The sequence below is a fragment of the Odocoileus virginianus genome, chromosome 17 (assembly GCF_023699985.2).
Source record: "Odocoileus virginianus isolate 20LAN1187 ecotype Illinois chromosome 17, Ovbor_1.2, whole genome shotgun sequence".
Lineage (NCBI taxonomy): Eukaryota > Metazoa > Chordata > Mammalia > Artiodactyla > Cervidae > Odocoileus > Odocoileus virginianus.
Window position 1 is genome coordinate 29,609,570 of NC_069690.1, and position 288,358 is coordinate 29,897,927.

The following is a 288,358-nucleotide window of genomic DNA, read 5'->3' on the forward strand; positions in this document are numbered from 1 at the left end:
GGAAAGAAGCGCTGCAAAGGGCTTCTAAGTCTTGCCTCTCCCCCTGGAGGGAGAGCATTGAGCCCCAGCTGGATCTGCAGCCATTCTGACCCCCAGAAAAATGAAAAGCGTTTTGTTTTTTCCGTGGACCTGTGTCCAGGTTTGATACGGGAACTGCGGGATGTTTGTTCGGTCTCTGCCTCTGCAGACGGGGAGAGAACGTGCGGACCCTGGGAACGCTGGGATCCTAGGTTATTTGTCAGAGCGCCGTGCGCCCCGGGAGCGCGGGAACGCAAGTGTCCCCCTGGGGTGGGACACACCCACCGCCTACAGTCGTCCCCGCCCCCCGCCGTCTCCCAGGCTTCGGGCATGGAAGGCCTCCTCCCCGGGGGTCCCCACCCTCCCACCTGGCCCTCCCACCTACGCGCCGGACGCCGCTCCCCTCCGCTCCCCCCCGCCCCCGCCACCCCGGCTCCGCTCCCCTCCGCCCCTCTACCCCGGCTCTGCTCCCCGCCCGCGCCCCCGCATCCCTGCCTCCCACCCCCGCGCAGGCCGAGTCCAGACCCGCTCCCGGGACTCCGGCGGCTGCGAGTCCCGGGCGCCGCTCGCTGCTCCTGATTGGTTGAGCTCCTGTCAGTAGTAAAAAAGGATCAGATAGCAAACTGGGGACCTTCATAAAGGCGTGGTGGGGTGGGGATGCTCGAGGAGCGGGCAGCCTATGACATCAGCCGCGCACGCCTGGGATGCCCGCGGCGCCCGGCCAGACCCCGAGGAGGTGCAGGGTCCCGCCGGCCGAGAGCGCAGTAGCCCCGCTGCGGCGAGGGGGGAGCCGCCGCTTTCCGGGGGAGAAGGGTTTCGGTCCCTGGCCGGCGCTGTAGTCCTACCCGGGGGAGCTCGCGGAGAGTTGGATGAATTCCGGGTTGTTCACTGCGGTCAGCTGAGCTCCCGGGAGCCCGTTCCTGGTGGACATCAGGGGGCGTCTGGCTAAGGGACCAGCGGCTCTCTGAGACTCAACTCAACATGACACTCCTGGGGTCTGAGCACTCTTTGCTGATTAGGACCAAGTTCAGATCAGGTAGGGCGGACACTGAGCGTTCCTTCTCCAGCTCTTCCTCCTCTTCTCCGTCTCAGCTGCACACTGCTTTCCAGGGCACGTTTCAGAGCCCGCCTTGTCTCCTGCCCCTCTTTCCCCCAGAAGCACATTTGGGAAGTCAAGAATTTTATTAGCCTTGGGGGAGCGGGGGTGGCTTTCATGTCTTCTGTTGTCAATGCTTTGAGCCGCAGAGCATGGTTTGGTTTGTGAGAAGGCCAATCCTTTTATTTTTGTCTCTGTATCTGTGACTAGAAAAAAAAAATGGGGGGGGGGGGGGGAGAGGGGGAGGGTGCATCCAAAAAGGAATAACCTTGAAAATGAGCTCTTGGGGATTTCAGGTTTGAGAGTTGAGAACTGTGAGAAGATGAACCTGGTGCTGGGCATTACATACAGGAGCCACTTCAAATGTAGCTAATCCAAACAAATGTATTTCCCAAAAAAAGTCACTTGGGGAAAGTAAAAATAGCAAATTTGGAGCGCACCAAGTATTCAAAATGACATCACTGTAGGAAAAAAAAAAAGTCTAGTGCCACAAATATTTTTTCCCAAACCATCCGATATTTATAAATGGAGACTTTCCCCCCCAAATTTCTGTCCCGATAGAGAAACTTCTCCGAGGACACTGAGGGAAGGTGAGTGGGGGAGGAGATCGGGCCTTTAACTGCCCCTCAAACAGGCTGGCGCGTGTGCTCGCCCCTGGAAGACCTTGGTGTGCAAGTCTGCACACTGAGGCGAGGACAGTTCTTCAGTTCTTTCTCAGCAGCTCTATGTGGAATATTGGTTTTAGAAAAGTGGGGACAAACTGCTCAATAAATGGCACAGCTTCTGCCTAGAAGATGCCATGTCTGCATGCTCAGTCGCTCCAGTCGTGACCGACTCTTTGCAACGCTGTGGACTGTATCTCGCCAGGCTCCTCTCTCCATGGGATTCCCCAGGCAAGAATACTGGAGAGGGTTGTCATGCCCTCCTCCCAGGGATCTTCCTGACCCAGGGATGGAACCTGCACCTCCTGCATTGGGAGGCCTGGGTTCTTTACCACTAGTGCCACCTGGGAAGCCCAGAAGATGCTGTGAGTTACTTTAAACTGTGATGTGAACATTTCCCGTAACAGGTGTTATAAGGATGCTGGCATAGTTTGCTAAGTTTTCCATAGCCTTTCCACATGGGACCACTCAGCATGTCACTTGGAAGGAGGTTACAAAATATGAGAAGAGTGGATGCTGTAAAGTAGGGTCCTCTGGGACCTCCTTAGGTGCTCCTGGCTTTTAGATGTCTGTGGGATCCCATGGAGATTTTCTATGGCTCTGTACTGTCAAAGCGAGGTAAAAACTTGAGAACTTAGGCTCAAGACAAAGCGCCCTGAAACAAGACTCAGCGCCCTAAGAGCCGGGGCGAGTCTGTGAGGCACTAGGTCCTGCAGTGAGTAAATCCATCCTTTCCGTGGTGAGGTGAGGTGCCTGGTCCGTTAATCTGCTAGAGACAGAGAGACACAGCCGCCACTTTGCATTTTGGTCAGGACCGCAGGGCAACACTGCCACCTTTCTGAAGAACAGAGGATGTGAGTTTGTTTTGTGAGAAGCTCCACACATCTCAGATGCACCCTCACCCGTTTCCTGTAGGGCCAGGGGAGGACCTGGTTTGTCTCTGGATGGATTTGGGGATGTACTTGATAGTAGAATTTTGAAACAGGCTTGTCAAACGATGCTTCCTTCAGCTGCAGTGCAGAGGAGAGTCAGACGGTTCTCCTAATTCCTGCCTTGGTGGGTTGGTGGAGTCCTGTGTCTCCCAGGCAGGCCTTCCAGACCTGGACCCTGGAGCTTCTGAGAATTCCAATGGCAGCCTCACTTTGGTTGTTTGTTTGTTTGTTTAACTTGAACATGCTTTTGTGTCACAGAAGGTGTTGCTTTGGGAAACTTGCTATCAAAGCAGACAAAGACAGGTTTAATCTTCTAACTTCGATACACAGAGAAACAGAGGGTCTGAAAATGGACAAAGTGGTTTGGTCGTCTGAGATTTAGGGAGTTGATGGTGTCCTGAAAGATAGAAAAGAAGATAAACTGAATGTAAAACTAAGTAGACATCATTTTTCTCATGTGGTTATTCTTCCTGGAGATCATTACCTCTGTAGCTGCAGGAACACAGAAGCCTGGCTGGCAACTGGGGAGCATAAGGGCCTCTTCAAGAGTCCTCGGTTTACTTTATCGCTAACAATGGATCAAGGAACCTCTTCTCTGTTTTGATTCTCTCTCTCTCTCTCTCTCTTGTTTTCTTTTTTTTCTTCTTTTCCTTTTCTTTCACAAACTGCTCAAAATGTAAACTCATAAAACTCTATCTCACTGCTAATGTTTGCTTTGATAGTAGATTCTGGTGTGTTTCATTTAAAATGTTTCAAAAAGCAAAGGAAACAAAATTGTTCTCTGATCATAGTAAGATGGTAGGACTGGTTTATAAGGCAGCAGATAACTGTTTCCACTCTGAAACTAACATTATGGTAACAGTTTCCAACTGTCTTTCTATAAACTGTATTTGAGTGACCTTGTTATTGAACTGCAAAGTCTGCTACCGGAGCAATAAACATGAAAGTTTACATGGATAAACATGTTTAGTGATCTAAACTCATCCTACTGGAATGCCAGACTCCCTGGGTTTTTAGCAGGTACCTCTTCTTATCAGCTGTATAACCTGAAACCTTAGATAAATTACATAGTTTTCTCTGCCTCAATTTGTTTTGTTTGAATAATGAGAAGAATCATAGGATTGTTGTGACAAATGTGGTAATACAAGTAGAGCTTTTAAAAAAATGCCTGGCACTTAGTAAGCCCACAAAAAAATACTGTTCTTCACATTCATTTACAGGGTGGTCCTAGGCTTGTCAGTTCTTCCCTGTGACTCTTGATTGCTTCATCTGTAAATGTCTAGATTGGGCTAGGTGATTTCTCCCTCCCTTGGAGAAATGGTTATGTGAAAATGTAAAGATTGGGAATAAGTAAAATTGTGATCGGGCTGTGTGTTAGTTGGGCATACATCATAGACAGTTTACTTAAGTGCAGTCATTTTAGTGTTGTTTTTGAATTAACCATATTTTCTTGTATTTCGTCTTCTAGTTGTCAGTATCTATAGTTGGTATCACTGTTGATAATCTTTGATTGCCATAATCCTATGCCAGTAAGACACAAGGACCCACATGCGTGCACACACACACGCGCGCGCCATGCACAAAGGATCAAAAGGAGAGAGACAGGTCCATTAGTGGGCTCCCCTTTTAAAGAACTATTGTGTTTCTTTTGCTTTGTTCTCTTTTTCTCTTCTTCCCATTCAAGCAGCTCATACAAAGGTGGACTCTGGTTTCTGCCATGACCTTGACTCTATCCCTCAGAAATTTAGGGCTGTCAAGATTTAGCAAATCAAAATGCAAGATATCTAGTTGAATTTGAGCTAAGCAGTGATTAATTTTTTTAGCCTGTTACAATATTAGGAGTATACTTTCACCTAAACTGGACATGCTGCGTTTTCTCTGGTAGCTGGGCTATAAAACTTTGTATATTCACCAAATTTAATTGGTCTCTTCAGATCTCATTTTTTTTTTCATCTACAAAATAGAAGATTTGAGTGGTTCATCTCTGCAGTTAGTTTTTAAATTTTCCCAAATGAATAGCCCAAGTACTTTTATAAGTTTTGGTGACTATAAGCTTCATAAAAGCATCACTATGTCATTTTTTAACTGTCATATCCTTGGGGAACTGGACATAGAATAGATGCTCAGTAAGTTTTTCTTGCGTGGATTGATGAATAATTCATACCTGCCATCTTTATAATTTGTTGGTTTCGTTCAGTCACTAAATCATGTCTGACTCTTTTGTGACCCCATGGGCTGTAGCCCGCCAGGCTCCTCCATCTGTGGGATTTCCCAGTCAAGAATACTGGAGTAGGTTGCTATTTCCTTCTTCAGGTGATCTTCCCAACTCAGGGATAGAACCCACGTCTCCTGCTTTGGCAGGCGGGTTCTTTACCACTGAGCCACCAGGGAAGCCCTGACTTTATGATTAGCCCATTACTATTCTAAGGTTATTCTGAATGCAGTCTTTTCAATTGCTTCATATGTTCAGTGTTCTTTTCATAATTTGGTATTTTGCGAGAGCAAAACACCATAGCCTGGGTAGCAAAACAACAGACATTTAATTTCTCTGGGGGCTGGAAGTCCAACATTACCATCATGGTAATTTTCTGGTCAGAGTTCTCTCCCTGGCTTGCAGACGGTCACTTTCTCACTGTGACCTCACATGGCAGAGAGGAAGACAGGCAGACAGACAGTGAGCTCTCTGATCTCTTCTCACAAGGACCCTGATCTCATCACGAGGGCCCCACTATTGAGTCCTCGTCTAAACCTAATTATTCCCAAAGGCTTCATCTCCAAGGACATCCCTGATGGTCCAGTGGTTAAGACTCCAATCTCCTAATGCAGAGATTCTGGTTTGATTCCTGGTCAGGAAACTAGATCCTGCATGCTGCAACTGAGTCCCAGCCAGCCAAATAAGTAAAATAAATAAACCAAATCTGTTAAAAAAAAAAATACTGTCACATACGGAGGTTGGGGCTTCAGCATGTGAATTTGGTATGTGGTGGATATGTGGGGGGCACAGTTCAGTCCATAGGAACAGCTAAGATCACATACTCATAGGTCCCAGGGGTTAGGATGTGAACATCTCTGGGGAAGGAGACATTATTCTGCCTGTGACAGTAGCAGCCACTATGCCATTCCTCACTGTAACCCCTCCACATGTCTCAGTCCTACAGACTGTTCTTCAGCCCTTTTCCCTGCATATGGATTATCCAGCCTTAATCCCACTGTTGTCTGCAGGGTGGTCCCCAGAAGACTCATTTCATAGTATGTTAAAGTTGTTCAGCAGGAAATTCAAGGGGCACAAGGGCTTCCTTGGTGGCCCAGGCATTAAGACTTCACCTTCTAATGCAGGGGGTTTGGGTTCGATCCCTGGATGGAAAACTACAACCCCACATGCCTCTCAGGCAAGAAAAACAAAACATAAGACAGAAGCAATATGGAAACAAACTCAATAAAGGCTTCTGAAAAATATAGCTCACATCAAAACAAAAAAAGGAAAGAGGGAAGCAGGGTATAGTGAAAAATTAAATTGGATTTTTAATTGCAGAATTTCTGAAGACTTTACTATTTCTAATGTCAATTATGAGCTTCTAAAAGGCAGTGATTCCCAGCCATGTTTCACCTTTATTCACGCTGCACCTCGGAGGGCAAGTTTATCTGGACACACATCATGGAAAATTTTTTCTGGACAGAGAGGCTCACAGTTTCCGAGCATGATTTCTCTAATGGGGTTAATCTCTACACGTAGGTCACTGACAGGTCCTCCGCAACAGCCAGGTGTAAACTCTGATGCTTTTCCTTCCCCCACCTCACTCCTCAAACCTCTGTTATTTATTGTCACCAATGCCCCATTCCAGGAACATCCATCACAGGCTTGTATATAACCCCTGTCCCCAGGAACTCACAGGCCACCTGGAAGGTGCTGAAAAATGCTATATGAGAGTTACCTATTTATGCATTCATTCAACAGACATGCATGAATATCTCTTTCCTGTTGCCATTGTAATGGAGACTGTGTTAGGAGCTGGGGGTCTGTTTGGGAAGCAAAAAAGACCTAGCCCATGTCCCATGGGATGTTAGAGCCAATCCTCTAATTCTCTGTGTGTGATTCTTTTAAGCTGTGCTGTCTAAAAGCCCAGTGACAATGCAGTTAGCTGGATCCTAGAAGATGAGTGTATTTCAAGTCCTAAATAGGAATTTTAAATCTTTTATAAAAACTAGAGGGGGAGGACTTTCCTGACAGTCCAGTGGTTAAGAATTCACCTTCCAATGCAGGGGGACGTAGGTTCAATCCCAGGTCAAGGAACTAAGATTCCACATGCTGCAGGGCACCACAACCAGAGTGAAGCTGTTGCGATGCAGCCAAAATAAGTAAGTAAATAAATTTTTTAAAAAAAACTAGAGGAATATTCAGTCAGGCCACCTGCCTGAGACCATTGCCTTCACCTCCTCTACCGGGGGGTGGGGGAGGGTGGTTGGCTTCCCTAGCATCTTCATTACCATGGCAACACCCCCAAATCCCCCTCCACACCTAACCATCCTTATTATTATCCATAGCTCTTACCACCACAGCAGACACTGAACTTTTTACTTGGCTATTTGTTTATTTGTCCACGAGGGCAAGAATTTTTGTTTGTTCCTTCATTTTCTCTGATCTCTTCCCTGGCACCTAAAACAGGGATGCGCGTAGATTAGGCACTGATAAAAATGCCTTGAATGAGTACATTTTATTTTCCCACCAAAGACTATTCAGCAACAATAAAAGTAAACAGTATATGTTTTTATATATTTTTAGGTGTATTGGTATCAAGGGTAGGGGCTTACAACTAGAACAACAGAAAAAGAATTAGTGGATATAAATACAGAATTCTGAAAAGTAGTTGCCTCTGGAGTGGGAGATGCAGGGAGAGTAGATATGGATGTGGTCCAAGAGAAGAAAAAGGTTACCGTGATGCTGGTTTTAGCTTGATTGGTGGTAACATGCATGGTGATTATTAAGCAAATGAATTAAATTGAAAGATGCTTGCTCCTTAGAAGAAAAGCTATAACAAACCTAGACAGCGTATTAAAAAGCAGAGACATCGCTTTGCCAACACAGGTCCTTATAGTCAAAGCTATGGTTTTTCCAGTAGTCATGTACAGATGTGAGAGTTAGTCCATAAAAAAGGCTGAGTGCTGAAGAATTGATCCTTTCAAACTGTGGTGCTGGAAAAGACCCTTGAGAGTCCCTTGGACTGTAAGGAGATCAAACCAGTCAATAGTAAAGGAAATCAACCTTGAATATTCATTGGAAGGACTGATGCTAAAGGTGAAGCTCCATACTTTGGCCAGCTGATGCAAAGAGCCAACTCACTGGAAAAGACCCTGATGCTGGGAAGGACTGGAAGCAAAAGGAGAAGAGGACTGCAGAGGATGAGATGGTAAGATAGCATCACTGACTCAATAGACATAAATCTGAGACAGTGAAGGACACAGGAGCCTGGCATGCTGCAGTCCATGGAGTCAAAAGAATCAAACACAACTTAATGGCTGAACAACAACATTCATAGGTCAGTGATGACAATGTGACCTGTACTAAGGATAATAATGAATCCAATTTAGTGTACCTGGGATCTTTGGAAAAATGAAAATGTAAGTTTTTTAAGACCATAAAGAGTGTCCTTCCTCTTTTATCTGCTACAGTGCATGATAGACACAGTAAGATTTTGTCAAATTGGATTGAACCAAGTTTAATGGTTTCTGATCTAATTGAGTTGAACTGGAGAATTAACAGAATTGGCACAGCAGATGTCCAAGTGCTCAACTGGAGAGATAGGGTTTTATATACCTCAAAAAAGCCGAATCTGACTAGGAGATGTTGGAGCATAAAGTGGTCTTTCATCTTCTTCATTCTCATGTGCCTAGCTTGAGCTCACTGGTCCTCTCTTCTATGGTGACCAGCTGTCTTGCATCTCTGCCCAGATCAGGAAGGTGAAGTCAGCAAGTGTATTTCCCAGGTACCAGCCTTTGAAGTCTCATGCCCGCTCTCCAGTGGGTAGAACTTAGAACTATGCAGGAGCCCACACATCCACTCTCTGACTCACAATCTTGGGAAAGTCAGCTCAGCTCACTGGGTACCTGTTTCCATGCTGGCAAAATGGTTCCTGCCATTTGTGAAGGAAAGACCTTTGTAGAATTATTGAGGCTTTCTTTTACATTCCCCATGTGAGAAGGGATTACTTGATCTGGTGGCTTGTGAATTGCACAAGAGAGAGGCATGGAATGGTGAGTTTGATAGACATAAGTAGGATTTTTTTTTCATTAGTTAATTTTTGGCTGCACTGGGTCTTTGTTGCTACGCATAGGCTTTCTCTATTGCAGCAAGTGGAGGCTGCTCTTGAGTTGCGGTGATGGGCATCTCTTTGTGGTGGCTTCTCCTGTGGAACACAGGCTCTAGAGCAAGCCTCAATAGTTGCGGTACATGGTCTTAACTACTCCATGGCATGTGGAATCTTCCTGGACCTGGGATTGAACCCATGTCCCCAGCATTAGCAGGTGGATTCTTAACCACTGGACCACCAGGGAAGTCCTAAATATGATTTTTAAGACATCAGCAACGGCCATTAGCCAAATAAAAGATTTTTTCAGTCTTATGATTTTAGTACTCAGATTTTCAGCTTTATAGAGCAGACAGCCTTTGTTTAAATCAGTGATTTTCAGTCATTTCCATCCTGACATCATCCAGAACAGCTGGTAAGTCAAGCTTTACTTAACTAGATTTGAATTGCTTTAAAAAAATTTTTTTTTTCTGTCATACTGCATGGCTTGTGGGATCTTCATTCCTTGACCAGGAATTGAGCCCACACCTCCTTCAGTGAGAGTGCAGAAAGCTGGCTGCTGGGCCACCAGAGAATTCTCTGAATTAATATTTTTAGGTAAAACACAAGGGTCTCCAAATTTTGTTACAATAAGATGTATCATTTATTCCCAGAAATTTGCAATAAATAAGGTTGATTCCTGACTTTAATTTTTATAGAGCATAGCAAAGTACCCCCTGGAACCATTGAAGGAAGAATCATTTCTCTCTTTTCTCCTCTTAGTTGAAGGAAGAGAAATTCTCCTGTTCCCCTATAGATAGTACTGAATACTTCTCTTACGTTTCAGCCACTCCAGTTGATGTTTGCTGTATTCAGATACCTTAGATCATTAGAGAAAGCGGTAGGATTCGAGCAGTAGAAGTCATGGATTAAGCCACTGCAATATTGTAAAATGTATTTATTGGGTCCCCCATCTAGAACCTCAGTCATCACTTGGTATATGTAGCAATGGTCAGTGATTACAGCCTCTCAAATTCTCAGTATGTCTTGCCTAACATCTCAATCTGAAGTGCCACTCAAATAAGTTATCCAGCCCTCAATCTGCGTCTCTTTCCCCTTGGACTCTTAAATGGTACAAAGTCATCCGTTCTTTCTCATTAAATACAGTCCAGTAGCCCCCAGGTATGTCCCTATTCCACAGATAATGACTGGAAGATACCCCATAAGCAGTTTTTTACTTTCCTGTTTCTGGGAACTCTCCTTTCAGGAAGTCATTCAATTTTGTTGTCCTCACAACTGGTTGGTCTGGCTTCTTATCTGCGGTAAAGTTCCACATGGAACTTTTTGATACTCAGTTTTACAGTGAGTAACTGATGAGGCATAAAATATTAGAAGATGATTTTCTTTAAATTTATTTATTTTTTAATTAAGGCTATTTGCTTTATAGAATTGTATTGGTTTCTGACAAACATCAACATGAATCAGCCATAGGTGTATTTATGTCCCCTCCCTCTTCAACCTCCTTCCCACCTCCCTAGAAGGCAGTTTTAAATTTAATGCCCTCCCCCAAACACACAGAGAAATGTCAGTAAATGTTGCATATTATCTCATTTCTTGATCAAATGGCAATTAAAAAGCATTCTTTTATTTTTTGTATTTTTAAAATTTTTGTACAATTTTTAAGTTACTTTCCATTTATAGTTATTACAAAATGTTGACTATATTCCTCATGTTGTATAACACACCCTTGAGCCTATTTCATACCCAGCAGTTTGTACCTCTTAATCCCCTACACCTATATTGCTCCCCCCCCACCACCAATTTGTTCTCTATATCTGTGAGTCTGCTGCTTTTTGTGTTGAATATTATGTGTTATAGCTTGTTGTATTTTTTAGAGCCCACATATCAGTGGTATCATACAGTATTTATCTTTTTCTGTCTGATTTATTTCACTTAGAATACTGCCCTCCAGGTCCATCCATGTTGCTGCAAGTGACAAATTTTCATTCTTCTTTATGGTTGAGTAATATTCCACTGTATGTAAATACCATGTCTTCTTCATCTATTTATCTTTATCAATGTGTTGATGGACTCTCTGGTTATTTCTATATCTTGGCATTTATAGATAATAATATTGTGAGTGTTGGGGTGTGTGTATCTTTTCAAATTAGCATTTTGGTTTTTTTAAAAATGTATACCCAGGAGTGGAATTGCTGAATCATTTGGTTGTTGTATTTCTAGTGTTCTGAAGAACTTCCATACTATTTTCCTCAGTGGAGGCACCAATTTATATTACCACCAATAGGGCATGAGGGTTCCCTTTACACAGAAATTACTTTGAAAGTTGAAATATTTTAAACTCAGCAAATTAGGGATCTACACATACCAGAGACTACCAGAAGTGTTAAAGCATAGAACAAAGTCTAAAATGACCCATTCTCAGTGATGATCTCTGGGTGTCTAGACAATAAGTCATTTTGAGTTTTTCTTATGTTCTTTCTTATATTCCTCTATTCCTTATTTCAATGATCTATCCGGTGTCTCCTGCATTTTCTGTAGTCATCGGGAATAACTTGGGTAATTCGTAAATTAGCAGTGGGCTTTGCTTGCCTGTTCACGTTTAAGCTGTGGAGTCGCAGGGGATGAAGACTCCTGATGGGAGCCGCTGCTGAGCCAAATTGGCTGAATACCTGGGAGGATGAAGTTGCTATAAATCCCACCAGTCCAAGAACATGTTCACATTCAAACTACAACAGAGAAAACCCGGTCCCCAGCTGAGGCTGAACACTCACAACCCCTCCGGTTAATTTGTGTTGGAAAATTCCAAGATGTATGTTGTGATACAGACCCTGCTGTCTCGCTGACCTGGGTTCAGATTCTGGCTCCTCCACTCCTGATCATGTGAACTTGAGCATGTTCTTCAAGCTCTCCTCTTCTCCATCTGAGAACATGGGACCAAAAAATGCCTGCTCCATGGAAATTTTGTGCAGCTTTAGTGAGAGGGCAAATAAAAAGTGTTTGATCTAGTCCAGGGGTGTGCTTGTTGGTGTTCAGCTACTAAGTCATGTCTGACTCTGCGATCCCATGGGCTGCAGCACACCAGCCCCACCTACCCTTCACTCTCTCCCAGAGTTTGTCAAACTCATGTCCATTGAATCAATGATGCCATTCAACCATCTCTTCTTCTGCTGCCCCCTTCTCCTTTTGCCTTCATGTGTCTATAGACTTCAACAAAGCTAGCAGTTTTATTCACAGATTAATATTCATGATTTTATCCTTACTTACATCCATATAGTATATACTATTTTATGGTATTTTTAAATACCTTTAATATTATTATAAAATATCATATTGTTTGTAAATTACCAACCACTAGCCTCTGATGTTTATGTCATAAGATTTGCTGCTAACTCTCCTCATTGCTTCCTTTCTTTAAGATATCTTTTAATGTGGACCATTTTTAAAATATTTATTTTTATTGGTTTATATATTTGTCTGTGCCTTGTCTTAGTTACAGCATGCGGGATCTAGTTCTCTGACCAGGGATCGAACCCAGGCCCCTGTATTGGGAGTGTAGAGTTTTAGCCACTGGATCAATTGGGATGTCCTTGGACCATTTTAATGTCTTTACTGAATTAATTGTTTACTGAATTTATTGTTTCTGTCTTATGCTTTGGTTTTTTGGCCGTGAGTCATGCGGGATCTAAGCCCTCCCACAGCTGGGAATCGAACCTGCACCCTCTGCATTGGAAGACGAAGTCTTAACCACTGGACAGCCAGGGAGGTCCCTCATTTCTTTTCAACCCCAGGTGGTGTTTGCGAGTAATACAGACAATCATTATCATTGTAGTGTTTACAGTATATTCTGTAAATGTTTTATATACATACTATCACTTATTCCCTCTCTTTCAACCAAAACTTTTTGAGGAAGACATTGTTATCATTTTCATTCTCCAGACAGAGGTGATGGTTGTTCAGCTCAGGTCTTTTTTTTTTTTTTAATTATTTGTTTATTTTACTTTACAACATTGTATTGGTTTTGCCATACATTGACTTGAATCCGCCATGGGTGTACATGTGTTCCCCATCTTGAACCCCCCTCCCAACTCTCTCCCCATCCCATCCCTCTGGGTCATCCCAGTGCACCAGCCCCATCAGCTCAGGTCTTAATGTGTTTCTGGTGAGAGCCGGATCTTGCAAGGTTTAGCAAGATCAGCTCTAAAGATGAACATGGCTCATGGCTGTCGTTCCAGCTCCCCTGAGATCCCAGATCCTCCACCTTGACAACTGAAAATGTCATTCCGTCTAAGGCTGAAACCAAGTTGTAGAGCTCTGACCACAGGGAGCAGTGCCTGGGGTTCAGACAGCAGTCTGCTAAATTATAGCACCTTTTATTTTTATGGTGAATTAAACTCTCAAGTCGTTGTGCTTATATTTTCATAACAACTCTGTGAGATTGCAAAACTGGTCGTCTGGATGAGGAGACCTGAGGGTCAGGGATGTTAAGAAATTTGCCCAAGGTCACTTAGTAGGTTTAGAACCAGGCTCCGGGCTCCCAGAACCAAGTTGGCCGCTTGATCCTCTGAGGAATGCACAGCCACGGGGAAGCACCGATGGTGCAGCGATGGGTAGACGCCTGGCTTTTTCAGAGCCAGTCACTCTCAACAAAATAAATGGTCCTTCTGCTTAGAGCTGTTTTCACATGAAGCAGCCATCTCCCCTGGCTTCAAGACAGAAGGGACTGAATTAGGAGAGGTGGAATTCAGCAAGTTCTACTGAGAGGAGAGAGGAGAGCTGAATAGGCATAGAAACAAAGGAGCCTTTGGCTTCAGTAAAGCACCACCCTCTGCAGAAGTTTCTGGTCTTAGCATATAGACTAGAACCCAGCAACATGGAATGTCCCAGAGATAGGAAATGTTCCAGCTAGAATACTGGAGTGGGTTGCCATGTCCTCCCCCAGGGGATCTTCCCAACCCAGGGATCGAACCTGCCTCTCTTAGATCTCCTGCATTGACAGGCATCTTCTTTACCACTTGTGCCACCAGGGAAGTCCTGAAATATTATGTTTGTTTCAAAACCTTATTTAAAAAAAAAAAAGCAGGGCCAAGATTATTTTCTAATGTGTAAAAAAAATGTAATATACCTACATTTTCTATTTTCCCTGTATCTCACAATGTTTCCCATGATGGGTGGGCACCGGCAGGTGGAAATGGGAGTTTCTTTCCTCCAGAAACCCCCAACCCCAGCATCAGCTTTCAAGGAAAGCAGGTCAAATAGCAGGTGCTGGTCGGCACAGGCCCCTCCCGCCTCCCTGGGCGTGAGCGCGCTGTCCGCCTAATTCACTTGTGGCTGGAGGCCACGGAACACATAAACAGGCAGGGAAAGCCTCTGGGAGGAATCTTGATGCCCAAATGGAGCCATTTGTCTTCTGAAATGATTGTTTGAAATTGTTTATGTCAGTTGCTGAGTTGCTATTCTGCGCTCCAGGGACCTGTTTGCGATGAGGGAAAAAATTTCCCCACGGCCGAGCGGGCAGGCCTCAGTGGGCAGCTCTGATGACAACGTGGCCCCCGAGGCCGGCTTGGGGACACGCACCACGGTCCTGTAGAGCGCCCCAAGAATGATCTCGTGTTCACTGCTTACTGGGTACACGGCTGTCAGCACATCACATGTATGTTATGCTACCTGACTCCTCACGACAGTCCTGGGGGTGGCACCTTGGCTCCCTGTCTGTCCCCCCGCAGTCACAGATGGAGAAATTGGAGCTCCCCGCCCCAAAGGATATCTCATAAAACTCCACGAGTAGTAAATGGAAAAGCTGGGACTTGAACACACCCACCCCTGGCTTCACCCACCCACGTCTGTGACTCCTGCTCTGTACTGCTCTTCACAGGCATCTAGACTGGCCCCAGCTGGCTTCCTCACCCCATCCCCACCACCAGAGAGCATGTGAAAAGCGCCTTCTGTCTGCTTACTGACATCATCACCCCCCGGGATGGCCACTCGAGGCCCACGTTCCTCCTGTCTCTAGTGTCTTGAAATATTGTGACACAAAAGCCTTCAGCTCACAGACCTGGCAGCTGGCTGCATGAGAGAGAATTCCTTTTGAGGCCTGAATTAGTCTTCTTCAAATGTTTTGACAAGCTGAGAGCGTGGTGCTTAGGGAGAGGGTCGCTTTGCAGTGTTTGTGTGAACAGACGGCGTTCTCCAACAACTCGACTCTGTGCGTGAGGCTTAATCACTGAAACAACCGCGTGGTCAGCCCGCGCTGGGGCTCTTGGCATGTGAACATGCCCGTGATTTTTTAAACGACACGTGCCCAGCGCTGGAAGCTGACCTGAATTCGTGTGTCTCCTTCATGTGTCTCGAAGGAGGCAGAGTCCAGACGTCTGGTGAGGTGAAGAAAGAACTGTGATGCCCTGGTCCCTGCCTCTTCCCCGTGCTCATCTGCGAGGACCGCTCAGGCCAGTCCAGCAGCCCCCAGGATCCCCTTCTCCGTCTCACCACAAAGGGTTACTTTCCGTCACCCAGTGGTCATTTTCTCCTCCTCTTTCTGGATGTCCCCAGACATGGATGGGTGGATGGTCCACTTCTGTCCTCAGTCACTGTGACCTCTTGGCTGCATGTCAATGCACAGGATAACACATGGCCAAGGGAACAGTTATTATTGGTACCTGGACTCTGAAGGTGAGGAGCAGGGTGTGCTCAGATGTCAACAGGACACACGAAAATAATCCCTGGCTTTCAGCCTTGTTTGAGAAACATAGCCAGGATTGGGGCAGGAACAATGTAGACAACTGGGCCTAAAAGGCCACCTTCTCTCAGCTCTCATTGGCTTGTCTCCTCTGTACCAGGCGGGTTGATGCCCGTGTACTCCAACTGAGACAATGTCAGACCCACGAGTGATGCAGGCTGCTCCTGGGAGGGAGGTTTGTCCCAGAGTTGGAAAATACCAGGTCAGTCAGTTCAGTTGCTCACTGGTGTCTGACTCTTTGCAACCCCATCGACTGCTGCACGCCAGGCTTCCCTGTCCATCACCAACTGCCAGAGCTTACTCAAATTCATGTCCATTGAGTCAGTGATGCCATCCAACCATCTCATCCTCTGTCGTCCCCTTCTCCTCTTGCCTTCAGTCTTTCCTAGTATCAGGGTCTTTTCCAATTAGTCAGTTCTTCACATCAGGTGGCCAAAGTATTAGAGCTTCAGCTTCAACATCAGTCCTTTCAATGAACACCCAGGACTGATCTCCTTTAGGATGGACTGGTTGGATCTCCTTGCAGTCCAAGGGACTCTCAAGAGTCTTCTCCAACACCACAGTTCAAAAGCATCAGTTCGTTGGTGCTCAGCTTTCTTTACCATCAAACTCTCACATCCATACATGACTACTGGAAAGCCATAGCTTTGACTAGATGGACCTTTGTTGGCAAAATAATGTCTCTGCTTTTTAATATGCTGTCTAGGTTTGTCATAACTTTTCTCCCAAGGAGCAAGCGTCTCTTAACGTTATGGCTGCAGTCACCATCTGCAGTGAGTTTGGAGCTCAAAAAAAAAAAAAAAAAAAATTCTGTCACTGTTTCCATTGTTTCCCCATCTATTTGCCATGAAGTGGCAGGTAGAGGAAAGGATTCTGTGGCAGGCCACCCATTGGGCAAGAAGAGAGCAATTATTTCAGCAGTCCGTGTCTGACAGTATCAGCTTCCAGTCCTGAACATCACTGAAACTTCCCGGGGTGGTCCCGCTTGTTACTTACTTTCCTTTTTTTAAACATCTTATTTTTTTTTAATATTTATTTATTTGACTGAACCAGGTCTTAGTTGCAGCATGATAATTCTTAATCGAGGCAGGTGGAATCTAGTTCCCTGCCCAGGGATCAAACCTGGGCTCCCTGCATAGGCAGCCTGGAGTCTTAGCCACTGGACCACCAGAGAAGTCCCTTGCTTGTTACTTTTCACAAAACCCTCCACTGGCCTGTGTCCTTGAAGACAGTGATGTCAAAGTCAGGGGTTGTACCTGAAGGTCGATTCAGCTAAACCCAGGGTGTGGTTGTTTTTCAGCTGCTCAGTCATGTCTGACTTGTTTCAACCCCATGGACTGTAGCCCACCAGGCTCCTCTGTCCATGGGATTTCCCAGGCAAGAATACTGGAGTGGGAAGCCATTTCTGCTCCAGCAGATCTTCCCAACCCAGGGATCAAACTCATGTCCCCTGCATTGTGGGTGGATTCTTTACTGCTGAGCCACCCAGGAAGCCCAAAACCCAGGGTGGAGGTCAACAAAAAGAAGTTCAAGGCCTACATTACAGACAGATACGACTGCCCCTTCTGAGGGGAGAACCTGCAGCTGGCTGATGCTCTGCTCTGTCCAGGGCTTGTGGTCCTTACCTGGCCCCACAGAGAGAAGATGCAACATTAACAACCATTCAGAGTTGTTTCCTGCAACATGCCTATCCCGGCTTCCTGGCTCTGCCAATGCCACGCTTTGCAGTATTTGTTTCGGCCACCTTTACAAACCCTGGGTCCATACCTTAGGGATTTTGATTAGTGAACCAGGATTTAAAAATAGGTCTCAGAGCTTTGCTTGCTTGTCCTGGTAACTTTCCACCGCCACCGGCTGTCCCTCTTCAATGCTAATCAGTAGGGAGCATCTTGGTTTGCAAACAGTAGAGAATTAAATAGAATTCTTGAACAAGCTTAAACAGAAAAGCTTATAAGCATACTGGGGTGTCTCATGGAACTCGGCAACAGGAATGTGGTTGATCCATAGAGGAGGATGGGCTGGAATTGCAGACTGGAACACCCTCTAGCCGCACTCTCACTGGCTCTTTGCATCCCTGTCAGCCAGGTTCACCATCTGTCCAGTTCATGTGGTTGAAAATGGCCACTCCCCACAGCTCCAAAATAGATGTCTGTCTCTCAGTCCTATTTCCAAAATTTCTAGGCAAAAGCCCAGCCTGGCTGGGTGAGAGGCCATCCAGTGGGAACATCTTGGCTACACAAAACCCACCTCCGTAGCAGATCAAAAGAGCATTGCCTTGTAATTCAGTGGGAAACCATTCAGAAGGGAATGGAAGGCAAGTATCACTTGCTTCTCATTTTCTCTTTCACTCTGTCAGAATCTCCCCCTTTCTCATCAGGGAAGCCAAGTCTTTTGGAAACGGAAATTACCCCTGCTCACATGTGGACACACACACACACACACAAACACACAAAGTCGGCTGTAGTTCAATGAAATTGAAAGGTGGCAAATTAAGTGTCATGGGCTTAACAACTCCATTCATTTATTTGTTTAAGTTTCCTGGGAGAAAAGACCAGAAAAGTCTGATTCAAAATGATGTGCCACTTCCCTTTCATCATATACCCACAATTATAATTGTTTAACATCTTTTCCCTCCTAGGCTGTAAAATTTTCATAGGCAGAGCCCATGACTGCTTTATTTGCAGCCAGATCTTTAATGTCTAAAGTGGTACCTAGATGTTTAGGAAGAGATCAGTAAATATTGAGTGAATAAAATGAAGGATTGAACAATGTTCACCCACTCACCTTACTGCCAAGTTCTCGAATGAAAGCCTTGCCTCAGAGGCCCCTGACAGCCCTACCAATTTTGCCACCAATAATTATAGTCACAGTGCTTTAGTTTTTGTCATTTTATTTTTATCTTTTTTTGCAAAAGCCTGGGGAAAGAAATTGTTGTGTAAATTTGATTCAATTGTCTCTGTCTCTCCGTCTTCAATTTATTATCAAGACACAGTGATTCCTCTTTTCCATTTGTTTCTCAAATTTTACCTCTCCTCTCTGCTCTCACCATGTCTAAGTGAACTTCCTGACTTTGCTAATGGATCCTGATAAGGGTCTTCACACCAGCCCTGTCTCCCCCATTCATGTTATCACAAGATTATTTGTCCTCAAATCTCAATGTTACCATATAACTCTGCTGCTCAAAAAATACCTTCTAGAACTATGGTATGACATCCCTTTTATGCGGAATCTAAGAAGAAATGATACAAATGAACTTACTTACAAAACAGAAAGAGACTCACAGGCTTATGGTTGCCTAAGGGGGTGGGGTGGGGAAGGAATAGTTAGGGAGTTTGGAAAGGTCATGTATACACTGCTCCATTTAAAATGAATAATCAACAAAGTGCTACTGTATAGCACATAAAACTTTACTCAATGTTATGTTAGCCTGGATGGGAGGAAGGTTTGGGGGAGAATGGATACATGTACAGATATGGCTGAAACCCTTAGCTATTCACCTGAAACTACCACACCATTGTTAATCAGCTGTAGCCCAATACAAAATAAAAAGTTTAAAGTTTGAAAAAAGAATAACCTTCTATCTTCCTATAGGATAAAGTCTGAGCAGTTCAGTGTAGAATTCAAGGCTCTCTGTCTATGAACCCCACTTCCTTCTCCAGTCCCATCTCTTACCACCTCACAGTAGGATCCCTCTCCTGGAACAAGGTGATATTCTGGGGTACACTCCATAGTGGGTGGGGCCTGATGCAGAATTATAATGTGAGGCCCTGTAAATGGTTGCAATTTCAGGTGGTGACCACACAGCATTAGACTAAGCACAGGTCCCTTTGTGGGATGCTGGTGGCAGGTGAAGTGCTCACAAAGCTGGCACTGGAAAGGTGGTACCATGTTGATTCCATATTCTAGTTTCTAATGCGTGCTTCTTCCCTTGATCAACAGTTCCCTTTATCAGCCCTCTTTCTAATGAGATTCTCCCTTGAAAAAGTAAAGGTTCTGTTCTTTTATCCTTGGTAGCCACCTATGAATATGGATGCTTTAATCATGTGTTGCCTAACACTTTATTTCTCTGACTCATGTGTGGGTGTCTGCTCTTCCTCACTAGATTATTCATGCCTTAAATTACTGTGTATCATGGTCAGTGTCTGGAGATGCCTCAGCCAATAGCAAGGAAAAACTGAATCCTTTCTGAGAGACTGAGTCGGTAGATTCATGCAAGATTGCGTGATCACCAAATTGGCCTGGGGTCCCTAAAGATTTCTGGAGTTCTTGTAAAAGTGATAGTATTTGGGGGTCATGTTTCCTTCTGGAGGTTCATTTCAAGACCCAGCATTTCACATCTGACTTCTTAAAACCATCGGTGAGGGACGGCTTTCTATCTTGCAGCCTTTTTCCTGCAGTTTGAATATAATGCTTAGAACTATTCCAAGACATGTCGCATCATCTCATGGGGAAAACTCTTGAGATTAAGAAACATCTCAGCGGCTTGAATTTGGAGACTTACAAAGAAAGACCCTGGTCAAAGATGAAGCCAAGGGTCATGAAATATTAACACGCCAAGGGACCTCTGGGATCACCAGCTCATCTTTCTTGTTTTAGTAGGAGGGAGCCGAGTTGTGGAGAGGTGACGTATCTTTGACCGAGGTCACACAGCTATTTCATGGGAAGAGCCGGGCCTGGTCCCCTGAACTCTCGTGTGACTTGCAGGGGACATCCACTGATATATTTCAGCAGACAGAGCTCTGGTCATCTTCTAACTGCAACTCATAAGTATTTTGCCTGTGGGCAAAGTAGAAATTCAGTATAGAGGCAGGTTAATTTTTGAATGCAATTCACTTTGGTTTTCTCTAGGATTCTGGACTTTGACCTCCATTATCCAATATTCAAATGATTAAAAGAATTCATGTTTAGACAGAGGGCATGTTGCATATGCAGGACTTGAAAACAGTATAGAGCAACAAGGGTAAAAGCAGAGCTATAGGTCTGATAGAAAGATGGCTCTAGGGTTACCAAGGGATACTGGTTGCTAACTAGGGCGCAGAGGATTCTACTGGGAGCCAAGAGCCCATTGTAAGAAGGTGATGCAGAAACAGAGCAACAGCCCACCACCATCTGCTGGTGAGAAAGGCTTCCCTGTGCTGCTGTTGCTAAGGAACCTGGGTGTGGTCCTCTGAATCCGAAGCTTTCCTGCATCTCGCGAGGCTTTGTACCCCTGCAAGGAGGTTCAGTGAAAAAGGACATGGCAACCCACTCCAGTATTCTTGCCTGGAGAATCCCATGGACAGAGGAGCCTGGTGGGCTACAGTCCACGAGGTCGCGAAGAGTCAGACACGACTGAAGCAACCGAGCACACGAGGACATTCAAAGGACCGAGAAGGGCTGGAGAAACAGGGTTCTGCTGCGGCGAAGAGGGCGTCATAATCCACCCCTCAGCCCTCACTCCGTGGATGAAATCAACCCATCTGTTCCTAAGCAATGTCTCCTTGGAGGGTTGAGACTTTTTGAGATCAAAATCACAAAAGTAACATATTTAAGTTGGAAGAGATTTAGAGACGATCCAATCCAATGATTTTTCAAACTCTGATTCATAGAACACTGACATTTCACAAGAGGTTCTGCTTTTATCATGCACCCTGGTCCTGGGTATTGTTTTGTTTTTGCTTTTCCTTCCATGTAGAATTTCAGTTTGAAAAAAAAAGTTTTCAGTGACTTTTTTTTTTTTTTTTTAAAGTTTGAGAGCACCTATTGCTGACTTTGTCTGCCCTGTCCTTCATGGGAAGGGAGACTGGAGCCGAGAGAGATGACCTCCTTGTGTTACTATTTTGAAATGTTGGAAGAAGACTTTTGGGTTCACTCAGCAAAATTAGGGAATTGCTTTCACCTTCCCTGGTAGTCATGGCAGTGCCATTGTTGGGCTGGATTTTGTGGAACATTAGAAGAAAGATGATGATGATGAATATATGATTCATCATATGTATATCCATATGAATATATATTCATATGGATGATGAATATATGATTGGTTTAGTGAGTACATGTCTTCTGTTTATCATTCACCTCCTTTAAGTTTTTTTTTTTTTAATTTATTCCTCCTCCTACCCAAAAATGACTTACTAAATGTAAAATAAATGCAAGTTACGTTATGATATTCATTATGTTTAAATACAAAAATTTAAAATTTGGGGAAAAAAATCTTGTTAGTCCATGCATTCTGAGGTTCTTTTAGAAAATATGACCATTCTTAGAGGCTGCAGAGGTGATGGCGAGTTAGCTGCACAGAGATCATGGGTGAGGCGAGGCTAAGAGAGATTCACTTAAGAAAAATGGAGAACTTGGTAGAGAAAGAAAAAAAAGTTTAGTGGCGGAAGGGTAGAACAGAAAACCAATCAAATACCAATCATATGATGGTCTTAGGAAGCCACTGTTTCCATGGCAGCATGAGAGGAGTGGTGGGTAAGGATAAGGATGATGCTCTTTGTAATGATTTTTTTAGACGGACCAAATAAAAGTTTAACACACAGATCCCAGCAATTTCTTTGGGATTCTTTGTGTGATACAGCTGCATGGGTCCATGTCACAATCTAGACAGAAAGTAATAAACAAGAATTCACAATTGCCAAAGAGTTGGGAAACACTAAGACACAGGGCCCATCTCTTGTTTCCTTTCTGGAGCGGGACCTCACATGCCCCTAATCTGACCCATCTTTTACATTCTGTTCAATACATATGAACTGAGAGCCATCACTGGAATATGCATACAAACACAAATACTCTTCTTACAATAAAAAACTAAACCTCTGTCCTACTCTCTTTCTTCTTTACTTCCTCTTTCTACCTTTAGCCCATCTTTGCTTTCTCTTCTTTTGTCTTCTCCCTTTTCTGATAAAATGAGAAGTTCAGGACGGATTCAGACTCAGATTTCACTGGATTAAGCTTTCCCTACCTGCCATATATAAACATGCCCACAAATACATGGCACTGTCTTGACTTGATATGTCACTTCTGCTGCTGATAGAAGCTACTGTATTATTTTTCAATTTTTTTTAAAATTATGAAAGTATGAAGACACATTTACAGGAGACTTAGAAAATACAGAACAAGGTTATATATAGTTTCACTATATATTACAATTATTTATAAATAGATAAAATGAGATTTTTAGGTAGAATTTCAATATCAAGCTCTCAAAAATTAATAGACAGTATGCAGAGAAGTAGATGGATATGTGTGCAGGTGCTTGCATAGTAGTGTCCAACTCTTTGCAACACCATGGACTGTAGCCCGCCAGGCTCCTCTGTCCATGGGATTCTCCAGGCAAGAATACTGGACTGGGTTGCCATGCCCTCCTCCAAGGGAATCTTCCCATCCCAGGGATTGAACCCACATCTCTGACATCTCCTGCATTGGCAGGTGGATTCTTTACCACTAGCACCACATGGGAAGCCCAGAAGACTATAATAGACCTGAAAAGCTATGTGAAGAGAAGCTTTTGTATACATATATATACATACATATTGTATATATAATATAATACATATATATTTTAGAAATTTTATGAATTTTTGTCTAGCTAAAAATTTATGACATTCTGATTCCACTTGTTTGACTTAGTATGATCAGAATGCTAGATTTCTAAGTTATGTTCACACAAAACTTTGATACAGTTCCATGTATTTTGGCATCTAGTATTACTGCTGAAAGTCTAGAAAATGTATACTTTTAGAAGCTACTTTTATTGTTTGGAACCCCAGACCCTTGTAATTACTTGGGAATCATTCTAAAGGCTTGGACTGGGTCACCTACACAAGTATTATGCAACTAGGGAGCTGAGGGTTTCCCAAATCAGACTCCCATGCTGTACAAAATGTATATTTAAGTTAGGAATAAATCCAGCCTGTAAGCAAGCAAAACAAAATATTGAGGTCAGAATATAAAGAAAGAGTAGAAACAGATTCAAGGGTATATATGCAGTATATAACAAAATTAATATCTAAAATCTGATTAGAAATTATGTTAGAATAATTAGTTAACAATTTGTAAAAATAATGAAAACCTTTTTTAATACTATATACTAAATTTAATTCCAGGTGCGTTGCAAAGTCAGATACAAAACCCAAAATCTTAAAGATATAAGAACACTTAAATGAATATATAATCTGGAGATGAAAAGGATTTTCCAAAGCATAAACCAAAGATAGAAATCATAAAAGAGCTTTTAATAGGCTTGCATATAGAAATATTAAATGCCAAAATCATTGCACTCAAAACTGAGTGGAAACTAAAACCCAGGGGGAATTTACAACATATGACTATGTTTAATGTGCTTCAGATAAAAATAGTTCTCCCAAAGCCTATAAGAAAATGTAATGCCAGTGGAAAACTTCGCAAAGAATGTTATCAGGTCATTCACAAAAGAAAAGATACTAATAATCGACAAATCTATGAAAATGTGTCTGACTTATTAGAAAGTATAATGGGTACCAATCAAATTAGTAAGGATTTTTTCTTCTTTAATAGCATTGATAAGGATGTAGTGAAATGGAAACCCTCCAATAGTCCCAGTAGGGGTACAAATACAATAAATACATCACTTATGCAGGAAGAAAAATTAAATGTACAATAAAAGGAGATTTGTTAAACAGATATTGGTGCATGACCAGATACTGTGTAGTCATTAAAAATGATGGTGTACAGATATACCCCTGACCCAAAAAAAATGACAGTATATTACCAATGAAAAAGAAAGTCACAAAACAGTATAAAAACATGGTGTCGTTTTTTCACATAGTGTATTTGCTTATTTCTATTTCTCAAACCTACTTTTTCCCTCAGAATTTCCTGGAAAGTTTGTTAAAATATATTTCCAATATACCGCAGGACTATTGGACCATAGTCTCCAGGAAAGATCCCAAAGAGATACTGTTTTTTTTTCCCCCCAGGTCCCAGGTGACTCTTGATATAAGATAAATTGGGGAAATCCTGATCTAAGCTAAGCTAATCTCTTCTTTTGCTTTGTATTAAACTGCAATCCAGAGAGATTCTGGAACCAGTCCAAACTACAGCTTTGTAGGAGCGGGAGATGGGGGTGGGAGTTGAAATTATGTGTTCTGCATTCCAGATGAGTGATCCCATTTTAGAGCTCCAAGCTTGTTCAGACCAATATTATTAAATCAAATTCCCATCAGCCTCCTTCTATTTTGGTCAGACAGGTAACAGAACTTCTCTTCAGCTCCTCTGCTCCACATTCAGTAACGATCTTCCTTTGTTGATGGCAAATGGAAAGTTTTCCATTTCCACTGTTCCCTAGCAATGTGACATTTTCAAACAGTAGCACAAAACTCTTTAAATAGAAAAGATCCATTTCTACTCTATCGTGACTCAGTAACAGCCCCAGGATTCTTCTCAAACTTTCCTAAAAATGTCATCTTTGGGCTGGACTCAAGAGGAACATTTCAGCCAAGGAGACGCATTTTCCACTCTGTCAGGAATGAGCCAGCATGGGGTTGGAACATAAAGTGTTTTGTAATCCTCAGAAAAGCAATACTTCTCACCAAAACCATGGCAACAACTCTGTGTGATGCCGTCAGAGCCTGAGATCGTTCAGGAGCCTCATCCTAAGCAGACACTCGGCTGAGCCATTCACCTGCGTTGGTGAGAATGGTACCCTACATGACTGTTGCTATAGAGACACTATGGACAGTGAAACTGAGCTGAAGGTCCCTTGTGCTTAGTTACCAAGGAAGCAGTGAAAATGAAACATGCTTCATGTTTAAGCGGCTTCTGATTCTTCATTTGAAAGGAAATCTTCCAATGGAAGAAATACATTAAAACATAGGGTCTAATGTGGCGGAAGTTACCATTTTATCATCCAAATTGTTTCATTTGAAATTTGCACTCATGAGGCTAAACTTTAGAGTCCAAAGTCTATGTGACAAGAGGAATGTCACTATATCCATCAATTCCTATATTTCCTTCCTCTTCTACCTGAAACTCTTGAGAGACGTGCCCAGCTAGACCTGGTCTTTCCCATCCTGGCTGGCTCTGCTCTGCTGGGCACAGGCCTCTGTCATATTCTGGTTGCAACCCAGTGGTGTGTAGACATATTCTACCTACCATTTTTTAAAAATGTATTTTATTGAGGTATAGTTGATTTACAATGTGTTGATTTCTGCTCTCCAGCAAAGTAGATATCATCTTTTTCATACTGTTTCCCACAGTGGTTTTTCACAGGATATTGAATATAGTTCCCTATCTGACAGTAGGACCTTGTTGTTTATCCATTCTTTATATACTAGTTTGCATCTACTAAGCCTAAGCTCCCAATCCATCCCTTTCCTCAACACCCTTTGGCAACTGTCCTCTGTGTTTGGGAGTCTGTTTCCTACGTGTTTCCCCAACGCATAGATGTGCTCATTTGTGTTGTATTTTAGACTCCACATATAAGTGATATCATACGCTATTTGCCTTTTTCTGACTTACTTCTGAGTGTGATCATCTCTAGGTACACCCATGCTGCAGCAAATAGCAGTCTTTCATTCTTTCTCACGGCTTAGTAACACTCCATTGTGTGTGCATACCACAGATTTATTTATCCGTTTATCTGCAGATGGTCATTCAGGTTATCTCCATCTCTTGGCTACTGTGAATAGTACTTCTAGCTCCCATTCTTGAGTTGGGTACCCAGTCTCAGTCCCAGCTGCATTCAGAGAACCTATTCCTGATCTCGCACTATCCTAGACCCTGAAGTTTCTATATATTCTTTGATAATCTTAAACAGGATAACGCTTCTCTGGCTGGTTAGGGTTCACACTTATAATTATAGAATATTAAAGGAATGTATCCCCTCTGCTTCCAGAGAGGTAGGTTCTTGAGGTGATGGCAGAACTTGCTACTCACATCCTAAAATTCATTTGGGGGGTGGGGGTGGGAAAGCAGACTAGAGTAGTCAAGATACGTTTATAAAAGAAGGTTGGTATAAGATCCTCACCACCAGGCATGAACATCTATGCTTAAGTCTAGAATAATTCAAATAGTGTAGAACTGGGACAGAAAAAGCCAGACAGATGAAAAAATCAGAATTGAGAGCCCAGAACTTCTGAATAAAGAAGCAACTTGGTTAGTATAAACATCTGTGTTTGTACCAAGAAAACTGCCGCTGCTGCTGCTAAGTCGCTTCAGTCGTGTCCAACTCTGTGTGACCCCATGGACAGCAGCCCACCAGGCTCCTCTGTCCACAGGATTCTCTAGGCAAGAATACTGGCTGGGTTGCCATTTCCTTCTCCACCACTAAAATAAAGTTGGGCTAATTGTCAGTCTTGAAGAGAATTTAATATAGTAGAGCTGATATTTTTATGATTAGATAAAAATCACTAATCTCAGTATTGTGTAGAAAAGAACAGCATGTACTGAGGATTCCTTCTTGTTCTAAACTTAATATCTTCTCAGATCTACTTATTGGTTCCTAGGCAATTTATGGAAATTTCTAGAATGACATAAATATTGCCTAACTCAAATTGGTCACAGTAATCACCATGCTTTATTTTAACATTCAGGGGACATATCACATTGTTTTCGATTATCTCTTTTTGTCCTTAAATGTGACATTGTAGAGATTTTTTTTTTAATAAGAAACTTACTTTTTTAAAAAGAAAGAAGCAACTTGAGCATAAACACAGGACTCTCAATTCTGATAATGATGACCAGAAGAATGCAAAACTGGAGAAAACAAAATTGCTTTGTTTCTGAAAGCTAAGATGGATTGACACCTGACTGCCAGAACCATATGAGAATACGTTGGGATGGCGTGGAAAAGACATCAAGAGCTCCCTTCCTTTCACCTCCCAAAGATAACCATATGGCCTCAAATGAAGCGAAGAGAGAGCTCCATGGATACCTGTAGTGTGTAGCTGGTTGGACCTGGGAGCAGGGGTTAGGCTTGGACTGGAAAGCAGCCCTCTGCTCAGAGTATTTTTAGCTACAGTGGAGCAGTGGAGGTTTGCCAAGGGCTCTGGGGACGCAGATGACCACAGCAAGCTGAAAGCAGAGAGGGCAGTGAACCACAGAGACCGTCAGGGACGGAGGCCAGGCAGTCACTGAGGACAGCGGTGTCCAGAGGTGAAAGCCACTGGCGGTACGGTTTTGGCCCCAGTGTCAGGACTCTCCCAGGTGCAGCAGGAAGCAGGCTCAGAAAGGGATGTGGTCATTCAATCTCCACCTCTAGCCTTGGAGCTTTGCCAGACCTGGAGAAGAAGCCTCCCAGGGACAAATGCCACTGCCAGGATCATCCTGCCCTTGGCAGTCTGGCCTTTCCCTCTAGGCTTGGAGCGCTGAACCAACAGCCTGCCCACCAGTCCTTCACTGGAGAGAAGGACTGCAGCAGCTCCCAGGTGACAAGAGGGGCAACGCCAAGGGCGCTGGGTGACCAGCCATGCTTCGCTTAGCTAGTGAGACGAACACGATCTTTACAGTTCACCCAGCTAGTTACCATTGCTGATATACTCTAGTCATTCTTGAATACCCTGATTTCCTTCTGATATCATTTCCCTTCAACCTGAAGAATTTCCCTAAGTATTTACTGTAGTCAAGTCTGCTAGCAAACAAATTACCTGATTTTCTCCTTTACCTGAACTATCTTTATTTCACCTTCATTTCTAGAGGATATTCTGTGTTCTGGGTTGATAGTTTTCTGTTTGGTTTTCATTTTGTTTTATTTTCTGGACTGTGATTTCTGCTGAGAAGTCTGTGGTTATTTAAATCAATGTTTTCCTTTATGTAATGTTTTGTTTTTCCTGGCTACTTTCAAGATTTTCTCCTTCTCTTTGGTTTTCAGCCATTGGATTATGATGAATCTAAGTGTGGTTTTTCTGTGACTATATCTGGTTTGGGGTTTGTTGAACTTTCTGAATCTGTAAATTTCTGTTTTTCACCAAATTTGGGGAGTTGTGGCAATTATTTATTTTTCTGCTCTCTTTCTGGGGCTCTAGTGAGCTGATTATTATATATAGATCAAGTAGATCTAATGATCTAATTGATGCCTTTGAACTGTGGTGTTGGAGAAGACTCTTGAGTGTTCCTTGGACTTCAAGGAGATCAAATCAGTCAATCCTAAAGGAAATCAATCCTGAATATTCATTGGAAGGACTGATGCTGAAGTTGAAGCTCCAGTACTTTGGCCACATGATGTAAAGATCTGACTCATTAGAAAAGATGCTGACTCTGGGAAAAATTGAAGGCAGGAGGAGAAGGAGATGACAGAGGATGAAATGGTTGGATGGCATCACTGACTTGGACATGAGTTTGAGCAAGCTGTGGGAGTTGGTGATGGACAGGGAACCCTGGCACACTGCAGTCCATTTGGTCACAAAGAGTCGGACACGACTGAGCGACTGAACTGAACTGAACTGAACTGAATGAGCTGATGTTGTTAACAGACTTTTTGATACTGGGGTGCAGGAACCTGAGGGTCTGACCACTTTTTTCATTTTCTTTCTCATCTTCAGTTTGCTCTGTGTTCAAGTGTACTGACTTGATATTCATTCTTTTTTTAAGGCCTTTTGGTAAATTTTTTTTACTTCAGATATTCTACAGTAAATCTTGTATTTCCATTTGATTCTGTTTTGTGTGTTCAGTCCTAAAATGGAGTCACATGAGACTGTTCAGCGAAGCACAGTCTAGCCTCCAAAAGGAATTGATAGCAATTCAGCAACATTGGTCTCTCCCATGAAGGTTGGTGAGAAGCCAATTCAAAACCCATAGCAACACCTTTAAAAATTACCTGTCTTCATTACTCTTTCAGAATATCTTATTTTTTTATGTTTATGTATTTATTTTTGTGCTGGGTCTTCCTTATTACACAGGCTTTTTCTCCAGTTGTGGCAAGCGGGGACTACTATTCCTTGTGGTGTGCAGGCTCCTCATTGCAGTGGCTTCCCCTATTGTGGAGCACGGGCTCTAGGGTTCAGTAGCTGCAACTCCAGGACTCTAGATAGAGCACAGGCTCAGTAATTGAGGCAGAGGCTTAGTTGCTCCATAGCACATGGGGTCTTCCCAGATCAGAGATCGAACCCGTGTCTCCTGCATGGGCAGGCGGGTTCTTTACCACTGAGCCACCGGGGAAGCTTGTCTCAGTATATCTTATGACTGCGCTTGCTCTGAAGCCTCACTGTGGAGTAGTAAATGAACTTGAAAGACAGCTGTATAGCCTTTTCATTTTCCTCCTCTCCATTCTAATTTTCTCTTCATGAAAGCAATGCTTGTTCTCTCTTTTCATTATAAGGTGATCAAACCAGTCCCTCTCTTTGAAAATTTCTGCTCTTTCTGTTCTCATCCTGAGCAGCTTAAACCCAGAAATCAAGACAGCAAACTCTGAATCTCCCTGAGAAAATGTACATGTCCAAAGATAGATTCTTTTAGGGGGTTAAGTGAGAAGACCAGAAGGAAATCATAAATATTACACTTATAACATATATCATATATGTAACTACTTACATACATAAATATATGTGATATATATGTAATCTACTTGTGCTACAGATAGTAACAGAAAGTTCCATAATTTATAGTTTGTACAATTTATAGTGTTTTACATTTTCTAACCAAAGCATGACTCCACTGGCCCTTCTCTGAATTTCCAGGTGAATTCCAGACTCTCATAATAGTACCATTTATTATTTTAATATTTATTTCATTTATTTATTTGGCTGTGCCAGGTCTTATTTGTGGCACACGAACTTCCAGCTATGTTGTGGCATATGAACTCTTAGTTGCAACCTGAGGGATCTAGTTCCCTGAGCAGGGATCAAACCTGGGCTGCCGGCATTGGAAGTGTGGAGTCTTAGCCACTGGGCTTCCAGGGAAGTCCCAGTACTCCCATTTATTGATGATTTATGGTACCAGGCACTCTACTAAGCAACCCGCATACATGTTTTAATCAAACAATAGCAGTCCCACAGGGCATGGTTCCCATTTACAAATGAAAAACCTGAAGGTCAAAGAGGTTGAACAACTTGCCCAGAGTTATCCATCCAGGAAGGGGCAAGATGTGGGACTTGAACCCAGGTGACACTTTCGAGACGAAGCCTTCTTTACTCTGTCTCCTATTTTGAAATCATGGCAGCATTTGATGGTATTCACCTCCTAGGTAATATAGCAGGGGGAGACAGAATGCGATGCTGTGAAAAGAATGTTCACTTCAAAGAGGAGATGAGACTTCTAGTCTCTGGTGGTCACTCACTTGCTGGAAAACTCTGCAAGCCCTCAGCTTCTCTCATCCTTTCTTGTCCGTGCCCACAACAAAAGGCAAGCGTCCTTCACACACTTCAGACTTTCAGAACTGTCCTAGAAATAATATGAGAAGAGTGACCAGGCAAAAAAAGATGTGAGGCAAATAGAAGTGATCACAGTCAGTCTCAGCCCAGCTCACATACTAACACTACCTTTTCTAAGTTTTACAGTTACGACTCCAACAGAGAAGGACCCAAGAACAGCTGGCTAACCAAGGCATCGTACCACGTGAGTAGCTCTGTTTCTTATGGACTGGTCTCTATGGGGGTGACTGGGGTGGGGGGAACATGTGATTTGGGAGCTGGAAAGCACCTCAGAGGTCATAATCCAACTTCACGGATCAGTCTCCCCAGATCCTCACGGACTCTGGGTCAGCAGGAATCCCAGACCTTAGAGGCTTTGTCCCAAATGCTACTCACATGCCAGGGCTTCCTTTTACTCACAGAGGTTTGCACCTAAAATTCTAATGTAGTGGATTTTATTACAGGACAAACACAACTCTATGGGCCTCCATCCCCACTCCTATTTTTAGAATTGGATATAATCACTGTTCTTCCTGGAAGCATTAATTGTATCATCTTTCTCTCACCTCCTTGGTTTCACTTCTGTTTGAGTACTTGAGTCCCCAGTTAATTGAATATTGTCAATTGCTTCCTTTCTGGAATAATGAGCAGCAATACCATTCTAGTATAAATGGTATAACAAATTACTGGCCATCATTTGGGTCAAACAAGAAGGATTATCCTATCTTTTGGGAGGTATATTTGAAATTTCCTACCTTGAAACTTGAAAACTTCAAGTTGAGCAGTTGAAGCTGCCTTCTGGTTAGCTATAAAAACAGAAAAAGTACCAGATAAACAGAATCACCATGTAAGCTCCTTTAGGTCACACTTTCTAACTTCTTCCCACAGAAGTTAAAATTTTTAATTTTTTAATTAAAATTTAAAAAATCAAAATCCATAATGACTCCTGCAGAAATCCAGATCTTTGTCCAGACTGTGACTTCATAGTTAAGCATGCAACAAGCAAACATTTGCCCTTGATTGAATGTCCTACAGTTAGTAACCTTGGTGCCCTGTGATCCAAAGTCTAAACATTTTAAGTATAGTCGGTGCTTCAGAACCAGAAGAGAACCAAGAATATTTCAAGCTCTTTCCTTTGGGAATTCAGATGAAGTTCTTTGTTCATGGCTCAGCCCTACAAAGAATAAACAGCAGGTGACCTATGGCAGAACAACTTTTTTTAGCGATTTGCTAAGCGCAAAAGAAAGATCTCACCCTACAACTGAAAGGTTGCTTCGATCAAATGTACAGTTAGAATGAGAAACCAATGTCACGAGGCTGTGCGGTCTGTTTCATCTTTGCCAGCCCAGCAAGGCAGGTGTTAAAATACAGGAGAGACCCGGAATCTACAGGCTTCATGTCAGATAAATACACTGGCGCTCAAAGCCGAGCAGGCCAGTCTTATTTCTGAATCCTCTTGCAAACGTGTAGAATTGAATTTGTTTAACCACCATCTAGAAGAGCGATTCACTAACAGTGGAGTGTAGACAAGTGTAGATCCACCAGGATCCTCTCAGCAGACCACAGTCTCTACCACATGCCCTCAAATATAAGATGAATACACCAGTTTCAGGGGGATTAAAATAATCAGGTCTTTCATGGGGGCTTCCCAGGTGGCTTAGAGGTAAAGAATCCACCTACCAATGCAGGAGACTTGGGTTCGATCTCTGGACCGGGAAGATCCTCTGGAAAGGAAATGGCAAGCCTCTCCAGTGTTCTTGCCTAGGAGACCCCAAGGACAGAGAAGCCTTGCTGGCTACAGTCCACAGGGTCCCACAGAGCTGGACACAACTTGGCAACTAAACAATAACAACAGCAGTCCTTCATGGGCATCTCTTTCCCTTAATTCTGGAAAGGCAATTGAAGTAGAGAGACCCAGTACCTTTACACCTGCTCAAGCTGTTCACAACTGATTTAAAGTTTAACCTACGTGTTTAAATAATCCAAACCTGGGTCTTGCAGCTGCCATTTGAAGGAGAATAAAATTTTCTTTAAGGTTTCTGGAGTTAAATTTCAGGAGTAAGACACCTAATAAAAACAGGAATGAATCCTATGGCACATTTTTACATAACACCCCTATGTAAGGCATGCAAATTAAATGTCCACTTGCAGAGTAGAGTCCAGTGGAGATAGAATATTTTGTTCTCCAGGATTTCCAGAATCAGATAGTGTGGGGCTTCCCCAGTGGTTCAGATGGTAAAGAATTTGCCTGCAAAGCAGGAAAAACAGGTTCAATCCCTGGGTCAGGAAGATCCCCTGGAGAAGGGAATGGCAACTCACTCCAGTAGTCTCGCCTGGAGAATCCCCACGGACAGAGGAGCCTGGAGGGCTACAGTCCATGGGATCGCAAAGAGTCAGACACGACTAAGTGACTAACATTTTCACTTTTTTTCCACTTTTCTCCAGGATTTCCAGAATCAGATAGTGTATATATTAATGAAATACTGCTTAACAGAAATTTTGCACCCATAGCCCATTGTGTCTTGAAGACAGTTACTGGGGAAAGTCCTATGAGTCAAGCAGTGATGTTTCTTTTTAATTCAGCAAAATGAGAAAGGTAGATTAAGCAGCATCAGTTTCCCATAGTCTTCAGCCACCTCCTCTCCGAGGGTGTCATTTCTGCTGTAGACAGTTGTCAAAGCTACAGCAGGTGCACCCAGCCCAGTGCAGGCTCAGCTCCAGGGACTTAGCACTTCTGGGGAAGCTGGACCCAGACAAGCCTCTGCACCTGCTGAGATGTGGAGCCCAGATGGTAGCCCCATCAGCCCAGAGCCTAAACACCAGTCCCTTTACTCAGCCACCCCACCACCACCAGGCACACGTGTGTAAAGGCAGTTGCTCCAGAGAAGGAAGCAGGACTCACAGTCTCTGGGTCTTTTCTATTCATTCAGATTCAACATATTTCATGATGACCCAGACTCTGTGCAGCATGGTATGCTGGGCTCTGTGGGGACCACCGTGAGCACGACTGTACTTTGTAGAGGCTCGAGATTTTAGGGGGAAAGGTGACAAGAAACACAGAAGGTGGGACAGGTTATATTTCCCAAAAGGGCTTTTTATAGCTTCCTTCTATCATCTGAATTTTCTGAAGCAGAAGGAAGGAGGAAAGGAGGAAGAAAGGGAGTAGAACGGAGGGAAGCAAAGCTGATAGTCATTGGAGATCACCTAATTTGATGATTTTCGGTGTTTTTTAATAGATAAATTGTGTGTTATGTGTGTGTGTGTGTATATATATATATATTTACATACACACACACATATACTGGCTGGAACAAGGTCAGGGGCCTCTGCCCCACTCACTAGGCGCCCCTCACCCCTCTTAGATAACCCTGTTTCTCTTCCCCAGGGTCCTCTGCAAAGAGAGTTTGAAAACCCTGCCCTAGTCCACATCTCACTGTCTTTAACCTTCATGAAACTGAGATTGGAGAGGCCTCAGAGATGCTTTAAACATCCCAAAGCCAGAGCCCAAAGCGGTCCTATTTACAAACTTGAACTGCGAGACTTTAAATGCATGCACAGTAAAATGATAACACAGCCTCACGTTGTCCATAACACTGGAAATAACTGCAGTGCTCCCCCTGAATTTTCAGACCTGTTACAAATTGTTCAAGTGGCTAGCTGCTGGCCAGGTGAATTGTTCATTGTCCTTCTGTTACTACCAGGTAGCCCTGCTGGTTTTAGTTTGTTCACAGAAACACCTGCTCTCCTTGGACAGAATTAGTCTTGAGTTGTACATTAGACTGACCCAAGGCCTTTGCCCACTGCAAAAAGAAGAAATTGCAGCCCCCTCCTGGGGCAGCAGCTGAGGCCAAAACCTGCCTCTCTTGATCCTGGAGTAGCAGCCAGCACAGAGCCCCTTTAAGCAGTATGAAAGCGCTCTCAGCCAGAAGTACACCTGCAGGCTGGCTTCTAAGATTGCTTTCACATTTATAGTATCAGTGGTGGAATTCACATTTTCAAGAGTCGTGAAACCTGAGTGAACTAGCCTCTCGACATTAGTGTAGAAATATTACTTTAAGAATTTATGGTTCAGACTCCCTTCCAGAATCTCACCTCTGAATCTCAAAAGGAAAGTTTCAAATTGCCTACTTGTCACCATCAACTGAAATTCAGAAGCATGGCTCTGCCAATGTCCCCGTCAGGCTCAAGGCTGCAAGAGGACATCAGGGTTCACTTATTTTTTCTTGTTTTGGGACACAGCCCCACCTCCTATCCTCCCGGACACCTGTGGGCAGGCTCAGGTCTGGTCATCATTTCTCCTGCAGGTTTTCTCCACTACATTCTTCTCTTTGGGCACCAATCTCACGGGTTGAAGGGTAAATGCTGTGGGTCAGATGGTAAAGAATCTGCCTGCAAAGCAGGAGTCGTGGGCTCGATCCCTGGGTGGGAAAGATCCCCTGGAGAAGGAAATGGCAACCCACTCCAGTATTCTTGCCTGGAGAATCCCATGGACAGAGGAGCATGACGGGCTACAGTCCATGGGGTCGCAAAAGAGTTGGACATGACTGAGTGACTAACACATATCTCCTGAGTTGAATCTTAAATACTGTTTTATTCCAACCCCTTCAGAAGTCTTAGTGCAGAAAGAGAATCAGCTCTGAGTTTTCGATGAAAAAAAGAAAAAGTCACAGAGCAGTTCAGTAGATATTTTGACCATCTCTTGGGAGAAAAGCCCCATGGAACACAGAGAAGTTAGACGTGAATTCTGTTTCAAAGAGCTTACCGTCTAGAATGTTCTCCCCATTCTCCTGCTTAGTTATGCCTGTTAACAATATTGGACAACATCTCACCACTACATGGAGTAGGTTTCTGGGAGACCTGAAGGAAAGAAATGACTCTCTCTCTCCTTCTGCTAGTACACTGGGGCTGATCTCTATGAATCCAGGGGAGAGAAGCAGGAACATTGAGTTGATTCTCCTGGAATCCAGAAAACGGCATTAGAGAACTGAAGTCGATTACAGAAGCCCAGGGGGCACCCAAGAGGCTGCGACTTCTCCGCGGAGACTCAAAGAAAGCCCCGCTGGCCAGAGAGAAGCATCTGGGCAGCTTGTTCCGTGGTCTGACGGATGGTGATGAATGGAAAGATACGATGAGCTGTGTGTGAATGGTGCTGCCTTTATTTGTTTTGCAGACTAATCCAGGCCTCCGCAGCCACATTCTTACGGCAAAGCCTTGGTAAATCCCTCAGTTCTGTGGTCCTCCTCCTGAATAGCGAGAGGCGTCATGGGCCGGTTCCTGCACCCACAGCACACGCAGCTTCTTGATAGTTTTGAGAAGTTGGCGGGGCAGAGTCTTCCTTCCTTTCCTCAGTGCCTTCCTCTGACTTGGCTTCTCCCCACAGCACCCACTCCCCCGCCCCCCCACTGTTGGCTGTTTGAGCAGAACACGGCACAGGGTTTCATCTGTCCCCCTTCCCTCCCTCCTAACATCTCAAATGTGGAGTGAGAAAAAAAAGCCTCCTCAATTTTCATACCAAGCCCATTTGGGTCCTAAACCCTAACTTTTCTATTTCCCCTAGCTCTTTCGTTCTATTTTCTAGTTCCTTGCTCCTTAGAAATTAGTCAACTAGTAATGCAGGCATCATGGGAATGTATCTGTGGACCCTTCTGAGAAATTCTGGAGTATTCATGTAGAAGGCATTGAATTCCCTAAGCATGCAAGCCATATTACAAAGCTCCATTGGGAAAAGGCAATCTTTTCAGACCCCCTGAGACTATCCTTTGGGTCCTAAACGGGCCATCTGTTGCCACCCTAAAGAGATGAAACAGTTTCCAAAGTATTAACCACATGTGCCTAGCATGGATCCCATTCATTTGGAAGAAAAATACTCCTGGTCCAATTTGTCTTTAAAAGCAAAGCCAATGGACTTCCCTGGTGGTCCAGTGGTTAAAACTCTACACTCCCAATGCAGGAGGGCGCAGGTTCGATCCCTGGTTGGTGAGCTGAGATCCCCCATGCCATACAGCATGACCAAAAAAAAAAAAAAAAAGCAAAGTCAAGAGGACAAGCATTGCTAAACCTGTTTGTAAGTGGGAAACTGAGAACATGGGAAGACTCTCAGACTTGTTCAAGGCTGCACCAGAAATAGATGGCAAAGCAAGGACAGAACCCAGAGGGATGGCTCCCAAAACTTTAGTCATCCAAGACTTCTTTAATTATACCCAAGACTACTGTAGAACTTGTATTTAAATCAGTTTTGTCTTCCTCCCCCCAAGCCCCTATATATATGAATTATTATCCATATATCTGTCTTTGATTAATTAATGGCATATAAACTTACCAGCCAGTGCTTTTTGATGAGAACAAGCAGTTCTTAACCAAGTTGTTCTGCTTCTAGGCAGCAACTATGAAAAGTGGCAGTTTCATGAAACTAAGCAGCCTTTCTCTGGACAAGCACACCCTTTTTCTTCAGTTTTCTGAAATACTGAAAAATCTGTCGTAGACATCAGCCACCCCTTCCAAAGTCTCTGATTCCCAAGTACCTCTGATCCCATCTACAGATCAGGACCTACTTGCCATGGAAATGCCAGAGAACCAGAATCCCCCTGGGGGGCTTGTCCGAACACAGACCCTCTGTCCCTCCACCTCTCACCCATGCTTTGGATTCTGTAGGTCTGGGTGGGGCCTGAAAATTGGTACTGTTAGCAAGTTTCCAGATGATGCCAAAGATGCTGGTCCAGGGCCACACTTTGGGAACCACTGCCCCAACTGCTGACCCAGAACACCAGCTCTTGGATGCAGCCTCTTGGTCTTGACCCGTATACTGGAGGAGGAGCTGGGTTCTCCCCTCCACCCCCGAGTGGAGAAGGCAGGCCCCGCCTCCACCATCAGAACTGCCACCAGCCCCAGGCTCCTCTCCCTAACAGATTGTCAACGGCCCTCCAGCCTGTTTTCTCTTTTTTCCGGGTCCCTGTTGGAGGCAGGAGGTTAGAAGCAGGGGACCACCACAGGAGGTCTGTTCTTATCTTGGGATCTTTTCCTGAGCTCTAAGTAAGCAAATGTTTATACACACAGCTGACCCAAATTAGCCGGAGCTGCTTGGACAGAAATAGGAATAGCCCGTGACTAAACTCCTCATCGAGAACATGAATTCCCCTGTGAGAAGCGATTCATCTTCCTCCCAGGGGATGAGTGAGACGTGTGGCTGACTGAATTTACAACCGTATTTTAATTTGGAATCACATTGACTTATTTTTTTTTAATTTAGCAATCCAAATTCCTTTTTCAATCCTAAATGTCAATGTCCCTTAAATACAGAATGTTGCCATTTGATACTCCCAGGGCTGTCAGCAGAGGAGTTCCTTCATGGATTTTCCAAAAAGTCAATGTGGTGCACGGGGATGCAGTTTCACTTTTCTTGGCCCTTGGGGGGAGGGACTGAAACCCTCTTTTCTCTGGAATCCCAGAAAAGATACATGTCAATCACAGAGGCCATGGCAGGCCAATCCAGTGCCCCATGTAACATCCTTTAAGTCCTGGAAAGAAGAGTGTGGGGTACAACCCAGTGTGTGAATCTTTTTAGCTTCCTTCCCAAGTCCTTGATGAATGGTCATAGCCTCTCCCACTTTGTGGCAGAAGGTTCCAGAAGACCATTGTGCACCTGGCATCAGAGAACTGCACTGTTCAGTCATTTCACAGGGGAACTGTTACCACCAAAGAGTGATGAATTGTAATTCTGCAGGCTAAGATACAGGAAATGAAGCATTTCATGGAAGAGTCAATAAGCTCCACTAATAAGAATCAAAAAGCCTCAGAGATAAGAGAAGCAGATAAATTCCCCCTAAACCCTAAGCCCAATTAAAACCAATTGAGTCTGGAATGTAAAAGCCATCTCAAGATAGATTCATGCTGTCCCCTTAGGGCTGCTTCTTAAGGAAAAAGTTGTGTCACTCTTTTTAATGACTTAGTAATGACTAAAATCAACTCCTTTTCTGGATTATGGAAGGGATTAAGCCACATCAGTATATAATACCTAGGTGACCACCAGACTGTTGGACAGAGGTGAAGACCTATGGGTCCAGATGGTGCAGGCTCATCAGGACCCAGTGGCCCTCGAGCAAATTTGTAGGATCTGGTTGCCTGAGGAAATGGGAGATGGTTTCAGAACTCCATCAGTGTAAACTGCGGCTGTGATCAAAGGCAAATAAAGACAAGCCTCCTGACTCAGGATGGGGGTCAGACCCAAGTCAGAGAAAATGTATGAGCAATGCAACAGACCTGCACATTTTTCCAGAGCCACTGAGTCAGGGGACAGGGGAGGGGAAAGAGGCCACTGAAAAGGGCAGAGTTGGCAGAGAGTTTCCTTTTAAGAGTGAAAAGCACCAAAAAGAAACTGGAGGTGTTAGATCGATGGGAGATGTGTTGGTCAAGCAACAATTGATTTTTTTCCTCCTATGAAAAGGAAGCCCCTTAGTCTCTGGTCAAATTGAGGAGAAAAGGACTTGTCCAGTCTCCTTGGCACAGGGCAGCCTGCTGGGACCAGTCTGCCTGTTCCGTTGGTCAACTCTGCAGTCGTTCAGGTGAGATAGGAAAGTCTGGAGAGAGATGCCTCAGTAGCTCCCCAAGCTCCCCAAGCAATATCCAAGGATAATGGTCTTGACCAGCTGCCGGCACCAGAGTGGAGGCTCCCTTGTCTCCAACAAGCCCGTCCAAGAGCTGGGCTCACATGTGGCATGGTTTTGAGGCTGAATGAGACACACACATTCACACGCATGCACATGCTCACACATTCACACACACAGCCCCAAGTGCCCATCTGGTTAGATATCCAATTTTTTTTTTTTAATACCAGCCAAAGTTTGGAAGACTGTTTCCTTGCCTGCAGCTTGGAAGTTGACATCTTTTGAAGTCATACTAGAATCCTGGATCACATGATCCACTCACTTGTCCAGACCTCCAATCCAGGAGAATATTCGATACAATTCTGCAACCGCTGATCAACCTCATCACTTCTGATGAAAAGTTACCATTTATGGCTCTGGGTTGTGATTGTCCCAGGGGATCAGGAAAGGCAATGAAAAGGCAGATTTTTGCAAAAGCAAAGTCAAAAGTTCATCACTGTGAGGCATTGCTGGGAGCTGGAAGGAGGAGAAGCAGCAGGGTCGTGGAGAGAAGGGAGGCTGGTGTCCGGTCCAGGTTGTTTCTGGCTACTGTGGACTGTGATGGACCAGTGCCCATGTCTACTGGTTGTCAATGTTTTGAGCATCACAGCTGAAGAGAAGTTAGATGGTCAGAGGACCTAGGCTCCTAGCCCTACCAGTGTGACCCTGGGCGAGTTAATCCCATTCCAAGGGCCTTAAGTTTCCCCTTTATTTCACCATCTCCAAGGTCCCTTCCAGCCCTCAAAGCCTCATTCTGTGCTTCTCTCTCAACACCCTTTGGTTGCATGTTCTTGCCCGACCAGCCACCTACCTGACCCAAAAGGACAAATTGCCTCCCACAACATGGATCACAGCCCTTCCACTGACCTTGACCTCCACCCAGACTTCTGCGCTCAAGGGCAGGGCAAAGTCAAAGAGAGTGGTGGTCACCCCAGTCTCCCCATTTCCCTAAAACTAGAGCATCACCTGTCCCCACCCCCAGGCCTGCCCCTCTTGGGAATCTTGGAATGCCCTGTCTCTGCCACTCCTCTTCCTGTCGCGTATTCTGCCCGCGCTGCTCCTCCTGTTTGAGGCTGACGTCCACCTTTCTCTGTGCCCTCCGGCCTCGGGGAAGCTGGTGACCTCCAGGCCTTTCCTCTTCAACTGCTTGTGGCCTGAAGAAGGCGATCACCTCCCCCGGCCCCTGCCCCTGTGCACAGCTCAGCAAGCACATCGGTAAACACCACCACGCTGCTCCAGGCCCCAAGGCCCCCTGCTCACATCTGTATCTTTCTGTTTCAGCCCTGAAAAGCCCACCTGAATTCCATGAACAAAGAAAGCATTTGGATAGTGACAAGGTAAATTTCTGCAAACCTCCCATCTTTCTGATATCAGACTCTAGGCTATGGATCCCCAGGTGCTAAGTTTGGGCAAATTTCTCCTACAGTTGACTGGTCCCCTCCCCCCACACTGTGTGGAATCTTCCTCCTAGGCTCTGAAAACTGTGGAAATAGGATCAACGATGTTGGCTTTGAAACTGCTATTGGTGAGCTTTTAAAAAAAGATGTCCCCAGTCTTTCTGATGTCGATCAGGGCATCCCTGCAAGGAGTTTTCAGAGAGACATGAAATGAGGTAGGTAAGATAGGTTGGCAAGCTGGCCTCTCTTTCATGACAGGCATTTCTCAGCAACGATCAGATGATTTTAAATCCAATTCAGTGGTAGGGTAAGGCCTGTGGATACGGGGCTTACTCAAGGCTATTTAAAAGCGAAAGGGTTTCCCTGGTGGCTCAGTGGTAAAGAATCCGCCTGCCAGTGCAGGAGATGCGGGCTCAATCCCTGGGTTGGGAAGATCCCCCGGAGAAGGAAATGGCAACCCACTCCAGTATTCTTGTCTGGAGAATCCCATGGTCAGCGGAGCCTGGTGGGCTACAGTCCGTGGGGTCGAATAAGTTGGACACGACTGAGTGACTAAACTACAGAGGAAGGCTAAAGGAATTCTGTTTATTTCTCTTTCTTTTAGCGTTTGAGGGGGGAAATTAGCATGTATTCTATACCTTCAGAGGAGGTCTCTGCAACTTGAATTTATTGATACTGTAAGTGCTAATTAGGGAGCATCAGCAGTGCCCCTAGAAGGAAGGCCAGCAGGTGTCCTCCTGGGAGGTCACTGCTAGAGAGTCTAGGCTGGCAGCTAGTGAGGGGCTGGGGGGCGGGGAAGAGGGGCAGAGCTTCAGGACTCCCTAGAGCTGCTCATGGGAGGCTGTGCTTCCTGCTGCCTGGAGAATAACTGCCTTTCATCAGAACTGGAGTGAGCCCCAGACCCCTCTTTGGGGGGCCAATTGAGAGATTCAATACAGTGAGATCAGAACCCAGAAATGAGGGCCCTGAAGTCCAGTTACGGCTCTGCCGCAGCCAACTCCATCCCTGCAGACAACTCCATCATCAAGAAAACTTTAAGACTCAATAAATACTACATCTGTAATTGTCCTTGCAGCTTCAACGTGGGTCTCAATCTGCAGGATTCCCATTTTCACATCCTGAGACAAAACTCAAGGGAAAAACAGGAGGAGGGCATGTGTTGTCATGTTATACTGGATGTCATGAGGTTACATTTCATCTCTGACTCTAGTTAATTCGTGATTCCTTTACAAAATAAGGTTGGCTATAATATAAGCAGCATGATGATATCAGTTTTATTAATATTTTATGAATAGGTACCTGTCTGCTCTTTAATTTTGGAGCGCTGAGGTGGACCAAAGCTTTTGACATCTTTGTCTTATTTCTCCATCCTGAAATTACTAGAGCGGTTTAACTAGATGAGTCCTCCTTCATCAGAATGTAGAACAGGGATATTCGCAAGTTTCATTTGTAAGAAGGTAATGCTTTTTCCTTTTGAGAGAAAGGGGGTTTCTTTAGAAGTTAAAATTAGACGATTCAGCTGTATGATACTGAGAGTGGAATTGATTTGATGCTTGTGTCCGGCAGGCTGAAGACACCCTGAAGCGCAAGGCAAGAAGCAGGTCTGACCGTGCGGCCGTGGTGAAAATGCACATACTCCAAGGTAGGGTCGTCTGAAATCGCTAATCCAGTGCCTGTCAGGGAGACGGGAACGTGGGCCATCGTTCAAGGTTCTTTGTCTCTGCACTGTGGCCGAGTCTGCTTAGAAAGGAGCCACTTCCATTCTGAAGTGGGTTTTGAGCTGTCATCTCGTCATTAGAGGCCATGTAGATGGTCAAATCGAGAAGCCACACGGTGGCCCAGAAGGTACCATACTTGGGGTCCAATCTGAGCTGCACTACTGCTCAGCTTTCTGTGAGCACATAGGGAACATCCAACGTATATCAACTTCCTTTAGGATGTCCATCCTTCATACTAGTAATAAACGTTTAGTTTCAGAAGAGTTTCCCTGGTGGCTCAGCAGTAAAGAATCTGCCTGCAAAGCAGGAGTCTCAGGTTCGATCCCTGGGTTGGGAAGATCCCCTGGAGGAGGGCATGGCAACCCAGTCCAGTATTCTTGCCTGGAGAATCCCATGGACAGGGGAGCCTGGCGGGCTACAGTCCATGGGGTCACAAGAGTCGGACATGACTGAAGCAACTGTGCATGCAAGGCTTACAAAATGATGTTTACTGAGGAGACCAGAAAACAAAACGATATTCACAGTGGAATTCAGGAAAGCAAAGTATATACATAAATTGTATTTATAGTCAGATTCTATGATGAAAAGATAAAGACCTAACAATAACTACTGTGTAAATAATTAAGAAATATACCCAATTATTAAAAACAGTAGATTCTAAGTGGGGGAGGTTTCCCAATGCTTTCATTTCCTTTGCATAACTTTTTTTAGTATTTTCTACACTTACAGTAATATATATGTATCAGTTCAGTTCAGTTCAAAAAAGGAATGTTATCTGTTGCATCATTACCATCTTGAATTAAAATATCAGGCTATGAACCCCGAGAATCGGACACAACTGAGCAACTGAGCCCACATACACATTAATAGAACAGTGGTACTATGAGGTCTGGAAAGATCCCACCTTCTAAATTTTCAGAGTTGAGCAGAAAGCAGCAAAGTCTCATGGAACCCTAACTTCCGGTTCTGCTTTATTGCAGCAACTGGCCTTCAAGACTCTCTTCCATGTTCTTGCACGGAAATAAGTCAGAGCCTTGCCCAGAGAGGAATAAAGAGTGATTTAGAGTTTGTCAGTGATCTTTCTACCCTCCCAGTGATGAGAAACTGAGCTGCCTGTTGGGTATATTCATTTTTTAAAATCCCTGTTTAATTAAATAACCATTTCCCTCCAAAATTGTTTCTCTTTTACAACCAGATCAGGACATTTGAATCAGTTAGTATCACAATCTCAACAGGTCTGAAACCCTTAGAAGTCATGCTATCACTATTATTACAAGTGTCTGACTCTTTTGCAACCCCATGGACTGTAGCCCGCCAGGCTTCTCTATCCATGGGATTTCCCAGGCAAGAATACTGGAACGGGTTGCCCTTTCCTTCTCCAGGGGCTCTTCCCGACCCAGGGATCAAGCCTGCGTCTCCTGCACCTCCTATATTGCGGGCAGATTTTTTACCGCTGAGCCCCTAGGGAAGCCCCAGTTACAACAATAGATAATATTTACTGCCAGCTCATCATTGGCCAGGTAGTACCCAGGTCTCCTGCATTTCAGGCAGATTCTTTACCAGCTGAGCCACCGGGGAAGCGCATACAGACTGGATGGGCATGCAGATGCTGTCATTTAAAGTCAGTAAACGAGGCAGGCCCTGTGAACTCTTTGCTTACAGAATCAACAAATCGCACATTTCCCCCCAAAATCCTCACAAAGCCAGTTTCTCTAACTCTTCTATGCTCTTCAATTTGCCTTTATTTGGAAGTGTCTGGTCTTTGCTGCTAATTCATGTGAAATGAGGATGATTGCATCGAAAAATTATTAGGATGGTGGCGTACAATGTGTCAGAGTGTTTGGGTTACAGAAGCAAGAGACAGAATAAAAATAAAACCACAAAAATGACATCAAATTCTAGATCCAGTCCTCTTGATTTTAACCCCTCAGCCTCCACTGCAGAGAGATCAGTTCCGACTGCCCAGATGAAGCTGAAAAGAGCCCGTCTCGCAGATGACCTCAACGAAAAGATTGCTCTCCGGCCAGGGCCGCTGGAGCTGGTGGAGAAGAACATACTCCCTGTGGACTCCGCTGTGAAAGAGGCCATTAAAGGTAATTAGCACCAATGGCAGGCTTCCTCCATGCTGGGATCTGAAAGCAGCCCTGGCTCTGAAGTGCTGGGGTCCTGGGGGTGAAGGCGGCTCACTAAGCAAGAGTCTATCCATGGGTAACTGTTCCAGAATGTTCCCAGAAATCCCAGGAATGAGGAAGAATTCCCAGCCATCCCCCTCCAATGTCAGGTTGACATAGACCAGGGTGGTTCTGGTCAAGCAGGTCAGAACGTCTCCCCCATGGGGATCCATCACTCGAGTCATGGTGCGCCTTGGGTCCCTCTTTTAAAGGGGTGGAGACTGGCAGAACAGAAAGGGCCCTGGACCTGAGTGGGAAGAACTGGGCGCTAAGCCCAGTTTGGGCTCTGTGGGCTGAGAAGTGTTGGTTACGCAGTTGTGTCTGACTCTTTGCTTCCCCATGGACTATAGCCCGCCAGGCTCCTCTGTCCAGGGAATTCTCCAGACAAGAATACTGGAGTGGATAGCCATTCCCTTCTCCAGGGGATCTTCCCAACCCAGGGATCAAACCCAGGTCTCCTACATTGGAAGCAGATTCCTTACTGTCTGAGCTACCAGGGAAGCCCCCCCCCCCAAATAAATATATATATATATTTATTTAAAATATACATTTAAATATATATATTTAAAAAGCTGATCCTCTGTCACGAATATTACACATCCTTTTATCAACATGTCCTATACCTTTTTTGTTTGTTTTGTTTCTGTTCTTTGTCTTTTGATTTTCTATGTAGTATATTTTACCTGTAGCAGTTTTTAATTTCTGTATAGTTCAATCTCTTAAACTTTTTCTTTGGGTTTCTGAATGTTATTGCTTACTGAAAACACTTCTTACCTCAAGAATGGAGTTATTCACCTGTTCTGTTTTCTAACATGTTTATACTTCATTTTTATATTTCAGTCTTTATGCTGAAATATGAAAGTACTTATACTTTTATATATGAGAGTGCATGGTTTAAGAGACAAGGTCTGGTTTTCTTTTTTCCACAATTTTAGCGGTTTATTTATGATGTGTCTTGATCTCTTGTCTTCACAAGGCTCTTTTACATTGGCCTGATTTTTCTCATGTTTCTTGGCTACTCTTACAAGTTTCTGGTTGGTGAAATTTAGGATCAGTTTCTCATATGCCAACTTCAATCCTGTGAGAATGTTGTTCAGGATTGCAGTGAATTTATAGGCCAAGTTATGGTGAATTCATATGTTTAAATTATATGAATTGTTCTGAGGCAAAAAGGTAGTATCTCTTTTCACCTTCACAAGCCTTTTTTAAAAAATTTCCCCTGGTAAGGTTTTCAAAAATAAATTCGTATCAGTTATTGCTTGCCTCTGGGAAACCTATTAATTTTGCACATTTATTTTGTAACTGGGGTGCTTGAAGATTTTCTTAATAGTTCCAGTAGTTTCTCATTTTATCTTAAATTGTTTGGATATATAATCACATCATCTGCGAATAATGAAGATGCGCCTTCTGCTTCGTTCCTCCTTTCTGTCTGGAAGTGCTGGCTAGTAGTTGAAAAGAAACATCATAAATTGCAAAATATCATTTTAAGTTACATGCAGTATATGCATAGCACAAATTATATATAATTTTGTATATTTTATTTATAAATTACCTATTTGTATTTGTAAATGATATATAAATGATAACAATAGAGTGTATTATACAAGTCAAATATATCTTTTATTATACATAAAATATACAGGTGTGTATCTAACCTATAAAATTATATGTATGAATTATATAAAGCACATATAATTTATATAACTTCACATTATGCAGTTTTATTATATAATTTAATAATTATTGATATATTACATAGAAGAAAATTATTATTATTGCTACATTGCTAGTGCTTCAAAAACAGTATTATAATGTTATATATTGGATTGGCCAAAAAGTTAGTCAGTTTTATTTGTGATGTTGATGATAACACTTTTATTTGATTCAGTCTTCCTTGGGAATTTCTCTAGTCATTCACCTCTAAATATGATACTGACTTTTGCCATAAACAGATATTCTAAGGAAGTGTTTGTTCTAGTCCATTATTAAGAGTAGCTTTTAAGATGGATGCTTAGTTTTTAAAATGCTTTCCACATTCATGAAAAGATGACCATCTGAGTTTCTCTCTCTCTTCTAGGAATGTGGTACTACTGTCTTTCTTAATCATCCTTGTATTTCTGGAAATAAATCCTACACGGATATTTTTCCCCTAGAAATTGCTAGAATTTTATTTGTGAATTTTACATCTCTTTTGTTATTAGTTGGGATAACAGAAGCTGCTAACCAAACCACAAAATTTCAGCTGCTTAACAATAGACATTTATTTCTTATTTATAAATGATCAAAAGCTATTCATCAGAGAGGGTTTTCTTCTATGGCAAGCCTTTCAGGCACACAGACTCCTCTGGTCTTGCTACTCCATCATTCCCTAGCACAGAGGCAGCAAACTTAAAGAGCTAGATAGTAAGCAAGCTCTCCAAGCTGTCACAACGACTCAGCTCAGCCATCGTAGTGGACGAGGAGCCGCAGGCAATACATAAACAAATGGGCATGGCTGTGTTCCAATAAAGCTTTATTTACAAACAGACAGCAGGCTCACCAGCTACAAATTTGCAAACCTGTGCCCTGCAGCCTTATCATCCTCCAAATCTAGCCAGAGAAGAGAAAAGAAAGGAATAGCAGTTTCACAGAAACATCACTATACTATGGAAGAGGGAGGGGGATGTAAATTTTGATGAATAGCTTTTGATCAAGAACCTGAACAAGAGTCAAGATGTGGGCACAGAAAAAAATAGCATCTGAGAGGCACTTGATATGCATTGTTTGATACTGGTAGAATGTGTCAGCATGGACAAAAAAAGAGTCACAGATGACCAACCGTGGTTTCCCTGTTGGTCAGCTGGTTAAATGGGAGCCATGTATCAAGATGGGAACTGTGAGCAGAGGAGCAGATCAGGGGGGAGAGGATGAATTCCTGTTTCATGTTGGATCTGAGGGATCCACAGGAACTTGAGGGGCAGGGGTTCAGTAAGCAGGGGTTTCTACCAAACTAGACTGCAGAAGAAAGTCTTGGCCTAGAGCTAAAGACTTAGAAGACTATGGGAATTTAAACTGATGGACTTGCTAAGAGATCCCTTTCATGCATTCATTTCTTCATTTAATGATTATGGAGCATCTTCTGTGTGTCAGGCACTATTCCAAGTGTTTGCAATATATTAATGAACAAAACCTACAAAAATGTCTGATCTAGCAGAGCTTATATTCTAGTACAGGAGACATAGATGATCAGCAAAACCTGTGAATAATTATGTATCCTAATAAAAAGTGATAAATGGTGTGAAAATAGAAGTTGTGCAGGGTAGAGAGTGCCCAGTAGAGGGTGGTTGGGTGGATGGAACGAAGTATAAAAAGTGAAGAAAATAATGTATAAACAGAGGTAGGGGTCTGTGAAGAATAAAGAGAAGGAAAAGCTAGAGAAAAAGGTGGTGGAGGTTGACCTCACCCAGGGAAGCCCCATGTGTCAGCCTGTTCAGCAGCAATCTTTCAACGTGCATGAATTTCTACCAGCAAGGCAATGGCATCTTCAGTTCAGTCTCTCAGTCATGTCCAACTCTTTGCAACCCCATGGACTGCAGCACACCAGGCTTCCCTGTCCATCACCAACTCCCAGAGCTTACTCAAATTCTTGTCCATCGAGTCAGTGATGCCATCGAACCAGCTCATCCTCTGTCATCCCCTTCTCCTCCCGCCTTCAATCTTTCCCAGCATCAGGGTCTTTTCAAATGAGTGGCATCTCATGACATGTCATCTATCTTATGACATGTCATAGGGACAGAGGAAGCTTCCCAGAGACAAGCTGTAGAAATAGCCCTCTGAGTAACCCTTCCAATGGCACTGGTAGTCCCCACCCATCTCCTGGCTGTCACTTCTCTGGATCTCATCCTCCACCCTCAGCAAAGCAGCGACTCAGGGTGATGGTTTTCTGTGTATTGTTCTCCTGGCCTCTGTGTATTTTCCCTCCTTGGACCACGCACCTTTCCAGATGTGTTTATATTTTCCAGCTCCCTCCACAGCTGTGCATCTGTGTTTCTGCCAATCCCAGAGTGAAACGCTCACTGTCTTCCTCCCCGCTCCCCGACCCAGGTTTTATTCAAGACCAATTTTTCTTCAACACGAAGATGAAATAAAGTAGAACATCTCGCAAGGAGGCTGTTGACAGAGAACCAGCCCCCACTGTGGGGTTTTTCTTCTCCTTGGCAGCTGTCCCCACCCTTGCTCTCAGCTGAGTGTCTAGCAAATCTTTCCACCTACACCTTCCTCTCCTTTGAGATGCCAGCCAACCATCACTCTTCCAGCCTGCAGGTGTATTTTCTGAGTCAGGCAGAAGTTTACAGATTCCAGCTGGAGGAAACTTAGGCTTGTGTGGGCTATAGTGATATGATGTGAAAGAAAAGGGGGCTTGGTTTTTATGTTCTTTTTTATTCGTTTTGTTTTTTATGTTCTTTTTGGTTTGTTTTGTTTTTTAATTTATTTGTTTTTAGTTGGAGGATAATTGCTTTACAATACTGTGTTGTTTTCTGCCACACATCATCATGAATCAGCCAAAGGTGTACATATGCCCCCCGCTCCTGAACCCTCCTCCCACCTCCTTCCCCATCCCGCCCCTCTAGGGCGTCACAGAGCATTGGCTTTGGGTTCCCCGCATCATACAGCAAATTCCCACTGGCGATCTATTTTACATATGGTAACGTGTATGTTTCCGTGCTGCTCTCTCAATTCGCCCCACCTTCTCCTCCCCTCACTGTGTCCACAAGTCTGTTCTCTGTGTCTGCGTCTCCATTGCTGCCCTGCAGATAAGTTCACCAGTACCATCCTTCTAGAGCCACATATATGCATCAATATACAATATTTGTTTTTCTCTTTCTGACTTATTTCACTCTATGTAATTGGTTCTAGGTTCATCCACCTCGTTAGAACTGACTCAAACGCGTTCCTTTTTAATGGCTGAGTAATATTCCATTGTATATGTGCCCCACAGCTTCTTTATCCACTCATCTGTTGATGGACATCTAGGTTGTTTCCATGTCCTAGCTATGGTAAATACCAGGCTTTCTGATTTTACTGACACAGAAGGAGACTTGGGGCTGCCTCATGGCTACATCTCATAGCCTGAACCTGTTTTCCTGTTTCTCCTACTTAGAAAACCACCAACAGCCTCTCTCTCTCTTAGGCCAGAACACTGAATGCAACAAATATGACATGATGAGGGAGTGATAACTTGCGAGACCTGAAGTTGTACACTGGAGTTGAGCCTGACTTTGTTCTGCTTATGTATGGTCATTGTCACTTCACACTCTCAGTTTGGAGAGCTCTCCTCCAAGCTTGTTAATCCTCTCTCTGGTCATCTGAGTATCTCCTTCACTGCCAGAGCATCCCTTAGCTACCAAGGAAGCTGTTATTGTCCAGAGGCCTGGCTTCTGCTTGAGGAATGGAGGACCCCGGCTGGCTTTCCCAGCTATTTAGACAATAAAAGGGTCCTGGGGTCCTGTTCCAGTGAGCAAGCTCCTCCACCCTAAAGTGTCCTCATCTTTTCCTTGGATTGAGCCAGGCTTCCCACCTGAATGCCTGAATTCATTTTTTCAGCTCTTTAAAAAAAAAATTGAACCTGCAATTCAGTATGAAAAGAAAGTGAAATTCACTCAGTCAGTCACACCTGATTCTTTGCGACCCCATGGACTGTAGCCCTCCATGGACTGTAGCTCCTCTGTCCATGGGATTCTCCAGGCATGAATACTGGAGTGGGTAGCCATTCCTTTCTCCAGGGGATCTTCCTGACCCAGGGATCGAACCTGGGTCTCCTGTATTGCAGGTGGATTCTTTCATGATCTGAACCACCAGTGAAGCCTGATTCAGAATATACAGCCCCACTTTCAAAGATGAAGTCATTCTTTCTATCACTGTAACCTTTCAACATAGGAAGCAACATTTCTGTCCCTGGGGGATGGCCCAGAAATCATCCATTTACAAGTGTCATGTACATTTTTCTAAAAGATCCTACGATAGTCTTAGCTCACTTATAACCCCAAGGCTAAGACTTTATAATAAAACAAAACAAAAATTCTTGTTTACTAGAAATCCAGTCATTCTTCAGACTCTCTGGAAGTCTCAACACTCTCTAATCATTAATTTTGAAGGCAAATAGACACTAACCATGGCCCGTAAACCAGCTGGCGGGGTCATTTGTTTGGCAAAATTTTCTCATGACCAGAATCTATCATTCCATAATGAGAAAGGATTTCCAAAGTGCAAATGATCCGTGGGGGAAAGAAACATGTGATAAATACTTTTCTGAGGAAGATTCTAGGAAAGGTGGTGGGAAAAGAGAACCAGGAAGCCGGTAGCTTAGGGGGTCGGGGAGGTCAGGGAGGAAAGTTAGGGTGTTCTAAGATGACGGTAATGTATCTTTACCCACCTAACAATCTTCTTTGTCCCTGGAGAATTGGTTTCAATAGTTGATACAGGACAAGTGTTGATGCAGCTTATCTGTTTTTTCCCAACTCCTGTAGTCCTTAGCATCAGGGTCTTAGCATCAGAGACTTAAAGTGAATTTCTCTTTTTTTTCTTTTTAAACTTTTTATTTTGCGTTGGAATATAGCCAGTTAACAATGTTGTAATAGGTTCAGGTAGACAGCAAAGGGATTCGGCCATACACATACATATAATGAATATGTATACTGTAATTTGTATGTACGTAAAGAGTCAGACACAACTGAGTGACTAAGCACATGGCATGGCACATAGAAAGGAAGGTGTTGGTCGCTCAGCCATGTCCTACTCTTTGCAACCCCATGCATTGTAGCCTGCCAGGGTCCTCTCTCCATGGGTTTTCCTAGGCAAGAATCTTCCTGACTCAGGGATGGAACCTGAGTCTGCCACATTGCAGGCAGATTCTCGACCATCTGAGTCACCAGGGAAGTCCCTGGGTCAGGAAGATCCCCTGGAGGAGGGCATGGCAACCCACTCCAGTGTTCTTGCCTGAAGAATCCCATGGACAGAGGAGCCTGCTGGACCACAGTCCATGGGGTCACAAAGGGTCGGACACAGCTGAGCCACTAACACTTTCATTTTCATGTATATACATTTTCATGTATATATATTCTCCCCCAATAAAGTCAGTTTCTAAAGTGCCAGGAATTTGAGGTAAAAGAATGCTTCTTGTTCCTCCGAAGTCCCACATCCACATAATTCTCTTCCTGAAGCCATCTGACCCCCTTCAAGAGCTGTGGGCTCCACAGTCTTTGTTGGACAGTTCAATCAGTCTCCTCCAGACTGTAGTATCCTAGTGTATAGGAAACTCTTTAGGCGGGAGCTGCATTTAAACTAGCTACTGGCACCTGACTACCTCCTCCCTCAGGAAATGGATTTGGCTTCCACCTCTTCCAGGAGGATGTTAGGAGAAGGTCTGACCAAGAATTAAAATAGCTGTCATGGTGCACCGCTCAGGCTTGCATACAGATAAGCGAGTGAGGTTCGTTCTCACGTTCCACCCCCTGCATTCCAGCCCCTGGTGTGGATCCAGAGGAAAGGTAACCAGGGCCCTGACTATCTTACTGTAATCTCGGAATTTTAAATGTTTACACAGAGGAAAGTCCAACTGACTCATTCATCTAATCACTTCCGAGAGAGAGAGAGAGAGAGAGAGAGAGAAAGGGGGGTGGGGGTGCGCCAAGGGGCCAGACTGAGATCCCCAAGAGGCCAGGCCCGGAGACAACCCTGTGGGCATAGCTGGGGGGTGATGTCAGGACTTCCCGAAGCGGGTCCTTGTCATCACACAGCCCGACGTGTCTCCAGGGACAATAGCCAGCGCCCTACACTCCAGCAGCTCCCAGCGAGCCCCAGGAGATTGGAGCAGGGGCCCTGGGTCACAACACGGAGCCGTGTCCCTGCAGCAGCCAGATAAGGTGACCTCTGTCCCTCTTCACGGAGCCTGGCCTGAACCAGGCAGGAGAGGGGGAGTGCACAGCCTTTCCCTCGTGCTCTGGGGAAGGTCTGCTTCGCTTTCCCAGAATGAACCTCTCAGTGTTCCTGGCTCCAGAGTTGTGCTGACTTTTGCACAGCTAACCACAGGATCAACTGCCTCTTGGGTGGTCTTCTTTACAATTTTTGATCATGGTGAACTTGAGACAAACAGACACTTCTATCAAAACCAATAATAACAACAACAACAGCTAGAAATGATTGGACGCTTGTGTGTCAGGAACCTTGTGAATAACATAAAACATATGTCAAGCTCAATGCTTTTTTTAATTGTAAGAAAGCTATCTCATTGATTTTATAAAAGACCTATTTATTAATTTGGCTGCCCTGGATATTAGTTGTTGCATGCTGGTCTTCCCAGGTGGTGCTAGTGGTAAAGAATTTGCCTGCAATGCAGGAGACATAACAGACATGTGTTTGATCCCTGGGTCAGGAAAATCCCCTGGAGGAGGGCTTGGCAAACCACTCCAGTATTCTTGCCTGGAGAATCCCATGGACAGAGGAGCCTGGTGGGCTACAGCCCATGGGGTCGCAAAGAGTCAGACACGACTGAGTGACTCACTCAGGGTCAGAGTGGAAAGGACGTGCTGATTTAGGATCATGGCATTGGGGCCCCACAGTCCTCCCACGCCTTCCCTGAGACGATGGCAACAAGACTGTCGTGATCCCCTGGCTCCTTTATTTTCACAGTCAGGGAGTCACATTCATTCCCTCAGGTCTCAAAAGCTCACGTAAAAGATGTCATGAAGGATGGAGCTGTCCTTAGCCCACATGTGCATAAAAAGGGGCACAGCTGATTCCTATGCCATCAGCACCCCCTCACCCATGTTCCCGGAACAACACACATCTGACAACCTCCCTGGAGGAAAACTGATTTTGCCACCCTCTCTGCTGGGTTTCTGAGCATCCAAAGGCTGGACCTGCAGTCTTAGCTCAATCTCTAGAGAACTGGGGCCAGCCTGGACCTTGTGATGACCGCCTCTACGAAACAGGGATGAGAGATTGCAGTCCTTACTCCGACTTCCTGGGCCATTCTGAAGCCAAACACAAGTTGACCGTTTCTGTTACTGCTGCCACTGCTAAGTGGACTGCTGATCTGAGCTACTATCTTTTATGTGTGTGTGGGGGTGGGGGGGAGTTGTTTGTTTTTTAATGTTTGTTTATTTGGCTGAGCCGGGCCTTAGTTGCACACAGGCTGTTCGATCTTTGTTGCAGCGTGAGGGATCTTTCTCATTGTGGCATGTGAGACCTAGTTCCCTGACCAGGGATCGAGCCCAGGACCCCACATTGGGAGCATGGAGTCGTAGCCACTGGACCATGAGGGAAATCGCACAAACTACTATTTTCATCATTTGTTATCTTTCCACTTAAAATCATTGAAGGGGAGTAGTCAGGGGGTAAGAGAAATTTTCTCTCTTTTTCCATCCCCACCCTTCTTATGATATTTCTACATGAGTTAGAACCCTTGGACAACCTTGTGGTTTAATTAGTTCACTCTCATTTGTATGAATTTCAGATGTGATACTCTTCTGTGGGGTGGGGGGCGGGGGTGGGGGGCAGGGAGGCAGGGGGTGAATTCTTTGCCTCGTGAAGGGTCAGATCACACAAACAAGATCCGAAGTGGGGAGGGAATATAAGATGCTAAAGCTTGGCCATCAAGGGTCCTATTGGGCAGAGGAGGCTGACTGCCCCCGTGGGCTGGCACAGTCAGTGCTGGGCTCTCTGAGTTGGTGTGTGCTCAGGCCATGTGCCAAGTAAACCCCTACAAAATGCTGTAATTTCTGGGGTTCATTCAGTTGCTCAGTCGTGTCCGACTCTTTGTGACCCCATGGACTGCAGCACACCAGGCTCCCTGGTCTATCACCGACTCCTAGAGCTTGCTCAAACTCATATCCATCAAGTCGGTGATGCCATCCAACCATCTCATCCTCTGTCATCCCCTTCTCCTCCTGCTCTCAATCTTTCCCAGCATCAGGGTCTTTTCTAATGAGTCAGTTCTTTGCATCAGGTGCCCAAAATATTGGAGCTTCAACTTAAGCATCAGCCCTTCCAGTGAATATTTAGGACTGATTTCCTTTAGGATTGACTGGTTTGATTTCCTTGCTGTCCGAGGGACTCTCAAGAGTCTTCTCCAACTGTTCAAAAGTATCAATTCTTCAGCACTCAGCCTTCTTTATGGTCCAACTCACATCTGTACATGACTACTGGAAAGACCATAGTTTTGACTAGACAGACCTTTGTTGCAAAGTAATGTCTCTGCTTTTTAATTTGCTATCTAAGTTCTTCATAATTTTTCTTCCAAGAAGTAAGCGTCTTTTAATTTTATGGCTGCAGTCACCATCTGCAGTGATTTTGGAGCCCCCCAAAATAAAGTCTGTCCCTGTTTCCTTTGTTTCCTCATCTATTTGCCATGAAGTGATGGGACTGGATACCATGATCTTCATTTTTTGAATGTTGAGCTTTAAGCCAGTGAGAAAGGCTTAATACCCACCCAACCCCAACTCCTATGCCCAGCTGGCCCTGAATAACACATGTCATCTTTTAAACAGGGACAAAGCCTTCCTTAAAAAAGATATATGTATCTATTTACTTCCTTGGCTGTGCTGTGTCCTGTTTGTGGCACATGAGATCTCCCGTCTTTGTGGCAGGTCTTTTAGTTGTGGCACGCGGGATCTAGTTCCTTGACCAGGGATCGAACCCAGGGCCCCTGCATTAGGAGTGCAGAGTCTTAGCCACTGAACCACCAGGGAAGTCCCAGGACAAAGCCTTTACTTAATTCCACAAATAGAAGTAGGAGTTGAAATGCCAGTGAAAGCCTGGTTTCTAAAGTAAAGAAATTAACAGGTTGAGTTACAATGGAAGCATATTCATAGAGGCTTCCGGAAGGACCTGCCTGGGAAGATCACACAATCCCCTGGAGAAAGGGAAAACAGTATAAAAATTCCTTCACATTGTGTGAAAACAACAAATTGAGCTTATTTGCAGAGCCCAGGGTTTGCTATGAGAAAAGAAGGGAGAGTATGAGCTAACTCTGGACCCTTAAAATAGAGGGTGTGGGCAAGGGTGAGGTAGTCTGAGACTACCTCAGGGTGTGGGAGAGAAAAGTGACTTCGTGATTGCAAAGAAAGAGTGGACATTTGTGCAAATGAGTCGGTTTCTGATGCACATATAAAAAGTACTGGCATGTATTTATTTCAGATGATACATGAACAGATGTTTTATATTCTTCTCTGCACGTTTCCATTATTTCAAATTTTTATAGATGCAAATAAGGGCCCTTTGGGAAATAAAAGTTGAAAACTAAAAGTTCCTATTAAGACAATTGAATACTGTGTAGCTGTTACCAAAAAACTGAGGCCGATCTCTATGTGTTCACATACAAAGATCTCCAAGAAGCACTGTGGAGTTAAAAAAAATTAAAAAAAAAAAAGCAAGTTTCAGAATGGTCTATTTCACCCAGTCCTAACTGAATGAAATGCTTTTTAAATCCGTGTGTATCTTGCTATATGGATAGAATTAAATCCGGAAGAAAAAATAAAGCATTAACGCAAGTGGGATTATTATATACCTTGTTATGTTCATTTCATACGATACAAATTTTTATAAGTAAAAACTACTTTTATAATCATAGAAAAGTGACATTGAGTTTTATAAGTAATCCTGGAAGCTGAGAAGCAGCAGTGCTGGTCCCCTAGCCTTTCCAGATTAGCAGGCTGCCCAGCGACTGGAGTTCTCACCGGCTCTGTGCGTGTCCGGCCTCGCTCCTGACTTGACGCTTGCGTGTCTGAGTGGGGGTCCGGGACTCATGCCAGCAGCCGTGGCGATGACAAGCCCCAAACCACGTTTGTTCCATTACTTCCAGCTTCTTTCCAATCTCACCGGTGAGAGCTCCTCTGTCTTATCTGCTCAGAGCTTGAGTCAAAAGTTCTTGTCAGTGTGATTGCAGAACACCGGACTGGAAAACTTGCTGATAATACATAAATTCCTTTCCAAGAGCTGTGCCTGCAAGCAGGTCAGGAGGGCTCTGTGGCCTCGGCACATTTTGTACTCTGCGCTTGGATAATAAGAGAGGAGATCTGGCAACTGAGAAATGGGAGGGACATTCAAGGATGTCACCACAGTCCCATCTGGTCTGGTAACCCCACTTCCCAAGCCCAGGCCTGGGTTCCCCTCCCGACACCACACAGGCTGCTGGGGAAGAATCTGAACATGTGCGAGTCTCTGGGGATTTCCAAAATAGACACAAAGATAAGAGGAATAACAACAAAATCCAAAGAATAAAAAAAAATAATAAAGATCATGCTCCAGTTTCTGAGACACATTTATGGCTTTTTATAAACAGATATGTGTTTGTTGAATGGGGCTTCAGTACACCCTGGTGACATTAGCCCTCTTTTGACTTTAAGAAATTTAAATTTAGGAGCTCCCCTGGCTTATCCTTAATAGCAAAGTTTGTAAAACATTTCGTGCTGGGTGCCTGATTTGTATTTGAACACGATGCAAATGGCACTCTGTCACATCAACTTTCACCTCTAATCGTAAAGCCCAAGGGAGACAGGGGGCCTTCTCCTCCAGTGACACATATTCTTTCCTTCATCTTCCCTGATTTAGCTTCAGAAAGATAGGGGTTCACATAACAAAATGTGCAGGAATGGATCAACACTAAGTAAAGGTTGACAGGAGATGATAGACCTTTAGTATGTCACTCATTCCTCCCTGCCAAACATGCCACTTTTATAAATGTAAGTCCCCCTATACGGAGTAAATAGAGGAGAGACCACATCATTTTAAATATACCTTTACTCTTACCTTGGGCTTCCCTGGTAGCTCTGGTAATAAAGAATCTACGTGCAGTGCTGGAGACCTGGGTTCCTTGAGCTGGGAGCTCTGAAGGCAGCGGGTAGTGCTCCGGATGGGGGTGACACCTGGAAGCGTGTCTGCTGACCCAGTCTTGGCTTCCCCTCCCTCAGGGAACCAGGTGACTTTCTCCAAGTCGGCCGATGCATTTGCCTTTGAGGAGGACAGCAGCAGCGAGGGGCTTTCTCCGGATCAGACTCGAGGGGAAGACCTCCAGGGCTCAGCAGGATCCCCCCCAGACACAAAAGCTACGGAGACCCCTGTGGCAGGTCCTCGCGGGACAGTCCAGGTAAACAAACCCCTCTTCCAGCCTGCTCGTCTCTTCAGTCTTGAAATCATGGCTGCTGTGGTGGGTTTAGCATAGAGATGTTTCTTTAGACCCAGAGATGTCTCTTCACGACACATCGTCCTGTTGCTAATTCTCACGGTGTTCAGTTCAGGGTTCTGTGTGTGAGGGCAGGAGCTTCCAGAAAACACCAAGAGAGAGAGAGTCCCTGGAAATATGTCCTGCAACTTACATTTTCAGTATCTACTTGGCTAAGTAGATGTCTTTTATCTCCGTTTTTGCAGACAAGGTAAAAATGAGGCTCCCCAAGATTTGGCAGTCAGTGGACAGTCTCCTGGAGAGAAGGGGCCACTGCAGGACTGGTTTCAAAGCCAGCAGTCCTTCCTGTGATTGAGCTGCCACTGCAGGATCGGGGGAGAAGGAGTAGGAGGTGCTGCTGGTAGTTGTTCAGTTGCTAAGTCGCATCCAACTCTTTGTGATCCCAAGGACTGCAGCACGCCAGACTCCTCTGTCCTTCACTGTCTCCAGGAGTTTGCTCAAATTCATGTCCACTGAGTCAGTGATGCTATTTCATTCATCTCATCCTCTGCTGCCCGCTTGTCCTCCTGCCCTCAATCTTTCCCAGCATCGGAATCTTTTCCAATGAGTTGGCTCTTCACATCAGGTGACCAAGAATTAGAGCTTCATCTTTAGCATCAGTCCTTCCAATGAATATTCAGGGTTTATTTACTTTAGGATTGACTGGTTTGACCTTCTTGCCATCCAAGAGACTCTTAAGAGTCTTCTCTAGCACCACAATGGGAAAGCAGATTCTTTGGCACTTGGTCTTCTTTATGATCCAAGTCTCACATCCGTCCTTGACTACTGGAAAAACTGATTGGCTGAAAAGCAGGAGCCCCAAGCTGCTCTCGCCTTTAGCAGGCGTCCACCCACCAAATCCTGCAAGGGCTGCCTCCAGCCCCAACCCAAACATAGCACTCCCCTCTTTCTGAACAAATCCACAGACTGTCCAGACATGATAAAAATATGTTGCAAATACTATTCAAAGCACATTTATAAAGAGCAGGATGATAGCTGTCAACAGCTACTGCCATGATTAAGCACTAGCTATGTACCAGGACCAGTGATAGGCACCTTGCAGGTGTTTTCTGTCAGATGTTACAGAGAAGGAAATGAGTTGGTGAGGCTGAGTAATGTGTGGCCCCAGGAGCACCACAGACCACCCCCTCCCCCAATCTCTGGAGCGTCCCTTCTAGAGGCCACATCCAGTCTTGATGGCACTCCCCTCTGCCTGGCAGGATTGTATTTCTGGAGCCCCCAGAGAAGATGAGTGTGAATGTCCGCACAGGAGGGAGAGGAGGGGTCACACTCGTGTGACAGCAAGATGTGAATCTTCCACCACATCCCGGCTCTGGAGAGAACCCTCCACCCTCAGCCCCTTCCCTTCAGGAAGATCTCACTCCTCTTGGCCTCACAGGAATTGTTCAATGACTTGAAATCAGATACTCTCTCTCTCTCTCTCTTTCTCTCTCTCTCTCTCTCTCTCTCTCTATATATATATATATATATTGCATATTTTTATTAACATGTATTATTTTACATGGGGCTTCCCTGGTAGCTCAGTGGTAAAGAACCTGCCTGCCAATGTAGGAGACAAAAGTGATTCGGGTTTAATCCCTGGGTCAGGAAGATCCCCTGGAGAAGGAAATGGTAACCCATTCCAGTATTCTTGCCTGGGAAACATCATGGACAAAGGAGCCTGGTGGGCTATAGTCCCTGAGGTCGAAAAAGAGTTGGACACAGCTTAACAACTGAGCATGCATTATTTTATGTATTTTAATTATCTATATTGATATCTTATATCTTATTTTTATTATATATAGATATTTTATATCTGTGTGCACTTTTAAGTTTTTAATTGAGGTATAATGGCATCTAACATTGTATTAATTTAAAGTGTTCACCACAACTGTTTGATACCATATATGTCATGAAATACACAATGTATACAGTATATACAATATCAGATGTAGGACATAATTGTTGGATATTATATCTACTGTATATATTGTGAAATATAACATACGCATGTGATGTATAATAATATATGTGTGAATTATATGTGTATTTCACAATATATATGATAGATACAATATATCATCATGTATATTGTGAAATGATCACCAGGATAATTCTAGTTAGCATCCATCTTCATGTATAGTTACAAATTTTCTTTCTAGTGATGAGAGTCTTTAAAATCTACTCTCTTAGGAACTTTCAAAGAGACCATGCAGTCTTGTTAACTGTGGTCACCATGCTGAACATAATACCCCCAGGATTTATTTATTGTATTTGTGTGTGTATTAGAAGCTCAAACTTCCAACTCTTTGCAACCCCATGGACTATAGCCTGCCAGGCTCCTCAGTCCATGGAATGCTCCAGGCAAGAATATTGGAGTGGGTTGCCATTTCCTTTTCCAGAGGGTCTTCCCAACCCAGGGATTGAACCTGGGTCTCCTACATTGCAGGTAGATTCTTTACTGCTGAGCTACCAGGGAAGCCCGATTTATTGTATAGCTGGATGTTTGTACTTAAACCCATATTAGTTGAAAACATTTTTAAACTGTAAAGCATGGAGGGATCAGAGACAGTTTCAGGAGTTATTTACCATGACGCTCTCTCCTGAAACTGCACTGTTACCGGTCATTGTCAGGCCCCTCTTCACTCCATCAGGGCAAATTCAAGGCTGCCAGGAGGAAATGTGGAATGAAAAGGAGACAGAAGACAGAAAAAGCAGAGCCAAAGAGCTGCATGCTTATTGTGCAAGAGTTTGTAATCAAAGCATTCTTTCTTCCCTGCATCCCGAGCTTCTTTGCAGCCCAGCGTCTTTGATAACATCAAATAGTACATCGGGCCATTTGTATTCTTATTTCTCTGATAGTAAATTCCTCAGCTTCTGATTTAAAGATGTTTTGGGAAGAAGACACACACTTTTCTTTTTCACCCTTGAAGTGGGGAAGAAGTGAATGAGCACTGAGCAGTGTCAGGCAAAATGCAAAAATCATTTTACATCCGTTAACCCGGCAGCCTCAAGTGATAGATGAGGGCATGGGCTCTGAGAGAAAAGGATGCTCCAAACCTTTGATACGTGCCCAGGCAAAGACTGGGCAGCTCAGGGGCCTTTCCTCAAAGTCACGGCATAGGATTGTGGGAGAGGAAGAGGATGCTGTGTTCATTTCTGCATCCTCTGCGGGTGGGAACGTGCCTCTCATTAAGGTCTTCCTGATGCTGCACCCATGCACACACATATTTATATACACAGACATTCACACAGACACACATGTATGCACACAGAGACACACACGCAAAGGAATGTATATACATACACATATGCACACATACATTACAGAGGCATACACAGAGACATATACACAGATACAGAGACACACGTACACACAAATACCTACACACTTTCCTTCCATTTGCCAACCCCCTTCTCATCTAGCCTTTTCATTGTCCTAACTTTCCCCCAAAGTTCCTCCACTCATTCCTCCCACTTCCTCTCTTTTTCAATCCCACTGTCAATTCCAGCATGTAGACCTGACTGCAAGTAGGTGGATCCTGCCCACAGGGTGACCAGATGTCCCAGTTCACCTAGCCCAAGCCAGTTCTACACCTGTTGGATGGGATGATTGTTTATCATGTTTGCTTTCTCTCTTAAAAAGGGTCCTCAGTTGGTTGACAAATCATGTACCTGACTCTCCACCCCCAGGGACAGAGCCTGAGGTTTTCCTCAGATAAGAAGCTGGGATTAACACAGCAGACCTGGGGGGTGAGGGTGGGCGCCTCCACTGCAACATTTCCGTGTCACAGTTTCTACTCCTGCATCCTAATCAGGCTCAAATTTGGATTTTCAGGATCCAGAAAATGAGAGGAGTGACTCAGCCCCACAACCCGGCAACCAGCCAGACCCGGGCAAGCAGGGGCTTGGCTCCCTGGGCAACCCCATCCCTGTGCACACAGCCGTAAAGGTAGGATGGACCAGCCTCCACGCCCGCCCGAGCATGCCGCTCACGGGCCACTGTGGGGCGGGGTGTGCTGAGTCAGGTCTGGCAACGGGGAGAGTCATGTGACCGATGGATGGATTCAGTCCACTGGGAGCATCGCTAGACAGGGGTTGAGAAGTGGGCCGTCAGTGTACGTGGACCAAGGCGCTCTTGCCCATCAGGGGTCTTCCCCACCGAAGAGAAGCATCTATCGCTCCTTTCTTCGGGCTCACAGTTCAGCCAGCAGGTTCCTGACTTGAAAACCTCCAGTAGCTTAGCCTAGAGACAGATACTGACTGCAATGCACACAGGATTTGCACGCGCCTTAACACAGGTATAGAGCAGGGGCTTTTACACAAGGGAGGCCAGCCTGACAGCCTTGCCTAAAGTAAAACCTCCGTCATTCAAGCCAGTCTCCCTGTGGACATAAAGATGAAGGGAGGGCTTATATTAGCAAGAGGCACAGAATAAGCAGGATCGCGTAGTTTGGTTTTAATTTTCTCAGTGTCATATCTAACAGTTCACAAAGTATTTTCTCCTCAGTTAACTGGTAGTCATTTGACTTTTTTTCATAATATTTTATCCCAAATAACTTCCCATTGATTTGGGGGCATATTAATATTTTCTCAGTTCTAAAGCTGGCACTTAATGCTGAGATGATTCTTAAGAAATACTTTTAAAAGCTTGTAAATTGAGTAAGAATCAGTGTTAAAGTAATGGCCCTGCCACCCCCTCCACTGCATATACACAAGAGTCGTTTTCTTTTTTTTTTTTTATTTGTTTATTTATGGCTGTGCCGGTCATCATGCTGATGGGCTTTTCTCTAGTTGCAGAGAGTGGGAACTACTCTCTAGTTGCAGTGGGTGGGCTTCTCATCGCTGTGGCTTCTCCTGGTGCAGAGCGCGGGCTCTAGGGCGCTCGGGCTTCAGTAGTTGTGCCTCACAGGCTCTAGAGCACAGGCTCAATAGCTGTGGTCCTCAGGCTTAGTTGCTGTGGGATCTTCCTGGATCAGGGATCAAACCCGTGTTTCCTGCACTGGCAGCCAGATTATTTACCACGGAGCCACCAGGAAGCCCACAAAACTAGTTTTCATGTTCTGAATGGATGGCAGGCATTTCTAATTCCCAGGGAAGCTCCCCAGACTGCAGTGGCCTAAACCCAGCCTACAATCCACTCTTCCCTGGTGGATCAGCTGGTAAAGAATCCACCCGCCAACGCAGGAGACACCAGGAGACCTAGGTTCAATCCCTGGGTTGGGAAGGTTTCCTGGAGAAGGGAACCCACTCCAGAATTCTGACCTGGAGAATTCCATGGACTTGTCCATGGAGTCACAAAGAGTCGGACATGACTGAGCGACTTTCACTTCACAATCCACTCAGCTCAACAGCTTTGAAATTATGTGGCTATTGGTGAATTTTGTTCATTACAGGTGGAGGGAGGAAACATATTGATTTGGGAGCACATTAATATGATTCAGTGATTTCCACCATTGGGAGCAAAGAGAAATTGTATTAATATTTCTACTGAAGTGTTTAAATTTTGCCTAATGCAAATGAGTTGGAAAAGACCCTGATGCTGGGAGAGATTGAAGGCAGGAGGAGAAGGGGACAACAGAGGATGAGATGTTTGGATGGCATCACTGACTCGATAGACATGAGTTTGAGTAAGCTCCGGGAGTTGGTGATGGACAAGGAGGCCTGGCGTGCTGCAGTCCATGGGGTCGCAAGGAGTCAGATGCAACTGAGCGACTGAACTTAGCTGAATGCAAATGAGCCAAGCCTTCAGCCTCTTCATACTAAGAAAGTGTAGTAATAGTCCTGAGAAAGGACAATCAGTTTCAATGAAGAGTCTTGTCAGAAATATGCAACTATAATACAGTTACAAGTGTGCTTCCCATGTGGCACTAGTGGTGAAAAAAAAAAACCTGCCTGCCCATGAAGATGTAAGGGATGTGGGTTTGACTCCTGGGTTGGGAAGATCCCCTGGAGGAGGGCATGGCAACCCACTCCAGCATTCTTGCCTGGAGAAGCCCATGGACAGAGAAGCCTGGCGGGCTCCAGTCCACGGGGCTGTATGGAGTCAGACATGACTCAGCAAATGAGCGCAGCCCATGTAAAAGTTTCAGTGATTCAGAGTTCCGTGGGTTCAGTGGTCTGTGCTCCTCACTATCTGGAGAAAATGGTCCGATTTACAATACCTTTTGAATGCAGACAGTCTCTGTGATAATAAGGCAACAAATAGAGAAGATGACTGAGCCCCTGATTTAGTTGCTTTAGACACAAGGCTGCAGCTTCCCCAGACAAGCAGGTCCTAGGAGGACTGGGAGCAGGGCAGAGCTGACTGCAGGAGCTCGGGGGAAACTCTCCCAAGAACAGAAGGCTGACTCACTGCCTGGAGCACTAACCCATCGATGAATGAGCAGGGAGGAGGGCCCCCGGCCCATAGGAATCCTTGAGCTAAGTGTACAAGAAGAAGCCTTCCTGAGAAAACACACACACAAAAGGCTTTGGTGGACGGGCACGCTGAGTCAGAGAAAAGCAAATCCAATAGGTCACCTTCAGATGTGTGTTTTGTAGTTAAAATGGGAAAGCTGCCCGGTGACAACCTGCCTGCTGGCTATTCAGGAGCTCCCTCTTCTGGAAACTGCTGGTACCACATCTTCCCCCGCCAGCTTGTCCTCAGATCAAGACCCTTCCATCATCACATCCCTGTTCATTTCAATCTTCTGTAATACAGTCAGGGATTGGACATTTTTTTTTAACTGATTGAAATACACATCTACTGCTTCTCAATCTCTGGAGGTCTTTGGATTTCAGGAACAGGTTATAAATATAATCACACTGTCCTTTGAAATCTTATTGTTTCAACAATATACTTTACCATCCTCCCATTGGTTACTGAGATCAAAAGTAGAGAATATTTTACCCAACTTGCAGGTCGGGGTCATTGAGATGTGGTAAAGTTGGATAACTATACCACATTCAAAAACGTGTCTTTACTTCCAGGCCTCTGTCCTTAACTTTTTTCAAGGGTCCAAATCGTACACCATGATTGGTAACTTCTGGAAAGGTCTCAGTGGGTAACTTGTCCTTCCTATAGTCAGTGAAGAATCTTTAGTTCAGAGGGTGTCACTTCCTGATCTTATATCAGTATTTGGTGGGAAGGGGAATTGATTTAGAAGCAACAAGAATCCACCTTTGGGGTTTTTAGAGACAGCCTTAATTTCATCTTCTTTCATGTTGTTAATAAGTCAGCTCACAAGGAGCTTCCCTACAGATGATGACACATAGACAGACGAAAGAACCTTCTTGGGACCTCCCTGGTGGTGCAATGGTTAGGACTTCCCCTTTCAGTGCGGGGAGTGTGGGTCTGATCCCTGGTTGGGCAGCAAAGATCCCACATGCTTCACGACCAAAAAACCAAAAGAGAAACAACAGTGCAACAGATTCAATAAAGACTTTAAAAATGGTCCATGTCAAACTTTTTTTTTTTTAAAAGAACCTTCTTATGAATCTAACCCAAGAACAGAATGTCGTCTTCATTAGTCATCAGATTTAGGTTTTAGGTTAGGAAGCTGGCCTCACTGACACATAGACTTAACCTCTCTGTTCTGGGAAGGAGGTTCTCCGAAGCCACTTCTAAGACTCAAGACTTCCTGGCTAAGGAGTGTCCGTCCTTTGCGTTGTATTTGCATGGATTTGTTTGTTAGGTACCTTAACGTCCTAACGTCTCATTGTGCCTCCTGTCTTTGCTATATTGTGTGTTGGGAGCCCAAGAGCATCCATCAGATACAATCTAGAGATAATATTCCTGACGCCAAGCCGTTCCCATCCACCACCTAAAAGCACATGCCGTGTCTCCACCCACTTTGCAGTCCAAGTCCTTGGGTGACAGCAAGAACCGCCACAAAAAGCCCAAGGACCCCAAGCCGAAGGTGAAGAAGCTCAAATACCACCAGTACATCCCCCCGGACCAGAAGGCCGAGAAGTCCCCTCCGCCCATGGACTCCGCCTACGCCCGGCTGCTCCAGCAGCAGCAGCTCTTTCTGCAGCTGCAGATCCTCAGCCAGCAGCAGCAGCACCGCTTCAGCTACCCCGGGCTGCGCGCAGCTCCACTCAAGTAAGTCGGGCAAGCCCAGGGGGTGGGGGGCGCGGGGCACCGGGGATGGAGGCTGGCTGTGGCTTCTCCATCAGAGGCCCCAGCGGGTCCCACCCCACACCGCGTCCTGGTGGCCAGGTCACCCAGTCTTCGCCATACCACCAGACACCTCTCCGACACCAGCTGGGGTGGGGTGGGGGGTCCCACAGCTCAATTCAGTTCTGATGCCCCAGAGATGGTGTTGGATCTCAGTCTCACAGCTTGGGGCTTAGTCCCCCAAGACTGGCCCCTCACCCTCCGGGCACCAGTCACAAGTCCAAGTTATCACCTGTCCTTCTGACAGACCAGCTATCAACTGGACGTTCCAATAACCTCTTCCTTGAGTTCCAATTAATTTGCTAGAGTTACTCACAGAACTCAGAGAAACATATTACTTAATAGACTACTGGTCTGTTGTAAAAGCACATAGCTCCTCATGGGAACAGCCAGATGCAAGAGAGGCTCGGGGCAGGGTACATGGGAGTCAGGCAGAGCATCCATGTCCCTCCAGATACACCACTCTCCCCAAATTTCCATCTGCTACAAAACCTGGAAGCTCTCCGAACCCCATTCTTTTGGGTTTTTATAGAGGCTTCGTTACATTATTGAGTAGATCATTGGCCATTGTGAATCAACTCGACCTCCAGCTGTTTCTCTTCTGTAAAGGTCAGGGGTGGGACTGAAAACTCCAACTCTCTAATCTCATGGTTCAGTCTCCAGGCCACCAGCCTCCATGCTTATGTGGCTTCCAACAGTCACCTCATTAGGATAACAAAAGACAGCCTGTTCTCCTGACTTAGGAAACCCCCAGGGTTTTAGGAGCTGTGCAGAAACCAGGATGAAGACCAAATATATACATTTCCTATTATAAATCACAATGTCATATCCCCATACATAAATTTGACTGTATTTTCAGTACCTCTTCTGTGTTTGTTTTACAGGGAACCAAATGAGCAGATGGCCAGAAATCCAAACGCTGCTTCAGCACCGTTGAGCAGTACCCCTCTGTCTCCTGCCAAAAACAGCTTTTCTGGACAAACTGGTGTCTCTTCTCTCAAGCCAGGCCCACTCCCATCCAACCTAGATGATCTGAAGGTATAGGGTTTGGCATTATTTTGGTTTTTTAAAACAAATATTTTTAAAATATTTATATGTTTATTTGGCCTTGCCGGGTCTTGGTTGCGGCATGCAGGATCTTTAGTTGCAGAGTGTGGGATCTAGTCCCCTGAGCAGGGATGGAGCCCAGGTCCCCTGCGTTGGGAGCACAGAGTCTCAGCCACTGGGCCATCAGGGAAGGCCTGCTGTTCAGTGGCTCAGCCATGTGTGACGCTTTGTGACGCCACAGACTGCAGCAGCATGCCAGGGTTCCCCGGCCTTCACCATCTCCCAGAGTTTGCTCAAACTCACGTCCATTGAGTTGGTGATGCCATCCAACCGTCTCATCTTCTGCTGCCCCCTTCTCCTCCTGCCCTCAACCTTTCCCAGCATCAGGGTCTTTTCCAATAAGTTGGCTCTTCACATCCGGTGGCCAAAGTATTAGAGTTTCATCTCCAGCATCAGTCCTTCCAGTGAATATTCAGGGTTGATTTCCTTTAAGATTGGCTGGTTTGACTTAAAAATTCATCAACAATAAAAACACCAGTGAGTGTATGAAAGAGGTGAATACAAATCTTTGTGCCAAGCAAGCCTACACAGCATAATAGTCTGAAATTTAAAGTGAACTGAACAAGTATTCATTTTATTTTAGAATACGAGCTGCATTATTTAATAATGTAGTTTAAATTATTCAGTGCCAGAGCAGATTCTAAAAATAAATGTAGAACTCATTAATTTTAATTAATTCTAAATTAAAACAATAATGAGTTGCCATTTTTCCACTTTTTCAAACCAGTGAATATAAAAGAAAATGGTAGGACAATACTAGCCACGCTAGGGGGCTGAGAGCATATTATATTGCTTGTGATACAGTAAGTAATTGCAATCCCTTTTAAGATAATTTTTTAAATAACTCTTAAGGTAATATATATTCACTACTGAAATATGATAGTGTATAAAAAAAGTATTTCAAAAGACAATTGACTCAGAGATTCTATAGATTTCCTTCTAGACTTAAAATATTTGTGAACGTGTTTGGTTTTAAAATAATTATGTGAGTATACACTTCTGGCATACTTTTCTATTTTATTTATCATGGACTTTTTCATAACTTTTAATATTCAGTAAGGTCTTTCTTTTTAGTACTGGCATATCATTTCTCCACCTCATTGACCTCCAACTATTGGACTTTTGCTTCCAAATTTTTGCTATTAAAAGTATAATTCGCATGCACATTTAATTTCTCTAATTATCTCCCCAGGCTGCATACACAGGAGTGGAACGCTTGGACCTAAACACATGACTATTTTTGAAAGCTCTTGGTCCATTTTGCCACATTCCTGTCCCGAATGTTTGTGCCAATCTATTCCCAGAAGGACTGTGTTAGGGCAACACTCCTCAAGTGGCATGTGCCCAGCGGCCCACCTGGGGCTCGTGGTCAAATGCAGATTCTGACTCGATAGGTGTGGCGAGGGCCCTGAGAGTCTGCATTTCCATCCTAAGTTCCCAGATGCTGTCTGATGCTGCTGGGCCCATGGCCACGCTCAGAATAGCAAGGTTTAAAAAGCTTTTTTTTTTTTCTTAACATTTTTATACAGTTATTTTTGCTGCTACTTCACTGACACAAAGTGTTATTATTCATTTCTTTGTCCATCTGGTGAACACAAAGCTATGTATGTATTTCTTGGAATACTAGCTGGTACACAGATGTTATAGGTCATTTTTCTTTTAATATTTTTAAGGATTTTTTTTTTTTTTGATGTGAACCTTATTTCAGGTCTTTATTGAATTTGTTACAATATTGCTTGTTTTATCTTTTGGTGTTTTGGCCACAAGGCATGTGGAATCTCAGCTTCCCAACCAGGAATCGAACCCACACCTCTTGCATTGGGAGGTGAAGTCTTAACCAATGGACTGATGGGGGAGTCCCCATTTTCTTTTAATTTTATCTTTTGTTTGTGAAGGGTTGGATCATGTCCATAACCCAGTTTTAGTTTGGATGTCAATATTTTCCTTTGGATACACTGATATTCCTTTGGATACTCTTTTACCCTGCAGTTTTTTGGGGTTTTTTTTAGTGAGATGGCTATTTGGATTTTCTCCCAGTATTTTTGACTTATAGTTTTCAGTTTTGTGGTCAGTATTTTTATTATTAGCCTCTTAGCTTTGAGACTCAAAAAGACCTTTTTGTACAAAATGTCAGAAGAATATATCCCTACCAATTTCTGGCTGTTGTATGGAATTATTGACACTTAGGTATTTGATTACAAAAGTAATATGCTGATGAGGGCTATTTTAGAAATACAGATAAAGAGAACTGTTGTTAGAACTTTAGCTTATTTTTAATCCAGATGTTTTCATGTGTAAGCAAAGGTTTCAATATATACATATACACATATTTATAGGCGTCCCTGGTGGCTCAGTGGTAAAGAATCCACTTGCCAACACATGAAACACAAGTTTGATCCCTGGGACAGGAAGATCACCTGGAGAAGGAAATGGCAACCCACTCCAGTATTCTTGCCTGGGAAATCCCATGTACAGAGGAGCTTGGTGGGCTACAGTCCATGGGGTCGAAAAGAGTTGGACTGAGGTGACTAACACAACAGCAACAAACATTTATATATATAAATGTGGGGTTAAAATAAATACATGTGAATCCGCATAATAATAAAGCAAGCACCTTGCACCAACAATTGTGAGGCACTACTCCAAGCCCTTTACAAGTCCTAAGCCATTTCCATCCCCACAAAAATGTGTAAGAGAGATACTGTCACCCCATTTCACAGAGCGATCACTAAGCTGGGAGAAGGCGGGGCCAGGATTTGAACTGATGGTCTCATCTCTGCACACACTTCTCTCAGTATATGACCGTTATCCAGCCAGTGACTAAAATTAGGACATTCATGGTAACGCAGAACCGTGATGCTCAAAGCCTGGTCCTGGCACTGACAGCATCCTCCGGGAACTTGTTCAAGACCCAGATTCCCAGTGCCCAACCCAGACTTGCTGAATCAGGAACCCCATAGGGGGGCATGGCTCTGCTCTAATGCTCTTGCCAGGTGTGGGGAAGATGGGGTGAGCAGGATGTTCACCAAGGGCACAGAGACCCTGGCATGTCAGGCTGTCCTGTGTTGTTGGTTAAGTGTTGATGTCTAAACCCAGGCAGGTACCAGCTTTCTCACCTGTTAAGTGGGGGCAAGGACCAGGATGGGCGTTGCAAAGCAGTAGACCAGATGACCCCTGTGGTTCATCTAAGCTGGATGTTTCTGTAATCTGAGACTGTGAAAACATGGTGTATGATTTTTTTTTCAAATCATTAAAAATGTGCAAGATGATATCAAAATCGGAAACAAATACGGGGACATGTTAGATTCCATGTGTGACATCTTAAAGGTGCCGTAACAATACTTTAGGAAAAAAACAGATTGTCACTAACCAGCCCTAACGCCAGTCTGGCTCCTTCAGGTCTCTGAGTTAAGACAACAGCTTCGAATACGAGGTTTGCCCGTGTCCGGTACCAAGACAGCCCTCATGGACCGACTCCGGCCCTTCCAGGACTGCTCTGGGAACCCTGTGCCCAACTTCGGTGACATCACGACGGTCACCTTTCCGGTGACGCCCAGCAACGCGCTGCCCAGTTACCAGTCCTCCCCCTCCACCGGCGCCCTGTCCAACGGCTTCTACCACTTCGGCAGCACTAGCTCCAGCCCCCCGATCTCGCCCGCCTCGTCTGACCTGTCGGTGGCGGGGTCCCTGCCGGACACCTTCAACGACGCCTCCCCATCCTTCGGCCTGCATCCCTCCCCGGTCCCCGCGTGCGCCGAGGAAACCCTCATGGGCAGTCTGAACGGCGGCTCCATGCTTCCGGAGCTGGACGGGCTAGACTCGGAGAAGGACAAGATGCTGGTGGAGAAGCAGAAGGTGATCAACGAGCTCACCTGGAAGCTCCAGCAGGAACAGAGGCAGGTGGAGGAGCTGAGGCTGCAGCTGCAGAAGCACAAGAGGAGCGGCTGTCCCGACAAGAAGCCGCCGCCCTTCCCGGCCGCCCCCATCAAGCAGGAGGACGCCGCGTCCAGCTGTCCGTTCTCCTCCCGGCAAACGGCCGTGAAAAGACAGAGCACCGGCTCGGAGGGCCCGCCGCCGCCGCCTCGCGAAGACGCTTCGCTCCTGCCCCTGGGGAGCACTCACTGTGCAGAGCCCGCGGGTCAGACCAACGTACTGTCTTCCACATTCCTCAGCCCGCAGTGCTCACCGCAGCATTCGCCCCTCGGCGCTGTGAAAAGCCCGCAGCACATCAGTTTGCCCCCGTCGCCGAACAACCATTACTTCCTTCCCCCGTCAGCAGGCGCCCAGGGAGAAGAACACAGGGTCTCCTCACCTGCCGGCGGCCAGGTGTGCACTGCGCAGGTAAGAACTGGCCCCGTGCTCTTCCTGAAAGTGCAATGCAAAGTTGCAACTGCTAACTAGCTGACCTTGGAACTTTGCGCGGGGAGGGTTTGCTAGAAGTCTGATAGTAACTCCCGGGCACCACGATCCACAAGCCTTTATGGTTGGACAAACTCACGAGACAAGGATGGCAAACTTGTAAAGAGCTAGATGATAAATGTTATTTCTTTGTGGAATGTACAGTCTTTGTCATAGCCACTCAGCTCTATCCCTGGAACCCAAAAGCAGCCATAGGCAACATGGTAAATGAATGCACATGGCTGTTCCAATAAAGCTTTATTTATAAAAACAAGCTGCGGTCCAGCTTTGGCTTATGGGGCTGTTCCCAGCACTCCTGGGTGTCAAGCTTTATTGTAGGCCAAACTAACTCCTCAAGAGGGCCAAAGGGAAAGTTACTGTTCTCTCTGAGTAATGGTCTGTAAAGTGCAAATATTTACCTACGGTGTGCCAGGCTGTGTTCTAGTCTCTGGGGATTAGTGTTGAGTTAGCCAGACAAAAATCCCTATTCTCATAGGGAGATAGACAGTAAACAAAAAAATCTAAGTAAAGTATTTAATATATTAGAAGATGAAACATCTTACAGAGAAAAAGCAGACAAGGAAGATGAGACGTTTGGAAGTCTAAACGGAAGGGCCAGGGACATTTGAAGGGGGTAAAGGAGAAAACCTTGTAAGTGTTCGGGGTGAAGGCATTATAAGCAAAGGAGGAACCGGAAGTGCAAGGGCCCTGTTCTAGGAGCATGCGTGGGATAGTCCAGGATCAGAAAGAAGCTGGTGTAGCTGGAGCAGAATGAGGGGAGTCGTAGGGATGGCTCAGAAGAATATCTGGTTCAAAGACTAGACCAAGGGGAGCATCCAAGACTTCCTCTGTCCATGAAACCAAAAAATTATTAGAAAAGTCTAAGCCTCTTTGAGAAAGAAAATTACAAAGGTTCTGAAATCTATGTTATTAGGAAGGGAATAGGAAGAAAAATTAATTGGATCCCTGCCATGTGCCAGGTATTAAGGGGCATGTACGGGACTTCCCTTGTGGTCCAGGGGCTGAGACTCCATGCTGCCAGTGCAGGGGGCCTGGGTTTGATCCCTGGTCAGTGAACTAGATCCCACAAGTTGCAACTACAAATCCCCTATGCCACAACTAACACTGAAGATCTCATGTGCTGAAACAAATACTCAGAGCAACAAAATCAATCTATCAATAAGTCAAAAAAATAAAAATAAGATCTTTTTAAAAAATCACAATGTATTTTTTAAAAGAGGTATGTATGTGAGCAACTCATTAATTGTCAAAAGAGCCTTGAGTGAGTGAGTGAGTGAAGTCGCTCAGTCATGTCTGGCTCCTTGCAACCCTATGAACTACAGCCTACCATGCTCCTCCATCCATGGGATTCTCCAGGCAAGAGTACTGGAGTGGGTTGCCATTTCCTTCTCCAGAGGATCTTCCCAACCAGGGATCCAACCCAGGTCTCCCACATTGTAGGCAGACGCTTTACCACCTGAGCCAGCAGGGAGGTCCTTATGAATTCCAAAATAGCCTTACGAATTCCAATTTGTTACTCTTCACTACTGAGGAAAATAAGGCCCAGGGAGGTGAAGCCAGTTGCCCAGGGCCACAACAACCAAGGATTATCTGATACTATTAATAAAATGTATGCCTCTTTCACGTTGAATATTCTCTATCCTGGGAGTATGAGGCGGGGTAATGCAGATACATTTTTATGAACACACCAGAGCAACACATTCACATGAAGGATGCTCACTCCTGAGTCAGCCCTCTGGGAGGAGCTGAAATTTAACATGATTCTCATCCTCATTGACAACAGGTGTCAGTGTGGTGTCCTCGGCATTAAAGGTAAAAGTAGCTCTTGAAATACCTCTGGACCAGAAGGTGCTCAAGTGAAGGATACAGGGGAACCACCACTTGTACAGTAATTGATGGCTTACAAAGCACTCTTTGAAGACATGAATGATTCCATGACAAGAAATAAATAAATAAAAAAACAAAGAGCGGTATAGGATAACATCACTGAGCAGCATGGTGTTAAATGCTACACGGAAACTTAGGGGAGTGGGTGTCGACCGTGAAGGGCTAGAGGAGTTTGCGAGGACTTGCAAAGGCATTGGACTTGAGAAGAGGAGCTGGAAGAGGAGAATCCAGAAAAAGTCATTCCATGTGAAAAAAGCATAAGCAAAATGTACAAGCTGTGGCTGGATTAGCAGAATTTAAGCTCACAGAGGGCTTCCCTGGTGGCCCAGTGGTAAAGAATCCACCTATAATACAGGAGACGAGGGTTTGATCCCTGGGTTGGAAAGATCCCCTGGAGAAGGCCATAGCAACCCACTCCAGTATTCTTGCCTGGAGACTCCCATGCACAGAGGAGCCTGGTGGGCCACAGTCCATACGGTCGTAAAGAATCAGACCTGACTGAAGCAACTGAACATGCACACATGTAAGTTCCCAGAGGGAAATGAATAATGCTTGACCGTGGAGCATTTTGAAGACTCACCCTGGTTAAATGTGGGGACCCTCCATGGTAGATGTATGGAAACCATGGAGTGTTTGTGAGCAGGAGGTGAAATGACCAAAGCTGGATTTGAGACCTTGGTGATGGAATTTAGGGAGGTTTGGAAAGATAAGACACCAGGGCAGGGACCAGCCCTCTCATTTGTCCTTCTTCCTCTCCGCAGAACTCAGGGGCACACGAGGGCCACCCTCCAAGCTTCTCTCCCCAGCCTCCCAGCCTGCACCCCCCTTTCTCTGGAGCCGCGGCAGACAGCAGTCATGGTGCCGGGGGCAAACCTTCTCCCAAAAGCCCAGGTGTGCAGCAAAAGGTAGGCACCTGGGGAAAGGTTCAAACTGGGAGCCAGCTTGGCCTCTTCTCTCTCTGGGGCCCCTCTCCCCACCTCCCCACTGTTGAGGTTCAACCAGAAAGAAATGACATTTTGGATAGAAACAAGTCTACTTGAAAAGGACAGAAATGGATGTACGGATATAAGTGAGAGTACTCCAAGGCATCATTTCCAGGGTTCATCCCAGAAATTATGACAACTAAAACGGCCTTGGCAGGTTTGCAAAAGAGCGTGGCAAACAGACCAAGTTCAGTGAAGTTGAAGATAGGAGTCAGGGCACATGGGGAAAAAAATGTGGAGAATGAGAGAAATAGTGGATCCTCAGAAATGAATGGAGAGGTGCAGAAAGTTGGAGTCGCTGTGGAAAAGGGAGGAGATGACACATGTCAGCAGGCGGGAGACTCAGAGAGGTAAAAGATGCAGGATGTGGGGAATGCAAGGGTCAGTGGGAAGGTAGTCAGAAAGGAGGCAGACTTTTTATGTAGCAGCCTGGATGGGAAGGGGGCTTGGGAGAGAAAGGATACATGTATGTGTATGGCTGAGTCCCTTCATTGTTCACCTGAAACTACCGCAGCATTGTTTGTTAAAGAGCTATACCCCAATACAAAATAAAAAGTTCAAAAAAATTAAATAAAATTAGTCTTAAAAAAAAAAAAAGGTGGCAGATATGAGTTGGCCATGACACCAAAGTGCTGCATGCCATAGTGCAGGGCATCCTTGGGGATGGAGACTCTCTAATGTCCCGAGTACCCTCACAGAACACACTCACAGCACGCAGGGCTGGCTTATGAAAAGACACTCCAGAAATATATGCACATACACTCACTTAGGATTGAAATGGGCTTCCCTGGTGGCTCAGATGGTAAAGAATCTGCTGTCAATCCAAGAGACCTGGGTTCGATCCCTGGTTTGGCAAGATCCCCTGGAGAAGGGGGATCCAGTGTTCTTGCCTGGGAAATCCCGTGGACAGAAGAGCCTGGAGGGCAACAGTCCACGGGGTGCAAAGAGCTGAATATGATTGAGCAGCTAATACTTTCATTTAGGAACGACACAGGCTGAGAGGTAAATTACTGTGGAAATGCCTGGGTTGATGGAGCTCTTTGTGTTGGACTGGATAGACACTTTGCTTCATTTTCTTTTCTCATCTCGCTTTCTCCCAACAGACAGGGTGCACTTTAGAGAACGGAAATGAATTTCTGAGGCTCCCATCCTGAAATGCCTCCAGCATCACGTCCGCAGTGATGTGCCCTGTTGTTGATATATATCTGTAACATCTCTGTGATATATATTTAAGCCCAAGCTCTTTTTCTTTTTCTTTTAATCAATTTTTTCTACAGTTGACTCTATAGTTTCTAAAACAGGAGCTATATACAATGTCTGATGCATGGATTGATCGTCTTTCTCTGCATTTTACTCACGCAGATGGCGGGTCTGCACTCTTCTGATAAGGCAGGGCCAAAGTTTCCAATTCCGTCCCCAACGTTTTCCAAGTCCACTTCCACAGTTTCAGAAATAACTCAGCCACCATCCTACGAAGATGCAGTGAAGCAGGTAAGCGCACGATTTGATCTTCATGGAAGAACAGACTGATTCACTGCATGTTGTTTTATATGATGTGGCTTCACGCGTGTAGATTCTGTTGCCTCCCCTGCCGGAACAAGCAGACTGTCCAGATGCTCACTGTGAAGAATCGTGGTGTGTGTAGAGACGCTGTGTGAGGCAGAGAGAGAGGAGGTTGACTTAGCACCCAAATGCCCAGACTTGGTGCCAGCTGCCATTGCCACAAACCCTGGTCAAGAATTCAACTTCTCTTCTATGAAATGAAGACGATATCTACTGGATAAGGGTTCTGGATGACATAGTATTGATCGCATTGTCCTGACACAAGATACGTACTCAAATATTAACACATGAGAGTAATTGCTGGGGTAACTGTTTCTAAGGTTCTTCCTCGCTTCAAAACTCAGTGATCCCAGGGACTGAGGTCCATGTATGCCGTTATCCTCCTCATTCCCATCCCCTGATATCTGTAAATATCAAATGGATCCTTTGTGGTTTCAAAAGAAAAGAAGAGGGCCAGGCAAAGTGGACTCCCACAGACAGAGTTTACTTAACTCAGATGAGCCAGAAGGGAAGGTGTGTTCACTACAAGTGCAATGGGGAGCCAGAGAAACAGGAGCCACATCCTCAGCACCCAAACGGGAGGCAGTTCCAAATCACTTTATTTCTTATTTTCTTTATTTGGGTCCTTTCTTCTTGGTGAGCCAAAGGTTTGTTGATTTTGTTCACTGTTTGAAAGAACCAGCTCTTGGATTTATTGATTATTTTTTCTATTGTTATTTCATCTCTATCTTATGTAATTCCTCTCTGATCTTTAATGTCCTTCCTTCTGCTGAGTTTAGGTTTTGTTTGCTCTTTTTCTAATTTTTTTTTCCCCAGCCCCCTTCCTTAGTTGCTTTTTTTTTTTTTGGCCACACTGCACGGCATTAGAGATCTGATTCCCCAACCAGGGATAGGACCCATACCCTCTGTATTGGGAGTGCAGAATCTCAACCACTGGACCACCAGGGAAGTCCCTCTAACTGTTTTAGATGATAGGTTAGGTTCTTCATTTGAGATTCTCCTTATTTTATTGAGGAATTTCGGTATCCCTATGAACTACCTCTTAAGAATTGTTTTTGCTGCATCCCATAGATTTTGCATGCTTGTGTTTTTATTGCCATTTGTCTCTCAGTTCAGTTCAGTCGCTCAGTCGTGTCTGACTCTTTTCAACCCCACGGACTGCAGCACGCCAGGCTTCCCTGTCCATCACCAACTCCTGGAGCTTACTCAAACTCATGTCCATCAAGTCGGTGATGCCATCCAACCATGTCATCCTGTGTTGCCCTCTTCTCCTTCTGCCTTCAATCTTTCCCAGCATCAGGGTCTTTTCCAATGAGTTCCTTTCATCATGTGGCCAAAGTATTGGAGTTTCAGCTTCAGCATCAGTCCTTCCAATGAATATTCAGGACTGATTTCCTTTAGGATGGACTGGTTGGATCTCCTTGCTCTCCAAGGAACTCTCAAGAGTCTTCTCCAGCACCACAGTTCAAAAGCATCAATTCTTTAATGCTCAGCTTTCTTTATAGTCCAACTTTTAGACTAAAACCAACTTTTCTTTGTCTCTATGTATCTTTTAATTTCCTCTTTGAATTCATCACTGACCAATTCATGTTTTAGTAGCATGTTGTTTAGCCTCCACATAAGCATTTTTTTCCATTGCTTTTTCTCTGATTAATTTCTAGTTTCATGCCATTGTGATCAGAAAAGATGCTTGATTGTTGAGGCTTATTTTGTGTCTTAGCCAAGTCAATTCAAAGTGATAAAAATGGCCGTACTATTTATATATTGAGGTGCCCATCTCCTGGAATGGAAACTTCTCAAACCACTGAATTTACTCTGAACAACTCTGGGCTAGGGATCATTCTGCCTCCTTTCCCCCCTTCTCTTGTTGTGTCAGATTGTTTTATTTAGTGTTTTCCTGTCCAAAAACACATGCTACCGAAACCTTTAGCCAACCTTTAGTCTGTATTCACGAAGGCCAAAAGGTGGAACCAACCCAAGTGTTCATTGAAGGATGAATGGATGAATGGATAAATGAAATACGTATTCTATACATACAATGAATATTGTGCCTGCATGCTAAGTTGCTTCAGTCATGTCTGACTCTGTGCAACCTCATAGACTATACCCTGCCAGCCTCCTCTGTCCATGGGATTCTCCAGGCAAGAATACTAGAGTGGGGTGCCATGCCCTCCTCCAGGGGATCTTCCCCATCCAGCGGTTGAGCCCAAGTCTCTTATAGTCTCCTGCATTGCCAGGTGGGTTCTTTATCACTAGGACCACCTGGGAAGCCCCACAATGAATATTACTCAGAATTAATAAGGAAGGAGATTCTGACTGCTGCTGCAACATGGATGAACCTTGAAGACATTATACTAAGTAAAATAAGCCAGCCATAAAGGGAAAGACACTGTGAAAGTGAAGGCAGCTCAGTCGTGTCTGACTCTCTGCGACCCCATCGTGGTCTATACAGTCCATGGAATGTTCCAGGCCAGAATACCGGAGTGGGTAGCCTATCCCTTCTCCAGCGGATCTTCCCGACCCAGGAATCAAACCGGGGTGTCCTGCATTGCAGGCTGATTCTTTACCAACTGAGCTATTAGGAAAGCACCAAAGATACTGTATCAGTCCACTTATATAAGATACCTAGAGTCATCAAATCCACAGCGACAGAAAACAGAACAGTGGTGTCCAGGAGCTGTAGGGAGGAGGGGATGGGGAGTTAGTGTTTAATGGGGTCAGAGTTTCAGTTTTGCAAGATGAAAGAGTTCCAGAACTGAACAGTGGTGCCAGTTGCACAACCACATGAATGAACTTAATGCATTTGCACACTATACTCTGAAATGGTTAAGATGGTAAATTTTTATGTTTGTAGTTTACCAGAATTAAAAAAAAAAACACTGCTAACCAAACCTAATTCAAAAACCTGCCATACTGCTTCCGATGATTTTCCACAGAAGCAGTCGCTACGTTTTAATTTCTCTGTTCTCCTTTGGTTAATTGGCAACAGCAAATGACCCGGAGCCAGCAGATGGATGAACTCCTGGATGTCCTCATTGAAAGTGGAGGTAAGATATCAGGATGCTCTGCCCCTGTGTGCGCTCTAGGGTGTGGACTCTTAGGGCCGAGGTCAGATGCTCATTGTGAGTTGGACCAAAGAGCCGTGTCGGGGTGGAGCGTCCCTGCCTCTGAGCCTCCTGTCCGTGTTTGGAGCAGATAAAAGAAGTCCTAGAGGGTGATCCCTCATCACCTTTGTTCCATTGTCCTCAGAAAACTTTTCAGCAGTCGTTTTAACAGTTTTCATCTTTCAGCTTGGTCCTTGTTTTCCTAAATGTTTTTCCTGCTAAACCATTTCCCCTTACTGTTCTAATCCCAATGTCCCTCTCTTCTTAATTATGAGAAGAAGGAAGCAGGTAAAGCAAGTCTACTCAAAATGAATCTCCCACCGATGGGCCCTCAAAATGAATCTCCCACCGATGGGCCCTTCACGTTCACACGTCATTCAAGCAGTGACAGTGATCAGTGTGTTCTTTTTTGCCTTCTTTTAAGTCATTCATTTATTTCTTTCTAAACAGTTACATAGTTGTGCCTAAAATTTGAAAGCACACAAGTGACAATGATCATGTAAGGAGAATGTGTGGATAAAAAGGAAAGACTCCATATTGGAGACCTTAAGTTGTTGCTGTTTTTCAGTCCCTAAGTCGTGTCCAACTCTTTGCTACCCCATGGACTATAGCATGCCAGGCTTCCTTGTCCTTCAGTATCTCCCAGAGTTTGCTCAAACTCATGACTATTGAGTCAGTGATGCCATCCAACTATCTCATCCTCTATCATTCCCTTCTCTTCCTACCTTCAATCTTTCACAGCATCAAGGTCTTTTCCAATGAGTCAGCTCTTTGCATCAGGTGACTGAAGTACTAGAGCTTCAGCATCAGTCCTTCCAATGAGTATTCAGGGTTGATTCCCTTTAGGATTGGTTTGATCTCCTTGCTGTCCAGGGGACTCTCAAGAGTCTTCTCCAACACCATAGTTCAAAAGCATCAATTCTTCAGTGCTGAGCACTTAAGTGACAGCATTGAAAGTTTCAGAGAGAAAGTGGCCAGGCATCAGACTAGGTCCATCCCTGAACCAGGCAAAGTCTCCACTTTTAGGGGGTTTGCTGTCTGGCAAGAGAGATGGGTGCCATGCAAGGAAACAGGCAGTTCCTCCCTTGTAACAAGAGGGAAGAAGAAAAACATGGGCACAGGTGTCTGTATGGTTGTTAAGTTTCTTGATGGAAAGATGAGCAGGTTCCTATCAGACACCATTATATTTTGTATTTAAACTTTTTATTTTGTATTGGGGTATAACCGATTAACAACATTGTGAAAGTTTCAGGTGAGCAGCAAAGGGACTTAGCCATGGATATACATGTATCCATTCTCCCCCAAATTCCCCTCCCATCCTGGCTGCCACACGATAACACTGATCAGAGTTCCCTGTGCTATACAGTAGGTCCTTGATTATCCAGTTTAAATATAGCAGTGAAGACACCCTTATGTTTTTAATGAAGTATGTGGCAAGGTCTGCAAACAGGGTGTGGGAGTGGAACCTGGGGAATTCCAGGAAAGAAGAACAGTGATGAATCGATCACAAGAAACAACAGTAGGATCACCCTCTCTCTGTGCCTGAGTTTATGCGTGTGAAGTTGCTTCAGTCGTGTCTGACTCTTTGCGACCCTATGGACTGTAGTCTGCCAGGCTCCTCCGGGGGACCTTCCCGACCTAGGGATTCAACCTGCGTCTTTTACATCTTACAACACTGCAGGATGGCCAGTTCTTTACTACTAGCAGGTTCTTTACCACTAGCGCCACCTGGGAAGCCCCCTACTAGGCGGTATTAAGTGCCGACTATAGGCTTGAGAAGGAAATTGCAACCCACTCCAGTATTCTTGCCTGGAGAAACCCATGGACGGAGGAGCCTGGTACGCTGCAGTCCACGGGGCCGCAAAGAGTCGGACAGGACTGAGCGACTTCACTTTCACTTTATAGGCTTGACATCATGAATTTAAAAATGAACTGGGCAACTTCATTGTGTGATTTTTTCTTAAAAGTCCAGCCAATCCTGGAAGGGCTCAGAGAAAACAGATGGTCAGATTCATCCAGGTGTGGGGTTTTCCAAGGGGCTAGGGTGATGAAAGAAAGGGGCAGGGGGATTGAGGATATATGTGAGAGTAATGAGAGTGGTGGATCAAGAGTACAGACTGCACAAGGAAAGAAGTGAAAGCCAGGAAGTTGCCTGGTGGTCCAGTGCTTATGATGCCGTGCTTACCCTGCAAGGAAGGCAGGTTCAGTCTCTGGTTCAGGGAATTAAGATCCTGCATGCTGCATGTAGTGGCCAAAATAAATAAATAAATAAAAACCAGAAGGAGCTGATGGATGGTGACAAAATCGTGGAGTCAGTAGACTGGGGTGACTCAAAATGGCTGAGAATTTGTTGTCAGAGGGGCCTTACGAAGTGAACTTGAAGAGTGGGAGGTGATGGACAGGTTGCTGGAAATGGTGAATGAAACTGAACTTTCAGAGGATGCAGTGTTTGGGGCCACAAGATCCAGAATGTGTCCAGCAGAGTGGCAATGGCAGCATCACTTGCACGGAGGGGGGTGGGGTGTCAGGGAACAGAGGGGGCCTCTGGACAGCAAGTCGCTTCCGGGATGCTGAAGTCACGGAGAGTTGAAGTGGAAGAAAGGCAGTGAGCCGGGCAGTAGTTTTTGATGGATGAGGAGGAGGGACCAGGAGACGGGGGTGTGGGTGGGGGGACATTGAGAGCAGGATGACCTTCCAAACCACTGAGGAGTTATAACAAGGAGGAGGAGTAACGATCAGACAATGGTGGCAGGAAAGGACCTGATGACTCATCTGGCTGGCAGCAAAGAGCCCCCAGTGGGGGTCTAGTGAGGATGCAGTGTCTTCAGGGGCAGCCAGGTGACAGTGAAGGAGCAGGTAAAAGCACCTGCTTTGAGCGTCTGATAATCGCAGAGTGGAATTTCCAGCAAGAGAGGGTTTGGGGAGAGACCCAAGGGAAGAACTTGCAATGTATAGAGTGGTTTAGGGGTGAGACTGGGTGAAGAGCCGTGACCCAGGAAGCATGGCCATCTCCTTCTGTAAGTCATTCATTCATTCATCAAACTTGAATGAATCTTTGGTCGATCTTTGAATGATCAATCTTTGAATGATCACAATCGATCAGAAGCGATTGAACAATTCCCGTTGTGTTTTACCAACAGAAATGCCCGCTGACGCCAGAGAGGAACATTCATGTCTTCACAGAGTCCCAAAGATCCCCGGGTCTTCTCGAAGCCCCACTAGTGCCCTCCCCAAGTCCTCGGCAGCCTTTGAACTGGCGTCCGCAGGAGGCCAGCTCTCCTTTGATCACTTTGGTGCTGACAGCGACGAGCACCTGGAAGTCTTATTAAATTCCCAGAGCCCCTTGGGGAAGGTGAGCGACACCGCCCTTCTGAAAATCGGGAGTGAGGAGCCCCCTTTCGACGGGATGATGGATGGATTCTCAGGGAAGGCTGCGGAAGACCTCTTCAATGCACACGAGATCCTGCCGGGTCCCCTGTCCCCCATGCAGACTCAGTTTTCACCCTCCTCTGTGGACAGCAGTGGGCTGCCCTTAAGCTTCACAGAATCTCCTTGGGAAAGCATGGAGTGGCTGGACCTCACGCCGCCCAGCTCCACCCCAAGCTTCAGCTCCCTATCTACCGGGGGCCCCAGCATCTTCAACATTGATTTCTTGGATGTCACAGATCTCAATCTGAATTCCCCCATGGACCTCCACTTACAGCAGTGGTAAATGCCTGATGAAGTGCTAAGGAAGGCCAAGAGGAATCCCACTGGGGAAAGCACATGACCACAAATATTTACATTCTCCCAAGGAAGGAGGAGCTAGAAGAGGGGGAGAGGAAGAAGAGGGAGGAGGAAGAAGGGGAGGAGGAGCTGGAGAGAATGAAAAACAAGCATGGAGACTTCTGTGACGACCAGAAAGAACAAACAGAAGCCTTTTTTTTAATAGATGGATAGTGTAATATTTGCCAACATTCAGTGACCGTTATTGATTTCAGCAATGCTTTCAAAATTATGTTTTTTCAGATCAAGAATGCAAAAAAATTTTTCTTCCAATGCCTTTCAAACACTAACCTTTTTTTCTAGCTTGTATTTTTTTTTCAGGCACTGTTGGGGCATAATGTCACTTTGTAAGCTTTTCTCATGAATTTGTTACTCTTACCGTGGAAAGAAGTTGTAAGCTCTCTGGGGAACACACAGAAGCCAGTCCTTCAAAGGTGATGGAAGTCGTACCCCTGAAGGCTGCTTCTCCTGTCTCCGTCACCCGCCTTTCAAAATAGAGGTCAGGCCCAGTGTCAGGTTCTTAAGGCAGAACAGAGGGACAGGACCAATCCATTCCCAGGGAAGTGAAGTGAACTCAGTATCCCTTGGCCATAAAGCCACCCCCTACAGTGACCCCAACCCTATACCCAGGACTCCATGTGGTCACTGAAAACAACCGACCTACCTTTGGCCCAAAGAACCCCACCTGAAATTTCCCTTTCTTAACCAGTGGCCGGATCACTGTCATTGTCTCCGTGGTGATGTGTGTGCTCGGTCGCTCGGTTAGCTGTGTCCGACTCTGCGACGCCCTGGGTTGTAGCCCGCCAGACTCCTCTGTCCGTGGGATTTCCCAGGCAAGAATACTGGAGTGGGTTGCCATGTCCTCCTCCGTGGGATCTTCCCCACCCAGGGATCGAATTCGGGTCTCCTGCATTGGCAGGTGGATTCTTTACCCTGAGCCACCTGGGAATCCCCGCCATGGTGTTGAGCACTGTGAAACAGGAGAGAACCCTAAAGCAAGAAGAGAGACAAAACCTCCTGCCATTCTCCAGCACAACCTCCTTTAGTGTCAAAGACTAGAGATGACCATGTGAGCAAATCAAAAGTATCTCTCTGGTCTCAAGAAACTGTTATCAGGAATAAGGCAGACAGCACGAAAGAACATCATTTCATGTATGATGGGAATAAACACAGTGGGTTACTATTCATATAACAGGGTGATTATTTATGGAAGTTCAGCTTCTCTTTTTATTTTCTTATTGGAAGGAGGGGTTCACCTCCATTATCTTTCTCCCACTTTATACTTTTCTTTCAAATTCTCCATCCTTTCTCTCCCCTCTTTTGAAGATCTCCCTTTCTCTGCCTCAACATTGGGAGAAGAGGATTTCATCCATTTACCAGCTGTCCTACTGCTAATAAAACCATACGTTAAAAAGCTGAAAGTCAAGGTTCTCCTGGGTAACTCATTCTCCATCTGCATAATAACTTGCTGTAAAAGGAAGTCAAAAGAAAGAAATCGAAGGAAAGAAATCAATGATTCCATCCACAGTCATGAAGCTCCCCCTACCCCCATTGGGTTGGCAGTCACTGATTTGGGTTGCCCTGGGGAAAACCGGAACTCGTTATGTTGTAAAGGTAAATACAAAGTATAGTTCCAAGGAAAGAGTATTTTAGATCTGCGTTTCTGAAAGAAAACACAATTGCATGTCGAAAAGGATGGAAGGAAAAAAAGATGATGGTCTCCTGTGCATTCCTCACCACTTCCCCTGCTTTTGTTGGGAGTTGAAAACTTAAATTGCAGGATCGTCTCTAAGGCTCACTGTGGTTCTAATGCACAGATTCATAGTGTTGCATGCTGTAGAAGGTAGCTCTCGCTGTTTTTATTTTTTATTTAAATCACTAAGGCACTGTTTTCTTCTTTTGTAAAAAAAAAAAAAATTGTTCACTGTGCACTTATGGAGAAAATAACCAAACATGTTGTGATTTTAGAAGTTCTCTTTTTGAAAAAAAAAAAAAGATTTAGAAGTCATTCCATTGTTAACCTGTTAACATGTGTGAACACAGAGTGTTTTTGGTGATTGCTACTCTGAAAGCTGCCGCATCTTACTGGGGGGGTGGGGAGGGGAGGAGGGGAATATCTATATTATATATGTATATATATATATATATATACACACACACACATATGCATGTGTGTATAGATATATACATATGTATATGTATGTGTGTCTATAGGTATGTGTGGATATGTGTATCCATATATACACATCCATATGTACATATACATACACATGTGTGTATGTGTGTGTATCTTCAAGGCAGTGCAACGGAGTTCTATACCAAAAGCCTTTAAGCCTCCATCTGCTGTGAAGTGGTCTTGGCCTTTCTCACTGCGCGTTCCCGATTCATCACCCAACTGCAAGTTGCTTCTACGTATGACTCATGGCTCTAACCCAGTGACGCACAGCCAGCTGCTTACGATGAACAAGCCTGTCTCGACAGTGACTGTGATGTGAAGAGACAGGGAGCATTCACCTTTGGTCACTGGAAAGGTACTGCCTCCTCTCACAGAGAGCAGCGGTGGAAGGCGACTGTCGTTTTACATTCCTTCATCGGCCTTGTGCTTTAAAAGAGCCACACGGTACATTTTCCACTTTGCTTTGATGTCTGTCATCAAAACCAAAGATCCTGAGGGGAAAATTGCCATCTCTTCTTTGATGATGAAGCTATGGGGAAGGAAACCTTCCTGACACATTCCTCACCTTTGTGTGTTCCTCAGACGTTGACATTTTGGCGGGGGATCTTGACAAAGCTCGCTGGTCAGTCCGCTTCTCATGTGCCAAGTTGTGTGAATTTTTTTATCTTATTTTTATTCCCCTTCCTTTGGAAAACAACCTCACAGCAATCTCTGAGACTCTGGTCTGAGTGTCGATTATTTTTTCCCTTTGGGTATTTCTGTCTGAAGGGCTAGACTTGGCTAGGAGGCCTCTGTCTTTGTAAGACTATGCATTTTCATTGGGATATTTTTAGGCTATTATCTGGCACTGACATATATGCCTCACAGTTAACGAAAGATATTTGCTGCTACAAACCGGCACACAACCCGGAGCAGACTCCAGGATCATTGCTTTCAACCTCCACCCACAACCCCCACCCACCATCTTCACGCTCCCTTTCCTTAGATCAAATGCGAGATTTGAAAGATAAAACTGAGGATAATTGGGAAAAGGTTGATGAAGCTGGTTGCTCCCTGATCATCTGTGTTAATTTCTATTTCCTATAAGGGATTTTTTTTTAAAGTTCTTTTAAACTCTTAATTGTGTCTTCTGGTGACAAATTGGGCATGACTAAAAGATGTTCAGAGCCTTAAGATGGCCACGGTCAAGTTTCTTAAGGCTCTTAGAGCATGAAATTGACCACATGTGTTCCTCTCAAGGTCCCCAGGACTACCCTGTGGTAAAGTGACCTGCAGACATTTGCAGCTGCTGCCAACTCTGGTGCAGTCCTATGGGTTCACCCTTATCCCACGGATTCAGGAAATTCCTTTGTCCTTCCATTAAGCCTGTGCTCAGTAGAAGCCCTGCTTCTAACAGTGTTATTGAGATGATACACATTCTACTAGAAGGAAAGGGAGAGGAAGGGGGAAAGGAAAGAAGGAAGGAAGGAAAGAAGGAGGAAAGGAAGGAAGGTCAGGTCACAGCCTCTCAGTTCAGCTGAGACATTATGTTATGAAAAAGAAATCAAAAAGCTTGGACTGAGAAACCATTCTCTCCATGAAGTGATCGCCCCGGCAGATAAGGAAAGCAAGAGGGTGTTCAGTTGAACAGTCAAGGGTCTGTGAACTGGTGGCCTTTGCCATCCAGAAACATTTGTCTCCAATCTGAACCAAAGAAGGGGGGAGGATCAAAAACCTACCCCAAGCGTTCAAGACAGTCTTTTCTGAAGACCTCTTGAAGAGGTTTCTATCACCTCTTCTAGAAACCAGTGCTGGTTTGGCCAAAAACTCCTGCATCAGATTTACTCATCCAGCAGATAATAACTTGATGTCTTACCTGTGCAGAGCACATCCCCTGTCCCAGACGTCCAGTACCACATAGACTCTGCACAGACGGTTCCCATCTTGAGGGACTGGGAGGTTGCAAGAACCCTACTAATTTCCAAGTCTTCCAACCGGAATCCCTTTACCTACGATGACAAGGGGGTCTTCCTTTTCCCAAAGGGGAGGCGGCTTTTTAGCTAAAACCTACACCCATGCTGACATTTTTTTTTGTTCTGTGATCAAACAGCAGCATCATATGACTTAGATGTCTTTCTACCACTTAAAACATCTGTTTGAGCTTTTAGGATTTGTCTTCATTGCCAGATACAGAAACATTTGGGAAATCAGAGAAGTATAAAGGAAACTTATTATTATTTTGTCCCGTGCCTTCATCTTGATCTTCAGAACAAGCTCTCTGGACAAAAGGGACACTTAGAGGGTACGGTGTCCATGGAGAGCCTCTATCTTTTAGGGAAAAAATGCTGCAGGATTGGGGGGCAGCTTGGCCCCCCTTCAGGGCTTGGCTGTGGTCAACAGATGCACCAAGTTTGCTGTCAGCTGTGAGAGAACTCAGAGTGAAAGAGTCTGGAGTCTTAAGTTTTCTCATAAATCCAGTAGAAACCAGCAGGGCAGATGAGATGAGGAAACTCAACTAGTGCTTTATTAGATGATATTGCTAGACACACAACAAGACAGTCCTATAAGCTAGAGAGCCGCTCAGCATGGTGAGGAGCTGGGTTTGATTCTGGAATCCACATCTTCAGAGGAGCCCTGGCTAGGGTGAGACTATGCATTAGGAAATGACTTTAAGACCGGAAGAGATCCGAGAAAAATTTCTCTATTACCTCCCAGGGAAATTGCTATAGACTCATTGGGTTTGATAACATGAAAAAGTTCCCTTCTGATGGTAGGAGTTGGTGGAATCTAAGTTTCTAGAATTTTATGGATTAAGACAAACTCCTGGTGGTCTCTTGTGCTTACTTCAATCACCTTTGGCCTTGTGAGTTCCCTGTGTGTGCTTTAACAGCTCCAGAGGGTTTTGGGGAGAAGGTCATAGAATGATGGGGATCCTGGAGGCTGCTGTAATGTTTTCCAAAGGAAGGGAAGCCACACTGCTCCCCAAAGTTCTCTCCAACGTGCCTGCAGCGAGGAAAGAGGGCAGTGCACAGCTGGGTGCTTGAAATCCTGCCTCCTGGAAACACAAAGAGGCACTTTGCAAAGAAATCCAAAGAGCCAGCATATGTTCTCTGCAAGGGACCCCGTGTGGTGGAGCTTTCATGTCGGCTCCTTCGCTCAACTATGCATAACTAGGAAGAAATGTGGGTGACCAGGAAGAGAAAAGAAGCAATGGCTAAATACCAAAGTTGGCATGTGTTCTTTTTTAAAAAATATATGTATATTTTTAAATAAAATGTTTATTTTAGAGAGAGATGAAAGCTTTTTTTCTTGACTCTGCAATGTACCAGGCATTGTGCTGTTATTTTGTAAAATCCCCACAATGGTACCATGAAACAGTATCACAATCACCCCCAGTTTACAGATGAAGAAACTGAGTCCAGAAAGGCTGAGTTAATCACTTAAGTTTACACATCTGAAACCTGGCAGAACCAGGGATCACATTGTACTTATCTGCAGTGCTTCTGATCTCATACACTGTACATCTCACCCACACTAATCAAATGAGGACATTAGTGAGCCTACAATTATGTATATGCTATTAAAATACACGGAGCAAATTGTGAATTAGTTTGATAAATGACTGGTGCCCTCCTTATTCTATAGATGTAAGAACTTCAAGGGAAATTCAACATACTGAATTCAGTACAGAAGAAATGATGGAGTGATGGTAGGGGTTGGAGTGAAAGTAGTAACTTAAGATTCCTTAATAAACCAGCCAAGTAGTTGGTGACTCAACTAAGAAAAACAGTCATCAGAATACAGACTAAGGTAGTTTTGAAACATGTTGATAGAATGGAAAGTATGGGACTTGATCATGGGATGGGAATGGCAAAGGAGAGAGAGGTTTCAGATCTGGGAGAGAGAGGTGGATATCCGTGTGTGCATGCTAAGTTGCTTCAGTCATGTCTGACTCTTTGTAGCTCCATGGACTATAATCCACCAGGCTCCTCTGTTCTGGAGTTCTCCAGGCAAGAATACTGCAGTGGATTGCCAGGCCCTCTTCCAGGGGATCTTTCCCACCCAGGATGGAATCCACATCTCTTATGTCTCCTGCATTGGCAGACGGGTTATTTATCACTCACCTGGAAAGCCCAGGTGAATGTCCAGTGTATGTTAATTCCATTCACAGAGGCAAAAGGCCAGAGTGAGTAACCTCAATACGAAAAATTGTGAATCTGAGTGTCTGTCGCCTGTAGGACACTCAAGTCAAAAGCATTCACTAGGAGGTCTGGACCTCAGAGTCCTTTGCACAGAGATTTAGCGATGGGAGATAACAGCATTCAGAAGGTCACTGAAATCATGAGGATGGCTGTGATCTACACAGCCTGTGGAGTGATAAGAAAACGGGATGCCGAAGACCACCAACACGGTTCGCTATTGGCAGAGGGGAGGAAGGGGCGGGACTAGGAAACCAGGAAGAAGACCGGAAGAAGGAAGTATCGCAGGCTCCAAGGTGGGAGAAAAAGAGAATCTTCAGTCCTGTCTGGTGCTGCTCTTTCTGTAAGGTAAGGAACAAAGAGTACTGTTTGATTTAATACTAAGGAGGTGGTTGGTCGATAACCAAGGTGAGAGCATCATGTGTGCATTGGTAAAGCCAAGTGGATGTGGACCAAGGAATTGAAAGACAATGAAGAGCCCGCCTGGTGGTTACGATTCTGGGCTTTCACTGCCGTGATTGGGGAATTGTGATCCCACAGGTCATGTGCAGCATGGCCAAAAAAAGAAAAAAAGGTGGGGGGGAATGAGAAAATGGAGACTGAATCCAGGCATCGCCTATCAAGGGGCATGGCCATGTGAGGAAGAAGATGCACAAGACCAGAGCAGACAGAAATTTAAGGGACCGATTTTTCAAGAGGAGAGATATTTGAGCTTTTTTTTTAAAAAAAAGAATGAGAACAAGCTGGTACACACAAGAGAGAAAGTGGTAGGGATCCATGCACATCTGTATCACCTTTTATTTATCCTCTCTACTGTTGATGGACACGTCAGTTGTTTCCAATTTTTGACAATTGGAAATGTTGCTGATACAAACATCCTAGCACATGCGTTTTGGTATAGACATTACCAATTTTTTTTAATTTATTTTTTTGGCTGAGTTTTGCATCATGTGGAATCTTAATTCCCCAACCAGGGATTGAACCCATGCTCCTTGCAGTGGCAGCACAGAGTCTTAATCACTGAACTGCCAGGGAAGTCTCCTTACATTTTTGTTGAACATGTGAAATTGTTGGGTCATGGTATTTTTGTTGAACGTGTGAAACTGTTGAGTCATGGTGTTTGCCTACTGTTAAGTCGTAGCCAATGATGGAAAAACAGCTTTCTGAGGGGCTTGTCCGCATCCCCCTCCCATCAAAATACATGAGCTTTGGCTGAGCTATGTCCCCATCAACACTTGGTTTTGCCTGTCGTTTTCAGTTTTACCCATGCTGTGGATTGTTTTGGTATTCCCTGTAAAATCTCCTGGCATCGATTGGATGACTTATAGGTTCAGCAACTTTTCATATTTCCTTGGCCATTTGGATTCCTTCTGTGGTAAGGTGACTGTTCAGGTCCCCTGCCCATTATTCCTTTGAGTTTCCTGCCTTTTTCCTGTTGTATTGCAGAATTCTTTACGTATTCTGGAGTTGGGTCTTTGACTATTATGTGGTTTTTGCAAGTAACTTCTCACACTCTGAGGATTGCTTTTTTATTCTCTTAATGATATTATCTCATAAACCAAAGTCTTTTATTGTTAAGTAATACAATTTATAATGATTTCCTTTAAGGTGAGAATTTTTGGTATCATGTTTAAGGAATCTACCCGAAGATCCTATAGAAAATCTTCTTACTTGTTCTTTATTTTTATTTTTATTTCTCTTGGGAGGAATAATTTTTTTAGCGAATGGGTGCCTGATAAACTTTTTCAGTTCATTGCATGTTTAAAACGCCTTATTTTTCACCCTTGTTTGTGAATGTTAGACCAGATGCAGAGTCTTTGGGTCCCACTTGAGTTACAATCTATTTCCATTGAGCTCTGTAAATATTGCTCGAAATGTTATTACACTATTGCAAAAAGGAAGCTTGAGGGAATCAGCTTTTCTTCAGAGAGAAACTTCTTTTCTCTGAACAGTACTTATATACATTTATATCTATCTTTGTATTTGTATTGTTGTGGTAGTTTTCATTTATTGATGTATAGTGGGTTTACAATGTGTAAGTTCCTGCTGTGTACAGCAAAGTGATTCAGTTATACATATACTATATACACATTCTTTTTTGCATTCTTTCCCATTATGGTCTATCACAGGATACTGACTTTAGTTCCTTATGAAATACAGTAGGACCTTGTTGTTTATCCATTCCATATATAAAAATGTATATCTGCTAACCCCAGACTCCCACTCCACCATTCACCCCATTCCCCGCTCTGCCCCTTGGCCTTGGTGGTGGTTTACATTGAGATGTAATTAACATATAATATTATATTAGTTTCAGGAGTACAATGTAATGATGTGATGTTTGTACATACTGCAAAATGATCACCACAGTAAGTCTAGTTAACATCCATGCCACACAAATTATATTTATTTCCTATGATTAGAACTTTTAAGATCTACTCTCTTAGCAATTTTCAAATACACCATACAGTATGTATCTACCTTTGAAATTTAGAAATTTGACCCAGTTACTAATGGGGCCCCCACCTCTACCCACTGCAGTAGTTTCTGGCACTTGATGAATGATTTCAAGTTTGATTTGGGCCTTTCTGCAGCTGTGCAAAATATCTTTTCAAGAATTTCCATGCTATTTTCTTCTTCTTCATCTGCTCTGGAAATGCTATTACATATATATTTTTCAATGTTCTGAGAAAGATTCCGCATCTCTGCCTTTTCCCTTCTTTTCATGGAATTACCTCCTTCTTTCCTCTGAATTTTGGGAGATTTCTTCCAGCTCATCCTGGAATGGACCAGTCTGGCTTCGGGCAGTGGCAAATCTGTTATTTCCTGCCTCTATTGAGTTTCATTAGTTTAGAAGTCATGTGTTTTTTATCCAAGAACTCTTCCTTGTTTAAGATGGCTCTTTTTTATGGCAGCCCGCTTCTGTCATATTAAAGCAGTGTTCTCTCTGTTCTCACCAGGAATACAAATTAGACTTTAAAAATACATTTCCCTTACTTCCTACTTAACTTTTTCACTGGAGGACAGTTCTCTGAATTCTCAGATTAGCCTCCCTGTTTTATGGAGGTAATAACCTGTAATAACAGCACAAGCATTTGAACTAGAAAAAGCTGGCATCTCAGTGGTGATGCATGAATGACTCTTCACTGAAACCCTCTGAGCTTTGATTTATTCAGTGGGTGTAATAAAACCCTTATCCTAAAGTTCTTTAAAGGATTAAATAAGATGATGTACGTTGAAAAAATCTGCCTGCAATGCAGGAGACCCCGGTTCTACTCCTGGATTGGGAAGATCCCTTGCAGAAGGGATAGGCTACCTACTCCAGTATTCTTGGGCTTCCCTGGTGGTTCAGCTGGTAAAGGGTCCACCTGCAATGCAGAAGACTTGAATTTGATCCCTGGGTTGGGAAGATCCCCTGGAGAGAACGGCTACCCACTCTAGTATTCTGGCCTAGAGAATTCCATGGACTGTATCACCTGTGGGGTTGCTAAGAGTGGACACGACTGAGTGACTTTCACTTTCACTTTTAGCTACATGGCTTATTGTACTTTCCTGGTGGCTCAAATGGTAAACAATCTGCCTGCAATGCAGGAGACCTGGGTTTGATCCCCGGGTCAGGAAGATCCCCTGGGTAGGGAATGGCTGTCCACTTCAGTATTCTTGCCTGGAGAACTCCATGGACAGGGGAACCTGGCAGGCTGTAGTCCATGGGGTCACAAAGAGTTGAACATGACTAAACTATATGATTTATTATTATCTTCATCATATCTTGCCATCATCATTGTAGTCATCATCTTTATCATCATCTTCACTATTATATTTAATTACTGATTTTTTTTTCTGTTCATTCTCAGAGAGGTCTGATTAGTCAGGTGTGGCTGAGATGGTGGGGGAGGTGATCTATCAGAGATGATGTTGGTCTCCATTTAATTTCCCTCAAGAGGTTACCACACATAGTAACTTTTTCTTGGCCAGTTCTTCCTTGACTCAGAAATCACTGGTACAATTTTTTTTTTCCTGTAAGAACAAAATTTATTATCATTAATAAATGTAATAATAATGACCACTTCCTTAGTTTCAATGTAGCAGACATTTCACATGTGTGCATTACTGTTTGTTTGATCTTCATAGCATTCTTGCAAAGTAGGAGCTGCAATGTGTAATGGTGACCAGCAGAGACAAGATTCTTGCCTTCATTTTCCAGAGGAAGAAACTGAGTTACTAGAGAAGTGGAGTAATTTGTCTTGGATCACTCAGTAAGTGGCCAAGCCAAGACTGATCCTGCATTTGTTTGTCATGTCGTGTTGCTTCATTAAAATTTGACACCGTTGCCATCAGAACTTACTGCATAAAGTTCTCAGTTCTTTCCATCTCAGTTTTCCATTTCCATTGTGTGTATTCCTTATCATAATCAACAGTTGTTGAATGTCTTCTATATACCCAGGTCTTATTTTGGGCAAAAAGAGGTCCAAGATGAAGTCTCTACTCTTAAGGTTGAGGTTTCCTATGTAATGACTGCTGCCATTTTCTGCCAAAATAGCAAGTGGGATCTTTCCTTAATTTCCATGAGTGAAATAGAATTTCTCTGATATGTGTGTGTGTGTGTGTGTGTAGAGATATATTTGAGTTATTTCAAAATGATATTGGAGGAAGAAATGAGTCAAAGCTACTGGCTCTAGTTAACTTTTTGGTCCCCAAAACTGAATTTAAAATTTACTCTGAATAAAGAGAATTAACAAATGAAGGAGCTTAGATGAAAATACAGTTGAATATTTCTACGCTTTGGGGATAGAGTAGGTGCTTTAAGCATTAAACTAGAGGCATAAAACATAAAGGAAAAGATGGATGGCTTTGACCATATTAAAAATGTAAACTTCCTGGAAGACAAAAATCAACATTAGAGATTTTAAAGGGGGAAGGTCAAACTAAAGGAAATATCTGACATAAGATAACAATAGCATTAGTGTAGTTAAGATAGCTAAAGAGCTTTCTAAAATCAATAAGATAATATGGAGCCCCATAAGAGAAAACCAGGCTGAGGACATGAAGAAGTGAGTGGTTAACTGAAGAAGGAATGCTCAGAGCCCTGAAACGTGAGACATGTGTTTACTGTGATAAAGAAGAAAAACCCTACAAATTAAAAGAGCACTATAATGCTATTTCTCAGCTATTCATCAGGCAGGAATATTAAAAGTGGTAATATCCCATGTAGGTCAGGGTGTAGGCAGAATAGGACATTTATGCATGGTAGGTGGGCCTGCAAAATGTTTCCACTTTTTAATCTAGAGGATAATTTGGCAACACAAGAATAATTTGAAAATGTGACACATTGTGATGCAGAAATTCTTTTTTTTAATTGAACCACAACTGATTAACAATGTTGTGTTAGTTTCAGGTGCAGAGCAAAGCGGTTCAGTTATATACGTATATACATATACGTATGTGTATATGTATGTGTATGTGCGCTCAGTAGTGTCTGACTCTTTGCGACTCCATGGACTGTAGCCTGCCAGGTTCCTCTGTTCATGGAATTTTCCAGGCAAGATTATTGGAGAGGGTTGCCTCCAGGGGATCTTCCCAACCCAGGGATTGAACCTATGTCTCTTGAATTTCCTGAATTGGCAGGCGGACTCTTTACCGCTGTGCCACCTGGGAAGTCCGTATATATGTACACACACACAGACACACACACACACATATACAAACACATACACACACACATATACACATACTTATTTTTTCAGTTTCTTTTCTGTTACAGGTTATTACAGAATATTGAATATAGTTCCCTGTGCTATATAGGAGTTGATTCTCTATTTTATAGATAGTTGTGTATATCTGCTAATCCCAAACTCCTGATTTATCCCTCCCTCACACCCCCTTTCCTCTTTGGTAACCACTAGTTTGTTCTCTGTTTCTGTTTTGTAGATAAGTTCATTTGTCTCATACTTTAGATTCCACATATAAGTGATATCATATGGTATTTTTGCCCTGTATTTTGAATTCTGTTCTCGACCAGTACTGTCCAGTGGAACTGTCAGTGATGATGTAGGTGTTCTGTTTTACACTATCTAATATGGCAGGCACTAGCTACATGTGGTTTGGGGGTATTTGAAATGTGGCTAGTGTCACTGAGGAACTAAATTTCTAATTTTATTGAATTTAATTTAAATTTAAATAAAAATATGTCTTGTGTGACTTCTGAGTTGGACAGAGCAGCTCCAGCCAATATTGGGGCACAGAATGAAGATGTTAAAACTAATTCAGGGACTTCCAAGTGGAATATCAGATTTCAGAGGAAAGGGATCTCAGATAAAAATAATACTGCAACATTATTGAAGCAAGGAAGAAGCCCCTATTTTTGTTGGTCAAAGCAAGTCATGTGGTCACATTTAAGGTCCACAGGAGCAGGAAGTGTAACCCTTCCATAGATCAAAGTCAGGGATATAAGAAGTGGAATGTTCTTTCTTTCTCTTCCCCTTCCTTCTCCTTGTCCACCTTCTCTTCCTTTCTTCCCTCCTCCCTCACCTTCCTCCTCCTTCCCCTCCCCTGCCTTGCTCTCTCCTTCCTCTCTCCTCCTCCCCATTGTTATCTTCTTCTTCAAATGCACTTAATTGAAACGTTCAGTCCATTCTTCAGGTGGTAGAAATCAAATTTCAGGTAATTTGGGGCTTCTTCATTCCATACCTCAGCCATTGCTGCCTTCTCCTTATCTTTGTTGCCAACAGCATCATGTCAAGCTCTTTTGGTACCTTTGTAGGCCCTCCTAGCACCCACATTCACTGCACGTGGCACTGTGAAAACACTCCAGGTCTTCCACGTGGAGGGCATCTGTGACCTTTGCTATATGACTCGTAGCTATATAATCTACCTGTCTCCAACCTGCCTGGACTCTACTTAAATTGTGACCCTGGGAAGGGCACAGGACAAGTCGCTTTCTTAGAGATTCCTTCTGTAGTAGTCAGTTTAGACTCAGTGACGCTGCAGTAACAAACAGCCCACTAACCTCTGACTTACAACAACAAAGGTATTGTTTTTTCACTCCAAGTGGATCACCATGACTCTGGTCCACAGCAGCCCCCAACTGCTCATTGCTGGTCTCATGGCAGTGTGAAGAAAGAAGGGGGTGGATTACAAAATGATTCTTAGAGCTTCTACTTTGATGTAACATAAACCACCTCTGTGCATATTCTATGTCCCAGGAAAAAAATCACGTGATTGATCTTGACCTCAAAGAGAAGAGGAAGTAAAATCCCTTCCTATGGAGATAGGCAGTGAAATTTTTGAACAATAATAAAATTAGCACATTCATCATCTACTTTTCCTCTCCCTGTCTCCTTTCCCACTCCCCTGTCATCATCATCAGTATCCCACAGCTTGGGGGTTCTTTATCTAGAATATATGGGGTAGGATACTCTTCAAACGCTGCTATTTATGGCATAGACATAAACATTCCAAAGCCCATAATCTTCAAACTCCAAACCCCCTTTTTTTTAAAAAGAAAAAAAAAAAAACCTCTATTCTCTCACATGTGTTTCTGAAGTCTGCTTTGAGAGATGAAAAGATTTGACACTCCTTTCTCTTTTTTCTGCCCTGTCATCCCCTCCCTGGGGTAGGAAGCAGAAAAAGCCCTGGCTGCTTCTTGAATGGAGGAAAACCTCATAGGAGAACAGAAACTTGTGAAGAAACCATCAGTTAATAACATATTATTACACCACAGTCTAGCTGGGTAGGCTGTCTGTTGAGGAGAAGCAGGACAGAACTGAAATATCTCAGCATTGAAGGCAGAGGCTGACATGATATTGGAGCTGTCTACCAGAGTTCTGGAGGACACGTGCTGTATACTAGACCTTTCTGAGATGATAGGAATCTTCTAATTCTGTGCTGTTCAACACAGCAACCCCGTAGTCACATGGGGCTATGAAGCCCTTAAATGTGGCTAGGGTGGTGGAGGAACTAAACTTTATTGCTTTTAACTTTTAAAATATTTAATTGGAGGACAGTATTTTTATTTTTATTTTTTTAAAGATTTATTTATTTTTGGCTGTTTTGGGTCGTTGATGCTGCATGGTCTTTGCTCTGTTGCTGGGAAGCGGGTAACTCCCCTTTGTTGCGCGATGCGCGGTACAGACTTCTCATTGCGGTGGCGCAGCTCGGACTCTCCGGGCCTCAGGTTTCAGTAGTTGTGACACATGGGCTCAGTAGTTGCAGCTCCCGGGCTCCGGAGCACAGGCTCAATAATTATGGCAAGAGGGCTTAGTTGTTCTGCAGTATCAGGGATCTTCCCAGATCAGGGATCGAACCTGTGACTCCTGCATTGGCAGGCAGATCCTTTGCCACAGAGCCACCAGGCAAGCCCCAATGTTTTTAAATTATTTTTTAATTTTTAGGCTGCACCAGGTGGCTTGCAGGGATCTTAGTTCCCTGACCAGGTATCAAACTCATGCCTCCTGCAGTGGAAGTACAAATTCTTAACCACTGGACCACCAGGGAAGTCCTGAGGAATTAAATTTTAAATTTTAATTTCAATGGCCATGTGCCGCTGATGACTACTATACTGGACCCTCTAGACATTATGGGAGACGGTGCTACTATTAATAAAAGTCACCCAGTGTCCTCACTGCCTCACTATTATTTATACATATAAAAACATGCTGTGACTTGGTTTTTAAAAAAGTTCTCAAAATGGAAATAACTTTAGTTTGTAGAAAAATTATATTAACATTATAGGCATAACTCAGTTGGTTAAAAGCAAATAATGCCTTAACTTATTAATTGGCTAGACCTACTGACCTAATAAGCTGAGGCTAAATTCACAATTTAATTAAAGATTTCATGTTCATTCAGCCAAGACATGCCTCAAACCATCTTTTGTTCAGCTGGTCAGCAAGATATTTAGAGCCATATGTAGTACATCTTGCAACTATAATCAACCTATGCAAAATATCCCATTGCAAAAAAAGTTCTTTCATTTGTCAGACTAGTAATTCTGCTGTAGGAATAGCATTTTTCTCTATTGCACTCATGCTAATCTTATTTGTAGTAAATGAAGAGGACATAATATACTATATAGAAATTTAGATGTTACTTGATTGTTGATAATTTAGCAAATAGATCTGTAAGTTTGCTATCTCTCAAGCGGTTTTATTTCTCTATTGGAGATGAGAAAACTGACTTAGAGAGGGTATGTACTTTCTCCCTAAGGATATATAACTGGTATTTGGAGTTCTAATAGATACTCATATCTCTTTGATCCAAAGACCCTCCCACCCAACACACTGCCTTACTTGGTAATTGATGATAAAACCTAACTGAAGTCACCATTGTTTTCCAAAGGATAAAGGCTGCAGAATGTCATGACCCCTTTTCAAAAGCCAACTGATGCTAATACGCTGCCACCCTGTAGGATGCTGCTGGCCAGCCACAGCTGATGGCTCTTGGTCTTCAGCGCTAGAAGGGACATGAGGCTGGAGTCTAAGCCACACAAGAAAGTGATCCTGGTCAAACTGGAACCCGTATTCATGATGCCACTATCATTTTATTGGCTTCTGGTTACCTACTAGGTTTGTTGAAAAGCAAGCATCACATTTCTGGGATGCATGCTACACCTGGTGCAAAATCTGCCCGACACTCTCACCCCAAGCTTAACCCTGGCCCTCAGTGTTAATCATCTGCAGCTTCATGAGCCATGTTCTTGCAGGCATGTCTTCCTCCTGGGAATTCAGCAGCAATGCCTCACATTCTCTTAAGATACAAACAGGTGGTTGCCAGAAAGAAGGAGGGTGGGAGGCAGAGGGCAAAAGAGGTGAAGGGAATTAAGAGGCACAAATCTTCAGTTATATGTCAGTTGTTCAGTTGCTCAGTCCTGTTTCACTCTTTGCAACATAAGGGATATGCTCAGTAACATTGTAATAGCTTTGTGTGGGGACAGTTGGTTACTAGATTTATGGTGGTGATCTTTTAATAATGCATGCAAATGTCAAATCATCATGTAAAACACCTGAAGTATTAGTCCCTTAGTCCTGTCCGACTCCTTGCGGCCCTGTCGACTGCAGCCCGCCAAGCACCTCTGTCCATGCAATTCTCCAGGCAAGAATACTGGAGTGGGTAGCCATTCCCTTCTCCAAGGAATTTTCCCAACCCAGAGACTGAACCCAGGTCTCGTGCATTGCAGGCAGATTCTTTACCCTCTGAGCCACCAGGGAAGCCCAGTACACCTGAAACTGACATGATATTGTACATGCCCTGTATTTCATTAAAAAGAAAAAAAAAAAAGGCAATGGATGCTCCTTATTTGCTGTTCTATTCTCGGTTCCACTTTGCTATTTGTAAAACAGGAAAACCTTTCCCTCCCTAGAACGCTGAAGTGCAGAGACGCTGGCCCCACGTGGACACCCGGGACCGTGGCAAGGTGGGCGCCGGACGCGGAACTACAGGCCCCAGAATGCACGGCGCCCTCCGCACAGGCGCAGCGGGGACACCCCCCCCCCCCACCCCACCTCCCCGGGCCAGCCGGTCAGCGGCCAGCCTGCGGAGACCCGGGTCCCGCGCCGTAGCGGGGCTGGGGGCAGTGGCCGGGGCGGACCCGGCGGCGGCGCCCAGGGCGGCCCGGGCGTGGCCATGAGGGCTCCGCGGCTGCACGAGGAGTAGGCGGTGGAGCCCCCGGGAGGGAGCCGCGCGCGGGCCAGACGGCTCGGGAGGCTCCGCAGTGCCGCCGCCCGGGAGGCTCGGCGCGGGAGCCATGTAACCCTGCGGCGGGCTCCGGGCTGCTCCGTCCTCCCCAGCTCCGGGCTAGCGCGTCAGCGGGGCCACGATGAAGAAGCAGTTCAACCGCATGCGCCAGCTGGCCAACCAGACGGTGGGCAGGTAGGTCACCCGCACCCGCGGGCCGGGCGCGCGGCGGGGCTGTATCCCCCAGCGCGCGCAGGTAGGTGATGGAGCGGGCGCGCCGGCCCCCGCGGGTCCTCTCCCCTCGCTCTGGGCGCCGCTCGCGGGCGCGACCCCCCCTCCCCGAACTTCTCTCGGACCCCGGAGCCATTCTGGAGCTCAGCCCGCCGCTCCGGGGCTCCGGTTGCCAAGCGCGAGGAATGACGCATCCTTTACCTGCGTCCCCAGCTGCCCCTTCACCTCGTCCTCCCTGTACGCCCCCCCACCCCCACCCCGGGACTCCCTTCTCCCTCTGGCCCCAGAGCGTCCTGGAAACAGGTGTTCGCTCTGCTCGTGCTGGAGGCCGCCGACCCGCGGTAGCTCTTCGAAGATGCATGCCCCTCCTGCTCGGAGTTCGGGGCTCCTCGGGGGGTCCGGGGGCGCGGGGGGGGGGGGGGGCGGGAGGTGCGTGTTGGACCTGGTGGGTCGGCTTGACAGAGCTGAGCCTGCCCCTCCGGGTGCTCCGGCTGGGCGAGATGCTGAATCTCTTTTCCCGGCCGGGTTTGTCGAGGTGTTAGGTGGCGGGGAGAGATCGGTAGGGGTGGGGGCCGCTGCAGGGAAGGTGCTGGTGGAATGGCGCGGCAGTCGCTCGGTCCTGAGACTGATTTCAGTGGCGGGGTTGGGGGGGGGGGGTGCGGGCTGGCGGTGAAGGCTGCAAAGGAGGAGGCCCAACTCCTCTGGAAGATGAGATAAGCAGAAAGAAGATCACAGCCAGGTAGGGGAGGCGGGGGGCTGGACCCCGGCCCCAGTGTTGGGAAGAACCTGATCCTAGCGCAAGACCCCGCCGCCGGCTGTCATCACCAAAATGGGCTACATCTGGGCTAGTGTCTCCTGGGGCCGCTGTGTGGGGTGCCGGCGTCTATTACTGTTACATAAGGGTTCCGGTGGGTCTCTTCCCAAGCTCTGCACACAGACTGGTTAGGTAGAGAGGGATTTTCGTGAAACTTCTGTCCCTGGAGAGAGATTTCTGTTGCTTCTGTGGCCAAGGAATTTGGGTGTGCTGTCTTAACGCCGGTGAAAAGCAGAGAACCCAGTCTTGGGTGCCGTTCAAGTAGGAGCTCAATACCTCGAGGGCCCTCCACTAGGTTTACCAAGAAACCGAATACCTTTCTTGGGTGGGAAATGGAGCCCCAACTGGCATCTGGCCAGTCGGGAGTGGGGACCTTCCTGGGGGACACTGAACACCCTTGTAAGCACACTGCCCTAATTACGGTGGGCATTTGAGGGCAGAGGGGTGCGGGCGGCTTGTTAGGCTTCCAGATGGCTCCCAAGCAACCATGTCTAAAATGGACTTGGATGCATTTTCCTTTTTCCCAAACACATGTGCTTTCACAGGGGGGAGAATTTATGAATAGCAGCGTCAGATTAGCCCAGATTTCTGGCATGGTATTGTCACAGATAGAGCCTCACGTGGGCTGCCTTTCGGTATGTTGGATGCGGAAACTGTGTTTTCCTGTCTGGGTCATTTAGCAGATGATGGTCCAGTTGACCTGTCTTTAGTGATTGACTTCTGCATCACCCCAATGGGCTGGCATGGGTCTCAGGTCTTCATGCCAGACCAACCACGTGACCGGGGGCCCATAACCTTAGACCTGAATCTCTCTTCTCACTTGGTCTTGAGGTTCCACTTCAGTCATGGAAGCAAAATGTTAGCCAGGTGTTCATGCTTTCTCCCCGGTACCCCTAAAACACAGCTGTATCTTTTCAGGACTTGTTTCAAAGTAAGAAGATTTACTACAAACCTTGGGCATAAAAGCCGGTTTCCAGCCTCATCCATGGATGGAATGACCAAGGGAGAATGGAGGCTGGGTTTCAGAATAGGTACCAGGTGTTCATACTAATTTGAAAACATATTCTTGGAGCTCCAAGCAGCTGGTCACTAAGAGGTACTTTCCACTTGTTTATGGAGACGCTGCTGGTTGCTGGCGTGTGGATGAATTCTGACTCTCTATCAGGTAGTGTGGGGACTAGCCCACTATTGTGTTAATCACTAGTCTCTATCTGTTTTGATGACATTCTGAGTTGAGTGAACCTTTTAGGGCAAAAACTAGTTTGTATTATTTTGCTGCTGGAAAGCCTCCAGTGGCCTTTCATTGCACTGAGTGCCCCAAATCTTCCCAGGGGCCTACAAGACCCAGGCAGACTTGATTCCCTCCTGGCCTTTTCATTCTCATTCTGTTCCGCCCACCCCTCCTCCTCCGCGCTCCATCGACGATGGCCTTCCTTGCCCCAAACGCACCAAGCTCATTTCTATCTGGGGATCTTGTTCCAGGTGTTTCCCACTTTCCCTGCTTGGCTGAGGGTCTGCTCTTCCTGCATGCCTCTTCCTCTTCATCCAGGTCTTTGCTCAAAGACCTTTGAGAGGCCCTACTCCCCCCCATCATCTTGTTCATTTTTATCACAGCACGCATCACTCTTTGAAATGCTCTTCTTTTTCATTTTTTTGACTTCTTACTAGCACAAAACCGTAGAATGTATGGACTGCCATTGTGTGCTCAGTCTGTATAGTGCAATGCCTTCTAGGCAGTTGGTGCTCAGTTCATGGTTGATTAATCCAGTTGACCATGGGGTCCATGCAGGTAAGTAAAAGGGGGCAGCCTTCACTTTCTCTTACGGAGAATGTACCAAGGCATGATCCTAGCACTGCTTCTTGATTTCTTGACTCGGTAGAGGCAGTGGGATTGGATGCTTGGAATTTAGGTGTGGGGTTGGTGGACCACCAAGTGATGCTTTAACAAGCCACTGGATGCTTGCCCTGTGCCTTTGAAAGGATGACATTCTTGTCTTTGAGGGAGGGCTAAGAGATGGGCTGGAGGGTGGTTCTATTGGCATCTAACCCAGCTTGCCTTCTGTAAGTTGTAGGTTCTGGATGTCTTCTGAATGTAAAACTGCCAGGGATTAGATCCAGTCTCGTTAACAACGAGGAAATGCTGTACTTACACATACCTTATGGAGTTAGCAGTATTTTCTCTTGAAGTGAGTACTTCTCTGTAGAGAGGGTGCCAGCAACTGGGAAAAGTTTCAAGCCCACTGCAGTTAACTAGGAAAAGTGTCGTCTCCTCCTTGGTTTGCTTCTCCCATCTGTGCACACATTCCTTCTCCTCTCCGTTCACTTCACTTCCCAAAAGATTTTGGGAAGCATCTCTCGACTTTCCAGACTATACCACCAAGTGCCTGGTGGTTCCAGGTAGCACTGGCTTTGGAGTGGGATGGATCTGGCTGGTTGGTTACTGACTACGGGATCTTGAGCTGGGCTCTGCTCCTTAGTTTCCTCATCTGCAAAATGGGCATAATAAGTGTTGTGTTGAGGTCATGTAATAAGTAAGGACCTTTTGTATTCTATGACAAGTTCATCACTAAAAGGATATTGCCTATAAGCATAAATTACACATAATGGCTCATCTCTGGGAGTCCTGTCCCCCAGGTCATGAACATAAAGCCAAAATACCTTTGTTTAGCTTCCAGGAAACTTCCTGATCAGGCCCACCTGTGAATGACTGCAGGGAGGAAGAAATTAACACATCCCCTCTGGAAGCTAACCCAAACCAAGAAATGTTTGACTTTACTGTCCCCCCCCCCTTTTTTTTTTTAAAGTATTAATGTAAAAGAAGCATGAATTCTAACTCAGGCAAGATGGTTCTTTGGGACACGAGTTCACCATCTTCTTGGTTTGCTGGCTTTCCGAATAAAGTCACTGTTCCTTGCTCCATCAGCTCATCTTTCGATTTATTGGCCTCTTGTGTGGCGAGCAGTACAAGATTGGACTGACTACCAGTGATGCAGTGATTGTGGCAATGAGGTCATGGGATTACCCCCAGAAAGCACCCAAAACCATGCTCAGCCAGGGCATGCTTCATGAATAGTAGCCACAAGTACCTTTGGGCAGATGCTATTCTTGGCTTGTATGCTCATTCTTTCATTCATCCAGTAAATGCTTATTGGATGCCTGCTATTTGCCAGTGCTATTTGCTGGTTCATGAACTGTTGCCATGCAGAGTAAACAAAACCCGTTTCTCTTGTGTACTGTAATGTTTATCTTGTCTCGTTTACCTTTCCCAGTAGACTTTAAGCTCCTTGTAGGCAGGGACAGCTGTCCTGATGCCTGGCATATAGTTGGTTCTCTGAGATTCTTTGACAACTGAATACATAAATGAGCGAGAGATCCCGATGTTATAGACAAGGATGCAAGAGGCTCTCTGCTTTTGGGATGGTGATGGGGTACCGATGCGTGAGCACAGCTGAAAGACATGGAGTATTTTTTTCTGCAAATGGAATGTGATTTGTGTTGGGTGAAAATAGAGCACTGAATTAAGATTTAGAGACCTGCTAGGTGACCCAGAAAATAGAAGTAAAACTGCCCTTCCTGGTGGCTCAGATGGAAGAAGCTGCCTGCAATGCAGGAAACCTGGGTTTGATCCCTGGGTCAGGAAGATCCCCATGGAGAAGAGAATGGCTACCCACCCCACTATTCTTGCCTGGAGAATTCCATGAACAGAGGATCCTGGCAGGCTACAGTCCATGGGGTCACAAAAGTGTCGGACACAACTGAGCGACTAACACAGTAGGTGACTGAGAAAATGGAGGTAAAACTGGCCCCTTGACTTGGTGAGGAGGAGGTTTCTTCAGTCTCCAGTGAGGGGTGGTGGATATCATAGCAGCCCCTGCCTTAGATGTCTATTAAGAGTTAACGGGAGCCTGGCTTATATTGAGTACCCAGGAAATGGTTGGTGAGGCTCCTTGTGCCCATTCAGTCCTCTGAAAACACTGGCTCCCCAGTGTAAAGGGCTTCTCAGACGCCCACAGCCACTGGCCAGTGGTGGCTGTGAATGGGCTCTGTGCTAAGTCACATCAGTCGTGTCCAACTCTTTGTGACCCCAGGAACCATAGCCCACCAGGCTCCTTTGTCCATGGGATTCTCCAGGCAAGAATACTGGAGTGGGTTGCCATTTCTTTCTCTGGGGGATCTTCCTGACTCCGGCATCGAACCCCCGTCTCTTATGTCTCCTGCATTGGCAGGTGCCACTTGGGAAGCCCTCAGTGCTCATGTGCAAAATGGGGTGATGTTCAAGGGACTCAAGAGTAGACAAGGAGCTCTGGAAGTGTGGGAGGGAGCAAGTCCAGTTGGGTTGGATTCTTTGGTTCTTGAAGCTCTGAGTTGGGGGAGTGGAAGGTCAAGTTTGGTCTGCACAGCCCCGTCTTCCACTCCTAGACTGCTCAGCCAAGCCGTGAGCAGGCTTGGCTTCTGGTGCAGACCCAGGCGGGCTGAGCATCACTGCCTCTGGGCAGCACTCAGGATGCCACTGCCACCGCCAGGGGTACCTAGAAAGATGCCGAGGATGCAGCCGCCACCAGGGGTACCCAGAGAGATGCTGAGGATGCAGCCGTCCCCAGGGGTACCCAGAGAGATGCTGAGGATGCAGCCGTCCCCAGGGGTACCCAGAGAGATGCTGAGGATGCAGCCGTCCCCAGGGGTACCCAGAGAGATGCTGAGGATGCAGCCGTCCCCAGGGGTACCCAGAGAGATGCTGAGGGTGCAGCCGCCTCCAGGAGCACTGGTGCTGCAGACATCTTGACTTGAGCCAAAGCAGCCAAGACCAACGAGGATCTTTTCCTTGAAGGTGTCTCTGAGACTCTACTTTGCACATCAGCAGGCCTCCTAAGAGCCATGGCCCAGTTGATAGGGCATCACGGAAAAGTCAGAACCAACTCCGGATTAGTCATCGGACTCTTTAGCTCCTGCCTATATTTCCCTGTGTCTTTCTGTTATGCAACAGGGCTGGGCAGACCCAAACCTGTCTCCCAAGGAGCACTGTGCACATTTGTAAGGTCTCAGAGTGAAGTTTTTCGTTAGTTTTATGGATGCCTGTGTCAGGCCACCTGCTGCGGTATGTGTGTGACAGAGAAACAGAATGTACTCACCGACGGATGAACAGGCTAGCAGATCGGGAACCTACTCTCTGCTTGAGTCTTCCAGGCTCCTCACTATGCAGAGCTGCCAGCTTGCAGCCTCAGGGTGGGCTGCTCCCAGTTGTCAGGACTTCCTGCAGGACTGTTCTCCCAGACCTGCAAGTCACCGCCAGGGAGCCATTCTCAGCAGCAGGTAATAACTCCCCCTCCCATTGTCCATCATTGGAAGAAATGTATCATGATGGGTGATAAGAACTGTTTCCCCTCTAGACAAAGTGAATCAGTAGCTGAGCAAAACAGTCATTCAGTTGAAGGTTGTTTCTTTTAGAGGGGATTAGTAAGGATCTCTTGATCTCTTTTAATAATAATCAAGAAATTCAAATGCTATGTTGATAACAACATGTGTTTCAAATGCTGTATTGACGACCATGGGAAATAATACAGGTAAGCTTCAACTCTGCACGGAGTTAGTGGTAGTTTGGAGAGAAGTGTGGGGAGACTGGTAGTGGGGGAGAGTCAGGGCTCTCCCGTTGGGTGCAGAGAGTCCCAGCAAGCTGGCACCTGACACACCGCTGCCTTTGGGAAGTGTGTGGCTGTCTAGCAATTTTAAACTCTCCTTTCTGTCCAGGAAGCAGATGTTTTTGCTTTCATTTTCCAACTTCAGAGTTTATTTTTAGGATAAATGTTTATTTTCCCACAGAATTCAATTTACTTTTTTTAAAGCTTTTTGGTTATGTAGATGATATTTGTTTATTGTAGAAAAGTTATAAACCCGTGGGTGGGCAAAAAGGCAAAAAAAAAAAAAAATCATCAATCTCACTACCTGGAGTGACTTCACGGGCGGTCCAGTGGTTAAGACTCCCCACTTCCACTGCAGGGGGCTTGGGTTCAATCCCTAGTTGGGAGCTTAGATCCTGCCTGCCACATGGTGTGGCCAGAAAACAAAACAGAAACCCCCCAAACCAGTAATCTGACTACCTGGAGACCACAGTAATATTTTGCATATAGTCTTCCAAGTTTTTAGTAGGTATATTTCTAATTTTAAAGACATAGAGACCATTGTCTTTGCAACCTGTCTTTTCCCCCTTTGTGTTATATTTTGAATATCATGCCATGTCAATAGCTGTGTTTACAGCATGATTTTTCAAAGGTGTATAATATTACATTATAGTCCACTGAGGTCCTTTGGTAATCATGTAGCAAGTATTTCCTATGGGTTTACTTTCCTAGGATGATGTCTTAGAAATGAAATTTCTCGACCAAAGAATAAGTGAGTTTTTAAGACTGTGTGAGTATATATTTCATATATATGAATCGCACTCACATTTTCTGTTTTCATCCTCAGAAGAATTGTTAATTTCTTCTCCCCAACTACATCAGTAGCTAATTTTATGACTTTGTTAATTACCTGAATAAAACTAAAACCTTTTTCCTCTCAAATTTCTATAGTGAGGTTGAGCATTTTTTATGTCTGTTGGATGTTTGTGGCCTTTTCTGAGTTGCCTGCATAGGTCTTTGTCCCATTTCTCTACAGTCATGTTCATGACTATTTCTTACTGATTTTAAGGTCGTTGCTAATATATTAAGCATGTACACTTTGTCTTATTCCATGCACAAGTTTTCTCTGCCTTTGATATTTTATGTCATTTTTAATATTTCATGACCTCAAGTCTTATCAATTTATGGTTTGTGCTTTAAATGTTATGCTTTGGAACACTTTTCCCAGCCTAAGATTACATAAATATTGACACATTTTCATTACCATTTATATAATTTTATTTGGCCACCAGATCTTTTTATTTGTCAAATTCTGTGATTTTGGTGTGTGACGTCACATAGCTGTCACGTTTAGTTTTTGTTTCTAGACAGTAGCTGTTGTTCAGTTGCTAAGCTGTTTCTGACTCTTGGCGACGCCATGGACTGCAGTACGCCAGGCTCCTCTGTCCTTCACTCGCTCCCAGAGCTCATGTCCATTGAATCGGTGGTGCTGTCTAACCTCTCATCCTCTCTTGTCCCCTTCTCCTCCTGCCCTCAATGTTTCCCAGCATCAGGGTCTTTTCCAGTGAGTCAGCTCTTCGCGTCAGGTGGCCACAGTACTGGAGCTTTGGCAGCAGTCCTTCAATGAGTATTCAGGGTGGATTTCCTTTAGGATGGACTGGTTTGATCTCCTTGCAGTCCACGGGACTCTCAAGAATCTTCTACAGCACCACAGTTCAAAAGCATCAATTCTTTGGCACTGAGCAGGGATTTGAGGTGGGCTCTGTTGCCCAGGTGAGCAGGAGTGGATCGGTACATCCCATCCTTTGGGCAGGAGTGCAGTGGAGTTGGTCTGGGCCCCTCATCCCACCTTCATCTGGGGCAACTCCTTGGCTTGACAGTGAGGACTCAGCAGCTTTGCCTAAAGATCTTGTGCCTTAATCACAGCTAACTGCAAATAGCTTCCTTGTTAAAAAAAATGTTGATTATATTCTTCTGGCTTTGCTCTCTGGTTTATTCTTAGTATATTTTAAAATGTATGCATTAAGTTGGGGAGAATTGACAATTTTGCAGTTTTTATAGTATGATGAAAATTCTTTCTGTCTGGGAATGACATGTTTATTCAAGTTTGTTTATGATCCTATAATCTAGTTTTTATCTACAAAGGTCGTGAATAATCTTGCTTTTATGTTTAGGTAATTTGTTATTGTCATTACTGTAGCCTTAATGGTTGGAGTCTTTTGTTAAGTGATATTTTCTTACTCTTTATTGTTGGAATGTAGGAAAGTTGTTGATTCTTATGTAATTATCTTAATCACCTTCATCCAAACTTTCTCATTGCTTATAAGTACTTTAAAAGAAATTGAGTCTATTGAGCTTTCCAAGTAGTAATCATATTTTCTACAAATAGTAATTTTGTTTCTTCCTCTCCAGTATTATACTTACCATATTTTCTTGTCTAATTGCCTTGTCTAGGACTTATAGAACAGTGTTAAACTACTGATGAATATATGGTGAAATGTGAACTTCCCTGTCTTATTATCTCTGGAAATGCATGATAATTGGTTTGAGAGACTTTGTTTTTAATCATGTTACATGTTGCATAAATTTATTATTTTGAATTTTTCTTTGGCACTGAAGTTAAATTTGACTATATTGTCATGGTCTTTAGAGGTAATCATGTACTTTTCTCCTTTAATTTATTATGATATTCACTCAATAATTTATGCCATAGATATTTATTGAGCACTTACTATGTTCCAGGCATTGTTTTCTGTGCTGATAACACCAATGATAGTTCCTTCAGTTCCTACACATGAAGACCTTGTGTTTTACATTCTTGAGCCTCAGTAGATTTTCTAGTATGAAGCTCTCCCTGCTTTCCTGTAGTTGATCTTATTTGACTATGTTTCTAGTTATTTTTATACAATGCTCGATTTAGTTGTTTAGGATTTGGGCATTCAGTATTCCTATGTGTTCTTTTGTTGCTAAGTCTTCTCCGACTCTTTGTGACCCCAGGTACTGCAGGACTCCAGGCTCCTCTGACTATGGGATTTCCCAGGCAAGAATACTGGAGTGGGTTGCCGTTTCCTCCTCTAGGACATCTTCCCGACCTAGGGATCAAACCCAGGTCTCCTGCATTGGCCAGTGGATTCTTTACCACTGAGCCATAACATTGTTAAACAGACTCTTCACTTCTTTTCCTATGCAATGGTCAGGTGAGGAATTACTTGTTCTTTGAAGGTTCAAAACAACCTTTCCAGGACAGATTTTGGAGGTGGTTCTTTGGCAGCTTTCCCAGTTTCTTCAGTGATCACTGGGCTATTTATGTTTTCTATCTTTTCCTGAGTCATTTTTAGTAACCTGTGTTATAGAAAAGCATTCTTCTTCTTTTTTGTTTAATGATTTTAAAACCCAGTAGAATCTATGAGTATATAGTCATACCCCCTTTGTCAGCCAAATTTGAGTTTCCCTCTTCACCTGGACTAGCTTTGCCAGAGGTTTTCCTTCTTCCCATACCCCACATGCACCTCTGTGATGGTGGAGGATGTGATGAATCATATGCTGGTTCTTTATGGAAGTGACACATGTCATTTCTGCTCACATCCAGTGGCTAGAGCAAGTCTCCTGTCCCACCCCAACTGGAGCTGGGGCAGGGAAAGGCAGTCCCTCATGGACCCAAAAAAGGAGAAACACAAAAGCCACAGCACCAAGGACTGGGCAGTGTCTTTTATAGGCTTTATTTTTATTGACTCATGGCAGCAATACTTTGGCCATCTGATGTGAAGAGCTGACTCATTGGAAAAGACCCTGGTGCTGGGAAAGATTGAGGGCAGGAGGAGAAGAGGGCAACAGAGGATGAGATGGTTGGATGGCATCACTGACTCAATGGACATGAGTTTGAGCAAACTCCAGGAGATGGTGAAGGACAGGGAGGCCTGGCATGCCGCAGTCCATGGAGTCACAAAGAGTGGGACATAACTTAGCGATTGAACAACAGCATGGAAGCATGGTTGGAAACTGGGTGCTCTTTCTAGCTCCATTTTTTTTTTCCCATTTATTTTTATTAGTTGGAGGCTAATTACTTTACAATTATTGTAGTGGTTTTTGTCATACATTGACATGAATCAGCCATGGATTTACATGTATTCCCCATCCCGATCCCCCCTCCCAACTCCCTCTCCACCCGATCCCTCTGGGTCTTCCTGGTGCACCAGGCCCGTGTAGCTCCATTTTGTGGAAGTAGCAGACTAAGACAGGAGCAGACCACATCAGAGCTATGGCCTAAGTAGGTCAAGTGCAGGCAAATGCTTCCCTCTCATCTGCTCTCTCCTGAAGGTGGATCTCTGTAGCCTCTGGGTCCCTCCTGTTACTTCAGTTTAGGGGGTTCTGGAAATGCTAATGAACTGCTCTTGACATGAATAAAAATAACACTGTCACATTCATTCAAGGTAATAGAGTGTCTTGTTGGTAGCCATTCACAAAGAGCATACTATGAACATCTGCCGATAGAAAATTCTTCATTTTGTTTCCTGACTGCAGTTTCGCCGGATAAGGAGTGAGTGCCTTTTGAAAGTACTTTTTTTTTTTTTTAAAGCTTTGTATTGGAAGAAAAGCAGTTTCTGTATCTGCAAAAACCTCTACCAACTTCTACATGACAAATAAACTGAGCAGGGACCTTTACAAAACGCTGTAGAAAAGCATTCATTTTTTTATGATTTTAAAACTTAGGAGAAACTATGATATATAATCATAGCTCGTTTGTCATATCAGGGAAATGAAAAGCGGACCGAACTTTTATTATTTTGTCATTTGCTTATGGAAACTGTTACGGAGCTTCCGTGGTGGCTCAAATGGTAAAGAATCTGCCTGCAATGCAGGAGACGAGGGTTCGATCCCTGGGACAGGAAGAACCCCTGCAGGAGGAAATGGCAACCCACTCCAGTATTCTTGCCTGGAGAATCCCACGGACAGAGGAGCCTGGTGGGCTGCAAAGAGTTGGACACGACTGAAGAGACTTGGTGTGGCATGGATACTGCTGGGATTGCAGGCACGAGCTTCGTGTGCATACCTGCTCTTGGTGGTGCGTGTCCTATGTCTTGCGGCAGACACTTGAATGCACTTTACAGATGATGCTGTTTCATCTTCATGATTCTTCAGCATAGTTACTGAAGCAGCAGGAGGGGCCCTGAGACTGCAGAGATCCACCCTCAGGAGACACCCCCAGTGTTTGCACAAGTCTCCAAGCAGGTGAGCGTGTGATGCTTCTGGGTGCAGAGTTGGTAAGGAAAGGACGGCAGCTGAGATTTGCTCCCGGGTTTGCTGGTTCTGACACTGATGTTCTTTATTGCTGTGCTTTGAGTCTGGGCTTCTCCGGTGGCTCAGACGATAAAGAATCTGCCTGCAATGCGGGAGACCCGGGTTCAATCCCTGCATCGGGAAGATCCCCTGGGGAAGGAGTGGCTACCCACTCCAGGATTCTTGCTTGGAGAATTCCATGGACAGAGGAGCCTGGTTGGCTACAGTCCATGAGGTCACAAAGACTTGGACACAACTGAGGGACTAACACTTTAACTTTTCACTTTGAGTCTGCAGGAGGGAAGAATTTGGAAAACGTTGAAATGTCTAACGTTAGTGGGATGACTAAATTCTGGCCCATCTATGCAGTTGTAACAATCTTAGCGTTTCCCTAACATTCAAAAAAAATGTAATGACTTGGGAGAAATGTTTAAGATAAGGAAACAGGATACAGAAGGCATTCAGAGTTGAGACTGTACAGTTTTTTTTGTTTGTTTGTTTGTTTTGTAAAGAGTACACAGAACAGACTGGAAGGAAATCAGGAAAGCCTGGACAGTTCAGCATGGTGTTTTATCTCTGGGTAGGATTAGGAGTGGTTTGGTTTCTTGCTGCTTGCACTTTCTAAAAATTTCCACATTCTTTAAAAATAAACACACACAAAAAATCAAACCCTTTCAAAGTGGGCAAATGTAAAATGTAGCTGGAAGTTCTTATGTGATACTGTTAAGTTTGGGGCCCTGGAAGGTCTAAATAGAAATGTTTGAAGTTCTTCTCAGCCTTGATTTTCAAACATGGGAAACAATGTCTTATCTTCATGCTCTGGAAGGGACCTCATGTTAGATCTCATTTTACAGAACAGAATAGTCATCTCCTAGGAAGTGATCCGGAGAAGGAAATGGCAACCCACTGCAGTGTTCTTGCCTGGAGAATCCCAGGGACGGAGGAGCCTGGTGGGCTGCCGTCTATGGGGTCGCACAGAGTTGGACACGACTGAAGTGACTTAGCAGCAGCAGCAGCAGGAAGTGATCAGCTAATAGCCTTTGTGCATGGCTACTTTTGAAAGACACATCACGTTTTGAAACTTGGTCTGCATGGCTTGGAGCTGAGGTCTGGTGGATCCCTGTGACCAGTTGGGGTTCTCTGGTTGTGGCAGTAGGAAGAGCTAATTTAAGTCAAAATGAAGCTTTGGAAAGGAGAGGTCAGCTGAGAAAAATCAACAGAGTGACCAGGTGCAGGGGCCACAGGACAGCCTTGCAGAGGCCACCTTCAGAAGGGTTGCTTCCCTGTAAATGGGCTTATTTACAAAACAGGAACAGACCCACAGACTTAGCAAACAAACTTAAGGTTACCAAAAGGGGAAAAGGGGGGGGTGTGGATAAATTAGGGATTTGGGAATAACATGTACACATTACTATATTTAAAACAGGTAACCAACAAAGATCTACTGTATAGCACAGAGAACTCTACTCAGTATTTTGTAATAACCTATATGGGTAAAGAATCTGGAAAGTATATATATATACACACACACATATAGGACTTCCCAGGTGGCACTAGTGGTAAAGAACCTGCCTGCCAATGCAAGATTGACCCAGGGTTCGATCCCTGGGTTGGGAAGATCCCCGGGAGGAGGGCATGGCAACCCACTCCACTATTCTTGCCTGGAGAATCCTGTGGAAAGAGGAGCCTGGAGGGCTACAGACCATGGAGTTCCAAAGAGTTGGACATGACTGAAGCGACTTAGCATGCACACATACACACACACACGTATATTAAACAATATAAATGTATAACTGAATTACTTTGCTGTATGCCTGAAACTAACACAATACTGTAAATCAACTGTACTTCAATGAAAAAAATTTTTTTAGAAGGGGGTTAGCTCCCAGTTGTTTTCTGTCATTGGGCCACTCAGGATTCCACTGCAGGAGAGAGTCTGATTGGGTTGGTGTGGGTCATGTGACCAACCCTTTGGAGACCGGGGAAGGGTAAGGAGTTGACTGCATCGCCATGTCCACACAGACCAAATAGGGAGAAGCAATTCCCAAAAGGAACACCAGGGACTTCTACCCAAAGGATCAAGAAAGGATGGTGGCCATTCAGTCCACTCAGATGGTTGACTAGACTCTAATCAGCGACATCAAAGACTCAACCTCGGTCACTTTGCCAGGGAGCTGTCACCTTAGCAGTGACCTGGAGAGCTTGTTTCCTGGTATTCTGAGGTCATTCCTTACCCCTCCATGTCCAGTCAGTTCCTCCAAATTTCTCTGTGAATCATAATTTATATATGTTATTTCATTCCTGTATCTTTTTAAAAACCTTTTCTTTTGTATTGTATTTGTTTTGTATCGTATTATGTTTGTATTTAATTGTAGCCGATTAACAGTGTTGTGATGGTTTCAGGTGGACAGCAAAGGGACTCAGCTGTCTGCATACATGTATCCGTTCTCCCCCCAAACTCCCCTCCCATCCAGGCTGCCACGTAACGTGGAGCAGAATTCCCTGTGCTATACAGTAGGTCCTTGTTGGTCATCCATTTAAATACAGTAGTGTGTACATGTCCATCCCAACATTCCTGGTTCTTCCTTGTCGTCTGTGTCCCTACCGTCGCCTACTGCAGCGTCCTCTTTATATATATTCTTGCCTGGGATCTCTCCTCTCTGGCTTCCTGCAACACAGGACAGATGATATTTTTGAATTCATGGACAGAAGAATGCCTTTTTCCTTCTTTATCAAGTTTTGTTCTGTGGGAAAAAAATCCCTGGACTGCAAGGAATGTGGTGCACTGTCGATTCTTCTTAGAGACTTACAATCTATATTTCTATTTAAGGTTCTCAAGTTCCGCAGTAAAGAAAACTGGATCACTTGTATCACCTAGAGTGCTTTTCATTACAGTAGCAGATGTCAGTTCAGAGAGACTTAGTAAGGAGACTTTGCTTCACCATTTCTCTTTGCTTTGCCTTCACCTGCATCTTGGCTTTTTTTCATGGCCAAAATACAGCTGCTGGCAGCAACTGAGGTAGTTTGTCTTCATGCTCATGAACCCACGAGAGGACATGGAGAGAGATGCTTGGGTCTAAATGTTTGTGTTCCCCCCAAATTCATATTGAAATCCTGACCCTCAAGGTGGTGGTTTGGGATGTAGGGCCTTTAGGAGTTAATTAGATTATGAAGACAGGGCCGCCATGAATGAGATTAGTGCCTTATAAAGGCATCCCTGGAGGGTCTTCCCTGATGATCCAGTAGTTAAGACTGTGAGTTTCCAACGCAAAGGATTTGGATTCAATCCCTAATCAGGGAGCTGAGATCCTACATGTAGTGTGGTGCAGCCAAAAAAGAATCCCCCGAAAGCTCCCTTGGCCCCTCCACTACATGAGGACTCAAGGAGAAGACATTGTCGTGAAGCAGATCAGCTGGTCGCCTTGACCATGGACTTGCCAATTTCTAGAGCTGGGAGACGTTTCTGCTGATGTGAAGCCACTTGAATCCCTAAGGCATTCTGTTACAGCAGTCCCAAAATGACTAAGACAAGCGGGGCAGTCCCTAGGGTCCCCATCATGGGATAAGGGTCCTCTCCTCTCACCTAAGGCAGTTTATACGCATGTGCTCAGTCGTGTCTTATTCTTCGTGACCCCATGGACCCTGCCAGGCTCCTCTGTTCATGGGATTTCCCAGGCAAGAATACTGGAGTGGGTTGCCATTTCCTTCTCCAAGGGATCTTCCCAATCCAGAGATCGAACCCAGGTCTTCCACATTGCAGGCGGATTCTTTACTGTCTGACCCACTAGGGAAGCCCAAGAATACTGGAGTGGGTTGCCTATTTCCTCCTCCAGGGATTAAACCTGCATCTCCTGTATCTCCTGCATTGACAGCAAATTCTTTTCCCCCAGCAGCCTGTGAAGCATATTTACATGTTTTCCATTGACTTACCATGTGCCTGAGGGAGGAGGTGCCGGGGGCTGGTGGGCACAAGCCTGCATCTTTGACTCAGTCCCTAGCAGGGGAGGCAGGATTGTGATGATGAGTGGCAGGGAGACCCCTGGGGGAATAGAGATGGAGTGCTCCATGGGGGAGGGATGGGTACTTGTCCAGAAGGGAGGAGGAAAAGGGCATCTGGGTAGACTTGTCAGACTGCAGCTAGGTTGAACCCAGCATTTTGAGTGTGAAAACCAATTTTTCAGGGGCCACCCATGCTTCAAACTAGAGTTTTTAGACTGTCGTTGGAAGTGTGGGTCAGAGAAGTTCAAGTCTTAACCTTGGTGATGTTTTCACCTTGAGTCAGAATGTCATTGCTTCTGCTTTGTATTTGTCAGGGCCCTTCTTCCGTGTTCCAGAGCTCTGGTTCGTATCAACATGTGAAACGTGATGTACTGAATCATCATGAGAGTTCAGCTTGTAGTCTGTGGACTCCAGCGCTGTCTGGAATACAGAAGGGGCTCGGAAGCTGGGAGGTTCACTCTCAGAGCTCAGTTCGGATGCCGCCCCTGCCTGTCTCTCCCCACGATCCTGTCTTGCTTTATGCTTCCACACACTCTGCTTCTTCTGTACCCCTTCTCTCATCCTGCTCTGATCTCTCCAGCTGCTGTCAGTTCTGTTCCCCTCACTGGACTGGGCGCTGTGCCTTTGCAGGGATCCAGGCTGATACCTCCATGTCCGGAGCTGTCCCAGGTGCTGTGCAAACAGTGGGAGCGGGCACTTCTCAACGGGCTGGCAGTGAGGCAATGTGTGCTTTTCTAACAGGTGTCAGAATGGGTTTTTGGAGTCCTCTAAATTGAGGTTTTTCCACACTAAATATTTAGCTGGAGACTTGTAGTCTTGCCTTCCTAATCACCAGGATTTTACTCTGCAAGCAAAAAAATAGGACATGACTTTAGAATTGGTCCTTAGTAAGTATAATGCCTTTAATTTGAAAGTATGATTTTCCATAAGCCAGACCCAGACCATTGCATTGTCATATTTGCGAAGAGGAAGGTGTAGTCATGGAAATGTATTGAGTAAAGAAGTCATTCATTAACAGATAACTATTGACCACCTACTGTCGTGGTAGGTGACGGGTGGGTTCATAGGAAGCAGATACTGAGAGTAACACGCAGAGTGGTTATTAGGTGGTTATTAGTGGTTAATGTCAGCAGGTGTGGAAGAAGTGAATGGAAACAGGACTTAGCAGAAGGAGAAATGAAGCCGTGATGCAGTCCCAGGAAAGGTCTCAGCTGGTTCCCTGTTGGGTTGGCGTCTGGAGTTCGGATGTCTCTTCAGAGTCGTCCTTGGCTGGGGGAAGGCGTTGAGCCCTTTTTTATCTCTGTATTGATCAGTCGTTGGAATCGCACCTTTCACTGGAACACAGGGTGACTTTCAGCCGGCGCATTGCCAGAGGGTAGACCGCTGAAGGCGTCATATGGCAGCATTCCTACAAGATGGGGCCTATAGCTTTCATTCCTGAAGGGGAGTCTAATGTCCACTGTACCTACCAGGTGGTGGGTCCTTTGCTAGAAACGTGAGCATGAGGAGGAGAGCACTTAAACAAGGACAGTGGGTGGTATCTTGGGTGACAGGTCCATTGTTCGTGGCATCCTGAGAACATCATGGCGTTTGGATGGAGTGAGGTTTGGGAGGATGTTATGGATGCTGAGACCTGAAGGACAAGGCATTTCTAGCAGGATAAGGGAGTGGAAATGCCAAGGGATGTAGAGCGTGGCACCGCAAGGAAGTCAAATAAATTCTCTGTGTTTGGAATGTCATTGGCAGTCAGAGTAAGGCTTAGACTGTCTAATTTACTGTCCAAAGTGGGACACTTCTGAGACTGGTTGCATAATTCAGTGCCAGGGACAGCGGGGCAAAGCGTGGGCATACATTGTATGGATAGCCTACTTTTGTCATGACTCAGCGAATTTGGATTTTATACAAGGACCAGAGGTAAATTGCTCAGTAAATTACCAAACCATTGGACTCTTTCCACACTTTTGGGGTCATGACCAGGGTTCTGATGTCAGATTCCCAGAGGTTTAGATCTTGCCTCCATCCCATAACGATTTGTAAAATCTTGGATGTGTCACTTAGGCTCGGTCAGCCTCAATTGTCTTATTTGCAAAATGCTTATATTAATAATTGCCAGGTATTTTATGATTTTTAAATGATAAAATATATTTTATGATATAAAGTATAATATTTTAAATAAATTAGTACACACATAGCACTTGAAATAATTTCTGGGACAGTATAAGCCGGCAGTAAGCGTAAGATTCTGCTATTGTTTTAAACAGGGGAGGAGATTGGGTTTTAGGCTAATCACTCTGGATGCAGAATGGGAAACCAAATGGAGAGGGGAGCAAGCACAGGGCAGAGGGACCAGTGAGGAGATGACGCTATTGAACTCGGAGACTAGGTAAGTCATTCAAGCCAAGTGATGACCATCTGGATCAGATCTGTGGTCTTGAAGAGGGGAGATGCGGAGAGATTACAGAGGTAGTTAAGTTGTTGACTTGGGGACCTTGGTAGAACTTGAGGGAGCAGCAGGAGATAAAACTGCCCTGAGGTTTGGGATTGGGGCAAAGGGTGGGCAGTCCTGCCAGTCACTGAGAAACACAAGGGGAAGATGTTCCAGTGGGCATCCGGGTCTGGAGCTCAGGAGGAGGTCTAGTGGTGATGGAGTTAGGAGTCCTCAGCAGGTGGGTGGAATCAAAGCGTTGAAGCGGGGGGTGGGTTGCTAAGAAGAGAAGGGTGCAGAGGAATGTCCTGAGGAACCTCAGGAAATAATAGATGGTCTGGGGGTGAGGGGATTACACTGGAGCCCCCATTTTAGCTCAGAGTTACAACAGAGAAAGCCTTGCTCCAGACTACTTTGTCAGTTCTTACAGCTTCTGTAATCAATTACCACACACCCAGGTGGGAGGGGGGTTTAAAATAACAGATCGTTGTTTTCTGACAGTTCTAAAGGCTACTGAGTCAAAATCCAGGGTGTAGGCAGGGCCATGCTCTCTCTGAAGGCTCCCGGGAGGATAGATCCCTTGCTGTGATGTAATGAAGAGGATCTCCTTTTCAGGGCTTCCCTGGTGGCCTACAGATAAAGAACCTGACTGCTAGTGCAGGAGACTCGGGTTCCATCTCTGGTTTGGGGAGATCCCCTGGAGAAGGAAGTGGCAACCTGCTGCAGTATTCTTGTCTGGGAAATCCCGTGGACAGAGGAACCTAGAGGGCTACAGTTATTGGGGTTACAAAGGAATCGAACTTGACTTAGCGACTAAACTGCCACCACCATCTCCTTTTCATCTGTTTCAGACAGGAAGCTTCAAAAGTCCCTGGAATTTCTTGAGTTAATCGTTGTCCTTTCTTATGTTGATGAGGTGACCTTGGTGGGCCCCTAGATGGCTTCAGGATGGGGGCTGGTCTCCAGAAAGAGAAACCTTGTGATTGAAGGCTTGGAACATTGGTCTGGCACAACAACGTCTGGGAGGAGAGAGAAGCTGTGTGTCTAGTGCTGTGACCAGTGACTCAATCCATCCTGTCTATGTGATGAAACTCATATATAATCTGTGGACATGGAGCTCAGTAGAGCTTCCTAGATGGGAACATATTGAGATGCTAGGGGTGGGGCACCTATTTCCACGAGAAGAGGCTATGGAAACCCAGCATCTCCCCCCATCCCACACCTGGCTCTGTGTACCCCTTTCCTCTGGTTGTTCCCAGGTTATATCCTTCTTTATTTTATTGAGCTATGGTTGATTTACAATGTTGTGTGTTTAATTTCTGCTGTGCAGCAAAGAGACTCAGTTGTACACATGTATATTCTTTTTCATGTTCTTTTCCATTATGGTTTATCCCAGGAGATTGAATATGGTTCCCTGTGCTGTACAGTAGGACCTTGTTATTTATTCATCCTGTATGTAATAGTTTGCATCTGCTAATCCCAACTGAGTTGTTTCCATCATACATATACACAAAGCTGTAATCCTAAGAGGAACACTTTCAGGGCATTCTGTGAGTCATTCTAAGAAATGATCCCACCTAAGGGAGATGGGGGAAGCTCTGAATTTGCAGCCAGCTGGGCAGATCATGGGCGGCTTGGGGACACCCAAAACTGGGGCTGGCACCGGAAGTAGGGGAAATCTTGCGTAGCCCTCTGTCCTTAACTTCTGGGGTCTGCTCTGACTTTGGGTAGTTAGTGTCAGAATAGTGTCGAACTGTTGTAGGAAGGGGGAGGCCCCCATAGGGCCCCAAGAGCGAGCTCTTGTCTAACACTCAGAGATGAATTGTCCGAGGAGACATGTGCTGACAAAGCAAGAGATTTTATTGGGAAGGGCGCCCGGGTGGAGAGCAGGAGGGGTAAGGGAGCCCAGGAGAACTGCTCTGCCGCGTGGCTCACAATCTCGGGTTTTATGGTGATGGGATTAGTTTCCAGGTTATCTTTGGCCCATCATTCTAATTCAGTCTCCTGGTGGCGCACGCGTCGCTCAGCCAAGATGAATGCTAGCGAGAGGGATTCTGGGAAGTGGACGGACACGCGGTGTCTCCTTTCGACCTTTCCGGAACTCTTCCGGTTGGTGGTGGCTTATTGGTTCCCTATTCCTTAGCATGATCTTCTGTCATAAAACAACTCATGCAAATGGTTACTATGGTGCCTGGCCCGGGTGGGTGGTTTCAATCAGCGTGCTTCCCCTAACAACTCCCCCCGGAGAGACTTCATACTCAAGATACTTCTTGGGAATTGGGGCGGAGGTCTCTTTCTTCTGTAACTTCTTCCTGCTGTGCCTGGGCGTAGGCCTGCCTAGCAGAGCAGAAGTCTCTCTCTACCTGATCTAAGTTGGGGTGTTCCACATCTGAAACCAGCTTTCACCCTTGTAGTAACATCAGTTTGGCTGGGAACTGCTGGAGTCTGCTGGAAATAAACTTTGTAAGGAGTTGGAGTATACAGGGGCCAAATAGGAGGCCTAATAAGATAGTTATCACCGGACCCATGAATGGTAGGAGCCAAGAAGGGAAAGAAGAACTCCATACACCTGTTGAACTCAAATCCCAGATCTTTGTGGCCTCTTCCAAAAGCCCCTTGATATCTTCTTGGACCTGCCCAGACTGGTTATAATAAACAACATTCTTCCTTTAGATATAGACAAGTGCCCTCCTGTCCTGCACTCAATAAATCTAGGGACCGACGATTTTGTAGGATCTTTGCAGCTAAGGAGTCTAACTGGGATTGTAGGCGTTGGAGGGTCCTCGCCGTTTTTTTCTATGGATACAGCAGTGTCTGTTGAAAGCTGCTGAAATGTATGTAGAGAAGTTCCCCCCATGGCAGCTCCTGTCAAACCAGTGTTCAGTCCTAATGCCAGGAAAAGAGGGGTAAGTATTACCGCACGACGTATCCTCTGGTTGGTATATACTGGTAAAGGCAAGGAGGTATTACTCCAGGCCAGATCTCTGTGGGGCGTGACATACCCTAGGGAGCAAGTTCCTGACCAAAAAGGTGGTAGGGATAAATAAGCTTCATCCCCACATATGAAATAGACACCATGACTGGGTTTAAGTTGGGCAGCAAAACGGGTTTGCCAAAGAGGAACAGGATTTCCATCTGCCTTACAACTGGAACACGGCATAATGGAACAGGGGCAGTCTTTTAGCAGCTGGGAGGAGACTGTCACTCCACGTGCTGCAAAACCGGCAGCAGTGAGGGCATTCAGGAAGGGATTTAAGTGTTGTGAGGCATCCTGGGTTTTATCCTCAAGGTAGAGAGTATTTCATTTAGGCTCCCACCATAGGGTTAGGTTTTCAGGGGTGGGTATCCCTACAAGGGAATAACAGGGGGTCAGAGTTGCCTGCCCGATTTAGAAACCAGGATGGAATGGGTGTGGTTCTTTGGTCGTCCAGAACAGAACATGGATTTTTGAGACTGGTTAATAGCATCCAAGGAGAGCCTCATGTTTGGGGATAGGTATATTGTGTCAGTTCTGCCAGAACCTCTAGTTCCCAAACTTTGAGCTTAATCGTAATACCCTAGTGAAATTTCTAGGTCCCAGTTTTTCCCATCAGTATCAACAGTGAAGGTCACCCCACATTGTGAGTTGTCTGGATTTCCCACTGACACCCCTGTTAGGGAGTCGCATTTTAGACAGATAGGGAAGGTCACTTGGGGGATGTTAGTCAAGAGAGAAAATAAGGGCTCAGGTGGGATTGCAGATGATCTTGAGGGGGTAAATATAGACAGCTGTTGCTCATACCAAGGCATGAAGTTTTTTTCCCCTTTTTCCCCAAAGGCCATACTGCGACCAGATGGGGTGCACTGAGTAACAGCATGTAGCTCGGCTGGAAGGGTGGGCCATTGATACCCTGGGATAGGTTGGACATACCCCCAACTTCTGCCATTAATGCAGATCCAGCAGGGGCTGGTTAGGTTGAGTTGAGAAGCAGTGTGGTTTGTAAGTATATATGCCTCATTTAGGGAGAGGTTAATAGCCATACAGGGAGATATGATTAGAAAGAGGAAGAACATCATATGATGCATTTTACTTATCTGAGGGAGAGTTGATGGTGTTCCTCCTGAACAAGAGTCTGAGATCTTCAACAGGTTCACAGGAATAGTTGTCCTCTGGTTTTGGAGTCTCAGTCCCTGTCTCCCCCTCCTGTAGGCCATAGGGTTTTGTTCTAGAATTGTGGACCCAGGCAGGTAGACCCTTCACTTTTACAGCAGTCGAAGTTACTAGGACAACCTGATATGGCCCTGTCCATTTCTCGGACAGCTGGTTTGGACTCCCTTTTTCTTGCCAGGTCTTTACTAATACTTGGTGCCCCGGCTCTACCTGGGGATTTTTTCAAGTCTTCCTGTGGTTTAGGGAGGATCTGTTCTCCATGTCGTTGGAGTTCTTGTTGAAACCTTCACAGGTCAATTATATGTTTTAAGAGTGTATTGGCGTCCTCATCAAAAAACAAATCAGAAGTTAAGAATGGACGTCCATACATCATTTCATAAGGACTTAGTAATAGTGGCCATTTGGGGGATGTCTGTACCCTCATGAGGGCTATGGGTAGCATATGTATCCACTTATTATGTGTTTCTTGACATAGCTTGGCCAGAGCCCTTTTAAGAGTCTGGTTGGCTCTCTACCTTTCCCAAAGCTTGAGGCCTACAGGATGAGTGGAGCCAGTATTGTATGCTTAAGCATGCGGCTAGGTTCTGGGATATCGTGGCTGTAAATGAGGGCCCACTGTTGCTCTGAAGTGATTGAGACAGCCCAAATTTAGGCACTATCTCCTTCAGCAGAGCTTTACAGACTTCTGTGGCTCTCTCTGTCTTAGTAGGGAATGCTTCAATCCATCTTGTGAATGTGTCAATAAAGACTAGCAAATAAGAAAACCCTTGGGTCTTTGGCATGGCTGTAAAATCCACCTGCGTCCTCTCCTGGGTATGATCCCCGATGTTGGACAGGTTTAATTAGAGGAGGTGGCAAGGGTCTGGTTTTTGGATTATTTCTTAGACAGGTATCACAATTCTGTGTGACCTGTCTCACAACCTTAGCTAACTGGGGATGGTAGAGAATAGGCTTGAGCAAGATTTCCAGAATTTCCAGATTATCTCTTCCAAAATGGGTGCTTTTATGTAAGGAGTTAGTAATTTTCCAAACCTGAGAATCAGGGAGTATTATTTGGGCCTGATCAGTCTGAAACCACCCATGTGACCCAATCTCCCAGCCCTACTCAGCATATCGGGAATGTTCCTCTGGGGTATAATCTGGAGTCAGGGTTTCCTTGGGGGAAAGGGGGCAGATAGCAGTGACAGGGGTAGCTTCCCTAGCAGCTCGTTTTGCCTCCTGATCAGCTTTCCTATTTCCCTGGCCTCCTCCTCTTGAACCTTTTGGTGACCCTTGCAGTGGATGACAGCTAATTTTGCAGGAAGTTTGACTGCCTCCAGGAGCCTGAGAATGAGCTCTTTGTGTTTAATAGGAGAGCCTTGGGCACTGAGCATCCCTCTTTCTTTCCAAATTGCTGCATGGGCATGCAGGTTGAGGAAAGCATACTTAGAGTCTGTATACACATTAATCCTCTTTCCTTCTCCTAATTCCAAAGCTCTTGTCAGGGCAAAAAGTTCCGCTTTCTGGGCTGAGGTGTCTGGGGGAAGAGACCCACTTTGCTTAGTTTCTTCTAGGCTCACTACAGCATATCCTACTTTCCTCTCTCCTTTTTCTACAAAACTGCTGCCATCTGTGTACCATTTTTCCTCTGGGTCAGATAAAGGTGTCTCTGATAGGTCCGGGCGAGAAGAGTGTAACTCGTCTATGATTTGTATGCATTGGTGATCCAAAGGGGAAGTAGGGGGATCTGGCAGTAAGGTTGCTAGATTTAAAGTCTGACAGACCCTCAACTTTATTTCTGGAGTGTCAAGGAGGAGGGCTTGGTATTGGGTGATCCTACCCCCTGTCATCCACCTGTCCCCTTTAGTTTCCAAGACTGCTTGCACCTGGTGAGGCGTATACACTGTGGTGGGCTGACCCACGGTGAGCTTAGATGCCTTCTTAACCATAAGAGCGGTGGCTGCTACTGCCCGGAGGCAAGTGGGCCACCCTCTGGCCACCTCATCTAGTTGTTCTGAGAGATAAGCCACGGGTTGTAATACAGGCCCCATCATTTGCCCTAACCTCCCAAGAGCAGTTCCTATCCTTTCAGAAACATAAAGCCTGCAAGGCTTCTCCAGGTTTGGGAGGCCTAAAGCTGGGGCTGCAGTGATAGACTCTTTTAGGGCATTAAAGGCCACCTTGCAGGTCTCATCCCAGTCGAGTGGCTCTTCCTCTTTCCCCCTTAACTTTGCATGTAGGGGTCTGGCCAGATTGCCATAATTAGGAATCCAGATCCTGCCAAACCCGTTCATTCCTAAAAATCCCCTAAGCTGTTTTTTTGTTTGGGGGTACAGGGTATTTAAGGTGAGGGATTTCCTCTGAGGGTCAAGCATTCTTTTTCCTTCCGTAATTATAAATCCAAGGTATTTTACTTGGGTTAAGCTAATCTGAGCTTTCTTGGGGGATAATCAATAACCCTCTTCATATAGGAAATTTAGTTTTAATAGTGTCCATTTGAGAGCTGGTACAGAGGAGTGATCTGGATCTCACCATTCGAGGGGGTTTCTCGAGCCGCTGGGCACTGTCAGCCCCGGTCGCCCAGGACTAACACAGAGGGAGCAGGTGTAGGGGTCTCCATACGCCTTCCCTTAGGGTGATATGGACACGTCCTTTTCCAATGCCCATCCTCTCTGCAGTAGGCACACTGGGTGTGGCTCAGCCGCGGTGGATTGTTAAGATCCTCTTTTCTTCCTTGCTCTCCCCGGGACTCTCACATAGTGGCAGGATGAATCAAGGCCAGGATTTTAGCCTGTTGTTGGGCCAAGGCCTGGGTCTGCCTCTCTCTTCTCCTGTCTTTTCGGGCTTCCTTTTGCTCCCTTTTTGCTTCTTCCTCCTGGTCCCTGTTCAAAAACACCCTATTTGCCTCCTCCACCAAATCGGAAATTGGGGTCTCTGGTCCTTTTCCTAGTTTTTGTAATTTTCTCCTTATGTCTGGGGCTGCCTGGGTTATGGAGGAATGGGACAACAGGACTCTTCCTTCCATGCTTTTTAGATCTGTCTCAGTAAAGTTTTTAAAGGCTTCTGTGAGTCTGCCCCAAAAAATAGCTGGATTTTCATTCTCTTCCTGTGTAACCTCTTTTACCTTATTATAATTAACAACCTTTCGGACACCCTGGGTCATTGCCTGTAGTAGGCAAGTAATGAGGTGTCTTAAGGATTCATTTCCTGCCCTTGTATTAGGATCCCAGTCTGACTCTGCAGAGGGGATTGCCTCTTTGGCAGAGGCCAGACTGACATCTACCCGCTGTCTTTCATCAGGCACTTTTCTAGCCTGATCTAGGATTCGAGCTTTTTCCTCATCATTACAGCAGTGGGTGAGGATGACCATTATATCCCTCCAGGTGAGGGAGAAGTTAAGGCCAAGACGCTCAAATTCATTCTTAAACTTTTGGGGGTTCTCAGAATATGAGCCCAATTGTTCCCTGCATTGGGTAATGTCTTGCATAGAGAACGGAACATAAACGTGCATAGATCCCCCCTCCCCATCTGGTACCTCTCTTAGGGGGCAGATTTTGTCTGAGGATGACCTTTCCTTCTGTGGAGGACAAAGCTTACTTCCTGATTGTAACCCCATGAGGGAGGGGACATATGGAGGAGGAGCCCAGGCGATTGGGTGACTTCCCTTCGGATCCCATAACTTCCGGGCCCAGCCTCGTGACTTCTGGGTCTAGCCTCCTGATTTCCGGTCCAGGCTCGTGACTTCTGGGCATGTCTGACCCTCCTATCCTTGTGGTCTCTCTGCTAAAGCAGAGGAGGTCAAGAGAAGGTCAAGAGGATCTTCTGTTTCAGACCTTGCTAAAAGGATTTTGGAAGAGCATTCATCAAAGTCCTCAAGGTTATATTTTCCCTTTTTTCTGGAACCCTGGTAGAGGGCCATAAAGGCCTGGACATAGGGAACCTCCTTGTATTTACCCTCGTGTTTGCAGTATAGACTGAGCTGTAAAATGGTGCTCAGCTGTAAAATGGTGCCCCCTACTGGGGCCATTTTCCCCCTCCTCCCAGGAACTAAGTAGGCCAGTATTGAGTACAGTATTTGATGTTGTTTCTTTTTCAGCCCTTCCAGTTCGTATCCCTCCCAATGGGCCAAAAGACAACCCAGCGGGGTGTCTAAAGGGAAGCTAGGCTTATTTCCCATTTTAGCCATGGTATGGTTTATATCTTGTTCCCAGGGGACCATTATTAGGGTAGATGCCTCTATATCTGACTTTAGAGAGATTGTAAGCTCTCTCCTGATCCCAAATGGCCTGATTGTATATGCGCCAAATGAAATGTTCACTAGTAAGCACAATCAGTGGGGCTGTAGGTCTGGTCCGGAAAGGTGTGTCTAGGGTGTTAATTTTCACCCAAGACCAGGTGCGACTATACTGAACACCATCAATCACGTCCACGTGGAAGCACTCAGCCAAATGCTCAATTAAATGGCTGAATTTATAGGAACAGGGCACCCGATGGAGGGCTTCTAATGCCCTATTGTCTCCCCAAGAACAGAAAGCACAATTGATGGGGAGCAGAGAGCATAGCCTCTCTGAAAATCTCTTGAAAAGACCCAGAACTTCAGGTCCAAGTATTGACAGAGTAAACGGAAATAACTTGGGTCTTCAAAGAGAGGGGAAAAGGCCAGGTTGAGAGAAAAGGTCTAGGAGTGGGGGGAGAGAAAGGGGGGAAAAAAGGGTGGCTTTACAGACGCCTCCCGCCACCTGCCCCAGGTTTACGGGACTTTTCCCTGGGCTTCCAGGTAAGGGAAGACTGGAACTCAGCCCTACCAGAATTCGAGTTCTCTGCCAAGAGGAGGTGATCAGTCTCCAATCCTCAGCTCAGGCTGAGGCCCTTCAGCCAGATTCCTGCGTCCAGGACCAGGGGACTAGAAAAATAGGATAGGTTGAAAGGAGGGGTGAGATAAAAGGGGTCAACAAAATCTCTTATTCCTTACCCGGTTGGGGCACACTGGTCAGTTGTCCGCGTCAGGAGGAGACCAGGGGCAGATGAGTCCCAGTTGCGGCCGTTGGGTCAGATCCATCGGCAGGCAAGCTGGTCCTGGAGTACCCTGAGCAGTCTGGGTGTCAGCCCCAGTAAAAATGGGGGTGTCCCTTCATGGTCGCCAGTTGTTGTAGGAAGGGGGAGGCCCCCTATAGGGCCCCAAGAGCGGGCTCTTGTCTAACACTCGGAAATGAATTGTCCAAGGAGACACATGTGCTGACAAAGCAAGAGATTTTATTGGGAAAGGGCACCCGGGTGGAGAGCAGTAGGTAAGGGAACCCAGGAGAACTGCTCTATCACGTGACTCGCAGTCTCGGGTTTTATGGTGATGGGATTAGTTTCTGGGTGGTCTTTGGCCAATCATTGTAATTCAGAGTCTTTCCTGGTGGCGCACACATCACTCAGCCAAGATGGATGCTAGCGAGAAGGATTCTGGGAAGTGGACGGACACGCGGTGTCTCCTTTCGACCTTTCCGGAACTCTTCCAGTTGGTGGTGGCTTATTAGTTCTGTATTCCTTATCAGGATCTCCTGTCATAAAACAACCCATGCGAATGGTTACTATGGTGCCTGGCCGGGGTGGGCGGTTTCAATCAGTGTGCTTCCCCTAACAGAACTGTAGGACATCTGGTTGGTACCAGAGAGCAGTGTCAGAACTCTCTCTTAACTTCTGGTGTTGCCGGCAATCCTTGGTATTATTAATACTTGGGTTGTAGACACACTTCTCTAATCTCTACCACTGTCATCACATGGCATTATCACTGACTCTGTCTCTTCTCATCTTCTTATGAGTACACCAGTCATATTGGGGTAAGGGTCCACCTATCCCAGCACATGTGATAGTGTGTGCTCAGTCATTTTTGACTTTTCTTGTAACTCTGTGTTTCTGTATGGGCTTCCCTGGTAGCTCAGCTGGTAAAGACTCTGCCTGAAATGCAGGAGACCCTGGATCAATTTCTGGGTCTGGAAGATCTGCTGGAGAAGGGGTAAGCTACCCACTTGAGTATTCTTGGCTTCCCTTTTGGCTCAGCTGGTAAAAAGAATCTGCCTGCAATGTTCAATCCCTGGGTTGGGAAGATCCCCTGGAGAAGGGAATGGCTACCCACTCCAGTATTCTGGCCTGGAGAATTCCATGGACTGTATAGTCCACGGGGTCGCAAAGAGTCAGACACGACTGAGCAACTTTCACTTTCACCATGGACTGTAACCCACCAGGCTCCTTTGTCCATGAAATTTCCCAGGCAAGAATACCGGAGTGGGTTGCCATTTCCTACTCCAGGGGATCTCCCTGACCCAAGGATCAAACCCACATCTCCTGTGTCTCCTGCATTGGCAGATGGATTCTTCACCTAGGAAGAATCTAGTGCCACCTAGGAAGCCCATACCCCCAAAATACCCTCCTCTTAAGTGAATTACACCTGCAACAAGCCTATTCCCAGCTAAGGTCACATTCTAACTGTAACTTCTGCGGGGGTGGGGGTGGGGTTGTTTGTGACACAGTTCAGTCAACAAAACCAATGAAACACATATTTATCCTTCAACAAGGATAAAAAGGTTTAACCATATTTTTGTGCCAAGCTTACCAACAAAGATGATACGTCTAGATGAATAGTGAGTTTCTCCAGCACCGTTTATTTAAAAAACCTATCCTTTCCCCATTACATTGCTGTGTTCTCCTTGTCGTAAATCAGATGATAGTACATGTGGGTCTGGATTTGCCTGCTGGCCATAGTTTGCTGACCCTGCAGTAGGTTGTCATAGACTTCCTAGCTTGGGAGGGAGAGTGGTGGCACCACTTTGAGTACCTTGGTTCACACTTCTGAGCCTCAGGGAGTTCAACGCCAGTAGGTGTGTGGAGCTCCAGGAAAACCATACTCTATTTAATAAACCATTACTGTTAATTATTCACGGAAAGAAACCAAAGTCTAGAATGCAAGCCGTCTGCAAATCAGGATAGAATTGTCTTATCACTTTATGTCTTGAGCATAAGTGATGAGAGCTGAAGGAAGTGATGAGAGCTGAAGGAAGTGATGAGAGCTGAACAAAGGCAATTGTGTACAGTATTAGAGCAAGAAAAAAGATATCTTAGATATTAAAATACTGGTTTCCTTGGCCACCCTCCTTGCCTGGTGACTCCATCTTTCTCTTCCCAAGGCACATCTGTGACTCAGAGGCTGGACTTAGGAAATGTTATGTCTGTGAAAGAGGCAGTTGTTCTGCACTAGGTAATGTCAAAGCCAACAAGAGGTGCTGGATCAATCATGTTTTCTTACAGTATCAGGAAGGCGGGTTACTGGGTAGACCTTTTTCCTGATCTGCTGTGCTGCATGGGTAGATTCTTCTTTCTAACTTCTTTCATCTGCATAGTCTTCTAACTCAGAAATCTGCTGTGGTTCAATACCAACTTAGTGTAGACTCTCTCGTTATATAGTAGTGTTCTGTCTGGCACTCTTGACCCTGGAGATTAGCAGCAGCATTGGTTCCTTGGGAGTGCGGGATTGTCTTTATGATAATAGGAATCTTCAGAACTCCAGGCTTCTTTAATACTTCCAATCAACTTGCAGACTATTGAACCCTCTTAAAGTCTTTCCTGGGGAGCTCTGTGCCTGTAACTGAGGCAATACACTCTGCTGTCGTGGGTGACTCAACAAGGCCTGTTGGTACCTTATGAATTCTTTACTGTCCAGTTCAAATGGGCCCACCCCCCATGGCTCCCTCTAAATCCTACTGTTGTCAGATCAGCTTCTTCTGTCCTTCTCCAAAACAAAAGTACTTCCTTTTTCTATTTTCCTCAAACTGCCTCCTCCCTAGAACTTTCACTAACCTCATCTTCTACTTCCTATAGAAAGCTGATGCTCTGTCAGATGAATGAGATGGCCATGACTTTCCACTGTGAAAGTCAAGACTTCCTCTGTCTGTAGCTTCTCTACCTTCTCACCTGTTCCAACAGAGGAGGAATTCTCATCTTCTTTCTGTCCTTCCATCTGTGCTTTGGGTCTCATCTCTAGAACCTTGCTGTGTTGTCAAGTCTCCTTTCTTTCCCCTGTATATTTAATTACTCTTTCAAATAGTTTGTTCCATCAACAGTTGAAGGTGTTCAGTCCCTTCTATCTCAACAATAAAATTTCCCCTGACATTCCCTCCAACATTGACTTACCTCTCATCTTCTAAAGATGGACTTTTGGGAAAGATGCCTGTATTCACAGTCTCTGTTTCTTTGCCTCCTCTTTTTTGGTAAATATAAACTTTTTACTGAAGTATAGTTGATTTACAGTGTTGTGCCAGTCTCTGATGTACACTAAGTGACTGTTACACACACATACACATTTTTTTTTACGTTCTTTTCCATCATGGTTTATCGTAGGATATTGAATATAGTTCCCTGTGCTCCACAGTAGGACCTTGTTTATCCAGCCTGTATATAATAGTTCGCGTCTGCTAATCGAAAACTCCCAGTTCACCTTCTTACGCCCCCTTCCCCCTCGGCAACCACAAGTCTCTTCTCTATGTATGTCTGTGAGTCAGTTGCTGTTTCATAGATAGGTTCGTTTGTGGCATATTTTAAATTCCATATATAAGTAATATCATATGGTATTTGTCTTTCTCTGACTTACTTCACTCAGTACGATCGTTCCTAGGTCCATCCATGACGGTGCAAACATCTTTGCCCCCTCTTCACCCTGTTTCCCTCTGCCTGGCCTCTGGTCCTGTTCCTTACCCTCATCCCTCTGCCTGAACTCAGTGAGTTACCAAAAAGGCGCCAGACTCCATATGGCTAAATCCACTGACATCTCTGAGTCTTTACACTTTAACCTTTCAGCAGCCTTGGTTGATCACTTTTCCCTGAAGTGCTTTTTTTCCTCTCCCTTGGCTTCAGTGATATGATACTGTGCTGCGATTCTTCCTGTTTTTCTGACTGTTCCTTATCTATCTCCATTGCAGGAAATAATGGATTTCCTCATGGATTCTATGGTCTTTCCCTATGCAATTTCCTTCATACCCTTGACTTCCGCGACCACTCTCTGCAGATGACTGAGTTCTCATAAGCTGTCTTGGAGCTGCCAGTGGTGAAGCCCCAGGTCCTTAATACACTGTGGAAAAGTTTGAATTTTGGGTGAATGAATAATACAGTTTTATTGACATTTTTAAGAAATTAGTCTTCCTGATGTGTGCAGAATACTTAGTAGAGAGATACAGGTGGAAGCAGGGAAACCTGTTAGGAAGCTAATATCCAGAAAAGAGGCCATGGGGGCCTCATTAGGTGTTCAGATGTGCCTTAAACACAGCATCTCTAAGGCCTATTTCATGGTCTCCTTCCCAGGCTTCCCTATTGTCATGTCTGCTATCACCATCCACCCAGTTGGGTTGGTTAGAGACATTGACCACACCTGTTTTGGTCTATCCCAGCTACTAAAACAAAATACCATAGACTGGAGCTCTTATCAACAATAGACATTTAGTTCTCATAGTTGTGGAGGATGGAAGTCCAAGATCAAGATAGTAGCATGGTCTGGTTCTGGTAAAACCCCTTTTCCTTTTCCTAGCTGGCACCTTCTTTCTGTTTCCTCACATTCTGGAAGGAGCTCAGGGGTGGTCTCTCTGGAGCTTCTTTTATAAGAACATTTATGTTGGGCACAGAGGCACTACTCTCATGACCAAAGCAGTTTCCAAAGATTTCATCCCCTGATACTATCATCTCTGAGAGTGAGGATTTAAACATTGAATTTTAGGGGTTAGTTCAGTTCAGTCACTTAGTCGTGTCTGACTCTTTGCGACCCCATGGGTTGCAGCACACCAGGCCTTCCTGTTCATCACCAACTCCCAGAGCTTGCTCAAACTCATGTCCATTGAGTCAGTGATACCATCCAACCATCTCATCCTCTGTTGTCCCCTTCTCCTCCTGCCTTCAATCTTTCCCAGCATCAGGGTCTTTTTCAGTGAGTCAGTTCTTTGCATCAGGTGGCCAAAGTATTGGAGTTTCAGCTTCAGCATCAGTCCTTCCAATGAATATTCAGGACTGATTTCTTTTAGGATGGGCTGGTTGGATCTCCTTGCACTCCAAGGGACTCTCAAGAATCTTCTCCAACACCACAGAAAAAGCATCAATTCTTCAGTGCTCAGCTTTCTTTATAGTCCAACTCTCACATCCATACATGACTACTGGAAAAACCATAGCTTTGACTAGATGGACCTTTGTTGGCAAAGTAATGTCTCTGCTTTTTAATATGCTGTCTAGGTTGGTCATGACGTTTCTTCCAAGGAGGAAGCATCCTTTAATTTCATGGCTGCAGTCAGCATCTGCAGTGATTTGGAGCCCCCAAAATAAAGTCTCTCACTGTTTCCATTGTTTCCCCATCTGTTTGCCATGAAGTGATGGGACCATATGCCATCATCTTAGTTTTCTGAATGTTGAGCTTTAAGCCAGCTTTTTCACTCTCCTCTTTCACTTTCAGCAAGAGGTCCTTTAGTTCATCTTCACTTTATGCCATAAGGGTGGTGTCATCTGCATATCTGAGGTTATTGATACTTCTCCTGGCAATCTTGAGTCCAGCTTGTGCTTCTTCCAGCCCAGTGTTTCTCATGATGTACTCTGCACATAAGTTAAAGAAGCAGGATGACAATGTACAGTCTTGATGTACTCCTTTTCCTATTTGGGACCAGTCTATTGTTCCATGTCTAATTCTAAGTGTTGCTTCCTGACCTGCATACAGGTTTCTCAAGAGGCAGGTCAGGTGGTCTGGTATTCCCATCTCTTTCAGAATTTTCTAGAGTTTATTGTGATCCACACAGTCAAAGGCTTGGCATAGTCAATAAAGCAGAAGTAGATGTTTTCCTGGAACTCTCTTGCTTTTTCGATGATCCAGCGGATGTTGGCAGTTTGATCTCTGGTTCCTCTGCCTTTTCTAAAACCGACATTGAAATCCTAGCATCACTTTCTTTTCAGTTCACTTAGGCACTCTGATCCTCTTTCACCCTGTTTCTGACACAGTAGCCTGAGTAATCGTCACAGTGCACATCTGATGTCACCCCATGCTGATTCGTTTCAGTGCTTTCCCACTGCTCCGAGGATAGTGAACCTCATATAAGGTTCTTCATGGTCTGGCCTTGATGTCCTTTCCTGACGTCCTTTCCCACCTGCCTCCTCCTGCTTCTTCACTGCTCTGCCTTCCACCTGAGTCATTCTCTGCCTACCCAACTACTGTTGCCTAATGTATCTCCCGTTCTTCCAGAATCTTGGCCAAAATACCACTTTTGGTGAAGACTGCCCATCACATTTGACCCCAATTTAGGTCGATCGTCTTTTTTGTTACTATAGAGTTTGATTTCTTTCCTTTTGGTAGGCTAATCTTAGTTTGCAAATATGTTTTTTATAGAGTCATTTGGGGCTTTCCCTGGGAGCTCAGCTGGTATAGAATCCGCTTGCAATGCAGGAGGCCCCAGTTTGATTCCTGGGTCAGGAAGATCCATTGGAGGAGGGATAGGCTATCCACTCCAGTATTCTTGGGCTTCTCTGGTGGCTCAGCTGGTAAATAATCCGCCTGCAATGTGAGAGGCCTGTGTTCGATCCCTGGGTTGGGAAGATCCCCTGTAGAAGGGAACGGCTACCCACTCCAGTTTTCTGGCGTGTGGACTGTATAGTCCATGGAGTTGCAAAGAGTTGGACACTACTGAGTGACTTTCACTTCACTTACAGAGTCATTTGATTGGTGTTTTGTTTTGTTTTTTTAATGACATGGAGGACTATGTTCAGTGGAGTTCTCCAGAGAAACAGAACCAATTGGATGTATATATGTAGAAAAGAGAGAGATTTATTTTAAGGAATTGGCTCATGTGATTGTTGGATCTGGTAAATCTGAAATCTGTGAGGCAGGGCAAATAAACTGGAGACCTAAGGGGAGGTTGATGTTGCCATCTTGGGTCTGAAGACAGTCTGGGAGCAGAATTCGTCCTTCCTCAGAGGAACTCAGGCTTTTCTGTAAAGGCCCTCAATTCTGTAAAGGAGATGGCCTACTCACATTGGAGAGTGCTGTAGGCTGAATGTGTCTTCCCCAAATTCTTTTGTTTAAATTTATTTCCCAAGATGGTGATCTTTGAAATGGGAGCCTTTGGGAGGTGATTAGGTCGTGAGGGTGGAGCCCTCATGAATGGGATGAGTGCCCTTATAAAAAGATCCCAAAGAGATCCTTCTCCCCTTCTTCTGTGTGAGGACACAGGGAAAAGACAGCAGAACCAGGCAGTGGGCTCTCACCAGACATGGACTATGCCAGTATCTTGATCTTGGGCTTCCCAGCCTCTGGAACTTTGAGAGATAAATTTCTGTTGTTTTTAAGCCACTTAGTTTAGGCTCTTCTGTTATAGCTGCCCAAATGGATTCAGAGGGTAATCTGCTTGGCTTCAAGTTTACCGATTTAAATTGTATTCACTATAATACCTAGACTGTTGTTTAACCCAAAACTCAATACCATAGCCAAGCCAAGTTGACACACAAAATTAACCATCACAGGGACCATGTCTGTTTGACCCCGTCATTGCATCTTCATTGCTTGTCACAGTGCATGATACATAGAAGGCATTCGATAAACATCAATTATGTAGCTTTGGGAGTGTTAGATTTCTAGATTTTCTACCTATAGCCAGTGCCAGTGGGAGTGATGTCTTGTGGCTGCATGCACTGCTTTTAGAGCAATTCTTTGTGTTCATTCTAAAGTCTATTATTGGTAAACCCTTTCCTGATTCAACAGATCCCTTTAACAAATTTGCCTCTTTGTAATTCATTTATAATCCCCTCTTAGATTGTTTCTTTACCAGTTCTTTTAAAGAGTCTGATAAAGAAGTTGTGTCAGCCATTTGACATAATTGTTCGATTTCCTCTTCTCTGATCTTCCTCTTTGTGCCTTTCTCCTGTTTTCTTGAGGGCGGTAACCAGTGCACTGACTTCATTCCCAGTGTCATTGGACCATGACTTTACTTAAGGATGTGGTTGCATTTAAATTTCCCAAGGCGCTTACATTTTATTGGCAATGTTGGCTACAGCAGCACATCATGCTGATTTTTCTATTTCTAAAATCAAACTTGTCATTCTGGCCCTGTCTCCAGAGTTTTCTGTTTCCGTCAGGGGTGCCAGACACCAAGACGAGAAAGCTGGGAGTCATCCTTGTCTTTTCCACCCCCACTCTCCCCGCTCACTTCCAAGATTCTTTGGATTCTTTCTTGATGTGGTCCCTCAAAATGGTCCTTTTATTTTTCCATGTCTTCCTGCGAGGATTCATGGGCCCGTGCCATGGTAATAGATTTATCACTGGTGCTCCTCATACTGTTCTTTTCCAGCTTTCCGTTGTAACCCCCAGTGTCAGGTGAGCCTTCTGACGTATTAATATTATCTTGAATGTATTCTCTTCTCCCCAACTTTCAATACCCAGTCATTGCCTTGAAACCTGTTTATTAGTCCTTCCTACAAACTGTTAAAGAATACAAACTTTATTCCTTTTCTTTATTGAATGTTATAATTACACCAAAGTCTCCTCTCTTTAATTGAGGCTTTTGCACTATGTTTTTCCTCTCCTTGGAATGTTCTTCTGCCTCCCCTGCAAGTATTTCCCTACATTTAGTAGATCTTTGCCCAAAGGCCACCTTCTTGATAGAGCCTCTCTTGACCACGTCCTGAAATTGCAATCCCAGTGCTGCAGCATTCATGCTTAGCACTTATCACCTACTTACTCTACTTGTGTATTATGTTTATTTTCTTTCTCCCCCCAGCCCCACTCCCCATTGTCATATAAGGCCCTCAGAGGCAGAAATTTTGGTGTATTCATTCACTGATTATCTTGTTATCTAAAAGTGTGCCTATAACGTAGTTGGCACTCAATAAATATTAGAATTAACGAATAAAATCAAATGTGTGTGTGTGCTTAGTCACTCAGTCGTGTCCAACTCTTGCAGCCCCATAGACTGTAACTTGCCAGGCTCCTCTGTCCATGGGATTATCCAGGCAAGAATACTGGAGTGGGTTGCCATTTCCTTCTTCAGGGGGTCTTCCCGACCCAGGAATTGAACCCAGGTCTCCTGCATTGCAGGCAGATTCTTTACCGACTGAGCTACAAGGCTACCAGCCTTTAAATGAAGAACTTGTCCTGCAGTGTAGACCTCCTGTGTGGCAGCAAAGAAGTATTGGTTGTTTGGGCTCTGGGCGTTTGGGATTTTGAAGAGATTGAAATCTTTTCATAAGTATTTATTTGAATGCTTTCCTTCTTGACCCCAAAGAGCAATGGGCCTTTTTGCTCTGATTGCTAAATTCTGTTAGGCCAAGGAACTTATCTTATGTCTTGAGATGCTCTGCCAAGATATTCAGCTTACATGCTGTCTGGTGCTGGTAACAGGAGTAGATGCTTCCTTTCCCTGATTCTCTGCTCTGAGCTCAGACTCTCAGCTCTGTCCCTCTTCAGTTTATTTAGGGATCGGCAAGATTCTTAAATCTTTACTTTTCACACTGATTTGAGTCTTGTAACTCAAATTTCTTGTCCTTATTGGTGATATTTCCCAGGTCTGTGTTACATCTCCCTTTATACTGTTATGAGAAATCGACAAGGCATGGTTAAATTATCTTCTAGGTCTCGTTTCATTGCTAATTGCCTTGGGACCTTGGCCAAGTCACTTTACCTCTGGAGGCTTCAAGCTGCCCTCCTATATAATGCAGGAATCAGACTGAGTGCCCTGTAAATTCTTTTTTTTCCAGCAGCTAACCAAGAAAAAAAAAAAAACCTATGAAATTTGTTATATTTTTTTCCCCTTGGATAGGGAGCTATTCCAGACTGCTCTCATCTGGTGTTTTGCTTAATTTGCAGACAATGATTAATTTACACACAAGCTTAGCCTGTATCCCTTGGCGACACTTAGCAACCAGGAAAGAGGTTTGGTCAGGTTGTTTAAAGGGACATTATCCCTTGTCTTAGAGCAGAGAATGGAGGGCAAAGTTGATTTATTTAGGGACACGTCTTTTGACTTTACAGTGACTTTTCTTTCAATGTGTTATGCGCCCCTGGTTTTGGTTTTCTGCCCCCCCCCACCCCCTCCCCATGCCCCCTGTCTGGCTTGTCTAGTTTTAGTGAATCCTTCCAGAGGTTAATTTCTGTTTGCTTTCTTAATTATTTGTTTAGCAGTTCTGATATTCCAGACATGGCCCTAAATTCGTGCCATATCTCACTTCATTCTTTAGCAGCTCCTGTGAGGCAGGGCTGGTGTCTTCTTCCACACATTCAGGAAAGCATCTTGAGGTCACAGTCAGTGGGCCTAGAAAAGAGAACAACAGTCTCAAAGGCCCCTTGCTAAATCGTCTAACTTCGGAGAAAACAAAGCATAACTTTAGTTCCATCCTGATGCTCCAGGCCGGTTGCATCTCTCTGGGACTTATCACTCCCTGTCCAGAAACCTACCACCCCCTCCACCCGCTCAGAAGACTTATCACCCCCTGCCCAACTACAAGTGTCATCTCAACAAAAGAATACTCAAAATATCCCGCCTGATCGACGTTTCCCTTATCGTTTCCACAAACCTCCCTATAAGTATGAAGCCTCCCTGATCTCTTTTGGCACTCAGCCTGGTCGTTAGGCCGACTGTTGCCCCCCCTTGCCTGAATAAAGGTAACCTACTTCTGTTGAGGTCGTCTTTCCTTTTCTGCCTCGCCGGAACTATGCCTTACAAAGCCCAGTGGGCAGAGCCTGGCTGACTGCCCGTTCACCTCTTGCACCATTTATTCCTTAATTTCACCAAAGTGAAGCAGTAAGGACAGATTTTAATTCATAAAGTCGAACAGTAATCAGTATTGAGGCTGCAGAGAACAGAGAGCTTTATCTGAGGTCTTAAGAATTGCATTTGAGGGGTACATAGATTTGTATTAAAGTATTCTAAGGAAGAGGAAGGATCAGGGATTTATAAAGACAAAAACTATGAAGCCGTTCAAGAACTGATTGAGGGACTTCCCTGGTGGTCCAGAGGCTAAGACTCCGTGCTCCCACTGCAGGGGGCCGCTTTGATCCCTAGTCAGGGAACTAGATCCCACGTGCCACAACTAAAGGACCCATGTGGTGCAACTAAGACCCAGTGCAGTCAGTCAAATAAATATTTTAAAAAGAACTATAATTGATGATGATGGAAAAGGGGAATATTTGTCCTTAAGGGATAGGCTGTCAAAAGCTATTTTAGGGTTGTTGTTGTTTAGTCACTGAGTTGAGTCTGACTCTTTGCAACCCATGGGCCACAGCATGCCAGGCTCCCCTGTCCTCCGCTGTCTCCCGGAGTTTGCTTAGACTCTTGTCCATTAAATTGGTGATACTATCTAACCATCTTATCCTCTGTCGCCCGCTTCTCCTCCTGCTCTTAATCTTTCCCAGCATCGTGGTCCTTTCTAATAAGTCAGCTCTTTACATCAGGTGGCCAAAGTATTTAGAACTTCAGCGTCAGTATCAGTCCTTCCGTTGAATATTCAGGGTTGATCTCCTTTAGGATTGATGGGTTTGATCTCCTTGCTGTCCAGGGGACTCTCAAGAGTCTTCTGCGGCACCACAGTTTGAAAGCATCAATTCTTCAGCACTTAGCCTTCTTTATGGTCCAACTCTCACATCCGTGCATAACTACTGGAAAAACCATAGCTTTGACTCTAGGGACCTTTGTCAGCAAAGTGATGGATCTGATGCATATCTGGGCAGCTGTTGTGGATGTCTAAAAAAGAAAGTGGTCACAGTTCAGATTCCATCTGCACTGAGATGTGTGTAAGTTTTCCTTTCTCAGTGGCCTCCTGGGCATCATCACCTGGTCCTGTTCGTCCTCTTCTTTGAATTCTCGTCCTCCCCACCTCCTTTGGAGGAGGTGAAAGCACTTCCTAAATGCCAGGGACCATTCATCCCCTCCCCACCAACTCTCCAGCCACTCACTCCCTTACTTTGACCCTTTCCTCCTCTGTTCTTCCAAGTGCCTAACTGACAGTACTCTCCCGCGAACTGACCAAACATAGAAGTCAGGTTCACATTCTCTGCATGAGGAACAGAGCTGCTGTGAAGTGCTGCGGCCTTGGACACTAGTCATGTGAAACCAAAGTCCTGCACCAGGTTGTGAATTTCACTCATTCATCCATCTAGTAGGGTGTCTGCCATCTCTGGAGCTGGGTCGACCTTAAGGATACAATAGTCTTTTCCCTCATGGAATTTATTTTCTAGTAAAAGTGATCTTCTCAGAAGAGGTATAACATTTGGGTGTTTGAGACTGGCTGAAATCAGTGAGAAATAGACAACTTGGGGAAACATCAAATACATTTTTTTAAAGTTTCTTTTATAAGGCTGTGGTGTCCCTTTTTTAATAATCACGTAAATACATGATATATAATTTTGTTTTTTCTATCATAATATTTAGTGTATTAGGTTTTATATAAGTGCAGTTTATTCTAATCATTGAAGGTTTAATTGCTTCTAATTATTACAAGGTTTTGGTTACTAAGGAGACTGAAAGGCAGGCTTGCTTAAAGGGTTGGAAAGGTCTGAAAAATTAGACGCATTTTTCCTCATTCCAGATTATGGTGTGTGAGTGTGAGAGAGAGAGAGAGATTTATTATTAATTCATTGTGGTCCAGATAAAAGAGAACGTCCCACAGAAACCCTTCTGTTTTCCGGCTGTAGTCTTTTGCAAGTTTAATTTAGAAAGACCTTAACTAAACCAGAGGAGATTTTCAGCTAACCTGTAAATGACCCAATGGTGACAATCAGTATGAAAAAACTGGAAAAGCCCACACGAGTCGTGATCCTTTTGTAATATATAGAAGTATTGAATTGCTATATCGTACACCAGGACCTAACAAAGCTTTGTAGGTCATTTAACTTAAAAAAAAAAAAAAAAAAACTCATAGAAAGAGATCAGATTTGTGGTTACCAGAGGTAAGGGTGAGGGGAATTAAATGAAAATGATCAAAAGGTATAAACTTCCAGTTATAAGATAAATAAATACTAGGGATGTAATGTACAACATGGTAAAGATAATTAACACTACTGTGTTTTATATGAACATTGTTGAGAGTAAATCCTAGGAGTTCTCATCACAAGGAAAATTTTTCTTTTTTCGTTTTATTTTGTATCCATGAGATACAGATGTTCAGTAAACTTATTGTAATCACTTCATGATGTATGCAAGTGAAATCATTATGCTGTACACCTTAAACTTATACAGTGCTGTATGCCAATTATATCAATAAAACTGGAAGAAAAAAGATTGAGTAGAGGCTTACCAAAACCTTTAAGAACAGGAAAAGAAAGCTCTGTGTGTGTGCTGAGAAGACTCCTGAGAGTCACTTGGACAGCAAGAAGATCAAACCAATCAATCTTAAGGGAAATCAACCCTGAACTATTCATTGAAGGACTGATACTGAGGCTGAAGCTCCAGTATTTTGGTCACCTCTTACAAATAGCGGACTCATAGGAAAAGTCGCTGATGCTGGGAAAGGTTGAGGGCAGAAGAAGAAGAGGGCATCAGAGGATGAAATGGCTTGATGGCATCATTGATGCAATGGACATGAACGTGGACATGAACTTCTGGAGATGGTGAGGGACAGGGAGGCCTGGTGTGCTGCAGTCCATGGGGTTGCAAAGAGTCGGACACGACTGGGCGACTGAATAACAGCTTCTTGCTAAAACATAAACTCATGAGGACAGTGACATTGTTTACCTCGTTCATCACTTTGTGCTCTGTGCTTCTTAATCTTTGTACATAACAGTCTCTCAAAGTATTTTTTTTCAGTTTATTGAGTTATAATTGACTTATTCAGTATTTATTAAATTGATCAATGTGACATAGAACTCTCCCATTGAGTCACCAGATATTTATCCATCCCTGGGAGTTGGTGATGGACAGGGAAGCCTGGCATGCTGCAGTCCATGGGGTTGCAAACAGTCGGACACGACTGAGTGACTGAACTGAACTGGGAAGGCTGCAATCGGTTTGTGACATCTTTATTTCTAAAGCTGTACTCCTTTCAGTGCAGAAAATGTCAGTGTTGTATTTCCTTTGTGTAAAGTATGAAACTAGCCCCTGGGTAGTGTGCAAGACCCGAGCTTCAGAGGATGATTGGAAATAAATAGAAGACAGAGTCTCCGGATTTAAAAATCTATTTACAAAAGAAAAATATCTAAAAATAGGTTAATGAAAACTTTTGACCTTCTGTCTAGGCTTGCTTTTTCTCTCTTTTTTTCAGAGTCGTGGTGCAGGGAGATGGTGCAAGTTTTTTCTAGGGAAAACCTTCAGCCGGCAAATGGATGGGTAAATTTTAAGACCTGTGGAGGCTTAACTGAAAGATTTCAGACTTAGATCTGTCTAGGTAGACATGAAAATCTTTACTGTTTTTCATTTACTAATTTTAAATTGAGAAGCAAATACATAAACTTGGTAACTTTTAAAAAAAAAATGCAAAAAGAAAAATGTAAGCATTTTCCCAACTCTTTGGCTCCCAGGTTCCCCTTTCCAGAGACAGTAGCCCTTAACAGTACCCAGTTTGCCATAAACCTTTTTGAAAAACATATGCATCCATGCTTTACACATATGTCTGTACATCCTTACGTGTATTAGCCCATATCAATGTGTTGTGCTTTTTTTATGACTTTGTAGTGTCTGGTTACGGGCATCACAGGTGGCTCTAGAGGTAAAGAACCCACCTGTCAATGCAGGAGACGGGGGTTCGATCTTTGGGTGGGGAAGATCCCTGGAGGAGGGCTTGGCAACCCACTCCAGCATTCTTGCCTGGAGAATCCCACGGACAGAGGAGCCTGGTGGGCTACAGTCCATAGGGTGGCAAAGAGTCAGACATGACTGGAACGACTTAGCATGCACGCAAGTATCTTATTACACAAATTATGTAATAATGCATTTATTCAGTCTCCTGTGGAAAAATATTTTAGGCTGAAAATAGAGTTTATTTAAATGGGAAAGATGTCTGTCAAAGAAGTTGTAATGTAAGTTCCTTTTTTGCAGTGTTTCTGGTTACCTTGACAACCGGAGACACCTTCAAATGCCATGCCATCTCTCCTAAAGCCTTGCTTGAGTAGAAGTGACAGAAATAGAATGAGTGAAAAGGCTAGATTGGGGTCTGCTTAAAATAATTTCAACAGGGGAACGTTTTTATGGTGTGTTTCCTATAGTGCCTTTAACTAGGCAGGTGTAATTCCTCGTTGTGTTGCTTATGCTACAAGGTAGTTTCACGTCATCTTCTCTCATCCAGGCGAGAACGTGTATCCTGCTAGAATGGAGCTGAGAATGCTCTATCATGGTCTCTTCAGGTTGTTTCAGGTTAACCCACGAAGCAATGCTGAGCTGACACAGTCGTCATTGAGGTGGCCCGCGGGGTTACCTGGGCTTTGCCCCACTCTGAACTGCATCTTTATTGTCCAGCATTGGCACAGTGTGCTGCGGTACAATCTGATTTATCTCACTGGACACAGGAAGTTCTTTAAAATAATACTAGGGAAACAGGCTGGTTTGCTACAAGGTCATGAGATGGCTGGATGGCATCACCAACTCGATGGACATGAGTTTGGTGATGGACAGCGAGGCCTGGCATGCTGCGGTTCATGGGGTCGCAAAGAGTCGAACACCACTGAGCGACTGAACTGAACTGATGTTTGGACAAACCAGGGGAAAAAAGTGAATTAGGTCACAACTGGTGAGCGAAGGGGTGATGTCTGTAGAATGTGGTTGTTGCACTGTTGCCAGTTTTCCCAGCATGTTAATGATTTTTTGTAGCTGTTATTTTTATTTTTTAGTTTACTTTTTTATTGTAGAGTTGATTTACAATCTAGTGTTGGTTTCAGGGATACAGCACAGCAATTAAGTTATATATATGTGTGTGTATAATTGAATTCTATTTGTATGTATTTATATATATATATAAATATATATATGACAGTGTGTATTCTTTTTCAAATTCTTTTCCCTTATAGGTTATTACAAAATAGTTCCCTGTGCTATAAGTAAGTCCTTATAGTTTATCTGTCTTTTATATATAGTTCTTATATATAGTAGTATGTATAAATTCATCCCAAACTCCTCATTTATCTCCCCTCTGCTATCCGCTTTGGTATCCATAAGTTTGTTTTTTATGTTTGTGGTTTCTGATTTTTAAATAAGTTCATTTGTATCTTTTTTTTTAAGATTCCACATATAAGTGACTTCACATGATGTTTGTCTTTCTCTGATTTACTTCACTTAGTATGACCATCTCCAGGTCCATCCATGTTGCTGCCAATGGCATTATCTCATTCTTTTTTATGGCAGAAGGTGCTCTTGGATAAAGTCAGGTATCAGCCTGCTTCTTATTCCCTGCTGTGTGCAATAAGAATAGAATGAAAAATGGGGAAACTCATATTCATGTTCTTTGAGGTACAGCCTAGAAATCTTTCTGTTCAGTGTTATATTAATGGTAACTTTGAATCAAAGGGTAGAAGTGCCATTTTTCAAGTAGCCATCTTCCCGGGCACTTCCTGTTCTGCCTTTTTTTGGGTGTCGATTTCCAGCCTTTGAAATGATTTGTTATCTCTGCATGGAAACTCTCTGTGCTTCTTCAGTCACCTTGTCAGCAGCACCAACCCACTCATTTCTCACTTCTTATTAAATTTGTTGATTGGGTATGAAACATGAATATCCGTCAAGTATTCTTGCTAATACGTTTTTCCTGCAGTTCCTGCCAAAGCTTGCCTTTTTTTTTTTTTTTTTTTTTAAAGTCAGAAGCTACTTCTGGAAATTAGTTACCAAGTTCTCTGGGAAGGTTAGTCAAACCTGTATCAGCACACTTAGATGTCTCTGAAACCCTGGGGTACTTCAGCATCTCTACTCGATTCTGAGATCCATGAGGGCAGAGAGAGTTCTTCCTCTCTTTTTTTAAAAAGATAAATATTTATTTATTTGTTTACTTGGCTGTGCCAGGCCTTAGTTGTGGCATGTGGAGTCTTTAGTTGTGGCATGTTTGATCTAGTTCCCTGACCAGGAATTGAACCTGGGCCCCCACTGCATTGGGAGCAGAGAGTCTTAGCCATTGGACTACCAGGGAAGTCCCCAGAGATGGTTCTTATTGGGCTGTATCCTGTGTTTCTAGAAGGAATACAAAATATGTTTGTTCAGCAAACTAAATGTTGGCTGTATTCAGATTCTAGCCTGCAAAAGGACACTCAGAATCTAGGTGCAGAGAGCATTAAAAATACAGCTTTTATGTTGTCATGAGAATGAGTTACTTCTAGAGTTTGCAGGTCAGGGAACTTTCCCTGAGGTTTCTGTGCATGGACTTTTCATAGTCTGTCTCATATGCTTTACAGAGTCCATTCAAAAGCATTTGGGAGGACAGAGCTGTGTGACCCGGCACTTCCCCTGGCCCTGGGTTGTCTTCCTTATCCTGCTCATCTCCCACCTCACCAGCCTGACCCCGTGTCTGGGCGTGGTGCTCACGGTGCTTGACGCTCGGTCGGCACTGCTGCTAACCCTGCTTGGCTTGTTCACCTGAATCTGATTTTCTGGTTTGAATTCTGATTGCTGCTTGGATCTCTCTGGCTTCTGATGTTAGTTCAGTAACTTAGTCTTTCCTTCCAATTTTTGTTCATTTTTGTTTTTAAGCCCTTGTTTTCATCTTTTCTGGCCCCAATAAACCCTGAGTTGACTGATCATTAAGAAACAAACTCACAGATATAGAGAACGGATTTGTGGTTGGTGGGGAGGTGGGGGTGGGTGAAGGGATGGATTGGAAGTTTGGGGTTCTCCGATGCAGTTTTATAATATATATAGAATGAATATCTATAGAATGAATAAATAACAGGGTCATACTCTGGTGGCTTAGACGGTGAAGTGTCTGCCTACAATGCAGGAGACCCAGGTTCAGTCCCTGGGTCGGGAAGATCTCCTGGAGAAGGAAATGGCAACCCACTCCAGTATTCTTGCCTGGAAAATCCCAGGGACGTAGGAGCCTGGCAGGCTACAGTCCATGGGGTCGCAAAGAGTCAGACATGACTGAGTGGCTTCACTTTCACTGTATTGCCCAGGGAACTATATTCAATATCCTGTAATAAACCCTAATGGAAAAGAATATAAAAAAAGAATGTTTCTGTGTGTGTGTGTGTGTGTGTGTGTGTGTATCTGAATCACTTTGCACAGCGGAAATGAACACAATGTTGTAAATCAGCTACAATTAAAAAAGAGGGGGACTTCCCTGCCCATCCAGTGGTTAAGACTCCATGCTTTCGCTGCAGGGGGCATGGATTTGAACCCTGGTGGAGAACTAGATCTCACATGCCAAGTGCAGCCAAGGGAGAAAAAAAAAAAGAATTGCCCAAACCCAGGCTCTCAAAGGGTCTGATGATAACATTTTTACTGTATTTGCCAATTTTTGGCTTTTGAAAATATTAATTCCTGCCATGTCCAAAAACATGATGGCACTTAATAAATGATGTGCAACATTTTCTCATGTATTCCTTTACTTCCTTTTTTCCAGGCAGCATTTGATGCTGCTTGATCAAGGATGACAAGCTTGTCCACAATGTGTTGGTGTGAGCGTATGACTCTGGGATGATTCAGTTTGTCTGTTACCGAAATGTTCATTTTATCCACGATGGAACAAAATTGCCCATAAAAGAGCATTCAGATTGTCCTTATGCTTCGTCAAGGGACCAGATTCACTTCTGCTTGCTAGGAAGGATGTTGGTAAGCATTGCCAAAGTAAAATGTCATGGACATATAATGACTTGTCATGGGATAAGTCAAATATAAATATAAAATGATCCAGTTGTGGATTCAAGGAAGCTCAGGAGAATATGTTCCAGCCAGCTCTGTTTTAAAGTCAAGGGCATGAAGGCCTAGATGGTTGAAAAGAGTTGCCCAAGACCCACCCCGGAGCTGACAGGCAAGGAGCCTGGCTTGAGTTGGGCTTTCATAATGACAGTTATACATAGCCAATTGCTTTTCACTGTGTGTGTTATATGTTGATGGAATCTAACTTTAAATAAGCCAGAGGCAGGAGTAGAGCCCTATTTTTTTAGAAAATTGCAATTGTCTTAGTTTCACTGACCCATTTGGGATCCTTTGCCTTCTCATGTTGGAGTATAGTTGTTAACAATATTGTGATAATTTCAGGTGGACAGCAAAGCAACTCAGCCACACATATACGGGTATCCATTCTCTCCCAAACTCCGCTCCCATCCAGGCTGCCATGTAACATTGAGCAGAATTCCCTATGCTATATGGTAGGTCCTTGTTGGTTATCCACTTTAAATATCAAAGTGTGTACACGGCCATCCAAGACTCCCTAACTATCCCTTCCCCAGATTCTGCCCCCCGCCTCCCAGCAACCATAAGTTCATTCTCTAAATCGGTGAGTCTGTTTCTGTTTCATAAATAAGTTCACTTGTATCATTTCTTTTTAGATTCACCATATAAGGCATGTCATATGATATTTATGATATTGTTTCTTCTCAGTCTGACTTGCTTCACTCAGCATGATCATCTCTGAGAAGCGACTTCTAGTCATTGAGACTCGTGCATATCACAGACAGCTTGGGACCTGGGTAGAAATCAGAGGAACTGGATTTTCTTTCCCACTTTGGCTTTTGAACACTTGTGATACTGTGATTTTTAATAGGAAACATGCATTTGGTCTTTGACCCTAGAGCTCCTAAATATACATTGAGAACCCCTAAAACCCTTGGACTTTCCCAGGTGGTAATAGTGGTAAAAGTGTCTTGATATTCAGAACAAGCCCCTTTCAACCACACCTGAGCTTATGTAAGTGGGAAGATCTTTGGAAAGCATCTGGAGCCTGGAGGCTGGTTGGTAGAGCAAAACCAGTCCTGTGATTGGAGGGTTAGAACTTTCTATCCCACTGCTTAAACTCCAGGGAGAGGAGAGGGGCTGGAGGTTGAATCCATTGCCTATGGCCAGTGGTTTACTCAGCCATGACCATGTAATGAAGCCCCCACATTGCCCCAGAAGGACTGGGTTTGGACAGCTTCTGGGGTGGTGAACACATGGAAGTGTTGGGAGGATGGCAGCCTTGGAGAGGTCACGGAAGCAGCTCTGGGTTCTTTCTTCATACCTTGCCCTGTGCATTGCTTCCACTCTGCTGTTCCTGAGTTACATACTCTAAACCAGCATCTACTAAGTACAGGTGACCCTTGAACAACGAGTTCAAACTGTGTGGGTCCACTTATATGTGGACTCTTTCAATAAATACTCTAGTACTATACCATCTGCGCCTGCAATTGGTTGAATTCTCGGGGGGCGGAATTGCAGGTAAGATGCCCAACTGGGACTTGAGCATCCTCAGATTTGGGTCTCAGGGCAGGTCCTAGAACCAACCCCCTGCATCGTTCAAGGGTCCACCATAAAATGTTTTCCTGAATTCTGTGAGTCCCCTAGCCAATTTATCGAACCCATGGAGGGGATCGTGGGATCCTTGGATCTGTAGCAGATTGGTCTGAAGCACGGGGAAAACCTGGACTTGGGGTTGGCATCTGAAGGGAGGGAGTCTCGTGGGACGGAGCCCTGCACCTGTGGGATCTGACATCATCTCCAGGTGTCAGAGTTGAGTTGTAGGAAACCTGGCTGGTGTTGCAGACGATTGCTCAGTGGAGTGGAAGGAACCCACACACGCACATGGGAACTGGAATCAGCATTCTGCCAGTGCCTCAGCTTTTGTGAGTCATTTCCACTCTGCTCACGGGTAAAATGAGAGGGTTGGGTGTGTCTGTCTGTTGGATCCCTCCCAGCTACCTGTTTCTGTGCTCAGGCATCCATGCAGGGTGGGCGTGAACAGCATCTCCAGCATCGCAGGAAGCACAGCCCTCAGGTCCCTCCTTTGAGGGTTTTCTCAGCTATGTGGACAAGCTGGTAGCTGTCCTGTCTCCTCTCTCAGGGGCTCTCCTGCTCAACTGGCTATTGGAATCAGCTTGGGTTGCATATAAGAGAGAAGTCTTAAATGGTAGAGCTTTAAACAAAATGGTAGCCTCGAAAAAGGCAGAAGCCTATTTATTTCCTACAGAGAAGGCTAGAAGCTAGGGAACAACATAAACTCTCACCCCAGAACTCTTTCTCAGGGCTCCCTTGTGCAGGTTATTGTTCTTACTTTCTAAACAGAAGAAGGGAATTCCTTTCTAAATAGATGAAATCGATGGGAGAAAACTTTCCAGAAATCAGATTGTGCATCCTTTTCATCTGCATCTCCTGGGCCTCAAATAGGCACCATCTGAGTCAGAGGGCGGTTGTTGTTGAGTCCTTTTGCCTTCAGTCTTTCCCAGCATCAGGGTCTTTTCCAATGAATCTGCTCGTTGCATCAGGTGGCCAAACTATTGGAGCTTCAGCATCAGTCCTTCCATTAAATATTCAGGGTTGATTGTCTTTAGGATTGACTGGTTTGATCTCCTTGCAGTCCAGTAGACCATCTTTTGCCGGAACTCTCCCCTATGACCCGTCCATCTTGGGCGGTCCTGCCACAGCATGGCTCGTGGCTTTGTGGAGTTACACAAGCCCCTTTGCCCTGACAAGGCTGTGATCCGTGAAGGGACAGAGGGCTGTTGGGTAGTTAATCTTTTAGGTGGAGTGGAGTGGAGTATACCCTGCAGAAACTCTGTGGTTATAAAGATGAGCTTGTCTCATCAGTGTCTTTGTGCTGCCTTTATTTGATTCTGGCTTCAAGGACGTAGAAGGCATTGGGCCTTACTTCGGCTGTTCTTTGCAGGAGTTTGAGGAGATAGGATGGAAGTGGCCAGTGCTCAGCTTGTCTGCAAGATTACCGAAATGTGTGAGCTGTTTGCTTTATCTTAGGGGGTGGTGATCATGTGGAGGATAAATTTTACATTCTGGTTAAATGTATTTTCACCAGCAAGTCTTTGCTTGTAGAGACTTTTTGTCAGTTTGAGTAATTTTTATGTTTCTGGCAATTTTTTTAAACTCTCCATTTTCATTCACAATATTTGTCATGTGTGTCTTTCTTGGTTTTTCTTGATTAGTTTTCCCAGGGGTTTGTCTGTTTCTTTTCTCTTCAAAGAAACCATATTAGCTTTGGTTAATTCTCTCTGTTGCTTATATTATCTTTTTCCCTTTATGTTTATATACATCATGATCATGACTGTCTTGGTGACCATGAAGGCACAACTCCAAGCTGACAGCTACATATTTAGCATGTGTGCTCAGTCAGTCAGTCGTGTCTGACTCTTTGCAACCCCATGGACTGTAGCCCTCCAGGCTTCTCTGTCCATGGAGTTTTCCAGGTAAGAATACTGGAGTGGGTTGCCATTTCCTTCTCCAGGCACAGCTACAAGCCTGCAGCTAAATGTCTAGCATGTGTACTTAGCTGCTCAGTCGTGTCTGACTCTGCAACCCTGTGGACTGTAGCCTGTCAGGCTTCTCTGTCCACGGAATTTTCCAGACAGAAGTACTGGAGTGGGTTGCCATTTCCTTCTCTAGGGGATCTTCCCAACCCAGGGATCGAACCCATGTCTCTGGCATCTTCTGCATTGGCAGGCAGATTCTTTACCACTGTGCCACCTGGGAAGCCCATTTATATACATATATATATATATATAAACATATATAAATGTATTATTTATAAATATATACATTATATTAATTTATAATTATATAAACATATGTATGTATAATATATATAAGTAGTGCTCAGTTGTATCTGACTCTTTGCAACCCCATGGACTGTAGCCTGCCAGACTTCTCTGTCCATGGGATTTTCCAGGCAAGAATACTGGAGTGGGTTGCCGTTTCCTGCTCCAGGGGATCTTCCTGACCCAAGTATCAAACCCATGTCTCTAATGCCTCCTGTGTTGGTAGGTGAATTCTTTACCACTAGTGCCATGAGGGAAGCATATAAGTTATATATAATATGTATTATTTATAAATACTTTTATATTTGTACATATATTTATGCATATAATATATACATATATACTTATAAGTAATACATTTGTATATCTTTACATATACGTCTGTATACAATACACTCACATTATATGTGTATTTTTCTCTGTGCTTTTGGTCTCATTCTGCTGTACTTGTTTGTTTATTTTCTGGCTACAGGAATGGGAGTTGTCACACTGTCTGTGGGGTGGCTGCCTCTGGAGCTGTTAGGGCAGATGAAACCCGCAGTCTGTTAGACCTGGCGGGGAAATGTCCTTCCTCTCTGCTTCCCTGTAGGTAGCCTGAGAGCAATGATTTTCTGCTGTTTTTTGAAAAGCAGCCAGACTATATATAGAGCTCTACCGGAAGTGGGCCCTGAGCAGTGAAGCAGGCACAGTTGAGTTGTGCTTTCCCATCCCCTCCTCACTGTCTTCCACAGTCAGGTCTTATTCGGAAGGTATTTTAGGGATCGCCAGGATCTTTAAACTTTTTAAAAAGCCATGATGATATAGAGGTCACGGAAGTGGGTTCTGAGCTCAGGCTGGGTTCATTATCTGCCTCTCCAAGCTTTGTGACCTTGGGATGGTTCTCTGCACTCACTAACCCTCCATTTCCCCATCAATAAAATGATGTTATTAATAGTCCCCACCTCAGGGGTTGTTAGGAAAGTTAAACGAATGTCAAGTTTTAACATACTGCTCAGTCAGCTCCAACTTTTTGTGACCCCGTGGACTGTAGCCCACGAGGCTCCTCTGTCCATGGGATTCTCCAGGCAAGAAAACTGGAGTTTGTTGCTATTTCCTTTCCAGGGGATCTTCCCAACCCAGGGATCAAACCTGGGTCTCCCGCATTGCAGGTGGATTCTTTACCATCTCAACCAACAGGGAAGCACTTAGTGGGGACTTAATAAATATCTGTTTGTTTTGGTGGTGGTGGTGTTTTTTTTTTTTAATGAATTAAGACTATACTTGTGATTATGCATTCCTGCATTTTCTACATCTCTCTGTGCCTTCTGCAGACTTTGAGATTTACTTTCTGTAATTTGTATTCTGAAAATAACCTATCATTAGAAGTATAATGACGATACTCTTTTCAAGCAAATCTTCCCCCACTTCTTGCCAGACTTAAAAAAAGCTTGCCTCACTTCTCTGAACCTCGTTGCCCTACTGCTAATTAGAGGCAAAGCCATTTCCCCAGAATCCTATGGAGACCTCTGTCTCCACTTCCTGCTTCTTTTACTGGAAGTTTGTTCTTATGCAGGCACCTGGTTAAGTCCTCCCTGAGGGAGCCCCGAAGTGACTAAGGATCTCTAGCAGAGGATAGTGACTTAAGCCACCGAAGGACTGGGTGTTTCATCGTGGTATTTTAGGCATCGCTTCCTCAGCACTTTGAAGGTGTAAGGAATGAACTGCCTTGAAATATCAAACATCACCTCCGATGAAACTCAGGAGCTTAATGAAACGTGAATCCAGACCCCATCAGAAAAGGAAAGTTTATCCTTTTGCGAAGCCAGCATTGGCTTGAGCTTGGAAGGAGGAAGAGGAGTAAGTCTTCCGCCAAGTCTGTAGTGAGCCTTTGGCTGTATTAGCCCACAGCATGTGGGCACAGGCATCTCGTGAATGGAAGGTTCTGAGCACATCTGCTATTGTAAAAACACTGGGGTCAGTCAGATAGAGGAACTGTGTACACAGCAGCTGTATCTTACCCTCTTTCTTTTCCTGCCTTGCCCTCTGCTAGTTGTGATGGGGCTGTGGAATCCCCCAAACAGAGCCCCCTCCCTCGCCACCGCTTTGGTGCCCAGAAGGCAGGAGAGTCCTTCTGGACTAGGCGAGTCCGTGTGGCACTGCTTGGGGTGTAATTGTTTCAGTGGGGATCCTGCAAGTGTGCAAGGATTCCTTTCACAGCTCTAGCATCAGGTCAAATAAAGCAGCCCTCCAGGGCCCTTTCCCACAGTTGAAGCTCTCAGTCTATGATATTGTGATTTGTAATAAGGAGTATAATATTTATAATAAGAAATTTAGTCTTGGTTTTCTTTCTGGCACAGAACTTTTAAAACCCTTGGAATTTCCGAAATAATGAGAGCTGTAAAGGTATCTTCTTACTTTTTAGCTTGTTGTGTGAATGAGGTGACTTTGGGATGGCACCTGAGGATGGGGCTGGTTGCTGGGGGAATCAACCCTATGATCAGAGGGTTGGAATTTTCAGCCCCACCCCTGACCTCTGGGGAAGAGGAGTCTGAGGTAGTATTGATCATCACTGGCCAATGAGCTAATCAGTCTTGCCTGTGTAATGAAGTCTTCATAAAGACCCAAAAGGATGGAGTTGAGAGAGCTCCCAGGTTGGTGAACAGGTGGAGGTTCTGGGTGGGGTAGCGAACTCAGAGTGTAGAAGCTCTTCATCCTTTCCTCACCTCTCCTGTGCACTTCTTCCATCTGGCTGCTCCCGAGTTCTGTCCTTTTATGGTAAACTGGTAATCTAGAGCAATTGGAAAGAAGGAGAAAAGAAGAGATTGCATTACCATGAATAGGAATTAAACAGGAAATATCACTGAGAATGCCTGGGTTGATCCCCACAAGCAGTTTCGTGGTTGTGTATTCCTCCGATGATGGGAATTCTTGTTTCTTCCTCTCCTCCATCTCCTAATCTCTCACTTGCCTGCTAACCTCTCGGGCTCTCTTCAGTCCTTCCATCTGGGAAATGATGGGGTTGGGTGGACAGCATGTTCTTGTTCTTGACACATGAACACTTATTAAAGGTTTGCAGAATGGTCGTGCTTGCAGAATTGTTTTAAAGGTCACTGAGTCCAATTACCTCACTTAACAGATGAGGGAACTCGGAGAAGCTGAGACTCTTCCCTGGAGAACCAATGGCTTAGCCAGAAGCCAGGACCCCTGCTTTCGGATCCCATTACACCTTGTTTCTGAAACTCCTTGACCTAGTTAAGTGAATTCACTCTTGTCACACACAGGTATTTTCCCCGAAAATTTGTAAGATCTAATGTCATTCACTGAGCCAACTCAAAATATTTGCATCTCAACCCGAGAACTGACATAACATTTACATGTCTTCTTCTACTAAGTGTATTTGCATAAAAGAGAATTATTATATTATGCCAGTTTCTTCCCATTTTACCTCTCAATGGCAGTCATTTTAGTACCAAAGAAGTAGATGGTTCTAGAATCTTCTCAAGATATCAATAAGACCAAGAAAGACCAAGAAAGCCAGAGATAACGTGAATCCTTGAAAACTATGGAGATTTTGCATTAAAATATAAATCCTTGGATACCCAGCCAGGACATATAGTATAGCACATGAAACTCTACTCAATGTTATGTAGCAACATGGATGGGAGGGGACTTTGGGGGAAAATGGATACATGTATATGTATGGCTGAGTCCCATTGCTATTCACCTGAAACTATCACAACATTGTTAATTGGCTATAACCCAATACAAAATAAAAAGTTTAAAGTTTGAAATAAAAAATATATATATAAATCCTGGAGGATTCTAGAGAGAATCCTCTCTGAGTCCAGGTCCCTTATTTGTTATGTGGACTAGCGTGGTGAACCATGGTGACCATTCTGGTCATCTAGGAATGTGGTATAACAAACCAGCCCCACTCTAGTGGTCTACAATAACCATGGCATGGCGTGGCTCAACTCATGTGAAGCTGTGAGCCATGAGTCCTTCACTGGAAAGACTGTCACTGAAGCTCCAATTCTCTGGCCACCTGATGTGAAGAGCCGACTCATTGGAAAAGACCCTAATGCTTGGAAGATTGAGGGCAAAAGGAGAAGGGGCAGCAGAGGCTGAGGTGGTTGGACAGCATCACCGACCTAGTGAGTTGGAGCAAACTCCAGGAGACAGTGGAGGACAGAGGAGCCTGGCGTGCTGCGGTCCTTGGGGTCACAAAGAGTCGGACACGACTTAGGGACTGAACAAAGTAACAATGATATTTTCTTCATGAATCTGCTCTTGGGCAAGGCTCAGAGGGGTCAGCTCACTTCTGTTGCACTCGATGTCAGCCGTGGTGGTTCAGATGCTGAGGCCTGCTCACCTGTCCGGTGAACTTGGAAAAGTCCGCCCCTCCCCCCAGCACACACACACCAACCCCTAACCTTGAGAGCATCATTGGAGCCCTTGTCTCCGCAGCTCACAGCATCAGCCTGGACCACGGTCTGCCTGGCTTCACTTGTGGCTGCATCTCTATCTGGGACCATTCACAGTGTGGCTTGGGAAGGACCCCAGAAGAAAGGCCACAGGCCCCAATATCAGTATTTTGTCTGGATGGGCACACTTTTGGAATACCACTGATCATGACAAAATAACATCTTACTGGTCCCTCTAAGCCCTGCCTGACCAGCACTGCCAAGAGCAGAAGGCCAGAGGAGTGTAAACCCACGTTTGTGGCCCCGGTTCCCTCGCTGTAGTGAATAGTGTCCAAATTCCTGCCTGCTGGACCCTGGGGCCGGCCTCCCTGTATAAAATCTGCCAGTCACGCCAGAGCTGGGCACCGGGGTATTCTGTCATTTTCAGTATCACAGACTGGCCCCTCAGAGAGCTGTGCTTCCAAGCCACTTTCCGTTGGACTGGATCACAGGCTTATTTTTAAAACCGTGCCCAAACCATAGACCAGAAAAAGACCTTGGCAAGTCATTGAGTCCAGGCTTTAACTTCAGAGAGAATCACACTTAAAGTCCACCCCAGAGAACCTTTCTGCAATGACAGGTATCCTGGAAATTGCCCCCATGGACGGCTTGGAATCTGTTCATCCTGAGCCGATCAATCCCCTCATGTTCAGGAAGCACATCAGGTCTTGTTCTGAACATCACCAGACCCTGGTCTCTGACAAACACAGACCCCAAACGTGAGCAGAGGAGAGCATGAGAGTCATGCAGGGTTTGTGACTCTCTTCTGCAGCCCTGAGATCGTGTTGTAATCCATCCTTAAAACCATGAAGGTCCACGGCACTCAGAGTTCAGTGACCACGACGGGTGGAGGTAGAAAGATGCAGAATGGGCTCCTGTGGGGTCTGCCGGGGCGGCTAAACCAAGTGGCATCTCCAGGGCATTTAACAATGGAAGTTTATTTTCCTCCTAGTTTCAGAGGCTGCTAAGTCACTTCAGTCGCGTCCGACTCTGTGCGGCCCCATCCCTGGGATTCTCCAGGCAAGAACACTGGAGTGGGTTGCCATTTCCTTCTCCAATGCATAAAAGTGAAAAGCGAACGTGAAGTCCCTCAGTCATGCCTGACTCTTCGCGACCCCATGGACTGCAGCCTACCAGGCTCCTCCATCATGGGATTTTCTAGGCAAGAGTACTGAGTGGGGTGCCATTGCCTTCTCCAAGGCTAGAAGCCCCTAAATCACGGTATCCATGGTTCCTTCTGAGGCCCCTCTTCCTGGCTTGCAGACAGCCTTCTCCTCCATGCATCCTCACACAGTCATCCTGTATGCAGATCAGCAGCATTAATGACACTCACAGTTTTGTGCTACCATCGCCACCATCCGTCCTTTCACAGAAGTCCTCATCTAGCAAAACTGAAACTCTGCCTCCCTGAAACAGTAACTCCCCTGTAATCCCTGGTAACCACCCTTGCAATACATTTTACAATACATACTGTTTGCTGTAGAAGAATTAAAATATTTAACACAAAGGAGGAGCACAGGGCTCACAACACCTCGACATACACCTTAGCATGTTCCTTTTGCCTCTGAGTGGGGCTTCCTTGGTGGCTCAGTGGGAAAGGATCCACCTGCCAGTGCAGGAGATACATGTCTGATTTCTGGGTCACGAAGATCCCCTGGAGAAGGAAATGGCAACCCACTCCAGTATTCTTGCCTGGGAAATCCTATGGACAGAGGAGCCTGGCAGGCTACAGTCAGGGCAAGGAGTCGGACATGACTTAGTGACTAAACAACATCATCATCCATGTATGTATATATATGTGTGTGTGTGTGTGTGTGTGTGTGTGTGTTTTACTGCGTGTACTGTTTTATAGCTTCTCCTTGCTTAATATATCAATACCTTTGCATGTCAAATATGTCATTTTTAATACTTACCTGAAAGTCCATCCATTTAAACAATTCCTTTTCATTTTGGGGGTAATTCTTTGGATTTTTTTCCAGTATATCCATGTTCCAAAGGTCCAGAGACAAAAGATTAAGTATAAATGTAGACCTCCGTTCAGCAGTGCTCTGATAACTTTCTTACAGTTCAGTCTTTGTCTACATCCTCAGCTATTTCTTTAGGAAGAAATCCTCCTTTTAAGTAACATGGAGAAACATTTTCTCTATGTTCAGGCTTTTAAAAGATATTGCTTATGACGGAGATGTTTTGCTGTGACCCGAAAGTAGCGTATCATTGTTAATCAGCTGTGTTAGTGTGTTGGTTGCCCAGCTGTGTCTGACTCTGTGACCCCAGATTGCCTTCAGTGAAGATCGAACCATTTCATGTTTCCAACAGCTGTGGGTCAACACACCTACATTCCCTGACTCAGGTAACCTTGTCCCTTAAAAACTAAAATAATAGGTGGATGTGCCTTCAAAAAATTAAGTTGTAGAGACGGACTTATCATGGAAAGGTACCAGCCCTGTTACTCTGATCCCACGCCCAGGCCTGCTCTCTGAAGACAGTTCGTTGTGTTTTTTTTTTTTAATAACTTTTATTTTTGGCTCTGCTGGGTTTTGGTTGGTGCGTGCAAGCTTTCTCTAATTGAGAACATCTAAATGAGAATGTCGCGGTGGCTTCTCTTGTCGAGGAGCAGACTCTAGGCACAGACTTCCGTAGTTGTGACGCAAGGGCTTAGTCACCCCGCAGCATGTGGGATCTTCCCAGACCAGGGATTGAACCCTGTGTTGGTAGGAGGATTCTTAATCACTGAGGCATCAGGGAAGGCCAGGGAGACAGCTATGGCTTCTGTATTTGATTCCTGAGTAACTTGTCCCCACATCTGTAAATAATATGCTTGTACTGTTGGTTCTTTCTCAAACACGCACACACACACAGTTTCCTTCCTATTGGGGAGATGAGGTTTTGATTCTATGAAACCACCTGCCTCCTCCTGCATTACCATTTTTGAAGTTGTTATAACAAACAGCATTTAACTTATTTTTAAATCTCTCTGCAGGTGCCACAAGTACAGTTTCTCTTGTATGGCTTTAGTGAACCTGATTCACCTCTCTCTCTCAGCTCTTTTCTTCTCCCTCTTTTTCTTTTCTTTCCCTTCTTTCCTTCCTCTTTTTCTTTTTCATATCTCAAAGACTGATAAAATTTACATTCATTCTCTCCTATAATCTCCATAATTACATACTCTATGCTTTGATCATGGGTTGATTCTAAAATTCAAGTCAATTAAATACTTCTTTTGTAGCTACTTAAATATTGTTCATTGCAGAACCCAGTAACATGTCAATAATATTTCATGCTGTGTGGTTCCAACATAAAGATATCTACTCAGATCACGGAGACTTTGCCGAGTGCCAAGGTTAAATGAATACTATTCTGTTATGTTCTACAAATGAGTTGATCATGCGTCACTTTACTTCAATTCATATTTTTTTTTAATTCATATTTGACTCCTGTCTTTCTTGGGCACTTTTCCTACAATTTCTTTGGGATTATCTTGTTTCTTCTTATTGGGAGAATCATATGCCTTCATACCTTCCAACTTACTCATTCCATCTATTATCTTGTTTGTGCTCTTCATCTTCGAGGCCACTGAGTTATGACTTGGATTTACTGCTCATCAAGCTTCCCGAGGGTCTGACATCCTGGGATTTCCTCTTGCTGGTCTCAGGTTCATTTCTATGATTTCTTGCTGGATTGAAGTTTTATCCTTATTTTTTTCCTGGAGTGCATCCTTCAGGAGTTTTCTCAGAAAGAGAGGTAACCTCCTTTTCTGTTTCTAAAACTGATTTTATTTTGCCTCTGTTCTTGACTGATAAGTTACCATAATAAAAAATTTTTTAGATTGAGATGGATTTTCACTCAGAACTTTGGAATTGGTGCTGATGGTCTGATTGTTGCGACTTGATAGCTTCCTCTTCTCTGACAGCCTTTTAAGATCTCTTTGTTTTACTGTGTCCTTCACAGTCCAGGCACTAGAAATTTGAGGTCTTTGGTGTCTCTTTTGCTCTAGGAATTTTCCTCTCTCTCTCTTTCTCTCTCACTAAATTCCCATCATTTTCCCCTGAGAACTTCTATAGGGCTTACTTCCAGAAATCTCTCTGGTGTTCTAATTGTTCTTATTTTCATAGCTTTCTATGTTTTTAATAGGTATCTTTTTCTTCTTGAAGGTCTCAGAAGAAACTAGTTAATAAAGTGTTTTCTTTCTCAATTTAAGCATTGTCTGTGCCTTGTTTTGAAAATACAGCTTTGTCCTGGCATTAGAATAACTTGGCCACGTGTGTCTCCCCTTATTCCCAAGAGGTGATTTTCTTCTCATTACCCTGCTTCTCTTTATTTAGTTGCCTTTTCTTGGTGCAAAGGGAATGCCTTTCGTGGTTGCTCTGCCACTTTGGACTGTCTCCCTTATTTCTGTCTGGCAAATCCTACCCAACCCTCAGTACCTGCTGATGCTACCTCCTTTGGAAGCCTTTCTCAGTAATTCTCATACCACCACCCCCCACATGTATTCATGTTCAGACTGGTGGTTAATGAAGATTCTCAGTGAAAAATTAATAATTGCTATACTGATTTTAAGATGGAGGGGACTATGGACAATTTCAGGAATACCAAATAATTGTACTTTTAATCAGAATAAGGTAAGCTATAGGATAGCCCCTCTGCAACTAGTATGTTGAGCTGAATTGTGTTGAGCTTAGTAATAGAAAAATCCACTTAGAATGGCTTTGAAAAGAGTTGATTTCTCTCAAAAATATGTCCAAGTGTAAATGGTGGGTGGAGTTGTATCGGTGATTCAGTCATGTCAAGCCAGCATCTCTGCAGTTCTGACAACTCTCCACAATTACAAAATAGCTGCTACCACTCCTGCCATCTTGTCTGCATTTAAAGCAGGAAGAGGAGAAAGAGCTTGACAGCTGTGTCCTCTTCGTTCTTAGCAGGAAAGTAGAACTTTTCCAGATGACTCTGAAGCACACTCCTGCTTTTGTCTTAGAGCCTAGAACCAGGACACATGGGTATTCCTAATTTCAGGAGAAACTGGGACGGTTTTCACCTCCCACCTTCTTTGGTGAGAGAGAGCAAAGCAACAGAGGTGGGGATGGGCTTTAGGAGAGAGCCAGTTAACAGAGTCTACCAAAGTGAGCAAGTCTGAGTAGGGAAAGCCGCTGTGCCCGATTGTATCAAAGATGGCACTGCATTTTAATGAGCGTTTATAGAGCATGTGCTGTGTCTGCGTGCTTTGCTGGTGCTGAGCATGATAGGAGTCCTGGGGCGCTTGTTTGGTGAACAAGGGAAAGTTAGATGTGCCTGCAGCATAGCGTGTGTGAGGCAGGCAGGGTTGGAGGGGATCGGTATGAAGAGCGGGAGATGCCTGGGCGTGGAAGACGGGGGCAGTTTGGGGACCTGGAGGAGATAAATTTGTTGACTCAGCAGGATTTTCTAGAGGAGAAGCAGGGCAACAGAGGATGAGATGGTTGAATGGCATCACTGGCTCAATGGATGTGAGTTTGAGCAAACTCCGGGAAGTTGTACAAGACAGGGAAGCCTGGCGTGCTGCAATTCGTGGGGTCACAGAGAGTCAGATACAACTTAGCGACTAACAGGATAATACACCAAAGCATACTCCTGGCCCCACAGTATCAGCATTACTTTCAAACTTGTTAGAAATGGCAATTCTCCAGTCCCAACCAGACCTACTGAGTCAGAACTTCTGGGAGTGAGCTCCAGCAGTCTGCTCTAAGAAGCCTCCAGGAGGAGGGAGTCAGGACGGTGCAGAAGGACGTGGACGTGGAGTGCATCTCTCTCCGTGGACGCATCAAGAATACATCTGCAGGTGCAACAGTTCTCAAAGAACACCAGCTGAATGCTGGCAGGAGTAGTGCTGATACTGTGGGCCCAGGACTACGCTTTGGTGTATTAGTACTGTTAGTCAGGAAGTCGTATCTGACTCTTTGCGACCCCATGGACTGCAGCCCACCAGGCTCCTCTGTCCATTGGGTTTTCCAGGCAAGAATACTGGAGTGGGTTGCCATTCCCTTCTCCAAGGGATCTTCCTCACCCAGGGACTGAACCCAGGTCTCCTGCATTGTTGGCAGATTCTTTACCATCTGAGCCACCAGGGACTTCATATTATACTAAGATGATGACTTTAGAGTTGACTTAATTTTTTAAAAAATTGGAGATAATAACATATTCTGCCTTAAAAAAAAAAGTGATTGGCTGTATTCACTATATTTTCTGTATACTTCATGATTGGACATTTGAAGTCTCATTGTCTCAGGAGAGACTGCCCCTCCCAGGCCTGGCTGATCCCTGGAGAGAGCAGACAATTTGCTTGCAAGCATGATTTTGATAGGCATACAACCAATCATGAATCCATACCTCCACTCACCTGTTCTCAGGCTCCTGTGGTCTGGACACTATTCTCCTACTGCCGAATCACCGCAGGTTCAGGTACTGGACTGTTAGGGAACCCCCATAGCCCAATGCGTGTGTGCTCCATGTGACCGACTCCTTGTGACCCCATGGACTATAGCCTGCCAGGCTCCTCTGCTCATGGGACTTTGCAGGCAAGAATGGGTTGCCATTTCCTCCTCCAGGGAATCTTTCCCGCTGAGCCACCAGGGAAACCCTGTAATGAGACTGTCTCTGCTTTAAAGGCAGCTTCACTCTGTGACTTCTGTAATGACAGCTGAGAATGATTGCTTGGCTCTCTATCCACTAAATGTCTTTCTGTGATGAGGCTGGAACTCCAAGGCAGCTTGTCAGGTAAGATCTCCAGCATGTCCGTAGTGAATGTTTCCTTCGCTGTCATACTCCGCACTCAGGGTGTGGCGGCAAACTGGTGTTATGTGAACTATATTTTTATAGATTTGGGAAATGACGAGTTGGCTAAGCCATTTAATTTCCTACAGGATGCCTCAGAGCCTTTAATGCTTTAATAAGACTCTGTTAATGGATAATATAACCTTCAGTGTTTCCTAGGATTTTTTTTCCACAGAGCCCTTTTCTTTGGAGTGTCTAATAACTATTTTTCCATGAACACATTCTGTGACCTGACAAGCTCATTTATGACACTGGCGACAGGCAGGATTTTTGTGGGTGGTGGTGATTATTCTCTTAAGCCCCTAAGGAGAACAGTGCACCATTTTTAGATCCATTTGCCGAAGGCTCTGTTTTACATTAGTCTCTTGGTGTAAAAAATAAAAATACATGACTTGTACTCAGGTGTCACCTACACAGTGCCTATCACTCTGTAGAATGACTCACCCTCTGAAAACGGTAGTGTTCATTGTCTTAGTAGTGAACTGTTTTGATTACAAAGATGAGACCAAAATTACCAGGCTTCCTAAAATTAGCATCACCTTTTAGCCCACCACCTTGCTTGGGTCAGTCTTGAGTGCTCTGTTGAAGTGCTTCGTGTGTGATGGAGGAAGTCTCCTGCGAGTGGACAGTCGGGCTAAGCGACCTCCAATCAATTCAATATTGATCAGTCTTCCCAGGTCAGCAAAACATTCTAGGAGTTTCTTAAATCCTTTTACTTTCCAAATAAGTGTATGTATGACCCCACACTTTAAGAGCAAAATTTGTCTCCAGCACAAGATCCTTTCCTTTTAAAGGAGTTTGTTGCCGCCTTATCAATTATGTAGTTACATTGTTTTGATTGGTTATTTTATTTTATGTGCAGTTGAACTGTGAGTAATTAGCTAGCAATCAAGATGCCCTAAAACTCAGCTCTTACTTTTAAAGAAAAAGTAGTAATATCTTTAAGGAAAATGTTTATAATGTCACAGTTTATGTTCATTGCATACATTATATATTTATTATATATAAAACATATGTATTTATGAAGTGAAGTAAAGTGAAAGTCACTGTCATGTCCGACTCTTTACGACCCCATGGACTGTAGCCTGCCGGGCTTCTCTGTCCATGGGATACTCCAGGCAAGAATGCTGGAGTGGGTTGCCATTCCCTTTTCCAGTATGTGCATATAAACTTGCATAAATGAGTCCTATAATCCCAGAAGACGAAAAATAAACAAAAATTAGCCATTAGATTCCCTATATTCTGGCTTAAATATATGTGTGTGTGTGTGTGTAACTATATATGTATATAAATCATTTATGCAAGGAACCATTTATGCAAGTTTATGCTTAATACTTGGTGCTTATTTTTTATATTATCAATTGTTTGAAACATATATTACCTGTATTTTCGTATGTATATTCTGAAACATGTTAAAGCTATGAATGTACTATACAAATTCAGAACCAGAACACTAACAGTTATGTTGGAGCTACCTGTTTATCCTATTCAAATCCCACCCCTCTTCTTTTTCTAGAGATAACCACCATTTGAAATGCATTGTTTTTCGTTTTATTACATGTGTATTCATACTACAACAATATGTCATTTAGTAGTTTTTAGCTTTGAGCCTTATGAAAATCATATCAAAGTAGTCTTTTGTTTTTCCTCAATCACTGTGCTTATTAGATTCATCAATGTTGTTTTGGGTAAATTTTATTTAACTATTTTTATTAGTGTATTAACATATGGCATGACATTATGTAAATATATGCCATTTTTTTATTCTCTTATTGATGACCTTTTCCCCCCTAATTTTTTGTTTAACCAAAAAAGAAGAAAAATCTGCTGAATGTTTAAAAAAGGTCTCCTGATAAAAGCCCAGGGGTTTCTCTCAGACAACATCTTTAAAATGCAGAGTCCCAACCCATAGTTGGTATGACAGAAATGGTATGGACATAACAGAAGCAGAAGATATTAAGAAGAGGTGGCAAGAATACACAGAAGAACTGTACAAAAAAGATCTTCATGACCCAGACAATCTCGATGGTGTGATCACTCACCTAGAGCCAGACATCCTGGAATGCGAAGTCAAGTGGGCCTTAGGAAGCATCATTACAAACAAAGCTAGTGGAGGTGATGGAATTCAAGTTGAGCTATTTCAAATCCTAAAAGATGATTCTGTGAAAGTGCTGTGCTCAATATGCCAGCAAATTTGGAAAACTCAGCAGTGGCCACAGAACTGGAAAAGTTCAGTTTTCATTCCAATCCCTAAGAAAGGCAATACCAAAGAATGCTCAAACTACCACACAATTGCACTCATCTCACATGCTAGCAAAGCAATGCTCAAAATTCTCCAAGCTAGGCTTCAGCAGTACGTGAACCTTGAACTTCCAGATGTTCAAGCTGGATTTAGAAAAGGCAGAGGAACCAGAGATCAAATTGCCACCATCTGTTGGATCATCGAAAAAGCAAGAGAGTTCCAGAAAAACATCTACTTCTGCTTTATTGACTATGCCAAAACCTTTGGCTGTGTGGATCATCATGAACTGTGGAAAATTCTTCAAGAGATTGGAATACCAGACCACCTGACCTGCCTCCTGAGAAATCTATATGCAGGTCAGGAAGCAACAGTTAGAACTGGACATGGAACAACAGACTGGTTCCAAATCGGGAAAGAAGCATATCAAGGCTGTATATTGTCACCCGGCTTATTTAACTTATATGCAGACTACATCATGTGAAATGCTGGACTGGAGGAAGTACAGGCTGGAATCAAGATTGCCTGGGAGAAATATCAATAACCTCAGATATTCAGATGGCACCACACTTATGGCAGAAAATGAAGAAGAATTAAAGAGCCTCTTGTTCAAGGTGAAAGAGGAGAGTGAACAAGTTGGCTTAAAACTCAATGTTCAGAAAACTAAGATCATGGAATCTGGTCCCAACACTTCCTGGCAAATAGATGGGGAAACAGTGGAAACAGTGACGGACTTTATTTTGGAGCGCTCCAAAATCACTGCAGATGGTGACTGAAGCCATGATATTAAAAGACACTTGCTCCTTGGAAGAAAAGTTAACAACCAACCTAGAGAGCTTATTAAAAACCAGAGACAACTTATTATTAAATAATAATAACTGGCTTATTAAAAACCAGGACCTTAGCCAACAAAGGTCCATCTAGTCAAAGATATGATTTTTCCAGTAGTCATGTATGAATGTGAGAGTTGGACTATAAAGAAAGCTGAGCACTGAAGAATTGATGCTTTTGAAGTGTGGTTTGGAGAAGACTCTTGAGAGTCCCTTGGACAGCAAGGAGATCCAACCAGTCCATCCTAAAGGAAGTCAATCCTGAGCACTCATTGGAAGGACTGATGCTGAAGCTGAAACTCCAATACTTTGGCCACCAGATGCAAAGAACTGACTCATTTGAAAAGATCCTGATGCTGGAAGGATTGAAGGCAGGAGAAGGGTACGACCGAGGATGAGATGGTTGGATGGCATCACCGACTCAATGGACATGAGTTTGAGTAAACTCTGAGAGTTGGTGATGGACAAGGAGGCCTGGTGTGCTGCAGTCCATGGGATTGCAAAGAGTCGGACATGACTGAGCAACTGAACTGAATTGAACCCATTAGTGATAGTGAAATTAATACAGTGAACACAGTAGAAAATAATAGAAAATATTTTAGCGGAACAGTGCTTACTAAAGTATTATTGTAATAGGCATTGTTCTGTTAAAAGATGTTTCGTTTGAGTACCAGATAAGGACATGTGGCCTTTTTTACTGAGCATAATGTCTTTAAACACCTATCCATATGGTCACTTGTGTCAATAGATCCTTCCTACTTATTGTTGAGTGTTTGCTGTTCAGTTGCTAAGTTGTGTCTGACTCTTTGCAACCCCGTAAACTGCAGGACACCAGGCTTCCTTATCCTTCACTATCTCCTGGAGTTTGCTCAAATACATGTCCGTTGAGTTGGTGATGCTATCTAACCATCTCATCCTTTGCTGCCCTCTTCTCCTTTTGCCATCAACCTTTCCCACTCGGCTTCCCTCACATCTCAGTTGGTGAAGAATCTGCCTGCAATGCAGGAGACCCTGGCTCAGTTTCTGGGTTGGGAAGATCCCCTGGAGAAGGGATAGGCTCCCCACCCCAGTATTCTTGGCCTTCCTGGTGGCTCAGCTGGTAAAGAATCCGCCTGCAATGCGGGAGACCTGGATTTCATCCCTGGGTTGGGCAGATCCCCTGGAGAAGGCAAAGGCTACCCACTCCACATTCTGGGCCTGGAGAATTCCATGGACTGTATCGTCCATGGGGTCGCAAAGAGTTGGACACAGCTGAGAGGCTTTCACTCACTTTTCCCAGCATTGGGATCTTTTCCATTGAGTTGTCTCTTCACATCAGGTGACCAAAGTATTGGAGCTTCATCATCAGTCCTTCCAATGATATTCAAGGTTGATTTCCTTTAAGATTGACTGAGTATTTTACAAATTGTTGAGTGTATTCTGTTATTAATCCACTCACCCTGAGGAAGTACATTTAGGATGTTTGCTTGTTACACATAAAGTGTCTATGAACACTTATGAGGGTTTTTTAGGGGGGAACATAAATTTCACTTCTATAGAGTGGGATTTCTGGGTCATGTGGCAAGTGTATGTTCACGTTCATAAAAAACTACCAAGCTGTTTTCCCTAGTGACTGTTCTGTCTTCCTTTGCCCCACCCTTAGCTGTGTGTAAGGATTCCAGTTGTTCCACATCTTCTCCAAAACCTGATATAGTCAGGGTTTTGCATTTTTTGTTGTCATTTTGTTATATTAATTGTGTTATCTCACTTGGGTATTAATTTCCATTTTCCTAGTGGATACTGATATTGAACAATTTTTCTTGTGCTTACTTGCCATTTATTCATCTTTGATAAAGTTTCTGTTCCAAAATTCTGTAAAGCAATTATCCTTCAACTAAACATTAAATTTTAAAAAGTCTCTGTTTGGATATTTTTGCCCATTTTGTAACAGGATTTTTTTACTGTTGAATTTGAGAGTTCTGCATATATTCTGGATACCGTTCTTTTATGTGAACTACAAATATTTAAATATTTCTTCTTTCAGTGGATTGTCTTTTCATTTTCTAGACATGCCTTTCACAGAGCAGAAGCTTTTAATTTAAATGAAGTCTAATGTATCCTTTTTTTTCTTTTATGGATCATGCTTTTGGTATTTCTGAGAATTCATTGCCTAACCCCAAGGTCAAAGATATTTTCTCATTTTCTTCAAAACTTTTATAGTTTCTCTTGTTTTGTATTTAGGTCTGTGAACCTTTATGAATTTTTATATATGATGTGATATATAGGACAAAGTTCATATTTTTTGATATGAATGTCCAATTGTACCAGCATAGTTTGTTAAAAAGACTCTTCTTCCTCTTTACATCTTTGTCAGAAATCAGTTGCTTATATCTATCTAGGTCCATTTTCCTTATTCTGTCCCATTGATCTATTTTTCTATCCTTTCGCTACCGTATTCTTTTGATTACTTAGTTTCATAGTAAGTCTTGAAATGAGTACTGCGAATTTATTCTTTTTAAAAATTGTTTTGTATATTCTACTTCCTTTGCAGTTCTGTATCAATTTTAGATTGTTTGTATCTACAACAAATCCTTTTGGAATTTTGATTGGGATTGTATTTAATCACAACTAATTTTGTGAATATTGATATCTTTATTATGTTGAGTGTTCCAGTCCACAAACACAGTATTTCTCCCTTGATGTAGATTTTTTATTTCTTTCATATGTGTTTTATAGTTTTTGACATGTACTTTCTATGCCTATATATTTATAAATTTATACCTAAGTATTTTATTTTTCAAAGCAGTTGTTAATAGTATTTTATTTTTAATCCTAATATATATTTATTGCTAGTATATAGAAATAAAAGTTATTTTTTTTTGTTTACTTTATGTCATGTAACCTTGCTGAATTCATTGGCTCTAGGAATTTTTTTTTTCTTGGTAGATTCCTTGGTATTTTTTACATAAACAAACATGTCATCTGCAAATAGGGACATTTTAATTTGTTTTTTTCATATCTGTATGTTTTTTATTTCCTTTATTGCCCTAAGTAAAACTTCTAGCACTATATTGAGTGAGTGTTGAGTACAAACTTGGATCAAGGCATCTATATCATGAGGAATACTGGTTTATAGTTAGTATTTTTTGTTTTTTTTTTTTTTTTTTTTTACTGTTTTTTGTCTGGTTTTGGTATCAGAGGACTGCTAGCTTCATAAAATCAATTGGGAAGTATTTCCTCCTCTTTTGTATTCTGGAAGAGCTTATGTAGAATCAGTGCTAATTCTTCTTTAAATATTTGGTAAAGTTCTCTTGTGAAGTCTCTGGATCTGAATTTTTTTCCAAGAGTTTTAATAGTACAGGTTTAATTTCTTAATAGTTACAGGGCTATTTAGATTATTTTTTTCATATTGAGTGTATTGTAATTTATTTTTAAGTACATTAGTCCATTTCATATAACTTGTCAAATTTACATGTATGTGTTTAATTGTTCAAAGACATCCTTTTGAAATCTACAGAATTTTGTAGTGATATTTCCTGTTTCATTCCTATTCTGTCTTCTCATTCTTCCTGTTTTCAGTTGTGCTAGAGGTTTTTTCAACTGTATTCTCAAAGAACCAGCTCTTTGTTTCTTGGTTTTCTCTGTTACTATTTTGTTTTAGACTTCTTTATTTCTGCCCTTTATGATTTCATTCCTTCTGCTTGCTCTGGGCTTATTTTTGGTCTTCTTTTATAAGTTGTTGCATTAGGGGTTGCTCATTTGAAAATGTTTCTCTTTTCTAATGTATGATTTTAGTGCTATAAAATTTCCTCCCAGTACTGCTTTGGCTGTGTCTGCCATTTTGATATATTGCATTTTCATTTTTATTCAGTTCGTTAGTTTTTTTCCTTTGAGACTTTCTCTGTTCCAGGAATTATTTAGAAGCATTCTGTTTAGTGTCTGAGTGTTTGTATACTTTCTTCTTGTCCTTCTGTTAGTGATAGGAGAATGTACTGTATATGATTTCAGTTCTTTCAGACTAATAATGTTATGAACCCAGATGTTGTGTATCTTGGTATATGTACTGGAAAAGAATATTCTGCTGATGTTGGTTGGAGTATTCTTATATAAATGTCAGATTCTTTTGTGGTGGTTGTTGTTTAGTCTCTAAGTTGTGTCCAACTCTTGTGACCTATGGACTATAGTCTGCCAGACTCCTCTGTCCATGGGATTTTCCAGGCAAGTATACTGGAATGAAAGAAAAGTGAAAGTCGCTCAGTCTTGTCTGACTGTTTGTGACCCCATGGACTATACAGTCCATGGAATTCTCCAGGCCAGAACACTGGAGTGGGTAGCCTTTCCGTCCTCCCTAACCCAGGGATTGAACCCAGGTCTCCTGCGTTGCAGGCAGGAGCCACAAGGGAATCCCAGGAATACTGGAGTGGGTAGCCTATCCCTTCTCCAGCAGATCTTCCAGACCCAGGAATTGAACCAGGGTCTCCTGCATTGCAGGTGGATTCTTTACCAACTGAGCTTTCAGGGAAGCCCATACTGGAGTGGCTTGCCGTTTCCTTCTCCAGGGGATCTTCCCAACTCAGGGATTGAACTGGGTCTCCTGCACTACAGACAGATTCTTTGCTGGCTGAGCTACCAGGGAAGCCCCTGGGATTATGTTCATATATACTCTTGCTGATTGTTTTTTTTCTAGCTGGTCTGTCCGTTGTTGAGAGAAGAAATATTGAAGTCTCTACATGCATTTGTACTTTCCTTCTCATATTTTGCAGCTTTGTAGTTTAGTGCATACACATTCAAGATGCCATATCTTCTTATGGACTGATGCTTTTATCACTATATTCTCCTTTATATTTCTGGTCATTTTCTTTACTCTGAATCTACTTTATCTGTATTAATACTGCCACTTTTGCTTTCTTTTGATCAATGTTTGCATGATATCTTTTCCTGTCCTTTTACCTTCAGTCTACCCTTATCATATTTGAAGTGAGATTCTTGTGGCCCACATGATTTCTTTCAGTCCACTCTTGTCATTCTGTCTTTTAATTGGCATATTTATTAGGCCATTTGCATTTAATATAATTATGAATATGTTAAGACTTAAGCCTGCCATTTAATTTTTTGTATTATGTCTATTTTTTTTTTAATTGCTTTGTGTTCTTTTTCTTTCTTTTCTGTGGGTTAGTTTATGTTTAGATTTTTTTGAGTATGCCTCTTTGTGCTTTGCTCCAGGAAGATTTGCATTTTCCTCTAATGCTGAGACAGGGATTGCTTACAGGTTGGGACACTCCAGCCAGCATCCAGGTTCCTTCCCCGAAAGTGTTAACCTCTGGTTTCAGCTGTCCACTTTCTGGGGTGGTGGGGGGGGGGGGGTGGGGTGTGCCTCGTACTAGTGGCCAGATCTCAGTGGTGACATTTGCATTTGTTACCAGGACTCAACTCAACGCTTTCTCTGTTTTTGCTGTTGATCAATCTCTGCCACGTTTGCTTGCTTGGGGGAGACCAAGGGGAATGGGTCAGGGAACCTACCTAATTCTATTAATTGAAGAAAGAATGCCTGGAGGCAGAAAAGGTGTGTGTGTTGTGCTTCATCTAGGTTTCCACACAGTAGCAGGAGACCCCTCAGAGCCTGTGTTTTTGCTGGAAATGCTGGTTACTTGATGTTCCTTGTCAATCCCAGTGCTGCCTACATTTTCTCTTGTTAGAAATCGTTGCTATTGGTGCAAGCTAGTATATCCAGGAGAGACAACAAGGTCCTACTGTGTATCACAAGAAACTGTGTTCAGTATCCTGTAATAAACCACAAATGGAGAAGAATATGAAAGAATGTGCATAGATGTAACACTGAATCACTCGATAAGTGGAGAGGATGGGGAGTAATTATGAGACCATATTCCTAGTTTTTGTTTTTTAACTGATGTGTGTCTCCATTTTCCCTTTAGGGCCGAGAAGACTGAAGTTTTGAGCGAAGACCTTCTTCAGGTAAGATTGTCACTGGCCTGTAACTTGTAGATGGCAGAGACGTCTTCCCTTTTACAGCCGAGCCCTTCCCAATGTTCAGACTCTCCACTGCTCCTCTCCCAGTCCCTTTAGAAATGCAGCTTTTTCTCTTTACAATAGCACCCTGCATGGTACACAGCAGTCTCAGTGGGACTTTTCAGGAGACATATGAAGGCATTTCACCACACGGTTAGCAGAGTGTCTCCAAGTCTGTGATCCCCTCCTTTTCTCTCCTGCATTGGACGTTGTCTCTGCAGAAACAGGGGTCAGTCTTGTCCCTGGATTATCCAGGCCACGACCCCCCTGACCTCGCCTCACCCGGGGGCCCCGCCCCCTGCTCTGTCCGCAGGTAGAGAAGCGGCTGGAGCTGGTGAAGCAGGTCTCCCACAGCACACACAAGAAGCTCACGGCATGTCTGCAGGGCCAGCAAGGGGCCGAGGCTGACAAGCGCTCCGTAAGTGCCCTCCTGGCCCCGGGGGAGGTGGAATTTGCCTGTGGACCGCCCGGCTGGTGTTTGAGAATCGTACCTCTGCCGGAAGCACTCCCACGCTCACCAAGATGTGGTCCCCATCCTTGTCCTCCCCAGACTGGGGCAGCCCCCAAGGAGAGCAGGACGGGCTTAAATCCCACTGCTGAGGAGGCTGCCACCTTTCTTTACCCCTGCTGCTCATCTACAGATTCCATTTGCCTCCATAGTGTCTTAAGATCACGTGGGAAAAAACTGACACTGTGGTTTTGGGGGTTACAAAGGACCTATAAAGACTCTTATGAAGACCATTTTTGCTGCAATGATGCAGTAAAGATAACGTGATGCATAACAGGGCTCCAGGGTCTCTGTCTAGAACCTGCACTAGTGCTGAAGGCATTGCATCATGCAGCTCCATTGGACAGTCCTTGGGGTGGATGATGCTGAAGGTTCACTTCCGTCTTGACCCCCCCGCCTCCCTCAAATCCAACAGAGATGAAAAGATACTCTTTTAAAAAAATTATTATTAAAAAATATATATATTATTAATATTAATTTATTTTTTGTTTGCCTACTGTGCCGAGTCGCTCTTTGAGGGCTCATGGACTGTCACCTGCCAGACTCCTCTGTCCATGGGGTTTCCCAGGCAAGGATACTGGGTTGCCATTTCCTACTCCAGGGGATCTTCCCAACCCAGGGATCTAACCTGCATCTCCTACATCTCCTGCACTGGCAAACAGGTTCTTTACCACTGAGCCACCTGGGAAGCCCCTGAAAAGATATTCTTAAGCGTTCACTTGGCTTTGTTCCAGGGGAGGGTCAGTCTAGGGGGTCACTTTCCTCCTTGAGTTGACAATCAGCATGTCTGGTGCCTGTCTGGTTTTCTCTGACCGGGAGTTCTTGTTGATGTCTCTTCCTGGTGGTCGCCCTGAGCCCCCCGGCTCTGTTGACTTCGCCTCTCTTGGCTATCCTGATGCGTCCTCCCAGCTCACACTGCAGGGCCAGACCACTCTGCTTGCTCCATCGATCATTCCATTTTCTCCTCCCAGCCCTGGTTTCTTCTTTCTTAACTTTCCCAGCAGGAAGCACTGATGAGTGGTAGAAATAAAATGTTTACCGCTTTGCAGAGTGTCTATGGAAGTAATTCGATGTGTATTGGGGATTTCAGCAAGGGGCGCCTGACAGTCGCCCCCCTTGTCAACCGTCCCTCTGTTCTCTGTGTCCACAAGTCTGCTTTTGTTTCCTAGATGGGTTCATTTGTGTCCTCTTTTAGATTCCACATTTAAGTGATAGCATATGGTATTTGTCTTCCCCTGTCTGGCTTCCCTTAGAGTGATAAACTCTAGGTCTATCCATGGTGCTGCAGATGTCATTATTTTCCTGTTTTATGGCACTTGGTATTCCTTTGTATATATGAACCACGTCTTTATCCATCATCTGTTGATGGACTTTTAGATTGCATCCATGTCCTGGCTACTGCAGCCTAGCCAGGCCAGCAACATCTGACTGTTTGATTCTCAGCTCAGAGGCCACCTTCTCGGTGCAGCTTCTGTCACCATCTGATGTGTTTGCTTCCTCCCCCAGTCACATCCCCCGATTCCACGTTCTTCCTAGCACGTGTTATTCTCTAAAATCGCTGTGCTCCTTCATCTTCTCCTGTGTCCGTTCCCAGTCCTGGTATGTGAGCTCCATGGGAGCAGGAATCTTATCTTCCCATCACGGCTGCATCCTTAATGCCTCTAATGGGGCCTGCCATGTGAAGGCGGTGCTAAAAATAGATGTGTCATGACTGGATGGCCCGTGAGTATTTTAGGCACAGGACCTGCCCAACACCATCGAGCCAATTTGAATCTTTCCTATTCTTTTCTTTCAAAATCTTTATTTAATTTGTTACCCATTGCTTCTGTTTTATGTTTTGGTTTTTTGGCTCCAAGGCATGTGGGATCTTAGTTCCCTGATCAAAGATCAAACCTACAAGCCCTGCATTGGAAGGTGTATTCTTAACCACTGGACCACCAGGGAAGTCCCAAATCTTTGCTGTTCTTTACAGAAGCAATTTAGGTTGATGGTTCTGAGTTCAAGTGCTGGGATATGACTCTCTGAGCTTGAAGCCCAGCTCTGCTGTTTCCAAATTTTGCCTGACAGAGAGCAAGTTGGTTACCTCTATAAGCCTTGGTTTCTTCACTTGGAAAATCGTAGTAACAGTGAATCCCTACCTAGTAGGGTTGTTTGAGAATTCCACGAGATCATTCATGTAAATGCTTAGCACAGTGCTTGACCTGTAGTTAAACTACATAGTAAAGAAACAGAAGCTGCTGTTATTATGGCCCCGTTGTTGGTCCAGAATCTCCCCTGAGAACTGCTGATCCCCAGGGAACAAGTGTGCCTGGATGAGAGGATAGTAGACAGCAATTCTCCGAGATGGGGCTGTGTGTGAGCGTGTGTGCGTATGTTTGGGAAGCAGGGTGGATATTAGAATGAGACTTTTTGTCTCTGAGTCATTCTACAAACTGTGCTGCTTCTGCCCAAGATAATTTTGGAGAGAACAGTCATCTCAGACAAGTCAGATCGACTGCTTGCAAACCCTGGAACATTCTGTGTCCCCTTCTTTAACTCTTAAGCATCTCTTGGCACTCCAGAATCAGGAGGAGGTATATTCTAACAGCTTCCCTTTGACCTGGAAAGCCACTGGTCAGGATGAAGCTTGCTAAGATCTCTTACATGGGCACTAATGGTCCCTGGTGGTTCAGACGGTAAAGATTCCGCCTACAATGCAGGAGACAAAAGAGATGCAGTTTTGATCCCTGGGTCAGGAAGATCTCCTGGAGAAGAGATTGACAACCCTCTCCAGTATTCTTGCCTGGAGAATTCCATGGACAGAGGAGCCTGGTGGGCTACAGTCCATGGGGTCACAAAGAGTTGGACACAACTGAGCGACTAACCCAGTAGTCCCTGGAATAGTGTGTGGTTCTTTCAGCCTGGATCTTTGTCAGCCAGAGAATGGTGGCTTTTCTAGACACATGGGCAGTTGGATCCTTCGAAGTCTCAATATCTTTCTAAGTGAAGTGAGGGCGAGCAGAAGGTGGGGAAAAGAGCAAGTAATATCTCAGGAACAGGTAGGCATTAGGGTAGATTAACCAGCATGGTGCCCTGTGTCTACTGAACCCTCAGCTTTTCCTTTTGTCTTAGAAAATGTCTTTAGGAATAGAAGTGATTTGGAGTCTGTTGTGAGTTGAAGTCCATTAACTTCTTCTATTCACCTACCTTTGATTATAGATTGTCACTGTCTCATTTTTGACATGAAGGTATAACCCATTTCTTCCTTTTCTTTCTTTTGGTAGCTTCCTTTTAATTTCTTGATTCTTTTCTTCTCTTGTTTCTGGACTCTTACAGCATCTATACAAGCAAAAACTCACTAATTGAGGTTTTACCCCTTTAACCCTGATGCCCTTGAAATCCATGTGCTCACAAGGCCCTCAGTGTCTCCTCCACAGCAAATCCTTTCTTAGGAGTATCACTCGGTCCACAGGCACAGACCCTGTCTTGTGACCATTACACCATCAGTACAGGACTTGTTTAAATATTGTCATCATCATTCAATGATCTGTGTAGCCATTAAAAGAAAAAAAAACAGGATGAGACAGTTCTGTCTGTGTCTTGATAGGAAATGACATGAACGATATCTCTATGTGAAAAGGAAAATTGAAGTGTAGGGTTGGGTATATCGTGTGCTGACAGTGTGAGGGGAAAAATGCGTCCATTAAAAATGGACACACACTCCCATACATCATTGGATCTTCTTAGAATACTTACGGAAGGAGACACAGAAAACTGATCACTGTCATGATTTCTGGAGTCAGGAACCAAGTGGCTGAGGGTTAAGGATGGAAGAAGACTTTCTGCTTTTCTTTCTTTTCTTTTTTAACCATTTTAGACTTTTCTCTAAAATGTGCTTTAAGTAACTTCATTTGAATGGTGGCGGGGGAGGGGGGAGCAGATTCTCTCCAAAGATACTGTTCCTGTGCCTTTAATTAAATCTCTGGAAACCTGGACCCAATAGCTTTGTAGGACAGATAGAAAGTGGTGTTTAAGTTTGGATGTTTTAGTTCTTGGTTGCCTGGTCTCATTTTTACCCAGAAGAATGCCTCATTTTATGTGAAATGGTGAGTTAGCAGGATTATTCCTCAAGTGAAAGGCGTCTAACCGGGAAGTGGTACCTGGGTAGGTAGGCACCCCATTCACGGAAGTTAGATGTCCTCTCTGAGGGCAGGGAGGCGACTGTGGCTTGCACCCATCCAGGGTATCCTGGGTTTTCCTGGGCTGGAGAGCAATAATCTCTCATGTGTCCTGGTCTCTCCTCCTCCTGGAGCCCCAGGAACTCCATCCCATTCTTGGGGTTGACCTGTCTCCTGCGATTTTTCCCTGGAGATACCTGGAGCCTGTCGCTCTCCTGGGGATGTTCAAACCAGATTCCTAAAAATCTACCTTCATCTTGGTTCCTCTCTCACATCATCCAGTTTCATGTTTCAGAACTGAGTTATTTTTAACATATCATTTTGTTCTTTAACAAGCCCCCAGTGGTCCCCAGGCCCCCTAGAATCCAACTCCAGTGCCTGCCTCTGGCTGATGAAGACATGCACAGTCTAGCCTCCGCCTCCTCCCTGACTGCTCCCCCTTCGCTCACGTAGCTCCAGTCATGCTGGTCTCCTGGGGATGGATGCTGAGCGGTCCAGGTAGCCCACCTCTGGACCTTTGCACCTGCCATTCCTCTGCCTGGCATGTTCTGTCCCAGGTCATCTGGAGGCTTGGCTGACTTTCTCTCTCTTCAGGGTGCTTCCTAAAGGTACCCTCTCTGGGGGGAGGGTCTTTTCTCATCACCGCTCCCTCGCCACAGCTGCCCACTCTACCTATTGTCCTGCTTCCTGTTGCCCGCACAGCACTTCCAACTCTCGAAACAGTCTCCTTCATAGTGTCTGTGTTTAGTATTTGTCTCCCGGCCCTGGGATGTAAACTCCGTGAAAGCAGCGTCTGGTCTCAGTCATCACAGCTGTGGTACCGAGGTAGGTAGGCACCCCTTTCACTCTGGGGAGGAAGTAAGTGACAGCTGAGGGTCTCTGGGTCCTGGGGCAAAGGCTGTGGGATGGGAGGGGGTCTGTGTGGCCGTGTGGACCGGAAGATCTAGGGAGATCTGGTGGTTCTCACCTTGTTGTTCTCAGCATGTGCTGGATGGTTTAGGCTCAGGAAGGACAGGGCTTGTCCACACTTAGTAAGGAGGGAAGATGTATCATTCTGTGATCATAGATCATTCTGCCTTTCTGCCTCCCTCCTCCTCTCTCTCCCTCGCTTACCACATATCATAAAACTTACCATTTTAACTATTTTAAGGAGTACAACTCAGTGACATTTAGTGCAGGGACAGTATTGTGCAGCTACCACCATGATCTACTTCCAGAGCATTTCCGTCTCCCAAAAGGAAACCCCATAGTCATCAATTAATCCCCCTCCCCCGCAGCTCTTCAGTTCAGTTCAGTAGCTCCGACTGAAGAGTCGTGTCTGACTCTTTGCAGCCTCATGAACTGCAGCACGCCAGGCCTCCCTGTCCATCACCAACTCCCATAGTTTACTCAAACTCATGTCCATTGAGTCGGTGACGCCATCCAACCATCTCATCCTCTGTTGTCCCCTTCTCCTCCTCCTTTCAATCTCTCCCAGTATCAGGGTCTTTTCAAATGAGTCAGTTCTTCACATCACGTGGCCAAAGTATTGGAGTTTCCCCCTCATCTCCTAACCACAAATCTAGCTCCTATCCCTATGGATTTGTTTATTCTGGAGATCTCATATAAGTAGAATCATACATCATGTGCCCATTTTGTCTGGCGATGCCTTCAGGGTTCATCCACATTGTAGCCTGTGTCAGGACTTCATTCTCTTTTTACGGCTGTGTAGTAGTTCCTTTGCGTGGATAGACGGCATTGTGTTTCTTTACTCACCCGTTGATGGACATTGGTGCTGTTTCTACCTTTTGGCTATTGTGCGTTGGGCCACTCTTCACATCATGCATGTTTTTATTCAGCCATCTGTCTCAGAGTATTTTGGGTACATACCCAAGAGTGGAATTGCCGGGCCATATGGTAATTTTGTTTAACTTATTGAAATACTGCCAAACTTTTCCCCAGTGCTGGACCGTTTTACATCTCTTCCGGCAAAGCATGAAGGTTCCAATTTCTCCACATGCTCACCAATATTTATTTTATGTATCCAAGAATATATGTTATTAATATTATGATGGCCATCCTAGTGGGGGTGAGGTGGTATCTCATTGCAGCTTTCATTTGGTTTTCTTAATGACTAATGATGTTGAGCATCTTTTCATGTGCTTATTGGCCATTTTATATCTTCTTTGCAGTCTGCCTTATTTTGATGATTACTTTGTTTGCATTGTAATTCTAGGTGAACATTTTCTGTCTGTCTTGATCATAAGCTGCCTTGTTTATAAATTAGGGCTAATATACTTCTTAAGAAAGAGATTGATTTCTAATTAAAGCATGGCTCAAGTCTTTAGCATAATTTTGAAGTCTCCTTTTTTTCCCTGTTGCTATCCTACTAGATTTTAAAATGCAGCATGTAAACCTTAGCCTTATTTTCCAAATTAGCAGATTTTGTTTTAATTTTCCGAATTTTGACATCTCTGAATCTAACCCACCTTTGTATCCTCTGAACTTTTAGGTTTTATACATATTTTAAAGTCGGTTTGTTTCTTAGCTAACAGAGTATCTAGGCAAGTATTTGACTTCTCACTATTTTCATACAAGTGGGTGACTGTTGAAGTCATTTGCATCACCACATTCTTTCTTCCCTTTTCAGAAAAAATTGCCTTTGACAACACTGGCTCAGTGTCTGATGGAAGGGTCAGCTATCCTGGGAGATGACACACTTCTTGGGTAAGGAGATACCATGCTTGGGTTCGTGCCAAATCTGGGAAAGTCCCCGTCCTTAAAGAGGGGACGTGCACATCGCAGCAAGGCACTGCATACACTGCAGCCTGGCTGGGGGCTGGATGGGGGAGAAGGGACGGCGGCCGGTGAGAAATTGAGCCCCCGGGCCCCGGAGTCGTAGTGTCTGCGCAGGAGGCAGCTCCCAAGGGGAGAAACCAACATAAAACTGGAGGGCCTTTCCTGGCGGTCCAGTGGTTAGGACTGCATGCTTCCACTGCAGGGGGTGTAGGTTTGATCCCCGGTTGGGGAACCAAGACCCTGCATGCCATGAGGCATGGTCAAAAAAGAAAAAAAGAAAAAAAAATGGTTGAAGAGCCCTCAAAATCCCTTGGGCCCCAGCAGAAGCAAATATGAAATCTCTCTGTGTCAGATGTCAGAACTTATAGGATTCCCAGAAGAACAACCCTTGCTGATTTTGAGCTCACAATAAAAACAAGCTAAAAATAGGAGCACCATGAGAGAGGGTCAGCAGGCACAGCTGATGGGAGAATTGGACCCTAAGAGCTAAAATTACTGGGATGGCATGAAAGGAAATGGACAGTAATTACGTCTAAAATGAAATTTAAAAATTTAATAAACAGAAAAATTCTTGACAGGAAGGAAAATGAAATAATATGTGACCGGGGGGGAAGGAAGAAGAGGCAGGATCAAAGAAAACCAAATAGAACTTTTAAAACTTCAAATTATATTTATTATACTTTAAAAACTTACTTGAGAGAGACTGGAAGTTGCACACAGATATGGAAACTAGCGACCTTGAAAACAGATCTAGAGTTGCCACAAGAATGACCAGAATAAAGTATAGTTCCTTTGGGTTTTCCTGTAGGAGCTTACAGAAAATCCTGAATGAAAGTTTTGGCCGACCCAATAGAAGCACTAGAGATGCAGGCAACATTAAGTGGAGAAACTCAAGCGGCAGGTTATAAATATAGAGCAGTAATGTGTAGTAGTTGCTCCTGAAGAAGAAAATAGAAGGGTAAGTTTATGGTTGAATTTTCCTTTTCTAGATTTGAAGAAAAGCATGAGTCTTCAGATTTAAGGAGCACAAATAGTCCTGATAGAGATCCACAAAAAGAAATCCATCCCTGGACACGCCATTGTAAAACCACACACCACTGACACAAAAGAGAGGCTTAAAGTCGAGCAGAGAAAGCTTGTTGTTCAGTCACCAAGTACGTATACAAGGGCACTTAGACTGATAACTGACTGTGAGCCAAAATAAATGCCAGGAAATAAGGGAGGAATATCTTCAAGTAGTGAGTGAAAAATGTGAGAAATCTAGATTCAGTGATGGACTAAATGGTCATTCAGGAATAAGGGGAAGGGACTTCCCTGGTGGTCCAGTGGTTAAGAAGCCTCCTTGTAATGCAGGGAACAGTGAGTTCCACCCCTGGCTGGGGAACTGAGATCCCACATGGCATGGGCCAGCAAAGCCCACGCGTTGCAGCTCCTGAGCCAACGTGCGCCACAATAAGACCTGACAGCCACATAAGCAAACATTTTTTAAAAATCTTAAGGAATAAGAGGAAAATAGGGTATCTTCAGGCACAGATTTAGAGGAATTACTATTTGCATGTTCTCACTGAAAAACTAGTTAAGGTGGTGTGATGCAGATTATGTCCAGAAGGAAAGAATGAAATGCAAATGCTGGGAAAGATTGAAGGCAGGAGGAGAAGGGGGCAACAGAGGATAAGGTGATTGGATGGCATCACCGACTTGATGGACATGAGTTTGAGCAATTCCTGGAGGTAGTGAAGGACAGGGAAGCCTGGCGTGCTGCAGTCCATGGGGTTGCAAAGAGTCAGACACGACTGAGTGACTGAACAACAACAAACAACAAAGTGAATGTGCTGGAGAGGATGAAGAAATTCTTTTTCCCTCTTCCCATCTTAGGCTCTTTCACAGACCCTACAAATAAAGTTGACAGAGGACAGATGAATAAGAGAAGAAGCATACATGTTTGATTATCAAACACATGGGAGAACTCAGTGATGAGGAACTCAAAGGGGTGGCTTGAACTTGGTCCTATGTAGCATTTTTAACAAAAAAGCAGTGATTTTTTAAAGATGGGACAAGACAAAGAAATGTTAGTCTCTAGGGCAGCAAATTGTGGGAAGGTAAATATATGGGGAACTAGTAGAAGATAAGAGTTAGTAAAGTTTGTAATGTGGAGTCCACTGGGGCCTTCTCTGGGCTGATAAGGGTCTGGAATTGTCTCTGGTGATTAGCATCTGGTAGAGATGGGAGGGGGACCCCTTTACAGATTCATATCCTGCTTTTAGGGCTTCCCTCATAGTTCAGTTGGTAAAGAATCTGCCTGCAGTGCAGGAGACCCTGGTTTGATTCCTGGTCAGGAAGACCTGCTGAAGAAGGGATAGGCTACCCACTCCAGTATTCTTGGACTTCCCTTGTGGCTCACTGGTAAAGAATCCGCCTGCAATGGGGGAGACCTGGGTTCGATCCTTGGGTTGGGAAGATCCTCTGGAGAAGGGAACGGCTACCCACTCCAGTATTCTGGCCTGGAGAATTCCATGGACTGTATAGTCCATGGGGTCACAAAGAGTTGGACTCGACTGAGTGACTTTCACTTTCACTGTAGGCAAACAGGGTAAGAGGAAAGAGCTTCTTTTTTTTTTTTTCTTCCTTTTAAATATTTATTTGGCCTTGCCAGGTCTTGGTTGCAGCACACAGGATCTTTCGTTGCAGCATACAGGATCTTAGTTCCCCAACCAGGGAGCAAACCCTGGCCCCCTGCATTGGAAGGCAAAGTCTCAACCACTGGACTGCCCCAGGGAAGCCCCTCTATATCTCTCTTAATTCCCCACAGACCCCCTTTTAGTCCAGACACATAGTAGGTACTCAACATCCTTTAGAAAGTGGACAGTTTCAGAAACAAAACTGTATGAAGCAAGTTTTTCTCAAGGGTGTTTACCTGGCTGGCAGGTGACCACATTAGGACAGGGGTCACGTCTTTCTCCACAGAGTGCTCAGGATGGTTTTCCTCCCCTTCTGTTGCAGGAAGATGCTGAAACTCTGCGGCGAGACAGAGGACAAGCTGGCTCAGGAGCTGATTCATTTTGAACTGCAGGTTGAGAGGGATGTGATCGAGCCGCTGTTCTTGCTGGCCGAGGTCAGAAGTGGGAGCGAGACTGGGCCCATATGATTGGGGTGGGCAGAGTGGTGGTCCCTAGGGTCCCTTGGCTCCAGCCTCAGGGTTGTTTCTGCCCCTCACCCACTCTGTGACACAGTGTCTCACTGGGGAGCGTTACTACCCAGCTGCAGGGGGTGCCCCAGCCCGGGAGCCCTTGGAGCTGAAGGCTGTCCCCTTCTCCCACCTGTGCCGTTCTTGAGGGTGAAACTCCAAGGCTGGTGGCATCACTTCATCCCGCGCAGGGTCTCCGCCCCATCTTCCTCCCTGCCCTCCACCTATCTCCAGGCTTCTGTGAAATGACAGTGGAATCTCAAATAGGACACAAATGAACCTATCCGTGAAACAGAGACAGACTCCTTTCAGAGAGCAGACTGGTGGTTGCCAAGGGGGAGGGGATATAGGAAGGATGGATTGGGAGTTTGGGATTAGCATACAAGCTAGTGTATATAGGATGGATAAACAACAAAGTCCTTCTCTATGGCACAGAGAACTAAATCCAAGCTCCTGTTATAAACCGTAATGGACAGGAATATTTTTAAAACTGTATATATGTATGTATGTATATGTGTAAGTGAATCACTTTGCTGTTCAGCCATAATTAACACAACATTGTAAATCAACTGTACTTCAATTAAAAAAATTTAAAAGATGAACAGCAGCCCCTATTCACAAGCCCCTATTCTTGGATATGAGGGCTCGTGTCCAAGAGACTCTGTGCAGCCCCTTCACTGTCTCTGTTTAGGCAGGGCCCTTCTCTGTCTACCTTAAAGGACACTAAAGCAAACTGTCTTTTTAAGAAGAAGCCTTAATGTGTAGGTGACAGTTTTGCCAGCTTCAACCAAGTGAAATTTTTTCAGATAAGAGATAAAATGGTTGGGGGATGTTATTTGCTGTGAACCCTGGCCCTCTTCACATCCTCCCCTTTAACTGGTCCTGCAAACCTCCCCGGTGCTGGAGATGTTTCCCGTCTACACTGCTTGGCGACCGCTAACCACCTGTGACTGCTGAGCTCTTGAAATGTGTGTAGTGCGGCCAGGAGGCGCTAGTGGTGAAGAGCCCGCCTGCCAATACAGGAGACATAAGAGGCTCAGGCTTGCTCCCTGGGAAGATGAGAGGATAAATTAGGAGATTGGGATAGACCTACACCCTCTACTATGTATAAAATAGACAACCAACAAAGACCTACTGTCTAGCACAAAGAACTGTACTCAATATCTTATAATAACCTATAATGGGACAAACCTATTATACAGCAAAGTGATTCAGTTTTATACATATATTTTTTTTTTCAAGTTCATCTATAATGGAGACAAACTTGAGAAAAAAAAAATACATATATATAACTGAATCACTTTGTTCTACACCTGAAACATTGGAAATTCAACTATACTTCAGTCTTTAAAATTTTTTTAAAAATCTGTCATTGGACTTCAAATCAACTGGGTTTTCTTTGTTTGTTTCCTGTACCCACAGGTAGAAATCCCAAATATCCAAAAACAGAGGAAACACTTAGCCAAGCTGGTGCTGGACATGGACTCTTCACGAACGAGGTATGGTGGGTTTTCTTTGCTTCCGTTTCTGCTTCTTTGAAAGAGCAGCGATCCTAGTTGGAAGGCAGCGGCTTGTGTGTGTGTGTGTGTGTGTGTGTGTGTGTGTGTGTATGTGTGTTCATCCACTAAGTGTTTCTTACCTCTGCTGTGGGCTGGGCGCTGGCATACAGGGGCCTTGCTCTTAGAGAGGTTGTGGCCTGATTTGGGAGTTGGACGCTGGACAAGAGAACACACACACACACACACACAAGGCCATTTCAGCAGCCATAAGTCCTTTCAGGAAGACACTACAGTGTAAGTTTGGAAGTGGCTCTGGAGAAACAGGCCATGGCATAAATAGTGAAACAGAGAAGAAAATTTTTTTTTTTTTTTTGAGAAGATGACACTAGATCTGATAAGAAAGAAGCAGCTACGCAGAGATACACTGCAAAGCTGTCCATGACAATAGGAACAGCAAAGGCCCTGTGGGTGGAAATAAGGGTGACGTATTCAGGAAGCAGAATGAAGGCGGGCGTGGTGGGGGTGGAAGGGGAAAAGGGAGAGTGGTGGGAGCAGAGATCAGAGAGAAGGTTGGGTGATGTGTAGCATCTGTAATAAGAGGAGGTTTTCTGGGAATTCCACAGTTGTCCAGTGGTTAGGACTTGCTGCTTTCAGTGCCAGGACTCCATCCCTAGATGGGAAACTAAGATCCTGCAAGCCATATGGCTCAGCTAGAAAAAGAAAGAGGAGAATTTCTGAATCTGGGGACTTTCAGTCACCTTTTCCTGCTTCCTATGGTGTAGATTTCTGTAGTCCCACACTGGGGAGTCACATGAGAAATTAGAAGATGCTTGCTCCTTGGAAGAAAAGCTATCACAAACCTAGATAGCATATTAAAAAGCAGAGACCTTACCTTGCTGACAAGGGTTCGACTAGTCAAAGCTATGGTTTTCCCAGTAGTCATGTATGGAGGTGAGAGTTGGACTATAATGAAAGCTGAGTGCTGAAGAATTGATGCTTTTGAACTGTGGTGTTGGAGAAGACTCTTGAGAATCCCTTGGACTGCAAGGAGATCAAACCAGTCCGTCCTAAAGGAAATCAACCCTGAATGTTGATTGGAATGACTGATGCTGAAGCTCTAATACTTTGGCCACCTGATGTGAAGAGCTAATTGGAAAAGACCCTGGTTCTGGGAAAGATTGAAAGCATAAGGAGAAGGGGGCAACAGAGGATGAGATGGTTGGATGGCATCACTGCCTCAATGGACATGAACTTGGGCAACCTCCAGGAGGTAGTAAGGAATAAGGAAGCCTGGCATGCTGTGGTCCATGGGGTCACAAAGAGTCAGACTGAGCCACAGAACACCACCATGAGAAGATTACAGACATGCTGTTCGTTGCACTGTCAGAATGGTGGTGGACACTATGCTCCTGGGTTTGCAGAGTGATTTCCTCCTGAGGCCCTGGGTTTTAGCTCTGAGGTCTTTTCTCTGTTTGTGTATGGAAAACCTGAATTTTCAGCTTCTGCTCAGAGCTGGATGTTAGCATCAGAGCTTTTCCTTGCCTTGCCCACTTACATTTATTCGTTCAGCTTCCCTAAAGGAGAATTTCTTCTGGGTAACAGACGTGGTCCATCTAATTCTGTCTCGTGTTTAATGGTGACACCAGAGGTGGCTTGTAGATTTTGAAACCGTAGAGAAGTGTCATCAGGGACCTCTCTTCCAGTATTTAATGAAGTGTTTTCATGTCTCCAGCTTATCGTCTCTTGGGTATTGGGATTGGTAAGGTAGTATATATCACTCCATCCAAATTTCTGTGTTTTTCACCTTGAACTTAGACCCTTGACAGCCTTTCAGAAGCCAGCTTCCCCCAACTTCTTGCCTTTCCCTCTAACCCTTCACCCTGAGTCAGCATGAGCACTCTGCCAAGATAGAGCAGAGAGTGAGACCTGGTTCTGTGCTCTGGAAGTGCAGACATCACCAGCTGCTCTTGGAGAGCAGGTGGGTTCTCACTGCCCCCACCTCTGCCCCACCCCACTTCCACATTTGGTCAGTCTGTACTCATTAGGATCTGTTCCTTGCAGCTTCCTCCTCCTGGGCCCTCAGAAAATGGAGGATGCCAGTGGTAGAGGAGCAGAGAAGATGGGGCAGATGAAGCAACACATGTCCTCTTAGCGCAGCTTTCCCCTTTCCTTCCGGAACTTCTGGACTCCCTGTCACCCTGAAGTCATCTTGACTTTGCCTTCTATACCCTTCTCCTGGTCTGTGAAAAGTCTTACCCTTATTTCCAGCCCTTTTCTTTCCATTAGCCTTTCCTGAAGGCTTTTTTGTTTCTTTAAATATTTATGTATTTGGCTGCATCAGGTCTTAGTTGCAGCCTGCAGGATCTGTCCTTGCCTTGGCTCTTGGTTGCAGCACTCTGACATCTCTCTAGTTGCAGTCAGTGGGCGGGCTTCAGCAGTTGCGGTGTGCGGGCTAAGTTGCCCTGTGGCATGTAGGATCTTAGCTCCCCAACCAGGGTTGGAGCCCATATCCTCTGCATTGGAAGGTATATTCTTAACCACTGGACCACCAGAGAAGTCCCTCCTTAAACCTTGTATTCTATCTTCATCATCCCCAAATCATCAGTTCAGTTCTGTTCAGTCGCTCAGTTGTGTCCGACTCTTTGTGACCCCATGGACTGCAGCACACCAGGGCTCCCTGTCTATCACCAACTCCCAGAGCCTACTCAAACTCTTGTCCATTGCACCAGTGATGCCATCCAACCATCTCATCCTCTGTTGTCCCCTTCTCCTCCTGCCTTCTATCTTTCCCAGCATCAGGGTCTTTTTCCAGTGAGTCAGTTCTTTGCATCATGTGGCCAAAGTATTGCAGTTTCAGCTTCAGCATCAGTCCTTCCAATGAATATTCAGGACTGATTTCCTTTAGGATTGGCAGATTGGATCTCCTTGCAGTCCAAGGAACTCTGAAGAGTCTTCTCCAACACCACAATTGAAAAGCATCAAATCTTGGACCCTCAGCTTTCTTTAAATCATAGTGATAGCATCTTTCCCAGAGAATGGTGGGTCACCTCAGCTCTCTTAGTGGGAAGAAATGAACCTCTTCCAGCTTCAAAGCTCAAACAAGACAAGAATCCTTATTTCTCCCCTTAACAGAGCAGGACACTTGTCGAGTTTGTTTATAGAGCCTTTGGCTGAGAATATCATCACTCCTTGAAATTTATGATTTTCTTAAAATATTTCAAGTTTATTGGAGTATAGATGTTCACAGTGGTGTGTTAGTTTCAGGTGTGCCGCAGAGGGATTCGGTTATGCGTGAACATAGATTCGTTCTGTTTCAGATCCTTTTCTCATATAGGTTATCACAGAATAGTGAGCAGAGTTCCCTGCAGGTCCATGTTGGTCACCTATCTTATATATGGTAATGTGTGTCTGTTCATCCCAAGCTCCTGATTTTTAACCCGCCCCATGTTTCCTCTTTGGTAACCATGTTTGTTTTTGATATCTGTTGAGTCTGCTTCTGTCTTGTACGTAAGTTCACTTGCATCTTTTTTTAAAAATTCAGTCAGTTTAGTCACTCAGTTGTGTCCCACTCTTTGCGACCCCATGGACGGCAGCATGCCAGACTTCCCTGTTTTTTAAAATTAGATTCCACATACGAGTGATACCACATGATACTTGTCTTTGTCTGACTTACTTCACTTAGTATGATAGTCTCTAGGTTCCTCCATGTTGCGGCAAATGGCATTATTTCATTGCATTTTATGTCTGAGTCACATTCCATGTATGTATATGTGCCATATCTTCTTTCTCCATCCCTCTGTCGATTGACATTTATGTGGCTTCCATGTCTTGGCTTTTGTGAACAGTGCTGCTGTGAACAGTGAGGGGGTGCATGTCTCCTTCCGGATTATGGTTTTCTCTGGATATGTGCTTGGGAGTGGCATTGCTGGATCATATGGTTGTTTTAAGTTTTTTAAGGAGCCTCCATGCTGTTCCCCATAGTGGCTGTACCAATTTACATTCCCACCCATAGTGCAGAAGGGTTCCCTTCTCTCCATACCCTCTCCAGCATCTATTGTTCGTCGAGATTCATGATTAGTGGCACTTCTCTTAACAAATTACTACCTGTACAAAATGTTGCCTAGTTTTCCTTGATATTGTGCTATTCAGTTTCCACAAAGAGACCATTTGGTGGGTATTTATGATGTCAGAATAGATAAGTTATCCATTACAAGTAAAATTCCCTATAAAGGGAGGGGAAAGGAGTATGCTTTTAAAGTACCAGGACAGAATTGCGGGGAAAAATAATGTCTTCATTATAATATACGTATATTAAATGTATTTTGGGGTTTAAAGAAAGACCAATCCAGATCTATAATACCCTAAAAATCAGTTTAGTATATATGGCCACTGTATTTTTTACGCTTATTTATTGGTTACTTTCTTTTTTTCAGGCAGGATGAGTCAGATGGTGGTTGTAGGTCTGTCCCATAATCTACTATGGAAGTACATTCATTATCTGAGATCCAAATTACATCCATGACATTCCCTATTTTATTTGGCTGTGGCTTGGAGGTATTCATTAAATAGATCATTTCTGTTGGACTTCCCTGGTGGTACAGTGGATAAGAATCCCCCTGCCAATGCAGGGGACATGGGTTTGATCCTTGGTCCCAGAAGATCCCACAGGCCACAGAGCAACTAAGCCCTGGTGCAACTCCTGAGCCCACGTGCTCCACCTGCTGGAGCCTGTGCTCTGCAAGAAGAGAATCCACCACCAATGAGAAAGAAGCCTGCCGACAGCGAACAGAAGCCCCCACTCACAGCAACTGGAGAAGGCCCACGTACAGCAATGAAGACCTAGCACAGCCAGAACTTTAGTTAGTTAATTAATTTAAAAAAAATAATAAATACATCATTTCTGTAGGGCAAGCCATTATAAGAAAGAATTACCCAGGCATTTCTACTACTCCTTACCTGTTAGCTTACAGTTTTTTTTTTTTTTTTTTTGACATTTTGGAGTAGAATATTTCCTTTCTAATTTTTCCTGAATTCTTATCATGAGTAAGGAATCTTTCTCAGGACACATGTGACCATCGCTGTAGCTTCAAGCCAGCTTGATGTCCCAACGCCTTTCAAAGTAGTTCTTCCATGGGTGCACTTTTTTAAGTGACAGAAGATTCTTCATTTTGCTACTTTTTGCTAATGACAAAGAGAACTGATCTCCTCCTTTTTGGTATTGTGATACAGCTCCACTCCCTTAATCTTTTTCTTGCACATAACACAATAAGAAAGAATTGTGCAGAGAAAACACTTAGTGAGTCTATTATTGATTCTCACAATGAGGGTAAGACTGTACTTTTTGCCTCCACATTGGGTGAACGGTCCAGGAGCCAGATGGAGCTGGCAGGGCTCTCAGGTTTGTTCCATCCACCCCGGGGCTGCATGGTGTTTAGAGGACACTATTTAATCTGTTGCCACATTTCATCTGATGAGTACACTTGACAGTTCCCAGCTTGTCCATGGAAACATCCAGCTCCCCAAGGCCCAGGCTCCTGGTTGGGCCCCACCATCCCCACCCCCACCCCCTCCGAGTCCATGCCAGGTCCCTTACCCACTGTCTTCCCAGACTGCAGCCGGGCATCAGCTGCCTTTGCCACCCTGATGACTTGATTATTTGCCTTAGAGCTGAGAAGCAGCTTCTATCTCGTGTCCCTGTTACAAGGAGGAAATAAATGATTGGGTGGGTGAGTTTTTAAGATAATGACCCATTTGACTTATTTTTCCCGCTTGCTGGGGTCTATAGACTGTTGAGTTTACTGCCACAGTGAGAGAGGCCCCACTGCTGTTCCCTGAGATAGCTACTAGCATCTTAGTGTAATTAGAACCTTCTGTCAGGGCCTGCTTTTGGTAATTCTTTGATGATAACTTAGCAACTGGAAATAGCTTTTTAAATTCATTTTTTAATTGGAGGAGCAACCAGAAATATTTGTGCTTCCCCTTGAAAGTTTCCCAAGGGGCCTCCTTAGAAGGCCAGTATTCTCTGCCCGGAGATAAATGTTTAAGAAAATTTACATGAGGCATCAGAATGCTGGTCCAAGGCTGCTTGGCGCTTCCTAGTGGAGATTTTGACTTTCACATTTGTTTTCATCCTACCCATTTATCCTCTCTCTTAGTATCCATGGTTGACTTTGGCCAAGTAGACGAAGGTTTCCCAACTCAGTGCCCGATGGGCAGGGAACTAAAAGGAACAGCCTGGACCATGCTTCAGAGAAAGTAGCGGTCATGTTATTCGGCCTTAGGGTTCCGGAGACAGTAGGGAAGGTGTCGCAAATTGGAGAACACTTGCTCTGTCTGAAGGGGCCACTGTCAGCCTCTCTTAGTCCTGCCATGTGGACGCTGGGGCCCCCCTTTCTCCTGGTCTGGTACTGGGTACCTTTTCCTGATCTCTTCTTGGCAATGAGGCTATGTCATTCCCTGGGTGAGACCCCTAACCAAATATTTCCCAGCCTCCCACAGTGTCCCCAGAGTTTTCTCTACCTGTTTCACATGCATGCATGCTCAGTCGTATCCAACTCTTTGTGACCCCATGAACTATAGCCCGCCAGGCTCCTCTGTCCATGGGATTTCCCAGGCAAGAATACTGGAGTGGGTTGCCAGTTTCCTTCTCAAGTGATCTTCCCAACCTAGGGATTGAATCCATGTCTCCTGCTTTGGCAGGTGGATTCTTTACCACTGAGTCACTTGGGAAGCCCTGTCAGGGTTGAGAAGGCATCAGATTCCACACGCTACATGGAAAATGTTCTTTGCCAAAAGTTATCGTTGAGTCCAATTCACCATGCATTTTCCCTTTCTAATCCCAGAGTGTTTGCTTTCACTGCCATTCTAACTTGTCACTAAAAGACACTGAAATTCTGAAGCTGCACAGGGGGAAAGCTTGGAGCCTCGTGCATCAGTGGCGAAAGGGTGGGAGCCCTAAAGAGCTAAGGTGTGTGCTTTTGACTATTTTGTATGTGCACAAACTCCAATTTGTAAGGCTCATCAACTCAGACGTAGAATGTCTGAAAATGCTGAAAGAAAAAAACACCCACACTGTACTGAAATTCAACTTATATTTATGCCTAATCTGACTAGAATCTAAGTTCCTCGAAGGCAGGGACCAAGTTCTATTCACACCTCTCCTCTTTTTCTCCTGTTTTCTCATCAGGTGGCAGCAGACATCCAAGTCTTCAGGTTTGTCCAGCAGCTCACAGCCTGCGGGTGCCAAAGCCGATGCCCTCAGGGAGGAGATGGAGGAGGCTGCCAACAGAGTGGAGATTTGCAGGGTACCCCCTTTCTGTGCTCCTCTCCACCAAGAAAAATAGGAGGCCCTCAGGGAGGATCCTTTTGTTTGCTGGAGGTCTATGAAAACCCTAATAGTGAGCCTCTGGTTGAGTCTGTGTCCCCAGACTTGTCAGCTGGCATGTGGAAAGAGCCCAGGATGAACCCTGAGAGCTGGGGCTTTCAGAATTCATCATATCTTTAAAAAAAATTCTTGGCCTGATAATTTCAGTGTTCTTGACACCTCTGACTCTGGTTCTGATGCTTGTTCAGTTTCTTCAAACTGTGTTTTTGCCTTTTAGCATGCCTTGTAATTTTTGTCAAAAGGTGGACACGAAGGATTGGGTAGAGGGACCTGTGGTGCGTAGGCGTGCGGTGATGTAGTGGTCAGGTGTGGGAACAGGGGAAGCCCCCGTAGCTCTGTGATTGGGTGTGAGTCTTGTGGGTGACCTGTGACCCTGCGCCCTGAACTTCAGTGCTTCTCTGTTGTCTTTCGTTCTGTTTCCAGCCTCTCAGTTTTTGGTTTTGGTAGGACAGGATGGCTCGAGGATGCTGGAGCTGATTAATTCTTTCTCAATGTGGGGAAGGCTAGGGTCTGCTAAAAGCAAGTGTTTAGTAGGGCTCTGATATAACCCCAGCAGGTTGTTGCTCAGTTGCTAAGTCATGTCTGACTCTTTGCAACCCCGTGGACTGCAGCACACCAGGCTCCTCTGTCCTTCACTGTCTCCTGGAGTTTGCTCAGATTTATGTTCATTGAGTTGATGGTGCCATCCAACCATCTCATCCTTTGCCGACTGCTTCCCTGTTGCCTTCAGTCTTTCCCAGCATCAGGGCCTTTTCCAATGAGTTGGCTCTTCATATCAGGTGACCAAAGTCTTGGAGCTTCAGCATCAGTCCTTCCAATGACTGTTCACAGTTGATTTCCTTTGAGGTTGACTGGTTTGATCTCCTTGAAGTCCAAGGGACTCTCAAGAGTCTTCTGCAGCATCACAATTTGAAAGCATCCCAGCAGGTTCTACTGGGATAAAATAATTTATCCTTGAAGTTTCCTGGCGGTCCAGTGGTTAGGACTTGACACTTTCACTGTTATGGTCCCTTGTTCAATCCCTGGTTGGTGAACTAAGATCCCACAAGCTGCATGGCACAGCCAGGAATAAAAGAAAAATTCTCCTAAGGTTAGGTCTTGTCAACAGTAGAATGCTCTAGTCCTTTTCAAAATGGCAATCTTTTCCCTTCCCCTTGGGAAAAACGAGAGAGGACTTTTCTCTGCTGTTCACTGTAAGAACTTGGTAGTACTCCAGGAGGAAAAACTCAGCAAAAGTGTAGGGGCCCCCTACGCTTTATTTAAATATTAAATTATATTGATAATGTTTATGAATAAAATAATATTAAATTATAAGTATTTTATTTAGATAAATGAAAATTTGGTTTAGAGTTTCCGCCTTTATTTCTCACTTGTGTGGCTCACTTGGAATCTATATTGTTAACTTTATGAGACAGTGATGTGACTGTGCCTTCAGAAAACCCCTTCATGTTCCTGAGGGCGTACCCCGTTGGGCTGGCTTTACGGAGATCATCTGCTGAGTGGTTGAAGGTGATTTGATGTGGCATCAATAGACATGAGTTTGAGCAAGCTCTGGGGGTTGGTGATGGATATGCTGCAGTTCATGGGGTTGCAAAGAATTGGACACAACTGAGCAACTGCACTGAACTGAACTGATGTGGCATTTAGTCCTTCCCAAGGCTCCCTTCCTTACCTCTGTCTACCGAGTCTTCTTTTTTTATCACCCCACCGTTTGTCTTTCCCTGACTTGAACTATCTCCCTCACACTTGTCAGGCTGGTGATGGATGCTTCCAGACCAAGGCTGCTGGGGCCATGGCAGGCGAGGTTGAGTTCCGACCAAACCACTTACTCTAGCACCTTTGACAGGTCCAGCCGCCTCCCGGAGGCATTCATTGCAAAGGATGCTGAAGTGGAGGGGACCTGAGGTGGGTGGTCCTGGAGCCCATTTTATTCTTTGGGAAAAGTACCTTGAACTTTTGGTAGCTAGTCATGTGAAATTGGTGTCTTGGTTCTATCATCTTGTGTGCAAGAACGCTTTAAGGATGTTTGCCTGTTGAGGATACTGGAAAAGGAAACAGATTACTCCTCCCATCCCCCTGCTCACAGAGGACAGTTTGATTAGCAGCTGGAGGGGCTGCTGAGGTTATCGGGGTCTGTGCAGAATGCTTGAGGTTCTGTGTATATCAGACTCTTCCTGAATTATGCAGTTGTCTGCTGTAATTCCTTCAGCATTCGGGTCAGCTTTCCTGTGCTTTTTTCCCCTTTTTATTGAGATATAGTCGACATACAATACCATGTTTGTATCTGGTGTGGTACATGATGACTTGATATTTGCACAGATTATGAAATGATCACCATGATAAATCTAGTAACTGTCTGTCCCCATGCAAATTTATTGCAGTATAATTGACTGTCTTCCTTGTGCTGTATGTTACATCCCCATTGCTTAATTATTAAGTAAACTGAAGGTTTATGCCTCTTCATCCCCCTCACCTATTTTGCATATCCCCCCATCCCCTCCCCTTACGGCAACTACTGTTTGTTCTATGAATCTATGAGTCTGTTTTTGTTTCGTTTTGTGTTTTAGATTGCATGTATGAAATCATGAGGTATTTGTCTTTCTCTGACTTATTTCACTTAGCATAATACCCTCTAGGTCCGTCCATTGTTACACACAGCAAGATTTTATTCTTTTTTTTATGATTGAGTAGTATTCCATTGTCTAAACAATACATCTTCCTGATCTGTTCATCTGTCAGTAGACACTTGGGCTGCTTCCATATCTTGGCAGTTGGAAATAGCACTGCTATAAGCGTTGGGGTGATATTTTCCTATTTATTCCAACCTGAACGTGATAGATACTTTTTCTCTTAACTCAGCACCTCTTCTGAAGCTCTGCCTCAAAGGCTACCAAGCAGGGAGGGATGTCAGAGATCACATGACTTGTACAAACACGTTTAGAGAGTGTGACATGCTCAAAGATACAGTTAGTGTGACAGAGTCTACATCCACTTGAATGCACTTCTACTGCGCTGTGCTGGGGGTGTTTCAGTGAAACTGACCACTGTCCTCCTTGGAGGGAATGTGGTCCAGACATAGCATTCAGCCACTATTCTCAGCCCCTCAGGGAGCTGAGTGGTGAAGGACTTTTCACACTGAGATTCATGTATGATACTGGCTGAGTCCAGGTTTTGGTTTGTTTTTTTTTTTTTGCCAAGTTTGGAATCAGCGGTCCGTCCCCTGCCCACCTGTCTTAACCAGCTTCCCTCGACTTGGTGTGTTCGCCTCTCTTTCTCTGTGATCAACCAGTCAGAATTGAGATGAAGGGAGCAAGGCAGTAGCATCATCAAGGGGAAGAAGCGGCAAGGGGGGGCAAGCAGAAGCACAGTGTGTACCTGGCGGGGCTGCTGCCGATAGCAGGGCGCGCCACAGAGATGCAAGGAAGCAATTTGCGTGTCATTCCCCCGCATCAGCTTTCCTAACTCTCCACGTGGCCCACGTTAAAAGCGCTAGGAAAACACTGGCATAGGTGTTCTTTCTCCACTTAGTCATCCTTTAGAGCCTTTAGGTTGGGAGATGGAACGTCCACAGGCAAAGTTTGTAATCTGCTTAGTATTATGAAAAATGAGGTTAAACCATGGTTACGGTTCTTTCCTCTGATGTGTGGATTCCTACTCTCTATCCTTTTGTGTTTTGCCCCCACAGGACCAGCTGTCAGCTGACATGTACAGTTTTGTGGCCAAAGAAATCGACTATGCAAACTACTTTCAGACGGTAAGCATCCAGAAAGGTGAGGCTGCTTGGAGTCTGTTAGCAGGTGTCACAGTGGGGACGGGAAGGAACGCGGGCCTCGAATCAAGGATGCCTCAGTTGAGCATGTCCTGAGAACAGGTGGGGCTTTGACTGTCCGACCTGTAAATAAATCCTGCCTTCTAGTCCCCTTTGTATGGATTTCTCCAAAACCCTGAGAATAAAGTTCAGCCTCACCCATGAAGATGTTTGTACCTCTGTGATCGATGGCAGTGGTTCTCAACCAGAGGTGATTCTGTCATCTCCCAGCAGATGATTGGCTGTGTCTGAAGACATTTGAGGGGGGCTTCCCAGGTGGCACTAGCGGTAAAGACCCCGCCTGCCACTGCAGGAGACTTAAGAGACACCGGGTCGATCCCTGGGTCAGGAAGATGCCCTGGAGAAGGGCACGGCAACCCACTCCAACACTCTTGCCTGGAGAGTTCCATGGACAGAGGAGCCTGGAAGGGTACAGTCCATAGGGTCTCAAAGTGTCGGACATAACTGAAGTCACTTAGCAGAGATGTTTTTGGCCGTCACTATCAGGGGAAGGTGCTACAGGCACTCAGAGGGTGGAGGTCGGGTTTGTTGCTAAACATCCCACAGTGCACAGGACGGCAGCTCCCACGACAGAGGGTGATCCAGCCCCAGATGTCAGCAGGGTCAGGGTTGCAAAACCTGAGTCTGTCATCAGGAAGCAACTTGGGAAGAAGAAGCTAGCCGCACCCCAGCATCTGTTGGTTATTAATGGAGATTTTTTTTGTCCCAGATGATGACAAGTTGGTAAATGAGGTTTGATGCCTGTTTACTGCCTCTCCTCTATGGGAGCAGATTTACAGAGTAGAGACACAGGATCTGAGTCATCCATACTTGAATCATGTGGCCCAAATAATTAGGACCCTGAAATGAAAAATAACGTTGGGAATAAAACTCAAAGTTTCTCTTTAGGGTCAAGGAAGTGATACAAAGACAGGGAAAGAAGATGAAGAGAGAAGAGGAATCCTGAGAAGCTGGATGCTTTGATAAGCGTGGGGCAGAACTGGGGGTAGTCAGTGTTCCCCTGCATGCTCAGCATCAATGGCCAAGAAGTCCAGAGTTTCTTCCCCCTGAGAGAGAGCTGATACATATTCCTTCCAACTTGAAACGTTTACTTTAAAATAGTAGGATTCTTTTCAAGTCTATTCTTTCAAGTCTAAAATGCCATTGGTTTTATTTGTGAAGATAATATTTCATTTTAAAATATCTAAAACAAATGATTGTTGGCATTTCAAGCATTATTGGACTACCTAATTGTCTTTGGGTACCACTTATTTCAACACTATGACTTAAAAAAAGAAAAAATTCCCTTTTAGTTTTCCTTGGGGATAATAGCTACTCATCACACCAGACTTTTGAGCAAAGTGCCTCTCTCTCCTTTTTCCTCCTACATACCCAATTTTCTTTCCTTTTTTTTTTTTTTTTTTTGAGCAGGGAGAGATTTAGAAAATAAATGAAGTGCCAGTTATTCACTGCTTTTCTTCTGCTGTTTTTACCATTTCAGCAGCTTTTTCAGTAGTGGGAGGGGCAGAATAGAGCATCTTGAAGGACTTTGTCCTTTGAATCACATCACGATAAAGCAGTTTTGCCTCCCAAGGTGGAAGAGGATTGTGGATCGAGCACATGTTTTCCCACCAGTTGTATCTTGAAGTCTTTTGTGGGGGGAATCAAGATACATTGAGGCTCATGGCATTGGGTGCCCTCTCATGGACACCTGGATTTCTGAATGTGTTCTCTGTTTATAGCTTTTTCAGGGTTGCACCCCTTCAGTGCCTTCTGCTGTGAGAAATGGGGGCAGGGTGCTCCCCAGCTGGGGTGGCAGTGAAGGCAGGCCTAACTCTGGAGAGTCCCCGTCACCTCCTCCCCGAGTCTCCCACCTCCAAAACTTCCCTTTATGGTCACCCCTCTGCTGCAGAGGCTGAGGGGACGAATGCCCGTCGTTGCAGATGGGTGGAGGAGGGGGCAGGGCACCGCAGTGGTGTGGCAGCCCATGCCCTCCATCCTCCGGCAAAGGCTGACGCTTCTCCTTATGTCCCCTCAGCTCATCGAAGTGCAGGCCGAGTACCATAGGAAGTCCCTGACACTCCTGCAGGCCGTGTTGCCTCAGATAAAAGCACAACAGGGTGAGTGCCAAGCTGGCCTGGGGCAGGGAGGGCCGGGAGCCTGCCATCCACGGCCCTATGCTTGGTTCACCTGCTCCTCCCCGGCAGGGCCGCCGTCACGTGAGCCCGGGGCCTCCGCCTGCAGGCACCGTGACCAGTGGCAGGACAGCAGGGCACATACACACACACACACACCATCCCAGCGGGGATGAGACGGGTGTGCATGGGCGTGTGTGGAGGTGCGTGTGTAACAGGAAGCCCAGCAGCTCTGCTTACAGCGGGCTGGCTTCCACCGCCTCCCCCAGTTCGTCCCCGTCATCCCCTGAAACTGCAGGAATGGCGATGCTGCAGTTGGACAGTGCTTCCATGGACACTGTCGGACAATGCTTCCATGTCCACTGCTCCATGTCCCTGGGACACTTAGGAGAAGCAGTGTGACCGGAGGAAAGGAAGGTTCCCGCGGGGCTGACCTGCGCTGACCCCTCTCTTGCTCCACCTGCACCCCCCCCAGAGGCCTGGGTGGAGAAGCCTTCCTTTGGGAAGCCGCTGGAGGAGCACCTCTCGATCAGCGGCCGGGAGATCGCCTTCCCCATCGAGGCGTGCGTGACGATGCTGCTGGAATGCGGGATGCAGGAGGAGGTGCGTCTGGGTACAGCCGAGCTCCGCCGCGAGCAGATCTCCTCGCCCGCGATATGGAGCCTCTAGGGTCTCTCCTCCTCTGTTACCGTCCTCACCCGGCCCCACAAACCCAAGCCTGGGAAGATGCAGTACAGGCCCCCTGTCCTCAAACTGGTCCTGCTTCTCCCATGAGCCTTCCTTCTCCAGGGACAGTGGAGGATTGTGGGACATGATACCCCGCCCTGAGGACCTTATAGCCCCGCTCCAGCCCTCCTCTCTGCATATGTAATGAGATTGGGGCTTTCTCCTCCTCCTCCTCCACCCCACTCTCCACCTCCTCTCTCCTTAATTTAAAACATAGACCTTTTAACCTTTAGATCATAACTTTTTTTATAGACATCCTGAAAATTGATACAGACATTAGAAAGCACTCCTTATAAGCCACATGTTAAAAAACAATCCTATGAGACATTGGCAACCATTGTTTTTATTGCTATGTCAGTGGTCTCCTGGGAGGTAGACCTCATCTTTAGTTTCTTAGGCAGGCAGTTTAAAAATCATGACTCTACTTTCCTGTGATCTGATCAACCAATCAATATTTATCAGTGGTATTTATTACTAAGAAAAGTATAAGAGAGTGAGCTGTTTAAAAAGTATAAAAGGGGGCTTATGAGCTTATGGAGCAGATAAGTGTAGTGTCTGCCAAATAAGCCTGATTTATTCAAAACAAGGTTTTTTTTTAACCCCGTTTTAAATGCCAGGCATTTTCATGTATAATTCCAATGAAAAGATGAGGTCTTTTTAGTCCCTGAGGGAAAGTTTCATGGAGGGAGGTGAATGGAGCCTTTTCTTTCCCCATTTTTAAAAAACTTTCTATTTTTTATTGGGGTATAGCCAATTAACAGTGCTGTGATAGATTCAGATGAACAGCAAAGAGACTCAACCATACATACAAATGTATCCATTCTCCCCCAAACCCGCTCACATTCAGGCCTCCACATAACATTGAGTTGAGTTCCATGTGCTATACAGTAGGTCCTTGTTGATTATCCAATTTAAATATAGCAATGTGTACATGTCCATCCCAACTCCCTAACTATCCCTTCCTCCTATCCTTCCCCCGGCAACCATCAGTTCAGTAAGTTTGTCCTCTAAGTCTGAATCTGTTTCTGTTTTGTAAGTAAGCTCATTTGTATCATTTCTTTTTAGATTCCACATATGAGGGATGCCATACACTATTTCTCCTTATGTCTTACTTCACTTAGTATGATAATCTCTCAGTCCATCCATGTTGCTGCAGATGGCAAAATTTTCATTCATTTTTATGGCTGAGTACTATTCCATTTTATAGACCTGCCGTATCTTTTTTAATCCATTCATCTGCCAGTGGACACTTAGATTGCAAATAATGCTGTTGTGGACACAGGGGTGCATGTATCTTTTCAAATTAGTGTTTTTGTTTTTCCAAAATATATCTTAAATACACAAGAACGGGATGTCAAAGTGCCCAGGGCTCATTTAATCAAGTGCATACTGAAGCAGAACGCCAGGTCACCCTGTACGAGGTGCTGAGGCCACAGCCAGGGATGAGACCCTGGTCCTGCTGCCCCAGTGTTGACACGTGGTGGTGGGAAGGAGGCCCCTGGGAGATGGTGGAGGAAAGGGCTGGGGAGACTGCCTGCCGGCAGTCTTGCTGTGGTGCCCTCAAGGTGCAGGCTGTCTGGTGACCCCTGTCCTATCGGCAGGGCCTCTTCCGAGTAGCCCCGTCTGCCTCCAAGCTGAAGAAGCTCAAGGCAGCCCTGGACTGCTGTGTGGTGGATGTACAGGAGTGCTCGGCGGACCCCCACGCCATCGCAGGTGGGCCCCGCCGCTGGAGGAGCTCCAGGGGAAGGGGTGGGAGTGGAAGAGGTGGAGCCCCGTGTCAGGGACACTCGAGCCCCTGGCTCCCCACCATGCTCCGGGCATGTCCACTCAGGACCCCACCTTAGGCCTGGTTGCTGTGCCCTTGAAGGAAGGCCTCCCCATCCCCAAGGTGCCAGGGGAGGCGGTGATGGTGGTAACATGAGAGGGGAGGCCCTCATGGCCACGCCCGAGCCTTGGATCCAGGCATGTGGCAGCCACCATGTGACCTGGTCACGAGGGTTGGGGCACCCTCCCCAAACCTGGCCCCCGTGGTGACGCTGGCTGGTAGCAGGTGTCTGCCGCATCCCGGCAGCTCACGGCCCGTACGGTGTTCACGTCCAGGAGCTCTCAAGTCTTACCTCCGGGAGCTGCCAGAACCTCTGATGACCTTTGAACTCTATGACGAGTGGATTCAGGCTTCCAAGTGAGTACTCTGGGTCTCCATGTGTCCTGTGGGTGCGGTTTATGTGGAACCTTGATTGAAACTGCAGGTGTGCCGCATCCGGCGAGTCTGCATCTTGGTGTGTGTCATGGGGAGAGGCTTGTACGTGTGCCCGAGAGCCAGGTCCCAGGGTGTGGGTCGCAGGCTGGAGCCACAGAGTGGCCCAGAGCCCCAGCTGGGCCTTCAAGAGGACTCAGGGAGGCCCCAGGCTCCCATCACCTCCCAGACCCCTCTTCACGCTGGCCATTCCTGCCATGCAACAAGTTTTGGTTCCCCAAAATTTCTGCCTCCTAGGCTCCTTCTGACTCTTTGGGTCCCACCCTGAAGGTCACCTCAGAGAGGCCTCCTTCCTGAAAACTGGTGCCCAGCAGCTGGTAGTCAGGGTCTGCCCCATCCCTCGGGTTCTCTGCAGGGACTGATCAAATTCAAGGCTGTGTTTGTGTGACTGGTTGGATTGTGAGCTTATGGGGGCAGGGAGGGATGACCGTCTCTTCTGACTGCCTCCCACTCCCTAACCCCTGTGACACTGCCTGATACACCAGAGACCCTCAGTATGTGGGTGTTAATTTTATTTTATTTTTGCCTGTTTTTTTTTTTTTTTTTTTTTTTTTGCTATGCTCGGCATGTGGCATCTTAGTTCCCTGAAGAGGGATCAAACCTATGCCCCCTGTATTGAGAGTGGGTAGTCTTAACCACTGGACCCCGAAGAAAGTCCCATATGGATGTTGATTTTTTTATTGAAGGAAAGACATTGGCAGCATCTGCCTTTTGACCTTAGAGAGGACTGATGAGCAGAAAAGGGAGTTTTTCTCACCTTGGTCAGGATGGAAGCAGGGACTTCTGGGGGCCCCACGATGGCCGTCCCCTACCTTGGGTTGTGAGTCAGAGGGTCAGAGCTGAGCCTCCTGGCAGTATTTGCTTTTCAGTTTTTCTTGTTAAAAGGTTCTTTGAGCATAAGGTCTTCCTAACCCTGTAAACCCTGATGTAGGTTTTCATAAAAATGTATATTTAAAAATGTAGTCCTAACAACAACAAAAATATATATAGACATTTCAGTAATCTCTTTTAATCCTTAGAAGACCTATCAATAAAGAAACCCTGCGAGCAAGTCTCTCTGTAGAATGGAGAATCCTTTGGTTGTGGAAACTATCCATCTCTGAGTTGTGTCTTCAAGGGTCAGATATCCTTATATCTATATGAGTTCATGTCATTTACTTGTTCAGAAGGTGTTTATTGAGCATCTGTTACATTCCACATGCTGAGAAGCTTAATGTGCATTAAACTATCTGTGGGACTGGCCAGCTGGCTGCCATGGTGGCGTGAAGGTGGAGCTGAGCTGTTTCTGGTGTCCTGTTTTGTGATGGAACCAACCTCCCGATGACATCACAGCCCCATCCGCTCAGGTGCAGGTGTCTGCCCTCCGCCCTCACCTGCTGCCCCAGCACACGCTGACCTGGGCCATGTGATGTGTGCAGGGGAAGTACTGTTAAAACAGCACTGCCAAGGCCGAAAGATTACTGAGGGGGAAATAACAAAAACCGAAGATATGAATGAAAATAGTTTACTGATATGGTCACTGACTGGTTCCTCTTCTCAAATACTTCAATGGCTGGTGAGTCTGAGTGCTGGTAAGACTTCATTGGTCTGTACTCAACCAGTCGATTTTCCTGTTAATTTTCCAGCATCCAGGACCAGGACAAGAGGCTCCAGGCGCTGTGGAATGCATGTGAGAAGTTGCCCAAAGCCAATCACAACAACATCCGGTGAGTGGACACTGGAGATGCTGGGTCAAGGTTCTTTAAGCCTCAGACACACGTTTCCTGGCCAAAAGGCGTGGGCACTGGCAAGCTTGGCGTTACATGGTGTCCAAACCATATTTAACACGCAGGGTCTCTTTTCAACTTCAAGCCATCCTGGGAGGTTGTGAATTACCATCCTGAAGATGAGGAAACAGACTGTATGGGGCTGTGGGATGTTGAGGGCTACCTGACCAGCTGCTGGCTGACACAGTTCTTTGGTTTGCAAGGAGCAAGGATGAATGCAGGCTGCTTTCAGATACCAGGGTTTATTGTAAAGATAGGTGTCTGTGGATCCCAGGGGCGATGCTGACCAGACCCTGAGCTGGACTTGGCAGTTTTTTCCTGGAGCCAGGCTTTAGGAAGAGGCTGGGAGAATGTTCTCTGGTTTCTACTTGTCACCAGCAATTTTCCATGCGTCTGTCTCTTACTTTTCTCACCCTCACCCAGGTTTCACTTCCCACTGCTCTGTGCTTCTCTTCCCTCCCAGACTTATGCTCTTTCCCACTTTCTGCTTCCTCATCACTTTGCACCAGCAATGCTCTTGGCCCTCCCCCCATCCTTGGAGCTTCCTTAGATGCATATTTTCAGCTTCAGCTCCTACTGCCATCTGCCTGATTGTTTCTGTTTTCCTGTTAAAAATCCCAGGAGTGACTTCTCATGGCGGGTCCTAAGACAAACATAGGATTTCTGTATGACCCAGCAATTCCACTTCTGGGTGTATTTCCAAAAGATCGGAAAGTAGGGACTTGATTTTGTACACCTACGTTCATGCCAGCGTTATTCACAATAACCAAGAGGTGGAAACAGCCCACATGTCCAGCAATGGATAAATATAGGTGAACAAAAAGTACATACAATGCAGTATTCAGCCTCAAATAGAAGAGACATTCTCATTCTTGCTACAATATGGATGAACCTTGAAGGCTGTATGCTAAATGAAAGAAGCCAAACACAAAAGGGGAGATTCTGAACAATTCCACTCAAAAGCAGTACATACAGTAGTCAATTCATAAAAATATAAAGTGAATAGTGGTTGCCAGAATGTAGAATGGTGGCTAGGGTAACCGGGGAGGGGTCAGGAGCAGCAGGTGGACTGTCATTTCATGGGTGTCCAGCTTTAGTTTGGGGTAATGAAAAATTCTGGGGATGGATGGTGGTGATGGTTGCATCATGATGGAAAGTAATGCTAATGAACTGCACACTGTAAAATGCTTAAAGTGTTAAATATATACAAAATTGAAAGAAAGCATCCTACGAGCAAGAATCAGATCAAGAGCAAGAATGATTCTTGAAGTGATGCTGGGCCACTGGCCAGCCCGTGGATTGACCATACTCAGCTCAGGCCCCATACCCTGGTCAAGGCATGTGTGGCCTCTTGGAGGGTGTGATGCAGCAGGATGTGGGTGGAGGTGGCCCATCAGCAGCTTAGGGTCTTTGTGCTCTGTGGGCAACAGTTGCTGAAGGAGCCACTTCACTGTGGTCCAGGCAGCATGGGGCTGGACCCACTGTCTATATAACCAAGAGCCCGGGAAGAGATGGGCTTTGGGGTCTGGGGCCTGTGCGGGACCAGGCAGGTTTGGTATGGTTTGCGAGAGCTCTTTTTATGCTTCATTTGTGCACAGCTACTCACACACTGATTTTTTTTAATAATATCTTTATTGACATAACAATTCATATGCCATTGTCCCCTTTTAAAAGTGTGCAGTTAAGTGGGTTTTTGTAAATCTGCAGAGTTGTGCAGCTATGACCACTGTGTAATTTGAAAACATTTTTATCACCCCACAAAGAAATGCTGTTCCCATCAGCAGTCACTCCCCATTTCTGCTTACCCAGCCCCTGGCAAACTCTCATCTATATTCTGTCTCTGTCCATTTGCCTGCGCCGGGCCTTTCATACAGATGGAGTCATTCACCCTGGGGTCTCTGTGTCTGGCTTTTCTCCATTGGCATCAAGTTTCCGAGGTTCATCCATGTAGTAGCATGTGTCAGTATTTCAGTCCTGTCCAGGGCTGAGTAGTACTCCACTCTATGGATGGGACTATGTTTTATTCATCTGTTTGTCCCTTAATGGATATTTGGGTGGTCTCTCCTTTTCAGCTATGATGAATAATGCTGCTGGGAACATTTGCGTCCACATTTCTCTAGGAGTGGAATTGCTGGGCCACGTGCTAAGTCTAGGTCTAACGTTTTCTTCATTGGCTCTCATAGCCCCACTGAGACACTGCTCCTAGCATGAAAATGTCCCCACTAGTGACACCTACACACTACTTCTCACCTCTGCACACAGGGAAGACAGGAGATGACAGAGGTTTGAAAAGAAGGAGGGAATTTCTGGCATTATGCCCTGAGTCAAAGGAAGGATGGAGAATTTTTTTCTGGCCACAGTTTGTTGAAGCAGACATTGACAACTAGCCCAGGACTCAGCCCAGGAAGAGCTCTGTCTGTTTTTGGAGCATTCTTGTGTCCTGACATGTGACACATCTTGATTATATTGTAGGATGTATGAGTCTTCTTGTCAGTAAAAGATGATTCCAGCTGGTGTTAGGGGACCATGGCTGGTGTTAAGCCCTCATTAAACCTGGCCCTTCTCACTTCCTTTCAGATACTTGATCAAGTTTTTATCCAAGCTCTCAGAATACCAAGATGTCAACAAGATGACACCCAGTAACATGGCCATTGTATTAGGACCCAACCTGCTGTGGCCACAAGCAGAAGGGTGAGTCCAAGGAGGAAGGGGTGTGTGGGTCACACTGGGGGCTATGGGAGCCTGGGTGGGATGGTCAGGGCCCCAGATAACCACTAGCCTTATTTATGTGTCAGGTCATATGCCTGTCTTGAGCTGGTCCTTCTTTAGACTCAGGAGGAGGCCCAGAATTCTTCAGATCTTTCCTGTTGATAGTCTCAGAGCCAGGCCTGTAGCCAGGGTCTTTTCTGAGCTCATCTGGGTCAGCACCAGGTCTGGCAAGCTCTTCCAGCCCCTGGGCCCTCTGTGGAAAGCACATCCCATCACTGGGATACAGAAGGACAGAGTGCTGTGTTGACAGAGAGAACAGGGCTGGGAAAGGATGAGTCTGGCAGTTGTGAGAATCAGTCCGCAGACTTGGCGATTTTGTGTGTGTTACTCACTTGTCTCCTGTAGGGAGGACTTCTGGGGATGTCTCCATTCTGTAGACATGGGGAGAGCTTCAGAAAGGTGAAGTGCCCTCCCCAGGAGGACACATGCTCTCAGAACCAAGTGTGCAGGCTTCTGGTCCAGGGCCCCCTCCCTGCCTCGGCTGCTCACCTCACCTGCCCTCCTCTGCCCTGTGCCCTCAGGAACATCACGGAGATGATGACCACGGTCTCGCTGCAGATCGTCGGGATCATCGAGCCCATCATTCAACATGCAGACTGGTTCTTCCCCGGGGGTACGTGGCAGCATCTGATGTGGGAGTAGGCTTCTGTGGGGAACGGGAGGTTGCTGTGAGTTCTGAATCTTTGAAATCAAGTTACCACTGGCTGAAGGGGTGTGTGTGTGTGTGTGTGTGTGTGTGTGGTTTTGTTTTTAAGCCCCCTGTGCATACCACCTTTGGCCAGTGGTAGAAAATCAGGATAAAGAAACAAAGGAGATAGGAGTTCAAGGTAAAACTCTGTAGGTTCTGTGGCTGAGCTCATGAGCACTGCAGATAAATCGGCTGTTGTCAGGAGGAGATGAGATGAGACTCCATTTGAGAGCCTGCAATGTTAGTGAGATCTCTTTCTGTTTCTAATCCTGCAATTTTTTTTTCTCTTTGGTCTTCTGAAAAGACATCCCATCATCATCATCTACAGATAGTAATATTGACTGTTATTTTCTTTTCTTGACTAATTTCATTGGCAAGCACTTCAACAACATCAGATAACAGTGTTGAGAGTGGGCATTGCCCTTTTTCCTGATTTGATTTAGACCACTCTGGCATTTATTTCAGTCTTAAATGTGAGGATTGAGATAGATGATTCTGCCTTTTTTTTTTTTTTTTTTTTCAAAAAGAAAATACCCATCTGTTCCTGTTTGACTGAATTTGTTTTGTGAATCACAGATGAAAAAGTGCTTTATTAAGTCCCTATTCTATTACATGCTAGGTGAGCGCATGGGCTCACCTGGTAATAGGATGAAATATAATAAGATGAGTTAATATCAACAGATGATCTAACATTGAACCATGGGATGAGATTTTCAGGGGTGACACATAAAAGAGTGGCCATTTCTCTGCTGGTTTCCCTCCTGCCCAGGAAGACCTTGGCCGACTCACAGACCGTGTGCATCTATTCTGTCTTCCCCGCAGAGATAGAGTTCAACATCACGGGCAATTACGGGAGTCCGGTGCATGTGAACCACAACGCCAACTACAGCTCAATGCCCTCCCCAGACATGGACCCCGCCGACCGGCGCCAGCCCGAGCAGGCCCGCCGGCCCCTCAGTGTGGCCACAGATAACATGATGTTGGAGTTTTACAAAAAGGATGGGTATGAACTTGCGTCCCTTTCTCGGCTTTGGGGGAGGGAGGGGTTGACTGAGATGAACGACAGGAAGGCGGCACTTAACCACCAGCAGTTTAAGTGGCCCTGTCACCTCATTCCTGATGCCAGCAAGTGCTTTGGGCTTTGTCTTTTAAATGTGGTTTTATTTAAGCAGTTCGGTTCCTGCGTGAGGCGTCTCTAGCTGGGGGGATACCCTGGAGGGTCAGTTGTGGTCCTTCGCTCCCAGGTGTTACTGCATCAGAGCTGGGCTCCCCATCTTCCTGGCCAGACCTCGTCTGACTCCCAGTCCCCTCTGAAAAGCCATCCAGGTGACCTCTACGAGAAAGTTGTCACTGTGGCATCTCGGGGCATTCGGCGTCCACTGGCCCCTATGAGTATGGTCTTCTGAGTATAAATAGCCAGGGTCGTCAGGATTTCTGTGGATAGAGAGCCATCTCTTTGGGACCCCAGGGTCTGCAGGCAGTTTCACAGGTGCTGCTGGAGCCTTAGGGGTACAGAGGCTAAAACTACGTAAGTCAAGCCACAGCTAGTGCTGTGTGGATTAGTCAAGCTGACCCTGCCAAGTTCGGTCAGAATTGTGGATTTGTGGCCTGGATTGATAAGCTACTAAATTTTGAGGATGGTTTGTTATGCAACAAAAGAGAATCAGAACAAGCTTTAAAAAAAAAGAAAAAGGACTCTGGTGACTTCCCTGGTAGTTAAGTTAGGTTGTCAATTTAGGTTAGGACTCAGAGCTTCCATGCAAGGGGCGCAGGTTCAATGCCTGGTCAGGGAACTAAGATCTCACATGCCATGCAGTGTGCCAAAAAAAGAAAAAGGATACCGAGGCCATGCCCCACTGTGTAGCTGCTCTGTCCATCCCACTTGACGTGCCTGTAGCAATACCACTTCTGCTCCGATCCTCAGAGGGCCTCACCGGGTCAGCTGACAGCGGCAACTGAATCCACGGGCATGTCCACACAGAGACCTTTGCCTGGAGGTGCTGTGATTTGGAATGTTGTTGTTGTTCAGTTGCTAAGTCACGTCTGGCTCTTCGCGACCCTCTGGACGATAGCCCTCCAGGCTCCTCTGTCCTTGGAATTTCCCAGATGAGAATACTGGAATGCGTTGCCATCTCCTACTCCAGGGGATCTCCCTGACCCAGGGATGGAACCCATGTCTCCTGCACTGGCAGACAGATTCTTTACCCCTGAGCCACCAGGGAAGCCTGTAATTTGGAATAAGCATGTGTAATTGAGAGGTTCAGGAGCAACCTGAGGTGCTCTATGGAACACAGGTTCCACTGATGCTTGGTTATGTTGGGGCAGTGGGGAGAGATAGACACCCGGGTCTCATGAGTTCCTGAGACACATGATTCAACACGTTGAAGCCTCTTTCCTGAATGTATGAGTTTGTGGGGTCTTTTACATGCTGTGATCTGTCACTCTTCACAGGGGGCTGTGGCATCCTTTCCCAAGTTTATTACATCAAAAAGCCTGTTGTCATGAGATAGAACTTGTGTTCCAAGGAGCTTGCTGTTGTGATTGTGGATACTAGGGTCCTCTGAAGACCAAGTAGAAAGATGGAGAACCCCAAATGCAGCTACTCTGAACAGGGTTGTGGAGTGGTGAGAGGGTGCAGGAATTTTCCTTCAGACAGAGCTTGAGGTTCTGGGTACCATGGAAACCTTGACTCATATTTGGGGCTTGGGTTGTCAGCTCGGCCTTTGGGAGGCGTGTTCTTGGCTCAGGCTTCACCTCTGCTTCCACATTTCCTGGATTCACACATTTGTGGGTGCTGAGACCAGGTCTGTGAAATGTCGGCTGGTACCTCCCGCTGTTATTTGTCCTGGGGAGGTGAAGAAACTTTGTTATGCATTTAGGAGAAGAATGATCCCTAGAGGAGCTAGAAATACTTGATTCTGGCCTTCCTGGGGGAGTGTGGGCAAGGCTGAGCCAGGATCTTTAGGATCCTTCTTACTCATCTCTCATGTTGGCACCTACCGTGCCACTGCTGCCCAGCCCCCAAGTTCATCTTAAATGGTCCAGGAGCTCCCAAAGCTCCTGTGGATTTTTGGTATCTCCTGGGGGAGATACCAGGCTTTCTTGCTTCCTTTCTCTCAGCAAGTATTTGCCAAATGTAACTGATCTTCAGAACAAAAATTGAAACCTTCCAGATGAGGATAGACTTGTTCAGTCATGCCCGACTCTTTGCGACCCTACGGACTGCAGCACATCAGGCCTCCTGGTCCTTCATCTCCCGGAGTTTGCTGAAACTCATGTTCATTGAGTCGGTGATACTATCCAACCATCTCATTCTCTGTCCCCTCTTGTCCTCCTGCCTTCAATCTTTCCCAGCATCAGGGTCTTTTCCAGTGATTCCAAATGTAACCAATCTCTAGATGAAAAATCAAAGCCTATCCGATCTCTGTATACGTAAATCCATACACTGGCCAACATCTCTGGGTAAGACCTTTCCTGACCAGGATTCAAAAACAGCATGACGGGGACTTCCCTGGTGATCCAGTGGTCAAGACTCCACGCTTCCACTGCAGGGGTCGTGGGTTTGATCCCTGGTTGGGGAACTAAGATCCCGCATGCCACATGATGTGGCCAAAAATAAAAAATAAAAACAGCATGACAGATGTCTATCCTACAGAGGTCAAAAAGAAATATAGCTGCTAACCCCTGACAATTCATCACTTGGAACGGTCCAGAGCAAACTTCCATTCCCAGTGATAAATGTATTCTTTCTGTAGACACCTGTTCTTATGCTGAAATCTCCAACTTTCAGATTTCTTTTCTGGGGTAGGCCTTTGTCTCCTAATTTTTAAGGTCCTGCATCTTCTTTTCCCTGTGTGGCCTGCCAGGTTATAGTGTGAAGTATTAGTCACTCAGTCATGTCTAACTCTTTGCGACCCTGTGGACTATAGCCCACCAGCCTCCTCTGTCCTTGGGATTCTCCGGGCAAGAATACTGGAGTGGGTAGTCATTCCCTTCTCCAGGGGATCTTTGTGACCCAGGGGTCGAACTTGGGTTTCCTGCATTGGCAGGCACATTCCTAAGCTTCTGAGTCACTAGAAGAGCTTAGCTTAGGATAAGCTACTCTGCAATACGAGGTCCCAGTAGGCTAGGAGTGAAGCAGGGAACACTAGCCTTCAGTGGAGCTGCCTTGCTAGCCAGCCTGCCCTGTGTGAATCCCAAGGGGAAGCAGATGAGAACCTTGAACGGGTCCCCTCCTGGACTCTTGCCACGTCATCCTGCTTTCTGCTAATTGCTCTCCAAGCCCTTTGCTTCTCGGGCATTCTTCGTGGCCTCTGGCTTCTCACCTCTGCCTTGATTCAACTATAAAGGATCTGAAAACCAAGTTCTTCTCGTTCTCACCTGAAGCAGTGGCTGTGGGGAATTGTTGACATCTATAAGCAATGTGGGTATCTGTGAAGTTTCTAAGGGAGTTGGTTGTTTTCGATGGATTGAATCCGGTGTTTATTTAAGAGTCTCATGCTCTACCAACTGAGCTAGCCGGGCGGCTGCTGAATCTGGTGTTTATTTAAAATAACACAAAGTTATCTGATTCTTGTGACTATTAGTTTGTGTGACAGAACAATGAGCAGAAACTTGTGACCTGCTTCTGTGACCTTCTGGTTGTATTCTACCTCTGAGTAGCTCCCTTGCTCTTGGCCACATGCCAAGCAATTTTATAAATTTTGTCTTTGGGTGGAGTTCAAGCTAGACATTCGGACACTTAAATCTGCCAATGTTCCAAGCAAATTTTCATTAGCCTCTGAAGATAAACATGCTTTGATGCCTCCAAGATTGTCACTGTTGCCATTGTGACTCATTGGTCTGTAAAGATTTTTATTGCCTTTTGAAGACATCTGTGAACCTTTGATGCCTGTTCCCTGGGCACAGGGCATGCTGCCTGCCCCACAAAAGTCACTTCAGCTGGAAGAGTGGTGATGACAGGCAGCTTAGCTGTTTATGAAAGCAGGAGCGTCCATTCACCTTCCGATTCTTGGTTGCTGATGCTTTGCTGCTGATATTTAGTGGGTCTCATCAGTCGTCCCTCTGCGTCCTCCGTGGTGTCAGTCCTCCCTCCGCCTCCGCCCCTTGGTGAACCAGGAGAAGATCACCAGGTAGCCTGGTGTCTGGGGTCCATGGTGCTGCGAGATGCAGTTGTTAATAGAAGGTGTTCCCTCTATCAGCCCTGATCCCAAAGCCCATGCCTCCCATCTCAAATGGGGAAGATCTTTCTAAGTGAAAGAGAGTATGATAAGAAAGAAAACCTGCACATATGAGACCGCCCTTCTTTACGGCTCTTCTAGGCACCACAGGGAACAGCATTGCCAACCATTGCAACAAAGTGGCGTCAGTTCGCTTCCCCAAGTGGAATGTTAAGCTTTTTGCTCTTTTTCATCCTGATAAATTTAGAAGCCCAAAGAGCACAGTTTGATACTTGCCCACAGCTTACTTTAAATACCAGGGGATGCCATTGGACCCTGCTGCAGAGTTTTGAGTGACCTATGGGGGTGACTGGATCCCCTGTAGAAGGTGCCCCCCCCGTTTTGGGGGGGTCCTCAGAGCCAAGACAACTTGCAAGCTGGTTGGTAGTGGATCCCAGAGAGAGACCAGCTGCCCCCAAAATGCCTTGGAGAAGAGAACTATTAACACATTATTGACCAGACGTGTATTAACATCACAAGCGTTACCTTCTGCAAAAATGCCCCAGTCAATAATGTGTTAACAGTGACACTAGACAGGGGCGGCGTGGTGGTGGTGGGGGTGTCTCCCCTTCGGGGGTCTTCCCTCCGCCCTCCCCAGGGGAAAGCGTGTCAGAGGCTGTCCCTTTCTGTGTGCCTGCTGTACCACCATCCTCCTCTGGGCCCCTCCCGGAGGCTCCCTCCCTGTACATTTCCGTAAAGGACCACATCCCACCTGCTACCACCAGTCCCCAGCCTTGAACCTTTGGTTTGACTCTCGCTGCACCTCTGCAAGGTGGGCAGACTGTCACAGTGTGGGAGCTCAGTGCTCCTGGCCAGCGTGGGTGATAGTAAGCAAGGGGCAGCCCTCTGCTTATCCCCGGTGGAGACGGGGGACTGGCCGGGGTTCTCCTTGCGTGAACATCTGTGTCTCCCTTAACACTGGCAGTATTAGCTCTTGCCATAGTCAGTGAAGGCTTTGACTACGTATCATGGAACCAGTCACCTCCTAGACCAGAGGAAAGGAGATTGACCACCTTCTAAGTCATATAACTTAGAAAAGAGTGGATGGCTGCTTCTGTGGGTTTTCTCCCATTCCTTGTGACATGCCCCCAACCCCTACCGCAAGCACCAGTGTCAACTCTTCAGCTTCTGTCTTTATCCACCTGTGAGCTTGGTAGGATGCTCTTCATCTGTGCAGACAGAAAAGTCACTTTAACTGGAGAGACGGACTAAACAAACAATTCCAAGGCCCCGTGGAAGCCCCAGGCTTAGCCCCTGACCCTGACAGAGAGCCGCTGTATGTCCAGAGGCAGGCGCAGTGTTTACCACACTAATGTCTGTGTGTTTCTGTCCCTGCAGCCTTAGGAAAATCCAAAGGTACAGTATCCTCGGGTAGCCACGAGGCCACGTGCAGTCCATGGGAATAGCGAGCGGTGCCTTAGCGAGCTCTGCAGGGGTGAATGTGCGTGTCTGGTTGCTTTGGCCGATGTACTCAGAGCTGTGTCCCCCCCTCTTGAAGTGGAATCGGGGGCGGGGACTGACCAGAGCATGATCAGCCTCGCCCTGATCTCTAGACCCTGCAGAGGTTGTAAAACAATGTCCTGGGGCTGGCCCGGGAGTCCTGAGTCGGTCCTATGCTCCCGGACCCCCAGGTGACAAAAAGAAGGATGGATGTTCAGGTGTCCCTGCTGGTCGGTGCTCTGTTCTAGTCTGATGCTGCCCGCCCCCCTCCCCCGCCCCGCCTCGCCTCCACCATCCACTTGGGAGGATTGGGTGACCCCCCACCCCCAGAGAAGCCGCTCTCTGCTCTGAGGGAAGCTTGGGCTCCAGGGAGCTTGATGGGCACGCCGCGTCCTAAGGCCAGCAGTGCCTGGGCCACCCCAGCCTGGAGCTGCGGGACACTCCGTGGAGCACGGCCGCTGCCTCGCTTCCTTTGTCCAGGAGCTGCTCGGGGCTGCGCTGCTGGCCGCTTCATGGGGACGGGAGCCCCGCGCCCTGGGCGCGCGGCTAAGCCTGGGTGTCTCTGTCCCCGGCCAGCATGGGTGTGAGGGTCATGGACACGTCGTGGGTAGCTCGAAGAGGTTCCTCGGCCGGCCGGAAGGCATCCTGCGCCCCACCTGCCATGCAGCCCCCCGCCCCGCCCGCAGAGCTCACCCCGCCCCTGCCGTCGCCCCTCCCGGAGCAGTCCCCTGAGGGCCCGGTGGCTCCCGCGCTCTCTCCATCCGGCCTCGGCCTCCAGCCTGCGGCTGAACGGACCAGGTAAGTCCGGGTCCGGGGCGCTGCCTCCCACCCGACCCCCCGGGGTAGGCTAGCTTGCGGTGCACGTGGATGAGGGGTTTCGGGTTTGCTGCACAAGCTCAGAGCCGCGTGCAGTTGGTCATGTCCCCCGTCCCCTTTCTAAGCATCCTGGTTTGGCTTCTGCTTCTTGCTGGCGGCAGGTAGGGATTCACAGCCCCTGTGTGATCAGAGGGAGCCCAGGCTTTTTGAGAACAGCATCCCAGGCACACGTGTAAGGTGGCAGCTTGCCAAAGCAGGCGAGGAAGCTGAGTTCCCAGCTCCTCTGTCCCCTCCTGTACTGTTACAGCTTGTTGCCTATTTCGAAATTTAGAACTTCAGTGGTTCTCCTCGGCACTCCTCTTCTTTCAGATGCATAGGGGCCATTTTTACTGCTAAAATGGGTGCAAGTCAGGTAAAGGACGGAGATGACAAGATCGTGTGTTTCATTCTCGTGGAGGAGGAAGAGTTGGGGAGCCTGCTGGTTCCAGTGCTGGTTCCACGAGCTTTTATGGAGAAAGGCCCTTGTCCCTCCAAAGATGGAAAGTGTGATCTGCGCCGGCACAGGGTCACTGGTCCCCAGGGGCGCAGGGGAGGAGGTCCCCCCAGCCCCCCTTGAGAGGGGCATGGTCAGAGGGGATTCTACGAGCGGGGTTGCACAGACCCCTTGACCGTTTGTCTCTGTTCTAAACAACAATTCAGAAAATTAAGAAAGCCACTTCACCAGGCCCACTGTGCATTGTTAGGAATTGGGAATATTTTGGAGACTTTGGAAATCTGAACCTTTCAAGCCAGTCTTTGCATGCACCTGTGTGTGTGCACACACGCACACAGATACCAATCCCCTAAGTGAAGGGGTTGCAGAATGTTTTTTTTCTTTAATGTGTAGAAAGTATTTTCCTTGTGAGATAGGAAATGATAGAGTTGGCAGGGGTTGATGATGACCCTGGATGGGGTAGTCACTGATGGCTCCACCAGAGGGGACAAGGAACCGCTTGGCTGACTCTGGCCATGGAATCACGGGCTTTGGTTCCGTTTCAGGATGCAGGAGGGGAGAGAGAGGAAGCAGGGACTGCTGGCTGGAGGAGGAAACTGACAAAGAGGAGACTTGCTGGGATGGTCTGTTGGGGAGAGGGCCGAGGCCAGGAAAGGGAGCTGGCCGTAAGGGGGCCACCTGGAGATGGGAGTGGAGCTCAGGGCCTTCAGAGTCCCCAAGAGGGACCAGTCACCTCCACAGGCATCTCTGATGGCCTTAAGAAGGGCTGAGAGGACCACGCCTGCCCAGAGAACATATATTCAGTTCACGATTCTGATGCTGAAGCTGCCTGAGTTCAGGGACTGACTCTGTTTTGTAACTCTCTCATGTTATAGCGCTTCTAAAAGCAAAGAGCTTTCTCCAGGATCAGCGCAGAAGGGAAGTCCGGGTTCTAGCCAGGGGACACCCAGTGCAGGCACACAGCCCGGGGTACAGCCGGGCGCGAGTCCGGGCCAGCCACCTGCAGACCAGAGCCCTCACACTCTCCGGAAAGGTACGTCCCCGCCACCCTTGTCACTAAATAAATGAAAGAAGGCAGTGTGGGGACTTCCCCGGGGATCTGGTGGTTAAGACTCTGCTCCCACTGCAGCGGGACGGGTTCAATCCTTGGTCATCACCGAACTAAGATCCTGAGTCAAAAAAAGTGAAAAGAGGGGAAAAAGTAAGAGTGCAGAGGGGTCGGGGCAGTGGTACACTTAGAACAATGCAGATCTGTCCACATCTACACCTGGGATTCTTAAAGGGAAAACACTTCCGGGGCAAGTACATGGGACTGAGGGCAAAGACAGGGAGGAGACAGGCTGAGTGATGGAGGCTCTGGGCCTCCGTTCTGGCTCAGAGGTCACTGTTACGGCATCCCAGAGCCTTTGGAGGTTCAGCCAGAAGAGCTTCCTGCCTGGAGGATGGTCGCTTTGTCCAGTGTCCAGGCCAGTCTCTAGTCACCCCCTCCTGGACAGTGCATCCTCGACTCCCACCTTCTCCGAGCCACCCTGATACTTGTATCACTGTGAAGTGATGGGAGGACCCTGAACTCAGCCGCTGCCTGGGGGTGGGACCTGTGTTCTCCCGTTTGGCTGGGGTGGGTGGGTGTGTGTGTGTGTGCCAATCACAGCAGGAATCCAGAGAAGAGGAGGAAATATTAGTGAACAGGTGGGCAGATATGAAAATCTGCCATTCTAGGTGAATTTTTAAAAATGGCATCAGCTGCCCTCAGGATGGCAGGAGCTGGGCATGGGGCACTGGTGGTGAGGGGTCAGGGGAAGGTGCTCACAGCCACACAGATGGATGGCGAGTGCCACTTAATGACCCTGTGTGCTGATTCGTCTTTCAGTTTCCAAGAAGCTGGCGCCCATTCCACCCAAGGTCCCCTTCGGCCAGCCAGGGCCCCTCCCTGAGCAGCCTGCCGGCCAGCCATCCCCACTCAGCCTGTCCCCCACGCCCCCCAGCACCCCGTCACCCTACGGACTCAGCTATCCCCCGGGCTACTCCCTGGCATCGGGCCAGCTCTCCCCCGCAGCCCCGGCGCCCCCACTGGCCTCCCCTTCTGGCTTCACGGGCGCCCTAAGCAAGTCACGGCCCACTCCAAAGCCCCGGCAGAGGCCCACCCTGCCGCCACCCCAGCCGCCCACCGTCAGCCTCGCCGCCTCCAGCCCGCAGTCGTCAGAGCATCCCGCACTGGACGGCGTGTCCCCCGGGGAGAGCATGTCAACAGGTAACCTTGGCGCGCGTGGTACCTCTGTGAGCCTCAGTGTGGAGGGGCCACTGGGGACTTTGCAGCAGGTGGGCCGTTTGCCGGGGATGACTGTGCTGGTGCCACTTGTGCCATATGGGGTGGCCACCTTAGAAGCCCCCCTGAGGCTGTGGACAGCCCCGGGCCCAGTTGTCCTGCAGAGAGGGGGCTCCCTAGAGGATTTCTCCCAATTGAACACCCGCCAGCCTGGGTTCTGATCCTGCATCTGGGGGCCGAGCACCCTGCATCCTAGGAAGCGGAGGCTTCAGGAGGGACTGGACTGTGATGGCAGAAAGCAGGATCACAGCACAGGTGTGTCTGGGGCTTTGCTCGGCTCCGCACTGGCAGTTCAGGTACCAGTTTTCATCGCGAGAACAGAGACTGAGAGACAAAGACGTATTTTCCTATTAACTAAACAGCCCTATGGGCTTTCCTGGTAGTTCAGTTGGTAAAGAATCCACCTGCAGTGCAGGAGACCCCGGTTCGATTCCTGGTTTGGGAAGATATCTCTGGAGAAGGGATAGGCTGCCCACTCCAGTATTGGTGGGCTTCGCTGGGGGCTCAGGTGGTAAAGAATCTGCCTGCAATGCGGGAGACCTGGGTTCAATCCCTGGGTTGGGACGATCCCCTGGAAAAGGGAACAGGTACCCACTCTGGTTTTCTGGCCTGGAGAATTCCATGAATCCATGGGGTCACAGAGACACGACTGAGTGACTTTCACTTCACTTCAAACAAGCCTTATTAGAAAAAGGTTTTTCCTAGCAAAGTATATTTAGAAAAGGCTCAGAAAAGAACCTGCTTGCCAGTGCAGATGTGAGAGATAATGGGTTTGATCCCTGGGTCGGGAAGATACCCTGGAGAAGGGCATGGCAACCCACTCCAGTATTCTTGCCTGGAGAATCCCATGGACAGAGGAGCCTGGAGGGCTCCACTCCATGAAGACGCAGAGTCGGACATGACTGAAGTGACTGAGCATGCAGTTTCAGAAAAGATTCTGTAAGCCTGGTTCTCTGAGGGGCTTTGTGGGACAGGCCCATAACAACTAAGATTAGTTTTACTTTAAATTTAACATCAAAGGTGGAGCTGTTTTTCCTCTAGGAAAATGTGTAACCATAACCCACACACACCACACAGATACATGCATGCAAGCATGCTCGCACACACTTGTACCACAGATACACATAAATCACACATAGATACACCATATATACACCTACTATATACACACACACCACACACATATACAAACACAGCTGCCTCCACGTAGACACGCCACACACACACTGGAGCCTGGCCCTGGGTCCCGACTACACCAGGTTGTGCTTTTATTCATCCCCACGTCCGTCCTCGGGAGTGAGGGTTCCCTTGACCAGATGGAAGGTGAGCCTGTGGGTTTAGTGCTTTGCTGACTAGAAGACACCAGTCCAGTGCGCATGCCTGGGGTCGGGGGAGCAGACGTATATATCATGGGGAGCGGCCGTCTGGCGATCTGGCTTTCTTTGGATGTGATTAGTGCTGAAGGCCCAGCTGCTCTGTCCACCCTGAGGCTCTTAAGACATTAAGGAGAACCCTCCCTGGAGAACCACAGTGAGCACCACCTCCTTCCCACTGGTGGTTCCGGAAGAGTCCCTGATGGATGGAGGGGGCCCCGGCCACCCCTGGTTCAGAGCTGCTGCCCTTGAGCGGTCACCTGGGCCCAGTCTGTCCCATCCTGATGTCCCCTGGGGGGCGGCAGCCCGGCCCCTCGTCCCGCAGGGCAGTGGTCTGAGCGGCGTGGTCGTCGTGGTTTGCTGCGGCCCCTCTGACTGTGATGTTGGGCGTGCTCTGTGTTCCGTTGTCGTCTCATCGTATTTCTTCCTCTCTCCGACTCCTGTCACTGTGTTCTCGCAGCTGTGTGACACGGGGGACGCGGTTGTGGACACGTGAGGGGGATTGCAGGGTAAGCGGTCCCGGCCTCACCTCTCCCGCCCGCAGCCAGGCCGCACCCCGCGCTCTGCATGCACCCCGACCTGCACGGCGGCCTCCCGCGGCCTGGGGGCTCACCGGCCGCCTCCTTGCTTTTCACAGGAGGAGAAAGAGGCTGTGCTCAGCTTCTCCCTCACTGTCCCCCTCCAGGGTCACCCAGCCCCAGCTGCTTCCCACACAAGCTTAGAAGGGAGAGGTGACAGCCCCCTCCCTACTCCCAGGCCTGTTTCATTGGATGGCCTGCTGGCTGACGACATATGCCCAGTGTTGGGGGAGGCACAAGTACCCAGGGTTTAGGGGAGGGCTCCCCGGGGAGAGGACCCGCCCGGTCCTCTGGGATGGTCAGCAGGTTCTAAAGAACCCCTATAATGTCTGTTCTAGAATTCACTCCGAGCTCATGTTGTCCCAGGTATGCAGCTAGCCAGGGCCTTTCTGTCCAATTCAGTGAAATACTCTGGGAGCCCTCCTAGCAGTTTCTGCCAGGCCTCCTGCTCCTGTAAAGGGTCAGAAGCTCGTAAGGAAAGTGGAGGTAAGAACAGGCAGGAAGCAGGTGTTGGGGCCTGAGTCAGATGGGACAGCCAGAGTGAAGCAAGGGGTCCCCTCCACCCCCCGGGAAAGCTGCACATTCTGGAAAGGAGTGGCTTTGTGGTGTCCACCCCCCACACGGGCCCCCTGACAGGCCTCCTGGGGCCTCTGTCCCAAGGATGGGCCTCTCTTTTCTCGGCGATCTGCAGGGTGTTCTCTCCCACCGCCTCCCGGCTGCCTGAGTTACCCTCCTGCTCAGTGTGGTCTAAGGAGCAGCCAAGGTGGCCTCCGGGCGGCTCTCCTCCGGCTGCGCATCCTTTACCCGCTTCGCCTGCGGGCACCTTCCCACCTGTGTCACCAGTGACTGCCAGGCCCAGGCGGGGTCGGAAGGCGCCCAAGGTCACTCTCCGCCTGGGGACAGAGGCGGGGCGTTGAGTCCAAGCCGCAGGGCGTGCCACACCTTGCAGGGCAGGCCAGCAGCAGGAGGAGCGCTGCACCCCCCGTCTCTGCTCGGTCAGGCAAGGGGCTGTTTTGTGGGGGGAGGGGGCAGGGGAGAGGAAGACCTTGGTCCCAGAGCTTCCATGTTTGTGTGTCTTTGAAGACGGTGTCCACGCGTCTGTTTGTCCACTTGCTGTGGTCTTCCTTGGATGGAATGGTTGACAAAAACGGGAAGCCCCACCCCAGCCTGCTCCCCGGTGGTGTGGGTCCTCAGTGCCCCCCTCAACCTCAGGGGACAGCAAGGCTGAGCGGAGGCCAGAGCGCAGCAGGCCCGGAGGGAGTGGCAGGTCCCCTTAGCCCTGCGGCCCCGGGAGTCAGGCGCCTGCCGTCCAATGCCTGGGCTGCCTGCTGAGGTCTGGACAGACACTGCGCGTGTTGCCTTGGGGACCAGCCCTCCTCCTGGTCCTTTTCCAGAAAGTGACCTCTCAGTGTACAAGCAGAGGCCTAACTGGAGGCGAGCGGGGCGGGGGTGGGGGTGGCGGTGCCCACAGGGAGCAGCTTGCCCCCCTTACTCCCGGGGTCCTGAGGGAGACCCTCGCCCCACGTCCGCCAGCTCCTCAGGCATACACGTGTGGTCTCGAGTTGGGCCACTGTGTCAGGACCCCCTGTCCTTCCACGCACTTGGGAGGCAACTGTGTCCCCAGCCTGTGACCCAATCCCTGCAAGCACCAGGGAACTAAACGCAGGCCTGACATCCCCAATCCGTGTCGGCTGGTCCAGCCAGGGGGCATCCTCTATATGCAGAGTCTGGTTCCAGGGGGTAAGGATCCTGTGGGCCTGAACCACAGGTAGGAATCTGGATGTCTGGGCCCACGGGCGGAGCGGGGCCCTCGAGAGGCTGCTTCAGGGGACCCCCCCGCATCAGCTGGCCCCAGCACTTCCGTGACACCCCAGGCCCCCGCCTCTCAGCCCGGCCCCCGCCCCTGCCGCCTTGCAGATCTGGTCCACTTCGACGTGCCCTCCATCCACGTGGAGCTGGGGTCGGCGCTGCGCCTCGGGCCCCTGGAGCACGTGCGGCGACACTCGGTGGCTGAGAAGAGAGACTCGGAGGAGGAGTCGGAGAGCACGGCCCTGTGAGGAGCTCCGCGCACGCGTGCGCACGTGGCCCATGCCGTCGCAGCGCCGCCAGGCGGGACTCCTGCGGGTGGCCGTGTGGCAGGTTCCTGTGGTGCGGACTTGTTTCGTCCCCTCCGGGTGGTGAAGCTGGCCTTCTGTTTGATCTTTGCCTTTTGACTTCGTGCCTACTTTGATCCACTTCCGGCCTCCACGCCAGGTGACCGCCCTCCCCACCAGAGGGCTTGTGTCGGAAACGTCCCCTGCAGCGTGGGCGTGCACGGCATGGTGGCGGTCAGCCCGGGGCTGCCTGTCACCCGTGCCGACGGCCTCCGTGAGTCCTGCGAGGTCAGCCCGATGGTGCAGAGCGGGGAGGGGAAGGGACGGGGGGCGGGGGGCCTCGCTCTCGGGAGCCTGGAAGCCTGGGGCCCTGGCCGGCCTTCCTCTTCACAGCGAGGGGCCGGCCGGGGCGGACCTTCCTCCGTGGGCTCTGATGGAAATGGCTGAAGATGAAATTTAAGTTTTACTCTTCCACACTGTGGAATGAAGCTCCCTTTATTATCTTATGGTTTTCTATTTCTGAATTTTAAAAACGATCTTGAGTGTGTCTGGGGGCCCCAAATGTAGCTCCCCAGGCACCCCCCCAAAACTTGAGATGTGTCTCAGTAATTGCAGCCCTCCAGGGCCCCCAGCTCAGTAAGAAATGGGGTCCTTTTCTGGAGGTCAGAAGTGAAGAGCAATAATCTTGTCACCCAAAGCCCAGAGGGGAAGGGGGCATGGCCCGTGGAGCCCCCAGGCCCGCACCCCAAGCTGTGCGGTGTGCAGAGCTTGGCTCACCCTTCCGCAGAGCCCCCAGCCACCCCGGGGGAGGAGACCCCGGGGGCTCTGGTCACACCTGGGACGAGGGGGAGAGAAGCAGGTTCTGGTCATGCATGCAGAGTCCAACCTTACAGTTTTATCCTTTTAAAATAGATATACCTAAACTGGATATAATATTTGTATATATGAAATCTATATTTGTTTAATTTGAGCCATTCAATCTAAACCCATGTACAGGTGTACAATGAGAGATTTAAATGCTTCGTTATTTTTCCCAACAAAGTGTAAAGTAACCCTCCTCCGACAGTGGGACTTGCTGATTTCTGACGTTCCCGGCTTTGCTCGCTTCCTGGCAGGGCAGCTCAGTACCCAATTTGTAATGGAGCCCGGGGGTTGACAGTTACCTTTCAATACGTGTACAAATAGTTGTCAAAAGTAATGTTATTAAAATAGATTTATTATCCCTGAGCGTGGCCTATCTTCCTGTCTTAACAACAAGCTTGAGAGGACGCAGGAGGCGATGCCAGGGACCCCGAGGTCATGGTGAGTCCAGTCCTTGGTCTCTGTCTCAGCACCTGTGTCTCTTTAAATCTCCGCCCCTCTTCCTGGGTGGTAAGAACATGCGAATACTGGAGGCATCTGTGAAAATCCAGCCCCTTTTCAGACACTGACCTCAGTGCTGTCCAGCTCTAAGGGAAGGCCTGGCCGCCAGCCTCACGGGGTGTCGCTCCACACTCCGGTGAGTCTGTTTACGCGGCAAGAACGGCAGCCCATCTCTGCGTTCCTGGAACCACTGCACACCCACCCAGTGCCATCCACACCTGACAGTCCACACGATTTGACTTTGGCTAAGACACCAGGCTGCAGAGGGGTGCTGGCTCCCCAGGGATGGATTCTGAAGGTCGTTGCCAGGATCAAGCTGCTTCTGGGCGCCCTGGGCACCTGAGGTGCAGAACTGTGCCCCAAGACCCTGCTTGGCCGCAGCAGGGGGACAGCACTCAGGGTCCAGATGCCACCTTCACAGTATCTCGTCCTTGAAGACGCCATTCCTGAGGCTGCGTCCCCAGCCCAGCGCTCGTGCACGAGACTGATGGACACCGTGGCCTCCCTCCACGTGCTCCCCGGCCCCGCGTCTACTGGGCCCTGGCCTTCTTGCTCTGCGGGCTGGGGGGCTGATCTGTGGGGGCGCGTTTCTGCGGTGGCTCCACGTCCTCCCCTGTGAGCAGGGCCGCCCGCACCTGCCGCAGCTCCCGGCGCTCCCGGCGCCCCTCCATCTCCTCCAGGTCCTCGGCGAACAGGGCCTTCAGCGGCGCCGTCAGCCGGGGCACCGTCGGGAGGTCCCCCAGGCTGACCTACAAGGCAAGACAAGGCCGTCAGGGCTCACAGGCACCACCCACCCTCACAGGCAGACTCGGCTGGAAGACGGGCCAGCTGTGGGGAGAGGAAGCCAGGCTCCCAAGGCCCAGCTTTACTGCTGGGAGAACGCCGTCTCCCGGGCCCGCGTGGAGGGCGGCTCACGTGTCATCACTCGGGACCAGCTGGGCCTCCACGGGGCCCTCGGGGGCCTGTGCCCCGAGGCTGTGCCGGCCATGGTGGGCAGCAGGCCAAGCCTAGTCATCCACATGGATGGAGGCGTCTCTCCCCGCTCCGCCCCGCCCAAGGGGTCCCCGCACCTTCATGTGGTCAAAGGCGATGCCCACTTTCTCATTGAAGTCAGGGCTGAAGAGTGGGATCTTGGCATAGCGCTGGCTGAAGTGGGTCAGCATGATGAAGGCCGCACTCATCCGCATGCCCACGCCGATGGCCTGGGAGGTGGTGCTGCACACACAGGGTGACGGGAGGCTGGAGGAGCGGGCCGCGCAGAACCCGGCCCAGACCCGGCCCAGACCCGGCCCGCCTGGGCACCTGGGGGCCACAGGCCGATACAAAGCCACCACAGAGCCCGTCCCCCCCCCAGACCCCCAGTGCAGCCCAGGCTCTGCATTGTGGGACTGCCCACCAGTGAGGCCTCGGGGGACAGCGGCCTCCCACTGGGGGCGACACACTCCTCCCTCAGATCGCCCACGACCCTGCCCCAGGCCCCCTTCCTTGGCTTCAGCGTATTTCCAGTTCTTTCCTGAGCCACACCTCCTCCAGAGCCTTGCCTCAGAGGTGCCACAGAAATAAAAGTGGAGGCTCGGGAGACAGCCGCTTGGGGTCAGAAGCCCCCACGGCCCTCGGTGGGAAGCAGGCTGACCCAGGATCACCTGGGGAGCCAGAGGGATCGGGCGCTCTGTACCTGTGTGTTTTCTCCACAGCTTCCTCTTCCAGACCGTCTTCCAAGGTGGCCTCGTGGATCAGGAGGGTAGCATCCTTCCCTGAAGCAGCAGCACAGATGCTGAGAATGAGCTCTCTGCCTGGGGGCCGCAGGGGTCTGGGCGCCGCACAGCACATGCCCCTACTCACCCATCTGGACCAGAGCCTCGCAGGGCATGGTGTCCCCCGAGTAGACCACCTTCCAGCCGGACATGTGGACCAGCGCACAGCCGAAGGCGTGCTTGCAGTGTCGGACCAGGCAGGTCTGGAACTGGAGGAGGGGCGGTGGGCTCGCGGCCAGCCACACACGTCCGTGGCCCCTGCCTGCCTGCCCACGCCCAGGCCTCCCCCTACCTCCTCCAGGCCACAGGTTTCCAGCAGCAAATTTATCAACCTTTCCACCTCGGGGCTGGAGACCTCAGCTCCCTTCTGAAGGCATTTGGCAGGGATTACACTGTGAGAAGATAAAACATTTGAGAAAAAGAGACATTTAATTTGATGTTCGAGCCACTGACTACAGAGCCCCACTATTACAAAAAACAACTCGGTGCTCTCACTGAGGAAGCAGGGTGCTAGGCCTGGAAACGGTTTCATGGAGAAGTGTTGGCAGAGATCTGGACTCGGGATTGGAAGCAAAGGAGGCCGGGAGAAACCGAAAGCAAAGGGCCTTTATAAGGGGAGCACCCACCTGACGTGGTGCAGCAGTGGCTGGCACTGGTTATGGTACTGCTGGAGCCAGGTCCGGAGCTGGGTGGGGGCGACCACGAGCAGGGGGTGGCAGGGTCTGCCCAGCGATGCCTGCAGCGGGGAGAGCAGAGTGCCACCAGCACGGCGGACATTTCAGCAGAAACGGTGTGGAGTGGGAGGAGGGGTGTGTGTGTGTGTGTGTATCATCCCCAGAAACACGGGAGCAGTGCAGTCCCATGGACTCACCAGAGCACGCTCTCTCTGCAGCAGGATGTTCAGCAAGCCCTGGGAAGATGAGGGGACACATCAGCCTCATGCAGACCTGACCTTCCTCCTGAGTTGGGGCCCTGGGGCCCCAGCTTGCAGTCCCTGGTCTCCATCAGCCACCCCCTTCTGATGCCCACCACCCGGCTGCCGCCTGCCTCCGGCTGCAGGTTGCTCCGAGCAACCTGGCCAGGGGAGACCCTGTGGCCTTGAGATTAGGCCACCAGGTTTCCCTAAGACACCACGCCGGGTGGGAGGCACGGGGCCCGAGGAGGGAGCCCACTCACCGTGTGGTGGTCGGCGTGCAGGTGAGACACGAACACAGCAGCCAGAGAGCCCAGGACCCGGTCCACGCCGTCCCCATAGTGGCGGCATAGCTGCCCGAAGGTGCCCTCCCCGCAGTCCAGCAGCAGGGACGTGTCGGGGCTGTGGGGGGGGCAGGCGGGGGATCACTCAGGGAGGAGGGCAGGGCGGCACCTCAGCCCCACCCGGGGGGCTGCCCTCAAGGTGAAGGTGGCCTCACATCTCTCCTCCTCATATCAGAGGACATCCCGACGCCCCGGGACATACACGAGCGTCCCCGGAGTCGCACAGACGCTGGGCACCCGAGAGAGGGTCTGTGTGGGAAGCGGAGCCTGGGGGCGGGTACACCAACGATGTGGTGGGGGCGGTTAGTGACTAGTTCACAGGAGGAGCTGAAAGCCCGGTGAGACTGTGTCTCAGCCAGGTGACCAGGTGATGGCTCACAGCGCAGCACCTGCTTCATCCAAAGATGCACTGGGCGTCCAACTGCGCGGACCCCCCACATCCAAGTCAGCTACCCAGACTACCTATCACCTTACTGCCCGACCCTGCCCCAGGCACTCCAGCCAAGACCGGCCTCCAGGGATGAGAGGCTGCACCTTCTGATTCACCGGGGAGTGGGGCAGGGTACCCCTGCGGGCGGCGCCTCCCTTCAAGGGCTCCTACCTGATATTGACGAGCGTGGAGCTCACGTTCCGGATCTTCATTGGGATCGCGGACCCTGTTCCCAGGAAGACCACTTCTGGGTACTGGCTGCAAGTCTCTATGGAAAAACACATTGTGAGCCAGCCCTGGGGTTAAGTCCAGATACCCAGGAGGGGCTGGGGTCAGACCAGAAGGGGCAGAAAGCAGAGCAATTACACAGGCTCAAGTCTCCTGGTGGTGAAAGTAGCTCAGTCCGTGGAATTCTCCACGCCAGAATACTTGACTGGGTGGCCTTTCCCTTCTCCAGGGGATCTTGCCAACCCAGGGATCAAATCCAGGCCTCCCATATTGCAGGCAGATTCTTTACCAGCTGAGCCACAAGGGAAACCCAAGAATGCTGGAGTGGGTGGCCTATCCCTTCTCCACTGGGTCTTCCCGACCCAGGAATCTAACCAGGGCCTCTAGCATTGCAGGCGGATTCTTTACCAACCGAGCTACCAGGGAAGCCCCCAAGTCTCCTACTAGATGATATAACAGGGGGCCCCTTTTTGGTGCTGTGAATCAGCACAGACCTCAGGGCTGAGCCCACCTGGCAGAGGTCCCGCCCTGCTGGGAGGAGCTTGGGAGGTTCACGCTCTGGCAGGACCAGCCTTCTGGATTCTGAAGCCTGAGGCCATGCAAGGCCTTGCCCAGCCAGAGAGGCCCCGTGTGCACGTGTGCGAGCGATGATAATAATGGAGCTTTACTGTGCAAACCAGAAACCTATCCTGGCAAGCGCAGCCAGGGAGGCATATTCCTGAAACTCCAGCCTGGTGCTGACTGGCTTGAACCTGACTCCACTGTCTAGTCCAGCCTCCTTTTTCCACTTCAATTGTGAGCTTAGACCACCGCCAACTACTGCAGAGAGGCCACAGAGTTCCCCAAACTGTCTTCCCACTGGGGCAGGGGAAGCCTGAGACGGTGAGTGATGGGGCCAGAGTCCTCCCGTGGACCCTTAAAGCAATGCTGGGACCAGACCCCAAGTTCTGCCCAGAGCCTCACCCAAGGTCCCAGGACCCTCCCACTCGGCTTGCGTGGGCCTCATCACCTAACCGCCGAGCGGATGGGCTAGGTGGGGCAGGCTCTGGTGGGAAACAGACCAGAAGGTCCCGGGGTGAGATGCAAGCCCAGGAGGGGCTGGTCCCTGGTCTGCCTCACCCTCTGGGCCATCCTGGGCCGTCTTCCTATACTCCTGCACGCTCTCCTGGAAGTTGGGGAGCTCCAGAGCCTCGGCGATGAACTCCTCGGGGTCGCAGGTCAGGACGGCATCCCTGCAAGGAGGTGGAATCGGGATGGAAGGGTGCGGTGGCCATGAGTAAGACCTGAAGTCAGCACTGACCCTGGGGACTGTCTGCAAGTGCTTCCACCTCTCGGTGACGGCGTGGCAGACCCTCCCCAGCCCAGCGGGTCTCACACCTCTGGTCCTCAGAACCTCGCAGCTCAAAGCAGGCCGGGCTGGCCCTGGCAGCACTGATCCACGGGGCAGGGGCCTCCCTGACCTCTACTCACTAGACCCCAGTCATGCCGGGCATCCCCCTGGGGGAGGGGGAGGAGGGCTCTTAAAGGGCCCCAACTATTCACCACAATGGTGCCCAGGGTCCAGCTACCTTTCCAAACGCGGTCCACTTGGACCACACTGGTGTGCACAGGACACTTCAAATTTTTAAAAACTGGAGACAGAGGGCAGCGAGCACCTCTCCGTGACTGGCTGCAGGGTAAGCTGGGTTCACCAGGTGCTTCAGGCAGGGCCAGCCTCTGACCCAGTACCCCCCGCCCCGCTTAAGCGTTTTCCAAGGAAACCCTGTTCCACCCAAGGATGTGTATGGAAGGCACTTGTTTTGTTAACATAGCAGGAGGACTGCAGTGCCTCCAATGAACAAGCACCCCCACTCGGAAACCTGGCGACAACCTTGTCCTGAAGACTCTCATCATGACCTGGGAAAAGCCCGACAGTGTATCAGGCCCTAAACCCACATCTTAACATGCCCCCACACACCTGGTCAGAAATCACAAACTGGTAACAGGCAGTGTTTCAGGGTGATGGGATGGCAAGTGACTGACTTTCTGCTCGGAGGCAGAGGCCACGTGGCTGCAGACCTAAGACACTAACCGCCCCCGCACCCTGAGACCACACTGACCTCTGCCACTCCCGCCGGGGCCGGAGCTGGTACTTAAGGAGACACTGGCCTCGGACCGTGGGCACACCCTGGGCAGCACTGCCTTCCTGCAAGAGACGAGCTGTGACCCATGGGGGTGGGGGGCAACAGGGACAGAGGTGAGCCACGACCTGGGGGCAGGGGCCGGCGAGTGGAGGTGGGTTGGGATGATACCTGAAGGTGGGGACCAGTGAGTGGAGGGCGAGGGGGCTAACCAAGGGCGGGGGCCGGCGAGTAGAGGTGGGGGTTACCCAGGGCGGGGGCCGGCAAGCGGAGGTGGGGGTTACCCAAGGGCGGGGGCCGGCAAGTGGAGGTGGGGGCTACCCAGGGGCAGGGGCCGGCAGGTGGAGGTGGGGGCTGCCCAGGGGCGGGGGCCGGCGAGTGGAGGTGGGTTGGGATGATACCTGAAGGTGGGGACCAGTGAGTGCAGGGCTGGGGGGCTAACCAAGGGCGGGGGCCGGCAAGTGGAGGTGGGGGCTACCGGGGGGGGGGGGCGGGCGGCGAGTGGAGGTGGGGGCTGCCCAGGGGCGGGGGCCGGCGAGTGGAGGTGGGGGCTACCTGAGGGCGGGGGCCGGCGAGCGGAGGGAAGATGCCGGGGTGGATGAGGCCAAGCTGGGTCTGGATTTTGTGGCTGCGCAGGTTGTGAACTGACTCGCAGTTCTCGTTCAGAACCAGGTGCTCGGTGTTGGGCCCGAACCTAAGATGGATGGACACACGGTCATCATGGTGTCTTTCTGGGGGCACTCCTGCCCACGCAGTGGTCATTTACTGGGAGTGCTCAAGAGGGCAAGCGACCTGTCCAGAGGTCACCCCAAGTGGCCAAAAACAGCCCAGGTCCTCCTCAGAGCCCAGTTCAAGGCCTGTGGGAAACCAGGAACAGTTCCAGGGCTGGGGACTTGGGAACACGAGGGAGCATTGGGGGTGAGGGAAGGAAAGGAAGATGGTGACGGATGCCAACACACTCAGACCGCGAGGTGCAGGGGACCAGGGATGCCAGCGGGAGAGAAGTCACCACACGGCCAGTCCAACCCCAGCCACCCGGCCCTGAGGTGGGCGGTGGAAGAGCAGGAAGGTGCCCGATGTGGATAAAGCTTCTAAAGCGAGGCTGATACTTTATCCTCCACGTCTCTTATTTCGGAAACACACACGTGATCATCAACACAGGCAGGGTTTGTCCCCAGGTGAGGGTGTGGATGTGCAGGCAGGAAGCCAGCCCCAGGCCAGTGGACGTGTGCCTGCAGCGCCCCCTCGCGGGGACAGTCTTCACGGCACAGATGCCCCCAGCCTCCAGGGAGGGCAGGAACCCAGAGGCCCTCATACCTCTCCATCCACTGCTGGTATCTGCTGTCCAGGAGCACGTGCTCCGGGGCCATGTGGACCACCAGGGCCACGGGGGCGTCGGCCTTCCCTTGGTAACTGGGAGGAAGCAAGCGGGGGTTCTGCTGGGGCCAGGGAGGCAGAGTGCAGACCTCGAACGGGGCGGCGGGAGCCCAGTCCGGCTCTCCTGAGCAATGTCGGTTCTCACCTCCCGCCCGGAGGGCCCTCCTCACCTCCTGAAGGTGGTGTTCTCACACAGCGGCTGGATGAACCCTTCGTCTGGACATTCTACCACAATGAAGGCGATCCCGGGGTCCGGAGGGGTGCAGATCTCTTCAGGCAGAATCTGTCAAGTCCCCGGGGTCACCGTGTGCTCCCAGGGCAGCCCCCTCGGGGAGCGCCCACACCTCCGGCCCTCTCTCCACTGACACCAGTCGGGGCCGGCTGGCCCGAGAGGGCATTTCACACTCGGCTCTCGGCGGAGTCTCGTCCTCTCGTTCTCCCACCTTGGGGAGGATGTCACTCCTTGGGGCCACACCCCTGAAGTCCACCCTGAAGGGGTCTCCCCTGAACCCAGGGACAGGGACAGTCCCCATCCTATGAGGAGGACCCCCACATCCTAAAGGGAAACCCCCAGAAACGCCCCCACGTGGCCAGCACTGACGTGCGGGGCAAGCCTAGGCAAGCTCGGCTCAGTGATGAAACCCAAGCTGCTCACTCCCCTGCAAGTGGGGCCAAACCAGACAGCGACTGTCCAGCGTCCAGGCCCGGCTTGTGGCTGCCGGGACCGCACCCACCTCTCTCCCTTCGTAGGTGACACTCTTCCCATCCTTGACGGCAGCAATGATGGGGGCAATGGCGGCTGTTCCGCTGAAATGACAGGCGAGGCCTTGGTGAGGACGGGGTTCCGGGGTCACCCTGTGCCCGCTGAGCACCCCCCAAACGCCCCACCACTCACACTGGGAGACCCAGCTCCTTCGCTTTGAGCACCAAGAAGTTTCCCTTCTTCAGGTGGAGCTGCAAAGAAGAGGACACGTGAGGCCAGGGTCTGACGGAGAAGCTTGGCTTCCACCATAGTTTTGGAATCGGTTTAGCACAGGAAACCGAATGATTTAAAACTGAGCTGCCTACTTCCCCAACCCTGATAACTCCTTGTACATCTAATAAAACGCCGTCTATTGCATCCCAGGTAAGAAGCGTCCTCCAAGCACCTGGAGGAGAGACGCTCGTTCTGTTATCCTGCGCTGGTCAAGCGACGGCCAACAGAGCGTCACCAGAACAGAGTCCCACAGAAACGGTCACGGATCCACCGTGCGATGCGGCGCTCCAGGGACAGGGAGACTGGGTGGTTTCTCTCGCTGACTTTTCACATATGTGGCAAAACTGTGCTGCTGCTTTTATACCAGAGAGAAGTTACAATAAAAAAGTCCCAGTGTTCTATTATTACGTTAAAATGGAAAAAAACCCTATCACAAAACCTCATAATCATCATTCTGTACTTAAAAACTCGCACAACTAGAGGGGCCTTGCTCACAACTAGAGGGGTCCTACTCAACAACTAGAAGGGTCCCCGCTCACAACTAGACAGGAGCCCCTGCTCACAACTAGAGAGGCCCATGTAGCAGTGAAGACCCAACACCACCAGAAATGAACAAATATAATTATGATTAAAAAAGAAAACCTCTTACCAAAGTGGGTATAGAGAGAATATATCTCCAGATAATAAAAGTTATTAATTGAGCTCAGAAGTAAATCCACACACCTACAGTCAACTGATCTTCAACAAAGGTGGCAAGAATATATTAACACAAGGGGGAAAAAGACTGTTTCTTCAGCAAGTGGTGCTGGGAAATTTGGACAGATCCATGTAAGTCAGGAAGTTAGAACACTCCCTCACACCATACACAGAAATAAACTCAAAGTGGCTTAAAGACTTAAATATAAGACATGATACCATAAAACTACTACAAGAGAACACAGGCAAAACATTCTGACATAAATCATACCAATGTGTTCGTAGGTCAGTCTCCCAAAGTAACAGAAGTAAAAATAAACAGATGGGACCTAATCAAACTCACAGCTTTAGCGGAGCAAAGGAAACCATAAACAAAATGAAAAGCCAACCTACACAATGGTAGAAATATTTGCAAATGGTGCAACTGAAAGGGTTTAATTTCCAAAATATACAAACAGCTCATAAACTCAACAACAACAACAACAAAGCCTCCTAACAAAACAATGGGCAGAAGACGAAAATAGACATTTCTCCAAACAAGATATACAGATAGCCCACAGGCATGCACATGAAAATGCTCAACATTGCTAACTATTAGGGAAATGCAAGTCAAACCTCCAATGAAGTGCCACCTCACACCAATCAGAATGGTTATCATTAAAAAGTCTATAAAACAATAACTACTGGAGAGGATGTGGAGCAAAGGGAACCCTCCTACACTGTTGGTGAAAATCTAAGCTGGTGCAGCCACTGTGGAAAACAGTATTAAGGTTCCTCAGAAAAGTAAAAACAGAATTACCATACAACCTAGCAATCCCATTCCTGGGTGTATATCAGGAGAAAAACATAATTTAAAAAGATATATGCACCCCAATGTGCATTGCAATACTGTTTACAACAGCCAGGACACAGAAGCAACCCAGACATCCACTGATGGAGGAATGGATAAAAAAGATGTGGTATATAAATATATACATGTATACATATAATAGAATATTACACAGCCATAAAAAATGAAATGCCGTTTGCAGCAACACAGATGGACCTACAGATTATCATATTATATAAAGTCAGAGAAAGACAAATACCATATGCTATCGCTTATATGTCCAATCTAAAACAGGATACAAATGAACCCAAGAAAAAGACTGGTCACCAAGCGGGAAGCCCGGGGTGGGGGAGGGTAGGGGAGGATTGGGAGACTGGGATTACCAAATGCAAACTATTACATATGGAATGGATATAAGGTCCTACCGTATAGCACAAGAAAATATCCTGTGATAGACCATAATTGAAAAGAATATTTTTAAAAAGAGTATACATACACACGTGTATAACTGAATCACTTTGCTGATTAGCAATAATTAACACTGTAAATCAACTCTATTTCCACTGACTTCAGAAACTTAACCTTTCTTAACTATTTCTGAAGTTCAAGAGTGAGGCTCACGGCCAGCTATGAAACCTGTCTCTGAAGACTGACTCTGGCTGGAAGACAATCTGGACACACACAGCGGGCACAGCGGTTTACTGGGAACCAGGGTGTGTTTTCTCTGATCACAGAGAAAGCTGCTGCCTTCCGACCACCAAAAACCCTGAGGTCGCATGCTCACCTTGCAGACGAAAGCAACCACCAAGGAGGTGTCCCTGCCACGTGCTTTCTGGCCAACACCTGAGGAGAGACAGTCCAGCCATGACAAGGTGGATGGCAAGCCTTGCAGGTGTCACAGGTCAGCGGTCATCTGACACCTGACCTGGCGTCACACAGATGTAAACGGAAGGAACTCTGGATACACGCACACACTTGTTTTGCCCTCAAGCAGAACTTCCTTTTTTTTCTAACTCGTGGTGAGATTCGAGGAAACAAAAATGCAAAAACTCAAACCAGAGAAGACCAAGTGAAATGTTTTAAAAATGTTTTCTGTTTTACCAAGAAGTGGAGATGAGAGAAAAAAAAAAAAGCTGTAATGTGCTTTATCAATAACTCTGTGAGAAATAACATAAAAGCTGAAAGGCCTGCAAAAATGACGTGGGTGTCAGTCCTCACTCATGCCATCCGAGGAGGACAGTTCACAGGGCTGGGGCCCCTCGGTCCTCAGACAGACGTGGCCTCAGGGCAGAGGCGGGAACTTATCAAGCTTGCCCATCCCTGGACCACCTCAAGCAGCCTGATTCCCTGGTAGGTCTCATCCTGGAATTCTGATCCCGTTTCCCAGTGGGCTGTCATTCTGGAAGAGGAGGCCCAAAGCCAGTCTTTGACCGCTTTGTTGGCCTGGCTGTTAGGTCCTGCAGTCACAAAAATTAACTGGCATTACTGCTGCCTCCATGAGACACAAACAGTTCACCGAGCCTTCTCCATCTGCTGACACCAACAGTGTCAGAGCAGTGTTCCGGTGTGTGCGGTTTTGCAAACACGACAGATGCACACACAAATTCTGACTTGCTACATGTGAAATGGGAATTCAAAAAACTCCAAAGACTCGGTAATGAACTGTAAAGACTTAATAAATGATCTGTACTGTATAATGAAATAAACAACATAATTTTGTACCAGAAAATGGGAAACACACAAGCCTCAGTAGGAATCATTTGCCAGGCCCTGCTCTCCCTGGGTAAACTGGACCCGAAGCTTGGGCCCCCACCCCCGGCTACACACTGGCCCTTAAGCCTCCACGCGGCCACCTTTACAACAGCCTTCTCAGCTGCCCACAGGTGTCCTAACATGACAAGGAAAAAGTGTCTGTTCTGCACAGAGAGCTTCCTTAGGACAAAATCTTGAATGACGAGCAGAAGCAGGCAAGGGACTAAAACAGACCCCACATCCACCCCAGCCCCGACAGCACGCTGCTGACCGAGCACCATTACCGTTCGGGCGCCGCTCCCCATCAGCTGGTTCTGCGTGTGGAGGTGGCTGTGGACTCAGCCGCTCTGGACTCTGCGCGGGCGACTGCTGACCACTCGTCTGCTCGCCTGGTCAGTAGGGGAAATGAGCAGATGACACAGCCCTCGGGCGAGCTCACAGCCAGTTGCAACTCACAGTGAGTTGCCCACCTCACTGGCCTGTCCTCCACTGGCCACCAGTAGTTTCTACCAACCCCCTCCTTCCTCAACTAGGACCCACCTCCTCCCGCTCCAAGAAAACATGGCTTTCTTAATTTTTGCCTGTGCAGCTCAGCTTGCAGGATCTTAGTTTCCTGACCAGGGATCGAACCTGGGCCCCTGCAGTGAAAGCACGGAGCCCTAACCACTGGACCGCCAAGGGTCCCCGCCATATGGCTTCGTACTCACAGTGGATGGGGATCTGGAACACTGTCATGGTCTCGTCCTTGTATTCTGGTGCCGAGTGGGGCCGCACAGCTGTGGGGAAAAGACCGCGGGACAGTGACCGGGGCAGCAACCACGGGCACGAGAATCACCTTCAGATCACCACCCACGAGCAATGGGAGCGCTCTGGAATTTTGCAGAAATCTGCATTAAACCGAGAATTTCTAAGTAAATGAAAATATTTAGGGAAGCAGCAAAAATACATCTTCAGCTCTTAACGTTTAGCACAGCCACGTGAGAAGACGTACGAGGATCACTGGTGACGAACGGCCAAAGGAAAAGGAAGCCGTTGGTTAAGTGTAAGAGACACAGGCGGACACTCAGCACTGCCAGGCCAGGGAACCTATGCTCTCAACTCTGAGAGCCAAGACACGTTCTGAAATTAAACACCAGCGTCCGTCTACAGAAGAACCAACTGGAGATGCCCCTGGCCCGGCCGGTACCTCGCCCAGGCCTCTTCCCATCAACCAGCCATGTGCTCTGAGAAAAACTGCTCCCAGCCCCTCTCTCTGTGAGGGATCCAAGGCCACTCAATGGTGAGACCCACTTACAGGGCCAGGAAGGAGCCTCAGGGCCCCAAGGGAGACCCCACCCTGCACACACCCCATACCTGGCAGCTTTTGACTCACTCCTACCTTCCCGCCAGTGTTTAAGGGGATGAGGTGGGGGCAGAGAAACTGCAATCGGCAACAGGTTCAAAATTCATCTCACATGGATGAAGCATTTGATTTTTAAGGTTTACTTTGGTCAGCTTTTATGGATTCTGATTTGAGAGAAGGGGGCATGTGAGTAGTAATCAAGGACTTACCCAGGTCTATTCCTTTCAGTGGACCAGAAAATATTTTGATAGCTTCCAGGTACTTCTCCTAAGAAAGAAAAACGAGGAGGATGAAACACATGTTCAAGCGTCAATTCATGAGAGGTGCTGGAGGCAGCAACGTAAAACACACTTCAAAGAGCACTTCCAACTTCCTTACTGAGTGTCCAGGTTAGATGCCTGGGGGTCAGCAATGAGAAAATGGGGTACCTGTGCTCACAGAACTTAGAAACCAGGGGAGAAGAGAGAAATCATACAAATGACAACAAGCCGCCATGGGGCTGAGCATCCTGCACACATAAAACAACACAGGAGACCAGGATCCAACCAGTCTGCAGAGTCATTGGCGGGGCGTGGGGGCATCCCAAGCCGAAGCCCTGGAGCTGAGCCCTGAAGTTTGGGAGGACACAGGAGGGAGAAAGTTATCTTGGCCTGAGACAGGCGGGGGCTTTGTGCAGAGCTCAGAGCTGGCCCCGCAGCCTCGCCGTGTGGCCGGCATAGATGTAGGTCAGGTGAGGGCCAGGGCCAGCAGGACCTGGGGGCCACGTGACGGTGTCTAGACTATGTTTACAGAGACCTGTGAAGGGTTTTAGGACGAGGTGACCCACCTTCCGTTCCACTTGAGAGGGACCCCTGTGGCCGCGGTGCTGGACAGTCATGGGAGTGGAGGAATGGACATGGGAAGTGATGGCAGGAGACCATAGTGGGACAGAGCTAATGAGGAGGATACAGATATACGGCTGCAAGGCATTATTCTGGAGACAGATGTCACAGGCAGGGCTGGTGTCTGGCTGCCTTTTACCTTAGGACCTGGGAAGTGAAGTGAACCCTTACACCAATAATGTGTTTATAACCTCAACAGTGTTGTAAAGCTGGCTTGGAAGGTACAACAGAGATGTCTGAAATTTAATAAATAAGAATAAAAGTTGTTCATGTTGAGGTCTGACAGAAAACAACAAAATTCTGTAAAGCAATTATCCTTCAATTTACAAAATAAATAAATTCTAAACAAAAAAAGAATAAAAGCGGACATCTATCCTGTGTCCACGTGGTGTGAAACCACGTGACCAAGTGCCCTGTGTTACCTCATTTAATTCGTAACCCCTGCAACCCTTTCACAGTCACGGAGGGTCCAGGAGGGACTGCAACCTGAGCCCAGTCAGAGTCAACAAGGCTTGGACTCGGGTTATCTTTAGCTTGAAACGCAAAGTGTTTCCACAGCTATGAGTTTTCTCTGGAGGGCAGAGGGCCGATGTGCAAAACTGGAAATTCCTGTGGAAGTTAAAGTGGAAGGCTCAGCTTTGAGACTCACCAGTTGTGGAGGTCCAGAAAGCACACACTTTGGAACTCCGGTTTCCTTTAAAGTGAGGATCATTCCTAAAAAAAAAAAAAAAGAATGAATAAACTCAGATCTCTCATCACCCTGACTCGAAGTCACCGCCAGGAAGCGCAGTCCTTACTTAACTGGCTGCTTTTTCTACTTGTTCTCACTCCAGAGTTAACAGGGGACACATGCAGGGCAGACTTGGTGCTGGCTAGAGGTTCAAGGGAGGACTTGATACTAGAATGAGGCACCTCGGGGGCAAAAATCCACTGAGGTAAAGGACAACACCAATTCTGCACCCTGCGCGCGTCCTCGCCTCATCTGAGTCTCAGTCCCGGAGGATGAGACGGGTCCAGCCTCTGCTCCTTCCTATCTGCTCCACAATGTTACAGAATATGGCAGCAAAACAATCTCGATCTTTCTAACTGATGGGGAGAAACAAGGGGGTAATCGGGATATCGGGCTTTCCTGGTGGCTCAGTGGTAAAGAACCTGCCTGCCAATGCTGGAGGCTTGGGTTTGATCCCTGCATGGGGATGATCCCCTGGGGAAGGAAATGGCAACCCACTCCACAGACAGAGAAGCCTGGCGGGCTATAATAGCCCATGGGGTCACAAAAGAGTCAGACACTTCTTAGCGACTAAACAGCAACAAATCTGGATACTGGGTCTCTGTGTGTAGCTGATGGTCCCAGTGGCAGACATCATGAGTTGGCCAAAAAGTCTGTTACGCAAAGACCTAAACCATCTTCTTGGCCAACCCAGTATTTACTGTGATCCGCATTTACTGTGACCACACACTCCAGTCGGTCCCGCACCTCCAGTCCAGCAACTCAATAAATGAGGTGGGTGGTTAACACCTAAACGCAGCCTCCACATTAACACCAACTCTTCTGAGCCACACTTTTGGATGCTTCCTGCCAGTAGTTGAAGGGGCAGGGATAAAAAGAAATCCAGCTCCCCTGGACTTCCGGAGATGGGCAAAAAAAATAGGGGGTGGGGGCAGGAGGCAGGTTAAAATCCCAGAGACCTCCCTCCAGCCTGACCTGGACAAGAACAGACTCACCGCACAACCCGCCAACATTAGACCAGTGCATTCGGGTCAGGAATATGTTGTCCAAACGGGACACCTTCAGCCTAAGAAAGAGAAAGCGCTGGAGCAGGACACAACACACTGGCAGGGGACCCTCTCTTCTGCTGACCCCCGTGTCAAAGCCTCACAGTCATCCCCGCCCCGCAGGAAGAGGGCGGGCTCACTTGTGCTCCTGCATGAGTCGCTGGACGCCTTCCCCGCAGTTGAAGAGATACCTAGAAGACGAACATCGCACCAGAGAGTCAGTTTGTAAAGCTTCTGCCACCGATCGGATGCTTTGCTGTACACCGCAGAGGGTGGAAAAAAAACCCTGAAAACCCATGTGGTGCTACCGGCCGAGTGTCTGCTGTTAGGACGCTGGGTTTTGAACCCTCCTCGGCAGACGCGGGGAGGGGGCTGGGGTGGGCCGGCGCTGGGGTCCTCTCCCATCACCTCCTCCGCACAACTGCCCACTTCACACACGGACTAAGAGGCCCCGGCCATGGGGCGCACACGAGAGGGCTCTGCCTAAAGATCAGGGGCGCCTCCCGGAGCCGCACGGACGGGGCATTACGGGGTGCGGGCTCTCGCATCCACACTGACAACTGGGTGACCAAGCCTAGGGAGGAGGAGATCGGCCGGGGGACACCCCCCTCCCCACACCGGGCCCCGGCGTGGCGCACGGACCGGTTGAATTCGGAGAAGACGTAGAGGGCGGCGCCCGCATCCCGGCCGCCGGCTGCCACCACCTGCAGGTACACGGTGTTCGGGCCCCCGGGCCCCCATGACGGGCCGCGCTTCTCCCGCGTGCGCAGGTGCCGCAGCGGGTCCTTGGGCGGCCGCGGGCGGCGCGCCGGCCCCTGCGACATGGTGCGCCCGGCCGCGCACCGCAGCCCCAGCAGCGAGCGGAGCGCCCACATGCGCAGCCTCCTCTTCCCGGACCCGAGCGCAGCCGGCGGCCTCGGTCCGCGTGCCCCGTGAGCACCGCCCCTTCACCCCCGCGGGACGCCCCAGCTAATCAGCGCGCTGCCAGCCTAGCTCGCCCGCCTACGCGAGGCCGCACGTCCAATAGGGAGGGACCGCTCCGCACTGCCCTGTCAATTGGCGGTGGTCATAGAGAGGAAGAATGCTAGAGCGCCCTGAACGGCCCCGCCCCTGGTCTCTTTCTGGTTTCCCCAGGCCGTTCTTTCCGGAAATCTTCCTTAGTCTGGGCGGGGCTTCCGCGGGCGTGGGGCAGAACTTCCAGGGGCACAGGACCGGAAAAGGAGATGCGGGCGGAGGAGCGAGTCTTTAGAGTCGGCTTAGGCTCAGGCGCTGGTCAGCGGTTGCCACCTGTTCTGAGCTGTTGCCTTAGACGAGTCAACTCCTTGTGGCGGTTGTTAGGATTAGATGTGAGGAGATAAGCTCTATAGAGCTTTACCATAGGAGTTTTGCTAACTTTTACGTTGCAATTCATATGAATACACGTTTCAGATGTGTTTTACTGGGTTTTGGAAAGAAAAGCAAGAATGGGAATTAAGAGAACAGTCTCTGGGATAAGAGAGTCTTTTATTAGTCGAGTGATCTTGACCTCTCTGAGCCCGTTTCCTTAACTGTAAAGTGGGGGTTGTCAGTTTTTACTTCGTAAGGTTTTATTTTTTAATATTTTTGTGTATTTATTTGGCTGTACCAAGTCTCAGCTGTAGCACGCAGGATCTTTAGCTACAACGTGTGTGATGTAATTCCCTGACCAGGGAATCAAACCTTGGCCCCCTGCATTGGGAGCATAGAGTCTTAGCCCCTGGACCATGAGGAAGTCCCATACTTCATAAGGTGTTAGAATTAAATCACCTAATGGTATACTAACAGCTTTGAGTGGCACTGTCATGGACCAGGCACTCAGTGAATGGTGGTAAAAATTGGGAAGGAAATAAAGTGTTTCAACCGACATAAAATATTTTAAAAAACTGTTGGGGGTTAAAGAAATCGTTGCCCAGGGACAGTCATGGGGTAGATGGCCCAATAGAGACCTTTTGAAAAGCTAAACAAGACCTAGCTCCCCTTTCAAAGCCCCTGAGAGATCTCAATTAAACCATTTGGAATACAAGGAGCTTGCTTAAATGGAGATGACCCTTCCTTTACCTGGACATTCTAATCAAATATGAAACTGGTTCTGTGGAAGAATACCACACAACTATGTAAAAACATTTTGTTCTTGAAGCAATCTTTGCTGAAAGGATCAGGAAAACTTCATTTCTGCCAGGGTCCAGCCCCAGTGGGTCCAGGAATAGCCAAGGGATGAGTGGTGTCGGCGAAGAAGACAGACACACACAGAAGGTTGCCTAGAAGAGGCAGCTTTTTTTATTTTTAGGACAGCTCAGCTTTAATAGAATGAACATTACCTCCCCGTAAGTCACCACATAGTACATCAGATATTGGTTTCGTACTTCTGTCAATATTTTTCTTTCCCATGTTTTTCCCCTATGCATTCATCTAGAACGTTTCCAATTACAGGGTTTTTTCTTAAATGTCCCATACATTAATCTTCTTGCCTCAATGCCCTAACATTTTCATTCTAACAAAACAATGTTCTACAAATCTCAGGTATAGTGTAAATTCTTTGGACAATAAAACAATACATGGGAAGGGTCACAGTAACATGTTTGACATTTCTGAGAATAGTACCATGAGAAAAACCTTGATATTTTTCTTTACCTGAAACCACAAAATCTCAATTTACAATGATTAACTATTAAACAGCAAAAACATCTCTAAAGCAGCAAAACACCTCTATTAATAGTGAGATAATGGCAGTGAAGCTGGTTAATATAAATCTTCTATTGAAATCCTATGTACACCATTTCCTAACTCTACAAAAATACCCATAATCTTCCATGTTGTTTAAAGAAAGGGAAACAATGAACAAATAGCAGCATAGAAATAGCAATAATGAAAACCCTCTCAACAAAGGAGCAAGTAAACTGAAGCAGTATATCTACTTCTAAATCTAAATGCCTCTACTCTTTTCTATTCTAGAACATTATAATCTTTTAAGCAAGCAGCCAAACTATATCTGTGGCCTTTTCTTTTTTTTTTTGACTTGATGTTTATGGTCATGTCCTGAACCAGAGCAATCATGAGCATTTCCAAAAAGGCTTGGACTTTTCCAGGGAGGCCTTATTATTATGTATTATATTTCCAAAAATTAATAGAAAGCTCAACAACAGTAAGACAGAAAGAAGAAAGGGACATACTGGGCCCCCGGGCCAACCTCGAGAGGAAGAGCTGCCTTGCAGATTCCTCTCTTGTCCCATAACCTTGTCACGGACTGGGCGCATCCTGGCGGCTCCCGACACATTTCTGTTATTTTAAACATTTCCAGGGCTTAATCCAGAAACAATGATGACACTACCATCCCCAAAAGTATTCAAAATAAACATTTGAGCAAGAAAACCGAAGGCAGCCTATGGAATGGGAGAAAAATATCAATCAGTATGTGCCAATCATCTGATAAGTGGTTAATATCCGACATACATAAGGAGCTCATACAACTTAATAGCAAAAACTCAAAATTTTGAAATGAATGATAAACCTGAAGAGACATTTTCCCAAAGAAGATATACAAATGCCCATCAGGTATATGAACAACTGCTCAACATCATTAATCATTAGGGAAATGAGTCAAAACCTCAGTAAGCTATCACCATACACTGGTCAGACTGGTTTTTAACAAAAAGACAAGCAATAACAGGTATCGGTCAGGATGTGGAGAAAAGGGAAATTTGTGCACTGTTGGTGGGAATGTAAATTGGTGCAGCTGCTATGGAAAACAGTATGGAGTCTCCTTTAAAAAATTAAATATGGAACTACTATAAGATTCAGAAATTCCACTTCTGAGTATATATGGAAATGAAATCAGTATCTCAGAGATATCTACAACCCTATGTTAATTGCAATATTATTTACAATAGCCAAGACATGGAAACAACCAAGACAAGGATACAACCTAATAGATGAATGGATAAAATATGGTAAATATATACAATGCAACAGTACTCAGCCATAACAAAGATTTGCAACACCATGGGTGAAACTTGAGGGCATTATACTAACTGAAATGTCAGAGAAAGACAAATACTATATGATCTCACTAATACAGAGACTCTTAAAGGAATTCATAGAAACAGAGAGGAAATTAATGATTACCAGAAGCTGGGAGCATGGTAAAATAGGTAGAGGTGTTCAAACTGTACAGACTTCTGGTTGCAAGATGAATAAGCTCTGGAGATGTAGTGTACAGTACAGTAACTATAGTTATCAATACTGTATTGTATACTTGAAAGTTATGAAAAAGATCACACACACACAAAGGTTACTTTGCCTGGTGATGGATATATTAACTAACCTTATGGTGGTAATCATTTTGCAATATGTACTTATATCAAGTCATTACATTCAACTTACACAATGTTATATGTCAGTCAAAGTTCAATAAGGCTGGGGAGAAAACAGAAACAATACCAAACTACTGGACCACCAGGGAAATCCCTCCATTCATCATTAGATGCTCAGCATTAAGCACAGTCCCTTAGCGACTAAACAACAACAGCTGAGACCTGGAGAGAACCCCGTACACGTCTGCTGAGGGCACAGAGGATCTGCCCAGTATTCGTTTGCTCAGGCTGCCGTAACATAACAGCACAGACCAGGGGGCTTAACAAACAGAAATTAATTTGCTCACAGTTCTGGAGGCTGGAAGTCCAGGCTCACGGTGTCAGCAGGGCCGATTTCTCCTGAAGCCTCTCTCCTTGGCTTGCAGATGGCCACCTCCTCCCTGCTTGCTCCCTGGGCTTCACTTCTGTGCATCCCCGGCGGCGCCTTCTGTGTGTCTGAATTTCTTGACACCCATCTCATCGGACTAGGGGCCACCACCATGGCCTCCTTTTAACTTAAGCACATCTTTAAAAGCCCTCTCTTCAGATTCAGTCACATGTTGAGGTCCCGGGAGTTAGGACCTCAACACATGAATTCAGGGAAGGAACACAATTCAGCCCCTGACAGCTGACTCCAGCTTTCCTCTCCTCCACGGACACCTCAGCATTCCTGTGTCTACTGCCCCTCGACCTTCAAAGGGAGAACGTTTTGCTTCCTCTTCTCCTATGAGCCCAGCAGGTAGCTCTGAACCTGGTCTGAAATGAGGGCCTCACAGGCTCTTGCCCGAGACAGGCTGTGAGGCTTCGCCTCTCCACCTGATGGGAATATTGCTCTCAGCGGCAGGGGAGTGAGCTCCTCCCCTCGGGCGGTAGGCGCTCTCAATTGGCGCCGGACTGGAGCAGTTAAGTCTTCTAGATCCTGATTCAAAATTATAAATCAACTATTACTTCAATTAAAAAACAGCAGCAAAACCGTCCAGATCCTCTGCGCGTGTTCAGAGCCGTCCCGCATTCTCCACGGAGCATGTTCTGGGCGGCTCCTACCATGAGCCTGGCCTGTGGCCCTGGCTGCCCGGACCCCCGGGTCAGACCCGGAGGACCGGTCCCATTCAGACTGGTCCCCGCGCAGGGTCAGGGCTCAGGCAAAGTCCAGAGGGGTGCAACGCGCTCCATCGCCACTAGAGGGCGCGGTGGCTCCTCCCTTCAGTGTTCGCTCCTTTTAGAGTTCATTTCCTGCGCGACCAAGTGTGCTTTGCACACTGCTGCCCGTAAGAAAAACTTAGGCTATTTTACCCAAGGGTTTACCGACTGGTGGGAGGCTGGCAAATGTGAACTGTAATATTTCCCCCCTTCAGTATATACTGAAAAATATTTCAAGTGTTCATTGAACACCCACAGGTGGTGCTGGGCTTGCCTCGTGGTTCACCTGGTAAAGAATCCGCCTGCAATGTGGGAGACCTGGGTTGGATTCCTGGGTTGGCAAGATCCCCTGGAGAAGGGAAAAGCTACCCACTCCAGTATTCTAGCCTGGGGAATTCCATGGGCTGTATAGTCCGTGGGGCTGCAAAGAGTCGGACATGACCGAGGGACTTTCACTTCGCTCAGATGGTGCTAGTGGTAAAGAACCCGCCTGGCAATGCAGGAGACACAAGAGATGAGGGTTCAAACCCTGGGTTGGGAAGATCCCCTGGAGAAGGGAATGGCAACCCTCTCCAGTATGCTGGCCTGGAGAATCCCATGGACAGAGGAGCCTGGCGCAATACAGTCCATGGGGTCGCAGAGTCAGACACGATTGAGTGACTAACCCTTTCTTTTCTTTCCAGTCATTATGACCTTCCCTGAGTGCCAAAGGGCAGGTTGCTAGTCAAGGGAGGAGAAACCACCCAAAGCAAGATTAAAGGGACCAGAGTAGTTCCTAAAGATTAGGAGAAGGACCACTTGAGACTAAGGGCACGCAAGCCCTGCTCACACCTTGATCTTGTCAGACCCCACCTTTGACCCACTGTTAAAAACCCTCATCAAGTTTTCTAGAGTAGTCACATAGTTTTTCAAGGCAGAAGCCTGGTATGTCTCCCTTTGCTTGGCAAATAAAGCTATCCTCTTCTGCTTCACCCAAAACCTTGTCTCCGGGATTTGATTCGGCACCAGTGTTCAGAGAGGTTGAGCTTTTGGTAACATATGGACTGAATTGTGCCCCACCACTGCAAAGTGTTAGTCGCTCAGTCGTGTCCAACTCTTTGTGACCCTAAGGACCGTAGCCTGCCAGGCTATTCCATCCATGGGATTCTCCAGGCAAGAATACTTGGGTGGGTTACCATTCCCTTCTCCTGGAAATCTCCCCAACCCAGGAGTCAAGCCGGGATCTCCTGTATTACAGGCAGGTTCTTTACCATCTGAGCCACGCAGGAAGCCCCATCCCCTCAAAATTTCATGTGTTAAAGCCTAACCCCCAGTACTCTGGTTGTATTCAGAGAAAAGGCCTTTAAATGGGCAATTCAGTCAGAATGAGTCCTCAAGGGTCCTAATCCAATCCTCCTGGTTCCCTGTAGGAAAAAGAAATTAAGACTCAAAAGAAACACCAGGGATGCTCCAGGAGAGGGGAGAACCCTAGTGAGGACCTCGGGGGATGACAGCCATCTGCAAGCCAAGGAGAGAGGCTTCTCACGAAACCCAACCTTGATCTCACTCTCCCAGCCCCCAGAACTGTGAGAAAACATGTTCCTGTTGTTTAAGCTGCTCTGTCTGTGGTATTTTAGTACAACAATCAGCCTAGAAAGTTGACACACCACACTTCCAGGAAGCTGACATGGCCCCTGGGGAGCCTGAGGACTCAGAAACCGTGAGGTCTGAATTTTCTGCCAACCCAGCATGGCGGCTTAAAATAGAAATATGTGAGGGTAGGAACTTCCCTGGTGGTCCAGTGGCTAGGACTCTGCACTCCCAATGCTGGGGGCCTGGGTTTGATCCCTGGTCAGGGAATTAGACCCCGCACGATGCCACTAAGAGGTTGTAGGCCATAACCAAAGATTTCACGTGCTGCAACTAAGACTGGATGCAGCCAAATAAATATTTTTAAAAGGATGAAGAAATATGTGAAGGTAGAAGTACTCTAGTTATGGCTTTCTACACAGTCATTTTTGTGCTGTTGTTGTTGTTTTCGCTGATAGCATAAGCATGTGTCTTAGTGATGGTTATTTTCTGGGCACAGTGGATAACGCCAGGGAAGTCTCACAGAACATAAGGCATGCTTGGGATTTTGGAAAATTAACAGGAAATGTCTAGGGTGGCAATATGAGGAAAGTTATTCCAGCCAGAGGGAACAGCAAGGAGATATGAAAGATGGGGATGTATCCCGTGAGTGTCTACTCTGTGATGGGCATGCCTCTGTGAATTTAAATGTGTATCTCATCTAATCCTCACCACAGTCCTGCTGCCTCTAGCCTATTATTATCCCATTTCACAGATGAGAAAACCAAGGCAGACATGGATTAATTCACCCAAGATTACAAACCTCATAGGTAATGGAGAGATTTATTTTAATTTTTCACCAGTAGACACCCTGTATTCTGCTTTTCAGTCCACCAGGGTAGGGGTAGGGCCATTAGGAAAAGATATATTTATGTGTATTCTGTAATGCTTTTGTGGAATCACTGTATTAGTCAGGGTTCTTCAGAGAGCCAATAGGATGTACACGCACGCGTGTGCACGTGTGTGTGTGTGTGTTGAAAGAAGATTTTAAGAAATTGGCTCATGTGTTTGCAGCTCCATGCTTTCACTGCAGAGAGTGTGGGTTCATCCTTTGGTCCCTGGTCAGGGCACTAAGATCCTGCAAGCCATGCTGTATGGCCAAATTTAAAAAAAAAAAAAAAAATCTGCAGGGCAACCCAGCAGGTTGGAGACCCAGGAGAGCTGTAGTTGAGTCCAAAGTCCATCTGCTGGCAAAATTCCTCCTTCCTCCAGTCTCAGGTGGCTTCAACTGATTAGATGAAGCCCACCCAGATTAGGGAGGGGTCATCTACTAAGTTGATGATTTAAATGTTAATCTTATGTTAAAAAAAAAATACACAGAAACATCTTAGAATGAGGTTTGACCAAATATTTAGGTACCATGGCCTATCCATGGGCTTCCCTCATAGCTCAGTTGGTAAAGAATCTGTCTGCAGATGCAGGAGATCCCAATTCAATTCCTGGGTCAGAAAGATCCACTGGAGAAGAGATAGGCTACCCACTCCAGTATTCTTGGGCTTCCCTTGTGGCTCAGCTGGTAAAGAATCCTGCAATGCGGGAGACCTGGGTTCAATCCCTGGGTTGGCAAGATCCCCTGGAGAAGGGAAAGGCTACCCACTCCAGTATTCTGGCCTGGAGAATTCCATGGATTGTATAGTCCATGGGGTTGCAAACAGTCGCCCACGACTGTGACTTTCACATGGCTTATCCAAGTTGACATATAAAATTCATCACCTATTGGTTTAGATGGGCTCACTTAGGAAACGGAATTAAAAGTAATCTTGTCTGATGGGAGGAGAAAAGAAAGATGCCAGGATTGTTGGGTGGGGGGGACTCTGCTAGCTGTCCCTTGCTGAGCAGGCATCCCACAGGGAGCTGGCTTTGGTGATTTTAGAGGCATCTGAAACATGAGTGCCCACACAAAAGCAGTGTCAGCTGTAGGTTTTTGAGCTCATCCTCTGGACCTGATAAGCTCTTCTCCTTGGGAAGCTCCCTGGCCGCCACTGGCCAGATGCTGCGGCGTGTGGGAGCGTGCACACAGCCACACCCTGTCTGGACTCTGCTGCCTGCCCGGGACTCTGACCGAGGAAAGCAGCTGCAGAAACTTTCTCTGAAACCCACCTGAAGTCCTGCTCCCGGATCCACAGATTGGGGGGTATTTTTCCAGAGGGATGTTGAAGCAGAAATTCCTCCTCTCTTTCAGGAGCCTGAAATCACCATCCAGATAGTTTCTTCATTTTCTGCTCTCTACTTGGCCCAATGCATCCCGTCAGTGGACCTGGCTCCTTTTATCCCAAGGCAGAGGGGAGTCCTGGGGGGAAAAGTCAGTTACAATTTAATGACATTATCCCACCTGATTCGTGACCATCAGCCACACCCCCCTGTATTTTATTCTCTTCTCCTCTGCGTCCCCAGCACCCACACTTCGTGACATTATAGAGAGAAGGAGGATGCGTTCTGAGGTCTGGAAACACCTGCCTGTTACTGACTCAACACCACAAGCTCTTACTTTATAAGAGATAAAAAAATCATAAAAGACCTTGAATGCTTTTTGTTCATAAGCATTTTCCTTCTCTCTCTCGTTTTTTCCTCTCTCCATAACTGAAGGGAGCTGGTAGCAACTCCTCTGCTTTGCAGCTCAGCTGGTAAAACGCCTGGAAAGCAGCCAGTGGCCTGGGTTCAATCTACTGATAAGTCATCAATTTCTTTCTCACCCAAAACATCTGGTTTCGGATCCTGAGTTATGAGCTAATATTAAATATAAAAGTTTATAGCATCACATATATAATACTGCTGATTAGAAACATCAAGAAAAGTAATTGACTGGAGGGGACTCGGTGTGACCAGCTGGTTGAACATCTGGATGGGATCCAAGAGGCCTGAATTCCTGATCTGTCCATTCTTTCTTGGTCAGTAATATCTGGTCTGGGATCTTTAAAAAAGAGTTCACCTCTCTTCCTTGGATACCACTTTCGCCCAGTGTTTTATACACAAGAAATGGGCACGTGTGTTCACTAGGAAAGACTAAAATAATTACAGTTTTTATCCTCTCTTGCATCCGTTCTTCGGGCCTTGATTGGTTTTCATTATTTCCTTAGCCGCGGGGTGTTACCAGCAGTGACCACTTGGTGGCAGCGAACCCTCGTCTTTCGCCCACGGGCTGCGGCTGGGGGCGAAAAATGCCCGGACCCATCCTCCTCCATCTGGCTGGCAGCTGAGCCTCCCCGGGAGGGAGAAGAGTGTCTGCCAGTCTGGGCTTTGTTCTCAGGGGGCTTCGCTTGACATCTGTTACTCAGTTCTCCACAGAATTCCTTTGCCGACTGCATCCGTGTGACCAGCAACCTGAAGTTAACCAAGGCTTTTGGTGGCAGTGTTCTGTTAGCGTAACCCCTCCCCGCCCCCCAGAACATCATGGATTTCTCCGTCTCTCCTGATGTTGCGTTTGGGTCCAGGATTTAAGGAGGACAGTGGTTTCTGGAATCTCTTCTCAACAAGCTTCTTTCCAGGATGTTAGGCAGAGAGCGGGCACATCTCAGACTGAGGGTGGCTGCTCTAAACCCCACCTAAGTCCAGGCTCAGTGAGCAGGAATTTGAGGCTGGATCACCCAGATTTGCCACTTGCACTTCACCATGTGATTGGGAAGCGGGTTGTAGCAGGGGGACATGCTGGGTGCAGAGTAGCATCCTGATACAGGTCACACGGAATGGACCACAATGTGCGCGTGCTTAGCCGTGTTTGTGTTCAACTCTTTGCGACCCTGTGGACTGCAGCCTGTCAGGCTCTACCGTCCCTGGGATTCTCCAGGCAAGAATACTGGAGTGGATTGCCATTTCCTTCTCCAGGGGATCTTCCCAACCCAGGGATCGAGCCCAGGTCTCCTGCATTAGCAGGCAGGTTCTTTACCACTAGCACCACCTGGGAAGCCACTGGATACAGGGTAGCATCTTGATCTGATCTCCTACTCCTTCCTTTTCTTTTTTTCTTGTCTTCTGTGTTATTGCTTGAGGCAGAAGGGTGGTGGGCCTTCCTCACTTCACGCAGGAACCCACTCCTATGCTTCAGGCAGGAGGAAATCACTGTAGCTGCCCTCTTCCTCCAGAGCCCGGCAGGCAGGGGGAGCAAAAACAACCCGTGTGTGTCAGTCCTTATTGAGTGCCTGCTAAATTCTAAAATAGAAAGGCAAGGGTGAGTGATTTATTAAAAATCTGCAAACTATTTCTGGAAACTTATCTTTTGAAAAAGAGCCACCAAGAGCAGACGTTCTCAAAAATGTGACTCCTGGGCCAATACCATGAACACTGCCCAAAATCTTACTACAAATGCAGACTCTCAGGCCCACCCAGATCTACTGAATCTGAAACTCCGAGGTGGAGGGGTTGGGGGGAGGTGCACTAGTGGCCTGGAGCTATAGCCACTGCTCCAGGGAGGGGATTCTTAGGTTCTTATTTTTTTGACATGTAATTTGCCTACCATAAAATTCATCTTTTTATTATTATTTTTTAAAACATTAATTTATTTGGCTACATCAGGTCTTAGGTGCGGCATGTGGGATCTTCTTTGTTTTAGTTGTGACATGTGTAATCTTTAGTTGCAACATGCAAACTCTTAGTAGGGGCATGTGGAATCTAGATCCTTGACTAGGGATTGAACCTGGGTCCGCTGCATTGGGAGCTCTGAGTCTTAGCCACTGGACCACTAGGGAAGTCTTGGGAGGGGATTCTGATGCCCACTTGGGCTTGAGAATCAGGGTGTTTGAGTACACCCTCCCCCACATAACCTGCTTCCTAGGTGGCACTAGTGGTAAAAAACCTGCCTGCCAATGTAGGAGACAGAAGAGATTCGGTTTTGATTCCTGGGTCAGGAACATCCCCTGGAGGAGGTCATGGCAACCCACTCCAGTATTCTTGCCTGGAGAATTCCATGGACAGAGGAGCCTGGTGGGCTACAGTCCATGGGGTCACACAGGGTCCAACACGACAGAAGGGACTTAGCACTCTTATCTTCTTCCCCTACCTTCTTTCTTTGTTGAATTCCTTTGAAGAGCCAGGTACAGGATTATCTTGGTCCCTGCCCAGGAGAATTTACAGATTAATGGGAGAGACAGTGAAAATCTGGGCCCATGATCACGGCAGTAGATAACCTCTTGTGTGCTGTGGGCACAAGTTTGAGGCCCCTCGCAGCTTTGAGCAGCAGTGAAATGGGGTTGCAGACAGTAAGACCTGAGTCAGGAGTGAAACCGTGTTGTTTCTCAGGCACTCGGTCATGTCTGACTCAGCACGCTAGGCTTCCCTGTCCTTATCCATCTCCCAGAGTTTGACTCATGTCCATTGAATCGGTGATGCTATCCTATCACACATACCATCTCATCCTCTGTCGTCCCCTTCTCCTCCTGCCTTCAGTCTTTCCCGGGTCTTTTCCAATGAGTCAGCTCTTCGCATCAGGTGACCAAAGTATTGGGGCTTCAGCTCCAGCATCAGTCCTTCCAATGAATATTCAGGGTTGATTTCCTTTAGGATTGCCTGGTTTGATCTCCTTGCTGTCCAAGGGACTCTGAAGAGTCTTCTCCAGCACCACAGTTTGAAAACATCAATTCTTTGGCACTCAGCCTTCGTTATGGTCCAACTCTCACATCCACACATGACTACTGGAAAAACCATAGCTTTGACTATACAGACCTTTGTTGGAAAAGTGATGGATGTCTCTACTTGCTGTCTAGGTTTTTCATAGCTTTTCTTCCAAGGAGCAAGTGTCTTTTAATTTCAAGGCTGCAGTCACCAACAGAAAAATATATACAAGCACTTCTCAACCCTCATTGTTCTGCTCTGAGTCAGCAAGGTCTAAGAAACACCTACATGCTTCACCAGACACCCCCTTAGGAGGTTTTGGGGTCACTGGGGTGGCAGACTGTTAGCCTGCAGAGCCAGGCAGGTGGCGTGAGTGAGCGATCAACAGGACGAGGGAGGGACGAGCTGGGGACGAGGGGAGGACGAGGGGAGGACGAGGGGAGAACGAGGGGAGGACGAGGGGAGGACGGGCAAACCTGGCCTGGTGCTCCTGGTGGGAGCGATCCTCTGCCCAGAGCAAGCCTTGATTCCCCAAGAGACGGAGGCCCAGATGATGCCAGATCCTGGGACTGTTTTACCAGTGAGCCTAGAACACTAGATTTGTATGCAAAATTTCCTGAGAACATATATAAACACTCTGTGGGCCAAAAAGGAGAAGCATGGAAGCCAAACGTAGGCCCCCAGGCCGGTGGCATTTGATCATTTGCTTCCAACGATCGCCACCTAGCGGTGAGCGTGGGCTGCTGCACCCTTTGCTTTTCCAGCCACAGAGGCAACGGACTTCTTCCCTCTCTTTAATTAGGGTTATGATCTCCAAAAGTCTATTGTTATGAAAAGGTTTAGAGTGACACCCGAGGGGCTGTTCTCCTCCTTCTCCTTCTGGAAATGGATGAAACTGAAGCGGGGGCGGGGGTGGGGTTGAGACGGTACTTTGAGGCCCCTGAGTTGTGGGGGAAGGGAGGTGACCCCCCAGGCTTGTGTCCCTGCTTTGCCGCTGGGACTTTGCGAGGTGATGCTCATTCGCCTTGGAAATAGGAGAGTGGGATGGCTCAGCATTTGGGGACAGGACACGGGGACCAGGAAGGTGCTGGGTTTGCAGGAAGTGGGCAGTATATCACTGAGGGGACAGGGTCCCCCTGCCCTTCGTGGGTGTCCCAGCATCAGAGGGGAGAGAAGCAGAGCCCTGGGTCAGAAGCAAAATCCTCACCCAGCTCCGTGTGTGCTGGGGCAGAACCGAGGTGTGACCCCAGCGCAAGTCACTTCCTGTCTCTGAGCCTCCGAGTCCACACCCACACAGTGTGGACATGGGACATGATTCCCCAGTAAAGATCAGAATCCAGCGATCAGTCTTGCTTTCTTCCTTAGTAGGAAGAATTAGAGAAACTAAGAAATTGAAGGACTATTTCTTTTGTCCTTTTTTTAAAGAAATTTTTATTTATTTTTGGCTGCATCGGGTCTTAGCTGTGGCATGTGGGATATTTTGTTGCAGTGTGAAGGCTTCTCTCTAGTTATGTCCCGTGGGCTCTGTAGTTGTGGCCTGCAGGCTTAGTTGCCCTGTCGAATGTAGCATCCTAGTTCCCTCACCAGGGATTGAACCCACGTTCCCTGCACTGGAAGGTGGATTCTTAACCACTGGACCACCAGGGAAGTCCCTGGACTATTTCTCTTCGAAAAACATTTGCTTTCAAGTCAACTGAGGTGTAATTCTAGCCAATATTATTTCTTCGTTAACTATGTGCCAGGGCTTGCCTGGTGGCTCAGCGGTAGTGCCTGCAATGCAGGAGATGCAGGTTCGATCCCTGGGTCTGGAAGATCCCCTGGAAGAGGACATGGCAACCCACTCCAGTATTCTTGACTGGGAAAATCCTGTGGACCGAGGAGCCTGGAGGGCTATGGTCCATGGGTTCACAGAGTCAGACATGGCTGAAGTGACTGAGCACTCATGCACGCAGGCCCTTTCCTAAGCCCTTCAGGTCCCCTAACTCACCTAATCCTCGAGGCAAGTGTAGAAGGTGAAAGTCGTTTTTATTCTTGTTTTACAGTTGAGGATGAGACACAAGTAGTATAAGGAACCATCCCAGGTCACCCAGCTAGATGGCATAGCAGGGATTAACTCTAGAATGAAGGAGACTGCCTGCCTCCTAACAAACACGGCACATTCTCCACGGCTTTCAGAATCCATCTCCAGATTTGCAGAGACCTGCGCTTGGGACCAGATAGTTTCCTCTGTGCTTGCGTAGGGGATCAGAATATACCATCCCAATATTTTGGTGACGAAAAACAACTTAAAGAATTAATCAAAGAAGGACAATCACTAGCTCAACTGACTGCAAAGTCCAGCGGTAGAGCTGGTAAGATGTCTTCAGGTTCTGCTGGATTCCAGGTGCTCTCAAGGTATCCCCAGGAACCTGTCTTGCTCTCTGCCTTTGAGCTGCCTGCTTCTCTTTATTGGCCTCATCCTCAGATGGACTCTACCCAAGGAAGAGCAGATGGGCATCCACAGTTCCAGAAAGATGGTCTATTATCTTAGCAACTCCAGCAGAAAAAGACTGCCAGGGGTTAGGGATGCTTCACTCTTCTCTGCCAAGACTGGTCAATCTGCCAACATACAGAGTGAAGGGAAACGGTGAGTCCATCTGAACCCCAGAGACTGATGATGGCAAAGGAGTGATGGTCCGCTAAAGGAAAATCAGAATGGTGGTACCATAGCCAGGGCTGCCTGCGATGCAGGAGACGCTGGGAATGTGGGTTCAATTCCTGGGTCAGGAAGATCCCCTGGAGAAGGAAATAGCAACCTGCTCCAGTATTCTTGCCTGGAGAATCCCATGGACAGAGGAGCCTGCTGGGCTGCAGTCCATGGGGTTGCAAAGAGTCAGACAATACTGAGCATGCACGCTATGCCCTTCCATAGCCAGTGGACTCTGGGCATCCAAAAACGACAGATGGTTCTTCACACCCTCTCCTTGGGGCTGGTCATTCTGGGGACCTACTGTGCTTTCTGGGTTGGGCTTTGATACATCTCTTCTGCCAAAGGGCTTTGCTACATCTTCCTGCTGGGAGGCTGTGTTTCTCTTCTTCATGCTCTTCTGAATTCTGTGTGTTTACAGCAGTGGAATCACATGGGCTGAATTCGGCCCAGCCTTGGCAAAAACGTGTCCTGTGTTCCAGGCCAGCCAACTCACCAGGAAGCCACACTCAGGTTTGGAGCCGAATGTCAGAAGGAACATAGAGTCAAGCTGAAACTAGATCTGTGTTAGATCCTGGTATGCAGTATCCAGCTGCCCTTCACAAGGCCTAGGCACCCATCTTCTAGGTCCTGGGAATATTGCTTGTGGGAGTAATGGATCATAGCTATGTCCTTCACTGAGCATTGTCCATATCTGTGCTACAGGGCCCTCCTTCAGCCAAGGATACACACCCTGCTAAGGTCCAGCCCACAGTCAATGAAATGAGGTTAACCACCCAAATGCAGAGCTCCCCACTGGACTAGCCGGGGCCTCAGTTGCATCCACACTGTGTCCTACCCATTCCTGCCTCCTCCACATCCTTACAGGCAACCCGAGAGCTCTTCCTGGAAACCCTTCTGCACACAACTCCCATTTCAATGTCTGTTTCCAGAGACCCAGTCTGAGATATCTGGTTTTCTCTCCTTGTGGTCAGTGGACATGCTGCCCCCAGAGAAACGTGTGTCCCCCTTTTTTGTCTAAATAACTTTATGTATTTATCTATTGGCTGTGCTGGGTCTTTGTTGCTGTGTGGGTTTTTCTCTAGTTGCAGCAAGTGGGGGCCACTCTCTCGTTATGTGTGGGCGTCTCATTGCCGTGGCTTCTTCTTGTGGAGCACCGGCTCCAGTGCTCAGGCTGGTGGACTCAGTAGTTCCGGCTCCTCGGCTCTAGAACACAGGCTCAATAGTTGTGGCTCATGGATTTAGATGCTCCGAGGCATCTGGGATCTTCCCGGGTCAGGGATCAAACCCATGTCCCCTGCATTAGCAGGCAGGTTCTTTACCGCCTGGTCCACCAGGGAAGCCCCCAGGGTTGGAGTTAGGTGCTCATGTTAAGAAATAGGGTGAGAGGGACTTCCCTGGTGGTCCAGTGTAGTTAATAATCTACCTTGTAATGCAGGGGACTTGGCTTTGATCCCTGGTCAAGTAACCAAGATCCCACATGGCACAGAACAGCTAAGCCCATGCTCCACAACTAGAGAGTCTGTGCTCCATTACAAAAGGTCCCATGTGCCGCAACTAAGACCAGACATAGCTGAATCAATAAATAAATGTCTTTTAAAAAAAGAGAGAGAAAATAGGGTGATAAAGAAAGAAGCAGATTTGTTGTTCCAGCTGAGAGTCCTTGTCTGGTGACAAAGATGCTCTCCTTGACCAGATTCCCTGTGCAGGCTTCTCTGAGACCTTTTCCACCAAGGCTTTTACTTTGGGACTTGCATGTTCATTTCCACATTGTCCAATTTTAGCAAGAATCTGGCTAAGTCAGTTTAGCCAGCATCCCAATCCTCCACACTTGATTACCCTCCACCACCAAGAGCCTCATCCTCCACCGTCCCCCAGGTCATGTCTGACCACCCGCCCTCCTTCAGAGCGAATCCTGTTGGTCAGTCTACCAGAATCCCTGCTACCCAGGCACTGTTTTATTGTTGTTGATACACAAAGTAACCCATTTTTTATAGGCAAGCAATGTTATCAAATGATGGTGCGTCTAGTGGTCCTTCAGTCCTGGGGGCTTCTGATGGCAGGCTTCATGGTGACAATAGAGGTCATGTCGTAGGTCCAGGTACCATCGGCTGCTGTTTTCATGCGGGAACCACAATGCCAAATGCCCACAGCTCGTCTCTTCATCTTGGTCTTGCCACAGAAGGAGCGGGTGTACTTGGCTTGCTGGTTGATTTAAATTTTCTTCACTATCTTCCCGAGGGGGGCACCATAACGGGCCCCATATTTGCCCACAATTCCAACATTCTGGTTGTGTTTCACCATTCTGGCACAGCCCAGCGCTACCCTGATTTCCCATGCACTGACCGACCCCCCCCACCCCATCATCCTGCTCCTTGGCTATAAATTCCCACTTCCCCTTGTCATTTTCAGCACTGAGTCCAGGCTCTCTCCTCCACTGCAAAACCTCGTTGCAGCCATCTGTCCACCTATCACGGTCGTTCTCCTTGAATAAACCCCTCCTCACCATTTTTTTAACAAGTGACATGAATACTTTTTTCTTCTACACTGTTGGGGGTCTGCTCATCATTCAAGACCTCATTCAAGGTTATTTCCTCTAAGAAGCCTTTCCTGCCTGTTAATGTCACTTCCTGTCTGGACTTTCTTTGTATGTTTTACATCTTTTAGTAGAACTGCTAGCGTCAGTCTCTCCATTGCGTCTGACTCTTTGCGACCTGTGGACAGTAGCCACGGGACTCTCTGCCCAAGGGATTTCGTAGACAAGAATACTGGAGTGCGCTGCCACCTCCTTCTCCAGGAGATCTTCGCAACCCAGGGACCGAACCCGGGTCTCCTGCATTGCAGGCAGATTCTTTACCATCTGAGCCCCCAGGGACATGGACACAGATCATTATAAATACTGTCTAATATTTCTTCTAGTAAAGTGTTTTTCAAGCTTTAAAAAAAATTACAGAATACAGAATTCATGATAGGAATCAGACCCTTCACGTTGTAGAAGGAAAAGAGTGAGTGAAGGTTCCTTGAGATCCCTTATGCCTCAGGCAGTCTCCAATACACAGGTGAACTTGCATTGTAAGTTCATGGAATATATGAGTGAGAGAAAGAATGAATGAAGCTGTCTGATTTGGGGTATGGTCCTCTCTGGTGCCAGTTTCAGTTTTATGCATCTAGCTAGGGACCATCAGACTTAATTACTGTAAATTTGTTCCTCAGAATCAAGCAAGTCTCATCTACTGGAATATTCACTTTTTATTTCACCATGGGAACTATTTGGGGCAGGGGTCCTGGGATCAGTCAGTGGGGTCGTTTGCTTGTCAAGTACAGAACAACTCAAAGGGCGTTGGTTGTTTTTTATTTCTCTCCAGGTGAGGCACCTAGATGAACTGACCTCAATGTTGAGATGTTTCTCTCAGACCACCACCTGCCAGGGCACCTCCCACCAGTTCTGAGAGCATCAGAATAATCACTGCTCTGTGTTCCTTAAAGTTCATTGTTCTTGAACCTCTGAAGACCTCAGGGGTGTCCATTCTTAGGTGGAGATTCAGGGCACACCCCAGGCTCATCTGCAGCACATTGCCAAAGGGCGGGTTCCTCCTACAGATGGCTAATTGCTTCAATTTCACGTTACTTCTTATTAGCTTCAGCTTGCAAAGGTGACATTTCCTGACCTTGCTCTGAAATCCTGAGGCTGAACCCTGTCTGAAGCATGATGACCCTTCAGCACTGAATATACACAATAAATAGTTGCTGGATGATTGAACTGATATTATCAACCTAAGTTTTGATTTGCGACTGACCCAGTCTGACCTGCCACATCCTGGTCCTGAAGTCTGTTCGGACAGTCAGTGGGGTCATCATCCATGATTCATGAAGACCGCGTTACCCACTAGGTCTGAACCTCCAGCCAATTCCAGCATCACACGATGCTCGGCACAGATTTCCTGAAACAGACGACAAATGCATGAAACACACTCCTATTGGTTTTCCATGTGGAACCCATAAAAAAAAAAGGGCTTCCTTCCCTCTTGCAAAGACTCTCACCCATCTGGTTTAAATTTGTGTGGATCGCTGCCTGCCCAGAAAAGGGTTAATGACACCAGAGAGGGAGAGCTCTGTTTACTTGGCTGGGCTTTGCAGGAGTCCAGTTTCTCCCAGAAGTTGAGTCCAATCAAAACCAACCCAGGGGGCCGAGGAGGACTTCCAGTTTGCCCCAGCAGAACTTAAAGGGGCTGGACGAACATGGCTCCAAGACCCTAGCAGCAGCAGCAATAACCACGCTGCACAGGCAGATGGTCTGCAGAGAGCATGGCCAGAGTAGCAGCAACTCGCCCTCTAACAACATAATGCAGATCACATTTCAGTAACCGTATAACACACAGGACCAGCACTGTAACATCGCTTGTCTAAATGTGATACAAATTAGACGCAGAAGCTGGGGCCCTTTGGTAAATGTTACCCAGGGATGATCTTCAGAGAGATTTTTATTTCTGACTGGACTTCAGTCTTAGGAAGCTAGGCTCATTTTTCCGATGGCCAGTTCTGCAAATGAGCACCTTCAAGTTATCCTTTCTGGTCCTCATGAAGGTTTCCAAGGATGTGACATCTTCCCAAACAAAGAGGAACACTTGGATGTGTGGTTGGCTGGGGGACTTCCAATAATTACTTCCTTAAGGGTTGACATTAGAAAGGAATTCACATGAGGCCAAAAAGAACGCTTTTTCAAAATGTTCACTCTCCAGGGACGTTTTAGTCGGAAAGATGGCCAAGGCTGAATTAAGCCAGACTTGTATAAATCTCACTGTTATGATATTAAGAAAATGAGCTGGACTTTGATCTCTTTATGTTTTATGTGAATGCTGTTGGAATAATACAATATTTCCTTTGGCTGTAACAGCCATTACTATCCTGTAAGAAGGATAATAAAATATGGGTGGTGTGTGAAGATGCAGTTTGGGATAGAGCGGCACCATGTGTGACAGTGAAAATTTTGCTGCCTTCTATATAAGAAGGCTATTTTATTTTAAAACTTTTATTTTGCTCTTTTAGCCATGCTGAGAAGCATGCAGGATCTTAGTTCCTGGACCGGGGATTGAACCCATCCCCCTTGCATTGGGAGTTCTGAGTCTTAACCGCTGGGCCACCAGGGAAGTCCCAAGAAGGCTATTTTACATCCGCTATTTAATAATCCTCCCAGAGTCCAAAGGGGGTTGTCAATACATTACCATTTGAAACTGCATTGGAAATTTTCCAAATTTTCCCTAATTTCATCTCCTAAGCAGCCCTGTTAGGGTAAGTAAGACAGTCACTGGTCCCGTCCATCTGTCCAGTGGTTAACGACTCACTCAGTGCCCACTAGCAATGAGGCAAGGTTAGCACTCAAATGCCGCCAACTTCTGATTCCAAGTGTCCACCCCATCACGTTGGGCGTCATTTTGTATAATTCAATTCTGCTTTCGGTATAACCCAGAAATGCCCCCCACATGACATGCATGACCCTGAAGTTTAACATGACCACAGGCAGCCGCTGCACAAGTAAAATCCATTTACATTAAAACCATCATGAAGACGAGAGTCATACATTTAACTTTGTGCTCCGTGTCCCCGGGGATGACCCAGAATAACAGTGCGCAGCTGCTGTTTCAATACTTCCCTGTCATCCTTTACAACTGCGTCACTCAAGGTCCGGTTTGCAGACCTGCAGCCTCAGCATCGCCTGAGAGCGTATCCAAAAGGCAGCAGCTGAGGCGCCATCCCAGACCTGCTGAATGAGGGCAGAGTGTACGTTTCAACAAGAGCCCCAGGTGATTCAGAGCCTGTCAGGTTGTGGAGCTGTGGTGTCCAGAGATCCGGCTTTTGCTCTTTTATGTAGTGGTCTCTGCAGGCGGCGAGGAGGAGGACCAGGCAGGATATACCCACCTAACTGCCCATCTTCTTGAAGGAGTAGCTCGACTGGAGATGAATGACAGCTGTGGAAGGAAGAAGCTGGGAAGGAGTTTGGAGACAGAGAGGGACTTGCCAGTAGCCGCCTGCAGACATCTGGTTTGAGGTCTCAAGGAAACAGACAGCGATTCTGACTTTGTGTGTGTGTGTGTGTGTGTGTGTGTGTGGAAATGACAGGCCCTCCACAGACCTCTTGCTCACGGGCACTTCGGGCAATAGTGTTTGAGAAACCCTGGTTTGCTCCTGAAAGGGAGCATAACCAGGTTCACCATTCCTGCAGGCGGTGACCCGACGGGCTCTGGGCTGGAGCGAAGCCCAGACTCTCAATTTCTTCCAGTCGCGCCCAGGCTCCTCCCCTGCGGTCCCGGACGCAGGTGTGAGCCTGAGGGCTCCCCTGGCCCGGCATCAGGCCCTCCCCGAGGCTCGGCTCACTTGGCTGCGGCTGGAAGCCCAGAACGCGTGCAGCCCTAGCCCCAGCTCCTTCGCAGGTGGGGCTGAGCCCCCCACCCCTCTTCCTGGCCGACGTCTCTGCATCTTTGCAGGAGCTGCCAAATGTCAGATGACTCCTTTCTCAGTGACTTCAGGATCCAGCAAATGTCCATGAAGGGGAGGACTGTAACCACAGAGACACAGCTTGACTACAGGTTCCTGGGTTCTGTTGGGGGCACATTCGCTGGTCGATTCGAAATGACTCTTCTGGGAGCTGGTTGTCAAATTTCTGGTGTGTTCAGGAAATGGCTGCCACATTTTACATCAACATCTTCGAGCTGCGAGTGAATGAAGTGTTGAATTGTAACAATGAGTGAGTGGAATGAATGGATCATGGTGCCAACGGCGAACAGGCTCAGGTTACAAAGCAACTTGTTTTTTAATTAAAAAAAAATTTCCTTGCTGTGGTGCCCCTTTCTGGTGCTTGGCTGCAGGGATGATAAATGTTGCCCTCATGCCTCGCAGAGCCACACCACACCGAAGACTTTATACACGGATTACGGTGGAAAGAGTTGGGGGCCTTTTGGCTTCCAGCCATCACTCATATTTCAAAGTTCAGATGGGTGGAAGTCAGTCAAAATATACTTCAATGTGTCTGCAATTGCTCCCGGACTCAGGAGCCAAGGGGTTTGCTGCTCAAGGGCTCAAAGCATCTCTGTGACTATCACTTTGACTCCCAGATGCTTTTCATCTCATGCACATTAACTTCCTGCTGGAGGCCTCCACCCGAGACCAGATCAGCCTCTCTTCTTCCTTCTGCCACATCTCGCCCGGTTGGCAAAGATCAACGTGGACCAGCAGCAGGGGTCCTCACCCATCAGCTCACTTACATTCATCCTCCCTGCTAATGTGCCCATCACAGGAGCTCAGTTCAAGATCAGGCAGCTCTCAAGGGCAGACCAGACTCTGTGCTTTCGTGCCCATAGCAATGGTTCTCAAAGTGGGATCCCCCGGAGCAGCAGCGTCACCTGGGACCTTGTTAGAAATGGATGTTCTCAGGCCCCACCCCAGACTTTCTGAAACAGACACTCTCTAGGCGTGCGCAGCATATAACTCAAAAATAAAAACACAAGAGGGCCCTAAGTTTTGATGTCCCTGCCAGAGGACTCAGGTGCTGGTGCAATTTAGAAAATCACTCTTCTCTACTAAGTACAGGGTCCTGCGTTGTGCGTTATTCCAGCCACTAGACTGTAAACTCCCTGAGGCAGAACTTCTGCCTCCTTCATCTGTGAGCAGGCCACTTTATGAAATCTAATACTAGTGCAAGGGAACCCTCTGGCCTATGGGCCTCCCCTCATCCCATGTCCTCCACCTGCCTTTCATCTGTGGAAAAACTTTAATCAAATAAGTTTAATCAGAGAAATGAGAAAGTGCAGAAGCAAGAGAAAACAGCCCTAGAAGACATAAGAAGAAAGTTTAGTCGGTCAGCACAGACGGGGCCTTTGGTTCCTCCTCAAGGGCGATGGATGATGCTGTTGTAGGTTGCTGTGCTTACTTCCCAGGCAAGGATACTGGAGGGGCTTGCCACTCCCTTCTCCAGGGGATCTTCCCAGACTAGGAATCGAACCCAGTTCCTTGCTCTGACAGGTGGATTTTTTTACCACCGAGCCAGGGAAGCCCAAGCCATAAACTATGGGCTGTCTTGCAGGTACTGAAACCCCCCACCAAGTGGAAGAAATAAACTACATAATGACCAGACTGTAGCCGTGACTTAAGCTGCCACAATTCAGAGAACTGCCCTCGAGAAAAATGGGAACAAAGCGATCCTGGAACTGAAGACTAAATGTACTTGAAACAATCAAGATGACGCTGGTCAGACCACCAGTGACCAATTTCAAGATGACTGTCAGAGCTGACTGTGCAGTTTCTGCATGGAGCCCCTCCCTGTGTTTATCAAAGCTTTTGCCCACTGGTTGTCCGGGAAGGGGAGCCGACCTTCGGACAGGAGTCCACCCACCGACTTCCAACCACCATTTGCCGGCCTCCAAAATAAAGCAAACTTTCAACCAAGCTTGCCTCTTTATCGGTTTCAGAGCGGCAAGCAGCCGGACCTCACTTTTGCTAAGAACAAAAGCAAACGTTATTGAGCTCTTCAAGGCAACAGCAAACACTGAACTCTTGCGGTATGCCAGAGGGGCATCCATCTCATTCTACCCTCAGAAGGAGCCTCGGAGGCAGTACTGTTATCTTTACCTGTCTTTTACAGATGAGGTCGCAGGAGAGGGAAGATGAAGCCACTTGGTCAGAATCCGCGCTGCCTCCTGGGAGAGCTGGGATGTGACCCCTGGGGTCTGACCAAGGTCTTCCTTCCCAGGCCCTCCGACTCAGCACTTGCTTACTGAATTGACTCGAACCACCTGGACTCTCCCGGGCACCACCTGGGGGAAAAGGCTAAAATGTAAACGAGTCTGTGTACAGAGCAGCTTAGGGGAAGAGGGAAGGAGGAAAGGAAGGCATGGTTTTCTTAGGGAAGCAAAACTGAATTATTAAACCCATTTCACTTCATTCCTCACAGATCCAGGTATCTTGACCTCTGACACAGGGATGGTGCGGAAGGGTTCTAAAGATACCTGCATGTCTTGAATTCCTGCATCAGAAGGTGCAGGCTTCAGGGGAGTTGGGGGTGGGGGGAGAGACATTTCTGTGGGTTAGGGCTCAGGTACAAGCAGATCTTGGAGAGGTTTGGGGGTCAGTTCCAGGCCACTGCAAAAAACAGAATATCATGATAGAGCAAGTGGCATGAATTTTTTGGTTTCCCTATACATGTAAAAGTGATATTAACTGTAGACTATTATGTATACTATAGCATTGTGTCTTAAAAAAACAGCATATGTACCTTAATTTAAAAATGTGCTATTGCTAAAAAATGCTAACCCATCATCTGACAGTGCAGGGTAGCTACACACCTTCAATTTGTTTTTTAAAAATAAGTATCTGTGAAGCACAGTAAGAGGAGGTCCACCGGTAGAGATGCCTGAATTCAAACCACCCAGTCCAGGTCGTGACCGTGCTGCTTGGGATCCATGTAACATGTTGGCCACAGCCACGTTCTCCCTCTGGGCCTCAGTCCCTTCATCTGTAAAGTGGGATAATGAAAATAGCTGTTTGATCTGTGTGCGGCAGGGAGAAGGCAGTGGCTGTGAGAGGTGCCTGTTCTTTGCTGTGACTATCGCAGCAAAAACACATGAGTGAACAGCCTTTGGCACATACCTCTCAACCATCCCTACAAGAATTAAACAATCTTGGTTATTCTTTAGCTGTTGTGCATGTGTGTGAGCTAAGTCACTTTAGTCGTGTCTAACTCTGTGTGATCAGACTACAGACCGCCAGGCTCCTCTATCCATGGGATTCTCCAGGCCAGAATACTGGAGTAGGTTGCCGTGCCCTTCTCCAGGGGATCTTCTTGACCCAGGGAATCGAACCTGCATCTACTTACGTCTCCTGCTTTGACAGGAGGGTTCTTTACCACTAGTGCCACCTGGAAAGCCCTCTTTAACTGTTACTACTAACAAACACTTGAAGCTGGATTCATCCTCCACAAAGCTGATTACTCGAACTCCATGTAGTTTACACTCTGCACCTGGCATTCTTCTCCCCCTACTCTCTCAGAGTATACTGTATTTCAGAAAGAACGTCATGGGCTGATAACTTCAGGTTCATAGACCCAGTTCCTGAGTTGCCTGATCCAGCTGTGGTTGTTTTGAAATTTTGCAAAAGAAAAAGAAAATAAAAAAGCAAGACCTTCAGGAGGATATAAAACCTCTCCCTATTCCTGAGAAAGGGGGGCACAGTCCTTGAGGCACTATCCTGCTGGGTTTCTGTTTCCTTTCTATTTCCTCCAACTCAGTCTCTGTATTTCTATTTGGCTTGGGCGGATGGGGAGTCAAGATTTTGGCAACATGACCAGCACAGGTGTGGAGGAGGTGCCCACCTGCCTGAGATTCTTCCCTGCCTGTGCTCCCTTCCCAGGAACACTGGAGGGTCATTTCTCAGCACCCAGTCAATGCAGCCCACCGGCCTGATCCTCTGAGCCTGGAAACCAGTCCTCGGTCCTTTGATAACAGGAACTTTCCAAAGAGGAAGGGTGCTGACCAGGGAGGAGCAGAGGGTCCCCCAAGGATGCCATGCTATTTTGCATCCCAACCTTCAAAATAATGATCTTCTCTGACTTCTCTGGCCATCTGGTAGTTGAGACTCCAAGTTCCCAATGCATGGGGTGTGAGTTTGATCCCTGGTTGAGGAACTAAGATCCTGCATGCCGTGCAGGCAAAAACAAACAAACAAACAAACCCAAACAAAAACAAAACAAAAGCAAACAATGACCTTCTTAGTCTGAATTTCTAGAATTCCGTTTACATATCGGGGTTCCGCCACTGAACAGTCTCCTCCCCCTCCATCCTTCTCCAGGCATCAGAGTCCTTCTAAAATGTCTTCACCTTTCATGGGACACCAGCATGCATATCCCCCATTCCAAATAAATGAAAAAGAAACCCCTTCCCGCCAGGTTTTGCTGGTGCCCCGGGCCACCCGAAGCCAGGATACAGTTTCTAGGCGGGGGCGCACGTGTGTGTAATTGCTTCCTGAGAGGAAGACTGTGAGAACCTCATTGCAAATGAGGTGTTAATGATGAGAGCCACAGGATCTGTTACTGTAGCCAAGTCCCACATGATGGACTACATTAAATTGCTTTTTATGTGGTCCTGAGCAGAACCCCTTCCCCTTTGTGAGGGAGCCTCCCACATGAGGGAAGCAGAATGAATAAAACATACCCCACCCACCTCGCTTTGTGGTGGAACACTGCCGGTGGACCCGCAGATCCTGTGATCTGTCAAGGCAGGGGGTTTCCTTAGAGGGGAAGGGCTTGAAGATGCTCCTGGATGCATTGTTCTGAATGTCACAACTGGACACCTGCTGCGGATGCAGTGTCTGTTGTTGAGTCTGAAATCTGAGGTTCAGAGACTGAGTAACTTGAACAAAAATTCTGAAAGATCTATGATGATCAGGCTGCTCACCTGTAGAATAGGTTTGATGATATCTCCCCCGTCATCTCATTTTAACCTTACAAACACCAAGGTGATGACTCAGGTCCATAGAGCAAGAGCATGAAAACTCGAACCGTAGTTCGAGTAACATCCAGATTCCTCCTTTTATCAGCGAGGAGACAGAAACTCGGAGGAGCAAGGCTCTCTGGCCAAGGACACAAATTGCTCAGGGGTCGAAGGACGCCCAGAAACACGATCTTCCAATTTTGAGGAAGATTGGTTGTTGACTCTTATTTTGGCTAAAATAGAACTTTGCTCATTCCCAATCCTTCCCCTTGCAAATGACTATCTTATTTAAAGTGTTGTGCCGTGCAGCATGGGGAACCGTAGTTTTCCCTAACCAGGGATGGAACCTGCAACCTTTGCAGTGGAAGTATGGACTCTGCAATCACTGGACCTCCAGGGATGTTCCCCCTTCACAAATGAAATTTGTCTCCTCTGCCTAAGAAGCAAAGTGATTTGGCCAAGTGTGGCTGATGCCCTGGAATTCTCCACTGACTTCTGCATTCACCACACCTGTTCTACTCACCCACATGGCCACCTAACAAGCCATCCTACTGCCTACAGACATGGCCTGGGGGACCCTAGCCAGCCAGCAAAAGCATCCTTGGCCCCTTCTGCCGGTAAAACCAGTGCCTGGAATGCAATACAAGTACACTGAACTAGCTGAAATCAAAGTAGAGTTCCAGATGTCCTCAACCATGACGTTTTATTTAATTTTTCCTGTATGAAGATTGGACAACTGTTGTTCAGTTGCTAAATTGTGTTAGACTCTTTTGCAACCTCACGGACTGTAGCCCACCAGGTTTCTCTGTCCATTGGGATTTTCCAGGCAAGAATACTGGAGAGGGTTGCCATTTCCTTCTCCAAGGGACCTTCCCGACCAAGGGATTGAACCCGTGTCTCCTACATTGGCAAGGGGATTCTTTACCACTGAGCCACTGGGAAGTCCCAATAGGGCAATTAACTACCTAAAAATGGCAGTAGAACTTTCGTGTTTGGCAGTCTGTGATACCACCAGCGAAGGGACAGGTTTGGTAATTTGTTGTTCAGTTGGTAAGTCGTGTCTGACTTTTTGCAACCCCATGGAATGCAGCACGCCAGGCTTCCCTGTCCTTCACCGTCTCCCAGAATTTGTTCAAACTCATGTCCGTTGAGTCAATGATGCTCTCGAACCATCTCATCCTCTACTGCCCCATTCTCCTCCTGCCCTCAATCTTTTCTAGCATCAGGGTTTTTCCAGTGAGTCTGCTCTTCGCATCAGGTGGCCAAAGTGTCAGAGCTTCAGCTTCAGCATCAGTCCTTCCAATTCTCCAGGCAAGAATACTGGAGTGGGTAGCCAACTCCTTCTCCAGGGGATCTTCCTGACCCAGTGATTGAACCCAGGTCTTCTGTGTTGCAGGCAGATTCTTTAACATCTGAGTCACCAGGAAAGCCCAATCTTTGATAACATAGGTCCACCCCAAAGTAATATTTCTGGTCCGGATTTGGAATTCATTTCAACAAACTGACTTTGCCCAAATAAATACAAGTTTCTTTTATCTTGTCAAAAGGCAAAATGAGACTTCTAGAATGTTTGCCGGATGGAGCCAATGGGAGATGTTAATGTTTTCTAAATGCTCTCAGGAAACAACTGGTGTTCACGGCTGTTCATCTTTATTCAGAGGAGGATTTGGCCGTGGAGCATTGTAGTGAACACAATTGGATATGTTTCATTAAGACTGCACCTCCGTCTTTTAATTAACTTCTTGTTCCTGTCTTTGCTGCGATATTAATTATTTTTTAATCATCACTGGGAGGCACTTTAAGGAGGAGCAGCTGGAATCATCCAACCTTAGTTTCATTATACAGATAGGTGTTATAATAATTAACTTAATTAGCTTGTCACTGCTTGCATAAAATATGACTGTATTTGGAGAACAGATAGTGCTTTGCTGATCCAAGGTTAATTAAAACATGGAGTGTGTGAGAGGTCACGTTCCGTGGAGCTGGTATCTGGCCAGCGTGATGGAGAATGTTCCCACAGTGGGGTAGCCTGGAAAATGGCCGTGGCAGAGTCCTAAATCCATCGTTGGGGAACCTCAGCATCATCAGATCCGTGGCCGCAGTCCATCTGTGACATTGTCTTCTGACTCTGGGGTCCGTGAGCCTCCACAGGTTAGAGGAGGATATCAGTGAGACATTTGCTTTAAGTGTAGGATGTTCTGTGTGATCCTCTGTGTTAAAACAAGGAAAGAATATTCTGTGTGGGACACTTCCTTGGTGGTTCCGTGGCTAAGACTCTCTGCTCCCAATGCAAGGGGACCAGGGTTTGATCCCTGGTCAGGGGACTAGGTCTCACATGCCACAACTAAGACCTGGTACAGCCAAATAAATCTTAATTTTTGCCTTAGCACTCTTTTTTTTAATTTAGATGATTTATTTTTAATTGGAGGATAATTTCTTTACAATATTGTGGTGTCAGTTTCTGCCATGTATCAACATGAATTAGCCATAGGTATACTTATGTCCCCTCCCTCTTAAACCTCCCTCCCACCCCACAAATAAATAAATATATTCTTTTAAAAAAGAATATTCTGTGCAGGATGTAGCTGACATTTACTGAATGTCCCCTCATGCATTGAGTCCCAAGAACGACTCAATCTTTGCCCGAATCCTGTGTGGCACACAGTATTATCCCTATTTTGGCATTGAGGAAACTGAGTTCATTTCTTGAGTTATCTTTAGGGTCTTAGAAGTAAAGAGAAGGGAGAGACCAGTGGCTATATTTCAGATCATCATTCATGAAATGGGTCAGGCCAGAATGTGAGATCTGGATCCTAGAAATTCCTGCCACTGAGGCTGAGTGACCCACATTTGTTTTCTACATAGATTGTGATCCTGTATCATCTTTCTTTCTCCTTCCCAAGTTAATTTAGTCACCGGCATGGAATGCAGTTTGTTTTTTCCCCACGAGATTTGATCTTTTTTCTGATTGCTAGACTGTCTCTAATATTCTGTTGTGTTCTCAGAACCAATCTTGCTTGTACACGCAAATTGTATTTTTCTAAGTGAAAGTGTTATCCATTAAATGATTGTCAACCTTAAAGCATAAAAAAGATCAAACCCCTTGTACAAGGTCACATAGCTATTTAGTCATCCAGCCAGGGTTTGAATCCAGGTCATTTGTTTCCAGAAGCCCAAATTCTCAGTCACTGATCCTCAACAGTTGCTTTTGAATGAAATATTACTATACAATGATGCATCATCCACAAGATCATAAAATAAGCACTGTTTCTTGGGGGAAAGGAAAAATTGGTAAAATACGGAGTCATTCCTACAGAAGAAGGATCCCTCACCCCTGAGAAAGCCGAGACCAAACCAGAATGTTTCAACCTCATCAAAACACCGAGGAACTGTTATGGGTCTGGAAGAATCATTGCAGTCACTCCTCGTCAATATGTAGAGGAATCGAACGTGTGTAACTGTTTTTGTTTTGTAATTATGCCACAGCCCATTAAAGGTTGATTTGCCTCTACAATCAGTCCAGCCTTCGAACAGCTCATTCAGAGGAGTAAATGGACATCATGAAGAAATTTACAACTTCAGAGATGTTGAGATAAGCATGCATCCCATCCCTTGAAAATGACTCATCCAGTGAGGGCTGAGCTGCCTGGAAACAATGCAAATCTTGAACCACACTGGTTACAAACTGTGGTTGGTATCAACCCTGAAATGTTAACATGGGGACTGGAAGGGAATTTCATGTTCAACAGATGCTACCTGCATTATGAACTAGGGCGGGCTATGCTTGACTGGAAAGGCTTGTCCACATTTCTGAGAAAATGCCCTTAAAATCATTTGCTCCGATTCCTCTCAGACTGCTGGGTTTGATTTCGCATGATGGTTTACTGACTTTCTCCATCGGAATGACTTAAGCTCATTTTAAATGTAACTCTCTGCTCAATGCTGCTATTATTTTACTTGAGGCTGTTATTAATTTGCCCTAGAGTGACGTGTGGTTTGGATTGGGTTGTGCTGATGTGGTTTGTCATATTTGATGCGAAATGTAGGACAGAAGCTTGGAAAGAAGGAAAATGAGAATGTGGAAAAAGAGTCAGTGGATGTGACTGTGGCTTTGAGGAATGTGTCATAGGCTGCTACTTTTTGGAATAGTTTTGTCCATGTTTTAAGGTGACATGGTCCAAAAAGTGGGATGTAATAGAGAAATGGGGCTTCCCTGGTGGCTCAGTGGTAAAGAATCTGCTCGCAGTGCAGGAGATGTGGGTTCAATCCCTGGGTGGGGAAGATCCCCTGGAGGAGGAAATGGCAACCCACTCCAGTATTCTTGCCTGGGAAATCCCATGGACAGAGGAGCCTGGTGGGCTATAGTCCATAGGGTTGCAAGAGTCAGGCACTTCTGAGAGCACACACACACACACACACACACACACACAGGAATAGTCAGCTGGCCTGTATCAAACTGCATCTTCATGACACGGTTCCACTTAGAAGAGGCTGTGGTCTTGGAGGCACCATGGTAATCCTGTCTACTACAATATCCTCCAGTTAGGAAACCATACAGGACATAACACAACAAATTGCTAAATTTTGTTAATATATAAGTGCCAAGAACTATAAAGAATCTAGGAGTCTATCCTACTTGTAGGCTCTTAGGCAAACCCATTATTAGTTTGTGGATGTTGGCAGAAGACACGACATTCTTGGGTCAGAGGCAAAGGTCTTAACCATAGTATAGCAAGCAGCACGAGCTTCCTGTCATGTCCATTCCCCTGGCTCCCCAGTCCCATGGGAGGGTCACACCAATGAACCTAATGGATACCCAGTGGGTTGCATAAAAGAAGAGGAATCCTGAACTTGGTATGAGTGGTAAGCATGGTCGCTCTCTGGCCAGGAGGGATTGGTACTTCATTGCTCAAGCTTGCCTGTTGCAAACACAACCTTGAGAAACGGATTACCAGGCAGAGAGTGGTCAGGATGCTGCTTTTTAGGTAGACAGAGTTAGAGCATGCAGGAACACTGAGCCCAAGGAGTGGTGAATTGCCTCTCCCAGAAAAAAATTACTCTCAGCCAATGTAGAAATAATGGAGAATATGGGAATTCCCTGGCAGTCCAGTGGTTAAGACTTCGTGCTTCCACTGCAGGGGGCACTGGTTCCGTCCCTGGTTGGGGAACTAAGATCCCGTATGCTACGTGGTAAGGAAAAAAGGCAGAGAGAGGATGTAGTCAAATAAGAACTAGTGTCAACAAATAAATAATCTCTACTTTGTACCACAAAGTGTTACTAGGAACTTCATCATTATAAGATTAAAAGGTTAAAGAGCTCACACTTTTTTTCCCCCACTCTCCAGCCAGCCCAACTCCCTCTGGAGCAAAAATATTTTGTCTGACCATAAGATTGCAATGACCACTGGTGGGCTTGGGATGGCATACTGTCAAATGTCAGATTTTCTGGGAGAAGGTTCTTCTTCCTGTTGTGACGCAGGAGCCTAGAGAGGAAGAAATTATTCATTGTGCTCATCCAGTGAGAGCTGATAATAACCCAAGAGCACCTTCCTCCAGGCAGTGCCTGCACATCACGCATACCTCCAAGCATGCTGGATCTCCTTTTACTCCTGGGGTCCCAGGTTTGATCTCCCCAAGGTCATAAGGCAGACCCGATCATGTCAGCATGAACCTGAAAGATGACTCCAGTCTAAGAAGCAACCTTCTTCTTGATCCAGGGTCAAATCCCAGTCCTTCTCTTCTGGGTGGTTTCTCAGTCTTCTATGGAATATACTCGGTGATTCCAGGTGCAAAGATCATCTTCTTTGGCTGGAAGGCAGGTCACTTTCCAGGGGTTGCTCTCAAATTGGACTAGTGATAGTGCTTTCCTGCGTGTATGCATACATACTAAGTCACTTCAGTCATATGTGACTCTTTGGAACCCCATGGACTGTAGCCTGCCAGGATCCTTTGTCCATGGGATTCTCCAGGCCAGAATTCTGGAGTGGGTTGTCATTCCCTTCTCCAGGGGATCTTCCCGAACCAGGGATCGAACCCATGTCTCTTATGCCTCCTGCACGGGCAGGCGGGTTCTAGTGCCACCTGGGAAGCCCAGTGTATGCCCAGCAGTGTGCTAAATATGATTTTGTTTCCACAACAACTCTGTGAGGGAGATAATGTGATTATTCACTTTCTGCAGCTAGGGTAACTAAAGCTTATAGAGGCTGAGGAATTTCCCAGGTTCACACAACTAGCAAGTGGTGAAGGAAAATTGTGAACCCAGCGCTAGAGGCTAACCAACTCCTCACCACTCCCCTGGTTTACTCTTGGATGTGGACAGCCCTGGGGATCCTGGGGACTTTCCTGCTGCCATCTGAGTGAAGCTGCAGCGCAATGTTGCAGAGAGAACCCTGTGTTTAGAGTCACATGATCTAGACAAAATGTACCAACCTAGCAATCTGCATATAGTTAAAGCTATGGCTTTTCCAGTAGTCATGTAGGATGTGAGAGCTGGGCCATAAAGAGGGCTGAGTGCCAAAGAATTGATGCTTTCGAACACTAAAGACTGGAGTGCTAGAGAAGACTCTTAAGAGTCTTGGACAGCAAGGAGATCAAACCAGTCACTCCTAAAGGAAATCAACCCTGAATAATCATTGGAAGGACTGATGCTGAAGCTCCAATACTTTGGCCAAATGATGCAAAGAGCTGACTCACTGAAAAGACCCTGATGCTGGGAAAGACTGAAAGCAGGACAAAAGGGGACAAAAGAGGATGAGAAGGTTGGATGTCATCACTGACTTAATGGACATGAGTTTGAGCAAGCTCTGGGAGGTGGTGAAGGACAGGGAAGCCTGGTGTGCTACAGTCCATGGGGTTCCAAAGAGTCAGACATGACTTAGAGGCTGAACAACAACAAGAAGAGATGTGCACAAGAGTGCCTTATAAACCTCTGGCAGGTTGTAAATATAACACAATAGCAAATTACTATGTGCTCTCAAATCCCCCCAAATATGGGTTTTCCAGCTACTAAAGAATCTGCCTGTCAATGCGGGAGACACAGGAAATGAAGGTTCGATCACTGGATGAGGAAGATCCCCTGGAGTAGGACATGGCAACCCACTCCAGTATTCTTTACTGGAAAATGCCATGGACAGAGGAACCTGGTGGGCTACAGTCCATGGGGTCACAAAGAGTCGACACAACTGAGCAACTGAGCATGCATACACACCAAAATATAGACTCTGGCTTCCAGAGTCTCTCCTGGAATAGGGGCTCTACTATTGCTGAACAATCATACAGCAAAGTTTAAGTTGGTGGAGGGGGTCAAATGGCTTTGCTTTGGTGTGATGGGTGAAGACTGTCCTCTGTCGAGAAGGATGCTGAGGCTTCCTTGGACTCAGCAGAGGAGGGTATGGTGACTGTAAATGAAACAGTTAGGAGAGGGGAGGGAGGTTATAGTCATGCCTGATTGCTCCAGGCTGGTGTTGGGGGGCAGCAGAGACACATGAAGACAAAATGAGTATCCTGTGATGTCTCTCAGAGTTCTGGAGGAGGGACCTCCCTGGTGGTCTAGTGGTTAAGAATCCTCCTTGTGGTGCAGGGTATGTGGATTCGATCCCTGTCAGGGAACTAAGATGCCACAGGCTGAAGAGCAACTAGAGTGTCCATGTGCTGCAATGACAGATCCTGGATGGTGCAACTAAGACCTGATGCAGCCAAATAAATAAATGAATATTTTAAAATATAAAAATCCTATAGGAGCCCACCGTGTGGGCATCTGGCAGAACTACCCAGTGATACTTCCTTCAGCACCAGAGGGGTTCTTAAGTGTATCGAAGTGCCTGTAGTGGGAGGATTAGTCCTCCCACTGAACCAGCAGTTTGGGTAATCTTTCATCCTGGAGGCATGCCTGGGCCTGCCTCCTGGGATGGAGAACAGGGCCGGGGGCCGTAATGAGAAGCAAATCTCGCAGGATCGAGGCCCGTGATGTGATGAAAAGCTCTGACAGTGGATGAGATAAGAAGTGCTGAGTGGAAGCATGCACGGCTGATCCCACAACTTCTATTAAAACCAGGCCTCCCGCCCCGTCACTCACACTAGTTTGCCTTTCTCTCTGCCTATCAGTTAAGAAAACTGTTATGAAAGTAACATTGACCAAAGCCCAGGGCCATGACGCTGGGGGAGTGATCTTTGGTGTGTCAGGATACGGAGCAGTGACATCTAGAATGGTCTTTGGGGAAAAAACTGGGAGCTCCAGTGAAATATGACTTAGCCTGGGTGGCCAGGCAAACCCATGGGGGACCCATGAGGTAGACCCAGGGTTTTCACCACTCTCTGTACAGAAAAGTGTTTTCAAAACAGTTCCTAGAACCTTGTACCCTTATTTGGGACATAACTCTTCCCACCCCTATATTAAAGCATATTTAATCATATTTAAACAAATAAAACACCCATAGTCCCAGTCTTCAGGTATAACCATGGCTTACATTTTGTTGGACACCTTTCTGATATTATTACTGCACATATTCCCCCATGGCCCAGTGGGTTAAGAATCCATCTGCAATGCAGGAGACACAGGAGACAGGGCTTTCATTCCTGGGTCTGGAAGATCCCTTGGAGGAGGAGACGGCAACCCACTCCAGTATTCTTGCCTGAAAAATCCCATGGACAAAGGAGCCTGGCGGACTACAGTCCAAAGTGTTGCAAAGAGTTGGACATGACTAATCACAAGCACTTCAAAATGATGTAAAGAGTGAAAGTGATAATTGCTCAGTCATGTCCAACTCTTTGATCCCATTTACTTAGTCTTCCAGGCTCTTCTGTCCATGGGTTTCTCCAGGCAAGAATACTGGAGTGAGTTGACATTTCCTTCTCTGGGGGATCTTCCCAAATCAGGGATTGAACCCATGTCTCCTGTATTGCAGGCAGATTCTTTACCATCTGAGCTACCAGCAAAATGGTATATGTAAATAAAAGTATGATCACACTATAGATCTGACCATCCATTATGGCAGCCAATAGCCACATGTGGCCACTCAAATTAGAATTTATTAAATAAAAACAAAAACTCAATTTCTTAGTTACACTGGCCACATTTCAAATACTCAAAAGCCACTTGTAGTCACTGGGCAGGACAGATAAAGAACATTTCCATCCACACAGAAAACTCTGCTGGATGGCACTGTTCATATATACAGTCCTGTGAGGTTTTCTCACTTACTGAATGTCTTTCTTTTCATTAAATATGACTGTACATTAGCCTTTTCCACGACTGCATAGTATTCCTTTGTGTTCAACCACATTCAACCACTTTTTTAAAAATTTCGTTTATCTGGCTTCACCAGGTCTTAGTTGAGGCATGTGGGATCTAGTTTCCTGACCAAGGATGTAACCTGGGCTCCCTGCATTTGGAGTGCAGAGTCTTAGCCAATGGACCACCGGAGAAGTCCCTATAGAGTCACTTTTTAAACCATTTCTCTAAGGCTCAAAATTCAAATAATTTCTGGTCTGTCCCTGTGATTGAATAAACTTGCTAAACGCTAAATGTTGATTGCTATGTGTGATTGCTTTTTTACTTTTTCTTCCAAAGCAGACTACAGGGTTTTTAGGTCATTTTCACACCTATGACAAAATTAACTTCTAGAAAATGAAGGTGTTAGTCACTCAGACCTGGTGGATTATAGCCTGCCAGGAATTCTCCATGGAATTCTCCACGCAAGAATATTGGAGTGGTTAGCCATTCTCTTTTCTAGGGGATCTTTCCAACCCAGGGATTGAACCTGCATTTCGTGAATTGTAGGCACTTTACCAGGGAAGCCCCAGTTTCCAGAAAGATAGCATAAATTTATACTCCTCCCAAGCAGGATACAAAAGCACTCCTTACTCTAATCTAGTCAATCTAAAAAATTATTGCCACTTCGATAATAATTTTTTAAAATCAAAACTGCAATACCTCAAAGGTGCTTTGCATGCAGTTCTTGGATTTCTAGTGTTTATTTGGGTTTAAAATCACCTGCATTTCTTTTGTGACCTGCTTTTGCTGAGCTTTTTTTTTTAGCCACATCACACAGCATGCAGGATCTTAGTTCCCCAAGAAGGAACTGAACTCTTGAAACCTGGGTTGGAAGCACAGAGCCTCAACCAGTGAACTGCCAGGGAAGACCCCTTGCCGAGCTTTTAATTGAAATATTTATACCTTTCTAATTGATTCATGTAAGATCTTTATATGTGGAGGAATTAAGTCTCTTACCATAGAACTTACCTCTTACCTTAGAACTTACCAAAGGCTTGCTTTGATTGGTTGTTCGTTTGTCAATTCTTTTCCTTTCTCTTACAGACATTATAAAACTGCATTTAGTCAAATCTCTGTTTTTTTCTTAGATTTCTACTTTTGATAAGACACTTAGATATACCCTGCTAAAAATTATATGTAAATATTTGCTCTATTTTATAGCTTTTAAACATGCCTAAAACTTTAGTACATCTGGAATTTATTTAGGGTGTAATGTAAGTTTGATACTTACATTTGCTTTCTAAATGGCTAGCCACTCAAACCACTTATTGAATTATTATTCTTTTTCTTTAACTGAATTTAAATTTCACCTTTATCAAATATTACATTTATATACATATTTGGGTCTGCTGTTATGTTTCCTATTCTATTCTATTACTCTTTCTAATTTGGTACAAATAACATATTGATTTAATTATTATGCTATATATTACATGTTAATATTTGTGTGGCAAATCCTTCTTGTAACTTTTCTTTTCTAAAATATTTTTGACTTTTCTAGTTTGCATGTTCTCCAGTATGAATGTTGAAACTATTTTGTGAAATGTCAGACAATAGTCCTATCAGAGTTTTTATTGGCATTGTTTCTATAAAACTAAATTTGTGAATATTTGACTTTTTATAAGTATTGAGTCTTCTCATCTAGGAATATGGTATATCTTTTGTTCTCATTCTTGTATGTCACTTTTTGAAGTTTATTAGTTGTTTTCTTTCTTCCAGCCTTGAACATCGCTTAAAAATTTCACTCCCACCTTGCCAAAAACTTGGCCCTAGTTTCTGGAGTGGTGCTGGAAAATAAGGGTGAATTGGACTGGGAGCCATGCTAGAAAGCAAATTTCCTGGACTGGGGCACATGATGTAATATTTTAATTTTTCAAAAAATGGTTGTTTTGAATGAGACCTTTACTTTTTTTCAAATATCATATGTTATTACTTATATGTGGAATCTAAAAAAATTAATACAAATGAACTTGTTTGCAAAACAGAAATAGATTCACACACATAGAAAATAAGCTTATGGTTACCAAAGGGAATGAGGGGGAAGGGAGAGAAGTCTTTCAATTCCATTATATTTTGTGATATTGCAATCATTTTTAGATTGGATATCGTGGGCTTGGCAAAGAGATGATCACATTATTTGCAAGAAATATATGTCAATATTTAGAATTTTGACATTTTTTTTTTCTTATTCTGGATCAATATAGTGTAGTACTTAAAAAAAGAAGCATCACTGTTTCAGACTGACAGACCTGGGTAAATTCCTATTGCACTGCCTACTAACTCAAACCTCCTGCCTTTTACCCAGTTGCTGACGCTGTTTCCTCAGTTGTAAAAAGGGATAATGATACCTACTTTATAGGGATCTTCTGAGGATTAAATGAAATATTGTCCATAAGTCACAGCCTAGTACCTGGCACAGACACAGTCTGTTACTGCTTGTCTGATTGCAGTTGGCTGGAGCTCCCAGAACCTTGACTATTAACTGTAATGGTGGACATCAGGTTCTAATGGGAAGAGGTTTGTTTCTAAATAGAAATAGCAGGCACTGCTGATGACAGTGTTGATGGTGATGGTGGTGATGATGGTGGTGATGATGACTAACATTTATTCAGCATTTGTGCCCCATCCAGCACATATGCTATAAAGACAATGGCAGGAAAGGACTCCAACATCTTCCAAACTTACCCCTAATAAAATTGCTTTTATTCATTCCTTCCATCATTCAATGAATTTATTCAACAATCATTTGTTGAGCATGCACCAAAACTCTCACTTAACATGCCTCAGTTCTTACTACAGTCATTTTGAACTGAGTGTGACTCGTTGGATGATGAGGGAAGAAACAAATAAATAAACAGATGATGGAAGGTAAGGGCAACTATGCTCCGTGTACAGACCACCTATAGAACCACACGCATGTACAGACGATGGTACAGTGACCATTACCCGTGATCTTTCCTGTCCATTATGTATGGACTGTCCTCACTGAGAACAAAAGATGAGGGGCAAGATTCATAATGAGATAAAGGATGGGGCTAGCTGGGACTTCCCTCGTGGTGCAGTGGTTAAGACTCTGCCTTCCAACCCAGAGGGCACAGGTTTGGTTCCTGGTTGGGGAGCTAAGATCCCATATGCCGTGGGGTGTGGCTGAAAATTTAAAAATAACATGGGACAGACTGGCTTTCCTCTGATGAAAGCTTGCTGGTGCTAATAACAAAAACGATGAATAAGAGGAGAATCTAGCCATTGAGTCACTCCACAGAATATTCACTGGAAGGACTGATGCTGAAGCTGAAGCTCAAATACTTTGGCCACCTGATGCAAAGAACTGACTCATTGGAAAAGACTCTGAGGGTGGGAAGGTTTGAAGACTGCAGGAGAAGGGGGCGACAGGGGATGAGACAGTTGGATGGCATCACCGACTCAATGGACTGGAGTTTGGAGAAACTCCAGGAGATAATGGAGGACAGGAGGGCCTGGTGTGCTGTAGTCCATGGGGGTCCCAAAGAGCTGGACAGTCCCAGCTGTCCCAGTCCCAAAGAGGACTGAGCGACTGAAAAACAAAGGCTGTCACAGCAGTGGAAGTACAAATATTAATGAGAACATAGAGAAGTGTTGGTGCGGGGAGGCAGGCGCTTGCCCACTTGTTGTGGGGTGGCAAGAAGACAGAGCTACAGAGTGGGTGGGTGGGAGTCGGGACTGGGGGAGTCATGAGACTAGGTGGGGAAGGGAGAAAAGCAGGTGAACTGTGGGCACAGCTTATGCAAATGCACACAAGCACACTGGAGCCGACTGCTCAACCTGCCTAACGGTCTGTTTTGCAGAGAACTTGAACTGAAAGGAGGTGGACTTTGTGATTAAATTCAATTTGAAGACTGCAAAGTCAGAGCTTATCTTATATGGTTTAATGAGGTCAGCACAAGGCGAACAAATTGTGCCTTGTTAATATTCTGAGTCAAGAGATATGCCAGGGCAAAGCAAAATAATGGGAAGAGACTGGGGACAAAACGAGGAACAGAAGGAATCTAATGCTTTTGGGAGATGTTCATTGTCTTTGAATTAGCTCAGTGACTCCACTCCTCTTTCTGTCCTTACCATTTTCTTCTCCTAGACCTCATTCAGCAACAGTTTTCTAGGCTGGCTGGATTTCTTAAAACACTGATGAGGACCATTAGCTAGAGGTAGAAGACGATGCAAATTTCTCCCTAAAGTCGTGCATCAACAATGCACACAGGAAGGACGTTTCCCCATTGTCCTCTATTGTCTGCTGACGATTACAGAATTTGGGGTTTGATTCATTTGCCCTCTATAGTCAACTTCTCCTTTTCCTCTCCCTCATCCTGTTTCCTTCTCAGGTATTTGGGTTTGGCAGGCTATTATTGGGTGGAACCCACAGACACAAGGAAGTGATTTTATGGACTTTCTTCTGGGCTCATGTGCAATTTTTAAAAATTCCTTTTGATCCTCTAAGATCCCAGAAGCCAGCTCTGGTTAACATCATCAAGAAGCTAGCTACACCCAGGGCTGTCCTAGGAGCGAGGCTTCTCCTGTGCCAAGCTGCAGGCAATTTGGCTTCCTGGCCTGGAACCAGAGGCGTCTTGAGAAGATACAAACAGAAGTGGCCAGTCAGATCATTAACATGTGAATTTGATCAATGTTTACATCTGTGCAAAGCAATTCATACCAAATAAATCTCTTAGAAATTCCACTGCCATCTTCCCCATCTCTAGGTTGAATAGCTTAACCCTCGGTTCTTTTATATAAATATCCTGATTCACTGCCTAGTAAGGGTTTAAGGTTGATCTTGTTCTGAAATTGTAGCTTATTCTCCGTAAATTCCTAAATGTTATTGGATCAGAACTGCTACCAGGGCACACTGAGGTATTGAGAGAACTGGGTGGAAAGGAGGAAACTGGAGAGAGACCAGTACTCGGATTATCAAGAGAGACTTTCAACTCTTACTACTGTGGCTTCCCAGGTGGTGCTAGTGGTAAAGATCCCACCTGTCAATGCAAGAGACACAGGAGACTTGGGTTGGATCCCTGGATCGGGAAGATCCCCTGGAGTAGGAAATGGCAACCCACTTCAGTATTCTTGCCTGGAAAGTTCCATGGACGGAGGAGCCTGGTGAGCTATAGTCCATGGGATCACGAAGAGTCAGACAGGACTGAAACCACTGAGACTATTCCTGTGAACCAGACCACAATCAGTGCCTAAAAATGCCTGAGGCCAGGCTGTTAGCCCAACCCATTGTCTGGCTTTTGATCAGACCTGCCTGCCTGACTTTTGATGGCTTTGGGAGCACTTGCAGATAGAAATGACCGTACAGATAAAATACAATAAAATACAGATAAAGGTGTTTGTTAGGCATGTGGTACCCGAATGGACCCATTCATTTTTAAAATTGCTGTTCAGTCGCTCAGTCATGTCTGACTCTTTTCGACCCCATCGATTTTTAAAATATAGGAAGCGGAGCACTGAAGAATTGGTGCTTTTGAACTGTGGTGTTGGAGAAGACTCTCGAGAGTCCCTTGGACTGCAAGGAGATCCAACCAGTCCATCCTAAAGAAAATCAACCCCAGATAATCATTGGAAGGACTGATGCTGAAGCTGAAACTCCAATACTTTGGCCACCTGATGCGAAGAACTAACTCCATGGGAAAGACCCTGATGCTGGGAAAGATTGAAGGCAGGAGGAGAAGGGGACAACACAGGATAAGATGGTTGGATGGCATCACTGACTCGATGGACATGAGTTTGATCACGCTCTGGCTGTTGGTGATGGACAGGGAATCCTGCCGTGCTGCGACTGAACTGAACTGATTATTTATTTGGCTGTGCCAGGTTTTAGTTGCATGTGGGAATTAGTTCCCTGACTAGAGATCGAATCTGAACCCCATTCATTGGTTGCACAGAATCTTAGCCACTGGGCCATGAGGGAAGTCCTGGACCCATTCATTTTTTGATGGAATTGCTAGACTGGATCTATCAAGGAATACAGCAATCCTAGAGCATCTTTTATTTTTTATATTTGCATTTTTGCTATTGTTGTTCTGGCTTCTCTCCCTCAACCCCAGTTTTACTGATATAATTGACACATAACATTCTATAAGTTTAACGTGTACAATGTGATGATTAGGTACAGGTATATATTGCAAAATGATTACCACAATAAGCTTAGTTATTGCTCTTCACTTCACATAGCTATTAATTTTCTTCCTTGAATGAGAACTTTTAAGATCTACTCTCTTAGCACCTTTCAAATATACAATATAGTATTGTTAGCTATAGTCATAATGTTGTACATGACATCCCCAGAACTTTTCTTATAAGTGAATGTTTGTGTCTCTTTACTACCTTCACCCTTCTTGCCTGGAAAATTCCATGGACAGAGCAGCCTGACAAGCTACAGTCCATGGTGTTGCAAAGAGTCGGACTGGACTGAGTGTGCACACACAAACACACCCTTCCCCCTACCTCCCATTTCCTGCTTAACTAATTCACTGAATTTGAGTTAAGGTATTAGAACCGTGCTTTCCTAGTGTCTCCATATACACAGAAAACAGCAACTTGAATGACTAAATAATTAGGAAGCATTGCACCTTGTTGAGTATCTGGGTCTGAAAGATGAAGAACAAAGATCAGCCTCAAGCTGGGAGATCGTCTCTAATGATGACATACAGGACTCTTCCCCATGGGACGTTTTTACTTATGCCAAGTTTTCAGGGGATTTTAGGCTCATGAAACTTGTGGATAACACAGTAGAAAGCTCACTCCTCAGATGGCACTCGTGGTAAGGAACCCACCTGCCAATGCAGGAGACGTAAGAGAAGCGGGATCAGTCCCTGGACTGGGAAGACACCCTGGAGAAGGGCATGGCAACCCACTCCAGTATTCTTGCCTGGAGAATCCCCATAGGTGGAGGAGCCTGGCGGGCTGTGGTCCACAGAGTCACAAAGAGCTGAAGCGACTAGCACAGTGCAGCAGAAATGCTAAATAGTGGAACTGAGCCCAACCAGTGGGCTCACACAGTGGGTCAGATGGTTGTGGGCAGGGAACAGTGGAAGCTGGCCAGATGATTTCTTCTTCCTCCCCCCCCCCGCCCCCCGCCCGCCACCACCCCCTCCTCTCAGTCCATCTTTGTGGCATGTAAAAGTTTATAAGCACACCCAGGACTATTGAGAGATTGAGTGAGATGGAGGGAAATGGGTGAGGTACCATCATTCCATACATTCTAAGTGGTACCAGTGGGAGCAGAACTCAAACCCGAGCTCCCCCTTTTTTTTCTTTTTCTTTCTTTATACTTTATTTATTTGGGGCAGTGCTGGGTCTTTGTTGCTGCATGGGCCTTTTCTCTAGTTGCAGCAAGTGGGGGCTGCTCTCTAGTTGCTCCTCCCAGCTCTAGGGCATGTGGGACCAATAGTTGTGGTGCCCAGGCTTAGCTGCTCTGTGGCTGTGGGATCTTCCTGGGTCAGAGACTGAACCCATGTGTCTCCTGCATCTGCAGGCGGGTTCTTTACCTCTGCACCAACCGGGGAAGCCCTGAGCTTCCCTTCTTTTCAAATGATGCTGACATCTCTAGAAATATTCTTTGGGAATGACCACGCCTGACTTTGTGAACATAAGCGTTCTGTGCAGTAACACGGTGGTTATGGAGATCTGCACATGCTTACTGTGTTCTTTTAATCAGGCAGCTGGGCCCAGGGTAAAGCAACTGCTGCTAACACGTGCTTCTGCTGAGGCCAACACATCAAAAAGACCACCCATGCTAAAATTAGACCGGATAGCAGATGCATTCAGACCACAAGATCCAGAACCAGCATTTTAGACGAGCTACCAAATATGCCAAAAATAATGAACATTTCGGAGCTAAGGGCGGGGGGGACCATAAGCAATCATGTGACCTAACTCCCCTCTTGGCGATGGAGAACCTGGCCAGAGAGAGGTCAGCTGATATGCCCAAAACTGCCCAATTCATTATGGGTGCACTTGGTTTCTTGATGCGTGGTCCAAAGTTTCCTCCACTCCGTTACATTCTTCTGGTCTAATAATGGTAACAATAGTAATAATTGTGATGACTCAATCTTTTTATCATTTTTTGTAGCTTAAAAATCTTGGATGGTATAATGGAGTCAGCAAAATAGACAAGGAAAACCATTGTGCCCAGTTCAATATTCATATTCATGCTACTTACTGGGGCAAAACAAAGATAAATATAGCTTTCTCTGGGAAAAGATTGGGGACAACATGAGGAACTGAAAGGTTCTACTGCCTCTATGTAAAATCAATGAGATATTAACTTTGAATTTGCTCAGTTTTTCCATTTCTCTACCCAGGCCTGTCCTCCTCCAATCCCAGAATCTCATTCAGCAGCAGGTTTCTGTCACGGGCTCAGAGCCCTGTGGGGCCTTCCCAAAACAGATCTCCCTCTCCATCCACCCCACCATGTCCTCTGCCTGCTCTTGCCAAAGAATAAATTTAATCAGAGAAATGAAAAAACATACAAAGGCAAAGAAAAGCAGTCAAGCAGGACAAAATATTGGGTTGGCCAAAATGTTCATTTGGGTTTTCCATAGATCTTACTGAAAAACCAAATGAACTTTTTGGCCAACCCAATGATAATAAAGTCATTAAACAAAGTCAAAGACCTTTAGTTCCTCCTCATGGGCTGTAGATAATATTCTGAGCTGTGTCACTAAGTCTGTGGTAATTTGTCACAGCATGCTATAGCCATCCTTCTGGGACAGGTGGACCCCCACCCAAAATTTGGTTCAAATGTTGAGACTGATGATGCCACACAGATAACAAAAGGACGTGAAAAGATCTGTTACTTACATAATGAAGCTTTCAGGGTGGCTCCCAAGCAGGTCCCAAAACAGTTTGAGAAAGTGGGAAAAGAAGACTGGGTGGAGGTTTTGTGGTGGGTAGGAAGTGGGGACAGGGTGAATTTCCCATCCCATTACTACCAATTCTTATCCACTTTCCCAGATGTGGGGCAGAAAGAGGATAGTGTGGGGTGATGCTTACATTCTGTCAGCAGTCAAATATCAAAAACTGGAATCAGACTTTATTACTCAACAATAGAAGATCAATGCACCAATCTCCCTGTAGCTCCATCTAAGCATCCATCCATCCTTCCACTATCTGGCCATCCATCCTTCCTGCCATCCACCCATCCATTCATCCATCCTTCCATCCACCCATCCATTCATCCATCCTTCCATCCACCCATCCATCCATCCATCCTTCCATCCACCCATCTATTCATTCAATATTTTACTGCATATCCATTGTGTATCAGCCACAACTAGAGATTACAGATACAGTAATATTACTGAAATAATTTTGCCTTCCATTGTGCTCACTACCTGGTAGGATTGACCACTGAGTTGATTTTTAAATATTTGATTATTTGTCATGTATCACAATTGTGCTATACGGAGAAGGCTAAGACAGCACAACAGAGAAAGATTTTTCTTTCTAGGAACTTTAGAGGAATTTTCCCTGAGATGGCAACAGTCTGTGCTGCTCTTGAATAACACCAGGAGTTCAACCAGCAGAGACAGAAGTGTAAGCATTTTAGGTCCTGAAGGGAACACAACTGACAACAGTTACAGAGGTGTGATGTCTTATCTCTGTGACAGTGAATGGGATTAGAAGATGAGGATTTTCCTATTTTGATCCCCTATGGATTCGGGATTGGGGAGTGGTAGGATTTCATGAGATAATTTGGAACAAAAAGCTAGAATAGTGGGATGAATCAGCTTTAAAGATGGCCAGTAGCAGGTTATCTCCAGGTTGACCTTTTTTTTTTTTTTTTTGGCTGTGCTGGGTCTTAGTTGCAGCATGTGGGATCTAGTTCCCTGACTAGGGATTGAACCAGAGCCCCCTGCTTTGAGACTATGGAGTCTTAGCCACTGAACCACCAGTGAAGTCCCGAGGTTGACCTAATTTAATGATGGGTTTTAGAAAAATTTTTTTAGCCTGAAGCCATTGACTCATACCTGGATTAACATATACATGAAGGAAAACATATGAGCCCTGTAGCATGGACAAGACTGGGAAGGGATGGTTTTGTGTAAAGGGAGTTCATAATGAGACTTTCTGGCATAGACAACAGGTTTTTTTTTTTTTTTTTTCCCTCAATCATGGTCCAAGTAAATGAAGCATCGAGTATGTAGAATTACAGGATGGTTGATTGTGGGGAGCATGGATCTGCAGGGCTGGCAGAGGAATAAACCTGCTCATCTTGATTCAGAATGGGTCTCCTCCCCCTCAGTTCCTCCTCTTTGTGACATCCTAGAACATCCCAGGACACTGCTGGTCTTTGAACTCCACCCTCTCATCCCAGAGGTCTGGCAGCCTCAGTAGCAGCCTCCACCCTCATGTGGGTATCAGCTGGGGCAGCCTGGATTTTTATAAGAGTTCCAACATTAATGACTAGGTTCTGCTGGAAGGAGACAAGTTTTTTCTCTCATTCCTACCCTCCCCCCTTCAGGCTGCATCCCCACTTCTTTCTCCCTCTGTTTCATATTTTAGATTCAAGAGGATCTTTCATATATATAACAAGTCCTTGCTTTGAACTTAAAAATAAACAGTATGAAAGAAAAAAATAGATGGTCCAATCTTACTTGAAGTGCTCAAATATGATTAGTATTAGACTGTGAAATACCTCTGCTTATCTCTAGTTGCCAGCTGCTGGGAACATTTTGAGAGATCGGGCTGGTTGTTGTGATGTGATTTTTTTTTAAAACAAAACATAAGCCCCAAGTGATCTGTGTATAGACTCTCCAGAAAATCCCCTTTGTCAAAAACTCAATCTTTCTAATTTTTATTCCCCCATCATTTGGCCTGATCCCAGTTTATGGAAGTCAGTGTGGGAGTAAAATAGAATCCAATCCTGATCCAATTCCTTCTCTCTGTATTTCTGCTTTTCTTTTTTCTAAACTTGCCTGGCTACATCTAAGGATTTCCCAGTTGAAGAAACAAATTATTTGGGTCACATAGGCCACCATTGCTGTTTATGGGCCAAAAATTGCTGCCTGGCATTTTGAAAAATGATTTCTGAACCCACACAGGGCCATCCTGCATGTCAACAACTTCAAATTATGAGCAACAGATTTGCATCTTCCATAATTTCATGGCGTCATTCAATGGAACTTAAAAAAAAATAGGCTAAATGAAAAAATGATTTCTTTTCCTCCTCAAATCTCTTTTTGAAAAAGCTGCCTACCTCTTTCATCAAAAAGAAAAACAAAAAAATATGTTTGTCTTAATTCACTGAAGAGTTTAGCTTTAAAGCACAAGACAAGTTTAAATCCATGAATTACTCTGTGTATGATATATGAGCCAATTATAGAAAGAATAGGAAATAGCTAACCATTTCATATCAATCTCCAGCTAAACTATGTTCAGGAAAATTAATTTAGGGTTCAGTCAAAGAAGGAGCTAGCATTAAGTTCCTTCTGAACACATTAATCTAGAAGAATATTTAAGGGGTACCAAAAGTATAAGATAATGAATATTTATCTTCAGTGGATGTGTACTTTTGGAGGGAGACAAGACTTCAGAAGTTGTGTGTTGACATTGAAAAGGTTTCTAGCGGGGCTTCCCTGGCAGTCCAGTGGTTGATTCCTCCTGCCAATGTAGGGGACACAGGTTTGATCCACAGTCCGAGAAGATCCCGCATGCCGCAGGGCAACTGAACCTGCGAGCCACAACTACTGAGCCAGCACTCGAGAGCCCAGGAGCCACAACTACTGAAGCCGTGCACCCTTGAGAGTGTGCCCCGCAGCAAGAGAGGCCACACCGCAACTAGAGAGCAGTCCCTGCTCACCGCAACTAGAGGAAAAGCCTGCTCAGCAATGAAGACCCAGTGCAACCAAAAATAAATAAATACATTAAAAAATTTTTCTAGCAATTTACTCAGAAGATTTCCCTGATGGTCCAGTGATTAAGTGATTAAAACTCTGAACTTTCAATGAAAGAATGGGAGTTTGCTTCCTGGTTGGGAAACTAAGATCCCACATGCTTTGTGGTGCAGTAAAAAAAAAAAAAAAAAATTTTACTCCCAAGAAAAGGCCAAGTAGCAGAGGATCATTAATTAGTAAATCATCAATAAGTTAATAGCTGCCACCAGTTGATGGCAATGGGGCATTCCCACAGGACTGAAGAGGTCTGGGAGGATTTCAAGTAAAAGATGACATTTTTTTTTTCCTGGATTTCAGATATAACTGAAATCCTGCGTGTGTGTGTGCTCCATTGTGTCTGACACTGCAACCCCATGGACTGCACCCTGCCAGGCTCCTCTGTCCATAGGATTTCCCAGGCAAGAATACTGGAGTGGGTTGCTATTTCCTTCTTCAGGGGATCTTCCTGACCCACAGATCTAATCTGCATCGCCTACTGAAATCCTAGAAGGTAGGAAAAACAAAAAGGATGTCATCTCAGAAGACCTGGAAAAGGGGCTTTCCTGGTGGTCCAGTGGCTAAGACTCTGCTCCCAATGCAGGAGGCCTGGGTTCAATCCCTATGCAGGGAACTAAGTCCCACATGCCACAACTAAGACTCAGCACAGCCAAATAAATAAATATTCAAAAAAAAAAAAGATCTGAAAAGGACGTCTCAGAGATTCTCGGGCACCAATGAATAAAGCTGTCTCTTTGGTTTGGAGAACTCATGGGGAGTTGTGATTCAAAAGAGTATTTTTTAAAATATCAAATACCTAGGAAATGACCAAAGAAAGATATTCAGGACTTGTACATAAAAACTACACATAATGACTGGCAGTAAATGGAAGGAAATACCATGTTCATAGATTAGACAATTCAATCTTGTTACATTATCTTCTTTTCTTGACATCAATTGATATATTCACTGGCATCTCAATGAAAACCCCAGCAGATTTAATTTTTGTGGAAATTGACAAACTGGTTCTAAAATTCATATGGGAAAATAAAAGGATAAGAAGCGCTGTGGTAGAAGAAGAATCAAGATGATTATACTTTATGATTTAAGAAAAAGCTGTAATAATGAAGATTGTGGTTTTCCTAATATACGGACAGGAACATTGATCAGTGAAGTGGAAAAAACATAAGACACATGTGCCTGATACATATTCAGTCACATGAGCTAAACAAGGTTACCACTTATGTCACTGGGGACAGTGTAAACTGGATCACCAGCTTCGGAAAACTGCTTGATTGTATCTAATAAGACTGTGGTTGTTCAGTGGCTCAGTCATGCCTGATTTGTGACCCCATGGACTGCAGCACACCAGGCTGCCCTGCTCTTCACCATCTCTGGGAGTTTGCTCAAACTCATGTCCATCGAGTCAGTGATCCAACCATCTCATCCTCTGTCATCCCCTTCTCCTCCCGCCCTCTATCTTTTCCAGTATCAGGATCTTTTCCAATAAGTTGGCTTTTCACGTCAGGTGGCCAAAGTAGTAAAGCTTCAGCTTCAGTGTCAATCATTCCAATGAATATTCCAGGTTGATTTCCTTTAGGGTTGACTGGTTTGATCTCCTTAGACACGTGAATATTTAATGGCAGCTCCATATTTAGGTATATCAACAGAAATGTGTACATAAGTACAAGAATATACATGAGATCACTGTTTATTATTTATTATTGCTGCCAATTGGAAACAAATCAAATGCCTATCAGCAATTGAATGGATAATAATTTATAGCTCATTCATCCTTATTAACAGAACAGAAATGGACTCACAGACTCAGAGAATGAACTTAGGGTTGCCAGGGGCGGGGTGGGGGGGAGGCTGGGGGATGGGATAGTTAGATTTTGGGACGGACATGCACACACTGCTGTATTTAAAGTGGATAACCAACAAGGACCTCCTGTGTAGCACAGGGAACTCTGCTGAATGTTACATGGCAGCCTGGATGGGAGGGGAGTTTGGGGGAGAATGGATACATGTGTATGTATGGCTGAGTCCCTCTGCTGTGCACTGAAACTATCACAACATTGTTAATTGGCTATGTTTGTTGTTCTGTCACTAAATTGTGTCCGATTTAACGGGCTATACTCCAATACAAAACAAAAAGTGAACCAAAAAATGATAGTTCATTTGTACCATGGAACACTATATAGCAGGTTTGGGTTGCTATAGCAAAATACCGCAGACAGACAGCTTATAAACCACAGCATTTATTTCTTACAGCTCCGGAAGCTGGGACATCCAGAATCAAGACACTGCTAGGCTCTGTCTTTGGGGACGACTATCTTTCTAGGCAGCTATGCATTGAACCTTGTGTCTATAAAGGTCAGAGAGTAAATATTTTAGGATTTGCTGGACATACTGCCTCTGACACAAGCACTCATCTCTGCTGTCCTAGTGTGAAAGTAGCCACAGACAACCCACAAATGCATGAGCATGTCTGTGCCTCTAGAATTTTATTTATGGACAGTGAAATTTGAATTTCATATAATCTTCACATTGCAAACTGTTACCCTTTAAAATCATTTGTTTTCAACCATAAAAATTATACAGACTCTTCTTAGCTTGTAGGCTGTACGAAAATATTTTCTCTCCTTGGGAATGAAATGAAGAGAAATTAGGGGACTTCCCTGGTGGTCCAGTGGTTGAAACTCTGCTCTCTGAATGCAGGGGGCCTGGGTTCGATTCCTGGTCAGGAAACTAGATCCCACGTGCTGTAACTAGAAGGTCACATGCTGCAGTCAAAAAAGATCTCGCATGCCAGAACTAAGACCTGAAGCAGCCAAATAGATAGATAAATATTTTTAAAAAAGAAGAGAAACTAACCACTGCTACACACTCGACAGTATAGATGAACTTCACAGATTATAGTGTCGAGTGAAGAAAGACTGAACAAAAAGAAGCATAGATTTTATGACTCCACTTAAAGCTCAGAAAAAGGCAAAACTAACTTAGGATGATAAAGGTCAAACCGGTGGTTACCTGAAGTAGTGTAATAGGCAGGCTTCTGAGCTGTGGCTAATGTTCTATTTTGTGATTTGAATGGTGGCTATTCAGCCGTGTTCACTTTATAAAACTCCTCAAGCTGTGCTGTAAATTTGCTGTATTTTCTACAGGACAATTTAAACAATTATTAACCTAGGTTCACTTAAGAGCATTGTGGGCTAGCTAAGCACATGGAGTCTGTAGAAAGACTGCTGGTCTAAACCTCAGTTCTGTCACTAGCTGTGTGACCTTGGGTGAGTTGCTTCACCTCTCTGTTCCTTAGTTTTTCTCAGTTGTGAAAAAGGGGATAATTATTGTTGTCACGTCATAGAATTTCTGTAAGAATTCTGAGTTAATTCTTATAAAGCTGCCTAGAACAATGCTGGCATACCCAAAGCACTCAATAAATGTTAGTAGTATTACTGTGGGCAATAAGTTTTTTTTTTGCTTTGGGTCTTATGTTCCAGCCTGTTAAGATGTTTATAAACTTTTGATTCTGCCATATATTATGTTTACTTTTAGATTCAGTCTTGGGTCAGGAGCACAAAGAAGTCTTTCTACCTCACATGTGGTCCAGCCTGACTCACCAGGAATACGAGTCTGGAGAAGAGCCTGGGAGTGCAGGCTTGTGGTCATAAATAATATAAATATCCCTCGTCTTATTTAGAACATACATACTGCCTGTGAAAAGCGGCAATGTCAGTAGGTGCTAGTTGAAGACTCTGAGATCTGGGATTCCAAACAAATATACATTTCCATTCTGAACTAATCATTTTTATAGGAAACAGAAGGGGCTTGTTGGAGGGGCATATGAACAATATATTTTGTTGCTTGTCTGTTCTCCAGGCCTGGGTCTTTGCATTGAAGGAGTGCCTGAGGCAAAGTCTTTTGCCCTCCAGGAACTTTATAAGGTGTAACCCCCCACTCACCCACTTTAAATCTTTTCCTGGAAAAAAAAAAAGAGGCTGAAAATAAATAAAGACAGAAATAAACATATTCTAGAGGCTACGATCATTAGGTGCTATAAATGACCATTCTCCCATACTGGAAGGTATAATGTTCCATAGCTTTGAAACAGTGAAGCCAATAGTTTTTTTGGCTGACTATAAACATTCACTTCCTGTTCAATCATTCAACAGATTTTCAATCATTCAACAGTTTTTATCGAGTACTTCATATCTGCAGCATAAAAGTCCAATGAAATACTGGTTGAAAGAAACCCTTTAAACTCTTCTTTTGTTTAAGGTGATGCTTCTTTAAAATCGTTGACCACAAAATGTCACAACCTCCTCCTCCTTCTTCTTTTTTCTTTCTCCCAGTCATACCTATTTATATCACGGAACATACTTTGAGAAATGCTGAGTTAACCAGTCCTTTATTGCTGAATCCTGAGCTTTCCCAAGTTTTGCTGCCATAAATAACACCGCGGTGAACATTCCTATACCTACAGCTTTGCACACATGTTAGATTATCTCTTTAGGATAAATTCCTAGGAGTGGAATTGTTGAGCTAAAAGCTCTGTTTCTTTTTACGTGCATAAAAGGCCCTGGTGTCAGTTTTACAAATCTTAGGTAATCGCAGCCTCATAAAACATCAGAGCGGGAAGGGATCTTGGAGAGCAGCTTATCAAGCCCTCCTGCTGGGCTGGGAAGACCACGGCTAGAAGCCAGGTCCGTCCTCAGGCGCTTCTCCAGGCGCTATGTGGGGACAGCTGTGCAACAGAAGAAAGACAGATTGGAGGGAGTCAGTGAGGCATCGCTGAACACCACTAGGAGCCTGTCTCCTTGCTAATGGGCTTTCTTCTTCAAGCCAGAGGACCTATGTGCCATGAGGGACCATTCACCGAGAATAAAATGCCAGGGGAGCCAAGATCCAATTTAGCACCAACTCTTCCCATTAAAGGATAGCCAGGGTTCCCA

At 46.1% G+C, this 288,358-nt stretch overlaps 3 protein-coding genes, 2 long non-coding RNA genes and 1 other non-coding gene across 11 annotated transcripts; 2 read left to right on the forward strand and 4 right to left on the reverse strand.

The window, feature by feature from the left end:
• The first annotated feature begins 679 nt into the window (after positions 1–679).
• MYOCD (myocardin) lies at positions 680–85,239 on the forward strand. Of its 3 annotated transcripts, XM_070479125.1 has the most exons (15): positions 1,039–1,054; positions 31,185–31,250; positions 36,216–36,259; positions 40,966–41,021; positions 42,648–42,723; positions 44,731–44,892; positions 57,918–58,093; positions 62,007–62,120; positions 66,010–66,254; positions 67,214–67,367; positions 70,836–71,777; positions 74,504–74,647; positions 76,088–76,216; positions 79,278–79,335; positions 82,533–85,239. In XM_070479125.1, the coding sequence occupies exons 5-15, from the start codon at positions 42,708–42,710 to the stop codon at positions 83,102–83,104; spliced, it is 2,712 nt and encodes a 903-aa protein (XP_070335226.1). In that variant the 5' UTR covers positions 1,039–1,054; positions 31,185–31,250; positions 36,216–36,259; positions 40,966–41,021; positions 42,648–42,707; the 3' UTR covers positions 83,105–85,239. The 3 variants fall into 3 exon arrangements, with proteins under 3 accessions (XP_070335225.1, XP_070335226.1, XP_070335227.1); XM_070479124.1 differs by lacking the exon at positions 36,216–36,259 and having other exon boundaries at positions 680–1,054; XM_070479126.1 differs by lacking the exons at positions 1,039–1,054; positions 31,185–31,250 and having other exon boundaries at positions 36,178–36,259.
• TRNAR-CCU (transfer RNA arginine (anticodon CCU)) lies at positions 55,625–55,697 on the reverse strand. Its single transcript has one exon. It is a non-coding gene; the product is annotated as a tRNA-Arg (tRNA).
• A 14,754-nt stretch (positions 85,240–99,993) lies between the features above and the next one.
• On the forward strand, positions 99,994–219,851 carry ARHGAP44 (Rho GTPase activating protein 44). Of its 4 annotated transcripts, XM_070479130.1 has the most exons (22): positions 99,994–100,377; positions 170,534–170,573; positions 170,941–171,045; positions 177,922–177,998; positions 181,071–181,182; positions 182,677–182,753; positions 189,940–190,057; positions 193,823–193,891; positions 195,984–196,065; positions 196,556–196,683; positions 198,408–198,519; positions 198,907–198,988; positions 200,689–200,769; positions 203,407–203,520; positions 204,120–204,211; positions 205,109–205,289; positions 210,844–210,861; positions 211,522–211,743; positions 213,130–213,287; positions 214,125–214,505; positions 216,414–216,462; positions 218,449–218,538. In XM_070479130.1, exons 1-21 carry the CDS (start codon positions 100,325–100,327, stop codon positions 216,419–216,421), a joined length of 2,310 nt encoding a protein of 769 aa, XP_070335231.1. In that variant the 5' UTR covers positions 99,994–100,324; the 3' UTR covers positions 216,422–216,462; positions 218,449–218,538. The 4 variants fall into 4 exon arrangements, with proteins under 4 accessions (XP_070335231.1, XP_070335228.1, XP_070335230.1 ...); XM_070479127.1 differs by lacking the exon at positions 216,414–216,462 and having other exon boundaries at positions 218,449–219,851; XM_070479128.1 differs by lacking the exons at positions 99,994–100,377; positions 216,414–216,462 and adding an exon at positions 161,437–161,495 and having other exon boundaries at positions 218,449–219,851.
• Positions 215,820–217,411, reverse strand: LOC110125537 (uncharacterized). The gene is made up of 2 exons (XR_002310109.2): positions 216,567–217,411; positions 215,820–216,413 (listed from the first exon to the last, which is right to left on the reverse strand). It is a non-coding gene; the product is annotated as an uncharacterized lncRNA (long non-coding RNA).
• On the reverse strand, positions 219,820–236,361 carry ELAC2 (elaC ribonuclease Z 2). The gene is made up of 24 exons (XM_070479131.1): positions 236,047–236,361; positions 235,545–235,595; positions 235,354–235,424; positions 234,278–234,342; positions 232,957–233,014; positions 232,113–232,181; positions 231,690–231,794; positions 230,438–230,496; positions 228,048–228,106; positions 227,887–227,959; positions 227,323–227,435; positions 227,093–227,188; positions 226,331–226,469; positions 225,755–225,840; positions 224,775–224,887; positions 223,599–223,695; positions 222,917–223,055; positions 222,612–222,650; positions 222,367–222,476; positions 222,033–222,132; positions 221,829–221,949; positions 221,662–221,740; positions 221,057–221,201; positions 219,820–220,735 (listed from the first exon to the last, which is right to left on the reverse strand). The coding sequence occupies exons 1-24, from the start codon at positions 236,277–236,279 to the stop codon at positions 220,517–220,519; spliced, it is 2,439 nt and encodes an 812-aa protein (XP_070335232.1). The 5' UTR covers positions 236,280–236,361; the 3' UTR covers positions 219,820–220,516.
• A 1,315-nt stretch (positions 236,362–237,676) lies between these two features.
• On the reverse strand, positions 237,677–240,940 carry LOC139039078 (uncharacterized). The gene is made up of 2 exons (XR_011492238.1): positions 240,080–240,940; positions 237,677–238,802 (listed from the first exon to the last, which is right to left on the reverse strand). It is a non-coding gene; the product is annotated as an uncharacterized lncRNA (long non-coding RNA).
• Between the last annotated feature and the right edge of the window lie 47,418 nt (positions 240,941–288,358).

What these genes read in the sequence shown, in the direction of transcription:
- ARHGAP44 (XM_070479127.1), top strand. Translation starts at nt 100,325, where the DNA reads ATGAAGAAGCAGTTCAACCGCATGCGCCAGCTGGCCAACCAGACGGTG. An exon ending in TGAGCGAAGACCTTCTTCAG is followed by an intron (nt 170,574 to 170,940) that starts GTAAGATTGTCA and finishes CTCTGTCCGCAG; the next exon opens with GTAGAGAAGCGGCTGGAGCT. An exon ending in GCCAATCACAACAACATCCG is followed by an intron (nt 200,770 to 203,406) that starts GTGAGTGGACAC and finishes ACTTCCTTTCAG; the next exon opens with ATACTTGATCAAGTTTTTAT.
- MYOCD (XM_070479124.1), top strand. Translation starts at nt 1,000, where the DNA reads ATGACACTCCTGGGGTCTGAGCACTCTTTGCTGATTAGGACCAAGTTC. An exon ending in GAAAATGCACATACTCCAAG is followed by an intron (nt 42,724 to 44,730) that starts GTAGGGTCGTCT and finishes TTAACCCCTCAG; the next exon opens with CCTCCACTGCAGAGAGATCA. An exon ending in CCAACCTAGATGATCTGAAG is followed by an intron (nt 67,368 to 70,835) that starts GTATAGGGTTTG and finishes TGGCTCCTTCAG; the next exon opens with GTCTCTGAGTTAAGACAACA.
- ELAC2 (XM_070479131.1), bottom strand. Translation starts at nt 236,279, where the DNA reads ATGTGGGCGCTCCGCTCGCTGCTGGGGCTGCGGTGCGCGGCCGGGCGC. An exon ending in TAATGTTGGCGGGTTGTGCG is followed by an intron (nt 234,343 to 235,353) that starts GTGAGTCTGTTC and finishes TTTTTTTTTTAG; the next exon opens with GAATGATCCTCACTTTAAAG. An exon ending in TACCAGCAGTGGATGGAGAG is followed by an intron (nt 226,470 to 227,092) that starts GTATGAGGGCCT and finishes CATCCATCTTAG; the next exon opens with GTTCGGGCCCAACACCGAGC.